Source organism: Hippoglossus stenolepis, chromosome 14 (assembly GCF_022539355.2).
Source record: "Hippoglossus stenolepis isolate QCI-W04-F060 chromosome 14, HSTE1.2, whole genome shotgun sequence".
NCBI classification, from domain to species: domain Eukaryota; kingdom Metazoa; phylum Chordata; class Actinopteri; order Pleuronectiformes; family Pleuronectidae; genus Hippoglossus; species Hippoglossus stenolepis.
The window spans coordinates 16,785,415-17,017,069 of NC_061496.1; the positions used below are offsets into that span (position 1 = coordinate 16,785,415).

The 231,655-nt window shown below is 41.5% G+C and overlaps 13 protein-coding genes across 19 annotated transcripts; 4 read left to right on the plus strand and 9 right to left on the minus strand.

The window, feature by feature from the left end:
* The first annotated feature begins 6,507 nt into the window (after nt 1-6,507).
* On the plus strand, nt 6,508-20,810 carry erich3 (glutamate-rich 3). The gene is made up of 14 exons (XM_047342983.1): nt 6,508-6,701; nt 8,340-8,433; nt 8,853-8,978; nt 9,100-9,171; nt 9,468-9,596; nt 11,043-11,201; nt 11,538-11,753; nt 12,206-12,386; nt 12,509-12,695; nt 13,316-13,548; nt 13,638-13,778; nt 14,181-14,549; nt 15,642-15,776; nt 15,860-20,810. Exons 1-14 carry the CDS (start codon nt 6,682-6,684, stop codon nt 19,042-19,044), a joined length of 5,247 nt encoding a protein of 1,748 aa, XP_047198939.1. The 5' UTR covers nt 6,508-6,681; the 3' UTR covers nt 19,045-20,810.
* Nucleotides 20,811-20,927: 117 nt separating this feature from the next.
* On the minus strand, nt 20,928-35,390 carry tnni3k (TNNI3 interacting kinase). Of its 2 annotated transcripts, XM_047342816.1 has the most exons (25): nt 35,227-35,389; nt 34,906-35,014; nt 34,650-34,735; nt 34,284-34,381; nt 33,969-34,079; nt 33,781-33,879; nt 33,542-33,680; nt 32,839-32,983; nt 32,629-32,733; nt 32,128-32,222; nt 31,871-32,020; nt 31,718-31,801; nt 31,577-31,633; nt 30,694-30,786; nt 30,549-30,606; nt 30,269-30,463; nt 28,935-29,039; nt 28,789-28,841; nt 27,596-27,648; nt 26,642-26,774; nt 25,936-26,045; nt 24,119-24,178; nt 23,848-24,017; nt 22,323-22,402; nt 20,928-21,425 (listed from the first exon to the last, which is right to left on the minus strand). In XM_047342816.1, the coding sequence occupies exons 1-25, from the start codon at nt 35,264-35,266 to the stop codon at nt 21,346-21,348; spliced, it is 2,508 nt and encodes an 835-aa protein (XP_047198772.1). In that variant the 5' UTR covers nt 35,267-35,389; the 3' UTR covers nt 20,928-21,345. The 2 variants fall into 2 exon arrangements, with proteins under 2 accessions (XP_047198772.1, XP_047198773.1); XM_047342817.1 differs by lacking the exons at nt 20,928-21,425; nt 22,323-22,402; nt 23,848-24,017; nt 24,119-24,178 and adding an exon at nt 24,191-25,046 and having other exon boundaries at nt 35,227-35,390.
* Nucleotides 35,391-37,633: 2,243 nt separating this feature from the next.
* fpgt (fucose-1-phosphate guanylyltransferase) lies at nt 37,634-41,080 on the minus strand. The gene is made up of 4 exons (XM_047342818.1): nt 40,882-41,080; nt 40,590-40,757; nt 40,248-40,340; nt 37,634-39,709 (listed from the first exon to the last, which is right to left on the minus strand). The coding sequence occupies exons 1-4, from the start codon at nt 40,949-40,951 to the stop codon at nt 38,319-38,321; spliced, it is 1,722 nt and encodes a 573-aa protein (XP_047198774.1). The 5' UTR covers nt 40,952-41,080; the 3' UTR covers nt 37,634-38,318.
* A 1,698-nt stretch (nt 41,081-42,778) lies between these two features.
* Nucleotides 42,779-52,425, minus strand: acot11b (acyl-CoA thioesterase 11b). The gene is made up of 16 exons (XM_047342819.1): nt 52,204-52,425; nt 50,458-50,656; nt 49,391-49,460; nt 48,924-48,984; nt 48,725-48,826; nt 48,339-48,474; nt 48,079-48,232; nt 47,064-47,183; nt 46,808-46,946; nt 46,621-46,676; nt 45,811-45,877; nt 45,625-45,708; nt 45,163-45,296; nt 43,979-44,110; nt 43,649-43,775; nt 42,779-43,530 (listed from the first exon to the last, which is right to left on the minus strand). Exons 2-16 carry the CDS (start codon nt 50,645-50,647, stop codon nt 43,387-43,389), a joined length of 1,716 nt encoding a protein of 571 aa, XP_047198775.1. The 5' UTR covers nt 50,648-50,656; nt 52,204-52,425; the 3' UTR covers nt 42,779-43,386.
* A 1,164-nt stretch (nt 52,426-53,589) lies between these two features.
* On the plus strand, nt 53,590-67,833 carry ssbp3b (single stranded DNA binding protein 3b). Of its 2 annotated transcripts, XM_047342820.1 has the most exons (18): nt 53,590-53,785; nt 54,492-54,564; nt 54,668-54,729; nt 54,840-54,924; nt 60,629-60,718; nt 62,310-62,384; nt 62,624-62,686; nt 62,778-62,841; nt 62,946-63,019; nt 63,213-63,277; nt 63,370-63,418; nt 63,657-63,692; nt 63,821-63,875; nt 64,368-64,432; nt 65,680-65,758; nt 65,967-65,995; nt 66,095-66,196; nt 66,420-67,833. In XM_047342820.1, the coding sequence occupies exons 1-18, from the start codon at nt 53,730-53,732 to the stop codon at nt 66,447-66,449; spliced, it is 1,152 nt and encodes a 383-aa protein (XP_047198776.1). In that variant the 5' UTR covers nt 53,590-53,729; the 3' UTR covers nt 66,450-67,833. The 2 variants fall into 2 exon arrangements, with proteins under 2 accessions (XP_047198776.1, XP_047198777.1); XM_047342821.1 differs by lacking the exon at nt 62,310-62,384 and having other exon boundaries at nt 53,591-53,785.
* Nucleotides 67,834-71,146: 3,313 nt separating this feature from the next.
* Nucleotides 71,147-74,250, minus strand: dio1 (iodothyronine deiodinase 1). Its single transcript, XM_047343311.1, has 4 exons — nt 73,791-74,250; nt 73,556-73,699; nt 72,614-72,813; nt 71,147-72,240 (listed from the first exon to the last, which is right to left on the minus strand). The coding sequence occupies exons 1-4, from the start codon at nt 74,125-74,127 to the stop codon at nt 72,175-72,177; spliced, it is 747 nt and encodes a 248-aa protein (XP_047199267.1). The 5' UTR covers nt 74,128-74,250; the 3' UTR covers nt 71,147-72,174.
* A 3,847-nt stretch (nt 74,251-78,097) lies between these two features.
* Nucleotides 78,098-154,039, plus strand: LOC124854739 (zinc finger protein GLIS1). The gene is made up of 11 exons (XM_047343060.1): nt 78,098-78,195; nt 78,352-78,691; nt 108,197-108,389; nt 109,707-111,246; nt 131,535-131,696; nt 135,142-135,252; nt 138,401-138,542; nt 142,229-142,403; nt 150,863-151,014; nt 151,865-152,020; nt 152,137-154,039. Exons 2-11 carry the CDS (start codon nt 78,403-78,405, stop codon nt 152,271-152,273), a joined length of 3,057 nt encoding a protein of 1,018 aa, XP_047199016.1. The 5' UTR covers nt 78,098-78,195; nt 78,352-78,402; the 3' UTR covers nt 152,274-154,039.
* Nucleotides 154,040-154,072: 33 nt separating this feature from the next.
* elovl8b (ELOVL fatty acid elongase 8b) lies at nt 154,073-158,506 on the minus strand. Its single transcript, XM_047343064.1, has 8 exons — nt 158,259-158,506; nt 158,026-158,083; nt 156,903-157,090; nt 156,508-156,588; nt 155,866-155,922; nt 155,654-155,768; nt 154,489-154,616; nt 154,073-154,394 (listed from the first exon to the last, which is right to left on the minus strand). Exons 1-8 carry the CDS (start codon nt 158,316-158,318, stop codon nt 154,224-154,226), a joined length of 858 nt encoding a protein of 285 aa, XP_047199020.1. The 5' UTR covers nt 158,319-158,506; the 3' UTR covers nt 154,073-154,223.
* Nucleotides 158,507-159,212: 706 nt separating this feature from the next.
* On the minus strand, nt 159,213-167,754 carry mutyh (mutY DNA glycosylase). Of its 2 annotated transcripts, XM_047343061.1 has the most exons (15): nt 167,568-167,754; nt 166,828-166,952; nt 166,183-166,222; nt 166,023-166,096; nt 165,897-165,938; nt 165,740-165,811; nt 165,457-165,570; nt 165,286-165,383; nt 161,913-162,057; nt 161,711-161,786; nt 161,434-161,616; nt 160,946-161,091; nt 160,674-160,823; nt 160,000-160,050; nt 159,213-159,884 (listed from the first exon to the last, which is right to left on the minus strand). In XM_047343061.1, the coding sequence occupies exons 1-15, from the start codon at nt 167,674-167,676 to the stop codon at nt 159,741-159,743; spliced, it is 1,569 nt and encodes a 522-aa protein (XP_047199017.1). In that variant the 5' UTR covers nt 167,677-167,754; the 3' UTR covers nt 159,213-159,740. The 2 variants fall into 2 exon arrangements, with proteins under 2 accessions (XP_047199017.1, XP_047199019.1); XM_047343063.1 differs by lacking the exon at nt 160,674-160,823.
* Nucleotides 167,755-167,980: 226 nt separating this feature from the next.
* armh1 (armadillo like helical domain containing 1) lies at nt 167,981-172,259 on the minus strand. The gene is made up of 11 exons (XM_047343141.1): nt 171,929-172,259; nt 171,264-171,332; nt 170,991-171,157; nt 170,706-170,902; nt 170,035-170,119; nt 169,821-169,937; nt 168,843-168,915; nt 168,627-168,756; nt 168,467-168,544; nt 168,285-168,366; nt 167,981-168,182 (listed from the first exon to the last, which is right to left on the minus strand). Exons 1-11 carry the CDS (start codon nt 172,132-172,134, stop codon nt 168,157-168,159), a joined length of 1,230 nt encoding a protein of 409 aa, XP_047199097.1. The 5' UTR covers nt 172,135-172,259; the 3' UTR covers nt 167,981-168,156.
* Nucleotides 172,260-173,338: 1,079 nt separating this feature from the next.
* mpnd (MPN domain containing) lies at nt 173,339-179,901 on the plus strand. The gene is made up of 13 exons (XM_047342882.1): nt 173,339-173,739; nt 174,308-174,510; nt 174,667-174,888; nt 175,679-175,778; nt 175,869-175,947; nt 176,038-176,134; nt 176,224-176,296; nt 176,421-176,497; nt 176,883-177,051; nt 178,152-178,222; nt 178,335-178,424; nt 178,538-178,630; nt 178,941-179,901. Exons 1-13 carry the CDS (start codon nt 173,736-173,738, stop codon nt 179,025-179,027), a joined length of 1,365 nt encoding a protein of 454 aa, XP_047198838.1. The 5' UTR covers nt 173,339-173,735; the 3' UTR covers nt 179,028-179,901.
* A 464-nt stretch (nt 179,902-180,365) lies between these two features.
* On the minus strand, nt 180,366-195,377 carry sh3gl1b (SH3-domain GRB2-like 1b). 2 transcript variants are annotated; one of them, XM_047342883.1, is made up of 10 exons: nt 194,987-195,377; nt 190,294-190,362; nt 188,282-188,354; nt 188,050-188,193; nt 187,806-187,939; nt 187,538-187,696; nt 185,310-185,413; nt 185,064-185,197; nt 184,351-184,398; nt 180,366-183,102 (listed from the first exon to the last, which is right to left on the minus strand). In XM_047342883.1, the coding sequence occupies exons 1-10, from the start codon at nt 195,029-195,031 to the stop codon at nt 182,909-182,911; spliced, it is 1,104 nt and encodes a 367-aa protein (XP_047198839.1). In that variant the 5' UTR covers nt 195,032-195,377; the 3' UTR covers nt 180,366-182,908. The 2 variants fall into 2 exon arrangements, with proteins under 2 accessions (XP_047198839.1, XP_047198840.1); XM_047342884.1 differs by lacking the exon at nt 184,351-184,398 and having other exon boundaries at nt 194,987-195,375.
* Nucleotides 195,378-197,610: 2,233 nt separating this feature from the next.
* Nucleotides 197,611-211,469, minus strand: rorca (RAR-related orphan receptor C a). 3 transcript variants are annotated; one of them, XM_047342900.1, is made up of 10 exons: nt 211,082-211,469; nt 205,286-205,371; nt 205,041-205,182; nt 204,449-204,889; nt 204,168-204,289; nt 203,285-203,417; nt 202,077-202,184; nt 201,814-201,924; nt 201,061-201,173; nt 197,611-200,948 (listed from the first exon to the last, which is right to left on the minus strand). In XM_047342900.1, the coding sequence occupies exons 1-10, from the start codon at nt 211,086-211,088 to the stop codon at nt 200,787-200,789; spliced, it is 1,425 nt and encodes a 474-aa protein (XP_047198856.1). In that variant the 5' UTR covers nt 211,089-211,469; the 3' UTR covers nt 197,611-200,786. The 3 variants fall into 3 exon arrangements, with proteins under 3 accessions (XP_047198856.1, XP_047198855.1, XP_047198857.1); XM_047342899.1 differs by lacking the exon at nt 211,082-211,469 and adding an exon at nt 210,862-211,047; XM_047342901.1 differs by lacking the exon at nt 211,082-211,469 and adding an exon at nt 206,598-207,724.
* Nucleotides 211,470-231,655: the final 20,186 nt, after the last annotated feature.

Below are 231,655 nucleotides of genomic sequence, written 5' to 3' on the forward strand. Positions count from 1 at the left end.
ATTAAAAGGACCAGATGACAGGCGTTCCATAAACAAACTGCTCGGTCCACTTACCGAAGAAAATCGGTATTTTATTTTTTTATTTTATTCTTTCACCAACTCGTTCAACCTAGGCGATCTGGCAATCCCACCCATCACCATAACCCACACACACACTCACACACACACACTGCAGAAAGACTATTTTCTGTCCTCAGCTGAGAGATAACAGTCCGACCTGCACCGGCATGAGTCTGTGTCCATATCGCACCATCGCAGAGGGATAAAGGAGTTAGCGTGCCTCCATCGAGATGTGTCCTGTTCCACCTGGTGGAGATGAATGCCCTTTATCAGATAACACATCTCTGACATAGCCCACTGCAGCACAGACGTTTCACTGCTGCAGCGTGGGATTCTGTCTGGATATGACCACCAGTGTTCGAAGACTGGCGGGGTCTCTGAACACTGGGGGGGGGGGGGCTTGGCTGTGCTCGCAGTGATGATTTCACATGGAGGAGGTCAGAGGTGAGAGGAGAAACCGTGATACCAGGCAGGAAGACGGTTTTTTAATATTATGTAAAAACAAACCAACACTGATCTGAAGTCACGAGAGGAACGTGTCGAGAATTTTATCATCAAAAGACAAACAGTTTCTCCCATCTGTGGAGTCTGTGATGTGAACTCACATGTTGGGAAAGATGTGTATCTGAGTGTGTAACAGTTTGAGCTGCACGGCTGAGTTCCAAAATGTTTTTCTGCTGATGTGGACCAGACAAAAACAAAGTCTCATCTGTCATCGCACTAACAGACTTGTTCTACTGCTCTGCTGCTGCTGTGGTGTTTACAGTGTATGAATACTTCCTTGTTACATGCCAGAGCGAGAAAGTAGGTCTGTAATAATGACACCTTCAAAGACAAAGTGGGTTATTGGTTAGAATTAGGTCACACAGCTCCCGAGCATTATGAAAACAATATCTCTCTTTTTGAAGAGCTGCACTGATGCATGTGCAGAGTTCATAAAGAATTTAAGTGTGATGACACTTAAGCGTATCTTAAATTTCCCGCTTAAGTGTCATTAAGTGTAAAATATCCCCTTTATTGCCATTTATGCACCTTTCATTTTGATTATGGAAAACCCCCTTAAGATATATTAGTCAATATAATAACAATAATAATAATATGGAAATACAAATGTTGCTCTATAAATCCATTTATGCTAGACCCTGTCTTTTCTCATGAATGTAATAAATATAGTTATTTTGTTGACCTGCTGTGTTACTCATGACATCTAATGCACTTCTGTCTGTCCTGGATGAGTGATTTTTGTTGTTGTTGTTGTTGTTGTTGTTGATAAGTTTCTTATTTCCCTCACTCTACTTGAGGGTTGAGGGGCAGAGGATGTTGCACCTTGTTAAGCCCTGTGAGGCAAATTGTGATTTGAGACTTTCGACTATACGAATAAAATCTGAAATTCAATCCAGGCAGCAATGACTTTTCCTATTTTTATGTTGAATTGCAAATATATTGATATGAATTTGAACAGAAATCCCTGAAAGGAAATGTCTCATTACTTCTTTAGCCTACAGCTCTAAAACAAATTGAAGTTGTTTTAATATGCTCTGTATCTGTGATTGAAACTGAATTTCTAATGCAGAATTCTGCCTCCACAGAGATTCATGTTATGCACGTTAGCTTGTTAATCAAAGGTCAAACAGGGAGTTTGACTCCTGTAAATCGAATTCATCCCAAACACGAGTAGAACCATTTTGAAGGATAAGTAACTGCACAATTCTAAACATGTCTTTTCCTAATTTATTGTATTTATATCACTTTTATCGAAGGTGTCCAGTTTGTAGGAAAAAAATATATATCAAGGGAAAACATCCATTATTGTGTTCATGTGTGTTAATGTTAACATAGCTACACAACTGCTTGAACAAAGAATATGACAGAGATGAATAAAACTACACAATCATATTTAAAAAGTGTTTGTTCAGTATCATACAGACAAACAGAAACTCCCTCACTATCCCATAAAGCCTCTATCACAATGTCTATACACATCCAAACCAATATTGAAACTCTTAGTTCTTAGACTATCAAATTATTCCATAATCTCCCATCATCTTTTACATCCTGCACAAGTTCCTTTAAGAATACACACAGAACAAATACACGTAAAAAATACATTTAAAAGAAAGAATGTGGGAGACTTCTGGGCAGCGGCGAGCGTTTGGCCTCCGTTAGCCTCTGAGAGAAAAACCTCCTAATTTGCTATTTCCACTCGGACCTTTGCTTTTCTTTGGGGCTGCAACTGCTCATTTCTTTCATTGAAATCAGCCCGAGTCCGGGTGGTTTACAATTGACTCAACGAGTTTGGCGTGACCTTTTCTCCTTGCTGCAAATGGGTACTCATTGAAACTGAAGGGGAGAGGTGGGGTGCACGGAGGAGGGGTGGTGGGGTGAGAGGCTGGGAGGGAGTGAAGGTGGGTTGCGTTGGCTGGGGTCCGATGGGGGGGGGATCGGGTGGAAATCACAGCAGTGGAAATGGCAGTGCGGTGAAAGAGGGGCCTGATTGCATTGGGACGGCGTGCGAGAGGGAGCAGCATGCTCAGCCCAATCAGAGCCACATAAGGGAAAGAGTGCTCTTATCAGCTAGTAATGGCCCACTTGACAATCACACAGGCACAAAACTGCTCTATTTAACGCTGATTGCAAAAACTGTCGCCCCACCACCGCCTCCCCTTCCCCACCTCAGAACTGCATGACTCCACCAGAGATCTCCCCACCACCTCCCAGCTTACAGCCAAGGCCCTTTCCTGAATGGAATTTATAATCAGCCGTCATCTATTTCTATGCTAATTGTTATTTTAAGACTTTCATTGTGTGTTAAGCGTTTAGTCTGCCTTGATTACTATGTTTATCGAAGACATATCTGCCTCAGCTCAGCAGCTTTGACAGGAGATGGATGTTTGAACAGGTATCTCTGTGTTTCATCCACCTGCCTGTTCGTTGGAGTTCCCGTCGGACACCTGCTGCAGCTTCCAGGTTCCATTTATTAGAATATTAACACGGCAGGAGAAAAGAACAGTATTCCCGATTTTAGCTTTGAATCTTGAAATATGCAAAGTTACAGAGCTTCTCATATTCAACAAAAAAAAAGAAACTGTTGCCATATCCAACAACATATCATAACATCAACAATAATAGTAATAACAATAATAATGATAACCATAATGATGGACTATTCAAGAATTCATATCTTTTTCAATAAGATCAATAATTTAGTGCCAAAAATGCAGTGCACAGGTCCACATTTGAAGGTTCTAAATGAAACTCCACAGCCCTGATTATTAATGACATGCACTGATAATCAGTCTCTGCCTAATAAGAGGTCCTAAAGGACACTTTTCCATAGGATTTCAAAAAAATGTGTCATCTTGATTTGACAGAAACATTATTATAATCAACCTGCTGTGACACTGCTTTTCCCCATTAATACTTAGATAGTTTATCACACAGCAATATTAGGATATTTATCATTTAGTTTGTTCCTGGATAAAGTTTTATATTTTTTTTTCCTTATATTTTATACTTGACCTTTGTTACTTTATGCGTACAACAGTAAGATTGACTCAGACAGTTATTGAACTCACGTCCAGGAAGACAACGATTGAACGGGGGGTTCTGGCATTTTCAGCATTACTACTAGAACATAAAAACATAATAAATAGATATGGATATTGGAAAAATAAATGTATTTTCTTCTGTCTGATCATCCCTCCTTCACCTCCCCCCTTTTTGTTACCTTTCTTCAGAGTTGTTCAGCCTTGTTGCCTCAAACGTCCACAGGTGTGTGTTGGGTCCTGGTGGGAGACAGACAGACAGAGCGTGCTGCAGAGTGGGTGAGTCCATCATCTAAAACACAAAGAGAACAAAGAGAACAAATACAATCAATAAAGGTCTCTTACCTTATCTTATAAAATCTTTTTATATTTGTTTGTATTTTCAGATTTGCGCTGTAAAAACCGAACCTGGTTGTAATCTAAGCTTTGATGAGTTACTGTTCGATCAGCTCTGCTGGTTGCTCATGAAAAATCTGCGTTAATTGTCACTTTAAAAAGAAATTAGACTTTTTCTCCTTTGGGACACTCGGGATTTAACAACTATTTATTCAGGTTGAATCTCACTTCATTAGTTCAGAGTGAACTGCAACTAATTCTGTCGTCTCTTGTGTTTTGAGTGAAAGGACTTTTAAGTTGATTTCAGAGGATGTGTTCAGTTACTGATTGTCATCACTTAAAAGATAAATTCCGACAACATGACAACATATTTAAGAAACTTTCCCATGTGGGAGGACCAAAGCCTTAAACAAATGCAGAAATCTATCAAAATGTTGCACACAAACACTGCAATTTATTTGATTGTTGCACTTTTTATTATTCATATTTTATGCTTTCTAATTGAAAGTTTTTTTTCCAGGAGATTTTTATCTGTGATGTAATCTTTATTGTGCACACATCATTTATGTTGTACAAATATTCACCACTTTGGAGATCGGTAATAAATCTCACTTGTATTTATGAAAACGATCCGCTTTAAGGTCATTTGATTTGTGAACAAGAAAAGTAAGTGTATTTAATATGAATATATTATGCCTATCTAAGTCGAACACTGAGTAGTGCACATTGAAAATTATTATTAGTTCCCCTGTTGTCTGTCTGTCTGTCTGTTGGTTTACAAAAAAAAAACACAGAACAAATCTTTAATCTTCATGTTTTTACCCTCGCAAAAAAAAAATGCTGTCTCATGTTGAGAGAGAAACATCGCTCCCCACTGGTCAACACTGATACAGGAAAAAAAACCTCAAAGTGGTTCTGAGAATGAGCCAAATTAATGGATTAAAATTCAAAGGTCATGACTGACACATTGTGTGAAACCTCAACATGGCATCAAAGCAATGAGACACTGGAAGGGAATCAACTGTCTGCATTACCACCACACATTATATGTATCATAAATATAGAATAAAATCATATTATGGTGTTAACATGGCTCCAGGTAGTTTGACATAAGAGATGGCTTGTGCAGTGTCCTAGATGTAAAAAAAAATGTCCAGGCAAAAACAATGTGGTTACATTGTTGCCCACAAGAGGGCAACAGAGGACCTGCAGCCTCGACTCAAGCTGTAAATGTGTTTTGTGAGGAGGAGGAGGAGGAGGAGGAGGAGGAGGAGGAAGGACAGACTGTACAGGGAGGAAGCTGAGAGTAAAACCTCTTCATCACTGATACTTTGATTGTACTGGATGAACCAAGACTCACGTCTTTTATATATGTATAAAATCAGTAGAGAGATTAGTGATGTGATTGTAGCCCGTGAAGGTAAACAAATAATGTTTAGAAAATGTTTCTAGCAAATGTGTTATTTTAAGATCAAGAGGGCACAAACAATGAGATCTTACAGTCAGTTGAAGTTTCAGACATCTTGTGTCCATTATTCTAAACCTTTTATGTTAACAATGCATATTCATATATTTTTTAATGGAGAAGTGTCAATTAAAATGCTACAGCCTAATTTAATTTTACAGATCAGAGCAGACCAGAGTGACATCAGTGCTGAAGTTGCATGTTGCAGCTGAATACCCCACACCTCACCCTCCCCTTCCAAACATGAAGGAGAACCTGTGGTAGCCTTCAGTTGTCATAAAACTCAAAAGGTGTTCACTTTGTCCAGTTTGGGCCACTAAAAAACATGGTGACCCAAAAGTATAAAGTATTCATATATAAAGGGCCCATTCTAGGGTAAAGAAAACAACAATTTGTACAATTTAGATAAAACACACTCGTGAAAACATCATTAGGATTATTTTAAATCAAATTTCTGCCAATAGATCCCTTTCACCTAAATCTCACACACTGAACCTTTAAAGCAAGTAATGAAAATTGTAACTGCATCTTCCCCGTTTTCTTGTAGTGATACGTAATGAAAATGGTAAATGGATGGTTGGAGCACCACTGGATTCAATCTAAACTGGCTACTTACTACGACTAGTGCTTACCAGGCAGGAAAGTTACTGAGAATGTTTACTCAACTCAACAACTACTTTTATTCAAGGAAGATTTTAAATACAGGGCTTGTTCTATTGTAGTAGTATTTTGTGTTATAATATATAGATTTTAATTTTTTCCTTAACACAAGTAAATCATATAACACTGTTTCTACCACTGCAGGTTGGAAATAAAACATAATTGTAACTTAGTAGATACATTGACATAAATAATGATGAATACTTCTGTCAAAATAGAAGTATTCAGTGAGAGTCTCTCTGTTGTTAGAGAGAGAGAGAGAGAGAGAGAGAGAGAGAGAGAGAGAGAGAGAGAGAGAGGGGGGGAACACACACACACACACACACACACACACACACACACACACACACACACACACTGGGACTTGTGTGTTTGTGTGTGTGTGTGTGTGTGTAAGTGGAAACCAGCCTCATTGGCAGCATCGTCACGTGGTCTCCCATAGCAACCGGCGGGTGTCATCAGTTCCTGTGCTCAGCTTCAGCTTCATGTGCTGCTGCTTCTCTAACTTCACTTTCCTCCACACTTCTTCAGCTCTGCTAAACTTCACACCTTCACACACCTTTACACCTGACACGCGTTTACACCTGACACGCGTTTATCAGGGAGCTGGAGACCATGAGCCACCTCAGCCCGGGGTACGTACTCTTTACATGTCCGTGTTATTCTATGTGACTCTGAATGATTCCGATCAAACTTGAGGTTTTTACAGTCCGTGCAGCTGCTGTGTCTTTACACGTATCCCATAGTAACACTCTGAATTTGTGTTTTACTTCATCTCGACTCATATAAAAACCACCAAGTTAACTTAGGGAAGTGCCAACAGTCTTATTTTACTACTTTAAATGACTCTTAACCCTGTGCTAATGCTAAAGTTAAGCTAGCTAGTTCCCTTAAAGTGGAGTCAAAAGTTCACGCAGTGTTGTACGGTGGTGACGCAGTGTTGTTATCAGGGTGGAGGTACAGTGAACATGTCGTCAGGCTCCACTGGCTGTACTGTAAGAATTCAAATTCATTATGTCTTCATGTTTTTATGATAGATGTTTTGGAAATAAATGCCAATCAAACACTTCACACCATGTTATTCATGTCTAAACAGAAATGGGTTGATTGATACATTTCACTGTTGGGAATCATTTTGGAAAACAGTGTTTTCCTGTGAGAAACAAATGACCCTGAAGTGATAAGAAGAGCCAGCAGGAATAAAGATGTGACGACTACACTTTTTGTCAAAGAGATATTGAAATTCTTTACTTTAGTGAAATGATCAACTCTACAATGTAAATTCAGTGTGTTTCCATGTGAAGGAATGTAGCTACGGACATTAACTCATGTCCTGTGTACAGTTTTAAGGTGTTTGAGTTTTTCCATTTAATGCTACTTTGTGAACTCTATTGTTTTTAATGTATCGAGTGTCACATTTAAGCTAGTGTGTTATTTTCTATATTATCTTTATATTTTATATATGTGTTTTCTTTTTATGTATTGTCATTTATGACAAAGTTTATGGTTGAACTGTAAAATATAATTACATTTGTTTGTCATAAGGGTTTAAAAACGATATCCTAATGCCATTTTTTATTTTATTTTATATTTGTAACAGAATGTTTTTTACTCCCTAATATTGTTATTAGCTAATCGGCCAACTAAAAACCAATGTTAAAATTCACATACAGCATATTTAGAATAGAAACTGTAACACAAATGACACTAAAACAGATGTGATCAGCAGGTTATATTTCTGTGCCACCTCCCTCAGGATCAGAGAACGCCATGTATGATGACTGATAGTGCAACAATACTCCCCCGTACATGGAGCCAAAGATGAGGAGCACCACAGACAACTTAGACAGCCACACAAAGAGGAGGCAGACAGGGTTAAGTGTGCTGTCCCCTCTAGCTCCTGTGTGTAATCCGACACTGGTAACAGACCCTGCAGTTGGAGGATCCCCTTGTCTCGCACATAAATGTTGGAGGAAATCAAATCTGCGTTGGAAAAAAAAGCTGCTGTCAGACGGGCTGGGCTGTGGGAGGCTGACGTCTCAATAATGGGGACAACAAACAACTGCCAATAAACAAATGTGGTGTTGGGTCCCACTGAAGCATTTGATTAAGATTCTGGTTTTCTGTTTGGTGTAATCAAGAACTGTGGTGGAGGGAAGACGAAGTTTAAAGTCTGGATGTCCTTTGTGAAGTGAGGTCTTGTTTGGTGACGGAATCTGTTGAGTTTCCATTAGTTAATTGCCTCTGTGTTTTTATGGATCGTGTTTCTGCAGACTGATTTCAGCCTACAACAGTCTGACCGACAAACACCTCGCTGGATACTTCAGCAACACTCGCATCAGAAGACACTTGCAGAGAGCAGGACTGGTACGGATGTAGTGACAGATATTTGGTCTCGAACTTGAAACCACCCCCCCGTCTATCTTGCATTAGGAAAATTAAAACAAAGTCAAACAGGACGTCTTGGAATGACCATATACGTACAGATAAAATATTGACAAAGGACTTTATGAATAGTGACATTTTAACTTATAGTACATTCAGAATTGTTAAGAGAACATTATTATTTAATATAACAACCTGCTAATGATCTTTATTTAATATTGGCTATACAACTCACTGTCATGAAAGTTCCTCTCCAAGGACGTGGACATTTAATTGTTCTGGTGCTACCTTGCAGTGATGTGCAAAATATGAACTGTAGGTGACCTCAGATTAGAAACAATGTTATCACTCATCATAAACTCGTATTGATTGAGCAGTACTGACACTTTTGTCGTTTTCAGATCACCAGGAGTGGCCGAATCGTTCCAGACAAAGAGTACAGACACAAGCTGAACCAGCGAGCCCACCAGAGACATGTTCGTGAATGTCTCGCCCAGGCCATTTTCTACAAGGTGCTGGAGATGGAGGTGAGGTGAACACAGTGTACCCGAAACAAAAACAGTGGGGAAACAAACTCCTCTGTACCTTATGAGTGCTTCTCCTTGCATAATAATCAATGTCAGTTTGTTCTGTGCCCCTCCCATGCAGCGTCTCCATCAAATCGAGATCAAAAGGAAACTGGAGGAGTTTGCAAGTAGGGAACGAGTGCACAAGATCAAGGTAGATCATTTACATTTTAACACTGCTTTGTCAGAGTTTAATGACCCTTAAATGATGTGACATAATGCCTGTTCATAACGTCAGCCTTTGTTTGCACATCGTTGATCTATTAAAAACAATCCCATTTCAGTGTCTAAGGACACAGATGATCCGGTCTGTATGAGTCATCTGTTTTGAAAGTAAAATGATCAATTTAAGTGACGTGAATCATTTGAACCACAATATTACTTGATTTGGAACAAAGGTTTTCACATGAAGCAACATAGTGTCTCAATAAATGGTCTTTTTTTTGGAAGGTGGATCGCTCCAGAAGGTATGAAGACGACATCATCCCCGTCCTGTCTCCACACCCGCCCACGGGTGTCAGGGGTTTCCGGAAGCAGCACTCTGGACCCGAGGGGGAGCACTCCGAGTCCTCCGAGTCCGTGAGTGCAAACAGAAGCCTTTGGTGCAGTCGTAGATTGAGGGGACACTGATGTAGTTTTTAAAATTTCAATGTTCCTGAAAATCACTGTTAAAATGCATCATCCCTCAAACTTAAGTTAAAAATCGGAGACAGTTGATGGGTGAGGTATTGTACAATTTCAACATATTGGGAAATGTGCTTATTTACCTGAAGAGAAATAGAAAAGTCTATTGACAGATGATTCCATGTCTGAACTGTAAATATGAAGCCATAGCCAGCAGCTAGTTAGCTTAGCTTAGCATAGAGACAGGGAATAAAAGGGGAAAGTTATTAGCTTTGTCCAAAGGAAACAAAATCCAACGAGCAGCACCTCTAAACATCACTTATTAACTCATTTATTTGATCAGTATAAAAACCGAAAGTGAAGAGGACACGTTTGGATCAGTAGAAAATGTGCTGGACTTTTTCTACTTCTTGACTTTCTCAGGTTTACAGTGGTTGCCAGGCTACCACTTACTAAGCCTACTGTCTGCTGGCTCCAGTACAGATTTGAGGGTGGGATCAGTCTGCTTGTCTGATTCACATTAAGAAAGTGGATCTCCCAAAAAAGTTACTATTTCTTTATCAACTGAGATCATCATGTTTGTGTGACAGAGACGTAAACAGAGAGAATTCGATCAGTAGCCAAACGCTGACAGTTGTCATGTTAACACGGACACTTGAGACTGAAGAGCTGTCTCAGCGGCTGTTTGCTCTGTGAGTGTTTGAAGTGAAGTAGAGGGATTAGATTCATGTTTTCATTGAAACATAGAAAATCACTGAGCTCGATGCCAGAATAAATAGAGCCAGTAATCCTCCATCTCTGTGTTTACTCTGTGAGATCTCTCTCTTCGTCTCAAGCTTCCTGCTCAGCAGATGAATGAGCTCGAGCTAATGACACTCCAGCTCGTTTTGACTATAAGTGAAAGTTTTTATTCTAACATGCAACAAGACATTTTATGACAACTAAAGTGGACGAGAGAAACGAAAGTTGTGGGTGGTTTGAGCAATTTCTAATATTTGGTGCGTCCACTTTTCCTCGGCTTACTCCTACTGCTGTGCTTAAAATCTGCTTAATTTGGAAACTGCATCATCAAGGTCCCACTGACTCTCCTGTGTTAGAAATCCATCAATCACAACTTCAGGTAGCCTTTATAAACTGGATCAATCCAATATTTTCTTACTAGGAATATGGCTTTTTTTCTTATCAATATTTGTGTGTATATTCTTCTTTATCTTTCTGGACTTGTGAAATATAAAAACCATATCACACAAGTTAGAGTTTATCTAAACCTTCATGTATTATGTTTATGGGATGCAGTGTTGTTAGTTACTATTCTCAAAAATGCTGATACCGAGGTCTCCATGGTGATACACAGTGTTTTTAATTAGCAGAATGCTGACAGTAATTGTTTTTGTATTGTAGCTGGGATCGTCTCGACCCAACACGGCTCCGGGGAAGATGCAGAGGCCGGTGCGTCTGAAGCCGATCCACAGTAACGGCACCACGGCCTCACTGAGACGCAGCTCCCCTTACAGGCTCCAAGAGTCCTCCAATGAGAACGATCCGCTGTTCAACTGCACTGTGAGACTGTGACACATACGACATTCATGCATTCACCCACCTGCTTGTATGGAGGGTGTGCAGGACACTTTTATATTGTTTGGACACTACTCTTTAGAGAACTTTAATTAAAAACTCTTAACAGTATCATACTGCATATTAAACCATTTGGCTACACGCTCAGAAATGTGTTTTGTTTAATTCTAACTGTATAAAAGTTAACCCTTCCATGTTTCCACATCACACATCTACAGTTCTTATAACCACCCTATCAGCTCTACGTAGACAAATAACTCCCCAACAAATGCACAGTCACTGTCTTTTCAACTAAAGTGACCTCATTAACTTCCCTCCCAGATGACCAAGGAGTCGCGGAGACGTTTGACTACAATGGAGACCTCCAATGACATCTCCCCCTACCGCCTCCCTGTCATCAACAACTTTGTTGTTACCCCAGTGCCTCCAGCCACAAAGAGGAAAGAGAGGGGGCTCAAGGTTACTCCCAGCGGCGGCACGCTCAGAGGCCGCAGACTGCGCCCCACCACCGCCACCAGTGGTGCTAACGTCACTGAGGTCTTTGTCCCTCTTTTTGTTTTCCCCAGCAACGAAACTCTCCACAACACACTTACAGGCGGCAGCGTCAGTGGATTCATTTGGAAAGGCCATTCAAATTTCACGCATTGATGTTCACTTAGAAGTAGGAAGTTATACTGTGTCTTTTTGTGTGTCTGATAAATTTGTATCTTGTAATCTCTGGTTCAGTTTACTAACACTATGCATAACATTTTACTGACTTAAGTTATTAATTAATGAACTTATTAATTACACATTGTCAACTGAGCTTGTTTTTGCTATACTGCGATTAATCAGAACAAAATGTCAGTGGTAAGACAAAATGCAATAGGAAAAATAAAGCACTGATATATTATAAGACTAATTTCCATTACATTTATCACTGCAAAGAATCAGTCTATTTCATCAAACCTGTCATGTCATTTCCTAAATTGATTGATTAAACTCTCCAGGACCCCCCCATGCTGAGGAGCTCTGTGCACCACAGCAGGGTGTGTGTGAACATGGTGTACTTTGGCAAAACTGTGCATCTCTCCCACGACCTGACCGACCTGAGGGACGATGTGAAAGTGTTCCAGCAGCACTGCGGAGGAGAGAACCTGTCTGTGTATAAAGGAAAGCTCCGCGAGGGAGGTCAGTGTGACCATCTGAGTTAGTGTTTGTTTAAATGTGTGTGTGTGTACATTTAGATAAACCATTGGTGGGGATCCTCAGACATGCATCACATCCTCCACCTCCTTCATTTTTCCCCTCAGAGTCCTTCCAGTTCATTTCGAGGCGACACAGAGGCTTCCCCTTCAGTTTGACCTTCTTCCTGAACGGGCTGCAGGTGGAGCGGCTGAGCTCCTGCTGCGAGTTCAAACACAGGAAAGGCTCCAGACTTGGCGGCAGGCACGGACACTTTGGCTTCGTCAGCGTAGAGGGGGCCTCTCCCTGCTTTAAGTAAGGTCTTCTTTTAAAGGCACCCTGTGTCTCTAACAAAGGAAATGAATTGGCACATAACAACACAACTGAAGTGAAAATGGCAATAAGAAGCAGAAATGTATGACTTCCATTAATTTGACATTTTGGGGAAAAAGTTATGCTTTTCTTTCTTAACCAGGAATTAGATCAGAGCAGATTGAACCCATGATACATTTTACCTGTGGCTAGTTAGATTTTGCTACCTTTGGACAGCAGCAGGCCAGATGTTTCCCTTTGTTTCGTATTACTACGTTTTCCTGCCTTCAAATTTATGAAAGGGATCAAACGTAGAAGATCAAATAACAGACAGTCATCATCATGCAATTTTAGAGTTTTAGAGAGTTTTAAACAAAGAGAGTGAATATTGTTGATCTGATGGTCACAAACAGGAGTCCAGTTAAAAATCAATGTCGCTCTGTCTCTGCTTCGTTTGCTTACTACTTTAACTTCCTGAATAAATCATCATGTCAGTATTCTGTTGTCAGATTATTGACCGTTGTTGGAAGTTTAATGACCGATATGAAAGTGGTGTTTATCTTCTCAGCAAGAATTAAGAATTATTCTTTTAAACTGAGCTTATGTTTATGGACATTATTCAGGTGCATCATAGCGATGGGATTGGACAAAAAACCCACACCACCACCAAAGAGGGTGAAAGAGGAGGGAGGAAGAGAGGAGTCGGTCATCAGCCAGAAGGATGCTCCTGAGATGGAAACAGAAATGACCGGAGAGGATGCTGCCTCCCAGTCCGACTGTGAAAAAAGTCCTCCACAGGAAGTGGAGTGTCGAGTCAAAGAGGCACATGTAACTGTGCAGAGCAGAGTCAGAGATGGTATACAAAACACTGTATCACTAAGAGAAATATAAAAACAGACTTTTCTTTACCATCTTTGTCAATAAATGTTCCTTGTCTTAACTCAGATTATGAAGAAGATTTTGAGGCAGACGACGAGGGCCCTGTGGAAGAGGCGAAAGAAAAGAAATCCCCATCTCCATCCAGTGACACTGAGACGCAGGTTAAAGAGATGGATGCATCGGAGACTGAAGACGATGAGAAGGACGGTGGGTGATACTCCTCGTTTGAAAACATTTTCCAAATGACGCATGAGAGGAAAATAACTGAGAGGAATGTGGCATTACACCATAAACACATATGTTATTAATTTGAAATCTGCTTTTAATACAGTAAAAAACTTTAATTTGTTGTGCTCTCAAAAGCATTCAAATACTTGTTTCTTCTGATTACGTCTAAATCCCAGTAAAATATTTAAAATATCACTATATGTTGTATCCTATATTGTAAAAAATAATAAAACTTGGAAAAAAAGAGAAAAATCTCTAAACCTTTAGAAAGGTTTAATGATGCATTTCCTTTCTTATTGAGGAATTCATATTCATTTATACTGGAAGTGTGGAGAATGATTATCTTGTGAAAGAATTAAAAATGCTCTCTTTCTTGTACAGACGACATGAAGTCTCGTTCAGGCTCCAGCTGTACAAGTAGCGACCAGGAGGCAAGTGATGATGAAGCCACACAAGACCACAGAGAGAAAGTGGAGCAGACTGCAGCGGTTGATGAAGAAGAAACTGTTGCTCCACCAGACGAGAAAGATGAAACATATCCGGAAGAAGCAGCTGCGACTGAGGCTGAGTCTGGTGCGGCTAAAGAACCTGACTTACAGAACAGTGCGGGGGACAGCACAGAGATCAACATCTCTGACACCAGCGTCCCCTTGGGGCAGGAGCTCAAACAGAGTGATGACACCTCAGGAGAAAAGAAGGAGGAGAAAACAGAGGATGAGGGCAAACAGGAGGAGCAGGGGCCGGAGAGGGGTGAGTAAAAAACCAACAGGTAGATTTCACCTGAGTGAGGAATGGTTCCGTCCATCTCGTATGGAGGTTTTTCCACTATTATCACAACCAGGGCTGTGTAATGGTTTATATGTAATTCACGTAATACAATATAACAGCAAATTAATGATTATTGTCACAGTAGTACAGTACTGTGATATTTAAATTATAGTATGGATGATGTTCTTACATTTTAATAGTGGAAAAATTGGGTGTCTGTCATTTTTTTCTTTCCTTATTCTTCGTTTATTTTGTGTGTAATTATCTTTTTGGTCTCGTCCACTTTTCAATGTCAAACATCAGTTTCATTAAAAGTGAGTTTTAAGTTGTTTTGATATTTACAAGAAATTGTCACATTGATTGCATTTCACAAAATATTTATGCTGTTTGCTTTTTTACTGCTGCACTATACAGTTTGGATTAAAATGATTAGTGCCATGAAATAAATCTAAACAGCAGAAAACAAAGTGGAAGCCCTCAGGGGGTGAAAGTGCAATCATATATGAAGGAGGAAGCTGCCGCTGATGTAAAAATACATGTATTTCTAAAGTGCACACACTTAAAATGGCAGTATTTCTAAAAACACAAAACATGCATCTGTGAAGAGCTGCTGAATATTCATGTATAGACTCTGCACACAAACAAATACAAGCAGCTTCCTACCTTCTTTTTCTTCTTCAATTTCATGTAAACACTCAACTTACACATGGTTAGAAAATGTATTATAATGGAACTCTATTGTTCCAAAGTTAAGAGATTTTCTTTGTCTTATTTCTATATTTAAAACTAAGTTAAAGTGTGCTTTGTGTTTCCATTTTTTTTGTGCGTGTACTGAATTGTGTGTTTTTTTAATTATCATTTTGCATGTTGTGTTGCTCCCTTGTTTGCCCCTTGAAAGATTAAAGAAATATTGTTTGTTCATGGTTGTATGTGTCTTCATTGGCTCAGTTCTCTCATTGCATTTGCATTGTCTTATTCTTTTTAACATTTGACCTCGCCACCATGAGTCAATTACAAAGGTTCAAAGGTGCGTTCATATCATTTCATGTGCTCTTATCTCTTTTCTTTCTCAAGCTAAATCTGTGCAGGAGAAACTGGTGGAGGCCATCCTGAAGGAGTCGCAGTGCAGCTCTGAGCCTGAACTGAGCGACACCAGCACAGAGGAGGACGAGGAGGCCACCGATAAATGCCATGGACAGAAGAGCAATGGTACATAGTTTTTAAATTCATTAAAATGATTATGTTATATGAAAATACACAATTTTCTCATTACATCTCATTGTATTTTACAGATGTTGTTCCAGAGCAGCTACAGACTCTCGCAGAGGAGCTGAAATCTGAAGAAAGTGTTGTTGAAGCTGAAGTTGTTGAAGATCAGGAGGAGACATCTGAGCCAAAAGAACAGGAGGAGGATGGAACCGAAAAAGAGCTTCATGAGAACAGGGATAGCACCAAAGATGAGCTGGACAAAGAACTGGATGAAGATGATGAAAAGCCTGCATCAGAAGAAGAAGAAGAGAAGTTGGAGGACAGGGGTGCAGCGCTTCATGCTGTGTCTGAAGGGAACATGACACCAGAAAACAAAGCTTCAGAACCTGAGGAGGATACAGTAGCTAAACGCAACGATTCGGAAGCTGCACAGAAAGATGTAGAGAGTGAGGAGAAAACGGCAGAAGCAGAGGAGGCGGATGAATCATCGATATCAGAGCTGGATAGAAAGACTGACGAGACAGCGGCGTCGGATAATGCAGAGGAAGAGGCGATGACAGTGAGCGAGACAGTGGAGATGAAAGTGGAGCCCTCAGAGGAGCGAGAGGCCCTCAGCTGTGAAGAGGCACCTGTGAGTGACACAGAGGAGAGGCAGCAGGGAGACAGCACGGCAGCATCACAAGCAGAAGTCACGACGGAGGATTCGAGCAGCTCGGTGGAGGGGAGCGCAGACACCACAGTGGAAAAAACAGCAGATATTAGTGAAGACAGTGTAAAGGACGAGGGCAGTAAAGATGATGTTAAAAAGGAAGAAGCAGAGCTAATGAGTGAGGATGGGAATCGGCAAGAAGAAGAGTTGGGAGGAGAGCAGAGAGAAAGGTCTGTGGAAACAAATGATGAGGTAGAGAAGGAGAAATCTGAGGAGGAAAGTAAGGAAGCAGAAGGTGAAAATTGTGGAGAAAAGGAAGAGAATGAAAAAGAGGAAGAGGGCAAAGATGAAAGTAAGACAGAAGAAATTATAGAAGATGAGGCAAATGTTGTAGAAGATACTAGGACTGACTCAAACCCTGAAAGGCAGACAAATGAAGAACCTGCTGATGAAGAAGATGAAGTTGCACATGAAGAGAAAGCAGAGGAATCAGAAAAAGACGAGGGTAGTGAAAGTGTTGAGAATAAAAATGACGAGGAAGAATCTGAAGCAAAGGAAGCCGTGATTGATAAAACCAGTGACGGTGAGGAAGTAAAGGAGACAAAGGCAGAGAGGGATGAAGAAAAGGGTGAGGAAGCAGAAAAAGAAGAGAGAAATGAGGAAGAACAAATGGAATCTGAAAAGAGTAAAGATGACAATGAGGAAGCTGAAGAGGGAGAAGAAAAGTCTGCGATTACCGTAGAACCTGAGAAAAATACTGATGACGAGAAGACATCTAGCAAAAATACAGCTGAGTCAGCTGTCAATGAAACAGCAGATGGAAATAAAACGACTGAACACACGGTGGAGTCTGAAGATGCTAAGAAAGAAACTGAAGGAGCGAGTTCCAACAGTGAGAGGGGAGAAATTGATGGTGAAAATGGAGAGATTTCTACCGGAGGGGAAAGAAATAGTCATAATGATGATGAGATAGAAGTTTCAAAGGAGGAGAGAAATGATGAGAAAGCAGCCGAGCATGTTGAAGACGAAAGAATAACAGAGGAGGAACCGACTGAAGGTGAAAGTGCGGAGGTTAAAGAAGCAGAGTCTGGAGATGGTGCTGGAAAACCTGACGAGGACGAGGTTGAGCAGGATCATGGAACAGATGCGTCAGAAAGTGAAGCTCGGGAAAGAGACGACAGTGATAAACAAGAGGAAACTGCTCAAAAAGATCCTGAGCAAGAGAGCGAAGAAACGGAGATAACAGAGGAATCTAAACCAGATCACATGGATACTGACAGAGAGCAAATGAAACAAGACGAAAATGGCAACAAACCTGAACTCAATGAAAACACAGATTCAGACTTGATCGAAAATATCGATAGTAAGGTCAACGAGGATGAGGCACAATCTTCAGCACCCACAGATGAGGGTTTAGGTGGTACAAGTCATAAATTAGACGAGTCCACCGCAACATCTGACAAAAAAACATGCTCTGATCAACATGCTGCTGTCGCCAATGGAGAAAACGGAGAGGACGCGGAGGAGGCGAGCAAGGCCTCAGAGGAAGGAGCAAGTGTGCTGCTCAAACCTCAAGCACCAAACGAGGAGGCTCCTAACGCAGAAGAGAGCGTCGCAGTGGATAAAGAAAGTCCAGAGGCCCTGGCAGCAGAAGACAGCACAGATCTGGTCACAAACTGGGTAAACACGCATCAAATGTCAAAGGACTTCGAGACGTTTGTCGAACCTTTAGAGGATTTGAGGGAAGAGACGTCAGAGGCTCAAGTGTACAGTAAAGAAGAGACGAAATCTACAGAGCTGATGAGGGTAGAGACTCCACCTGAGGTGATGAAGAAGAGTGAAAAGGAGGAAAACGAGCAAATACACAAAGTTGAAAGTGAAGAAAAACTGGAAGCTGTAGAGTCGGAGATTGAGAGCAAACCCTGTGAAGATGAACCTCAGAGCGACGCCATCAAAGATACGACCCAGGAGAAAGAGGAGACTGAGGTGGAGGAATTAAACCAGATGATGCAGACTGAAGAAAATGATGAAGAGTCTTCAAACGGACAAAGAAAACGAAGCAAGGAATCTCTAGAGGAAGACAAGGATCAAAAAGGACCAACACAGACGCAAAGTGATGTTTCAAAGACTGAAGTGGAAAGCATTGCCAGTACTCATCGTTCTGGTGCCAGTCTCAAAGCTGAGAGTGTCACAGAGGAACAAAGTGAAGAGAAAACCTCTGCTCGTGATCCAGAGAAAGCAACAGAAACTGAAGAGACAAAATATCTCCAACCTGCGTCCAAAATAGACGAGGACAATGAGCGCCCGGCGAGTCCAGGTGGAGCCAAAGATGCCGAGGAATCATTGGGGAAAACAGAGGAGCAGAGTCGAGAAGTGACGGAAATAACTGATTTTACAACGTCCAAGTCCGACGATGGAAGCCAAGAGGAGTCCCACGACGGAGGGATCCGGCCCAAAACGTCCGGCGGCAGCCTGGACGGAGAGAGAAGGGACGAGCAGCTGATCAAAGACATCAAACGCACCCTGAGCAAAGACAGACTGAGTTCGTTCTCCGTGGATGACACGCTGTTTGGGAGCAGTTCGTATCCTTTGCTGAGCGCAGCGAGGACGGAGAGTTGACGCTAGAGTGGCTGGCACTAAGGTACAGTGACTCCTCAAAAGCAGCTAAATCGGAAAGCTATTCAATTATAAAAGTTAAAAAATATTTTTTTCTAAACTTCCAGATATATATAAGAGAAAACTGTGATGCATTTAGACAATTAGATGGCACAGAATATTTAGGTTTTATGGTCATTTTCAGACATGAACTCTGGAAAATTGGACATTTTCTGGAGTTTGCCTTTCACATATGAAGAGCACAGCTGGAGATTGTCCGGGTAAGACAAGTTCACAACAACAGGAAAATGTCCGAAACATTCAGGTGAGGGGTGGTGTCTGGGTAGAGAATACAGGAGGCAGGACAGGGTGTATAAATAATGCTTTGGGAATCACATGTTATTGTTGTTGGCCCTTATCACCAAAAGCTCTCAAATCTCCTATTTCCTTTTTCTTCCTGAGATATTTGTATTCATCTAGTTTTGTGTCTCTTGCGTGTTAGAAACATCAACAACATCATTCTTTTGGAATTTTCTGGACATTTTCCTGCTGCATTCTCACATAAGCTCACTCGGACATTTTACTGTGGGACTGGCAGGAAAAGTTCCAGAAAATCTCCAGAGCAACTGACTCAGACGTTTGCGTTCTCATATACACCCCCAGTAAATTTCAGGAAAATGTCCGGATTTCAGTTCGTGTCTGAAAGCAGCTTGTGTCTGATGATGAAACAACGATGAGCTAAAGTGAATTCCAGATGACCTTAGCCGTCAAGTGTCTTGTAGCTTCTCTGTTCACGTTACAATAACTTCTCAGTCTTCATCCCTCAATCACCAGAAGAAGTAGCTGCATAATGAGTCATGACTGCCGTATTAAAATCTCCACAATAGACCATCACTTCCTATTGTCGGTAACAAAGAGGCGTAGGTTTTTTGAGAGCTATCAGGTGCAGCAGCGATCACCTATTACCTGTAAACAGATCCTCCTCCACTCACGCTCACAAATGATTGAATTATTCATGGGTGTTGGGACTCCCACAGTTGAGTTGGCCCCTGATACACACTTAGTGTTTCCACTGGCCGCGCACATGCACAACTTTAAAGTGCTTCAGCCGTGATCAGAGATGTTTCTGTGCTCTGTGTCTGTCAATGACAAATTTTAGTCAGAGCTTTGACATAATGATTTGTTTAGATGACAGTGTCTAGACGAGGGTTTCTGCAGGTTTCAACAAGTTTAACTGAAGATTCTTTAACACCATTATGAACAGAATTTGAGACCCATGTCACGTACGAAAGATATGAATATATGAATAAAAGGAGTCCCAGAATTACTCACATTTCCCCATAAATGAAGAAGAAGTGATGTGACCGAGTAGAGAACTGGAATGTCCCTCAGTAGAGTGCATACCTCCACCAAGGCCCACCAGTATGAAATCACATTTAAACCCACTAGATCTACATTTCGATTTCGATTTGCACCAACATTTCAGGTGAGGGGGGGGCGCATCAACACCAGCGTTGGTTCTTATCACCGCAAACTCTCTTGACTTCTTTGTTGGTGTCTTCTACATGAATGGCACTGCTTTTTCATTTTGGCGTCTTTCGCGTGTGAGAAGCTTCATCAACCTGCCGGGGATCCCTCGCTGTGTGCTCACCTCGACTTCTGCGTTCGAACACACGTCCTCCGGAGAAACTGCGGAGGATCTCAGGAGTTCAGTGAATGTCTGAAAGCAGCTTAACAGACAAACACAAAACCTCCTTGGAGAAAGTAATAAGTACTTCAGATTTATTTATGCTGCCTGATCACATGATGTAGTGTGTTTGTGAGGCTTCATCTTTTCTTTTGATATGTCACTGACTGACTGCTTGTGTGATTTGGACGTTCAGAAAATAAAAATGAGAAATTAGACGGAGAGTGACCTGTTTATTTTTTTGTCTTAAAACATTAAATTGTGTGCACATTCAAAGTTGAGATCATTAGAACATTCAGTGGTTTTAAAGACTGTATTTCAGATGTATGCAAACCATGTACACAAAAACAACATTATTTATATTATTATAATACAGGATCTAGAAGCCTAAACAAAATTTAAAAAAAAGACATATATCAAGTAAAACTAATACAAGTGTACTTTGAAACTGGGAAATGTGTACTGTGAATTCACCAACACACTGTCCTTCTATCAAATACAGTTAAGTCTGCAGCATCGACCACTCCTGCCATCTACTTACAATTCTACTTACATCTACAATACAATTTGACTAAAAGTCAATTCTCTAACATATTGATGGTCTAAATCAATATGGCCGTCACACAGAGCGCTGGGTGTCAGTTACTGTCCTCGAAGCTGCCGCTGCTGCTGTAGGACGAGCAGAATCTCATGGTGCTCATGGGGTCGGACACATACCCTGAAAAGCAGCAGCAGTGACACCGTGAGACACTGTTAAGGTACAGTTTCATCTGTGGGATAACAAGGCTGGCAAAAAACACACTTAGAACTATTTACATTTTAGAGATAAAGCTGGTGATCTTCTGTATTATCTCCTTCTGCCAACAAATCTCATGAAACCTTAAAAAACAGTCAATTTATCATATTTATAAATAATAAAACTTTATTTAAATTAACCTACTAACAAGGATTTTCTGTGTATTATTATTATTATCGTCCAAACTATTGAAAATGCATCAGTGAGCCACACTGTCCCGTTAGGTGAAATATTTAATAATTTCTATGAATGTAGACACTGGTTTATTTTGGGTTGATACATACACAGTGTGTTTGCCATTAAAACTCAATGTGGACCATATCTGTATTAATCCACTGCTGAAAATAGTCCAGAACAAATACACTATGTCCTTCTGTTTAAGTAGCATTTTCTAAAAGCACTGTGTCCAGCTGCTTTAGGAAATTACTGAGTCCATTTAGGAATAGATATAAATGAATATTTTATGTATTTTATTAGAAAGGTGTGAGCTTGGGGCCGAGTGCCACACAAAGGGTAGAAAAACGTGTTGACAGACTAGCATTTGTTTACAATAGCATCAGCCTCGTCCTTTAAATTACTATTAATTGCAAAAAGCAGAATTTAACAAGACAATTACATTAAAAAAAACATTTATATTTAATATAGGATCAAATTAGCAATAGCACTAGTTAGAAATAAAGGAGAAACATATTTAAGGAGAGGTTTTAAAAGCAAATCTGAAGTCTTAATTTACTTGCTTATCCTAATTTGAATCAGAATTGATTCAGTGATATAAAAACTATTACTGTCACTATAGTACATGTAGTACTGCACACACACCATTTCGATCAATGGGAGGAAACTGCATATTCCGTCGCATCTCCTCCAGTGAGAGGCCTCCAGACGCTCGCCGCTGCTCACTGAAAATAAAATAAATAGAAATCAACCCCAGCTCTGACACTCTATATACATACCGCTTTGTTTACATGGAGGGAGACAGGTGAGATGGAGCTGGATACAAGCAGGGGAAATTCAATATGTAATGTCCGACCTACCTACACCAATACCAGGCTGCTCTCACTTTCCCCGCGGGAGAGCTTTGTACAACATTTATAGCAGCTTTGACAGCGTGTAGATTGTGGGTGTTGGATTTTTATGTGGTTGAATTAGCATTTGTGCCAAGAGTCGAGTGCAAGAACCAGGAGAGGCCTGAAGATTTAATGAAGCGGGCAGGAAATTACTGACACAGCCACAACACAATAAGCCCACCTCCTGTTACAGGACTCAGAGTGACTGTTACTAGGCTCCGAGTCCACACACACACACACACACAAAGCTCAAAGCCAGGCGTCCAATATAAGCCTTCCTCCTTGGTCAGAATGCCATGCATGTTTTATTGCAGTGTCTTTCCTTTGTTTCCTGTTTGGAATCTGAGCAACTCCTCCTCACTGGGACAGTAACTGGTCTACAGGATGTGGTTCGTACAAGCCCAGACATGATGTTTGTGGAATTCATGTCAGAAAAGTTTCAATCTAGACACATTTCATTGAATTTCGCCTGGTGAACAAAAACATCAGATTTATAGGTTCATTTATTGCTTCTATACCATAACTATAAAAAAATATCGACATATTTAGTCTCACAGTCACAATGATAAAATGACAGAAGACAAAGTATTTGATAGCTGCAGTAACTGCAGCAGTATCTAGGAGGAGGATGTCAGAGGACATTAAGGCTAAAAACATGGTGTAAATGAAGCCTTTTCGAGTCCAATTTGAATGTCGTGGCTTACAGGCACTTGGATGACACCACAGGAGCAGTATGGAGGCATATTATGTTTTTTTCTGTTGTTTTTTTTACGTCTGAAGAATCAGTCCCAAGTTACTTCAATTGGATTTGGCTGCAACACTGTTTCCCCCTGAAACTCCAACACTTCAGCCACCCCTCCATCGGCATAGTGGTGAGTACTATAGAGAAATATCCTTTAAGATACAGGGGCATGTAAATGCTGTATGACATTAACTACAGTGCTTATATATATATATATATATGTATATTGACTATATATAAGGAAATTATGTATTTATACTGTATGTGTGCATTTACTAAAGTGTCCTTATTAGTTAAAGCTGTTATTTAACTGTTTCAATTAAGAGAACATTTTAATTTTTTCCCCAACATCATAAAACATTTTGTCAAGTTATTAAAACAGCGACTCAGCAGAAGGGGATCATAGCTTGGCTAAAACCTCACCCAGAGGTCGCTATGACCAGTAGCTGATTACTGGGTGCATGTGGACATTGTGCAGTTTGACCCTCGTCTTCTCGACCTCCATCTGTCTGAGGACGCTCTTCATTTCTCTTACCTCTGAGCCCAGCAGGCATAGGCGCGGGTGTTGAGGGCGTACTCGAGCTCAAAGCGAGAGCGAAGGGCGGCCACGTGGCCGCGGCCTGGTCCTCCTCGCCCCAACAGACAGTCAGAGGAGGAGGAGGGCGACAGGGAGCCGCTGCTGTTACTGGAGGCTGGAGACATCAGCTGTGACACGAACACACGCACAGACGTGGAGAATGTCATTGTGCAGCATGTATGTTGTGTGTGTGGGGCTGACATTTAGGAATTAGTGTGATACTATTTACCTCAACGTTGCACAAGCATTCCTCCAGACTGGAGACCACCTCAGGGAACTCAGGCCTGTCCTGAAGCAGAAAATGTGTTTGCGATCAACTATTTATAGATTTTTGTCACATGAAATTGTTGTATATGAGAACCATCAGTAATGATTCTCATACATGCACCAGCTAAAATAATTAAAAAGCATGTATATATCACCATTGTCTTGTCAAATTAAAACTAGACAAAAAACACACACATGCCCAAAGAAATAGACAAATACTGTAACAGAAGTACATTTTCAAGAAAAAGATGGGCATACATTGTGTGTAGATTATCTCATATTATTGAACTCATTCATATTTCATATATAATGTCATACTTATGCAAGAAACTGTGGAACTGAAAGATAACTAATATTAATACACTTTCAAAACACAGTTACAAGGTGCTTCACAAGTTTAAAAAAATGTTACATTGAAGGCAAACAACACGAAACAAAAGCTATTTGAAGATCACACAGTAGCAGAGCACTGATGGAGAAATAAAAAGTAATATCACTGATAAAATAGAACATCATAAACCAAAGCCTCTGCAGGTTATGAATTACAGCCAGTGATTATTCTATAAAGGCATTATAACTCAAATAATTCCGCCATTCAACGGAGGCTCAGGAGAAAACTGTCGGTGAGTTCCTGAGGGCAAACCTGGTCATTTGTTTGTAAAATCAGATGAAAGAGGTTTGACCCAAATCAGACACGCACACAGGTGTATTCTCACTTTCCTGTGTATTCGGCTCATTTTAGTCCACCCACACATGAAGCAAAGGTGAACTCTGCTTCAAAAGCAGCCCTCAGATCTCCTGCCTCACTGTAAAAGAACAAACGCTGTCTCCAGCCCAGAGCTCTTCAATTATACATCACATCCCCACACAGCAGCTCGTCTATCTGCATCCTGGAAAAAAGCAATATGAGGAAAACATGAAATATGAAAACAACTTAATGCAAAAACCTTTTAAAGTTCTCTCGTGTTGATTTTACGCTCCCCCCATAAAAACTCTGTTTTAGTTTTGAATGTTCACATGATCATGTTTATTGCAATTTCAACTTAAATGGATGTGACAGAAACAAGTGTTCACCTGAAAGCAGCAGAGTTAAACATGCGTGTACCTCGGCATTCTGTTTCTCAGGCTTTAACAAACACATTTCTAACCCCCATGGTAACTGTACAGGTGAAGCCCCATGAGAGCTGTCTGCGCGTGCAACCTTCTGATGGCCTTAAATCCCAATCACGCTCTGTGACAGGGGGCGAGCGGACGCCTGGGGGAAGACGTGTCCACCAACGGGCGACAGGTTGTCAGCGTTAAGTGGCAAACAGGACGGAGACGGACCTCAGAGGGAGAAATGTGCCAACATGCTGGGCCTCGTAATATCGAGTCTTAATGAGGCCAAGAAGAAAAAAAACATGCCTGGCTGATTATGAACATCACAGCGTCGAGGTAGGACCATCGAGGTCACACGTGCACTTAACTATGAGCAGGCGTTTCGTGAATGTATCATGTGGGGATACAGCAGTCCCATGTCACTGCTGCACAGACAAGCTGACTCAGCATCTTTGCTTCTCAGAGCTGCAGTACGTCAAGACAGTTAATGACACGGAAGGTTATATCACTGCAGGGTTATTTTACAGCTTGAAACTAAGAAGCCATATTTGGTTCTGCATAAATTGCATTGTGAAGTACACTGTGGATAGAAACTATATTATGTACAAATGTATAAGCTGTTGTGTACATATTAGTAATGAAGACCAAGTTGCTATGATAAATGTTTGAGGGGTTGTTTACCTCTGGGCTTGCGTTCCAGCCTCTCATCAGAAGAGCAGAGATGGGTTTGGGGATGGAGTAGCCAATGGGAGGCCGGATGTGATGGTAGGCCATGTCTGCTGCTGCGGCGGCTGAGGGCAGCAGAACACTTTAAATATAGCTTTAAAACGATTGAGTTTTGTCTGATAGCCTTTTGTCCCGCGTTAGTTAATATTTTATATTTGTGTTAGCTCCAGGGACGTATTGACAGCCGGTGCAGCCACTTTGGTCGACAATCAAATATCTTAACCTATATGAAATGTAATGCCTTTAAGTATTGTTCAGATATAACCTGCTCCGTAGCAGATCGTATCCTGATCTGTAGCTCTGACCTTCCCTCTTAAATTCATTGTTCTGAGCAAAATGCCTCAACTGGTCCTGGATTGCCATGAAATCTGGAAGCTTACCCACACTTCCCCCTGGTGGGTTATAGATCCCTGAACTTTAAGTGTAAACTCACCATCAGGACAAAACTGAACAAAAAAATTGCAAAACTAACATTATTCCCATCAGTCTCAAAATTGTCATGCAACTATATCTTTCTGACAAACCTTTGTAATTTTAAAGGTTTGTTTGAAAACAAGAATGTCTAAATGTGTTTGTTTGATGTGCCTGGGATGGTGGTGGTCTGATGTAGCCCCCCCCCCATGTGTAGCCCTCCCCATGTCCCTCTTGCCATAAAAATTACCAGGTTTCAAGTGGGCAAAGGGAATTTCTCCAGTGAGCAGCTCCCACAGACAGAGGGCGTAGCTGAACATGTCCGCCTTCACTGAGTAGCGGGTACACTGGGTGAACACCTCTGGAGCCATCCATCGCAGGTTCTGCACACACACGTGCACACACACACACACACAAAGGCAATGAGACATTAAATTAAAGTGAAATCTGTATTGTCATGACAATAATTTTGATTTACAGACTGGGTTTAAAAGAGAATAAGATTTAATTTAAAGATATTAAGTCAGACCATCATAAACACGCATGCACGCACACACACACGCACAAACACACAAAGGCAATTAGACAATAAATTAAAGTGAAATCTATTTTGTCATGGTAATCATTTTTATTTCTGACTAGGTTTAAAAGAGAATAACATTGTGAGATTTAATTTTAAGATACTGAGTCAGACCTTCACACACACACACACACACACACACACACACACACACACACACACACACACACACACACACACACACACACACACACACACACACACACACACACACACACACACACACACAATATGAGCCCCAATTACTGACATAAACACTGCATCCCAGCAAGGGCAAGTAGTTCCTCACAACAGGCAGCTCCCGGGAGATGCAACACACTTAACATCAAACTGCAGGCCAAGCACTCTGTGCAGTGATGAGTCAGCACATTGAGACAGAATCTGCGTAAAGGCAGTTTTTTTTTAGCAGGTGGGTAATTGATGACAGGTGCCAGCAGAAGATTTGGCTTGAGCTCCAGCAGAAAAACAGAGAAAAAGAAAAGCGCCTCATCCTCCCATGAATTCTGCAGATGGTGTGAGAGTATTTGGCCAAAGAGAGGAAACAAACTAATTTCCAATGGCTTTTGTTTTGCATGCTGTCACATTGGTAATAAAACAAAAACAAAAGAAGGCGACAGCTCTGACCCCCGGCTGCTTGGTCATATTATCCTCTTTTACAGATTGTAGGAATCTGGATTCTGCAGATGAAGAGAGAGACATACAGTGATTTAAAGAACACACATTTATTGGCAGGTATGTTGTTAAGATGTGTTCAGCAGAGCCAGTGAGTGAACACTCCTGACTGCCAGCGTTACAAAGACCTCACTGAAGTGAAACCAACAGACACATGGCTGCCCACTAAAAGCTTTTCTCCTGAGTGTAGAGATGGATGGTAGATATCACTATGACACTTTTTCATAATATATCATATTAAGAAAACAATGAAATGCTAAGATAATTGGTGCTATTTCATATTTAATGCATGAGAAATGTGTCTGCTGTCATGAATTTAGACTTTAAAATAGAGTTATTATTGTACAGTATGTTATTGTATGTGTTATTGTAGTATTAATATAATAATGCTAATTATCAGCCCAACCCTATTAGATTAAAGTGTAAATAAACATATAAATATATATAAAGAAGTAAATAGAATAATGTTCATCTTAATCAGTCTAACTCTTTGTAAACTCTATGGGTGAATAGCTTAAAAATGCATTAAAGCAAATACATGTTGTTGAATAGCGACCAATGTAGGCGCAAGTGACTCCTGTGGTGAATATGAAAATGTAATGTAACAGCAGCACAAGTCATAAAGTCAGTAAACTGACTCAGTAATGTCAACTATGCACAATATCTATTGAACGTTTGCTCAAATAAGCCACCATAGACTGTATATAAAGATGGACGACATGACTGCTCCCAAAAGTGAAGCCAAAGCGTCTTGATTGCCCCCCGGTGGCTGGCTGCAGACCTCTATACAGCGGCTCCATCCCCTGATCACTACTGTGCAGACTCGGGAGGAAGTGGAGACACGTCATCCATCTTTATTTACAGATTGTATGTTAGCCACCGTGAGCTGCTGGTCAAAGCAGACCATGTGAGGTAGTAGCCGCAAAACTCCTGAGACAATAAAACTGAGCTTCAGTCGATTGCTCGTGTAATTAAGTCGATTTACCTCGATCAATTTTCTACGAATGTTATTTCTCCTTTCAAAGGGCACAGTTTCATCAGTGACATTTCCCCACCAGCAGACAGAAACAAGTTAAAGAGCCTCTGAAGGCGGACGTATTAAACGGTTAATCCATTCATTCGATGCTGCTCACACATCAGCTCACCTCCGAAGTCCGCCACAACCGCGTGTCCATCCTCATAAAGCAGTATATTGTGGCTGGAAGGAACACATGTATTATTTGCAACAACAAACCCTTATTTAGGACTAACTACACCATCCCACCACACATGTTATTACTGTGGCCCCCACCTGTTGAGGTCCCGGTGAATGATGGGCTGGGTGAGGTTGTGCAGGTACTCCATGCCCTTGGCCACGTCGATGGCAATGATGAGCTTGGACTGCAGGTCGATGAGCCTGTGCATTGACACATCATTAAAGCAGCAGCCACTTAGTGCCGGATCAATAGCCCCCGCCAATCACACGCAGCACTTTACACGGATCAATAGGACAGTCAATAAAGACAGCACCTGTCCCCACAGTTAGCGGAACACTTCATCTGGATCAATGATCATCCCCGGCTGGGGGCAGGGGGTGAAGGGGGTGAGGTGCATCTAAGGAGGATAATCAGACCTGAAACAGCCAGTTAGTTCTGTTGAGTAAACTTGTTCTGTGACTCCTCAGGGTAGTTTGACGTCTTTTTAATCTCAGCATCAGGATTTAGTCCCTGTCCTGTGTGTGTGAGGAACCAAATTTTGGAAGCTTTCTTCACTAGATTTGACAGGAGTTTAATAAAAACACATTTTAGATTTTAAAAAAGCTAAATAATACAACAACACTGCAAATATGAACATTCAGATAATGTGAGTTGAGTTGTTGAGTCAGTTCTATGGACCTGAGGCTGAAACGTGTTCGTATTACTTTGCGTGTTATTATGGTGAAGCAGTAAAATTCAATACAAGACCAGACCACACTGTTAAAGACAGACCACAGAAATTAATTAACTTCATTCTGCTAAAGTGTGAGCAACAATTCTACATTAATTGTTTGACAAAGATTATAAATACTCATTATATATCATATTAAACATTTATTATAGGGGGGAACTAACCATTATTTTCACTTAATCATTTAATCAATATAATATTAGAAAACAAAGACAAAAAATGTCCATCACAATTTCCTTTGAATTATTGAAGAATGCGATTTATATTCTCCTGGTCATTCAGTGTAGATCTGTTGTTAACCTGCCATTATTTTAATCATGCAAAGTTTTACTCTTTTTCTTATTATATATATGTGTGTGAAAGTTTAAGAATCAAGATAAGAAAAGATCATTCTTTATTTAATCCCATTGGGGGAATTGGGGGCAAACAGGTTTGCATGTTTAAAAATAATAGAAAAGAATAGAAAACAAGGGAATAGAATAGAAAAGAAAACACAATGACACAAAGATGTCAGCTTTAAGGCAGTCAGCACATCCACAAATAGTAACATCTCAAAATGGTAATAAGAATAAGAATAAAGATTAGTAGCTTGTGTGTGTCCGAGTACTGGATGAAGACTTTATATATACTTGATATACTACGCACACTGCAATACTACACTATACTGTGAGCTCCACTGGGCCATGCACACCACCTCACCTCTTCTGCTCGTGCAGCAGGGAGAACAGTGAGCCTCCAGAGATGTACTGAGTGACGATGGCGAACTGGCTGGGGTCGTCCAGACACGCCCCCACAAAATGGATGATACAGGGGTGGTTGAGGCGACAGAGGATGGAGACCTCTCTGCAGAACATGTCCACGTCTGACTTGGAGCAGCACGTGTTGGCTCGATAGCTACAGAGGAGAGGGAAGAATCAGCCTGTTCTAACAGGAAAGGTCAAATGGCAACTTTATCTGTGTGTGTGATGCGGACGAGTACCGTTTTATGGCCACAATTTTGTTTCGACATTTGCCTCTGTAGACTCTCCCGAAGGAGCCTGAGAGATAAACAGATGTGATTATCAATATCACTGTCAGCTCTACGTATGCTGAATTGAAAACAGATAAGCTATGAAGAGAGTTACCTGATCCGATAATTTCCTTGAACTCCAGCTCAGACAGCTGCAGGTGGAAGTGAGATGGAAGACTGGCTCTGAGCAGCAGAACCTCTGCTTTCTCTGGAAACAAAGAACAGGGTTTAATGAAACATTTAGCCCATAGACTGTATCTGTATATATACTACTAGAGACTTTATTGACAGTCTATGATTAAACTGAGTAGTGAGCCCACAGAAAATTCAACCAGTTTTTAACTCAGAGACCCTCTTCAGATAAATCTGCACTATAATAATCAGAATATTTTATATGTGGTGAATTATTTTAAAAGCACGGTAAATGTTTGGGTCAGATAATATGGTATGGGATAGCTTGGCATGGCATGGTTTACTTTGTCTTTTCTTTGCATGGCATGGCATGGTTTATTATGGCATGGTGCAATTTGGTACGGTGCAGTATGACATGACATGACATGGTATAGCAGTTAATGTTTTAAACTAGACAGATGTTTCAGTTTCAGTTACCAATATATTTTCCTTTTGAGGCCAAAAATGTTTTTTAACCCTTATGTTTTTGTTTAGAGGATTCAAACTGGGGATTCATTAAAGTCAGATCAGTTGATGACATTATGAGATATTAATAATAACAATAACTTCAATTTTGATAGCTCCTTTCAAGGGACCCAAGGATGCTCTACATATTTGAGGGAGAAGGACATATTTGATATTACACATGAATATCACACAGATGGAAACAGATTTACAGTTCACATATCCCAGATTTCACTGGTAAGAATATCATCAGCAGCTGAGAAGACCCTTTCCCTTGGCAGCAGACAGTGTGTGCTGTCATGTCAGCTGACAGGGATATGAAGTGTGGGGAGAATCTGTTGTGCTTCGCTCCGTCTCACTACCTTTAGTCATGCTCTTGATCTTTCCCAGCGGAGACGGAACAGAAACGTAGGAGCCATCTGGAAGAGAGTCGACACATTCAGGTTAATGAGCAGACTTACGTGATTTTATTCCATTTAATAACTTTAAGAAGGGTGACGTACCCCCTCCTGGTTGGGAATACTCATTGCAGGGGGAGTCATCAGGACGTGTGTAGTGTTTCAGTAAGGTGACGATGGCATCGTGACCTGGGAAGCACAAAGTGAGTGGCAATACTTCTTTTTTTAACAGCTAAATTCATCAGCGTCAGAAGAAACCTTTTTCATACGCCCACATCAGGCAGGTCTGCTCGTCCTTCTCCCCGCTGGACCTGCTCGGGTCACAGGCCACCAGGTTCATGTCTGCGCCGCTGTCCAACAGGAACTGTACCAGGCGGATATGGCCGTGGAAACAGGCGCTGTGCAGGGCTGAACGTGTCACATCACACACACAGTAACAATGAGACTCACCCCCGCTGGCTTTGCTCTTAACTTGGCTGCACACGTAAACAGAGACGTTACGGTAGAAAGGTCACCTGTGTGTCCGTCTCGGCCCTGATGGTTGATGCTCATAGCGTTCTGACCCAGCAAGAACTTGATCATTTCCAGGTCTTTACCGTAGGTGCACGCACTGTCACAGAGGATTTACTCATTATCACCTCCTCAGCACGAACAATGTGTTTTAATTAAAGGAGACATATTATGCAAATGGTCAGGATCATAATCTTAATTTGTGTTCTTGCTTGAAAATGTCCACACGCTCTAATGTTCAGAAAACACAACACTTAAAAAACTGCAAAACCTCTTTTCAGCCTCTGTCTGAAGCAAATGGTTTTTGCTCCTGTCTCTTTAAGGCCCCCTTTACTGTGGAACTATATAACACAAAAAAGGAAATAATGACTGAAAAAGCATAATATGTCTCCTTTGAGGGTGACGCTCATAATGTGAAATTTTGTCATGTGACATATAATTTGTGTCTCTGTACAGTATATGAATGAATATTTTTTGCAGACTATAGATAGAAAGCTGCACGATACCTGTGAAGTACCGTCTCACTGAATATGTTCTCCTTTGAAAGACTTTCTGTTCCAGAATGTTGTATAATCTCCTTCACCGCTGCAAACTTGCCATTGTAGCATGCCCTGATGAAACAGAACATACAGAACGACCGTACGTTTTAGTAGATGAACGTCTGTATCATCGACTAAAACCTGACAGGAGGCTACAAACACTGTGAAACCATTTACAGGTGTAATGGCGTGTCCCCGTAGATGTTGACAGAGTGAGGCTGCACATCGATGTTGCCCTGCAGAAGGAAGCTCACAATCTCGTGGTGACCAAAACGAGCGCAGAAGTGAAGAGGGATGTGATCTTCGTTGTCCTGAGCGTTAACTGGAAAAAGGGGAGCAGTAAAAGTTGGAGAAAGTTCTCGTTGTCATCTCTAAACACAGAATCTTGTCAGCTTCCCTGAGCAGTGGCAGATCTGGGTTGTTTCTAAATTGGGGTTCATAAAGGGGGGGCCAATTCCCACAGAGGGGCCAATCATATGTTCAACATCCATGCACCATTCCTGATTCAGTAGGGTGAACATTTAAGTAATTCCTTCCAGTGTTAGCTTTATAGCTTTAAGCGAAGTCCCACATGAGTGAATATATTTTGAGAATTGTTCACAGCACATTGTATACTTAAAAAAAGCTTTAAAAATTGTCACATTTATTGGTATTACTGTCAGCTGGGGCCAGTGCCCCCGTAGCCTGGTACCTGGATCTGTACCTGTGCATTGAGATACATCTGTAGGTTTAGCAATTGGATTCAGCATAAAGGCTGCTTTTCCCCCATAGGAAAGTGGGAAATTATAGCTACAGCATTGAGATATGTTATTATGTTTTATTTACAGGACACTGACTCAAGTGAATATTTACTAAATGTAGGAAATGTCTGGAGTTTCACCATTGGCTTTGCTCCCTTCCCCCATCAGCAGTTTGATGATGCTGAGGAAACCCTTGGCTGCAGCCAGGTGCAGTGGCCGGTCCCCCACCTCACCACTCACATCCACATCTGCCCCAAACTTCAGCAGCAGCTTTGCAACCTGGGACGCAGGAATGTATATTTTCAGTGTCCAATTTGAACAACTTTGAGGCATCAAGTGCATTTCTATCGGCAGCTGTGGTTAAACAGGAGCACTTTACCTGCTCGTGGCCATTGTAGCAAGCAATATGCAGTGGAGTGAAAAACACAGCGTCTTGGACGTTCACATAAGCCCCGTGCTGTAGGAGAATATCTGCTGCCTGGTTGGGGACAAATGACAAAATTACCATTGTGCAGAAGCCTTGAAAAATCAATAGCTTTCCTCTGGTGCACCAGGGTCATCTCTCACCTCATGGTGTCCAGCCAATGTAGCGACGTGCAGGGCAGTGAGGGCGCCGTACCCCAGCTGCTGCACATCTGACCCTCCGTGGAGAAGAGCAGTCAACAGCTCAGCGTTGTCCTGTGTTATAGAATCAAATCGATACTCACAACAGAGCCACAGGGTTTTACACTAACTGAAGATACGGAGCTGTAAACCACACTGGCTTTGACGGTACTTGCACTCCACCATGTGGTAAAATGTAGAAAGCTCTTTATTGGACGACAAATGAGACAATGACGAGAAAGACAAAGGTTAGACAATGAAAGAATCTGAGATCTTCACCTTGTAAGCTGCCAGGTGCAGCGCGGTGAACCCGTTCCTGGACAGTCTGGAAGGACGCATGCCTTTGAGCATCAGGGTGCGGATATGGGCCTTGCTCCCTGGTTCCCAAATACCAAACAGAAACAAATGCTTCATTCAGGATCAGGTTTATTGTGAATGAGGTCAGGATTATTGGAGCCACAGATAAATTAGAACTTCCTATATTCAACCTTTATGTACAGAATATATAAATCTACTGTTCATTTTTAACGTGTTTAAAACTGGAAAGGTCATCTCCAGACAATAACACCAGTCAGTCTTTAGTAATCCTTCCCTCCACAGTCAGAGTTTGTCGGGGAGTTATTAATAGACTCCAGTCATGCATACCTCCACACACGCAGCAGAGATGCAGCAGCGACAGCCCCTTCTCTGTGCGGTAGCTTACATTCACCTTCTGAAAGGCCTCATCGGAGCTGAGCCACAGAAAAACAACATCACCGGCTTGAGACACAACTGAGGCCTGACTGACGCAGAACAGTTAGCAAACCGAGGAGAATACAGCCATGACAAGCACTAATGTTAAATTGGATTGAATTACATACAATGAGTTGCGATTTTGAAATGTAAAAAATGTTTTTGTCACCCAAAAGCAAGTTTGAGGTCCGCGAGCTCACTGTCTTTGAGCTTAAGGTCGTCTTCCAACTTCTCAACGATGACAGAGTACGACTCGCCCACCTTCTTCTTCCACTCGTCTACACAACATCGAACATAGTAACGACTTAAAAACATTTCCATTTCTTATTATCACCTATAAGCAGAAATATCTACGATTTACCTTCTATATGAGTGTTATATAAATAAAAAAAAGTGAATATCAATCATGTTGAAGTGTGTTATGTTAGTAAAGAAGTAAAACACACAGTTTTAGACCTGAGCAAATATCACACGCACACAAAGCCATTACCTGTACACGTCTGAGACGGTCTTGATTTGTAATTTCCCATTGAAAAGCTTCTTCTCTTGTAATGCGTGCACTGTGTAGTTTGGTGAATGACAGTAAAGCAGTAACACAATCTCTCAGTTGGACACAATTGCAAAGGTCCAGATAAAGGGGGGATTGAGGCTGTGGGCTAAAAATAAACAACTGTGAGTGGAATGCCAAACTGATCTCCCTCCAAATGCAAGCAAGTGTGCATCAGTGTGACCCTGTGTGTGTGTGTGTGTGTGTGTGTGTGTGTGTGTGTGTATATATAAATGTACAGTGTGTATAAAGCAAGATCAATGTACAGTTTTTGCAGAATGTAGGAGAGACTGATTGATGGATTTCAGGCACTTTACATTTCTCTACTTTTATAGTTCCCTAATAATCTGAGTGGATGAGGGGTTCCCAAACTTCTTATATTATGCCTGTCAAGCATTTCTCACAGCAGACATGCTGACTTGTCACGGCAGCAATTGCAATTACTAATTAGTTAATCTAACTCAGCAGAGCACGTACTCCTGCCAAGGCTCAACTTAAATTCAATCAAGCTGCACACACTCATAAATATCAGTCCTCTGAATATGTCCAATTTTTTTCATCAGGTTCCTTGTCAAGGTATAAAAAAATAATATAAATCATTTGCTTAGCTGACCCCAAAGTATGTGTAGTTTTCATTTATTTTGGGGTTTATTCAATCTGTAAGCATGTCCAATTTTTGTTGAACTGTTTATTAGGTATTATTATCAAGATGTGGGGGGAAAAATTGAAATTAAGAAGAGGCCTTTTTTAAGTTGAACAGACATGTTTTATGTATTATTCCAGAAAAAAGGAAAGTGTGAAAAAATCACACTTAGATTTTGATGGGGTCCCAAACACTCGCAGATGGGAAACAGAACAGTACAAGGGACAATACTATGAAACACAATAGTTACTGAACAAAACAACAACAATAAACAAAGAACAAGGTATGGACAGAAAGACCAAAATACAGAAGTTACATGCTTTGACTACGCACACTAGAGAGTAAGGAATTTCCAAAAAATCATGCGGTGACACCATCACTGAAAAAATAGGCAAATTGTTTAAAAACATTTGAGTGAGCTGAAGGTCGACAGAGAAACATGAAAGCTTTTTAACCAACTTCCTTCGATCCAAAGGGGACAATAAATACTGAGGTCTGATCAGAGCTTCCTAGTGAGTAACTAAGTGTATGAACAAAATTTAGTTTTAAACAATGAGGAGAGTTAAAGTTCTCTCTTGGTAGTTTTTACTAACTAGTTTTTGCTAACTTGTTGGGCTGAAGTAATAGATACATGTTTAGGAGAGAATACATGAATGTGCTCTGTGCCTCATTCTGTTCTAAGTCAATAGGCCTGTCTATGTAGAGCAGAGTAAAACGCTTCGGGTCTCAAACTGGTTTCTCCTCCTCTGCTGGCAAACCTAAAGAATTTATCTTTGAATTACTCATCCCATTACCTTGGGTGAAAAAAGAAACTGCACCCACGTAAACAATGAGAGACTGTGATATGAAAGGGTAAAGCACAAAACAGCTTTTAAACAAATCAAGTGCAACTCAGGGTGCTGTACAAGTGATTCACAAAATGAAAGACAAAAGGAATAATTTCTTAAAGAGTGAGGCAGTGGAAAGGTTTGATCAAAGACAGACGAATGAAGAGAGGGGGGTGCTGGTAAGGTCATTGGTGCTGTCGCAGTTGCAGTCATAACAAAGGATTCAATCGGATTCGGTTTCATTTTTGTCTTCCTCAAGCATTTTTGTGGAGGAGGCAGAGGAAATTGCCTTTCTGCTCTACTTTGAACCAATGTTTTCCTTGTCTGTGTCTTCTTCCTCTGACATCGCGGGAGAGCTGCTGCACAGTTTTGCCCCCTTGTCCTTCGTCGTCTTCTTATTTGTCTTCTTCTTTACAGACCCTGTCTTTGAAGAGTTGTTGCAGACAAAGCCACTTCCCTTGGTCTTCTCCTGTTCTCGCTCCTCGCTCAGTTCCATCTACAGGCAGGGATGGGTGGTCTTTGGTGAGGGATGTTACTGGAAGAATGAGTTAAGCCCAAACTGGCAATTGTTTTGCATGTGTCTGCTTTCTTTTAATTAGGTGTAACTATACATATAGTTGCAAGATATGGACGAATCTCTGAGCAGGCCTGCCTCAGCAATAAATGAAGCAGGCCTATATTTCAAAACATCAAAATACATGATCTACTCTTCAACACGTTTGTCTTTCACAGGAGTTTTGTTGAACTGTAAAAAGTTCTCTTCTGCTCGGTATCAAATACCAAAACTTGATATTGATGCAGAAAACTAAAATTAAATAGAAGTTGGAATACAGAAATCAGAGAGGGATGTAAGTATAAATTCAAACAGTGCACAAGATCATCTTTGTCATGTTAAAGTTTTAATTTCAATTTTTTTCCCACATCTTGAAAATAATACCTAAAAAACAGTTAAATTAAAATGTGACATGCTTACAGATTGAATAAACAAAAAAATATACGAAAACTACATTTTGGGGTCTGTCAAGCAAATCATTTATATAATTGTTTTATTGACACAGCAATGTTTATTTGAAGTGCCACAGTCTTCATATTCAGCATATGAACATAACACACATGGTTTTATTCATCGGACCTCGAGATATTAGCTTAAAAAACAAGCTAAACACATTTTAAAATTGTATTTATTTTTAAACATAAAAATATATTATTCTGTGTTTTTACCAGAGATAGTCATCAGAGATAGTCATCTATCATCTGCAGATGTTTCACCTCCTGGTAAAAACCTCCTGAATGAACATAGAGAGAATCATCAGTGTCAGCACAGTAGGGATCCCGTGTGTCGAGGTTTCACTGATACACCTTCAACCAATTTATGTTTATTTTGACTTTTCAGTTTGGCCCATGTTCCATCCGCTAACATGGATAATGCAGGGTTTATGACATGTACTGCAGTCAGCCACCAGGGGGGGCAATCAAGATGATTTGGTTTCAGTTTTGGGGAGCTGTCATGTGGTCCATCTTGATATACAGTCTATATTTTACATAATCAGTCAAACGTAACAGGTTTAACTGTTCAGTTTTCTCTGTGTAATGTCATTATACAGGCCCGTCCTGAACTCCAACATTTCCTCCAGGTTCTTAGTCCGTAAACACTCCTGCATGGAAAGCTGCTCTGCGCCTTTGGGTCGGGGGATTGTGGAGCCACTCAGCACGGCCTGCAGCATTTCCAGAGACGATGAGAACGAGCTTTGTTGATCTGAGCAAACAGGAAACAGACAAGCGTTCCACAAACTGCAGCTGGATGAGTCACCGGAGAACCTCAGCCCCTCGCTCTCCATCCCCCAGCTGCAGAGACACTCAGCCAAGTTTAACCCCAAAAGCTGCAGCTTGTCCACGTAAGCAGGGCCCTCCACGCTGTGCTTCAGGTTGTCGTTAATCCCAAAGGCGACAGTTACAAACCCAGTGCGGTCCCGGTGGTTCACACACAGTGAATGCATGAAGACTGCGTCAGGCACTGAGAGGCCCGGACCGACCCAGCAGCTGCTGACGATGGAGCCCTTACCTACAGATGCTCCCGCTCCCAGCCTGGAGTACTCCACCACCGATCCTGCTCCTACAGAGCAACTAGGATCGAGGACGCTGTACATAACACAGCAGCCAGAGCTTTCACTCACATGCCCGCTGAAGGCAGACGACAGGAGGCCCAGCTCCCTCCTCAGTGCCACGTCCTCCGTGAGGTGAAACAGGTATTCTGACGTGGTTCCAATGTGATAAAACTTGGAGTTATTGAGGAGGATGACATTCAAGGGAGTCCCGTGTAGGAGGTGGAAGATCTTTTGTCGGATTTCGACAAGTCCTCCCTCCTCTTTAGTGACATTTGCGGTGTTGCTGGTGTACTCGATTGTAGCTTTGGGTCCCAGAGCTTGAAGAAAGTCCCCGTATGCGTCTATCTCACACTGCAAAGGCTCCAGCTCTTTCAGCAGGTTACGAAGAGTCTTTGTAGTTTCAAAGTCGACATAATAGGTGCTGTCTGTGTAAACAAACTCATCGGAACAACCGCTCTGCCTCTTACAAACAGCACCACACTCTTGCATTTTCTTGATGCTTGGTTTGTGCAGGAAGTGCAAACAGGAACTGTCCTCCATTTCCGAGTAAGTCGACTTTTCACATGAATCCAACACAAAAACGCCGTGGGTGGTTCCAATGGACAGTGGGGAGGGGTGGGCCAAAGCCGTGAAACCAGGTCTATCAAACCTCACATGTTCATCCTCTGCGATGCTGTAGAGCTCTATGTCATCGGCGCAGGTCACCAGAACGCCAGGCTTCATGTGAGATGGGAAATCCACGTACATGGCCAGTTTGAGCTCCAGCATCTGGTAGAGAGGGTCACCCAGCGGCACGGCCGTGAAGATCTTACCCAGGGCGCTGGCATTAGGCAAACGTTGACTGAATCCCCCTGGAAGAATAAGACAAGACAAAGTGGGAAACATCACATTCAGTACAGTAGGTGTTTTATCTAAAATGAGCGTGTACAGTCAAACCTTAACATTCGAATAACTTGCAGGAGGGAAAGTATTTTGTAAACTTCATCTTTGATTAAGAACTAACATTAGATGTATTTGGAGCAGCAGATGTATTTCATTAGAAATCACTCATCATCATTGGTGTGAATGGAGCCAGCAGGACAAAGCATCTCTTCAATGCAGCTGCTATTACACAATTCCTTCTGTATTTGGTCATTTAGCAGAAAGTTGATCTAGAGAAAATGTTGCATTTCAATGAGAAACGCCACTTTTGCATTAACATGTTTAAGTACCTTGATTGTCAGAACATTGATTATAAAATGCAATAATAATTAACCAATCTCTCTTTATTTCTAAAGTTTTGAGTTATGTTACCCTAACCCTCTACATTTTAGAGGGAAACCAAAAGTGGAATATCTAAATGTCTTCTGTCTGAATATCCAAGAACAACAGTGTCTGTAAATGTCAAACCTGCATGAATCAGGATGACTCTCATTGTGCTCAGAGCTTTGCCATAGAGGTCGTCCAGCTGCTGCAGAGCGTAGAGAGTGGAGCCCCCATTCCCTGAAAAACACAAGATCATAAGAATAACCGGTGATCAATTCAAAGAGTCATACATAATACTAATGAGGCTGGTTACTGTGATCACACCTGTGACTTGTTTCTAAATGATCGTGCTATGAAATGTAATGATTCATTTTCTTCTTTCAAAAGATGTTTCTCATGATGCTGATGTGAGGACGTGTTGCTCCCACGCAGCCGCACACTGAGGACTGTGAAGGTAAACACTGGAGAGGCGTGTGATTCCCTCACCTACTTTGTGTCCTGGAGGATCAGAGAAGACCTGGTAGTGGATCCCCAGAGGGAGCTCTCCTCTGTGGACTTTGCCCCGGACCTGCAGCTCGTACGCGGCTCTCTGACTCTCATCCACCGCGGTGAGAACCACCACGTCCCAGAACCCGGCGCCCCGCACCTCTCGACCTGCAGCCGGGACCGAAGAAGAAGAAGAAGAAGAAGAAGAAGAAGAACAGGTGTTGAAGATAAACAGTGGGAGGGGCGGGCACACGGACGTAAACAGGATCTAAGAGACATAAATGAAGCTCACCCCTCAGAGAGTTGAACCTGTTTAGCTTCGCTCTGGTGGAGATCTGTAACTTCCGGCCACACTGCGTCATGATGTCTCTGTAAGTTCACTATAATGTTAAAAACATAACTTCATCTATCTCTCTATAACCTTGTTTCAGTCCTACTTCTCTCTCTCTCAGTCTCATACATCCGGGTTCGGTCACATGATTAGTTTGGTGCACGACGTGGGTGGGGCCGAACCCTGAGCAAGGTTGACCTACAAATTAAAATTAAATAAATAAACACATTTATTGAATATAATTTAAGTTTTCCTTGTGTTTATGCAATGGAAACTAAATATGAGGTGTATCAAAAATAAAACAAGCTTCAGTTTGGCTTTCTGCTGGCAGATAAAAAAAAATATGACAATTTATTTCTTTTTACATCTTTTACAAGAAAAGAAAAGAAAAAATGTATTGATCCCACGCCGATGAAATTCACCTATTACAACATTATTTAGTCAAAATAATGGTGGACAAAATGGCAAGGGATATGTACGAATAAGGCTAAATGCGCCCCATAGAACAAAACAAAATAAAACATATACAAAATACAGGGACGTGTATATAATATTCACATTATGAAAAGTACCTGGAAAATGTGCAGTTCCACAAGATGATTGTAGAGTAATTACATGGTATGATTGTAATTGCACAGATTTGAAATAAACTGAGAACAAAGTTGCATCTCAAACAAAGGGCTCCATTCTTTAAAAAAGAAATCAGTCACAGCTGAACGTACAAGTATCACACAAGTCAGTCAATTCTATGGTATTTAGGATGACTCAGACAAGCAGCCATCTTCAAACACACAGAAAAAATATTTCCCTGAGGGACTTAGTCTATTTTTAAAGTAGATATTTCATTAAATTATTTTTTTATTCTTTTAATTGCATATAGTTAGTCTTTTCCTGCATGTATTTATTATTATTATTTTTAAATAGACCCTTGCTGTAAAGATTTAATGTAGTATTTATATTTTATTTTAATATTTTGTCTGTATTTTTTCCCCTATGTTCAATATAAGAAAAAACATGTAAAATGTACCCTTTTAAATTCTTTCTTTCATTTATGCTCTATTATAATTTGTTATCTAAATGTAATCTTGCTCAGTGATTTGCCACAGCCTTTCATAAATCAAAAAAGTATGTTTTTACTCTTTTATTTCACATGATTTTATTTGTTTATCTTTTTTGTATTTAATTCATTTTAATTTCTTTAAATGCTTCGTTTTCATATTTTCTTATGTTGCTGTTGATGTCTTTTATATCTTATGTAAGTCACTTTGAATTGCCAGGCTGCTCAAATCTTCTATCACTACACATATAACCTTGTATATAACCATATAATACTGACTGTGAGAATGTGACACATCAGACCCTTTGGATTCATTGAGCAGGATCATTGATTACTGCCACATGTCCGACTGTATTTCATCATTTATCTAAAATTGGACAGAATACTATTTTATGACTGCAATTACCTGACACTCTCCTTGTTTGAATGTTCCCAAGAAGGAGTGTGAGCATAACAGGATGATTATGATGGTGATCATCATTATCATCACAATACATGGGAAGAAAGCAGAGCTACAACTCCTATCAGCCCCAGTGAGAGGCTTAGTCCCTGACTGTTTCACTGAGGACTCTGTCGTTCTCCTGCACCAGACCTTGTGCACCTATTGCAACATTTAAAAAAAATCAGCGGGATACGACTGCAAGCTGCATTTGTGTTTCCTTTTCGTTCATAAAAAAATGGTTGAGGAATGGTAAGAATGCAGGGGTGAGGGAGGTGAAGACCAACACAAGAGCTCAATGGGAATAATCCACTGGTCTAATGTGTTTATTGTTTCAGTTAAATCAAGACAGCTTCAGCTTGTCATGTGACATACTTGGCCATTTAATGTCTGCATATTATACAATTAGTGCAAGTACATTTATTCAAAACTACACATCGTCATCTCAAAATAAAACAGCATCAGTTAATGTACATCTTAGCATATATCTTAACGTTTAATCAAATAGTTTTGAAACTAGATTCAGTGAGGTAGAAAATAATCTCCAGCAAAAGAAGCTGATTCAAATTTTTAATATAAGTTTTATCCTCATGTTAGATTGTGTGAAGCCTGAACGTGTCAATAAAAACAAGATAGATAGATTAGTGAGATCATGATAAATAATTCAGACAACTCTTTGTACCAAAATATGATTCACTGGCCCTATAAAATGATATTGCACATATAGTTTTCCACAATATATTCACTCTAATAAAAGTTTTTTAAAAATCTGAGAGGGGCTCGAAACATTGTGCGCTGTTTAAAAAAAAAAAGAAAATACAGAAACCACAAATTCATTGCTGAGAAGAGGGAGAGGCACAAATACATTCAACTACGGCATCTTTAAGAGCACAGCACCTCATCAGCAGAGGTCAAACGGGAGGAGGGACGATCCCAATCCCTCATACTGATATAGTTGTGCTGTTGTGGGTCAGGGAGCAGCCAGGCAGCCCTTGTTGGCCTCTAGGAAGCGGCTGCAGGAGGAGAAAGTGCTGGAAAAGCTGGACGAGAGGCCAACGATGTCAGTGGAAATGTACGGGAGGACACCCGGTGTGGCCTGGTTGTAGTAGGTGATCTGAAACAAAGAACATTTGTGGGACAGTAAACCTTTACTTCTCTCTTGAGTTACAGTGCTGCAGTGTGCTGATTGTAACACTGCACGCTGAACTGAGTGACCCTCTCGTTTGGCCAACCTTGGTGGCAGAACTGGACTCGTCCCAGATTGAGAAGCCAGCGCAGAGCACCTCTCCCCGGGTGTAGTTATGAGTGGGTGGGTGAGTCGGCAGAGTGACAGACCGCAGAGCGATCAAATATGGGTCCCTGAGAGGGGGGCGGGGGACGAGAGCATCATGAGACTTTATTAAAGTAAAGAACAAGTGCGGGGGTAATAATGTGACAGCACTGGAAGCATAAAAAGATAAGATGTGATGGTAGAGAAAATCAAGACAGAGGAGAGCAGTGAAGTGACAAATAAAAAGTGAGGGGTCATTTCTAAGAGTTTATTATGTAATAGATTACTACACCTGGCATCACATGGTTTCCTCCTGGATGCCAGTAAGATGAAGTCCTGCCCTTTGGCCCCTTTGCCAACAGACGGAGCAGCGACTCGATACAGAGTGTCATCCTCATCTGCCTGGTTGATCAGCTCACACTCCCTGCAGAGGACACACAGCATCAGCATCAGCAATGAGCTTCACGTCTCACACACTCTTCACCATCACCAAAGACAAGTAAGTGACACTGGAAGTTTACTAAATTAATGAACATTCAGTGAGTGCATTCATACAAACAGTTTGTTTCATGGTTGCTGTTTTATACTAATAAAGCAGGGCCGTCTCTGGACATTTTGGTTCCCTCTACTTGAGATGTCTACTGGCATCTAAGTCCGATTTGTCTCAACTGAATAAATACAATTCTGGCAATTGCATAACATTTTATTTCAAATATTATTCAGCTTCTGTTCTGTGTCTTGACATCGACATCTTGTGTCAGCGAGTCTTTACATGCACATTTATCCCTCTTATGCATTATCATGGTTTCAATCAAATTCAGGATATGATACAGAATTTAAACTGATTATTCATATTTATAACATTATCAGGTTATTGTTCATCTATGGCTGTAATGCCTCTACATCACAGATCATCTAGAATGTTAGCAGAGAGGAGCAGGTGTTATCTACAGGAGACTTTCGCTAACGGCTGTCCTAATACCATATTTTGTTTAAATCTAATTTTTCGTAATTATTTGACTTTCAGTGCGAATTCAGGCCCACGCCAAGATAAAAGACAGTGGAGGTCCTAACCCTAGGAATCTACTTTCTCCTCAATTAATTAACATCAGATACATCACCCTGCTACCACAACTTAAACTAAAAGCATCAGCATGTGAATCCACTGCTGAATCTCCTTCCCTTTTCCTCCTCTTTCTGTTGAGTTTGCTACAAACTACAATGGCCACAAGCTATTTGAGGAAATTGTTGGGCCTTTTTCAAATGTAACTATATATTTCTGAGCAGTTTTTAACTAAGCAAGTTTTCAGTAGAAACACATGGACCTGGGGATGAGAGCCACATGATGGTTTGGGCCTTTTTATACGATTTGTTGAATAACACCTGACTTCTTTCAAGCTCATTCTGCTGTTGAACGGACTTTAAGTTTCTCTGTGCCCGATGATGCAAAATGTCAAATATGTGCATGTTACTGACTCGTAATGTCGGTCCCACTCTTTTCTCCTCCTCAGGTCTGATAAGAGGTGGAACGTCTGCTCTGCTGCAACGTTGACGTGCATCTCCACCTTGAAACAGAGCGTTTGATTTTCCTCCAGTGTGTACAGTCTGACCTAAGGAATAAAGCACATCCACAACAAGGGGTCAGTGTTCCAGATTTTAAAAGTGAACAGGTTGAGCCTGGTGTTATGATGAGATAAAGAATGTGGTAAATGTGCATCTTTTGAGAATTACGTTTTTCAGGTCTTTATCTGCTTCAGGCAAAGTTTTGACTTTTTCTGAATTATTCCACAACTTAATTAAAACCATTTTGAGCACAGCCACTGTGACGGTGCATTTTCTGGTCCAAAACAACACAGATCGGAATTCATGGTGGACTCTCAACAGCTGAAATCATTCAATAAGCCACATCCTGAACAGAAGTACAAACAAAACACTGACCTTATTTTTCTCCGACGTTAAAACCCAGTTGTTTCTGGTGGCCATTAGTTTCAGTGCTGATACATTGTTGTAGCTCAGGTATATCTGAAAAGACAAATGCCTGTCTGAACTCATATTTTACAGTGGCTATGTCTGAACGGGTTTACTGAACATCTGGGTCCCTGTTTTCCAGATATTACTGGTTACCTGGTTGCTTGGATCCCAGGGCACAGACAAGGGCACTTCAGTTTGCTTGCAGGAGATAATGTATTTCCTGCAAACATGAAGGGCAGCAATGAAATACACAAGTCTGGGACAAGTTTCAAAACCTGGCGTTCATACAGGGGGAAAAGAATAATGACCAACAACGTGACCAATATCGACCTTTTCAGTCTAGCTCCGCTTTGATTCCACACAAAATGTTGTTGTGAAATAGTGGAATACAGGTTATACTGGAGGCGAGGGTTTAACAGTTGAACAATGAACTTATTATGGCTCTGCACCAGAGTGTGCTCAGCTGTGATATGCTGCTCTGCCAAGTCATGTGGTGCTGCTGGGGGGTGTAAACAATGGATTCTGTTGCACGACACCGGACAAACTAGGCCCCAGTGACACTGCTTCTGTATCACTTTTATTACTTTATTCTGCATTTATATAATAGTTTTTAACATAAGTATTTCTTTCATGTATTTTTGGTGCTTTCGTGATGTTTTTTGATGATTCTGTGTACAGACAACTTTACTTTGTTATGTGCTATTGGTGTTACAGTACTGGAGGGACTATTTCTTCAATAAAATGTCAGTTTTATTTATTATCCATATAGTTCTAACAATCCATCTACCTTAATTACCTTTTCTTTTTTAGGAACTGTCTTAGTTTTAAAAGATAGAAAAACATTTTTGGGCATTTAAGCCAAATTTTACACTGACAATTTTACATATTTATAATACACCAATGTAAACCTTGAGGAATATCCATCACATTCTAAAAAGAGCAAGAAGTCATTGAAGTGCTAACCTATCGAGCCGAATCTTCTTTCTTGCTATGGCCTCTTGATAACGCCTTTTTCCATCCTGTGAAACACGTAAGAACAAATGACAGAAGTCACACCACACGGATGCTTATTATGTGAACTTTTCCTATTTTAGCTCTACACTGTCCTACATACATGACTTTCTGTCAAAGACAGCGACAAAACACTCACCACAGGCTCGGGCCGTATGCGGGGCAGCGTGCGTGGTTTCCCGTCACTGTCCAGCACCTCAAAGGTCATAAAAGCACTATTTATATGACGCAGAGGATCGCCGCCCTTGTAGGCCTCAGCACACACTCCCACCTCCATGCTAGAGCACATGCAGGTATACACATACACACGGATGTCCAAGAAAAACACATGGTAAATGAGTTGAAAGTCATTTGCCATTTGTGTGAAAAGAATCTGTCATTATGTGGAGACTGACCTGTGCTTGAAGCTGTTGTTTACAATGGCTTTCAGCACCAGTCGGTCACCGATGTGGGACGGGCCACGGAAATGGAACATGTCAATGGTCCTCAAGGTTGGGTGTGCGTTACACAAGCGACTAGATCAATATAGAGGGAAACAATTATGGCCTTACAGTTGAATGCCTTAGTTAAAAAAAGAGAAAATACAGTATTCTGTTCCTGACTTATGGTGTTAAATAATGGCCAGAAAAGTTTAACAGAACATTCTGATGTCAGGGTGAAGTTGACTTGTGACCTTTTGGATAAAAAATAAGATTTTTTAAAAGTGTGTCAGATTGAGCATCATCTTTATCAAACTTCATGAGATATATCGTGTTCACAAGAACGCAATGAACGAACATAAAGCTTTTGGCCACGGCTGTTGTTGGAAGGAAGGAATAAAAAGTGAAAGGTTTTGGTTCTTTGTCTCCTTTGACCTGATTACAAACATGCTCCTGGAAAACTAGGAATTAAATTAATAATGTGAAGTATATCTGTTGGAGATGCATTCATTTGATTAGGGTGAGAAGATATACCACTTTTATCAATGTTGTAAAGATGAAGCTACATACTGAAGCCTGCTTCGACTCCATAACAAAACCTAACGCACCTTTAAGGACTTCTAAATTTCACTTACAGATGGTGGGTGGGCATTGTGTGGGATTTTTCAGGGTGCAGTGAGTCTCTGGTGGTTTACGGGAAAAAAGAAAAATCAAACATGAGCCAAGATACTGGAATTCAGTGCTCCTGGTCAAGAACGTAATGTAACGTGCTAATTCATGAGCTTCAGAAGAGCTGGGATGTGGATTTTGTTTGCATGGAAGCAACTCCCTTGGGTTTCTAGTATTTGAGCCAAGCTAAGCAGGCAAAACTTTATTTATACATTTCCTTCCAGGTGCAACCATGTTTACACTGCTGACATAAGAGTGGTAAAGCTAAATTCCTTCCTTGATTCCTTTCTGAAGCAAGTTTTTGTAAATACTGGGTCCTTACCATGCTGCAATCGTAGCCACGTTCTCCATCCAGGCCATGATCTGGCCCCCAAATGTGCTGACTTGGTGATTGGCGTGTGGCGGTAAGACCAGCTCTACGCTCTCCACTCGTGTCCGCTCAGCTGGCACGGCGTTCTGGTACTCCTGGCATTCTCCTGGTGAGAGAACAGAAAAACAGGGAGCTGTGATCAGTCAGGTTTTAAATGGTGCAGACATCTGGCATATAGTGCTACGTTATAGTAAGCGTGTGTGTGTGTGTACCCAGTTGAGCTGTGCTGCTGCTCAGTAGATCTGTAATGACCTCAGCATGGATGAGCCTCATCCTCCTCCTTTCTGCTGCCAGGCTGTACTCCATCTGCTCCATTTGTGTGCGGGGAACCACCTGCTTCAGTTGTACCTGTTCAAACACACACACACACACACACACACACACACACACACACACACACACACACACACACACACACACACACACACACACACACACACACACACACACACACACACACACACACACACACACACACACACACACACACACACACACACACACACACACACACACACACACACACACACACACACGAGATACTGAGAACTCATTAGAAGAATGCATTTGGGTCCATATTTTGGTTTTGGCTTCTTACCTTTCCAGCTTCAGTTCGTCTGGCAACAAATGTGCCGCATGCATGACAAACCTTCCACTGCCTGTCAGTGTAAAGGTCTTCACAAGTCACCAGAATGCCAACCTGAGAAGAAAAGAATCACCACATTCGTTTAATTTCTCAAAAAGTTCCACATATTGTATGTTCATTATCCTGAAACCAAAAACCTAGGTCCACTAACCTCCATACTGGACGTGAAGGCCCTGTTGACCTTTGCGATGATGTTGACGACCTTTCCCACCCTGGACCAGACACACACTACTCTTTACTATCAACACGCAGCAGCGATTACACTGCAAACACAGTGTGAAAGCTTCGTGCAGAGAGACGTCACGTTCAGTCATAAAAACATAGATTTTAACATTTTGCTGCCAGTCACTGAAGAAAAACTTGGCCGATAAACATTTTTAAATCAGTAGTTAACATTATTTAAGAGTACAGGATCCATTTATAGATTAATATTTTATATTATAGATTAATATTTTAAATAATGAATTTAATTAACACATAACAAAAACTGTGAAACTTGACCAACAGTCACACATTTCTTTATTCTCCCCCTCAGTGCGTGCAATGGTTTCTGTCCCTGCAACCCATTCTCAGTTGGAGATACACCTTGTCAGAGCAGCACTGAGGTTAATACCTTACCCAATGGTGTGTTCAAAATGGATGTCGTCCACAGAGGCGGTGATACAGGTACAGCCTGCATGTCTCTCAGCTGGAAGAGGAGAGCAGAGATTACACAAATACTATGAGAACAAGCACAAAGCAAAAGAGCATCTGCAGGTTAGACCTCAGAGCTGGAGGAATTTAAATGCATTTCATCATTAAAGATTATCTTTGCTGTGTCTATTATCATAATTAGAGAACTGATCATGTGTAAGTGGAGCTTAAAAATCAACTCTTGACCTCGAGCAGCTGTTTTCCAAAAAATTTCAATTTCTCACATTGTGTCTAAAACATTTTTGCGGGATGTTGTAAAAACATCTGTAAAGAAAGTCAAGACAAAGTCAGTATTTGAATCTACCTCCGCCAAGGCCCAATAAATCTTCACATGACCGGCTCATTCTTATAGTAGAAATATGAAAGAAAAACAGAAGTGGTATGAGGTTACGTTTTCATTGTCATTTGTCTTTTCGTCTGTCTATTAGCAGGACTACGCAAAAACTACCGAACCCATTTTATTGAAACTTGGCAGAAGGGTTTGGCCCGTTAACTTTTGGGTTCAATCAAGGGGGCGAATCCAGGGATTTTCTCTCATTTTCTTTAGAATAGAAAAATATGGTGTTAGCCTTGGTGGAGGTATGTACTTTCCAAGTGCCCTTCTAGTTTGTCATAAATTAGAAAAAGTTATTTACGAAAGTGATTAAAAACTCCTGGATCTGCCCCTTAATCCGCATTCACACCACAATTTAATGGGTTCTTCTCGCATCCATCCCTCTACCAAGTTTGGTGGAAATCATTCTGTGGAAGAAAACATAACCTCTTGGAGGTAGGGTAAGGTAAAGATTAAAATAAATTATCAGCTATAATTACCTTATCACATTTATTAATATATCAACTGTTCCATGCAGTGAAGCTGAGATGTGAGAAAACCACAGATTCAAAATAATCATTTAGTTTTGTATAAGTACTGTATTTATCAGCATTTGTTTTGTGAGATGTCTGGTCCTACATCCTGACAACTAATTGCATTGCTACAGCTGTGTTCCTACCAGATAAACAGGCCGTGGAGTCCATCCACTTCAGCAGCTGTCCGACGCTCAGCTCCCCACAGTGGTTTGCGTGGCAGGGCATCACGATCTGACTCATCTTCACTTCCGTGGGGTTCCTGTACACCTCCCCACTCTCCTGGATGAAGAGAGAGTCCAGCACCAAGTTGACCTCCTCCCCCTCCGACGTCATATCTCACAACTATGCAGAAAAGTGGGTTTCAGCAGAACCAAGACACTTATTTATCTCTTTGATTAATTATCTCTCTCACCAAATAAGTACAGATCTCTGAGTCAAACATCAACAAAACTCTTGCCTCATCAACAATGTTTATCACATATGATTGGAACCGGAAAACTCAACCAATATGAGCCTTTCACAGACATTTCACTAATATGCTTGTCAAACTTATTTGGCAGAATAAATAATGCAGAAAAGATTAGTTTATTTTCTCAATTCTAGTTCTATATATGGTATTTGGTTGTATTTGTGTTTTCTGTTTATTTATAATACAGTTTATGGGTAAACTGTAAAGCCTCAATTACATTTCTTTGTCATGAGTTTGATGATGACATCTTAGGAATCACTGCCAATTTTTTTTTTATATATTTATGGCTGATATATCTGTATCAGAAGTTTTTTACTCTCGTCAGACATATCGGTCCGGTTTAATCAGAACATGCATCCATTTATCACTCTTACAATGACTGGCAAGTCCTTTAATACCTTAAACTAGACAACAGCTTCTTGTCGTTTGCTGCGTTCAAAATCCGAGAGGAAAAAAAGCAACGTCACTTTGTGCACTGATCAGAAACATGGCTACAGTTAAAACCACCTTCTCCAGGTCTAATTCTGCAAACTTCTCCAGAGAACTCAAACCGGCTTTTTTGGAATAAACTGCAGACCCCGATTTATAAAACAAAAACTACTTAATATGTAGTCTGATAAAACACAATATAATCATAGAACTAATACATATTATTTAACCATGTGAAAATATCTACATGATGCTATTAGTCGTTTATCTTCTACCACCGTGTGATACTCTTCAAACTAAAAATATAAAATTAAGTAATCAAATTAAACAAATAGCCCTACTTGTTCCAATATTAAAGTTAAAACATCAGTTGAGAGAGAGAATGAGTGTTGATTAAAGTCAAATCAGTCTGACATTCACTCACCTTGTGGTTAAAGAGGCTGAACACAAAACTTAACGTATTGAGTCAGTAGCACCTCGATAAAAAAAATCACATATTTGTAATGTGGTCACCCACGGATTTTGTTTATTTCTAAATCTGAAAACTGCACAGTCAGTGTGAACCAGTGCTGCAACACGGGACGCTTTAAATAATCTGCACCTCAGTCTGTGGTTTGAGGCATTGCCAAACATTTCTCCCCCAGGATAAGGGGGAAATGTATAAATGCCTATACTTACTGCCTTAGGGTATTTTATGGCACTGGCCCTCCACTATGAATAGTTCCGTTCTACACACACACACACACTGTTTAACATGACAGTAACTTCTGCTCCAGTGGGACACACATGCAGTCAGTGGTCACCTGTCCTTCTTCCTATCCAGCCAGTGACCTTTAAATTGACGTCAGTACATAGCAACACTCAACATGAGCTGCTGCTGCAGCTACAATCTCCCAGAATAAGAAAAACAACATGCAGCATTAAAGATTGTTATTTACTCCACAAAACAAGTGAAAGGCAAACTTCAAATACACCAGATACAAGCACTTACCCGAGTAAAGAGTCGACACAGAGTCTGGAAGTGTCAGAGAACGTCAGCAACCAAATACTAACACTGGCTGAGAGCTGCACACGAGACTGAAGCTCTCCACATTTCAGCTGTTCCTCATCAACACTGCTTTACACGCACACAACCACACACACACACACAGCCACACGCACACAGAGCGGCTTTACTGAAGTATTTCACCACTGTCTGCAGGGAGGGAGGGACGGAGAGAGAGAGGGAGGGCGAGAGACCATTCCCTGTACGGGCTTCTGTTACGTACGCGTTTTTAAGGTGGATCTGAAATCACCTCATACTGGGGGTTTAATGGCTCATCATCGTCAGTGAGGCACAATATTTAGCCGTGGACCATCTTATTGTTATATGTGTTACATACAAATACATACATGACAGAAAGTCAAGACATGTTACGTAAAGCAGAAAACCTACATTCAATAAATTATTTATTTGTTGTCTTTACTTTGTACTAATGTGTGGGCACATTCTTAAATGTATTCCTTACATTTGGAAAGTTAATTAAAGCCACTTATCTACCTTTATTGATTTGCCTGCTAATTCTCAGGTCAAACAAGGCGTCAAACATAATCTTTATATACGTGTGTGAGACCGATTTGAAACTCCCAAATAGACAAGACAAAATTATAACATATATATTTATATTTATATAATATAATTAATTATTACTGAATATATATTAAATATAAATATTAAATCATATATTAAATTAAATTAATGGTGGTCAAATAAATATAGATAGTGGAAGTAATTTTGTATATTTAGATATTTGTTAGATTCCTTTTATTCATATTGTTTGACACACACACACACACACACACAGACACACACACAATTACGTACAATGCATATCCTTACAAACTGTTACTTTGCCTGATTTTTATTTTTTTATTTGTTAAACAGTAAGACAAAACAAAGATAAACATAATACTAGTCTGGTGTTACCCTCATATGAACAGACACCTTCCATAAATGCAAATCCAGGAACATAGTCAATATCAATAACAACAACTTGGACAAAAAGGACAATATAAAACAAACTCACAAAAACACAAACAAAATACACACACATCAGAAAAACAGCCCTTGTACAACCACATTTATTTCTTTGATTCTAAATAATGTCTTCAGTTGTATAGACAAGAGAAAAACACGATGAGATGACCTGAATCGTGACTTGACATGACCCAGGTCAGAAACCAGTGAACAGTGGGAGAAGTGGGTATTTCTTCATCCAACGAAGCTCACTAACACACATCGCAGCTGGGAACGTCACAGCAAGCACGAGGCAGACCTTAAGGCGAACGGCGCGCTCTCATTGGCTGCCGGCTGCGTCAGTCAGGCCCCGGCCCGCCTCTTCCCCCTCCGGCCCAGGCTCGGTTGAGTCTCCGGGTTTGAGTCGTGTGCGGTTGCAGTGCGAGAGAGGGTCGCGATGATCTGACAGATGAAATAGCGAAAATAAAGAGCGAGCAGGCGGCGTCCTCCCTCACTCAGCCATGTTCCCCAAAGGCAAAGGCACCCCGGTGCCGTCGGACGGCCAGGCGCGAGAAAAGTAAGCTCCCAGCCGGGTATTGTTGTGTGTTTTACCGCCGCGGTAAGTTGCTCCCTCCCGCTCTCTGTTGTTCGCTGGACGGGCGATTTCCTCCTGCCGTCACTGGAATTGAATGAACCGCCTTGTCTGCTCGCCATTCCTGCTCCGAGTCGTGTTTCTGCTGCCTTCGCCTCCTCGCTGCCGCTCCGCCGACACACACACAGCGGTGGTTTTCCACAGTTCGAACCCGCGGTTGTGTTGATATTTTCTGCGGGGTTTTGTCGCTCGACAGCTCGGGGAGGAGAAAACAATAACAGCGCAGTTACATTGTTTTCTGTGTTTGCGCTCCCTTTTTTATTTCCCTGAGTCCATCAGTGGCAGCAGGACACTGTAGTTCACACTCACACACACACACGCACACACACACACACACTGCTGCTGCAGCTGGGGTTTAATATCTCACATCACCATTTTAAAAGCAAGCTGCTGCCTCCACACTTTCTCCTCCACAGTCTTATTGTGGTGGATCTTCACCAGGCTTGGCTTGGTTTGCTCAGTCCCCATTTAATTTTTTGGCAAAGGCTATTTGGCAGCCATTGTTCAGAGGGCCTGTACCAGACTCCAGTCACTCAATGTGCCAGTAGAAAATTCAACCTGATGTTCCTCCATTTATGTTTTAGGGTTTGATTGTTTAAAATCTAAATTGTATATTTTTTTCCCCACACAGGTTGGCTCTATACGTCTATGAGTATTTGTTACACATAGGAGCACAGAAGTCTGCACAGACCTTTTTATCAGAGGTATGTGCCATTTAATCCAACCATGTTTTATATTTAAACAATTAACACTCCATGTGGTCTTTGGCAATAATATTAAAATTTGTTTAATAATCAAAATTCCCAGATTCGATGGGAGAAAAACATAACACTTGGAGAACCCCCTGGATTCCTACATTCCTGGTGGTGGTAAGTGATCATGTTCTTGTCTCCCTGTAAACATGTCCAGAGGTTGTTTGGGTGCTTTGTTTTTTTTATGTGTGTGTGTGTCTGTGCTTCATGACCTGTCTTGTCCACAGTGTATTCTGGGACTTGTATTGTGCCGCACCAGAGAGGAGAGAGACATGTGACCACTCCAGCGAAGCAAAAGCCTTCCATGATTACGTGAGTATGGTGCTTACATGGGAACTGTTGCTGCGCATATTGTTCTGTCCTCTGCCTGAAGAAGACAACAACTTGGCCAGGCCCAGAAGTGGTTTAAATGTAAATAACCCGGCTTCGGATCAGGTTGTGCAATGAGTCAAAAAAAAAAATTGGGGTGGGAGCTATCGGAGCAAAGTAATCATAATCAGTTTGTCAACACTTCAGACCATACAACATCTTTCACATCCTCCTTCAAGAGTGATACAGCTGCCAGACTTCAGGACATTGTGATTCCCTTTTAAGCTTCAAGTATTATCATGACTCGGTCTGATTTCTGCTTTTTATATTCATAATCTTAAATGTTAAATGTTTTGCACATTATTTTGGTGATGTAAGTCATTCACCATTTCCCACAGCAGCTCTCGTAGCTGTGTCCAACTACCTAAATGCAATTTTTGACAGTATGTTTTTTTTTTTTTTCTTCCCCTGAATTTATGATCGGTCATCTCGCCCCGTTGGTGGGTCGAACGATGCGCCCAACAATGAGCTTTATTGGCTTCTGGGAAAATGATGCTGATGTCAGCGTGTCCTGAGTCAGACCTGTCGAGTGCTTTTCCCCTTATCCACGCTGTGCTCAAGCACCCTGCCTCATTTGTGAGGAACAAAATAGAACCTGCCGTTTGTTCTGCACAACTTTCCCAGACTTAATGATACACACAGACTTCTGACAAATATTTGCAAGTTATGGATGATTTGCATCTTGCTAATCGTGCTGTTTCCTGCTTTCAGTCAGCTGCATGAAAAGGGGCCTCTTGCCAATCAAAGAAAGTGGCACCTGCCCGTCGGTGGCTTCGGCTGTTCCCATTCTTGTGTTTCTGCATCCATATCTGAAAAGATAATTCTGTTTCCCATGTGAATAAAAAAAATTCAATTTGTGCTTTGCTGCATCAGCACAGCCAAGATGGACATTAGAGGTTAAGTAGTCCCCTCCGGCTGTCTGATACACAGACCAGTTCTTGATGTGTCGGACAGGAAAGGGTTAAAATGGAGATGTTGGTCCTGCTCTTGGCAGATAGGGTTGTCAGGGTAACAGGCCTCCTGATCTGGCAGGTGACCTGGGAGCCAGGAGAGAGGCTACAACGTGGCTCTGCCCTTTTCAATAACCACATTCCTAATTATTCTAACTCAAACAGACAAAGGGAGGAGTGCATTTTGTTCGAAACCAGCCGTTATTCACTCAGCCTGCTTCACGACAATTGACTGCAATATCTTGGCCTTTTGTTTTTGTTGTTTGCTTGTTATTTGTAATATGGAATGGGCGATTGTAGTTTTGACTGTCGAATACGAGAAGGTCAGACGGATTCAAGCCGACTGCATCTGTGTTGAAATCATGTTTACAGATTTGAATTATGGATTATTGTGGTGTCAAAATCATCTTGTTTTAGGCAAAGGTGTAAGATTGATTTGAAAATGACTTTTCCAGTAATCTTTGTATTAAATTGAGGAAACATCCCCAGTTTCCTTTTGAAAGCATGAACAACACAAAATAAGCTGTTACATCTCAGCCCGTGGTGTGACTGAAACCATTTTCATAACATGGAAAACATTAAGCAAATGATTGATGAGGGAAACAGTCTTGATAGTGTGCTGCTGTGGTGTGGAGCTTTGAGAGTTTCTGTGCGGTTGACTCTCCCCGACATCTTGTGGTTACCCTTTGCTCTGATGTTGGTTTCTCCTTGTGTTCATTTGTGGATGCTGGGAGGTCAGAGAAGTGTGTGTATGTGTGTGGACAGTACTAGTCCTTGGACCCTTGCCTTTGTCTAGGTGTGGGGGAGGTGAGCGCTGCTCTGTTAGCCGGCAGCGCTCGTAAAGCCCCAGCGTATTCACGATGGGCCTGACGAACGCTCCCCGAGGGGCCCCGTCGCCATGGCGTCGGCGGCTGATTGATGGCTGTCACGGAGCTAAGGGGCAGATTGGAAAAAAGGAAAAGGGGAGTGGCACTGTGGCATATGCCCAGCACACACCAACACCATGGAGGAGCTGAGGGAATTAAACGAGGAGGGGGGTTGGGGAGGAAGAGAAGAGGAGAGTAAGGGACCTGCTAGAAGTAACTAGAGAGAGAGAGAGAGAGAGAGAGAAAGAGAGCATCCAGTGAGGATCTGGAGCCGGTTTTATGATGTTGATTGATGGTTAAACATTTACAAGCTAAACATAAGGGCTGGTTTCTTTTGAGCTTCGGTTCCAGTGGAAGAAGTGAGGCTGTTAAGAGCATGCTGGGTCAGGAGCCGGCAGTTGGGTGGTCTCTGTGCTGCAGCTCAGCCTCTTTCATCCTCTTTTACATCTTCCATTTTTTCTTCTTAATTTTTGTGTCTTCTTTAATTTTGTGTCTCTCTCTGTGTTACTTTTTTCCCTTCACATTTTACCTCAGTCAACCTCCTGGTCATCCCATGGTCACCCTCAAACTCCCGTCTCTCTTCCCCTTTCAACCCCCTCTCCCTCCTCTCCTCTTTGCTCCCCCCCCCCCTCTTTGTTTTTATAAAGGCAGCACAAGCACATCCGCCGCCACTCTGGCCTTTTGTAACCTCCTTCAGTGATTCAAGGATTCAGGGAAAGATTTGTTTGGCTGGAGTTGCCTGCGTGCGTCTAAGAACACACGTGTACATGCTGAATCATTATGGGTTGGGGAGGAGGAGGAGGAGGAGGGGTGGTGGTCTGTCTTAAAGAAGGTCCCCTGGGAAGTTGTAAGGACAAGAGCTCCATAGCCTGAGGCAAGGCTCAGACATCTGTCCTTTTCCTGTACCAGAGAGTCTGTGGTGAGACGTGGCTCGTTTAGACCAGAAGCAGCATCGGGCTGTTTGGGACAGTCCAGCAAGCGCAGCTGTGAGCTGCCTTACAGAGATAAGATAAAGATCTAACATAAAATGCCTAGGAACCCATCATGCACATTGTTTCTCACTCTAGCAAACAGTTTCTGACTTCTACAGCGCAAAGTAGCTTGTGACATTGTTTTTTTACTTTGTGGCCAATAGTTTTTTTTTTTTTTTTTTAATACAGCAGTGTTTACATCATTATTTCTTTTCAGGACTCATTCCAGGAATAGGCTACTTAAGGGTAGAGGAACAAAACTAGCAAAAACTAGTTTCCCTAAGCGGCCAGACAGTGTGACTGTATGGGAGTTTACCTCTCTCCTGTGAAAGGAGCCATAAACTGTGGATCTGTATCTCCAGTTAGATCATGATAGACAGACATCTGCTTACAATTACTCTGCAGCAACAGTCGCTCTCAGGTTAAGATGCGCTTCACAGTAACATTTCACAGTGTTAAGCCGTTTTCAGACATGACCTGCGGGTGAAGCCTGGAGTTTACCCAGAGTTTGCCTTTCACACAGGCGCGATGCAGCTGGAGGTTTTCTGCAGAGACGCGTTCACAACAGCAACAAATCCTCCGCATTATTCAGGCGAGAGTTGGAGTAGCCCGACACCGGTGTCAGCTCTTTTCACCACAAACTCTCTTGAAATCTTTGTCAGAGTCTTCTATGTGCGTGTTACTGCTTTTTCACTGGGAGATATTTGTTTTCTATTAGTTTTTTTCAATTTTTGCGTCTGTTGCGTGTTAGAAGCATTATCAACCTACCCACCCGCTTATGGTGAATCCAACGTGGAATCCCCTGCCGTGTTCTCACATTGAACGAAATCGTAAAAAAAAACGAAATGTAGAAAGAAAATACTTGCGATAGGTGGAGCGTCTGTATTGGCGGTACCTTGGTATTGCAGCTTCACTCTGGCTCCAAATGGTGTCACCAGCGTAAGATGGCAGCACCCATATCTGGGATATTTTGGCTTCATTTGGCATCAACCCCATAACTCCATTTTACAGCTATGCTAACAAAAAGGTTTGTCCTCAGGATTACCACTTAAGTGGTCAGTAGGCCACAGGCTGATATAGAAGTCTTGTAGCGATATTTTCCATAAACTGTTTCCATAAAATATTACATGTATGTATGAACCCTTGGACACAGCTTCATCACTGTGTCTGTACATCTGATATATGTTTCTGTGGTTAACATGCGCTAGTGGTTAGCTAGTGCGTCTGTGTATCAGATCGTGCAGGTGTGATGGAGTAATTGCTGGATTGTTTCAGGCGGGGTGGGTTCTTGACTTCACCCTTGTTTATCTTGCATTTGGACAACTTGTCTGGGCAGTTTAATTCTCGCAAAGCAGGTTGTGTTTTATGTGATATGCAGATGGTATTCAGCTGATGTTTAGGGAACACTCCCAACATGCTGCTGATTTCAACAGTAGATTAAATGCCCAAAAGATCATTTAATGATACTGTGACTTAAAGGAGGCAGACATTCATATTTTTGTCATCCTGCTTCCGTGGAGAGCTATTCCATACTTTTTAAAGTGAGAGTATTGGGTGAATAGAGTAAAACCTCTTTGTTGGATGAAATCTAATTAAATGGTTGATAGTGGTTCTGTATACTGCATCTACAAAATGCTCACCTGTTCTGTAGGAGTAAAAACAGCAGTATTTAAAAGAGATGCTTTTTGGCCCAAGCCTTAGGTTGTGCCATGTCTTCTGAGAGTGTTTCTCCTTGAATGGCCTGTGTTAGTTGAGAGTGACTGGTCAAGATGGGTGAGGAAGAATGAGTGCAAGTCCAACTCCACACGTTTTCTTAAACATCTTCATCAGAAGTGGATTTTTACATAAAAAATCGGGTTTTTGCAAGGGATATTCTCTCGTTGAAATTTCACCGCACCTCTTATCTAGTAAAGGAAGAAGATTTATATTCTCTGTCTCCGTGTCCCGTTGGTGGTGGTGGTGAGGCCTGATGAGACGTGACTTCTCCCTGTGGCCTCACTTCTCCCCCTGCTGAGGTATTTCACAGTGGCCCTGCAGTGGCAGCCTGAGCAGATATAATTAGAGAAGGTGCAGTCAATACCAGGGAGTGTGTTGGCTATTGACCAGTGATGTCTGTAGAGCTGTGGGGTGCTGGACAGAGACCAAGAGTGTTTTTGTGCGCATGTGTGTGTAGGTGCTGGTACATTTATCGTTTGTAAGTAAACAGGCAATTATTACTGTATCTACACTAAAGTGTGTGTGTGTGTGTGTGTGTGTGTGACGCATTGGTTTGTCAAATGGGATCGGAGGAGCTCCTCTCCGTCTGCAGCCACTCTGTGAGCTAAACCCCACAGCTCTGAAGACATTAGCTCATCTCAGATTGCTGCAGCTACAGGGAAGAAAAACTCAGTCAATTAGGAGCGTGTGACCGAAGCAAATGGCACATTAGTGAATTAGGGCTGCGGTTTGAGCAGGAAATCGGCCCAGCGAGCCCCTGCTGTGCAGCAGCACTTTGGAGCCACTGACTCAGTGAATCCCACTTGATCCTTATCTGACCCACTGGTTCTTGGAGCAGCATGGCTCAGAAGCCTCAGTAAGGATCCTATTGATACCCCTTTCATAGAGGAGACCCACAAATGATGTGGATCTGCTCAGTGTGTGTTCTTACTCCTTTGTTCTGGGTTAGTCCACAGGGGAATTGGATTCCTCATGTGTACTCCTCTTGAGTCCAGCTGTGCCAAGAATCTCATTTGAGAAAGGACCACAAAAACAGTCTAACAGTCTCCCATTTGTGTATTACTATTGGACCTGTGTTGTGCAGCACAGTTAGAGCTAGAGTTGTAATGTTTTTTTGTTTTTTTTTACTGTTTTTCCATCCTAGAGTGCAGCAGCAGCCCCCAGTCCTGTGATGGGAGGGATGCCCCCTGGTGAGGGCATGCCAGGAGGACCCATGCCACCTGGCTTTTTCCAGGTCAGTCCAGATCTACACTGATCCTGTTACCATTAGGAACACTTTCCCACTTTTACTATTACTATCTACAATAATAAACCCATATATCCCGAAGGCTGATTAAAATGCAACCCTAAATTCTAAGCATTGTTTAAAAATAACGTCCTAAATCCTGAGGGTTATTCTTAAGAGCTGACAGAATTGCGAACGGTTACAAAAGCTTGAATTTCTCAGCCTCTGAAGCAGATATAGACATAAAGTAAACACATTTGATAGCTTAAACATTTGGCTTTCATTGTAAACCATTGCCTTTTGCCCAAACTTTAAACATAAAAAAAACCAAAAACAAAGCTAGCAAACCTGCCGAGCTCCCCCCTTCTTCCTCCTCAAACATGTCTCTTAGCGACTGCGTCTTGGTCAGCAGGGACATCCTGTGGGTCTGAATCTTCATCATTGTTGTTTTCATTGTTGTTTTCATCAATGAAACACTGCTGTAATCTGCTTCAATATTGATCCCCTTGCTTAGATCACCAGCCATTGTCTGAAACGCAAGTATTTCAGCAAATCTTAAAGTCTAAAATTTATCATTATGTTAATGTTCTATTTTCTTAGTGGCACTTCAGCAGATCTGTAAAATATAGTGCAGGTTTTTGTATACACTCTGGAGCTGTAGGTCTCCAAGTTGGTATCTGCACTGGTCTGCGTCTTGTTTTGTTCCCCTTCGCTCAGTGAACCAGTAGTAAACATCGCCATAGACATTTTGTCTGCTCGGGCCCTCCAGTGCTGTAAACAGGCAGGCGTGGCCATTTTCCCTAATGGAGAAATCGAAAGGTGCAGCACCTACAGTAAATCAATATGTCATGAGGATAAACTCTTTGGCAGGCAACTGTGTGGAACTACCTCTGAGAAGCGACATACAATTTCAATGTTGTTCTGCCTCCGCTCAACCACACTCCTTACGTGTTCTGACCTTGAAGGAACAAAGCTGTGACTCATTATGCGATCATGTTAAAATTTGGGAAAGACATTTTCACACAAATGACACATTCACACACACACACTCGTACTTTCTGTACCAGAATCTAGGAGGAGGTTCAATTAGACCCCTCTCACTCTCTCAGATCAGCAACATTAGCGACACAGTGCCGGTGTTTAGTGTTGTTTTATAGCTAATTGCATAGATCTTAATTGATGCTGTTAATTCAGGGAAATTAGCACTGATAACATGCTGCATGCAGCAGGCTTCTTAGTGTCTTGACTGACAGGCAAAAGAGCACACATCCTCTCCATCTCTCTGTCTCTTTCCTCTCATTCAAGGCCAAGTCATTTGCTTGCTCTTCTCTGCTCTCACTCTCTCTCTCCTCTCTCACCATGTTTGCTACATGAAAACGAGCGTCTTATTTATTTGTACATTGTTTTTTGCGGCAAAACTTTGGTTCTTGCACTTCGACTGTCCTCTGCCCCGCAGTAACCCTGCTTCTCTCTCTGCCTCTCCTTTTGTCACTTCTGTTTCTTACTCCTCCTTTGTCTTATTCGTCCCATCCCCCTCTCTCTCTCTCGCTCCCCTTGTCTGTTTTCCTCCTTCGCCTCTTCATTTTGTGCAATGCCACAGGGTCCTCCTGGTCCCCAGGGCTCTCCTCACCCTCAGCCTCCTCCCCCTAACAGTATGATGGGACCTCACAGTCAGGTAACGCTCCCTCTCCCTCTTTCTCTCTCTTGTTCTCTGTTTTTTGCTGTCTGCAGTCATTTGGGAACGCTGGTTCTCAGCACTGACGCTTCATGCTTTGGCATCCGTCTCAGCTTGATGCTTTACGCTGCTGTCAATATTCACAAAAAATATGCTATTGAGAAATTAGAGTAAAACTACATTTTTGGAGATGTACATGTCTGCTGGAGTTTAATGTAGTGATTGTGTTTTCATTCTAGTCCTTTATGTCGCCACGCTTTGCTGGCGGCCCAAGAGGTCCACCCATTCGTATGGCCAACCAGGTAATTTACATCCACACACACATCCACACACACACACACCATGTATTTAAAACTCAAGTTTCATCGGATCCTTGTGTTTTATCCCCCTTAGCCGCCAGGTGGAGGACCAGGTCCTCATCCCATGCTGCCTAACATGGACCCCACACGACCACAAGGTGTGACATTGTGCTCTTTTTGTCTTTAACTACTCCCCACATATGAAGCACAGATATTACTTCCTGACTTCTATCTCCACATAAAATATCTTTTCTCCCCCCAGGCCATCCTAACTTGGGGCCAATGCAGAGAATGAGCGGCCCTCGAGGCATGGGACCCATGGGTCCTGGTCCTCAGGTAGGCTACTTCACCCACATTTACCACCGTGTTGAAGAACCGTTAATCGCCATCTTTACTTGATTGGTTCTCTGGCCTTTTTTTTTTTTTTATTAAAAAAAGTAGTTGTTTGCAAAGAGTTTTCTTATATTCCTGTATCATGTTGTTTAATGTCTTAAAAATGACATTTTCATCATATTTGTTGTCTTTTCAGAACTTTGGTGGTGGGATGAGGCCTCCACACAACACCATGGGTCCCGGTATGCCAGTAGTCAACATGTGAGTCTTCTTTCTTATTCAATACATGTTTCACTTGTATTTCAACCTAAATGCATGATCTTACTAAGGCTTCTTTTGGTCTTACTATGTAGGGGCCCGGGGACTGGTCGGCCATGGCCCAATCCCAACAATGCCAACTCTGTGAGTACTAATGCACAGACGAACACACGCACCCAGAGAGAGCGGTGGAGGTCTAATGTTTTCAGAGGGTCTAGTCTGGGATGTAATTGTAGTATTATGTGTCACGGTTTCCACAGACATTTGGACAGACAGCCATAATGGTGTTAGGATGATCAAATGATGAATGATGACATTTTGAGGTGTAGAAAACGGCTCGCACGCCCATTTCTGGTCTGTAATGTTTGTTTTTTTGTTTCAGATGCCTTATTCATCACCCTCTCCTGGTGCATATGGGGTGAGCACACATCTTGATGTCTTTGCTTCTGCATGCTACCAAAATTAATGCATATGAAAATAAAAAGTTTGATTGTTTTAAATATACATTTGTCAAATATGTTGATATTTCATATTGCTTCTCCAAAGGGGGCATCTGGAGGAGGAGGACCTCCTGGAACTCCCATCATGCCCAGCCCTGCAGGTTAGTGCTGCCCTGACCTAAGTTGTTATGCACAGGACTTTGCAGATCCTCCATATTCTCTCAGGAGGAGGTGCGTGTGTGATCGCAAAAATGGAAAACAAACCAAAAAGAAAACTAATATCTCCCAGTTAAAAAGTGGTGACACACATCTAAAAGATACATGAATGTTTCATGAGAGTTTGTGGTGATAAGAGCAGACACCAGTATCTGTGTGTTGTCAAGTAAATCATGTGATCTATGCAGGAGGTAATATGTAATTTCCTGCTCTGCCTGTTGTGCCCGGCTGCTCCTCCTCTCGCCGGAAAAATACGGAGTATTTGTTGCTGTTGTGAATGCGTCTGTGCAGAGAACCTCCCACACATGTGAAAGTCTGCCTTTCCCGGGGAATCCGTAGCCAATTCCCCGGATTTTCCCCGCAGGTCATGTGTGAAAATGGCTTTACTGTCATGCTCTAGCCAGGATCATTTATATGTATGATTATTTTGTTTCCAGACTCCAACAACTCTGGTGACAATTTGTACACAATGATCAACACTGGACCCGGCAACCGAAATAATGTAAGTGCATTTTCATGGTCTTCATTTTGAAACTATTTCTAAAACTATTCAAGGTCTATATATACGTTTGACTGAATCCACATTATTTCAGCTACATATTGGGGATAGTTAGTGGTTTCTCTGTCATACAGTGGCTGAAAATTTGATACCACTTACTGAGTAAACTACAAGTTCTACTGGTACAGTTGGAATCAATTTGAACCCACATTTTTTGATTTTTTTGCTAACAACTACACATAAAACCCCCTTTACACAAAGCCCTCAACCACATTTCAATGTTTTCTGTGTCAAGGAACCTGTTGTCAGGGTCACACCTGTGAATGGAATGAGGGTCACTTAGTAAAGAAAGGGTTTGACGGAGGACCACAGTAAAGTGGCTGAGGCATGCAGTGCGTTATGAGCTCCGCTGGTTGTTAAGAAAAGCTTCCACCAATAACCAAACACCTGACCTCTCAGGGTCACTGCCATCTCCATAAACCGCTTTGTGTAATGGCAGCATGCAGCTGGTGGAGAGTGAGGGTTTCCATCTTCTGGTCTGCACGTCCATGTTGTTGGGCAAATAAATTGAATTCTCTTTGGAAATAATTTGAACTAGAAATTGCAACCCGAGGCTGGCATACTGCTGGAAAGAAAGAAAACAGGAAAATGTCCTCTTCACCCAGGGACAGAAGAGATTTTTGTAGAAACAAAACAAATTTACCTGTAGTACTCGTTCTATTTGTGTGTGATTTGATACTGTAGGTAGGTCAGTCAGGCTTTTGAATCTGAAATGATCGGTACCATCCCCCCCCGTCGAAACAGTCTTATGAAATGCTTATGAATGCTTATGAAACCACATTTAAATTCATTAGATCTGCACACGCGCACACACACATACACACACACACACACAAATTTAAGTCCCGAAACATGTCTTCTTTTTTTTTTCATCAAGATCCATGAATCATTCTCAGAAATTAAAGAAAATGTCTAAAATGATTTCTCCACCCACACCAAAATTGAATGGGTTCTTCCTTGGGTCATAACCCACCCCTTCATAAAAAAATTATGTAAATCCGTTAAGTAGTATTTGCATAATCTGCTAACAGACGAAAACATAACCTCCTTGGTGGATATATTGATAAGTAAATGCAAAACTTCATAGAAACTGTGCTGCGGGCGTGCTATTTCGGACTGTCCAGCTGTATGTGTGAACTGTGCTGTGAAGATGTGATAAGTGAAGCCACGCCGTCTTGTTTCTCCTTCAGTTCCCCATGGGCCCTGGCTCTGACGGACCCCTGGGAGCCATGGCTGGGATGGAACCACACCACATGAACGGATCACTAGGTAACACACTATACACACGCACCATACATCCACTGACACAACATCAAAATAGTGTGGTTGCATTCTTCTGTATTAATGAGTAAACTTTTCTTTACTATGTCACATGGCACTAAACTAGAGGCAACAGGTTGAGCTATTGTTTTAAAATAACTTCCATATGGTCAAAGAACACAAACATTGTTGAATTGTTTTTCATGTTAATTCTCAGGTTCTGGTGATATGGATGGAATGAACAAGGTAAATATTGTAAAGAATGTTTGTCTTTAAAACTTAACCTGGGAAAAAAAGATAATTTTTCTACATTTGTTAAAATGTTCCTCACCCTTTTGTTTCCAGAATTCTCCAAACAATTTAAGTGGCATTAGCAATCCTCCCGGGACCCCAAGGGATGACGGAGAGCTGAGTGGAAACTTCCTCCACTCCTTTCAGAGTGAGAACGTGAGTCTCTTCTCTTCTTTCCCGTTCCTCTCCTCAGCTCTAACACCCCTGAACTGTCGGGGACTGTAGTACTTTGATGGAGCCAGAGGTGGAGCACTGTTGACCGCACAGTGAAGCCGCAGTCACAGTGGATTAACATCACTGACTGCAGCAGCACTGTGGAGAGTAAACTGTGTTTGACCAGGGTAAAGATGTTTTAATCCTCTTCTCTGTGCCTCTGCAGTACTCTCCAACCATGACGATGAGCGTGTGACCCCCTCCTCCACCCCAACCCAACATTATTTGCCATCATTCCGAGGATCTGAACTCACTATAGGACACAGCCAAACACAGCAGCACCGAATCAGGGACGGGCGCCACTTTGGTTCCACCCTAGACGCCTGAATGCTGATCGGAGAAATCAAAAAAAAATCAACAACGGCTGGCAACTACTGCTCCTTGCTCAAAAATGAAGGACAAATTTCTCCCATTTATCACAACCCACCAAGTGTGACAAAACCAGCTACTGAAATGCATTCATGACACGTTTTACGTTCTCCGCAGAGTCCCCGCCCCCCCCCGTATTCCCTCTAAGTCCCCTCAGAGCAAAGAGGAAAGAAATTGTTGAAGTTTACCTCTTGTACTTTTTAATCATTGCTTTGTGGTGCAAGATGTGCAGGAAATATCTCCGCTTTTTGTCACTTAAAAACACTGGAGAGTGTGCATATGCATTGTGTGCTTGGAAAGTCTTTGTCTTGTCATTTTACTTATCGCCATGCATACTGTGTCACGAACGTCGGTTGACACAGGACTAGAGAATTTGCCTTTTACTCTGTGGCCACCCGTCTGAATTATGTACTACTCTTCCCGAAATGCCCACTCTTCTATTTAAAGAGGTTTTTAAAGGGGGGGGAAAGATGTGAAAGAAAGAATTATGGCTTTTATTGTGACAACCTTTCATGGTATGAACGTGCTCAGATGGTTCTACAATGTCAATTTTCAGTCTGTTACTGTTGACGGCGACGCGTCCCTGCACCCTCTGCCGTTAGGTTTTTAAGCGGCCGGGCTGCCGCTTGCGTCCTGTCGAGGGAAACCAGACTTTGGGCATGAGAAGTGAGTGCATGAATGCTGAGAATCTGTGTACAACATACTACCTAGTGCTGCTCTTCTCTATGTGGACACCTGCTTTAAGATGTGGTGTATATCTCTTTACCTGCCTGTGCTTAACGCTCTGTGCTCTTCATCATCGTAGCCTTCTGTGTTCTTTCCGATTTGATTCTGTTGAAAATGGCCATGAACGAGCTGCCCCGTTTCAATCTTAATGCGTATTGGTTGTTCATACTCCCTCCCGCCGTATCATTGGTCGTCCCCCCTCCTCCCCTTTCAACCCACTCATTTTTTTTTGATACGATCTTTGACTCTGTATATTGCCCCATTTATTCATTTAGTCAAAGCTTTCTAAACTGATTCTAGTAGGCATCATTATAAACTTAGCAGCAGTCTTGTAAATGTGATGAGAAATCTTTTTGTTTCTTTTTTTTTTCTCCAGTGAACATTATGCATTATACACATCTGTCCTATGTTGCCTTTATTTGCTGATATTTTTTTATTTCAAATTGAGGAAAGATTGCTTGTTAATATAATTTTACAATAACTTATTTCACTCTGTGGCTTGTTTTTATTTGAACATAACCTTTTGAAAGGAAGGTAACCGTTTTACTTTACTACTTTCTAAAATTACAAATTAAAAGACAAATGTACCACATTCATTTTTCTACTTGAGTTAGAATAAGAAAGTACTTTCTTTAAAATAAACTTAAAGTATTAAAAGTAAAAGTACTTGCTGAGTGTAGCCTATTTCTTAATGCAACAATCTATGGCTGAGTCATGGCAGTGGCCTCTTCTGAATCCATTTCAGGTGTTTCTTCTTCACTAGAGTCTAACGATACCTGTTTGCTCTGATTAGATCAGTTGGCCACTCCCCCTCATTGATTATTTAAAAAAAAAACAGATCGTATAACGTAGTGGTTTGTAAAAATGTACTGGCGTAGAAAGTACATAAATGTGCTGATATGTGGTGGGGTTGAAGTGAGGAGAACCAGAAAATATATCTACTTCAGTACACTTAACAAAGTAAATGTACTTAGTTACATCCCACGACTGGGTATAGCTACTGTTAAATGAAGAGTCAATTTTCATTGGCTGAATGAACACAAACACACAGTGCTTGTAATATAAGAGACGAGGAGGGATGCAGCTTTAGCTTTTATATGTAGTTCACAGCAAACACTCAACGTGCAGGCAGCAAGCAGTTAACATCCCAATCATATCTCTCCTGAGACACCAGTCTGGAGCAGGCTCAACGCACCAGCCTCCTTAGATCCCATAGGAGGCCGGTGGCCAGACCAGTAAGCAGAAGTCCTGCAGTGCATACCCTGTGCAGGTTTGGCCGAGCCTGCTGTGACATTAGAAAGGATGAAGGGCACAGTGGGTTCCCAACCTGACAACTTCGGTTGGTCATTCACTATGTCTGATAGGAAAGAAGGAAAAAAAAACTCTACGACAGAAATTTGTTTCATTTTGAGGTATTTATTCTAAAGATTTTTGAAATACTTCATATTTACCCCTTTTACCCCTTCGAGACTAAATCCTTCAGATGACCATATGTAATACTAAATGGGAAGGAACGTGGTTGTGTGGGAAGGAATAAACACTTCCGGGTTTGACTCATAATTTAAGTGAAGTGTGAACAGCAGCTCTGTCAAGTCCAGCAGCTTCTCATCCTCCCTGCTCTCCTCTCTCTTTACCTCCCCACAGGAACTACCTAACTGTAATAACTGGTAACATACCCTTCAGATGAATGTTAAGAATATAGAGTATTAAATTAAGATGACTGGACACACTGGGTGTAAACCAGAAAACTGACAAACATTACTCCAAACACCAAATAAATGTAAACAAGATGATTGGACAGAATTAATCAAATGAATGACTAAAAATAATATAAATAATAACTTGTGAGCTTTTGTTTACACAATTATATTCACCTATCACAAGTTCACTCTCACACTAAAGTCAACAGACTATATGTCCATTCTAGTAAGTAAACATAAAATATAAACAAACTGCGGTGTGACAGTTGAAAAACAGACATATGTTTTAAGCCAAAAATAGATTATAGATTCCCCTGTTAGTTTTAAATTACATCTGTATATTTAATTAATCCCAATCTGAAAACCAGTATAAAATTTCATTAATGTAGTCTCCCTTTAAAAAAAAAAAAATGCATTTCATAATCAAATGTCGTCTTCCTTTAGATCATGACTCTCGTGGTCTTGACAAAGTTTGGTCAGATCTAGATAATTAACAGAATAAAATTTAAAAACTCATGTTTCTTGTTCAAGAGCATTCACATTCAGTCAGAGAAAAAAATGGCTTCACATTGCCCTCTGCTGGGCTTCACCAGACTGGGCCAGAGGTCACCACAACATCTCCACTCCCTGAACCCGCTTGTACATCCAGGCCTCGACTTTACGTAAAAAAGATCCAGGCGTGAATCTTGACATCAGTACATGGCTGGGAGGATGTAATGTGACTGTGTTCTGGTTCCTGTCTAACAATAGGAAACGAGGCTGAGCTGCAGGCTGGCTGCTCTCCACAGGATGTGGCCTGGCTGGGCAGGAGCCAAACCCCCTCTCCAACTTCACATCCACACAGTTAATGTTATGAAAGCTGCAGCCTCACAAAACTGCTTTGTTCACTGATAGATTCACGTCGTGGACTCATGCAACCATGAGATATGATCCTGTATTCCTTGTTTGGTTAGTGTTACATGGTCCTTTTGCACTTTATATATCTACTGATTTACAGTTACACAATTCAGAAAAGTCTAGGTTGAATGATAAATATATTTTAAAATGTATCCAAAGACATGAGCAGATTATTAATGTGGTGTTAATGTGTGGATAAAGCTGATAAAACACAATACAAACAGCTGGGAGTTGGATTATGCTCAACCTTAAAGCTTTGACTGTTGCATCAGTTGTGCTTTCTCTTATCAAATCAACCACAAGACATTTTGTTCTCATTTGCCACTTACACAGAAACTCACATTAGATTAAACAGTTATGTAACGCTATAGAACGGAGGTTTTTTAAAGTGAAAGGCGGGCCTCCCCGGGGAAGCTGGTTTCAGGGGAGGCTCTGTGAATGGAAACAGAAAAAACCATGACATCATTTCCCAAAAGGAGATCACATACAATAGCCTAAATATGTTTGATTTGGTTAAGACGAGTTCAGATACAATAATTTTAAGGGATTTTTTTTATCTGTTTTTACAAATTTGCCCTGAGACAGAAATTATGAAACACCTTCAGACAGACCCTTTTTTGTTTGGTTGAGTCCGAAGTTACATCAAACAGCAATATGCTTATCTTTCCAATCATTGAGATCAAATAACAATCTTGACTGTATAGGCTTTTAGAAATTGAGCCAAACAAAGCCAGTAATGTTACATGGGTGTGACAGGGGTGTCACTTTTAAAATCCTCTGCCGTAGAAGAATTAAAACAACTGAGAGAGACACTTCCCCTCAAAAAACACAATATAATCTCAGCTAAAAATCAATCCATGTGTTAAGATAAGACAGTTGGGCATTAACTCACATCCGGGCCTGAATGCCACACTCTGTACGTCTATGTCCGCGGTGCACTCGGTGAACTTGACGGGACAGTCATACAGTACAGCGTGTTTACCATTAATCACATCCAGACCAGACAGCAAACAACAGCCAGATTCTCGTGCTGTGGTGGGCCGCTGCCTGCGTCAACGTTTAAAGCCCTGCAGCCATTTCAAATAAAGGGTCTGCATATTTGCAGGAACATCTCATTTAGTCTTAACGGGTCCAGAGGAAGGAGAAGAGGAGACTTACAATGAAACTAGTTATGTGACAAACAAGGGCTCAAACACAGTTGTGGTGTTTCTCAGTTTAATAATGAACTGTAAAGAGCATCATTCTTGTACTGAACATAATTTGATATGATTTCCATTTCACCTATATCTCCTTGCAGTGGAAGCAGGAGTATGAGAAAATAAGAATCCACCTTGTTAACTAGCGTCACACAAACACATTAAGTATAACACACTTTAGGTTTTATGTTGTATATATATCAGGGACTTGACGTAGGAGTCTTTCCAATACAAAAAGTCTGCAATAAAAAAGCTAATTTATTCTGAGAAAAAATGTGTTATAGAGATATTTTCATACATTAAACGTGTCCCATCATAAATGCCCCTACATCATTCAGAGAAAACCTACTTTTCAATCTTCTTTCATCAAATTACAGTTACCAGAGGTTTACACTGTAATCGTCATGTTAAAGCGGCCTCCAGTTGAATTACATAGGAGCAGTTATAGACAGAGGTAAACCTTAGTGTAAAACAACTGGATCATCACAGAGTTAGGGCCCGGCCACACGTGCAGGAATATATCAGCAGTGAACCTTTGCCTCAGGTTCAATTCCAATCTGTGCGAGCGAGGACGCGGATAAAACATCTTGTGACGATGCAATTCGCAGCGTAGCTTCGCGTGGAGATTTTAACCCATGATATTCACTTATGTGTGACCGTGCCCCGAAAATGTCTTTAAACTTAAGACATCTCACATACAAACAAGTATATGCACACACACAACAGCTCCTGTCCATTAGGTGAGACATCAAATACAAACTCTGAGTGGACTGCGTCTGTGTTTCACTTCATCTGGCTACAGAGACCAAATGGTTTCATCTGTAACCGTCACTAAGAAACACAGAGGTGAGTTCAGGCTCAGAGGTCGACACTTGAAATCAGTCTGAAGAGCACAGGAGACAATATTAATGTAAAATTGAAGGGGTTACAATATTTCTGCTCGGGCACTGGTAGATGTAAGAGATGCCTCAGAGCAGCTATGTATAAGTGTATCGATTGATTAATGACTTGATTGATTCCATTAACGATGTTCTTAATTCATCTTCTCCAGGAACAAACGCACATCTGATGGATTGTAGTCCCATGGTCCCATCCCACCCTATAGGAAACACAGAGCAAGGAACATTGGTAAGAATCAGAGAGAACATACCAGCATCAGACAACAGGACACATCTTTATCATGATTTAATTTGCTGATTCCACGCCACGAATTCCAGTCATGTCTGCACATGTTTCTTTTACTGCTCTTCCACACGCGATAGCGTGACTAGGCACACTGCAGGGACATTTACACCCATAAAGCTGGTATGACCTCTAATCACATTATTCAATGAGAGGAACAAAGAGGGTGGAGTGAAACAAATTTGCACTGTCACACTATTTGGCAAGTCACCAATCTTTAAGTCACGTACAGTATACAAGAAAAGTGCAGGAATCAGTGTTGGTGACGGAAGTGCACACGCAGATCTCACCTCGTAGATGACTTTCCCAGCCTGAAGCACATAAAGCCTCTCAGGCAGGGCGCCATACTTTATGGCAGCGACATCATTCATTTCGTCTACCACCACCGGACACAGGGGCTCCTGCTGGACCAGGATGCGTGCTGCGGACAGCCTCTCCTCCAGGCTCCGGTGCTGGTTGATGTCGTAGTTGTTGGTGAAGGCCCAACCATCTGAGACAGAGATTATGTATAAAATATACATAAAGAATATGATTTATTCCACTGGGATGACACTGAATGCAGCAAAACACCAGAGGAGCGTATAATAAATCCTGTTTAATGGTTATTACATCAGTAAACTACATCAAAGCAGGTGGAGTGTTTTCCTTATGGTGAATGCAGCACAGACTATGTCATGTTTTCTATAGTAAACCTCAACATGTTTGTTTTGGTGGAGTTTACTACTCATTATCAGAATACTTGAGAAAATTATGATGATACTAGTCAAAATAAAACTTCATGAAAATGTTTTTTATAGTTTCATGTAATCTTGCAAAAAAAACTTAACTGCAGTATTTAAAACTGCAAGAGTTTATCAGTTGTAAAGTTTTCAATGTCTTAGATAATGCTGTGAATTTGATGGAGAGGAAAATCAAGTAAAGGCATGTGTAAATATCCAGAACTGTCAAGTACATGTCCATTCCCCAAGCTTTCAAGTGGATGTCATCTTCCAAAACTTTCTAGCACATCAAGTTCCAAAACGTTCAAGTGCATGCCATTTGTCAAAACTTATCAAACACATGTAATTTTCCTAAACTTTCAAGCAAATGTCAATTTTCAAAACTTTCACTTGTTTGATTTTGTCTTGTGTGACCTTCAAAGAATTCTTTATTTTATACCTTGTGAGCACTTTTCACTCCCACCAACACATTTCATGGTGATGCAATGACTGTACTTGTCATTGTGCTCTCACCTGTTGAATGAGCCTCTGCGATGTAGACCACCAGGAAGTCAGCCACGTCGCCGAAGTCCCTGACGAGCTGCTTGAACTCGTCAAGTTTGTAGATGAACGGGGGTCAGGTGCAGCTTCCGAAGCTCAGCACCAGAGGCCTGTTGCCTGCAGAGGAAAACACAAACACACCTTGAGATGTGCAAATCCAGCATTATGACAGATTATGAAATGCACGCGTCAATCCCAATAATCAGACCTTTGATGAACTTGCACAAGCTGCTCTTCTCTCCCTCCATGGTGACCACAGGTGAGTCCGGAGCTTCTCCCCCGACAAACGCCTCCTGGCCCAGGGACAGCCACATGTGCTGGGACGCGGTTTTGACGAAGTCGAAGCTGAGGAAAGTCAGACCCCAGTCCTCGTACCTGAACTTTCGATTCTGGGTCATGGTGAGCTTCTCGCCCATGCGGAGGATGAGCCTCTTGGTGAGGCTTGGTGAAATAAAGTGCATCACCTTGAGGATGGTGTTGAGTACCACCAAGAAGCACATCCTGCCCGCTGTGGAGACATAGACGAGGAGTTTTTGGAGCCACATGTCTGCTGCTCGCTGCCGGAGGAGCCTCTGTTTACTGACCTCTCCGCGTTATAAAAGCTGCCTCGCTGTTTAACACGTCGGTTACCGCCCACTCCCCCGGTGTTTACAGCCGCTGCCTTCAAGGCCGCCCCGCACAGCTCGTACTTTCCAGCGCAGGCGCGGAGGTGGGCCAGAAAACCGAGGCTGTGGTCCGGCTGCATCGAGATGAAACCCCCTTCCCCTATTTTTTATTTATATTTATCTGATTTCAGTTGACTCCTTGCATGTATTTAAGTTGCATACATGTCCAAAGCGTTCTATCAAACATGTAGAGCCTAAATACTACACTATTGACCTGCAATACTTTGTTTTACTTTGTTGTTCTTTTAAATCATAATAATAATGATAATTTCAACTTCTTATCTATTGGTAGATAAGAAGTTGAAATTATTTAGAAACTTGTGAACATGCTCTGTGTTAGGGCAGCTCCACCTGTTTCATCACGGTCCACAATGATGCTTGCTGAATGTCACATTCTCAGATAAACTCACCAATCACTTTATTAGGAACAACACACAGACTCTTTCAGGCCTCTCCTTGCTTTTAAAAAACCCTCAATTCACTGTTGTATTGATTCCACAAGATGATAGAAACTCCACCTCTATATTCTGCTCCACGTTGACATGACTGCATCACCTCATTTCTGCACATTCATGATGCACGTCTCCTGTTCTAACACGTCCCACATGCTTTGTACTGGGGTCAGATCTGGCCTTGAATTTCACTGAACCCACTGACATGTTCATGAAACTAGTTTGGAGGTGCTGAGGAAGGTAGGAATAATTTGACCATATTCGTTAACCCCTCCAAGTTACTGTCTATGAGATGTCAAGATGGGGAAAGTTGTTATATATATGTTATATACTGGATTCCTGTCATGCATATCCGCATTCATACAGTCACATGTCCACGAGGAAAACCAATCACAACACACCATCTTACAGGTTGTTCATACCAGGGATGGGGAAAGACCCAAATGTATTTTTTAAAATAAAATACCAAGTACCCTTATTGCAAATGTATATCAAAATAAAGTACACAATACAGCAGCCACGCCATGTATCAAAATAAACTGCTGTGTTTTTGTATTTTATAAAATACAGAAAAATGACATTGCAAACATATATATATATATATATCAGCCTATCTATCCCTTCAGCAGTTCACTCAGTTGATTAAGTGGACCATTTGTGAGAGCAACAGCTAACGAGGCATGCCATAAATCTGACATGCAACCAGTCAACACATAGCTCAAACAGTCTGACCTACTGTACCTGTTTGGTAATGAAGGGCCTACCTTGCATTAGCAACACTGACAACAATGACAAACATATCATTCATAAGCAGACAGATGATCTATTCAATTGCCCACGCAATAACAGTTATTCGAGTACAGTTCTCACGACAACACAAAACAGCCCCCACTAAGTTACACACTCAGACGTTGTGAGCTACAACAAACGCCAGTGGTGGATGGGACAACAACCCGTTGTTTCATGGCTTTGCAGCACAACGTTGTTCATGACAATAAGGTACAAAACATGTATGCATTTAACAAGGTAAACCATCTTGTGGCATTATACAGTAATGTTGTGCAGAAACTCTAAAATGCATTAAAGTTATTTCCCCGTGCACAACCAATGAAAACTTAAAGGTTCAGTGTGTAAGATTTAGGTGAAAGGGCTCTATTGGCAGAAATTGCTTTTAAAATAATCCTAGTGATGTTTTCACTAGTGTCTTTCATCTAAAATGTACGAATTGTTGTTTTCTTTACCCTAGAATGGGCCCTTTATATTTAAATACTTTACGTCTTCTCTATGGAGGCTGCCATGTTTTTTACAGTAGCCCAGACTGGACAAACTAAACACCTATTGAGTTTTTATAACAACTGAAGGCTACCACAGGTGCTCCTTCATGTTTGGAAGGGGAGGGTGAGGTGAGGGGTAATTCAGCTGCAACATGCAACTATACCACTAGATGTCACTAAATTCTACACACTGAATCTTTAACATAAGCTGAAAGTAGCAAGCTAACATTAACTGTGAGGGCTGCTAACTTTACTCTGGTTAAATAGTTAGATAGAACACTTAGCCCAGGATACCAGAACAAACACCAAAAACAAACAGGAACTGTTAAAAATTGTTGCAATTTATGCTAAAAATGAATGGAGAGTGGGCAACCAACACATTTCTCACCTTGTGCTTCTTGTTCTTTGGGTCTGGCTTCATGTAGGAGCATCAATTTTCTGTACCTTAATGTTCTGATCTCAACAAGCCTGGGCACGTCACTGAGTAGATACCAATCAGAGGCTGCATAAATCAATTTTCATTGTTTTGACAGCATCATGTCGACATCTCACAGAAAGTATTTTACAGTATTTTTAAACTACAAAAGTACAAAACACTAAAGTATTTTGATAGAAAGTATGAATACATTTTCATAAAACCTAATACAATTGACAAAATACTATTTGTATTTTGTATTTTAAATACATATTTTAAATACATGTATCATAAATACTGCTGATCCCTGGTTCATGCCACCAATGTGTTTGCAGTAGTAACCGACTCTGTCAACTGTGAACCAGTTGGTATTTTCACTTCCACTCAGAAACCACAAGATGGCGCTGCACAATTGCATTTCACAATATAATCTCAAAACAGGTTCAGCCTCGCAGCAAAGAACAATTTAACTCGGGGTCTAAATTGAGAAGACTTTGAATTATATTTGTATTTATTAATTATCCAGTGATTTAATTTATACATTAATCGTTTTTAAATCCAATCTTCTTCACACTATTTCTGTTTTGTCCTCCTTATAATAGTTAAAACTTAATATAAGATAGAGATATTTAACATCTTCATTCAGGTTTTTAGGAAGGATGGGTGGAATATATTAAAATACATTGTAATGGAATATTAAAATGAAAAAGATGTAACATCTTTTATTATTTAATCTAAAACAAACCCATCTCCTGCTTTTATCCAGGAAGAAGTAATATATTTTAAAAGAAAGTCAGACAACTGTGACACATTGTCATGATTACTAGCATTTTCCTTTCTGCATCTAAAGTACGCATGATAACATAACAGTAAGTGTTTTTCATTATATTGCAGTTTTGTAATTTTTAGTTGATGTAATGGTCTCTGTAAAAGCTGATTGTGTGATAACACTTTGGATGTACAAATTCTACACAGTTGCCTATTAGGGCTGGACGATATGGCAAAATTTGCAAAACAGATTCTTGCTGCTGAGTGAAAATTGTGGTTTCAAATTCGTCTTTATCAGCAGAAAATGACAAACTCCTGAAAAAAAACACATTATACAAGTCTGTGGAACAACAATAAAGTGTTATACCTTCTTAATTTGCTTATAAGCAATATACCAATATATACTTACCTTTTGTTAAATTGCTATGCAAGTGAAAATTGCATTGCAATAAAAATTATAAAAACGTAATTTATATAGCCCCTCATAGCTATAATGTCAATAATGTCATTTACAATCAAAGACTGCAGATAAAATAATAATAAATAAAATGAAAATAATATAAATGATGATGAAATAATTTAAAAGTAATGGCAAAAGGGATAAAAGAAACATAAGAAACATGTTTGTTTTATTGCCCAGCCCAAGAACCTGTTATACATTTTTTTGCATGCAGCTTTAGTTAAAATAGTTGGCAGGTCAGTGAAACATGGTGCATTATGGTTGAGAGCATACAGGGTCACATGCGCATATGTAGCAGGATCTCACAAACTTTACATCCAAGCTCAGATTTACGACAACACACACAGCCGCCTCGATCCAGATGTTATCTTCCAGAGAGAGAGAGAGAGAGAGAGAGAGAGAGAGAGAGAGAGAGAGAGAGAGAGAGAGAGAGAGAGAGAGAGAGAGATGCTGATGAGTGATCCTCACTGAGAGAGGATGCTATCGGTGCTGCGTGCAGATGCGTCCCCCTCCTGTTTGCGCAACATGCAAATGCGCGCAATCAGCCCTGCTCTTTTCCTCATAGGCTTATCCGACCAGGTAGGTGTTACCAAAACATCTGGAGCGCCACACTGCTCTCTCCAGATGTCTTGACTCTTCCTGCATCAAATGAGCGCTGCACGTTTGCACAAAAACCGCGAGTGTGTGTGACTCCACTTTTATGATTGGTTTCCTCCCTCTCATGCATGCGCGCAGGTAATGTGAAGCCGCACCACTCCACTGCATGGGAACGCCAGCGAGTCACCGATGCAGAACTCCTCAGCGCGGTTCGGGATGGTGAGCCACTGTCAGGCGCCGGTGTTCGCGGACTTCCCCGGCGTGGCGCTGTCCGCGTACGGCGGCAAGGCGGACGTGTGTGCGCGGCGCGGCGGCAGCGGCGCGTTCGGAGCGCAGATCTGCCGCAGCCCGCAGACCTACGACGGCCAGGCGGCTCTCATGAACTGCTCCAGCCAGAAGCGACTCAGCGGCTCCGAGCAGAAAGCGCATCTGGCGGCCAAAGCTCCGCGGTCGTGCTTCTCTCTCCCGCCCATGCAAGGTAGGTTAAACCGTGGAGGTGTTGACCTGATGCTGCAGAGGTGGTCAAAGTTGATTCAGCAGTTAATAACGTTTACCACAGACGTTTTAAAGCCTTCATTGAAACACACCACTAGGATCACACTGATCGAGTGAAACAGCTGCTCTCTCAATTTTCCAATCCAGTCAATACTTGATATTGATAAAAAACCATCATCTTTAATCATGCTTTCTCCATATGGCTCCTCTGTAGAGCATCATCCGTTTGATGCAGCTCTGTTTAGCCTCATTTAGTTGAGAGCCCTGTTTGCAGTTGTGGATTAGGTCTGCTAATTAAACCCAGAGCTCACTTGGATCCTGTGCCAGTTCATAAATAACTCTATAATCAAAGTGTGTGTGTTGCACATGAAGGCCATGTGAAGTGATGTGCAGTGTGCACACTAACTGCCAGGCAAGCAGTATGACTCCTGCGGATGTTAACAAGTCATGGCTGCATTTTAATTCATGGGTGGATTAGTGAACAGTTCACTCATTTAGTTAAAAGTGAAGGTCTGGCATCTTCAAGCCTTCAACAGGTTGGAACAGTCCTTTAATGAGTGAATGAATTGGGATTGGCTCCTCTAATGTAGCTTCTGATTTTTAATAAGTGTATTTTTTATTTTTCAAATCTTCCCCTGCCTCTGAAGAAAATAAATTAAACTCTGACGTCTGCTCATCAGTGAGAGCGAAAACTTTAAAACAACAATTACACAGATGAGATGAGCACTGTCAGATAAAGCATCCAGTGTGTGTGTGTGTGTGTGTGTGTGTGTGTGTGTGTGTGTGTTAGAGCTACTCCATCCTGTTTAGACAGAGTGTTGTTGTGAGAGGGCGGAGGTAATTACAGCCCCATCCTAAATTATGATTAGATGGAACAGACTTTTATATTAGCAATCATCCTTGCAGCAAGAAGAGGATCAACGGATTTGATTATTGTTTCTTCTTGCTAAACACAAACCATATGTCTTGCCGAATGTGTCCCAGCATTTATGAGTTCTCTCAGAGCACAGTTGTGCCCTCGCTCAGCTTTCCATCCCCAGCATCCCCGCACCAGAATGAATCGTCTCATTGTCTCTGCAGCGCTTTTGAACTCGCTTCCCGTAAATTGTGGGAATGCAAGATGTGTTGTGTGTTTGTGGATTATGTTGTGTAGATTAACGCTGGAGCAGACGCGCACACATGTCCGTTTGTTTTCGCTCTAACTCGGTGAGACAGTTGAGTGATATTTTAATAATTTCAATATCTTTGCGGGTTCGTGAATTAAAATAGTGTTCAGACCTTTCCGCACAGCAAACCCCCCCACCCCCACACACTATTTCCTGAAGCACATATTCATTCAGCAACGCATCAAAATGTGTTGCATGACTTGGCAGTTACACATTTACATTTTTCTTTGCCCTTATATTTGATTAATAAAACATTTATTGGATTTAACCTGTACTCCTGATGTTGCTGTCTCTATAGGAATACGATCAGACTTTTTAATGTTGTTCTACAGCCTCTCTCTGTGAGCAGGGAGTATGAAAGCGATCTCAGTGCTCATCAGTCTTTTTGTATCATGCCTCATTTCAGACTGATCGTATTACACGTTCCCATTAAGGGACGTTTTCAGCCATTACTTGAGATTTATACGGAGAAGAATCTCTGAACAAACACAGGCTGTAATATTTATCCTGATGGAAGTGAGACAGCGGGGAGAAGAACTTACCTCAGATGGGAGATTTCTGACCTTGAACGTGTAGCCTACGCTGTGTTTGCAAAATTTCAACAATTACTCAGTGATAAAATACAGTGGAAAGGTGATGTTGCATCTAATAGTCAGTTGTATAATTTTTTTTAGGTACGCAGTTAGGTCTGGGCAATAAAACGTTATTAATTATTCGTGATTTCAGTCCAATACTTATTCATATATTGCTTATGCATTGTGCAAGCACAGTGACGAGGTATACAATGAAATTAATCTACCTCAGATGAGTAAAATGTTTTGCAGTTTTTCATATGTTTGTCATTCTCTGCTCATGAAGTAGAGTTTAAAACCACAACCTTCACTCAGGAGCAAAAAGCTCTCTTTAAACTTAAAAGAAATAATTATCAATATAGACTGATCATTTTTGGCCATATCGCCCGGCATTATAGACACAGGACTGTAGTTAGCTTTTGTTCAAGTATTCCCAAAAACTGCCAATCTATGCTGTGATACAAATTTTTGATTTGATGATTTGTTGATTTGTTAAGTGTGTGTTAACATGTGTCTAAATAAGTGAAGTGAAAAGTGACACAGGCAGGGTTTTCATAATAAATGAGTACATTACAGACTGTAAGAGTTGAAGTGCCGTCATGTATTGTGGCTCTCAATCTTTTCCATTTTAGTTGTGTCTGTTTTTTTATACATCAAATATCCTAAATTACAAAAAATTACCCACAACATTTGGTTAAAAATAAATCCTCATACGTAGCATTCTTCTTGCTGCACCTCTGCTTTTTAATAACTGCTCCCAGCTTCATTTCAAGGAAAATTGTTCGTTATTTTTCTTTGCATCAAGTTGAATGACGCACAAATCACTGCAGTGAACACTTTCGGTACGCCGTGTGTGTGTGTGGGTGTGTGTTGCTCTTGAATCGAGTAGTGACTGATCATCCCCAACACTGCAAGTCTATAAAACGTGCTATAAATATTAGTGCCCACCAGCAAAGAAAATATTTAGCCTGCAAAGAAAAACACTTTGACCCCTCTTGCAAAGAGAATATCAGGTTTGAATGAAGTGTGTACTCTAGCATCATTTGATACCTTACTAAAGTTTCTCCTGGCCGAGGCGATGCTGCCGATGTCTGGGAGCTTATTTGGGGAAAATGTTTGACTTAGAGGAGTGTGCCGGAGTCTCACAGTCCGTCTCTTAGATAAATGTCTGTCTGTTTATTCAGCCGGAGATGAGTAATGGACGTTTGGATTTGATCATTGTCAGAGCTTTTTATTTTTCTGTGTGACGTGTTTTCTATAAGTCTTCACATACAGTCCTTATACATACACCTGTATGCATGGACACAAACCCACCAGCATCCATTTCTAATGCATGCAGACACTGTGCCAACATATGCTCAACACACGCTCACTATGCCACACACACATACGGTATGCATATACACTTTTTTGTGGCATTGGCACCAATGTTGAATTCCCTCTAACTGACATTTTCCTGTGTTTTTCTGCAGCAGCGTTCATAGACGTCAGAGCACAGGGTGATAACCAGACTATTATGAGAAACAAGCGACCGTTACATCTCACTTTGAGCCTGTCAAACACTTAATGACAGATTCACAGTGGCCTGTGAATAAATCTGGTTGTGAGTGCACAGAGGAAACACTTTAAGAGTGTTTTGTGAAGTCTGTCATTCTAATTAAAGTGTATTATTTATTATTTACATTTTCAATAGAAAGAACAGTGGGCAGTTACAATTAACCTGAAGAAAAAAGCTGCATGATATCGATGTCACTGTTACTTAAAAAGCACAGAAATATTTATCTTAAAGAAATAATATAGAAGAGTAGTTGATCCTAAAGTTTTATTTGAAAATACATATCATTATTATTACATAAAAACATATTATTCTCATTAAAGCCACCAATAACATTGTGCTCAGTCTAACTCATAAGGGAGCTGGTGTACACATTTAAAATATCAGTTTGTCCCAGTGTCTTTTTTGGATACTTTTCCTCTAAATAAATCTTAAGTTTCGTGTCACGTTAAATGTTTATACAGCTGTAATTCTGGGAAAATGTTTGCTTCATGGAGTTTTGAGTTTCTTAAATTGCCCCGGACTTTAGCCTTATAATTGTTTTAGGTCCGGCTTTTGATGCATGCACAAGATCATTTTGTTTATTCGTCTTGGATTTCAGTAACGTTCTCGGTTTTGATTTGTGTCACTGTGACATTATTGTACCAATTTGACTGAATCGGGGCTGTGACAGGAGGCTGTATAAATCAAAGTCTCCAGAGTTTCTATTGTGGCAGCTCAATGGTTTTGTGGTTTTGTTGCTTATTGTTGAAAAGACCAAAGAGATGGTATTGGATCCTAAATCTCTGGAAAATACATCCCTAATGGAGGGATTGATCAACAGGGGGAAATGATTGAGCAAGTGACAGAGCAAATATTTTGGTGAGAGTTTTGACCGCAGTTTAGAATAAGGATTCCATGTTTGATTTTTATGCTCTTGAGTCAGTCAAAGTTTAAAACGTCATTCGCAGCTGTTGAACAGTTCAAAAGAAGCTGTGTGGATTAAATAACACCAGTATAATCATGATCTTTTACAGGGCGACTACTGGATCAGTCATTTGCTATGGTTCATGGCAATCTAACTGTGAAATCCAAGTTTCCAGTAATCCAGATTGTGATAGGAACAGCAGGGGAAATCAAAGGTCTTTTGCCTCTAACATCTTTACAGGAGCTATTTGGAGATTAAGGTGTTAATATGGCTGACTCCAACCATGTATTTGATATACAGCAAGGTTTATGTTTACATCAAGCTTACATTTCCGTAAGTGCAACAGTAGAAATGGTGTTAATAACCTTATATATATATACTTATTTTTCAACTAGAATGGCACTCAGTGGAGCAGATACCTCCATCAAGGCCCGACAGTGTCTTTAAATTCAATCAGACCGTACCAAGTTTTTTATTGAAATCTGTCGAGTAGTTTTTGCTTATCCTACAAACTATCAAACAAACCCAGATTTAAACCTAATCGCCTTGGTGGAGGCAACTATACTGTAGCAAGGCTGAAAATGAATCATGGCTTTTAATTAAAAGCATCAGCTTCACAAGCAACTGAAAATGTTGGTTCTGTGCCACACGGACACTCATATTTGTCCATAAAAGAATTATATTACAGCAAAATAATCAATCCTTTCTGATTTTGAAACATTTATTTTACTTTACTGAATCCCTTCTCTGTTGGAAAGAGAGAACGTAAACGTGAGATTTTTAAAAGTAAAATTGAAGTAGCTGAGGATCTCAACATCACTGTTGTTCAATAGGACCAAAGGTTGTAAGAGTCAAACCAGTTTTGTGTCGACTCTCCCTCCCAGATGTTGTGAAAGACTGATCAACCCTCAGAGAAACCGTTTTACTGTCACTGCAGCTAAAAGAGATTTGACCTTTAATTGAACTGGTGGTTTATTTAGATAGATTAAATGACCAGATTATTAAAAATGTTTTGGATATTACTTGTGAATTTGAACACATCTGTATTTTTACATGGAAAAACAAGACTCTGTGAATAAGCAGCCAGACATCCTATCTTTATGCTGACGTGGCTCTACTCTACATCATGTGGGCATGTTTATTCTCATCATAGTAGCACAGTAACAGTAGCATTCTTCTCCCAAGGTTTCTCACCAGTCAGTACATTCCCATGAACTAAGAACGAGCCTCAGCCCACGTCTCCTTGCGTCCCCTATGAGCTCAGCAGTGAGTTATGGGCAAACGCGAGGGTGCTGCCTGGGAAGGGTGTTTCAGGGTGTAAATGTTTGCAGCATGTTCCATTGATTCATAAAGCCGAAGGCCTGGTGATGATTCCTCAGCGGTATTCCCGTAAACCTCTGTCTGGCTGAGAAGTCGAGGAGGGAATGCTGGGTAATGGAATGAGAGCGCTTCCTGAGTCACAGCCACTAGAGAGTCAGATTGAGAGAACACCCCAGGTCTGGCATCTGCTCGGCTGAATCACCTCAATCAAACCTGACCAGGAATAGACATGACGTGTGTGGAAACAAGAGGTGAATGGCAGAGGAAGAGATGAGCGCTGCATCAACTTGACGGTGGTTAGATTCAAAAAGAGAGAGAAGGGAGATTTATGGGAGGTTGTGACTGTTGCTGCTTCAGTATCTTCTGCTGTTGTCGTCTGAAATTGCAAAACGAACATTAGAATTTGAGCTCAGTCAAATCTTTAGTCTGTCAGGTCAGATGTTCTCATTCTCTTGTGACCAGTGTGGTATGACTATGGCATCTCGCTGTAACCAAAGGCATTCTGACTCTTCATGCTGCCAGTGAAATCCAAACAGCAAAAAAAACATGATCTGGTTTGAGTAAGTGTCGAAATATCTCTGGAATACCAGAGGAAATGTGCTCTGGGCCTCAGTTTAATCAGGAGAAAGCTGCAGAGCTGGCTCCGATATGTCATCATAAAAAATTATTTTTAGAAGCAAACCTTTCCTGGAGAAGCTCTTGCAGATTTTTCTCGCACTACTCATTTGACGGTGAGAGGATTAAGCTGCCAGGTCTCGTGAATTTAGATTTGTTTGACCTTTTTTAACTATTTGTAGCAAAGATGAAGAGACTTCTCTCCTTCTCTTGCCTGGACAGTCATGCTGCCGCTGACTGCATGTCTATAGCGGCTGCATTACTCATGCATTTTCAGACAGCAGCGACTCCTCTCGCAAACCTCCCTGTGAATGACTTAGCACACGGGTGGGTTTTTGATTTACATCTCAGCTGTGCCACTTGCTGTTCTTGGCTCGACGCTGCTGTGTTTCATCAAAGAAAAATCCGCTCTGCTCTGACTGTGGCAGTTACGACGGCCGTCCGCCGCTGCGCAGCCTCTGCCAGAGCGGGGCCGAGAGCTGATGGGGCCCTTGCAGCTGTCAGCTGGAGAGAGAGAGAGAGAGAGAGGGAGAGAGAGAGAGATGTGTCCGTAAGGGTTAGGGCTTCACTGTCCCCCATAAATAAGCACAGAGAGCACAGATTGTGTGAGTGTGAAAGGGAGGTTTTGGCTGATGAGTCAATCATGCTTAAGCTGCTGTTTCAGCTTTTCCACTAGAGAGTACGGCACTATCAGCACTTCATCTCATTACCTTTATCAACAAGGTTATGTTTTCACCACCGTCCATTTGTTTGTTTGTTGGTTGGTTTGAAGGATGGGGCATGGGCCAAGAAAGAAACCATTCGATTTTTGGGGTGGATCTGGACAAAGGGGCGGATCCCATAAGTTTTGATCACTTTCTTTAATATTGCGAGCATATTTTGGGGACTGAGTGTGTACAATACAAGTCAAAATCGGGATCTAGCTCATTTAAATGTGGTTTCATTGGGGGTAAGCTTTTTTTCAGCTGCTGTATGGTAACAACTTTTATTGTAGATCCAGAAATAGGAGGGGATCCAGGAATTATGGCCTTCTGCGGAGGTGTGCGCTTTTCTGTTCATAGACTGTATAAAGATGGACGAAGCATTTCCACTTCCTCCCACTATCCAGAAAAAAATAAAATAATAGCCTGCATACGAATGCTGCCATCTTGCATTGACAACGTCATATGGAGCCAGAGTCTGTACAGTAGTGATCAGGGGATGGAGCCGTGGTATCCAGGTCTCGCCGATACAAGCACTCGACCAATCACGAGTAAGTCTCAGCTGTCAATCTGATTGTTCTCACCCCGTTTTTTATAACATCAAATACCCAATGAAAACGAACACAAATGAGCACTTGAACATACATAAATGTGATAAGAACTACCAAAACTGACAGACAATATCTTTACAATCCTGTTTGATTTATTTGACCTGTACTCCGACCTTTTAGTATGGTTCATGTCCCATCCGCTAACATGGAGGAGGTAAGATTTATGACCAATACTGCAACCGGCCACCAGGTGGTGATTGAGACACTTAGGCTTCACTTTTTGTGAGCTTTCCTGCTCTCCATCTTAATGTAGTCCATGGTTTTAACTGTGATCAAGAGTAATAATTACAGTTGTGTAGGAGTTGCTAAGTGTGCATCAGAGCTTTGTAAACATATCACTATTTAAAACTGCCGCAGGTACAGTTGCTAATGATCCGGCTCAACTTAAGTAGTGTCTGAAACGGCCCTTTTTTACAAGGCTGGTCATGTTGAAGATTAATCAGCCAACAAAACATTGGCTTCAACCGAGTGGTCAAAAACAAACGGGCAAACACGATGCAAGCCGAGGCTGTTTTAATGCCTTCATTAGAGCGCAGCACAACGCAGCCAAAAAGATTGAGTTTTATTCTCTCTCTTGTTCTCTCCCCGTCTGTGCCAGGAAGCTGCCATGGGGCAGTGCCCAGTCAGCTCACCACACCATTGGCTGGCGCTGCCCCAGAGGACTATGAAAGACATTATAAAGTCTAATAGTGCAGTTTATATACTTTATTAGTAGTCATTAATAGACGCCCAAGCATTCTGGAAGAATTACTCTTTCTCTAGTCATGTGCAATCCAATCCAGCCCCTGTGCTGCATTAACTTGCTTACCAGGACTAATAAGTACACAAAGGAACGATAGAATGAAGGTCGCTCAGAGAAAAAAAAACTTGTCTGTGAATGATGTGGGTCGACATCAATCACAAACCCTGAGCGTGACAACTTGCACTTCTGTACTCTGCTGATTTGGACCCAGATATTCATATGTGCATTATGTCTTGGCAGATACAGATCTGTTCGCATTATTGTCCCAGATAGAGAGCCAAGTTTCATCACACAATATCTATTGAATTATTCTTTCAAGGAGATGTTTTAACGCACTGGCAAGCAAGATTTCTGAGTCTAAATTTATTATAGCTCATTTATGGCTCAAAGTCAAGACCTCTAAGGTTTCATCAGTGCAGAGATTGATATCGTCCCGTTCATCCAGGCAGCACTGACGCACAGGTGGACCGATGTTTTGTCAGAATGTTTCTTTTTTAAGTAGCACATCTGGACAGCACTGCTGCGCTGCATGATGGGAGGAAGCAGAGGATTTTGGGAAAGTGATGCTGGTGCCCTGTTCGAGTTAATGCTTGTAACTCTAAGTTGCGGGGAGCTTTGCCAGGTCGACTCTGGATGTTAATAAAGTGCGGCGGCTCCATGCCAGCACTGTGATCTGTGATGCTTAGGGTTATTTTTACAGACTGTTTTTTTACTCACAATTATATTTGAAAGGGAAGGCTGTGGCCTAATATCAGCTAGGAGATGGTGTATGTGATAAGAAGATGCAATTTCCCAGGATGTGATGCTGCGGAGGGCATGGAGTTTTTTTCATTCTGTGGGAATATGTTGTGTATGAGAACTCCCTGAAGTACTGAAATAGCAAACAAGTAAATTTTTGTATTTTATTTGCATGCTCTGCTTCAACATAGCCACACACCCTACCACGTTGTGGTTGTCTAACTACAACCAGAGACATAATGGGGCCTGAAGTGTGTTTCAACAACATTGTCAGTCGGGACAGTGAACGTTGCTGATTCCGTTTCCATTTCTTCTCAACTAATCCAAGAGTTCTCCTCTTTTCCTCTGTCACATGTCAGTGTCTTCTTTTAATGGTCTTTGACAGACTGTTGCCGAACAGGGAGTTGAAGGAATCTACTGTAAGACGACTTTGGCTTGTAACTGCTGTGCTGATGTAGCCGTCTACTACAGATGTCAGCTTGATTTCACCCTCTGGAAGTGAAAACTGCATCTCACAGATGAGCTGGTCGCTCTGCCCAGTTTCCTCTGGAAACAGTGGAGACATCTGTTATCTCCTGGCTCCTGTAGTATCTGGCCGATTTACATTCTCTTTATCAAACTGCATTTGAAGGAAGGCTGTGCAGTTTTCGCTCTGTTGGCAGTGTTTGCCTGTAATCCTGAAGGAGAAAATGGTTTGGCTGGAAGCAGTTTTGTTGAAGACAATCGGTTCTGTTCTTCTTTGATTTACTGTTGCCAAGATTAAGTATATTTGCTTTACTCCATTTGAACTGAAGCTCATAAGGGCTGTGCAATAAGTGTGTTAAATGGATCCCTATACGACTGAGTAATAGCCTCAGTATGCACTCTTCATTAACATGCTTAACATTCCCCCCAAGACCCAGAAGTCGGCTTCTATAATACACTGCTTAACACAAACATCATGTTGGACACTTAGAGTCTCTTATGGGGCTCATTGTTCGTGGTTTTAGTACTGAGGAGATTTGGACTCTCTCTCTCTCACTGTGTATGTGCATGTGTGCTTGCGCTAAAGTTTTGGTCAAAGTCGAGGACATGACGAACAAATTGATCAACTCCGAACATCAAAACCTTGAAAAACCACCATGAAAACATCCATCCATCAATTATCTATATCAGGGGGTCCTTCATGGCTCAGAGCTGTTGACGGTCACAAGAGGGCAGAAGTCAATCCCAGCTGACATTGGGTGAGAGGCGGGGTACACCCTGGACAGGTCGCCAGCATATCGCAGTGCCAACATACAGAGGCAACAACCAGTCACCCTCACATTCACCAATCTTTATGTTATAAGACTGTGGGAGGAGCCAGAGTACCCGGAGAAAACCCACACAGACAAGGGGGGAACATAGACTCCACAGAGACATTTCAGTGCTAAATGTTTTTTGGTTGATGAACTGACCAGCACTTGTTGTTAAAACTGACCACCCAATATCTCAATACTTTAAAAATATAAAATAAATGCTGAGGTACTGATATATTTCATATCTTCCATATCATTCAACATAGAGATATTATTATAGCTGTTTAATGCTTTGGGACGGTTAAAGAAGTAAGATCTTTGAGTTTTTGTGATTAGGTTTGTGTGTGCTTGTGTGTGTAAACCATAGACTGGATATAAATTATTAGTGACATGACTGCTCCCTAGAAGTGAATCCAAAACATTTCGATCACCCCCTGGTGGCTTGCTGCGGTGAAGGTCATTAATCCCACCTGCTCCATGTTAGCAGATGGGACATGGAGCAAACTAAAAGTCAAAGTGCCCCAAGATAGTTTCTTTCATTTGAAGTAGTTCTTATCACTCTGATGTATGTTCAAGTGTTGATTTTTCTTGTAAATGTAGTTGTTATTAGTTTGATGCTATAAAAGCGGGGGTCAGTACCAATTATTTTAAATTATAATAATAATAATGACACTAATGTTTAGCAGCAGTTGCATTGTTGTGGATTTCTTTTGTATTTAATAGAATTATTTTTTATTCAATAAAGATGGCGGTTATGCTGGGTTGTGTTAATAATGGAAGTTGAAAGCTTTGGGAACCCACATGCTGTTGTAGCTGACCTGACGTTTACAGCCTTTACCTCAGTTCAACTTTCAACCTCTACAACAAAGCAAGAATCCGTCCAGAGGGGCTTCACTCACTTAAGACTGATACACTGAGGCTCTTGGAACCATACAGGGTTACATACATGGATTCACAGAGCTCCTCGAACCAATAAATGTTCCTCTAGCAGGAAATGTCTCTTATATATCACCAGGAGTTTTTGACAAGAATCTTCAGGATGAGTTTCTGGCTCTCTCCCCAGTATATCTTCGCTGAAGCCTAGTCATAGATTTAGTGGACAGATAGAGGGTGTGAGCGAAGGAGAGCAGAGCTCCAGTTCCCAAGTTTCTCTTTATTTGTGTTTATCTAACTTTTACCCTTTAAATGTCAGCTCGAAGCACATGTTGACCAATACAGATAAAAAGCCTAATCAGGCACTTAACGCTTGACAGTGATCTAATAGGCGTTTGTTTGAAAGTTGAAATGAATTAGGCAGCGTCAGAGCCATGACAGCCAGGTGCTGAGCACTTGGCCCAGTGCACCAGAGCCTCGGCCAATTGGAAAATGCTTTGCAGAATTTATCTGCACCCTTCTCCCCCTGACAAATTATTTTATTGTTCCCACACAGTTGGTTTTAATTTTGTTTTCTGGCTAATGATCGGCTGAGAGCATGTGGGCTATTGTTATTCATATCATGGGCTATTCCCTTTCTTCAGATTAGATACTGAAGACTGGAAGTGCTCAAATGCGATAGAACCCCCCCCATGCCTCACAAACTAACAAAGCCCTAGTAGATAGCGTAAGAGGGACGAACTTGATATGCTTATGCTTAACAACAATCTGTATTGGCTGTACGGGCCTCTGTGGCATGACCTTAGCGACTGTCTGTCAATCCGGGTAACGCTGCTTCCAAAAGGAGCAACTTCTGTACAATCCCCCCTTGGCGAACTCCAAAACCCCTGTTTCAAAACCTTTAATCACATTATTCAGTGTGTCTCATGTACTGGGACTAGCAGATATGCTGTGTGAGAGCTGCAGATGGGAGAGATAGAGAGAAACTCGCCTTGCGTCCGAGCCGTGCACTCTGCCTGACCCGAGCTCAGTGCATCAGGACTAGGCCGCTAATCTTTTACAAATGCTGGGAGTCTCCATGACCAGGCCCTCGCTGAGACGGCTTAGTCAAAACAGCCCCTCTGCTCCTGAACACAACCTCAGCCCGTAGCTTAATTCAAACGCTGATTAACTAACAAATACCTGCTGCTTGTTCCACAACATTACACAGGCCGGTGCATTCTGCAGCGCTGCATGGAGTTTGACAGTGTGTGCGCTGTCCCATAGAGGAACTCACAGGCCTACTGTGTTACAGACTTTCAGGGTTTCTGGGTAAAATGATACACTCACTTGTTAAATGAGCAGCAGCATAGAAATTCTGCAGATTTTTATTGTTAAATTTTTGACTATAGCTTTCAGGGGAAGTGCTTGTTTATCTGAGCGGCATTAAACTATGTAAATGAAGGTTTAGCAAAGATATTTACAAAACCTGTGATATTATACATAATGGGATACAAACAAAAGACAACAAAGTGCAACAAGTTGACGTATTCTTATTATACTACATTACATTTACTGTGCAAATAAATCCCCACAAATCAGTAACAAGTAACAACTCACACAGACAAACAAACCAAACAGCCAAGATTTTAACTGCTGGGCTTAAATTGAATTTTATGATTAACACAGTGGCTGCTTTAGTGCCAAAGTTGCCTCATCGCTTCTCCTGCCAACCCACTTGATGGGTAAAAGCCAAACAAATATTTTCAGAAGACGACGTAGGTAGAGGTGTCGAAGCCTTTTTTTTCACATTTCATTGTTCTGTTCTTAGTCTCCACCCAACTCCACTCCCTTCCCATTTTGTTTTTCATATTTTACCCTTTGTGTTTTTGCCCCGGACTCCACTTTGAGCCACAAACAAACGAACATGCAGTCCAGACCTGCTGTCAGGCTCATGCACAGAACGTGGAACCGTTGGCGTGCCAGACATGTCGAACTTGTTGAATTAAACATCTCTACTTGTGCTATAACCTTTGAGGAATGTCTCAATGTTCCAAATGACAGTGATGCACAAAATGTTGTGAAATTCAACTAAGTATGTGTGGCTTCAGCACTTACTGCTAGTGATGAATAATTCAAGTTTATTTTTGAGACATTTTTATGCATCTGCGGTGCTTTGATTCTCCTGGTATCCATAACTGATTTCACAGAAATAGCAGTGTAGTAAAAGAGGCCAGCATAAACAGTTATTTTTTATTTTTATTTGTCAATTTTTTAGAACACTTTGGTTCACTGGGAATAATAAATCGTCCACAATTTTTGCAACAACACGGCTATTATTGTACTAAGGAATGTGGCTTTTTATTCCAACAAGGGGAAAAAATATGTAAGTTCAGCTATAAAGTGAATAGAATGAATTTTAAAAATATAAAGCTTAGCGAATACTTTCATTTGAGGGCTGGATAAAGGCTGCCGTTTAAATACATGTTAAATATATAGCCCCTAAACCCGCAATTCAACAAAAGTCAACAGAAGTTGTTAGCTATGTCCTTGATAGCTTTAGCTGTAAACGTAAATGCACAGTTAACCACAGTGCCCACTTTTACAGGGCCAGATCTGTCATTTGACACATAAATATGGCCAATCTAGGCCACAGTAAAGATGCCAGTCTTCTACAAGCCTCAAGAGCTCTGAGCCATGAAGGACTCCAGCGAGAGAGGCTAAGCATCAGTATATGTACACTTCAGCGTGCCAAAGTATACTCATTTAACAGCACAAAAAGACGTGCACTGAGAACCCGCATGTTTATGTTAGGGATGATGTCAAATGGCTAGAATTCATATTTCACATCAAATTTCTCTTTTCAAATGGCTTCTCTTAATTTTTACTCGCAAGGAAACAAACATTTGCATTTCAAAGTTCTTCAAATAAAAATAAATGAAAAGCAAACGCTTTTATGGGTTTGGAGACTATGTTGGAAAACAGGTCAGGGAGCGAAATGAATATTTTTTATGGTTCGTAAAAGAGCTTCACAATGAATGCCAGGTTATGTGAAAGGCTTGACACATGGTACAGGCCAGAGCCCTCTGAGATTCCCTCCGCATTCAGCCTGTGCGCCTTGGGCCCAGAGGAGCCAAACAACACACATGGCAGACGCCAAGATCCAAATGAAGAATGATTTCTTTATTTCTGCTTGTTATCGTCTGATTGGGCTTCTTCTCACCACAGATCCATCCAAAAATCCACAAACTTAGAGCCTTCACTTTTTCTTTTTGGGTATATCACTCTGAGTGCAGAGCCATGAATTTTTGCTTGGTATTTGCTCTGTCTTTCCTTTTTGTTACAGTATTTTTGGAGAATATTTGCCTCCATTCAAAGGAGGACAGATGGGGGTAGTCATCAAACTAATTCTTCTGCTATTGTTTTGATTGAGCCATCCCTAGTGTCAAATTGACATATTGTACATTTAAGACTTCATATAATAAATATTGGCTTGTTTAATATAATGTACCATGTGTGACATACATATTCTCCATACTACTATGACTCATGAAACTTCAAGTATTTAATCTGTGAGAATTCAGATTTATTCTCAGTGTAAGCTGTTGACCTGTATGTGCTTTTGCTCCACATGTCTTTGTCCCACATGTGTCAGTGCCAACTGATGTTCTCAGTCATTACGATGATACTGACTGTGCTGGGGGCTGAGCCTCGGTAAAACAGAGCAACAGCCAGGTTCCGACTCCGAAATAGTTTCACTCCTGAGACAAAACTCGTGTCTCACTTTGGCCATAACCACCAGCAGCGAGAGCAGAAATCATAATAACAGGAATCTTATTACAGCCATTAAACAAGAGAGGGAAAAACTCAGGAGGGCTTTAATGCCTGGACATCTGAAATGCTTACGCAGTGAGAATATATTTGCTCATAAAGCTCTTTGATGGTGGCCCAACACTCAGTGCTGTTGTCTGTATAAATAGCTTTGTATTGACCTTCCACCGCACAAGATTGAATGTGTTTCCTTAGGTGTCATTTGGTACCATTTGGGGCTTTTTACAGGCCCCACTGTGCCTTGGTCGCTGTAACCGCGGGGGCTCAGGAGTCATCACTGCTCAAGCGGTCGCCAACGCTGGGCTCTTCCTGAGATGAAGGGTCGACTATGAACTGCGGCCTCCTTCTCCTCGTCCTCCCCACAGCAGCATTATTGAGCTGTGTTTGATGTGAAGTGATATATAATGTCCGGTAGACTGTCCATCTCAAATTACCTGCGGAGCACGTTCCCGTCTCTCTGTGTGATGTGTGTTTGTGAGTGTGTGGGGTTTCGATGGGGGGTGGTGCTCACATGCCCAAACCTTTGGTTAATGAGGACTCCCCACACAATAAAATAATGGTATTGCTGACTTCCTTAGGTATGTGTGGTTTGAAACTCAACACAGGTTTGCTCAGTGGAAAACCTGGGGCCCTCTCTTATTTATTCTGTATATTTATGAAAACCCCCAAATCACGTGGTGCCCCTTAGCGGATGGGTCCCTCTACAGCTCCGGTTATCGTTGTTATTCAGCCGGGTTAATGCCCTTTGGTTGCAGATTTTGACGGTGGTGTAATAGTGGCTCTTCACAAGATATTGTCACCAATATTATGAATCAGTTACAGAATATCAGTTGATGTACTAAGTGGGTCAGAGGTGTCCACAGCTGCAAAACAAATACTGTCTTTAAAAAAATAGTGTTTTTGCTGATACTATTTTCCATTTAATGAAGTGTAGTTAGTTTTTAAAACAATTGATTGATTGATCATTGTAATTTCAAAATACTTACTAGAAGAACATCTTGTAAATCAAGCTGCACTAGATTTCACACACTCATAGATATCAGTCCAAAATCTTAGTTGCCAAAATGTATTGGGTTCTTTCTTGGCCGATGTCCCATCCTTCCCGCAAGTTAAATAGACATTTGTTTGGTAGTTTTTGCGTAATACTGCTTACAAACAAACGAATGGCAGAGGCCCAACAGTTCCCTTAGAAACCACATTTAAATGAACTATATAAAGGTTTTTATTTGGGTCCACACCACATTGCACACGCTCATAAATGTCAGTCCCCTAACTATTTTTCTTCAAGAACCTTGAATTATTCTCTGAGAAAACAGTGACAATGTTGAAAACCACCCTATCTCACAATGTTAAAGAAAGTGAAAAAACGCTCCTGGATCTGCCCCCTGATCTGGATTGACACCAGAACTTTAAGAATTTCCCCCTGGCCCATACCTTATCCTTCCACCACGTGTTGTGGTAATCAGTCCTGTAGGGTTTGCGAAATCTTGCTTAGGAGCAAACTAACTAACAAACAAACGGACAGGGGATGGAAACATAACCTTCTTGGCGGGGGTGATGGGAAATCATCTCACCTCATTGTTAAAGAAACCAAACACTGGTTTACATCACATCATCAGATAATTACTTTACCATCTTTAGGGTTTGGGTTTTCTCACATAGCGGGGCATCATTGTGTCCTATGTTTAACAGGACATTTATTTTGGGGACACAGAAGAATTTAGTCCAAAGCAGATCAGTTTACTTCATAGCCTAAAATTTAAGAGTTTAGAAACTAGTGACATGAAACAACACCGATAATCAAATCAAAATAAAAGCTTCCCCTCTGTGGCTCCGCTGTCAAAGCAGATTGTTGGTCTTTCAAGAAACTCGTTTCGGAGCTGAGTTAACCCTCAATCATCCTGAATGGCTAATATTCACTGGGAACACTGTGGAGAAGCACGGGCCTGAACTCTAGCCGCAAAACTTCAAAAGCCAAAGCAATTACTATGCATGCTTTGAACATATCCTTTTCACAAAGTAGCATTTCATTTTTCTTCCTGCACTGAAACAACAAAAAGTAAAATAGAAATAGGAAGTGATATTGGATTCCTCTTTTAGTTCCCTAAAACATCTGGTTTGGTCCTTGTTTGAAACAACCAGCATCTCCTCTGAGAATAACAGAAGGTTATGTGCACTGTGTAGGTAACAAATAATCATTTTCAAATGTTGCTGCATTCAGACGTGATCTAATTAAAGACTCAACCTCTCAATCGGACCACCGACCACTTTCCTCCAGAAGTTCATTCATTTATTTCTCCACCACGGCTGCCTTTCAAAATATTCAGTAATTGCTTCAAATTGATTAATGGTTTTTACAGAAGTCCTATAAATCTCCAGTTCTGTCAAAGTGTAATGTGTGTGGAGGCGGAGCTGGGCGAGAAGACGAGGGAGTGTCTATCAAATGGGCCTTGATGTGTCTTCTACATAGAGAAACTCATATAATCTGTAGTTGAGATTAGCCACTGTCATTTCTGAGGAATTTCCTGGCATCTGTGTTCAATCACAACCTCTCACAGATTTAGACTTGCTTGTAAATATTGGGTGCTGGCTGAAGAAGACTGAAGGAGTACTGTACTAACAGACTCAATCAGGCCAAAGTGAACAGGCCACTGGTGCAGAGATAAGCTAAGCTAACAAAGTCTTACTACAGCGAGCCAGTGTAATGTCTGGAAGCCCTGGACATAGATGCCCCCATACCTGAGATTAGTATGAGTTTAACCTTTTTCATTGACTCTGTCGCTCAGTGCTGAGTGTGCTCATGTTCTCTTGTCCTGCCCGTTTCCGTCATGCCGTCAGCTCAGATTCAGGGATTCAATATCAGTGCACCACTTTACAATATGTCAACAACCAGGGGATGAATTACCATGAAATACATGGAGCCCAGAGATGACCCCTTGACTTTTCCTCTTGTGCCACCATGAGGTTTGAATTTGAGAGAGAAGTCACAGCAACTGTTCAGGTGCCCCTCAGGACGAACTGTAACAATTTTGGTGATCCCTTTACTGCATTTCAAGACATCGGGTTAAATTTGGTTTTGTCCAATATTTTAGTTTATGACTTAATATCTGCAAAAGTGCTATAATGGGATAGATAGATAGCTAGATAGACGGACAGATAGACAGACAGACAGACAGACTTTATTGATCCCGAGGGAAATTTAGGATAGTGCACAGATGTCAAAAGAAAAAAGTTAAAGAAGAAAAGGCTCAGAAGTGAGCAAGAGCTGTTGCAACAAGCTGCCACTAGGGAGGAGCCATCGTATATTCCCATCAGCTTCAGCTATACTTGTTGTTTAGCAAATGTTAGCATGCTAAAGAACTAAACTAAGATGATGAACATGGCAAACAAAATGTTGGCATTATTGCTTTGCAAACATTTAACTCCAAGCAGTGCTTTGTCTCCAGTAAGTGCAGCTTAATAGAGGAGCTAGCTTGGCGGTAGACTCTTAGTATCGTTAAACACAACAAACCAAATATCCAATTATTTATTTTTATATTTTCTCTTACATTATGTATTAAGTTATTCTGTGATAAATCATTTTTTATTCTATTCATAACTTATCTCACCACCTTCTTAATATGTGAAAATCCTTTCTGGATTCTAAATAACTGCACATACAACCCACACCAAACTAAACTAAATCTAAAGTAATTCATAACATACAAATTTTGAACATGAACATAATATCCAAACATCCACATGGTGCAATTCTTGCTAATAAGAAACAGAATCATCATAATAATCCAATTTATAAGCATGCACGTTAATATATGCCTGCATTAACAAACGTAATTCTCTTTTATAGATAACTGTGGCTTTTACAGTGTGCATTGTTTCATTTCCTAGGTTTTATAAACAGATTTAAGGATTCATGATGACTGTATCTGTAAACTTTTATTATTTGCATAAAAATAATAAAAATACAGTAATACTTGAGACTTTCTTTTATTGCTTTGTCACATGGAATAAAATTCACCACGAGGATAAAGCCATCATTACAAATGACCTCAGTTTGACAGAAGTTATTTTCCTAACCATGTCGTTTTGAGCTGTGCAGATTTATTATACTATTATCGTAATTTTGGCAAATAGAGGGTCATACTGATGTTTGACTAATGGATCTGATTTCACTACAGTTGCAGAGGGACGTCTGCTGTGTTTTGATATGACTCGAGCGGGCACTCGGACAAAACACGGCTTCTGCATTAAATTGCCATGTTTACTTTTTACAGCAGATTTATATACACTGGTTATTCTCCTGAGTGCACGTACGCTCACACACTCACACACACAGAAACACAACACACACGCATACACACGCATGCATTAACGCACTCAGATTCAGAACCTAAAATCTTTTGAATAAACACTGATTTAAAAAAATGTCTTGTACGTTTTTAACACCATGTTGTTGTAGGAATATAATTTGATTCAGTTGAGAAGTGTTTCAGTCTCACCTTTAACACTTTCTCTGAGGGTGTGGTGCTTCCACTGCTCCTCAGTCTCCAAAGCTGCGGACTGGCTACATCACTCTGCCTGTGTTTACTGCCGCCTCCCCAAACAGAGCAGCCTCTTGTCTGACTGTGAAGCACCACCGGATCCCTTGCCGAGGTTCCAGTACTCTTGGCTTGGCGTTGCTCACCAGCCCTATAAAGGTGTCTGTCACCTAACCAGACGTCACTGTCACGTCTGCCAGGCAAGTGCATCACATCTCGTCAGTCTGCCGGCTGTCGAGCTGGTCCAGTCCGCAGCTTTGTGCTCTGTTTGGTCTTTATAATTATGTGGCATTTCGGTTGAATTCTAGGATGTGGTTTGGCTGAGAGCGTCCTTGTAAAACTTTGTGATTAATCCTGGCACGGTAGAGATTTGTGGCTAAAAATCTTGTTATCATAGTGATTGTCAGGATCGAGTTGTGGCTACTAGTGGCTTTAAAGTGGTTTGTTGACTATGAACATTTTTGATGGAAACAAAATAGTTAGAAGCGATGCTTATTTTTGCAATAATCAAACATTGTTCCATTTTAAAGCCATTCCCAGAGGTCAGTGTGCAAACAGTGTTTTCTACCATGAGTCATTTTCTTTGGATTTCCTGGTGATTTAGTTTGTGTCTCATATCCTGAGCTCTTTTCTCTCTGATCAGATATCATCATGTGGTTATTCAGCTCTGCTGCTTTTTGAAAATCCCACTGTCACAGCTGTTAGAAATGTAAGTGCATGACTCCTGGATTATTGAATACTGACGAGTGTTTAGACCAGAAAATAGGCCCCATTAACTGGGAAAGCTATGACTCAAACTTAATGTCTAATGGAAATTGCTAAACATTTATCTTGAAAAAAGGGAAAATGATACATCAAACCCTTTTAGCTTTGGAAGTATTTATAAATATAAAAATGTTAACACATTTTCACAATAATAAAACCTCTATATCAATGAAAAAGGGGCATTTAACAATGTTTCTTCCGTTATATCTACAATATTAGTCACAATAGATCATGTCTGCAGTGCGGAAAATCATCCAGAAATAAAGCTGATAGTGAGTTGTATTTGTAACCATTGGAAAATTATAACCTGTGCTTTTAAAACAGTCTGGACCTCTGTTACCTGCAGGTCTTCAAGTCAGACCAAACTTTTTCTAGTCTCTTCACCTGTCGGAGGTGTGCTGGAAGCCATCACCAGTGACAAGGTGCTACCACCAGGTGGTGACATGCACAAGTGAAAAGTTGTAATTATGTTAATGAGGAGGGACAACACAGGAGATGATTGGCCGTGACTGTCGGTAGGAAGTTGTGGGATGCTATCAGGGGTGAGCACAGCCAATCAGTGCATCTTCCTTTGTAGGAGACAGTGGGAGATCTAATTTTGTATGAGTGTGAGAGAGAGAGAGAGAGAGAGAGAGAGAGAGAGAGAGAGAGAGAGAGAGAGAGTGTGTGTGTGTGTGTGTGTCTGAGCGTGCATGTGCAGTGACATAAACCCACAACATTCTCTCCTGTGTTTGGTTTTCGACTCCTTGCATCCCCTCATTAATCCGTGTGGTAAAGTGGCTGCTCTCTGAGACTTCGCCTGGCACCGAGCCTGGCACAGGGATGTGGGGGTGGGTGGGGTAGGTGAGTGGGGGGTTTGAGGGGCTGTTGACTGCCAACTATTTGTTTGTGTTCATGACTGCGGTTAGCACTGCTCCATTTGAAGAGCCTGGTATTATGAGGCCGTCTGCTTCCCACAACATGTGTCCTCTCCTCTAAAAGGCAGGAGGGCTAATCATTTGCTGCATTCATCAGTGTGACTTCAAACTGAGTGTCACCACTAAGTAACAACAACTAGTCACACTGCTGAGCTCGTAGCTTCTTTTCCAGTTGTTATATATTCATAATTTCCATCCACCCATTATCTGTAACAGTTCTCATTTGAGGGTCACGGCGGAGCTTGAGCCAATCCCAGATGCCATTGGGTGACAGGCAGGTTACACCCTGGACAGGTCACCATCACAGGGCCAACATACAGAGACACACAACCACTCACAATCACATTCACACCGACCTGCAATTTAGAGTTCCCAATTAACTTCACCCCAATCTGCATGTCGCTGGACTGTGGAAGGAAACCGGAGTACCCGGAAAAAATCCACATAAACACACACAAACTCCATGCAGAAAGGTTCCGCTCTGCACCGGGATTTGAACCTTCTCATTGTGAGGCGACAGTGCCAATCACTGCACCACCGCCCAACTAATAATTTATAGCTTTTACCATGATGCAGCTGGAGTCAGATATTTCTGTTCTGTGCCCAAACATTTAAGGCTTGCAGCTGAATGCCTCTGGAGCCGTATGAGTCCGTCTTATTCACTCCACGGCTTCTTTTTTTTTCTTTCTTATGTCTTTTTATTCAACTTCATAACAGCTAATCTGAGGTTATTGTGTGACCGAGCTGGCCATGAGAAAACAGCGAGGAACAAAGATACCTGGTCGAGAGTGGCTAAAATCAGCCAGAACAAATTGATTTTATCCTCATGAAAGTTCTCATGTCTGCTGGTACTGGTAATCCTGCTATGAAAACACTGACATTTCTGTGCTCCAGCAGTAATTTAATAGAGTTTTTTTTCTTCTTCTTCTCCGTCTTCTTCCCCTTGCAACGCACCTGCTTTAAGAGGAGCTTTCTCCCTAGACGTTGTTATTTTTCATTTACTTATGCCCCCAGGTTTTTCAATCATACATCCATTACTAAGCAAACAAATAAGTTCCGGGCCTATGCCGCAGACACAAATATAGACATGAGTTATGAGATTCAGGGAAGCTGGGAAAGGCTTTGGACCCTAATACACAACATCTGCACAGGACAAGATGCACAACCAGAGCGTCCCACTACAAAGTCCTGCAGCCGGCTGTTGCACACTTGTATGTGTTGACCTGTCTAATGTGAAAACAGAGAGGGAAAAGGTGGAGGGGGAGCATGGCAGGTGGGGGTGTTGGGGCCGACAGGAATAAAATGATCATTATTAACTGTTTAAGTGCTGAATGTTATGATTTATGGAGCCAAAGTGGGGCCAGTTGAGGTGTCAGGTTGGATTTCCAGAGGCATCTGTCTTGCGGTTTTGGCAGCTTGTTGTGCCTTGGGTTCAGATGTTTGCATCACACTCCTGACAACCCAACCACCCCCCCCCCCCCACCCCCCAAATAGCATCCTCTCGCTCCTTTAAGTACAGTACACCTCCGATCACCTCCCCCCTTCTTTCCCTCTCCTTAAACCATCTATCCATCCTCACATCTGCTTTTCATTGAGGCCTGCATGTCTCCGAAGACTTGAACGCATTAAACGCTGGCACAAGCACGGTCTCACTCTGGCACTTAACGCAACGCTTAGGTGACTTAAAAGGGAGAGGCGAGAATTATAGAAAATGAAGTGTCACCGAAATAAAGAATCGCCCCAGATTACCACCAATTACAGTTAATAATGGTGTCCAGACCATCTGCTGATCAGATGGAGGAGTGTAAGAGAAATAATGATACCGGAGAGAGAGAGAGAGAGAGAGAGAGAGAGAGAGAGAGAGAGAGAGAGAGAGAGAGAGAGAGGGAGAAGGAGAGAGATTCATTGAGGGAGACAGCGACATAGACTTTCAACTATGTGATGATGTGGTTTGATCTTTTCGGTGCTGTATGGGCTGGAATGCTTTGTACGGTATGGTAGTCATAACTGCGTATCTTGGAATAATAGCCATGTTGTTTCAGAGGGGTTAAGTTCTGCTAGATTGGAGACATGTGTCTGCTCCGCTTTATTAGTCATTTATTAGTCACTGAGGTCAGGGGAGAGTTTTTTAGCCAAGGCACAACGTTGCTGAACTCGAACACGACTCTTGATCATCAGCCCCAGAGGCAGCTCGAGTAGGTGTACGATTACGGCGCGATCATAGCTGACCGTGATCCCCGATGAGAAATTCATCCAGCATGTGAAGCGTGTTCAACAATCAATGTAATCACCATCACAGTGACCGCAAGCCTTCCAATAAGGAGTGAGTCGTGCCCTAATTATCAGAAATATCGAGTCTGCGTTCACTCACCGTTCCTGTCTATTGTCTTATTGTCTTATTTTACTGCCTCCATGGTCACAGTGGCTGCAATAATCAGCAGGAAAAAAAGGATTAGAAAGCACTTTACACTCATGATCATGATGCATCGGAGGTTTACGGCTTTGTGCGCCGTCTTCCCAGGGGACTTTTGACAAGAAGGCAGCGTGACAAATGGATGACATCAGAGCAGACATATTGCAGGGTTATTGGAACCTTGTTTCTCTCCACAAGCTCGGCCAAAAAAATAATCATACATCTCCCAAAACAAGTTCTCGAATAACCCAATTTATCCCTTTATAATTACGCTCTTGTTTGAAGCATTAGTTTATGCATTCACGTGCAATGGAGCGTACAAACTGGCAAACTGCTTCTTTAATTTGACTTCTCCTGTACATCTTAATGAGCTCAGCTTACCGTCATCCTGCAGCAGTGCTCACCAAAGGGAGCACGCTACTTTAATAATACAGCAGAGGAGAGGAGGCAGCGGGAGCAGTAGATATCATGCGATGACATTTATGGAACAGAAGATACCACTTAGGATGTAACAGAGTATTATTAGACATCATGTTCCCTAAAAAACGACGACTTCTCTCCTACTGAGCTTCTTCCAAAAGTGATTTTTGGTGGTGTTTGGGGAGGCAGATAACAATAGCGTTCTTATTTTTGCCTGCGTCTTTGGTTGGCAATGCTGACATCAGTGGCTCCTCTGTGAGGATGAGCCAGCACATCTGTGCATGGTCTCCGTACAGAGCACAACACTTGCCCCTGGTGCTTCTGGCCCCGTCCTGCCTCTTTCTTTTCTCGGGCTTTCTCTCTGCCCCTGCGTCCCTGGTCTCACGCCCTTAACAACGTCATACGTAATTGGGTCTGAATGCTTGCAACTGTGTATATCACAGCAACATCCCACCCTGCTTGTTCTGAGATGCTTTCGACAGTTGGATGTTATACTGAACTCAGCTAAACGCGCCCTGTGGACTTTTCCTATGAACAAACTCAATGTTGTGTTTATATTCAGTGTTTCCTACCAACATGCAAAGTGTGAATCTTTGAAGTCTAACAAATGTGTTGGTTGCATTTCCCTCCTCTTGCAAAAATTATTTTAAAATAGTATTGACGGGCACATTTCTGTTTCTTTACATCTTACCATTAATAGTGGGGTGAAGGTGGTAAGGATGTGTGCTTATCTGTGTGGATGATGCAACAGAAATGGAGACGCAAATGTAGAAAGTCAGAAAGTCCACAGGGGCTCTATTAATTATTGTTAATCATATCAGTGGAGCACTCGCTCATAGTTTCTCATTCATTCACTCATTAACTTGTCTTTCTATACATGTGAGGACTCACACTGCCCGAATGTATACCTTTTTCATATCAAGGGCTCTTTGAGTTTTTATAACATCCTTTGCAGACCTAAATTATTACATTTTAATACTTGTTTTTGAGGCTCTGTCCTTGTTTGTTGTCGTGGTTACAAACTTTTTACCTCCACCAAGGATGTTGTGTTTTTGCCCATCTTTAGGTTTGTTTGTTAGCAGGATTATGCGAAAACTACCCAATGGCTTTCCACAAAACCTTGTGAAAGGATGGGCCAAGAAAGAATCTGTAAACTTTTTGGAAAGCATGTTAAGGGGACTGATATCTATGAGTGTGTGAAGTTTGGTGCAGCATGATTGAATTTTAGGGGACTGTTGGGCCTTGGTGACTGTATGAGTGTTATAGTTGTACATGTGGAAGGTGCAACACAAATAAACTTGATTTACTTATTTGAACACCTGGTTTTAGTCAAACCAACCTGCACAAACAAATCCTCACATTTGATAGGGCCATGCATGACTTACAAAGACCCTGATTCCTCCCTTGTATCAAACTCTGCATGTGATCCCACACAGAGAAATGGCGAGTTGGGCGGTATTTGTCTCTCTCTCCTCTTGTCGCTGCTGCTGGATGTTTTGCGTTTCACCTCAGTCCCTGATGCTCTCTTTGGCTTCCACCTCCTGATCAAACCATGACTGTTGAAATGTTGAAATGTTGAGCACAGAATTACCATGGCACATTCAGTATAAACTGAATTTACTGTTGGGTCCCATCCAAACCACCATATGTTGAGGAGCCTTGTTTCTCCAACCAGAGCGTGACTGATTCTGTTAATGTAGTAATGCTCTAAATCAGTGGAGTGCTAACTCTCTGCAGCAAGGGGATGACGACCTTTAACACTCATTTAACACTCTGATTCGAACGTCCCGGAGACATTCAGGAGGTGTCTCTGATGGAGACGCTTTAGTGCACCTGAGCTTTCGCAACACAATGCAAATTGTCACGCAAACTCCTCGACGCAGCTCAAGCACATGTGAAAGTCAGATGCTGGCAGGAGGTTAAAAATCCAGATGTATTTGTAATTTTGCCTGAAAGAACATAACAAGAAAAAAAAACATTACAAACAAATGGGACCATGTGTAACGATGTAGCTGCTGTAGGTCGTTTCACATGGTCCCTCCAAATAGCAGCAAGAGCTAGTCCATCTATTCTGTTTCTGGTTTGTTACTGAGGAGATCAAATGGAATTGTGTTTAAAGTATATAATAGTTCTAATTTATATTTTTATGTTAAAGGAAATCACAGGACACTGTGTGAAAGACAGAAGTATGCGCAACTAGCTTGTGAACTAAGTGGTGCATTAAACAGTTCAACAGCCACATATTCTCCATAAAAAAGTGGATGACCAGCAGAGGGCAACTCCACTTGTTCCAAAGTGTCAGTTTCTATTGAGGTCTATAAGAAAATGACCCTACGTCTCCATAGATTTCTAATGTCAGTAAACATTTTCTCTGGTTTTCTCTCTTCTTCAATAGACATCTTCAATACACCATGATGTTTTGTAAAAAAGACAACAAAGCACGGAATGCATGGAAACTGTATGATTGACAGCTACTACCATCCAATTGATGCCAGTTGCCCCCCCCCCCACATTCCTCCAAAAATGGTTACTTCTGGTCTCAAAAAGCCAAGATGGCACTGGACATAATGCCAAATGGAACTCCTTTAAAACAGCAATTCACAAACCAGTGGGAGGCATCAGGGTAGGTTGCCGCTTCAGGGACACAAGCACATCTCCAAATCAATGCTAAATGGTGCTATGTTTCTTTTGGAAGTGTAAATAAGCAAATGAACTGAAGTGAGCAGAAAATCAGATGTTGCAGGATTGTATAAACGTAGTTTAAACCAAGAGCATGGCGGTCACACCTACAAACTTACTCATGGCCCATTAATCCAAATCCATTCTCCCCTCGTCTCATGTTCATGCTTATTAGAAATAGCAATGATACAAGGGAAGGATAGTTGGGATTTACTTCAAAATGTTTAATACTGGTGCTGATACAATCTTACTTCTATCGTACATACTTCTAACATATTTCAGGAAAATAAGTAGGTTTTTTTTCTACAAACCCTTTTTAACTTGACAAAAGAAGTAACATTTTCTCAGTTTAATGTTGTCTAAACAAGCAGTTGCATGTGGAAGACATTTCCCTGCAATAAAAACAGTCTAAAACTTGGCAAAAGACACACTAGAAACATCTTAAGTCTGAACAGGTGTTTGCTACCAGCTTTCAGTAGCTGACAGTTTTTTCAATTGGTTCTTTGGGCTTATTTTGGACCTCAGTACTAAAAAACTATTGAGATTCGATTGCCAGCTCTAACATCAGGTGAATAGTGTTTTGTAAAAGACAAGATCGGTGGAGCCCCCGTTTCACAGCAGTGAAGACATGTTTAACTGGTTACTTAAAAAAAGAAAAATCATTCTGAAAAACAATGGTGGCTTTATCAGCGAGTTTTAGTAGAACAGTTTACAGACAGAGAATCATTGTGTGGCATCATCTCTGGCTTCTTTAACTCATTTGCATGATGAACCTTTCTTGGCGTCCTGCACTGTGGAACACAGCACTGAGCTTTGAAAGAGCCTATGTGTTTTATATGCTGGTGACTCTGATATGAGTGTGAGAGGGAGCATGTGCATCCATTCGAGGCTTCGTTGACCAACTGCCAGTCCAACCAGAGCTTCATGACAATGTTTTTATTTAGTTGTTTGTGCGTTTTGTGTGCACACGCGTTAAGTTTTAATTAAGAGATCCCTGACGTTGTTCGTCATCTTCGTGTCACTAGTGGCCATCTTGACTGAGTTACCCCTGACTCGAGGCAGGGAAGCACTTGGCTTCACGTCAGCGGGCCTTGAAACTTTCATACAGAAACACAGTTGTATATGCTAATTGGGGGGGGACGCTCAGCCAACAAAAAAAAAGGAGAATTCGATAAACACAATGGTTTGTGTTGCTTGAAAACAGACCAGAGTTAAAAGACATCTTGTCTTTTGTTAGCAGCTCTGAGTGAAACCAGCGTCGTCCCCTGGCTATACGAGGCTGTTTGCGTAGCTCGCTTCGCCTTCTCTCTGCTTCTTTGTGTTTCCGCTGTGACCCGCGACAAGACAAATGCTGTGGAGACTGTGGACACATCAGCTGCAGGAGGGATATGTAAATAGATGTTCCTCATGACATGGCTCACAAAGTTCCCCTGTTTTCTCTCGTCTTTTGTTCACTCTTGTAACCTTTTTCCCATATTCCCAAACACTTCCTGCTTGTCCTGTTTACTCTCCCTCTCCATCTGTTACTCATGTTGTAATCTCTTTCTCCTTTGTTAATCTTTTTTTTTTCTCTTTTCTTTTTCATCTGTTGCCCAAATCCCGATATTTGCTGAACGTTTTTCTGCCTATTTTCACATCTCACTCCCCAGTACCTTTCTGTGTTCTCCCTCACATGCATTGTGAGTTTATTAATAATAGCTCATTGTGTGTGATAACATTGGCAATAACATCGTTAGGGGATAATTGAATTTGAGAAATTGAGTTAGGAAAAGTTGGAACAGGGGCGCGTGGCCACCTACACATGAGTGTGTGGGGATATCTCCTTTCCCCTTCACAATTATTTCCTCATACAGTCCTCCCTCCCTCCGCTAACACTCTTCACTATTGTTCCTATTTTTATTATATTTTTGCTCATATTCATAAAACCTCTATTTCCTAATATTCAAGTTGGAAGGATAAAACATCTGATAAAAATAAAAGTTTCAAAACAGGCTCAGTTGTGCAGGCTTGTGCCTAAGGAATAAAACACAATAAAATAAGTGTTCACCGAGAATAAATCCCTTCACCACAGTCACTTTTGGTTTTTACATGGACGGAAATCCACATTAATCCACTTACTGAAGAATTGTTTTGGATGAGAGATGAAACATCTTCAGGAATCTTCTTCTTCTCGACTCTGCTACTAGATTAAATCATAGTGTTTTCACCCACAATTTAATTGTTATTATTTTCCCATAAATTGATGAATCACTAATAAAATAACAGTTGAATCTAATGAATTAATGAGGTCACTGTTTTCCCAAAAGGCTTGCTTGCATAAAAGTTGAGGAACTGATGGTAAATTCTAAGAGGATCTGTAATTTAATTATTTGATTAATATTAAAACGTTGCGCTCTGACTGGCTGGACCTTGCGGACATATTCATTTGGATTTGTTTATTTTTCCACACATGGATATTTTTTTTCCTCAACTTCTCCTGCAATAATATTTGGCAATAAGTCTCTCCTGTGGTATTTTTACTGTCACCAGGCGGACTTTGCCAAAGAGCTCTTCATATATCACTGGATCCTGCAGCTGTGGCAGCCAACAATTATTCCTCGAGAGAATATTTATAATCTAATAGGATTTCAACATGTCACTGATGGCGAGGATCCCATTGTAAAACTGATTACTCTTCCAATGCTGTCAGTAGGAAACTGAGTTGCTGATCCAGCGTTTAGTTTCAGTGACACTGGGTCACAGCTCTGTGAACTAAAACAAAACCTACATATCAAGGATGTACTAGTATCCTTGTGTAAGAAAACTGTGTAAAATATATGTAAATAGCCAACTGAAGTGCAGGTTATTAACATTATCCCTCCTTTTCCAGTGAATGGTGCCTATTGCTCGGAGAAAGATGTAGACGCTGAGCTGGGTGACGCTGTGGACACCCTGATGCGATGTGGGCAGAGCCTGCCACTATCGGCGGGGGGTCATTCAGGGGGGCTATACCCCCAGAGCCTCCACTGTGACAGACCTACCCCCGACCTCCTCCTGCAGGACGGCCCTCACCAGGACGCCAGGTAAACTGTCACTGTTATTCCTGTTTTAGAATCATTTTGTTCCTGTTCCAGTTTTGAATGTTTCCTGTTTGGTATAGTATTACTAACAATATGCAGGTGCAATGTGTTTTTCATTAGCTGTGCTATTGTGGAATCAGATGCGCATGTATATGACCTGAAAGCTCTACCCCGTCTCCATAAAACACACCGGAGGGGTCCAAAGTACAGCATTTATGTTGCACTAATCTGATTCTTCTGTTGTGCAATGCTCGACTACTGTTGGTCAAGTCAGGAAGAGTTTCCAGTGGATTTATATGTCGTGGGGTTTGTCCCTCGTCTTTCTCCTTCTCTTTTTATTCCCTCTATCCTCAGTCATTCGACCCAGAGTGCAACTGGACAGATGTTGACTCCCCGCATATTGTTTCTTGATATTTTCCCCATAGCCAAACAGGAAATGGTATTCCTGAATAGACGGAGAGTGAGGAGGGGAGGTGGGTTCAAGTCTTTATTAACAGCAATGACAAAGTCTGCCTGTGGCTTTCTCCAAATCCAAGCTAGCGTTAGCTCCGCTTTTTCCCCCCAGCGTGCTGAGGGGAAGGGACAAAGACGATTCCTTCATGAGACAGGCTGCAGAAAAAGAGAGCTCTTCTCACATCACTCAGGGGCTTTGGACAAAATCCATAATGAGCCAACTGACAGGAATGATTATGTAGGAGATCACAGCAACGCATGGAGAAACCCGACCTGGGGTCCCCATTCAGCAGGGAAAAGATTCCCACCATAATACACAGTATTGTAAACGCTGACCCTTCATAGACTGCAATTATGCCACCAAAACAGGTGACTCCCTATTTATCCCCGATGTTGGGTTGGGTTTAACCCCTTTGTGTCATCAAAGCCCATCAGATGGACACACTAGCCAGTGGCCTCTCTGTCTCAGTCGCCATCCCTCCCCACCCCCGCTCTATTCTTAGTTATAAATACCCATTCATATCGTCTCACTACGAGAAGATCCTGTTTCATTTATTCATAAAAGCACTTTGGGTCACCAGCAGTGGATGTTACCTGATGTCCAACATCACCTTAATTCATAACAAGGCCAGCACAGTGTTAATGTTCGTTCCATAAGGTCCATTACAGTGAATGAAATGTTTTAGGCCAGTGGGACTAATTTGAGATGACATGGTTTTTATATAAACTGAGAGAAATATTTTAGGAGGAAGCAGAAGGCAAAATTCTGACATTGCTGCTGGTGGGAAGGATGACCAATCTGCATCTGTCATCAGCCTACGAGCTAATAGCGCTCATATTCCTCTCTGTGTGTTTTTCTCATTACAGATCCTCCTCTGCCTTCCAGACGACCCTGTCAGGGGCCTCACCTGGCCTCGGCTGCGGCAGTGCCAGTGCGACTCGCTCCTCTCTCCCTTACATAATCAAACAGGAGAACTCAATGGGCTATAAAATCTCCAGCACAGGGTCGAGAGTCAATAGCACGTCTCAGGCCTTGTTTCAAAACTGTAGAGTAGGACAAGGTTTGGGGGTGCCAAGGGACGTGACAGTTGGAGCTCCGCATGTTAGCAACAACGGTAGCGGCATATGTGTAGCAGGCGGTGTTGGTGGGGCTGCGTCAAGAGACGCAGTTCAATCGTTTAATAATGAAGATGGCTCCTCCCCGCTGGCTTTGTCTCCAACTGGCTCCCGTCATTCAGCGCGGCTGCTCAGTGCGAACAGTCTGAAGAGACACTGCCTATCCCTGGCCGCGCACTCTACCGCTGCTGCTGGCACGGGCAGTGTTGCCGCCACTAGTTCCCCATCAGGTTCTGGCGCTGATTCCGAGGAGATCAATATCACCGCCATCATCTGCTCCTCCTCCCAGATGTCGATGGTGGCCTGCATCAACGGGTTACGTACTAACCTTTCACCCAGCCACACCAGAAGTGCCGGCTTCTCCTCCTCTTCCTCCTCCTCTTCTACGTCCCCACCCTCTAACTCCTGCTCACAGGAAGCCCTCCAGAGGCCCCCACCTCGAGGCAGCCCCCAGCAACCCACGGTACAGGAGAGCTGTCATCTGTCATCACCTGCCACCTGCCTGCTGTCCCTTTCGGCCTCCTCCTCCACATCCTCCTCTTCGGTGTCATCAGAGGAGCCTGAGCAGGGCCAGGGGCTAAGCCAGGGGCTGTGTGAGGAGCCGGGCTCCATGCTGCAGGGGCGTGGGGCTGGAGGAGCAGCCGGGGGAGGCGTGGGAGGCTCGGACGGGCTTGGGCTACTGATGAGTGGGGCCCTGATGTCTGGGACATTGCATTCAGGGCCTGAAGCTGGGGTCCTCTTGGACGGAGGCCAACGATCGGGGGCTGCCCTCAAACAGGAGCCCCTCGATGATTTCTCTCCAAGTGAAGACGAACTCTTTCAGCACCACTATCACCATCATTTGAGTGGTCGCAGTGGACACCTCCGTCACCCCCACCACCCCCCTCGACCTGCCATGCCTCCGCCCTACCACCTGCACCAGTACGTGGGGCCCAGCCCTGGGGGCCTGCTGCACAACCTGAGCCAGCAAACAGCATCGGCCTCATCTCTGGGACACAAACAGACCTCCGGAGGAGCTCCTGGATCTCACACAGCCGTAGAGCAGGAAGAGGCCGTTGGAGGAGTGCTGGGTGATAAGCAGGTCTGTCGCTGGATTGACTGCAGCGCTGCGTACGAGCAGCAGGAGGAGCTGGTGAGGCATATTGAGAAGGTGCACATCGACCAGCGCAAAGGTGAAGACTTCACCTGTTTCTGGGCGGGTTGCATTCGCCGCTACAAGCCCTTTAATGCGCGCTACAAGCTGCTCATTCACATGAGGGTCCACTCTGGAGAGAAACCCAACAAGTGTATGGTGAGTCATCATGAACCACTGAAATGATCCACATACCACTCACCAAACACCAGTGGTCACGTATATTCACCACACATCACATTTAGTAGTGTTGAAAATCTCCTCCTCATCAGCCATCTTGTTTTTTTTACCTCTTTTGGAAGTTTTAGGTTGTATTTATTGTTTTATTTTGAGTCTAGTTTGTCTCATAATTGCAGCCACCTGTTAAAAATGTTTGAATGAAACATTTGAGCGTACTTCACAGAGGAAAACAGTCTATGTAGATTCATTTTTCCTAAATAAGATACGTGTAGATCGCGTCCAAAAACAAGACTGGACTTGCTTCATTGCTGATTACTTTTCAACAGATGATTGTAATTCCTGTATTTTTAGCAGAAAAAAAGAATTCCAGTGAAGATGTCGAGCTGCTGTGAGAGTAGCACTACCTTGTTAGTATAAATAGATCTTGTGGTTGTATTCTTTACAGGTAAGGCTCCAATTCCACAAGTCAACACACTAATCAACGTCAAGCTGTCATTTCCCCCCACGTCCCTTAGCAAATGGAAAAAGCCCTCCAACCTTAAGAATGACTTAGTCCAAATACACAATTAGTCCACAATTTGTGTAGTGCGATCCCATGTTTATTTTCACCAGCACTCTTGTTTTTTTGAGCGGGGATTCAGATCATGAAAAGCCAACACATATGGTTAACATAACCAAACAATGCCTACACTTGATCCGCTTAAATGGGAGCTTTAAATGTTTAGCTGTCCCACAAGTATTAAGTGAATTTGCCTCATGTCCAAGCCAAACATGGGGAGAAATGTAGTAGTCTGGAGAAGGGAGCCGCAGAGGGAGCGTAGGTAACGTTCGCTATAGTCTTGCTCAATTCACGGCTTCACCCGAAAGCCCCTGTCAGAAGAGTTCCTCCTCAAGCTCGGGAACCACGTCCAAATCCTAATTACTGAAGAACTGAGTCTGCAATATTGTTGCAACACCTGTTTTATCTCAAGGGCCTTTTTTTTCCAAAGGTCAGGTTTATTTTCCTAAATAACTTGTATAACAGTGGCTTTGGAAATAAGATGCAGTGAGAATCATTTAAAAGGAAGTTGTATTTTATGACACGGTGTTGAATAAGAGATTCCGATACTTTTTAAATCTCATCTGAGCTGAACGCTGAGCAGAGCCAAAAACACAAACTCAGCTGTAGTTGTTCTCGAAACACACAGTCAGTGTGAACTGAAAGGTTTGGAGGTCATTTGCTGCCATCTTGGAGTGTGGGCAGAGAAGATAGGTTTTTAAGGCAAATGTAAAAGGCTGAGGCTCTTATTAGGATTTTACTTCAGATAGAAATCCTGCTTTTCTCAACAGAAATGTCCTTTTTACCTCTTGTTGACCATGGAGATGTGTTGATCATGAACACCTCAGCTCATTCTCTTCACATTTATCATGGGGCACTGAGATTCATTACAAATTGTCATTCTCTTACTCACCATTTTTTCAAAAGCAAATTGGTCTCCCTTATGTGTGCGTCACCTCCATCATTGGTCTGTGTTTATATTCAAAACCCTTAAAATCTCCCACCTATTTATCTTCTCTTTTAATTTGGAATCTCTGAAGTTATAATCTTTGTTCTCTGGACATATTGCACATTAATTTGTTGTTTCCAAAGTCTGGAGTAAATACGTTGAAGAAGGATAAGCTTTCGGCACCCAATGCTTGGAATAAGTTACAGATTTTTTCTGCCTCAAAACTTAAGTAACATTGAACAAAGTTTGAATATTATTAATCTATGTGTCTATGCTAGTCTCCCTTGTAAAAGAGATCTTATATCTCATGCGGGACAACCCTGGTTAAGTAAAGACTAATATACAATACATTTTTAAAAATAGTTAGACATACCATGGTAACTCTACTTAAGGTGTGTTGTATTATATATTCTCTGTTGTTGCTGCTCTTTGGAGCATTGTGCAGGTTTCTTTACTCCATTTAGTACCTTAGTTACATTTGGTTGACACATGTTTGTATGTGTATGTGTATGTGAACGTGTGTGTGTGTGTGTGTGTGTGTGTGTATGTGCATGTGTGGAGATGTTTGCCATATGTTAACACTGGAACAATTTGGCTCAGTGTGGACGAGCCGCTGGATTCTATCTGCGGACATGACGGGCTGTGAAACTCTGCTACACATCCTAACTAATCACCCTCATATCAAACACACACACACACACACACACACACACATATTCGCAGCCATGCAGCAACTTGAAAATGGGGAAATTGTTTCCATTGACGCTCACAATAGGAAGTATTGATTCGGTGTACAGTACGTTGGGTTGTAACACTTCTTCTTTTTCCGACAGAACATAAACAGAAATGTGAAATGTTTTCAAGCTTGAATCAACACGTCTAATCAGCGGGGATTGAATTTATGTTGAGCTGGGACTTCAGCAGATAAATGTGCAGGGCCAGAGAAAATAAACATGCTCCTTGTGCGTATTTGTAAGTGTGTTTGTGTTTGTATAGAGTCTATACAGATTTAAGTAAGTGCTCTGTACTTAAAGGAAACAGTGTGCGTCTTAAAAGCGTGTGGATCCTCATGTGTTTCAGTCGTGTCTGTCCCAAGGCCTTGTTTTTTTTTCCTTACTTGTGACGCTCCTGCAGTAGACAAAGACACTGAAGAATTTAAGCTATTCACATGGAGGAAACAGATGAGACATTCTGTTTTAGGACCAAATGCCCTAGAAAAACCATGGCTAATCCCTTTATTATCTTTCCAGCAGCAGACTCCAGTGGGTGCTCATGAAGCAGGGCTCCCTTCACATCCAAACATAACACATCTCTCTCTCTCTCTCTCTGTATATATACATATATATGTGTGTGTGTGTATATATAAAACAGCTGAACAGAATTTGCTTCATGCTATGTTTTGGCTGTAAAACGTCATTATCACAAATCATGTGTGTCACAGTCTGTACCTGGCTAATATTTTCAGAAAGTCTTCATTAGAAAAAATTAGTTTCCTCCACATGTAGATGTCTGTTGTAAAACTTCTGCTGCCTCGGTAGAAAACATGTTCAGTTCCCTCTCCTTCCCAATTAAAGGCGGCCCTGGGCAGTTGTGCAGGGCAGGCAGGCAAAGACGGACACAAGGGCGAAAAGGAAACAACATAAGCTCTCTGCAATATCCTGTTGTGTTTCATGCCTAATTCACTTGTTGTTTTAGATTATTGCATTTTTTTCCAGTGTCTGCATAAATATTAAAAATATATCCAGCAAGAGAAGCCCTGACATAGTCCTAGACTTTGATATTGTTCTGCTTCGGCCCAGCGGATTTGAAGCATCTGAAGGCCGCGCTGTGAAAAAATATCCTCCCAAAGCAGTGAGGCTGCCGAGAGGACAGGAGCGTTTACATGGCAGACTAACTTCAGGGGAGAAGGGCAGCGTTCTCCACTTTATTTGGTTTGTTTGGATCAGCAGACTCGGTCACATATCAGGGGGAAAATGTACTCGTAAAATTTGGATTTTCAAAAACAAAAGAAGGCTGTGCTTTAAATTGTATTAGAGGAGGTTATGTTGTTGTGGGATGAAGAATGTAGTCAGCAGTTCGAGGTATTAAAAATGATTCAGTGGTCTCCCTGTACTTATATACAAAATTTCTTCGTAAGAAGCTTTTTGGAAATTGTAACAACAGCACAGTTTGGGTGTATTATGTTACGTAAAGACCAATGGTAATATTTTATTTAGACAATGTTTCGCTTGGATACAATATGAAGGTTTCATTTAAATATTATTTTTGCACCTGGCACCTCGACAAATTTATAGAGGCATGCTCATTAAATTTTATGTACGTAACATAAGGTGATCTTAATGTGACTTATAAGTGCAGAGACAAATGTTTTTATAGTGCGGCATGCCCATAGGAATTTACAGCATTACATTTCTTTTATTTGATTAAAGGGACACATTTTTCTCCCATTGTTATTTAAAAACAAAAATCCACAAAAATGTAGATTAACATATTTTAGTGTTCATCTCATGTTTTGAGCAAAGGTGAGATAGAGAGCCACCTGCCCGTTGCACAATGATAAAACACAGCTGGCATTAGCAGCTCACCGGGGCCCTGTCCAAAAACATGCACATGTGCACCCGTAAAGACAAACATCAAAACACTCACACTCACTGACACACTCAGTCAAACCACTTGTTGAAGGAAAGTTGGATGTGGAGACCCTGGCGTAGATCATGGAATTTCCTCTTTTTTTCCTTCACTGGTGTGAAACCAGCAAACATATATATTTAGATTTACTAGACTGATTTTTGGAAGAGAGCGAGTGGCAAAATCCCTCGGCAGCAGACGCTGAGACCTCGAGCCGCAGCCGGTGCCAAGATGGCGTGTCTTTTCAGGGGTAAATGGAGTCTTTTGTGAGCAATCAGCTCAAATGCAGGAGATGAAACAGGGAGTGCCATTAGCAAATTAAAACTGAGGCTCAGCAACACATGACCTGACTTTTCCTCTGAATGCCGCCTGAAACTGGAGCGGTCTGGGCACCGGGCGCAGGTGGCGAGTGACGTTGATATTAATGTGTTTTTACCCACGTGAGCTTCCGACACTCGGGCCTGTCTGGACAGTTTAGCTGCCATGATCTCTGAGTTCATAACTACAGAACCACTGGGGCCCAGAAGTACCTGTGGTGAAGCGTAGTTCACTTTCAGATAATCCCACAGAGCAATTGAGACTCAAATAAACACAAAAAAAACTGTTATTTCTGCAAAGTGTTGACTTTTCAGGAAATAAGAAAACTAAATGTAAAGGAGTTTTTCTCATTCATTAAAGTAGCTTGTCATTCTTTTAGCATAGACTGTATATAAAGATGGACGACTGGACAGTTCCACATAAGTGATGCAAAAACATCTTGAGTGCCCCCTGGTGGCTGGCTGCAGTGTAGGTCATAAACCCCGCCTCCTCCATGTTAGTGGGTGTATCTTGGACGAGACCAAAAAGTCAGAGTACATGTCAAAGAATTTTTTTTCAATGGTTGTTTCTGTCATTTTAGGTAGATCGTATCACACTGTTTGTTAACTTTTCCACTAAGTTTGGTTTGAATTAGTTATTTGATGCTATAAAACGAGGTGAATGGGAATGGGCAGGACGTGGATACCACACGTAAGAGCCATTTATGCCATTTATTTATCCACTTGTTGATATGTTTGTCTTTGTGCTTACTGTTGCTGTACAAAGTTTATCCACTTAGTGGCACTACCATACAATGGGAACTACATTTAAAACAGGTAGCCACGTAGCTATGTTGCATGTTGGGGATACATACAGTTTTTGACCATGTTCATGGACTCAGTTCATGCTCCACACCACGACCACTACTCCACAGACTCTGTCTCCAAACTATGTCTAAAGCGCAAGATGGCGGCATCCATATCCGGGATATTTTGGCTTCATTTTATGTACAACGGAAAAAGGAAGTGGAGATACGTCAAACATCTTTATTTACGGTTGATGTTCCTCAGTTCATTTAAACATTCACAAACACCAGATTCTTTTCACTTAGCAGCAACATCCAAACAAATCAGGCATAGAAATCAAATTAACAACACAAAATATTGTGGATCAGTGCTGCCAAGGGGTTCCTCAGGCTGTACACACACACACACACACACACACACACACACAACCATGGTCTGTATATGGCTCATTTAAAGTAATCAGGATCAACAGGCATTTATTCAGTGTGTCAGTAGTAACTGCTGAAACAGAGCTCCTCGAGTCTGTGAAGTTGGCACGAATGCAAAGACCTTATCAGGCTCACCTAAGGACCTGGCACTGATCGACTTATAGCACTTTATCTGCTTCTGCTCCCCATTAAATCATTTTCTGAATTAGCTTTGTCAGTCATTCCCCAGGCAAATGAGTTCATCAGGTAGCTAGATAGTCTAATTTCACTCTACAAACCCCTAATCCCATCCTGTGGTTATCCTCTCTGTCTTCCTGTCAGTTTGGCTGTGCTGCTTGGCAGGGCAGTCGTCATGCTAATAGTAACACAACGCCGGCCATATGTGATATTGGTATGATGAAACTGCTGGCGGAGGGGCTGTGCGACTGATGTTTTGGATAGGAATGAAAGCCCTGGATAGATGTTTTCCTTGTTGAGCAGCCCAGGCCAGTTCCTTGTCAGGCTGACAAAGTTTTCCAGTCAATCTCCTGCAGTAATTTAGTCCAGTGCTCCACAACCCCTCTAACATCACCCCCAACTTTTACTCCCTCTTTCTTTCCCACTATCTATCATTCAGATCTGAATTAAGGATTCCTTCGATACACTCAACACTTACTGCATCGACACATCAATTGTAATTGAAATATATTTTATCTGAATGGCTATGTATTTTTTGAACAGTTAACTGGTTATTTACATTGTCGCTTTACGACATGAACAATATGCCACGTTGATGAGTGGCCTGGCCCGAAAGGCAAATGTAAAAGAAGAAGAACAACAAAAATATATATATAAATACGTTTCAGTTGCTCTCTCGTTCTTTCCATGTATCAGCATGTCCTAATTCAATATAAAATTTAGCATTATTTGTTCCCATTGGACAAGTTAAAAAAATTATGATCCTGCAAACTAAGTTCACTTCCCTGAGTGTTGCGTTGACAGAAAACCATGCGTCCAAAGCAATGCACAACAGAAATGGAGGAATGTCTCACACCTGAGTCAAATGTTAAATGTTTAAAGCAGATTTTTCTTTCTCTATGTGAAGTTTCCATTTTCAAGGATACGGTTTGATGGATCTCCAGTGGTGCACAGCTTGTGTTATTTCCTCTGAGTGCAGAATGGTTAAGTGCTGGCCTGGTGTCGCCAGAACAATTCACATTTTCAAGTAAACATGAGCTTGCTTATTATCCTGGTTTCCACCACAGTACAAAATGTACTGTTTTGCATGATAATTTTCTTTCTCAGGACAGAACACTCAGGTCTCACAACTCTTCGGTCTCATTAACTTTAGTAGATTTCCCTGGGATCATTGAGAAAGGACGTGCATTATGTGCAGCCATGGAAGGAAACAGCAGAAACCTTTTCAGCTTATGCACAATATGAGCAGCTTTTTGTTTGGATTGCTCACCCATGGTTTAAAATATTCCATGGCAACATGTAGCGGTCCGTCATGTTGTATATGGGCTGTCTGGATCTGTTTCTCAATGCTCTGGTTTCACTTCAGAACTACATCTATGAATCAATATTCAACATAACATGTAGGATCCTCATTCAATGAAGCATTTCTTGAAAATATTATACACTGCTGCACTGAACTCAAACTACAAAAAGGTCAAACAGCTGCAGCTACCTCGCTTTCAACCTCCTAACCAGGTATCAAAGCATGTGGGATTTACTACATGTGATACACTTTAATTGCATTTGTCTGGAATGCAATATTTTGAGTTTCCCCCATTTCCTTAACATTTAATCATGATCTGTATCGGAAACCTGAAGACCCAGGGCAGCGCCCTGGTTATACGTTACATAGAGATTCTGTCATAATTGTGTCCCATCCAAAACCCTAATCAGTTTAACCTAGCTGCTGAGCCAGATCAGTTTACTAATACATGGGAGAGATGAAGGTGGGGTGTGTGTTTGGGATCCCGGTCATGTTCAGGGGGTCTGTTATGGGGATGCAGCAGAGAGAGGGTGGACAGGATGAGAGTCAAGAAGGGAGTCTAAACGAGCCTGTTTAGACTCCCTTCTTGACTCTTACAATCTTCCCTGGTTGTCAGAGCTGAACAGTAGTGCATGTTGGCTGTGTACTGTCATGGATCATGTGTATTGTGGATCAAATGGATAATTATAACCAAAGTATTTTTGTGGTGTTGTACGAGCCAAAGACATAACAGTGCCTCTCTGCTCCGAGGCCACCTTCCTCGCCCACTCCTCACATTCACACACTGGCCTCACTTTGTGCCAGGACACAGTTTGTGCCACAGCAGCCAGTCAGCAAACATACCCACCGAACAGGTCGACTGCCTGTGTGTGCCATGTGTCTGCTGAACAGAGGTCAATTAGTGCCATCCAGATGTTTGTTTGTTTGTGTTTCAGCTGACTTGTCAGTGTGGGAGTGGGCGCTGCGTAGAACCGATTCCAGAGCAACGTCTATTCCATACCGCCTTTATGTCATCCAACGAATAGGCAACAAGAAGGACATTTATACACAGCGCACTTCTTTCTCAGGGCAAAACCTCGGGCCCAGGGCGACCATGTCCCTCCAACCAGCCTGACCCCCACCATACCGCTCCGCACCAGGCTAGACCCATAGCTAATATATATGAGAAAGTGAGTTGCTACCGTGCAGAATAAACATGGAGAGAAGTATGGATAAATTATGTAGCGAAAGATGTGTTTACATTTATGGTGTCAAGTTTAAATTATGCCCTGTGGTGCTCTGTGGTCGGCATGCCGGGTTTAATTTGGATGTTTGAGAAAAGAAGTGACGGTTGAAAGAACCGGAGCCAGACAGGCAATTCACTTCTGCTTTTCTACTGATGTCATCCCTCCCAGAAAAAAAAAATCATTTTTGCAGAATTCATCACAAGGTGTTACGCATGACAAGCAATGGGCTATTTGCTGAATGTTTACCTGAGAGCATTTTTTAAAAGCGTTAGCAAGGCCGTTGCTCACACAGTTGCAGAGTTTGTGAAACGTGCTCTCCAGGCTGAGATGTGTGTGTGTGTGTGTGTGTGTGTGTGTGTGTGTGTGTGTGTGTGTGTGTGTGTGTGTGTGTGTGTGTGTGTGTGTGTGTGTGTGTGTGTGTGTGTGTGTGTGTGTGTTTGCACTGTCAAGTGTGTTTTCAAACGTCCGAGTGAGAGTGAATAGAGTGAAGCAAGCGCCCAGTGGAAAGATCCAAGTCAAATTCTGAGGCGTGGACTGTGTTGTTAAATGGCACAACGAAACCGTGACACTTCACCAAAACCACATCGACTGTAATGGCTGATAATGAGAGCGACATGGGGAAAAAAGAGAAAGAGAGACCGTGGGAAGTACTGTATAAAGAGATGATACACACAATGATACAATTTCTTATTACTCTTATTTTATGGTTGTGTGACGCAGCAGAAATGGCACGACAGCGACTGATATTTAAGCTGGGATTTACCTCCCCCTGTTTTACACCCCAATGATCTCTAACTATCTCCAGAAACTTCTGAAAAAAGAACAAAATAACATCTGGTTCACGTTCCATCTGTTCGGCTTTGGAATTAGTTTAACATTACAGTACAAGTAAGAAGCTTTTTTTTATTTTACGTCAATGTGCCTCCTTTGTTTTTGCTCTATTCCAGCCTCGACAGTAACAGCAGCCATCACTCAAACTATGTCATGTATCATCCGTCATCTGCTCGTGGTGCATCCTTGTCAGTGGCAAAACAAATAAAGACATCAGTATCATCCGTTTGCCAATTTCCCCTGTTTAAGGCCAAGAAATTAAGATTAGGACATGCATGATTTGAAGTGCAGCTAGGAAATAAATACTGTATATGGGGGGAAATGCTGTATAGCAGAGTGCCTGCACTCTAACTAACTGGCAAATTGTGCGGGATCAGTGAGTGCCGGGCTCGGACTCGTATTACGGCTAACATCAACATATGTCTGATGAAAACCGTTTGAAGGAAATATTCCATAAATATGAAAATGTTTACTAAAGAATATCAGCGAATGGTGGAACATCAGGATCTCTGCCAGTGCTTGAGTCGCTCGAGTCCGTCGTAATTGCACTGGACCAGAGTTGGTTCTAATCTCAAATTAACCTGTGTTCCTATATGACAGTGTTGTTGTGGAATAAATTACTTTATTTGAAATGTGCTGAATTGATTAGTTGAGACGTGAATGAATGACGATGTGCTCGCTGTGACGGACTGAGCCGTGATTGGACTTGATGCAATTGAGTGTCGAGTGCAGTCTGATATATTGCAGCCAGCCGTATCCACATGACTGGAAACTGGGGCCCGAAACCCACAGAGAGAAGGAAAGAGCACAACCATGCAGAGCTGAGGAGTGAACAAATCAAGGGGCACCATGGCATCTCAGTTGCACCACATTTTCTTGGGCAGCAGCTTTTTTTGTTTTTTTTTTACCCAGAAGGCTTTGTGGTCTGGTCCCCCTCCAGAGGGTTGCATAAAGGTATGCTCTTTACTTTCGCCCTCGCTCGAGTCCTGGGGCTGGTGTCGATCACGATGCCATGTTGACCTATTGTTTAATTTCGCTGGCATGTTTTCCGTCTGAAGACCATAGTGCTTCTGGCATCTAGGTATTTGGCTTGGCAACTCCCTGGGCTTCTGCAATGTTTATTTGTTGTCACATCAGAGTTATAGAGTTGCCATTGTATGCTACAGTAGGCATGCGCCTTGAGGCAGCTGTGTCAACTCTTGACTTGTGTGGAGAACGAATGGTTTGCCAAAAAAGGGAGACAGGCTTTTTATTTATTGACCTAACAAGTCTGTACAATTCAGGAACACTGTGACTTCAACCGTGGTGTTCATTATATCAAGTTGTCACACAGGATATTAAGCCAGTAGGCAGCATTTAAAAATAGAAATGTTTCTCATCAGCTGAAATCACAAAGTGGGGCTGCAGCCGAGAAGAGCGCCCCTGGTCTTATTTATCTGAAAAATATAATTAAAATAAAATTATGGTGTTAGCAAAACAAGTTCTCTGGCCATGCCCAAAATAAAATGTGTAAAAGTGTTTTAGCTTCCAGCAAAGTACTTTGGTTTTCTGGACTGGTGCTTTGGTTTGGTGGTGGTGTGGTATTTTTTTCCAAGTAAACGAACAGTTAATGTCAGGAGTTGTTGTCAGTGGCATCTTTCCAGACCTGCGGTAACAACCAAATATGCCACTTTCTCCATAACCAGCAGCCTCAGTCGACCAAAATGAAATACAGTCACAAGAAATGTCAAAAGTAGTGCTGCATATCGTTTTTGACAATTTCCACCCCAGGAAGATCGAGGACATTTCTGCAGAGGTAGACAAAGAATGTTAGAGTAAAAAAGACAAAGCTTAACTCTTTCTTTCTTGTGATTTAGACCTTGTCTACACTACTGTGGATTTTTTTTGTACAGATATTTTCCCCTCCGTTTAAAAAGAAATCTCCATCCACACGACCTTTGTTAAAGTAAATATCTCGGCCAGACAAGAACACAGCTACAAGCGCTCAAACAAGCATGCCAGACCAGTAGATGGCAAACAGATCTACGTCAACCATCCATCAAATAACAGAAAATAATTAAGAGATGTCAGCATGTAAGGATCCTCAGTGGAGCTTTAAGGTTATTAGACTCGTGGACTCATGCAGGAGAGGTGAAAGAAGCAGCTGTGGAGGAAAAAATCAAATATTAGCCTCAGAGCTCAGGCCAATGACCTCATTACATTTGTCTAACAATACAACAAAACACCAATAAAGTGGATCAATTAAATATAAAGCTATTGTCATTAATGGCTGTTGTTTGATTTCCATCCATCATCCGTCAGTACCACTGATATCAAACCGAGTCGTGCAGCATGTTGAGTTATACACAGTAACACTCCATTGTTGTTCTGGAGTGAGAGGAGCTCGCTGTCAGGAGGTAGTAAAAGAGAGAGGAGCGAGAGACGAGCAGAGAAAGCGAGAGCGAGAACGGAGTCAGGTGAGAGAGAGAGGCGCTGGACAGATTGAAGTCCGCTTGTCAGAGGACGCCGTAGCTCAGGGCCCGTCCGGCGGGGATCCAGCATTGACCGCCAGTAACATCAGTCCAGGCGCCGGCTCAGAACACAGATCATGTTTAGGATTTTCATTGTGTAACCCTCAGACTGTCTTTTTCATGGGCGGGTTTGGATTTCGTGAATGGGTTTTATAATTTATGCCTTGATGGTTACTAATGGCTGTGGCACTGGAAGGTTTGTATTGCACTCTAATTAGCCGTTATAAATGGTTGAGGCTGCTCGTGAGAATAAACTGTCATGAGACAGTGGGACGGCTCTTATACAAACTGAAGGAGCGGTCACAGCATCATGTAAACGAAGATGTAACCCAGTAAATATTCGGTGGTTATTTATTCCTTATTCATACGTAACTGTACCATAAATCTTTCTCATCTTTCAGTCCACAAAGGGAACATGGATACATTGAGAAACACAATCCAGTGGTTTTTACAGGCAGGGACCTCTGCTGGTACAGTTGAGTGTGAAGTATGTCTGTATGGAAATTATCTGACACCCTGAGCTTTTGCCCAGAAGGAAAATTTAATTCAGAAGAATTAGGTTCGATGTCGGTTTAGTTCTGTGCTAACGCTACATTATAACACGCAACATATCCCCCCCTCGTCAGTCTGCTTCATCTCTTTGAGAATGTGACCCTGTTTTCCTTTTTTCTCCCTCAACCTGGTGAACCGGTAAACCCCAGGCTGCCCGGCCCGAGAGGAAATCACATCTTAGCTCTCCTAATCTGATGCAGGGCCGCAGAGCTGGTAGACATTTGAACGAAGGCCTCTCTGAATCCACAACAGGTTAAGTGCTTCCATGAAGCCTCGCCGTGTTGTTGTGAAGCCACGCAGGGCTCGCACCGTTGCCGGGCCTCCGCGGTGGGAGCAGGGGTTCAGATCCATCATGGGCACTTCCTCCTCAATCTCCAGCAAAACGAGTGTGCGAGAGGCAGCCCGACCAGCTGGGCCGGCTCATTATGTGAGCAGCCTCATTTAGTCATCATAGGAACGCTTCCTGTTGTGCCATCCACATACTTTTTAATCTGGCCCCAAACTATTCAGGCATGAGTGCAAAATGGCTGTTAAGAACAATTTCTTCAGTCATTTACATGACTACTTCCTCCCACCAATTTATCGGCTCAGCTCTCACTAAGCTCGCTTGTTCATACGCATCTGGACAACACTCGTGTTTAGTCATTTACGGCGTCTACTCATATCTCAGCATTCATAAATCAAGACTTCCCAAAACTTAGTGCAAGAGATGGGAGGGGAAAGATGCGTCAAAGAAAACCAAAGTCAGTGTGTATGAATTCATTTATCTTATGAAAAACAAAAACAAGCCCATTGCTATCTTTAATTCAAATCAAAGCCCTATTCACAACAGATGAAGCTGGCTGCTAAAAGGGTCCCGCTCCACAGTGGAAATGATATGTGTAAACTATGTAATGCAAATGTTTTAGCCGGGCTGTGTTTAATTTTGTATCCTGACGAAGCGCATGAGAAACCTGCCTCTCCTTAGCTGTCTCGTTGAATCATATGGATATAATTTCATCCATTTACGTTTTTCTGCTCTTTGCTGTGGTTGCCACAGGGCATTTGGAAGCAGGCAGATTAAATGCACATGTTCCTCCCGTCCGCAGCCGGAGCACTCCGCTCCACGGCCTCCCCTCCGAACAGATCCCAAAGTGTTGGTGGTTTTCCTCATCGGTCAGCGCAGAGAAAGACACCTTGTGATAAACCGACTCGTTCCAGCAACCGCCGTTTTTTCAGACCCATAAAGTTATACAGGCTGCTTTTGAGCATCGGCACTTTATAACATGTTTTATTTGGCCGCGTCCTCTTTTGCCACCAAAGCTCTTTGCCCTTCGTCGTGTCTGTCAGGCTTGGCAGTGAAGGAGCCTGGATGTGTTGGGTAAAACTGATCACAGCAAAAAAAAAAAATGTGGAGACTCTGAGAACTTTTCTATTTGATGGGGGGCCAGTGAACATGAGTAATAGTGAATTTCATGCTAGTTAGCAGTCCAACAGTTAAATCACATCTCCTCATCGTTAGTCAGAGTTCTGATCTAGAATTACTGCCCACGGCTGGAGAGATATATTAGTGCTGAAGGAGATGTCAAAGGATTCCCTCACGTCTGACGTAACACGAGAAACACTTAGCCGCCATTAGAGAAAATACTGGATTTTATTCTCGGGGAAAAAATTAAATTAGTCCTGACGGTGACGACCTCGTCTAAAAGGACCACAGTCAGATATTCCCTTACTTCTGATTCTCTCCATCTCTCCTTACGCCATTCATTAAAGCCTTTAATCAGATTCCTGTCCAACATGTCAGCAGCCATATATCCCCCGTCCAACACCCCTCCATAACGGCCGGTTTGTTTGCATCATCTGCAGCTCCTGCCGGCTGCTAATGAGCCGCTGCATGCGAGGAGAGAGCCGCACACTGCCGCCTTTTAGCCACGACACTGTTTGGCCTTTTCCCTGCCAGTCAGGAGTCATTTCCCATGAAGGCCTCAGGCTCGGCCCGCACCTCCACCGGCTCGCATGCTGGGCCCATAATCTGTCTGTTGTGATCAGCTGCCTGCCCACCCTTTCAACCCACTCTCGCCCCCTTCAGCCATGTCAAGACCCCGCTGTCATCCCCAATGTTTACCGAGCTACTGAAACCCCCCCCCTCCCCTTAACTCAAAGAGTAAACTGGTGTCAGACGGGGCTCAAATCCCACCACGCTGCCAGTGCGCCGCTCCCCGCGTGGCGATCTGCTGGTTTACCTTAGATGGAGGTTTACAGAGAGGAAAACTAAACATGTTTAAAGCAATTAATGTGATTAGTGTCGTCTAAACTGTTTTCACAGATAATATCAAAGGTAAAATCGATTCCTGTGTCAGACGCCTCAGCCTCCACAGCTCTCTGTTTATACCACTTTATCCTGTGTGCTCATTACTCTCTAAACAGTTTATGTTTTAGGAACCTCCTTATAGACCATACAGTGGACACACTGACATATGCCCTTTAACTTGTATTTATTATTTTTTGACTGGATTTTACTCTATATTTGTAACTTAGTTTAGTGTAGTAGGATTCCACGATAAGGTATTATGTTGGGTATGACTATTAGGGACACATGGAAAAGATATAATGAGAAAGAATTAAGTTGTTATCGTACAAAAATAAAGATGTAATTTAATGGGTAAAAAGTCATAATGTTACGAGAATATAGAGAAAAAATTTTTTGGGGAAATAAACAGCAAGAACTTTCTTTAAGAAACTATGAAACCTCTTTGAAAAACACAAAGACATAACCAGCGACAGAGTCGACCACTACCAAACATTTCCTTCTCCACTAAAGAAGCGGTTTCATCTTAGTCTGCGTGGTTCTTTCTTCAGAATAGATAGTTTCTTTCAAAAATATTTTAAGTTCTTATACTGACAATGTGGAGCTGATATGTCAAAAGATGGAATATTTCATTACTTGTGAACCTCATACTAAATTATAATCTAACAATATGCTCCACATTCCTCATTCTAACAAAGGCAACAGGCTGATTTTATATATTCCCTTTCTAAAAAAACATGTTGCTTAAAATTAGGACTTCTAGTAATAATAGAAATTTATTCTCTCAAATGTATCACTTTTCTCTCATAATATTACCACTTTATTCTTGTAAAATTACGACTTTATACTCGAAATCTCTCTTTTTTTCCACTTTGCGTAGCCTTAATACATAAATCAGACCCAGGACCTGGAATATATACTTGTCATGTGTCAGTCCTTCACCAGAATAACACCACATACTGCCAAAATCAATACTGTCAAAACATTTTCAATACCTGCAGTTATTTGGTGCACCGCCGTATCGTCCAAATATCCTAAATGAAGTTGACAAAGCCTGAACTCACTGAAAAACGTCATTTTAACCAGAGGATTGCCCTCGAGAAAACATCTTACTGTAGCATAACATTTTCATACAGGATTTCTGGGTAATGTCCATGCCCAGAGGTGGCATTGCCTGTTGGTTTCCTTAGCAAGTAGGAAAACCTCACACTCCTTGAGTAATAACACGCTCTCCACGATTAACACAGTTTCCTCCACGGAGCCTCAAATTCATATTGCAGCAAAGAAAGCAATGAAAGAGTGATTATTCCCTTATACATAAATACACACTTTTGGCATGTCAATAATAGCCATGTTTGTTTTCCAAACTCAAATGCCCGGCGCCGTATTTCAGCAGTCAGCTTGCAGTGTGTCTGTCATGACCCGTACGGCAGCGTGGACCTTCCCCTGGACTGAGAGTTTTACTAAGCTCTCCCACCCGGCCTGACTCTTGTTTCCAACAGAAGCATTTGATTGGCACGACTCAAAATTACTATGTTTCCGCTGTAGAACTCTGTGCGACATGAACACGTATGGACATTTTCCATAGTTGTATGCTGCAGCCTGGGCACCTTATGTGTCTGTCTGGTGCTGAGGAATCCTGGGTGATATTTTTTTCCTCATACTTCATTCCAGTCCTCTGAACTGCATGTTTGGCTGTGACAATTTAATGCATTTCTCAGGAGAACTTGAGTTTATTACCTTTAATTTAACGGCACTACACGTTACCTTGGTCCAAATCAACTGAATAGTTTGCCACTAATTATGCTGAACTCTTGAACACGGGACTGGCTGTCGAATGTCAGTTATTGAAACTTGCCTTTAATGGTCCAGTGTGTTTTAGGTATGATTAAGGTGATGGGATTTATTGGCAGATATTAAATATGAAATAATCTTTGTGATGTTTTCACTAGTGTCTAATCATCTTAAATCAATTTGTCAATTGTACAAATTGTTGTTTTCTTTACCCTAGAAGGGCCCTTTTTATTTAAATACTTTATATTTACATCGGGAGTGGGTCCTCTCTACGTAGGCTGCCATGTTTTTTACAGTAGCCCAGACTGGACAAACTAAACACCTTTTGAGTTTTTATGACAACTGAAGGCCACCACAGGTTCTCCGTCATGTTTGGAAGGGGAGGCTGAGGTGAGGGGTATTCAGCTGCAATATGCAACTTCACCACCAGATGCCACTAAATTCTACACACTGAACCTTTAAAATGCTCGACCAGATTCTTGATCTTGTTCCCTCCACCCAGGACGTTATGTTTTCACCACTTTGTTTGTTGGCTTGTTTGTCAGCAGGATTACGCAAAAACTACAGAAAGGATTTCCACGAAAACTTGGTGGAAGGGTTGAACATAGGCCAGGAAAGAAGCCATTACATTTATGCATGGATCTGGATCAGGGGGGGTGAAGGATTTTTTTTCTTTCTTCAGTATTGCATTTTTCAATATTTTAATTAATAAATAAATATATATATAATTTGTGAATTTTGATGTAAACAATAAGCCACATTTAGGGAAGTGATGTGTGTGCAATTTTGCTGGCAGGATTGCATTTAAGGGAAATGTAGTGCCAATCAATTATTCTTAAATCTGATATTTGTCAATATGAATTATTGTTTTGGTCATTTTTGTCTGTAATGTAATTCGGGTAAAGGTTTTATATAAGTGCCTGTAGGGCATGTTTATATTTCTCAATGTGAAATGTAAAAAAAATAAAAAAGTATTTCAGTACCAAAGCTCAGGTCAACTTTGTAAACTCATAAATAATCTGACAATTAGAAAATAAACATTTGATCATGTTGAGAGAAGCATTTGCTTTCAAACTCATTTGCCCAAAACTCGTAGCAACTTCATGTTTGTTGTGCAGCTATAAGTGAGCAGATTAAGACTCTCACTGAGCCACACACACATGCATACACACCCACAGATCAGCCTGGTCACCTAACACAGTTCTACCATGACAGGCTTAGGTTTCGCCTATATTAAATGGAGCCTCAGTGAATAGAAGGCCCTGCCTGTACTGCGTGAGTGAATGAAGGAGGCCGGGGATGAGCATTGAGCCCAGATGAAGCTGAAGCCCCATTACAGGAATGGTGTCACTCTCTCCTTAGCCGTAACCCGACCTGTTGTCAGCCAACTTCACTAAAGGTCAGGGTACAAAGGACGGTAGAGACCGACGAGCCTCTGCAGCACCGTTTATACTCAGAGATGTTGCAACACTTATCAAACCAGACGTCTTCCTGCCTCCTCAGTGACCTAACCTCATCATCTCATCTCTGTGACGTAGTACAAATAAAGACAATCTTTTCCATCTCCCTTATAACACAATACGACTTGCATCTTGACGAATATTTAAGTAAGAGAAATCTTTTCTCTACTGCAGGAAGTTTCTCATGGGACCACAAACACTTTGAAGAACTCATGAAGTTTTGACCAAAGAAAGCAGAAACAAACTTTAGTTTCTGCACGTGGGTAATACTTTCTGATGGTTCACGTACAAACTGTTCAAACACAGACGCTACAGCAGCTGCAGCTTGTGTTCAGCCTAATCCACAATGTAAGGAAGTAATAGATGCTGCCAGTGTCAATACTGGAAACAAGGGTGGACGTTTCTTGATGTTTATTAATGTTATGTTTTGTGTTGACCTCCCGACTGGTTTGAAAAGAGGAGATGAAATTGAAATTATTAAATAACTGTCAAACGCTGAGCAGACTGTGGCTGCAGAGACAGACGTTAGTCCTTTGCACCTCCGCATGTCTCCTTTTCCTTCATTACATCTAACTCAAACATAACGTCACAGAACAGTAAACACAAAAGAACAACAGGGTCACATTGTGCTGTCATCTCCTGGTGTGAGAATTATGTGTCCAATGGTGCCATCTGTCAACAGTCTTGTTGGTCTAATCTTCACTCTTTTTCTGATCCAGTGGAAACTCAAACAGGAAATTACAAGAGAGACTTTTATTTCCTACTTTAGTTTCTGTGTTTTAGTTCCTTTGTTCCTGGAAACATCAGAAAATATTAGTTGCTTTGATTTGCTTCACTAGTTTATACACTCTTGTTTTTCCTTGGGAAGTGACCCATGTTTTCATCTTCACCTTTATGTCTTTGTAATCTTTTGTCTCCACCTTCATGCATCCATCAGATCTAGGATTTTTCTAAATCTAAATCTTCCAAACAATTTACACAAAGTGGCCAATTATATGTCATACATATGTGCAAAATTCCTGATTCAGTAAGATGCACATTTAAGTCATTCCACACGTCATTGAGAATATTTTGAAAGAAATAATCCTTGTAAAGCATATTTTGTACTTCAAAAAAGATTACAAAAGTATTGCTAGTAACTTTTTTTTTTAATGTTTTTTTTTTTAAGGCTACTGACAGTACAGGGTCACTATCAGATTTTCCCCATAAGATTTTAGCTGAGGCCAGTGCCCCCCTGGCCCTCCTGGATTGTTTTATGTTTATATTTCAATCTCTACATATTTGTTCATATTGTGTGTTTTCTTTATTATTATTATTTCTTTATTTATAGTTATTTATAATAAACATAATTTATGGTTAAATTATAGAATATCAAACCCCAGTTACATTTCTTTGTCATAATAACATCTTAGGGATAGTTGCCTTTTTTCTTTATATATCGGCCGATATTTCGGTAAATGTTTTACTCAGTAATATCAGCATCAGTGCCCAAAACTCCATATCAGTTGAGCAGACAGACATGTGGCCATGCAGAACAGTCCTGACACAAGCCCCTCTCTTGCTCCTGTGACAGTTAAGTCTCAGCATAGTGGTTTGAGTGTTTAGTGCTACCTAGATATAAGATATTAATAACATTGAGCTATATGCTTCCCATACTCCTGTACACCCATACACGTTGTGACTCTTTACACAGCAGACCCTGTAGGGGGTCTTGACATCAACCAATCGGCTGCGTTTTCTGCTCAAGAGCAGAAGTGGACACACGAGAAGCCTCATAAATCATTCACGTGTTAACAAATCTGTGGTGTTCATTGGCTGAGTGGTCGGGATCAAATGGGCCGAGGCGGGTCGGACACGAGCTTGTTTACCGTCACTGTCACTTGTCAATGTGTAATGTACGCTACGCAGCAGAACACTTATCTCATGCTATGCATTACAGTCCATTAACCGCAGCCGTACAACACACTCCAGTTCCCTCTGCAATGTAGATAGCGGCAGGTGTACAGTCATGCAGGCCGCTGTCTTTCAAGTGAGGACGTGGTTTTAAACAAAGGTGCTCGGACTGGCTGCGTAATTCAAGAGCTATGGAAAAAATCCTCTAGATTAAACCACCCATGTTCTTAAGCATCCCTATCCCTGAATATGTGGTGTAGAGTGAACTCCTTGTTCGTGCGTGAGTGAGCAAGAGGCCGAGGGGAAGAGTGGGACAACTTCTTTCTGAGTCACACGCGTGCACATATACAGAGCCCACATTGTACCAGACTTTGCCAGCTTCATACTGATTGATCGTGTGTGTGTGTGTGTGTGTGTGTGTGTGTGTGTGTGTGTGTGTGTGTGTGTGTGTGTGTGTGTGTGTGTGTGTGTGTGTGGGTGGGTGGTTGTCGGTTGTCTGTTGTCTGTTTATTTCCTTGTGTGGTTCTGTGCATACCTGCCTAAGTGTGGTCGTCTCTCTTTTGTGTGTGCGTGCTCTCTCCCTTCCAGTTCGAGAGCTGTAACAAAGCGTTCTCACGTCTGGAGAACCTGAAGATCCACCTGCGGAGCCACACAGGAGAGAAGCCGTACCTGTGCCAGCACCCCGGCTGCCAGAAAGCTTTCAGCAACTCCAGCGACCGCGCCAAGCATCAGCGCACTCACCTGGACACGGTCAGAAACCAAGTCTCTGCTCTGTCTCACTTTCTCTTTCTCCCAATGTTTCACCATAGATTAATGTTTAAACTGTCCCAGGGCAACACTTGGAATAGTCTGGGTGGTCAGAGTGTTGCGAAAAGAAAGACTGGCTGCATGAAATTATAGACGGTAAATGTTTGATTCTATAAAATCCATTCAGGGATTATAGTATGTGCAAATTTTAAAAAAGGAATGTCGAACTGAAGTGGAATTGACTCTCAGCTCAGCATACGTGTGGTTGTGTATCCCTGAATAAAGCTTTGCTCACACTCTACCCCTCCACTGCAGCCATCCAAGCCTCAGTGCTTATTTCCACATCTTTACAGTGGTAGACTTAAGTTTTCTGTCAGTCACTGAGCGGTGGGGCATTCCTGCTCTCTCAGCACTGGCAGTGACATAAATGATCAGTTCCATTAGGCCGAGTCGCAGCTCTCAGGCCGTAACAGACTTGTGAGCTCAGACAGAGCTTCTCCTGTTTGTCTGACCTGCAGGAACAGGAAGGAAAGGTTGAGTCAGCCATCGCGGTCGCTCGTCATGTCTCAGTAGCCTCCACCAATACCTCACTTTATCACCATCTGCACACAGCCCCGCAGTAAATAAGTTGTTTTGCTCAAATTATGAAGTCCACAGTTGACGTGTTTTTCTCTAATGCCACTTCATGGACATTATTTTAAATAATTTCCACTTTATACACTACTCAGATCTAAATGAGTCCTGATAATATTATGATCTATTTATATCCTAATAAACCACAGATTTAAGAACCAGTGTTGTTATGTTGAATCAAGATGATCATTTAACAAGTCAAAACATTTAATAATTTGGTGAAATATTTTTTGCTCTGTTGCCATAAAGTCACATGTAGTCAAGTCAATGAAATTATATTTATACGTCTAAAATTACACATTTTTCTCAAGATGACCTTACAACCTGAACAACATGGAAAACCCTTAGGCAGGAGGAAAAATGAAGAGGAACAAGGATCCTTGCTGAACGATCAAACATGCTATAGGTGCCATATTCACATCTCTAGTTCACAAAACTCCTCAACTCTGAATATTTATCATTGGAAAATATTGTTAATAATTTTGATGATTAGGTAAAAAAAAAATTACAGTATTAAATGTATTTTAACTTGTGTGCTACAGTGTTTTTTATATTCTCTTACAGTAGTTACTTCTCCAGAGGTAAGAGAAAAGGAGAAAATGGAAGTATTGCTCAGTTTTACATTGACCCAAGAGCAAAACCGAAAAGAAAAATGGGAAAGATGAATGATTAGATACATAAGTGTATTAAGTTTAGCTCAGGGAGTATCCTAAAGTTTAGAGCTGGCTGTTTTGTTTTGCTTTTTTTCTGTGCAATATTTTTTTCTGTGTCCTTTTCCATCTCTCATCAAGCAGTTAGGCTAAGTTTCTAATTCTGTGGTTTACTAACTCCATTTTATACATTTCACCAATCCTGACTTTTCCATTAATTAACTTGAGGAACCTCTGGTTTCAGCCATTTTTCAGCCATATAACTACTGTAAGAGAATATTGTCATCTGCTTAAGTGCCACTGGATACTACTGGATTCTAAGTTTGTCAAGAGAGTTGCGGCGATGTCTTTGACAAGTACTAATTGCTCAGGTAGAGGAGGGTACTCACATGGTTTTCCTACTTCTTTTTTTTTTTTATAGAGAGTTGTTACCGATGGTGGAAACTACTTGTCTGTATCTCGGGTGGCTCTCATGGATTCAATTTTGACACTTCTCCGCATACAAGGAACCTTGTAGCAAGGGTCACATTTTTTTAAGTAGTAAAAAACCCTTAAATGTACCACTTTTTTAATGAATTGAAAACGGAGTTCATTTTAGTAGTATTTTTATAATACCTGTATTACCAGAATATTTGTCCCCTGTGTTTCTGTATTGGCCAGCTACCAATGTGTTTTGGTTTGTGGACCAGTAAATCATTCTTTTGTGTTTACCCAAGTAGAAGCTTGAATGCGGTCCTGTGTTTTTCTATCAGTTAGGGATTTTCTTCCACCACCCACTCTTTCCACAGTAGGACAAATGATACAGCTAATCTGGGACCCCGATGCTTATGGCTTCACATTAACACCCTGCTAAGGCCTTCGCGGTTCCTGCCCAGCTGCCTGCGCTGCCAAAAACACTTTGGGGGAAAATCATTTTCAAGCTTTAATGATATTTATTCTACACAGAAGTTGTGCCTGATTTTTTTTTCTTTCTGCGCTGTATTGGGTGCGCTGCTTGGCAAAACAAACATGGCGGAGATGAGTGGCACTGTAAGCACCCTGGAATAACAATGGATTATTTACAGAGGAGGTTGAGGTATGGAGGCCGAGCTAATAAAGACACATATCCACTTACACTTTAATGGGCAACTTATATTCCTGAGGATGAAAAAAAAAAAGTGCAGCAAGGGGAAAAAACCTTCAATCAGCGAGCTACATGCTTTATTTGCTTGGTAGATGAGAGGAATGTGAAATGATGAGGAAACTCCATGACAGAGCAGCCGTTCTACAGATGTCCTGTTACACTAATCTGCCTGAATCTCCGTCTTTATGGCCATGTCAGCACCCACACTGAATAGTGGTACATCATGATACATCATGTGAAAGAACATTTCACATGATGTATCTATTTTATTTGTCATGCAAACAAAATACAGAAAGTATAGCACAATCAAACATGTCAACAAGACTAATTGTTAAGTATGTTTTCGCCCCCTGTCCATTTGTTGGTGTGTTTGTTAGCAAGAATACGCAGAAATTACTGGATGGATTCCAATGAAGATTGTTGGAAGGATGCGGTATGAGTCAGGGATTGATCATTTTAGAGTGAATCCAGATCAGGGAATAATTCATGGATCTTGATGAAATCAGGCACATTTAGGGACCATATATTTTTCAGTGTGTGAAATTGGGTGCAGCTTGATTGTATTTAAGGGGGCTGTTGGGCCCTGGTGGAGCAATGCCCTCGACTGAGTATATTCCAGTTTAGTTCATAAAACTTAAGTGACAATTCAGCATCTTGCAGTTTTAATCTTATTAGTGAACACAGAACACAGAACACAGACTATTCAGCTTTAAAGTCCTGGAAAACAAACAATTCTGTCGTTTTAAGATAATTTGGTGTTTCAATACCTTTCAACTGATTGTTTGTCTCTTCTTTTCATCCCTTTTCTGCTCTTCCTCTTCTCTCTTTCTTCAAACAATGTGTTTTTCTCAGCTGAAAGGTAGGACTTTACCTTTGCCTTTATTTCAAAAAATTTCAAACCTACTGTATAAAGATTTTCCTCCTTCATTTTTTTCCCATATGTGCTCTTTAATATCTGCCCTGTTTGTTGCTGCCTCTCTTAAAATAACGCAAATGCAAATGTGTTACAACTGATGTGAAATATTTTTCTCTCTCCTCATAGAAACCGTATGCGTGTCAGATCCCCGGCTGCACCAAACGTTACACAGATCCCAGCTCGCTACGCAAACACGTCAAAATCCACTCGGCCAAAGAGCAACAGGTGCGTAGGAAGGTAAGATACTCTGTGAAGAGTGGGAGGGCAAAGTCAAGAAAAAGCTTAATGTCCCTATAGTGTTATGAGGCCAAAAAGCAACAACATTTTGTCACATGACATTTATTGTTTTCTTATTTTTGAGCATTAAATAAAAGCAAATTAAAGTTATCTACAGACAAACTTGAAGCTCACAGTAAATCAATTAAATGTTGTGATTAAAGAAGAAGAATATTATCTGTTATGGTTCATGTTGCATTAAAGTAATTCTATGTGTATGGGTGGTTAAAACACATCTGTAACAGTAAACCCTGCTCAGCAGCTACCGTGCATCTTTTTCTTGGTGAACTTCCAGAATGACCTTGTTCCAGTCATTATGGCCGAGCTGCAGGTTTTTACAAACACACCACTTCATGTAATCTATCCTGTTCTGATCTGTATTATCCACAGATCTATCTGGTTGGTTTAATTTCAGGGTTGGGAGGCCCGGGGGCGGACTCAGAGGGTTGTCTCTGAGAATTGTTTCCCCACAATAGATCAGGTTCAACCACATTTCATCATGTTCATGGTCAAAAGCTCATTCTTTCCCTGACTGGAAGTGGGTAAATAACCGAGAGAATGGGCTCATTGTTGTGGAAGGGGCTGGATAGTGGCAGGCTGGATGATGTGTTCTTTTGCTTCAGCGTCATAAAGGGAAACACATGTGCGCTTGTAGCATTGTTAATAAGCTGTAGTGCGGAATACCCCAATGACCAGATGTTATGGACAAATGTCAAACAAATGCTCTTACTCCACTCTTGGAGCCGGCCTGGAGAAAAACTGTTAGGAGTGTCGCTGTGGGGAAAAAACACAGCCCCAGTTACATTTGACAAATGTTTTGCAGGGCACTAGTCAGGCTCTCCCTGGAGGACACAAACACACACACACACACACACACATGGACATAGTGTATCTAAGTATGAAATCATAACATGGAGGATGCCAGCATGTTGAAAAGTGCCATCATTTGTGTTTTCAGCGAACAAGAAGGCAGAAGTTGTTATCTGTCCACTTGGCTCATTGCTGTAATTAACTCTATGAAAGAAAGATACACAGGGACAAAGACAGACTCAAAGAAGGGGAAGGGTTGGACTGACGATGGAGAGAAAAACATGTGGTTGACAGCTCTGACATTTAGTCGTGTTTAACTGGAGCAATTTCTCTGAATGATGCACTCGACTCCTTCTGGTCCAAATGACTCAGCGCAGCACTGCCAGGTTTTTATGCCTCCTGGAGCCATAAAGTTTTCACCTCTTACTGTTATACACACCACTAAAAAAATTGTATTCGTGAAGATAGTAAATATCGCAGCGTGATGACGAAAAATTAAATATGATTTAGGTTTGGTTCATGTTTAGATTTTCTGGTTGATTGAACACTTATATTTGATTCAGTTCAAGTTTTTACAATTCTGGATACATTTTATTTATTTACTATTTATCCAGTTTTTAGCCAGGATAGTCATATTGAGATACAGTATTCAATTCAATTACATTACATTACATTTTATTTGTATAGCGCCAAATCATAATATACATTATCTCAAGGCAATTTACATAGACCTTGAACTATCTCTTCTACCAAGGAGTCCTGGTCAAGATGGGCAGAAATGAAGTAAACAAAAAAAGTACAAGCAAAGACAATTAACACACATAAACATACTAAAAAACAGGATAACGATCAAAAAAAGAACATGAATGGAGACATATAGGAATCTGTGGCTAAACATTTTTTGGGTTAAGGGCAGAGGATGTCACACCTTGTTAAACCCTATGAGACAAATTGTGATTTGTGAATATGGGCTATACAAATAAACTTTGATTGATTGATTGATTGAAAATGGATGATAGAAAACAAAAGGCTCAAGTTAAAAACAATAATATTGTTCTATGGAAACAGATTAAAACAGCATAAATGTAATTTATTAATAAAGCACAATATTAATGAATATATTGAAACAGGTTCTAATACATTAAATAGTTCTCTCATAGGAATTTGCGTATATTTTACTAAATAATTACACAATAATATAACTCCTGTCAGAACTGTTCTGAAGTCTGGATATTTTCTTTCGCAGGGTACAGTATGTATGGGGCTCAGTTGCTACTGACATTTTCTGAAAATGTTCCTGTCAGTAAAATGTCCAATGGAGCCCATGTGAGGATAAAGCAGGAGCGAGTTTCTAACAGTGCAAAAGTGGAACAAAACAAATATATCTCATTACACTAGTGTGAACTGTTTAAAACTTGTCAGTGGGATTTATTCATTGTTGATGTTGTGTTCATGTGATTTTTTGATTTATGCTTCAACTCACCAATGAATAGTTCTGAGTAGATCAAGTCCACTGATATTTGTTTTTCCATTACTTGATGTCACTCATAACTCATAAGTCAGTTTTAAATTCTGACTGTGGCCCTGTTTCATTTCACACTGTCGGTTTAAAATCACTTCCTTTCTATACCACTTCAGATTATAAACTATACCTCTATCCTGATCCCTGTGTTGGTTCCTCAGGATGTTTTTAAGGTAGATCTCCTGAGGAAAGAACAAGATGTTTGTGCTGTCCCAGTGTGCACCACAGCAACTGTAAACTTTTATTACAGTGAAATCCACTGATGTTTACAACAGAGCTCAGCTGTTCCGCTGATCCATAAGGCAGATGTCCCATTTCACCAACTGACTGACTTTCCTTAAGGTTTAGGTTTCTTCTTTGTGGCGTGTGAAGGACTCTGAGGCTGAAATGTGTCTTCAGTTGCCCCCATTACTGTGGGCAGCAGGAGAAACAGAAGCAACCTCACATTGGCTCTGATCTGATTGAGTAATCACTCCGCCACAATGTCCAAGGCCAACGAGTGACTCAAAGAGCAGCATGTGATCTGTCCTCTGGCTCCCCCTGAATGACCATGTCCTCTCATTTGCTGAGTTACTGTTTCATATTAACATCACAATCACATTACTGCACAAAGAGAAAACACACCCCACATAGGCTCCAACCTACAAAGTAAACTGAAGCTGCGTTTTGTATTTCGGTTGCGTAATCTTGTGGAGCAGATGGGAGTTTCTCTCTCAGTGACTCATCCGAATTTTATCTTACGGTTTTTTGTTTTCTTCTAATCTTTGTGACCGACAGCTTCGGCCCTGCCCTCACCTGGAGCAGGACGTCCTGAGTGAGTGTTTGTCCATGCAGCACCTTCAGAGCTCCACCTCCTCGCAGCACCTCTACAACGGCAAAGATGGTCGTTCTCCAGGACTGGGCCAAGACATCTTCACAGGTGCACACAGGACGCTGCTCTGTCACACAACACCCTGATTCTGTAGCCTTCTGGTACATTAAGTAACACAATCCCTCTGCTTGCACCAGAAACATAGGCTTCAAGTCTGTCTATCTCTCAGTGCATTTCCTCACAGTACATGCCAGGAGTTTATTATTACCTCCATGTTTTCACTCCTGTTAGTCTGTTGGTTGGTTTGTAAGCAGGATTACACAAAAACAACTGAATGTATTTCCAAGAAACTTGGTGGATGCTTCGGGGAAGAACCGATTACACATTGGTGTGGATCTGGGGTCGGATCCAGATTTAAAAGTGGTTTCGGAAGGGGCTGGCATTTTTTTAAATAGCCGCTGTACTGAAACAAAAATGGCTTGAAAGCTGCAGCTACAGTGATTAGCACTGTCGCCCCACAGCAAGAAAGCTTATGTTTTGAATCCCACTCGGTGTGGAGTTTGCATGTTCTCCTCGTGTTGGCGTGGGTTTTCTCTGGGTACTCTGCATGTTGACCCTGTGATACACTGACGACCTGTCCAAGGTGTGCCCCGCCTCTTTCCCAATGTCAGCTGGGATTGGCTCCAGCCCCAATGCCACCCCCAAAGGATCAGTGGTATAGATAATGGATGGACGACTTACGCTTTAAGGCCTGTCTAGAATTTGAGAGGACTGTTGGGCCTTGGTGGAGGAATTCACTCTACTGGTATCTAGTTTCTGTGAGAATTCAACAGAAAAAATCATTTCAACAAGAATTTCCTCCTAATGATTTGGTCTTTGGCTTGAATGCAACATGTCATATGACACTGTTAGTAGCTCTATCCTCCATGGTTAATTCACAATGTGAGAGGAAGGGACCGGCTGTGTTTCAGAATATCGATGGCCGGGGAATATTTGTTCCAGAATCCCAGACACCTGGTAGAGCAATCATCGAGTCATCGCTGATAATCAACAGCTATGTGAACTGTCCTGCAGATGTATTATGTTAATTCTGTGTTTTCCGGCTGTTAAAAATCATACTCCCGATGCATTTGGTCATACTAAAAGTGCATATTCACATTTTATATAAATCATTTGGAAAGCACTTGGATATTTAAGTGTTACCATCTTGTGCTGTTGTTTGTTGGGTTTGCATGTCAGAGCCACATCATGTTAACCTGTCATCTTGTCATGCAAAGGCTGCAGAATCCATTAGCAACAGCAACAAACATTAACATTTACTCGTCACATGTGGCTTTTAAACGTCCCATTTTTTCTAATTGATGAATTTGACCATCACCAAAAGTCAACACCACACTGGATTGGAAACAAGAGGGAGATAAATAGATTATAAAAATCTTAAAGACAAGAGAGATCCCCCGCGGCTTCCTCACTTTATGGACACATCTGTCCTTGTTTTCTTCCTGTACCCCGTCCAGGCTCCCCATCGCTCTCTGTTATTGTTGCTGGAACTCTGCGCACCGTTGACAACTGTGAACGCTCAACTTGTCTTTGATTGTCGGGCCGAGCCTCTGAGTCTTGGCTTTTTACCCTCGGTCTCCCTCTGTTTCTGAGTGGATGTTACTTACTCTCTTGTTTTAAAGGGTTTTAAAGCCCCCAAGGAGCTCGCTCATGAGCTGACGCCAAAGCATTCAAGGACGCGGTGTTGTTCAAGGACCGGCGAAAGGTGTCGCAGGTTGGATCTCCATTTTACACGAGTTGCACTTTGTTCTGGGGCCAATAGGATGTGTGGAAGGGGTGGAGCAAAGTGGGCAGCCATCCCATCATTAACACTTGTGGAGCAGAAAATGAGTCATGCTTCCAGTCAGAGCTGAATTTGTTTTCCTGTTCGCTGGTTGTAAGTCTGCTCTTATTCACATGGCTGCAGCGAGACTTACGAGAAGCCCCTCTCTGTTTTATAGAGCGTAATTAGAGTGTTCGCTGATTATCCAGAGGAAGTACTCATCATAGTTTTAATGCAGAGGTTTACATGCTCCTGCTGTTATGCTGACTGGTGGATTTGATATAACTCTCCATCTCCTTCTCACACAGAACTTGTTAGTTATTTCCTGAACGCCACCAGAAGCTTTTTCCACAACATCTTCACAACATAATGATCCACTAACTCGTAAAGAGCGCCATCAGATCCCCTCCGTCTCCCTCTGCGAGGAACCGGCGATGAAATTGAGGCAATCACAGCCATTATTTGTCGACTGTTTTGCCGCTCTGGTAGCAGATGTTGGGGCTAAAGGGGAAAACATTTAAGGTCTCTGACTGATGATTTGGGGGTAATGAATCAAGCTTGTAACCATTTCGGAGCGCTGTCAGATCAGGCCTCGGCATGCTTCCACTTGAGAACAGCTGGGGCCTGGAAACGGCAAAACCAGGAGCGCCGATCTTTCCTCTATCTTTTCATCTCTTCTTGTCCGCTCCTCTCGTTACCAGTTAACTGCACCAGACAGTCAGTGCACGGCTGTCCTCAAGGATGCTGGGAAAGAACTCAGGCGATAAACAAGGTGGAAGATGGAAGGAGTAGATTTACTGTGTTGGGAGAGCAAGTGGAGATCATGTTTGGTTTCTCTCTAAGTGTTTAGTTCTTTAATGAATTAGTCTCTCCCTTTGGAGCAACATTTTTATATGATGATGGAATTAAACCACCGGAAAACCGTAAGCTTTGAAAGATCACAAGAAGTCCAGCATATTCACGCAGTGAAATGTCCAAGTAGAACAAAAATGACAAACATTCTCTGGTTGGAACATTTCAAATGTGAAGATTTACTGCTTTTTTCTGTGTTACATTGTTGTGAAATGAATGCATTTGGTTTTAATGTTGCTGGTTGGACAAAACAAGCAGCTTTAAGACGTCATTGTGGGCTTTAGGAACTTTGGGACGGGCATATTTCATTAAAAATGGAGAAATAAAAACAAATAAAACATGAATCAATAATCGCAATCATTAGTTGCAGCCCTAGCGGCCCAGGGCATTCTGGATAAGAATAATGGATCCGTGTTTAATCATAGTGTGCAGCTTGAAACAGTAGAGAAAGTTGGCAGCATGCAGCCAGCATGAGTAGAAAATAATGGCCCCCCACAGAAAACTGTATCAACAAAATATTAATCAAATGTAGTTTCGACAAAGTTAGAGATGGAATAGCGAAAGACATATTGGAGATTTTGGAACAGAGTCATAAAACTATTTTATTCTCTTCTGAACATTTCCAGCAGCAAGTCAAATAAAATCATACTGATACAGTACAATGCACATGTAGACATGCACATGCTGCACTGCTTCACATATACTGTTCCCTCACAGTTCAACGTACGCCTGCATGAACTCGCATAACCATGACATGCAAACACACACAAAACAGAGGTTATCCTGTAACCTCATTCTGCCTTTTAAATGCCCTCCTGCTCGAAGTTACAGCTCAAACACATGTAACATTTTAGTTTATTATTGTGTAATGAGAACAATCAGCTGAAAGGGCAAACAAGGCCAATCCCTTTGGCAGCACAAACAATGTACCCTAAATTACAGACAGCGCAAACACAGAGTGTTTCATTTTACGCAGCTCTGATTGGATGAAGGTTGTCAAAACATTTTTTTAAATCCTGTTTTCATGAAAAAGCTTTTGATTTGCTCAAAGGAAAGACGGAGCACAGGGCCCTCGGGTTTATTTGGCACATTTACTGAATTAGCTTTGTTTGTCTTTCAGGCCTGTACACTGGCTCCAGCACCCCCCATCACAGCGCCTCGGTGGAGCTCCTCTCCCCTAACTCCAACCCCATCTCTGCCACCGACCTGCCCTCCAGACAACACCGGCTAGACCGCGACCTCGGCAGCCCTCATCACCTGTCCCCGCTGACTGCTATGGACGGCACGAGAGACGGGTGAGTGCTTAGTGGATGTGCTCAGATGATGACTGGTCATTAGTCTAAAACCCTGATATAATAAATGTTTCAGCAGGGCATTGAAAATAAACATAACATTTTATGTCAAATGGCAGATATAAGTTCAGATATGTGACGTAAAGTCATGTGACAACACACTGTGCTGAGGTAAAACTTTTCTAGCTGAAGTTACTTAAAACCTCAGTGGACACGGATGAACCCTGAAAAACGTTTTTCCACATTAACTGCTACACACACTGCACTCTTTGTGTGTATTTATCCTCACAATACACAAAGGTCAGCAACTTAGCGAAGCACAAACTTCCTTCTCAGCGAAGCATCTCCCTGATATTATCATTATGATCACATTTTCAACCCTTGTTTCCATTGTTTTTCACCTATTTATTATCCTGAGTCGTGGACGAACCGCTGGGCGAACCCACTTAGCTCATGTTAGGTTAAGCCTCTCTGTCCTGCTGACAAACCAATTTGGCGGTCTTACTGGAAACAAACTCAGCTCCCCGACCCCTGAGACAAGCCTCCTGGGAGGAGGGGCTGTGCTGGTCACCGCGGGGTCAACGTGACACATCACCAGCCATATTTCTGGCTCTGGAATCAGTGTTCATAAGGTCCCCCATCTCTACTGGATACAACGGCGTCAGCACGATGACCAAACCGCTTGGCCGGACATGATTCACACTTTAATGAGAGTAAAGTGTCAAAGCAGCGTGATAGTATCATCCTGTGGTGTTTGTGTTGTGAGTCGTTTTACTCTCATAGGACAAGAGTCAAAAGAAAAGAGAAAAAAACAAGTATATTGTACAGATGTACTGTAGGTACTCCTATACTCCTTTAGACACATATACCACAATAAAAATATATAAAACTATACCATCTAAAAAGATGATGTATCACTCAGATAATTGTGAGAATAAGTACATCTGGGGACACTTTTAAAAAGAAGCTGTAAAACTGAGGATGATTTACTAAGTGTGCCACTGTTTCTACATCTTTGGCGAAGAAGAAAATGTGTTTGTAGACTAAAGAAGAATTAATTAATCAACTCTGCTGAAACTTGTTCATACGAAACTGCCTCTTACATTAGATACCTACAGTTTGAAAATCTGCAGCTCGTAGAGGTGCGACTGCCTTGCTTGGGGACACTTCAGCAGGGACGAACGTGTGCGTGAGAGGCACAGAATGTTTCCTATTAGCGCCGATGATTTCCCCAGAGAGCCAGCGGAGCGGAGTTAGAGCCCGAGTGTCGTCAGGAGGCAACTGTGTGTACTGTGCTAAACAATGTGCCGAAAACCAGGGAGGTAGTGAAGGAAAACAGCCTTTTACAGTTTAATAACATTGAGAAAGAGTGGACGGAATCGAACATCATAAAGTGTGTGTTACAACAGTGATCGTGTTACATAAACATGCTTTCCTTTAACTCTGTGGTCTGCTCTTTGGGTGTCTGCGTGTGTATATACACTTTTATGGGAGTATATACAGCACAGACGTATGACACAATGAGTTTTGATGGCTTTCTTGCTCTGAGAGTTGTGCACTCATTCGTACTCATGTGTGTCTCCGTGTGTGGGAGTGTGTGTGAGTGAGAGGAGTTTACATATAGTAATCCAGGAAACACACATGATTGCATGTGATTGGGGTGTGAGGCACAGCAGAGCGGTCGACTTCCAGCACAAACACTGCACCGGTTGCCCTGCCGCAGTTTAAACCGTGTGGATGTAAACGTCCGAGTGCCGCCCGGAGACGTCAGGTCGGCCTCTGGAAGCATCTGGAAGGTGATGTGTTGTTTCAAGCCTTGAAAACTGGAGAACGCTGTTGAAATTACCTCGTGGCTTCGGTGCCTCTCTCTCAGCAGCATTCACAATTACCTGAGCAGGGACAGAAATGGAAAGTGAAAAGAACCTGAGTGGGGGGGATGCTGTAAGAGCTGGTACATGGGCAGGGGGACATATTGGATGTGAGATGTGGGTCTGTTCCTTTGGGTGTTTGACGTGTTTGACGTGTGTGTGTGTGTGTGTGTGTGTGTGTGTGTGTGTGTGTGTGTGTGTGTGTTTCTCTACATTTCTAACCTAAGTGCCCATTATGCCAAATATGTCATCTCCCTTGTTCATGTATATATTTGACTCCCCACCTGAAGCTCCCTCATACAACTACAGCAATTTCCAAATTTACAGATTTCATCGAAACCAAGATGTTTGACCCGAGAGCGGCCATGAACGCACGTGCACACACACACACACACTGTAGTGCTCTATCCGTTCATCGCACCATATGGACAGAGGGTGGGGGCGAGCTGTTGCAGAACCTACAACTAGCCGGGCATGAAACGTCTACTTACATTTGCCTGAAGATGGAGCATTTGATTTACATGTTTAAGGCCTTGAGTATACAGGCTGCTGCCAAAGTCAATATCAGCGCCGCACTTGTTTTTCCCAAACGGTTTAGCAGGACATTAAACATTTTGACAAAATTATCAAACTAACCTGCCTCTCGTGCGGCAGCCTCTGACCTCATGGCTAAATGTGTTTACTCTGACTCAAATGGGCCATTTAGACTCTTTTGACTTTGTAAATAGCAGTGCCATTTTTCTGAAGCTAATATTAAATTATACCAGGTAAAATGCATTTGGTGATTGGTGTGGCACGTGTGTGTGTAGGGCCTCCCTCTCATAGAGATGGTTGTTCGTCCACGGTGGCCGGTGCTCTTCAGAGAGATGGGTGGTAAATGTTGTCATTCACTGCTTCGGCCATATGTGGTTATATAATTGCAGAGGGGAGTCTCTACGGCCTTTACCCAGGTATTGATATTAGAGCCCCTCTGCAAATATTATAAATACTGAGTCGGTTTGATACCTTGGCAATGATTGACATGGGCTAATTTAATTAGAGTGACGGCAGAGACGGCACAGAGCTACATTAAGAGTCCCTGAACTGAAGGGGGACGTCCACGTTCTTGTAACTCTAGACCGTCTGTCTTCCAGCCATTATCATTCTCCAGTGATCCAGAAAACGAGTGTCAATCTCATAACCCAAACAGAAACATTTTTGAGGTAGTCGCTCATGGCGGAATGTGGGCAGTCGCTCATTTTGTGGCCCTCAGTTAATAACATGTAGTCTTCAATTAACCCGTCTACGCAAACACTTAACTCAAAGGACAAAAATCTGATTATTTACTGTCAAAATTCCTCCAGGAAGGACGGTGATTAAGGACGGATCCTCTGCGTTTGGTGCATCTTATCTTTCTTAGAGTATCCAGGGCCTAGGAAATATTCCCCAACCCTAGCTGTGCTCTTCACACTGCGGGGCCTGCGGGGCTGGCTTAGCTTTAGCTTAGCTTTAGTCAGGATGCTGTAGTCTGTCTCACAAGCAAAGCTTTAGCTTGCTAACCAGAACCAGAAGTGTTCCCACCGATCAGCGCCAAAGAAGCCCCCGTCATCCATCAGCAGGGCTTACTGATCGGCTACAGAGGGGGTGGAGATGAGAGGGCAGGCGGAGAGTGTTTGTGGGGAATGTAGGGTCTGCAGAGGACATGGTCTGATCCCTGCTCCCTGGTGGGACAGTTAGCTGCAGGTGAAGGAAGACAAACGAGGAGCAGAGCAGGACTGTTCATGAATCTTCAGCTTTTCTTTCCATCCCGTCATGCCGCCGCACACAGAGCCAAGACTGCAAAGGCAGCTTCTCTTTAAAATCAATAAGTCGTAATGTTTCTGGACAATAGCTGCACTCCTGTAGTGATGACGTCCATGCCCCGCATACCTGAATACAAATCGTTTTGTCTGGACTTGTGTGGCTCCAGGGCAGCTTCAGACAGGCCAGGTCGGAATGTCCTCTTCATCTTCTTCTTGTAGTGTTCTGTAAGGCTGGAGTGAAGCCAACAACTTCAGAGTAGAACCAAAGCTCATTCCCAGAATGACATCAGCTTTCCCATATTACTCACAGAAAAATTCACAGAGCTGCTCAAGTCGAACTCACCGAGCTGGTGTCCACTGTAGTGAGCCACGGTTTGCGTCTCGTAAACCTTTTAGCTCCTCAGGCCTTTAAAAAAGACCTCACATTAACATCTCCGAAGTCCGACCATAGAAGTCAGTATTTTACATCTCTCTCTCTCTCTCCATCCTCCCTAACCTAATGACCTTCTCTGTATTTATGAAATACAGTCCATCAATTGGATGGCCTCACCTTAAATTCCCCTCCAGCTCTACCTTCAGGAATCAACAGGTCAATGGTCAAACCGCTCTCATTGCAGCGGAACAAAAGTGGGTGGGCTGGCTGGAAAAAGGAGAGCATGCAGGATGGTCAGTGAAGATGAATATCGCAGGAGAGATTAATGTGGCATTTGAAAGATTCCCCTCATACCTCAAGCTCGAGCTGCTAGCGAGCTAGAGAGCGACGAGAGCAGGGCCAGTGGCAGCTGGCAGTGATTAGCTTATGATTCACTTTAGCTGCACATAGAGGCAGCTCGTAAAAATATGAACAGTATAACTGTTTCCCGAGTTTGTGCTGACAGCAGCTCCTGGGGGAACGGTGCTCTCCACAGGAACACATGGCCATGCACTGGGCCTATGCCAACCCGTGGATTAGACACGCTCGCTAACAGCGAGCTTCTCCAGTGCTGAACTAACACATGGTGTCACACAAGCCTCTTCAATTTTGTCGGCACAGACATGTAGGTCAAGTGTAGTCCATATACTGTTAAATCTGATACCTATATGAACATTTACACAATGACAAGAGGGGTAACCTCCAGGTAGTCCTCCGATTTGTTGTTACTTTTAAAGGTATCAGCTCTATCTCCTAAATTTAAATTGTTTTCATTGGCTAATCCTGCGACCTTTGGATTTGGAAAGTCCCTCATTTTGTTTATGTCAAAGTTATAATGAAAGCTGGAGAAAGTGTTCAGATCTTTTACTTAAAGTCCCCCTCCGGTGAAAATCAAGTTTTTAAACATGTTAACATGTCTCCTTTGTGGCTTTTATGTGATAAAAGACATAATTTGAGCAAAATAAACAGCCAATGCCATGGCTATGTATTCACATAAGGGCATGGTCACACATGCTCGAATGCAGGCGAAAGATAATCAGCTGCTGAGATGAATTACATATCATGGCTTGCTAAATGTATTCTCCACAATACTCCAGTTGTGTGGTGTGCAGTCCATCTGAGGTTGTGGAGGTTGTAACACGAGCGGTCACGACAAGCCTCCCTGTTATGGGGCAGTCTAAAATATTTAATTTCCAACATCATAAAGTGCAGGCTAGTTATGGGAGTCACAAATCTAAGAAACCAAACCTTTCAACCTGTGGGTGGGCCTCATTAGCTTGAAAAAGCTCCTTAGCTGCAGGTGGCGCTGTGAGGGTGGGGAGACGAGGAGCAGGGGACACATTTGCATGTTCATAGATCCCAGTCATGACAGGAAGGAACATGTAGAGCTGCATTTAAGTCATTTTAAGGCCACGGTGGAATTAATTTCTTTACAAACATTTTGAATATGTACATTTTAGGATAAAAGCTGAGTTTTAGGGTTTTAGTGCAACAAGCTACTGGAGTGAGACTTTCAGCAAGGGGGCAATGCCACATGATAACAATTGTCCATTCTTTCAAGTAACAGTCCTATGTTGTTACATTTACTTAAGTAGAGTATGAGCCAATAGTACTTTAAATAGTATTGGGTTGTTTAAAATAATGTACCACATTTTGTCAGCTGATCAACGTATAGTGTAGTTACAGTTCAGTAAAAGTACAACATTTGTAGTCAGAGATGTAGTGAAAGTAAAAAAGTGGAAATACTCAAGTTAAGCACAAGAAAATACAATTACTTAGTTACTTTCCATATGATGGGAATCACCAAAATACAGTCACATACTGACTCAAGGTTTATCTCTCCACTAGACTTCAGGGAGTCAGTTCAGTTTGTGACAAGCAAACAGGAAGAAGACAAACAGAAGCAAAAACACAACAACTCCTCTAGAGGCAATAAAAAGACTTAATGCCAGAGTTGATTTTTTATTAGTTTTTTGATGATCTCCGCTGATAAAAGCAAAAACATGTGCAGCCTGAAGCTGCGTCTTGCAGCTAATTAAACTGTAAAGTAAATATAGCAGCATTTTGCACTTTTCGTTTGACATTGTTTAGCATCTACTTTCATCGCTCACTCTCTGCCAAAAGCCACTGCCAGTCACCGAGCGGCGTGGGCGTGACTCGTGCACGGAGCAGTAGGTCATATCGCAGTCTCCAGCCAGGCCAGCAACCAGCAACCAGCAACACTCTGTCATCACGTTCATATAGTGCTTAGTGCAAACCATATGCTACCACACAGACACACAGCAACAGCAGCAGTTTATGAGTTGGCATTCCTGATATGCAGTCGTGAGAGGGTAGTAAGTAGCTGCTGAATATTTGGAGGGAGGTGATTGGCCGGCTCTGTTTTTAAAGGCAGGTCTGTTCGATATCACTCTTTTATCGCTGTTGTTTCGTCAAGTTAATGTCAAGTGTTCAACATGAAGTCATTAAACTGTTGTTCAATTAGAGTTTCTTGTTAAGTTTCACATGTAACATTTAAGTGTGTGAATAATTACCAGATGTGGTAATAGAATAGTTTGACATGTTTAGTAAATATACTTATTTGTTTTCTTGCTGAACGTTTGATGAGAAGATTGATACCATACTGCATGTTGGAGAGGCCAGTTAGCTTAGCATTAATTCTACAACTAGCCTGGCTGTGTCTAAAGGTGATAACATTTCTAAACATGACTAATTAACACGCTACATCTCCATACAACCTGTTAATGTTACATTTTGGATTTTACATCGATGAAATAAATGAGGATATAAGACAGTTGCTGATAGTTTTTGTTTAAGCCTTTGGACTGATCAGTTTCTCTCTGTTTACAGTCGTTGTCCTAAACTAAACTAACAATCTCTCGGCTCTTTGCGTCACATTTTGTGCACTGACAGAATGGTATAAATTTTCTCAATCACTTCGCAAGAAATCGAACAGGAGTATTCCTAAAGCTACTCCTTCCTTTATAGTCTCAGGACACGTTAAACTGCCATCACATCACATGAGGAGGACATCTTTCAGCAAAGTAATGACGTAATTATACAAATGTGAGGAAAACCATTCCTTTGCTCACAGCAATGACAGAACTAACAGCCATCATGACAGCAGCATACTTTTCATGTTAGACGATAGGATGTCAAGCAGAACTTATTCTCTGATAATAATGAAAGCTTATGCAGAAGCTCAATGAACCATGACGTAGAGGATACAATTCCTTCTGCAGGTTTTTAAAGCGTGGGCCGTTTTAACTATGATGTGGCAGAAATACAAGCAGCTGCTATGATCATAACTTTTCACCATTTGCCTTTAAACCGTAGAGATCTCACAAATAAGGTGATTTTGGTCGCATTTTAATTGCGTCATGTCAGCTTTGCGTGCGGCTTTGCTCATCTCTGCTATAACTTCCATGGCAAACGACATATGACAAATGAAAAACACTCTGAAAGCCAGTCAGCTGTTTTGTATTGGTTACTTGTAATAAATCATGACTAGTCATTGCCGTTTGCTGAGTAACGTGAATAAAACTTTAATACATAACCTCATCCACTAACATGTAGATTTTCATCGGCAATGGCAGTGAAAACAACAACTCCCATGATCCCACGCTGCTTCACAACAACATCAACAAACTAGGTCTTTTGTTGTTGCTTTATTTGAGAGACCCTCAGAAGTTACATATTGTACGTTTAAATATCACTCAGTGCAAAGTGATGTAGAGTTTAAGCTGATGATGTCCCTAAATGTGATTTGCCTACTGCTGTGTCATGATGACAAATGTATCCAGTAACATGGACAAACCTTTATTTAAACAATCAATATTCTCAAAACACAGACTCCAGGCCACAGAGTCACAAACATGTAATCTTAATATTCCTTCACTCAGACATCGTGAATGTAAACACGATGGTGCCCTCTTTCCTCCAGGCCACAAAGCCAGGGGTCACTGCCATGGTGGGCGCCTGGTGTGTGTGCGTGTCGTGTGTGTACGTGTACGTGTACGTGTGTGTGTGTGTGTGTGTGTGTGTGTGTGTGTGTGTGTGTGTGAATGTGAATGGGGGGAGGGAAGCGGAGGGGGTTGGTTTCACTTGAATGCACACTCTCCCGTTTGTTGACATAAGATCATAGTATGTGGTGGGAGGAACGATTACGTGTGGGGAGCCAAAGTTTTCCACACGCCTGGACTGTTTCTTCTTCAGTGTGCGGAGGATCACTGACGGCCCTGCTGGGTTTGTCCGATCATGTGGTTCGCACGCCGCCGTGTAGCTCGGGCTTTGATTGGGATGTCACATTGCATGAAGCACTTTATTGAATAGTGATCGACACTGTTAAGTGCTTTAAACACATACAGTATGTCTCACCCACCCTCTGTGTGTCTTCCTCAGGGTGTCGGGCCCCCTCCTGTCTCCTGGGATGAAGGGAACAGGGACGCCTCCTCCTCCTCCACCACCGCAGCCTCCGCCTCTGGAGAAACAGCATGTTCACCCTCACCAAAAGCCCTACTCTCACTATCACCATCATCAGTCTGCTAATGACGGTAAGATAGACCTCCAGACATCTGGCTGAATGTAACCTAAATTGTTTCAGGAAATCTGTTTTGGATTGAATTTGAAAATGGCTATTAGCGTTTCAAATTGTATTTCCCGTGGCAGGTGATTCAGCAACATTTAACCCGTCTATTACTCTTGCATGATGTCCTTTTGAAGGAATTCCCAGTGCCGGGTCATTTCAATACACTTATATCTTAACATCTCTGTGTCTGCACCACCAGAGCCACAAGAAAGGCCTGAGAGAGAGGAAGTCGGAGCATTGATACTGCCCTGTGGCTCTGTCAGAGCATTTTTAGGACAGAGAGATTACAGTCGAAGAAACAGAGTGGGGAAAACCACACGCCGGAAGCCTTTTCCCTGCACTGAATTAGCCAACAAAACGCTGGCTCATGTGTTCAGCTGTCTCTCAGCGCCCGAACATTGGAAGGCTCAGCTGTCACTCCCGAGCCTTTTTCCTAATGCCTTAAACACTGTTTTCCCTGTAAAGATCTACACATGGACGTCTCGCTAACCACGCTGTGGTCAGGCAGTTGCGTAATAGCGCTCGTGGAAAGGCTGCTTCCCCGTTATCGTGACTCCTGCGGTCGATTCTGAGTACGAACTGACACGATGGGGACGAACGTTACACACTATGGGGCTGGCAGAGGTAGCTCGAGCACAAATATAGCATTGTCATAATTTGAGAGCCCCATTAAGTTTCAGCCGGATGGAGCGGACGCTCACTGACCCTGGAAACAATCGGCCATAGACGCTGGTGGCAGTTGATCAAGTCAGGCTTCTATTTTTCTTCTCTCTCTTCGTCTCATCCCCTCTTTAACATCCTCCCTCATTTCCTAGAATACCAAGGCAGCTTTCAGAGCTGCTTCCATTTCGGAGACTCCTACAGGATGGAGCAGACGGTCGGTGGTGTCCACGTCCCCGGAGATTCTCACGCCTACACTTCCCATCAGCACAATGGCTTCCACATGTCGACCAGCACTGCCGGCTCTTCGGGTAATAACGATTTACCTTGGGCCTTTTTTTCCAGAATCATGAAGGATACAGATCATAAAAAATAACCTGAATGATTTTATCAGAAATTTGAAACCCATTCATCATGTCTGTTCCAGGCTTCAACTTGACCCAGGAGCTGCAGGGCAACGCAGGGTGCCAGTTCACATCAAGCCCCGAGGAGAGCATTTTCTTCCAGGTTGGCAGCTTCGACCGCAGCCTGAGCCACATGTCATCCATCTACACAGAGACATAGAGCAACACTGGAGCGGGACACGCTTCACCACTCACACTCTACTACGCTGCAGTCCGACTCCTTCACATGTGTCTTCACACACTCGGGACACTTCTCCTTTAGTTCCTGTTTTCTTCCAGGTCCCACAGACTTACTGCAGGTGTCAGATGGATGATGAAACTGACCAAATTAGAATGGCACTCAGTAGAGCACATTCCTCCACCAGGGCCCAACAGTCTTCTCAAATTAAACCACACTGAATGATTTCATCACACACTCGTAGATCAGTTCCCTTAATGTGCCTGGCTCTTCTTATCAAACTTCATAAATTATCAGTGTAAACGTTGAAAAACTCCCAATCTTTCAGATTCTTTCCAGATCTGCGCCTCCACATCCTTCTACCAAGTTTCATGGAAATCTGTTAAGTTGTTTTTGTGTAATGTTACTCACAATCAAACCAACCAACAAACTGACAGGAGTGAAAACATTATCTCAAATCTCTTGAAGTCAGTTTAGGTTATTTACGAAACACTATGTGAACCCTTAAAACAAAAATGTCTCATCACCAGTAAAACTGAAAAGAGATTCTTCCTGGTTGTAAATAAACCATTTTCAGGAGAAAAGAAAACTATTTAAAAGAAAATAAACAAAGATTTGAGGGACGTTACAGGGACTCTCCACTGATTTTACTCATTCACATCAGCTAATTTAATACTCAATACTATAAAACAACTTCTGCTTTCTAATGTCTGAGAAAATTGTCCCAATGATGTCACAGTGATGTCATGAGGGTTATTTGGGATTGAGCTGGAGACAGATTTACAACAGAGAGCCTCTGTTATGAACCCGGGATGTGCAGGTTTGAATATGAGGATATTTCCCCTGCAGGGAGTTGTCTTCCCACAGACGCTGGTGAGTTGCACTATGTGAATATTGGGATCAGGTATTTCAGGTAGAAGTCAGGACGTCTCTCCTTTGTTGGATCGATTTTGTCCTTCCTGTCTCTTGCATCCCCCAAAACATGATGAAAGTTTCATCAATCACTCTGAGAACTTTCAGGTTTGTCTTGTGATCTCAGATTCACACATACAGGTTGGGAACTGTTCGGTTAAACATTTTAAATATGTTAAAGGGAAAACTTTTAAAATTATTTGATCAGTTTCTGGTTCAGGAGGTTTTATTGATTTTAAACAAATCAAAGAAATCAAATGGAAGTCTCCTCTTTTAAGTTGTGAAAAAATATGACTTTTTAAAACAATCATAACATAAGAGACAGAAACTTTCCTTCTGAGCTTCAGAATCACATTTATTGATCAATAACCCATCATGTACAGATATTGTGACTCGGTTACATTGGTGCAATCACGTACACACTTACGTACAAAGTACAATCAGACAAAGCTTCCACATTTCCTCGGCTTTGACATGTCAACTTCAGACGATACAAAACTCCTGAACGGACTTTGAATAAAACGTCCTCTCCCTCCTCTCGTGTTTTCTCTCTCTCTCTCTCTCTCTGAACTACATCTTTCGATCTGTTCCAGACTGAAGTGTAGAGAAAAATATATCATTTTGCCGTGTGTTTGCTTTTCTTCTTTTCTTTTTGTTAAGTGTTTTGTGCTTTTGCATTTACTTCCAGAGGAGGGGCTCATTCATTCTGCAATACTGCAGGAAAAACAACAACCTCCTTCATTACATGTGTATAAAATGTACAGTTTGTTAACAACAATCATTTGAATGTTTGTCATTTCTCAGTTTAAGATATAATAAATTGTTTGGTCACTCAATGGCTCTTTTTTAATAATTAAAATAATGCAGAGAGGAGTGTGAAGCTTTATTAACCCGAACAGTGTATTTTATACAGACATATACAACTTCTGTGAATGAGCTCAGACTGTTGACGATGAGAAAAAGCCTCATTCTGTAGGCTTGTTGTGCCCTCTAGTGGACGAGTGCTGCAGTGACTGCGTCTCATATTTTCTGCTTCTTCTTGTTCTTGAGGTAGCTCTGATAATAGAAGTTGCTGAAGAGGATGATGAGGGTGACGCAGTACCCAAACAAAAGCATGTTCATGGAGTTGGGGAAGTCGCACTCGGCTAACAGGTTGTAACCCGTGTGCACGAGGAAGATCACAAACTGCACCTGGAGGGGCAGCCGACAAAACTTCAGATTGGTCCTAAAAGACATTCTGTGTGCACATGTTTGATTCCTGTCACGCAGAGCGTGGGCCACTCACCAGCTGCAGGGACGTGAGGTAACGTTTCCACCACAGGTACTTCTGCATGTGAGGGCCGATGGCAGCCAGGGCGTAGTACGAGTACATGACGATGTGAACGAAGCTGTTGCCCATCCCGTTGAAGAACGCTGCAGGATGTGGTAGAAACAGAACCGAGCAAAAAACAAATCAGGAAAACCATTAGAAAGCATCATCATCAAATAATGAGAAAAAGCTAGTTTTTAAAGTATTGATATAAAACTGTCTCCACTTCAAGTCTTAGCAAAGAAATTAAAGGACAAAAGTACTCAAATCGGCACCATTCAGATTCACTATGATTCATTCATCAAGAACTTAAGAGTCATTATGCAAACAACAAAATTACGAAACATGTCATCCTCAAATCCAACTGTGCCTGTGATAAAGATTTAAAAAAGGAAGATACAGAAATATAAAGAATAAAAACTATATAAAGGAAAATATAAAAATCAGCAAAAGAACTATAAAATGAATTTCTTCAATTAAATATAAGTAAACAGATCTAGGTAATAAGCAAAGAGCAAACAGCAGCAGTAAAGTAAGTGATAAGTAATATAAATTATGTAAATGTTGCTAAAATTTGCAATATTGTTAAATCATTGACTCATGCATTAACATACAAGACGCTTACGTCGTATTGCATCATCGTATGGTCTCATACACAAATGTGAAGCAAATGTCACAAGTTCAAAGGGTCAAAGTTCGTGCCATGCTGCCGATTTGGCTTCTCCCCAGAAAGGTTTTATTGACAGGAGGTGAACTATCCTCGCCATTCTACTGTAGACATAGAGCTTCAGAAGTCACATGTTCATGTAAAGTGATCAAATGGGAGCAAAGGTTGCTCTAACATGTGTTGTGGAAGATTGTCAGCTGTGGATTTTATACGCAAGTATAAATCCACAGTATGAGTATTTACAGCAGCGTGATGGTGAATGCATCAATTCACAATAAACCACAGTGCTGCTGTTTGTCCTGACGAAGGACTGTGTCACTCAGTGCAGTGGTGACACTCATTTTAATGTGTCTCTACAACAATGGAGCTCTGTCACAGAGGAACCTGATGCTCTGACTACTCAGGGAAAAACATGGATTAAATGCTTTATGTTTTTTTATATTTGGGATTGAATAACTACATTAGTTGACTTACACTGTCCTCCGGCCACATATTTGATTCCCGACCACCAGTTGAAGATCATGGTGCCGTGGTGGTAGACGTGGAGGAACGTAACCTGATTGTTCTTCTTCCTCAGGATGAAGAAGAGCTGCTCATACACAGAGGAGTAGAGGAGGCTGTTGGAGTTACGACTCTGATTTCTCACTGCTCGACTGAATGTGAAAATGTTTTAACGTGATATTCACCGTGTCACTGAGCTCGATGACCTTGGAGAAGAAGAACCACCAGCAGACTCTGGCCATCTGGACGGAGGGCACAGTGGAGGAGGCTGGGTTTTACATATTGTTATTAACACATTTAAATTCAATTCAAACAACTTTATTAATCTCACTGGCGCGCGTCATGTGGAACGGATTGCACAACAAAAATATACACAGACAGATGCAAGATAGAAGGGAGCTAATAGAATAATTAACAAAGTAAAAGTGAATATACAGCCAATCGTCTGGTAGAAAAACTTTACTTTGAATTATGATCCAAACATAATTAATACTAACAAACAAAGTGACTAAAATAAGCTCAGTATAAGTTCTATCAGACTTTCTCTATGTTCCATTCATTTACAATACTTTCAAACTCTCCACCTCTTCTGATCAGCTGACTGGCTGGTTGTTTGTGGTAATCCAATCAGATTTTGCCATAATCTCAATCAGCCAATCATATTGCTGAAGACAATCTTCTCATTCACACTTTTCTACACTATACAGCCACACCTCCTTTCAACCACGATGACATCAAGTCTAAAGTCACACATGGCAATCAAAAAAATTCCACTTGCAGTCTCTCCTGATTGAAATGATGTATGTGAGAAACCTACATGTACTTACTCTCATGGCCAGCGGGCTGTTGCTGTAATCTACAGGCTGACACAGGTAGCTGTAGTTTGAGAGCAACGACGTGACCAGGAACTAGAAACATAAAACACAATAATGTCATGAATGAAATATATATATATATATATTTTAAAAAGACATATTTTCATGCTCAGGGTCAGGGGCGGATCCAGGTGGTAGGGGGGGCCAGGGGGCCCCAGCTGAAATCTGCACAATGTGCTTGAACAAAGAACCATTTTCAAAATATATTCATTGCTGTGTGGCTTTGCTCAAAGCTATGAAGATAACAGTAAACAAGGAATGACTCAGATGTGCACTTTACTGAATCAGGGATTGTGACATATAATTGGCCCCTTGGCTTAAACAAACAAAGAGCAGATCTGACAAACCTCATAGAACATGTAGGCAGACAGGCCGACCATGAAGAAATTGTAAACGATGAGAACGACTCTGAGGTTGAAGGGTTCCCTGTGTTTCATCAGACGAGGGCCCGCCCACACCATGCTGAGGTAGACCAGGAAGATGAGTACCATCGGAAAGGGGGAGTAGACCAGCAGCCACGGGTCTGTGCGCTTGTCTGCAGCATGACATACAAACATGCTGTGTGTCAGGGAGTTAACTGTCATCAAGCACATGTCAGGACACATCTGAAGCTTGAATTGTTGAAAGTTTGATGACCTGATTTCAACACCGCTGAGGGAAAATTTTTGAACTTTGACAAACACTAGCTGCTGTACAGAAGTGACAGAAATCAAAAAAGGACAATGTCCACATGCCAGTTGGTGCTCCCACAAACGTATTCATTTCATGTCCCAGGTAAAGAGGTGTTTTTTGTTTTGTCTGCACAGGAAAAGCCCGATTTATACAGTTTGTCCTGTTCCACATCAGCCTCAGATGAGACATTGTATGCAATTGTGTAAATGTAAACCAAATTCAGTTTATGTATAAAGTTTTCTTTTGTGTTTTTCCCCCCTGACAATTAAATGGCTTATCTCTGATCTTCCTTGTAACATAGCTCCAATACAACCAGGAAGATGAGTGGCACCCGGACGGGGAAGTAAACCAGCAGCCAGACATGTGTCAGGGAAGTAATTCACACACATGAAGGATTGGATTTATGAAATCTTTCACCTCTGTTTAGGGACTATTTTTGTTTTGTCTGCTCAGGAATTGCAAAGTTGTTTGTCAAGTTTCCAGTTCAAATGACACAATGTATGTGCAACTTTGTAAATGAATACCAAATTCAGTTTTATAAAGCTGAACAAACAAACAGAGTTTGTGTAGGGTTAACCTTGAGTTCTATACCTGTTCTTAATATATATTTATACAAATGTGTGTGTGTGTGTGTATACTGAACATATATAATTCAATTCATGGCGTTAACCATGTGACAGGCCACAGAGCAGTCATTGTGGGGCAGCAGCTCCCACACACTGAACACAAAAACAAGTTTGCTGCTAAAATAAAGTCGACTGCACATGTTGAAGATAGAAAATGAGCATGATCACACACCTCCATTGTCCAGTGCGCTCTGGTACGTAGACAGGAGACTTTCCCAGGCTGAAGTCATCTGGAAACAGAGGAATGTAACGATAAGAGGAGGAAACAGTGGAATCTGCGGCATTCAAAGACCCGAGGGATCAGCTCACCTCTGACACGGTGCTTCAGCAGCTCGGGGACAACACCGCAGAAACCTTTGCTCACTGCGTGGAGCCCTGAGGTAAATAATTATTAGCCAAGTTCACCTCAGAACCAGAAGCAGTAGCGGTCCGCCCCTCGATAATCAGTGAAGACAACAGGATCATCTGCAGCTGAGAGAAAACACGACAATCCGAGGCGCCGGGAACTAAAACCGGCGAATCCACAGGTTAGGGTGGAGTAAACTTCCGCCACAGAGACTTTAGATGCACGTGCAGATGTTTCCAGGAACATCTGCATCACTTCCGCGTCCTGCGTCTAGCTTCACTTTGTTTTCTCACAGGTTCAGATCAGCAGGTTCATGGTCACAACAGAGGGGGCGCTGTTTCTCGCCAAAATGACTTCTGCTGGGGGCTTTGCATTGAACTTTAGGAGCCACATAAAAAAAATGTTATACAAGAAATAAAACGGTATTATTATGACAATAAAGTGATATTTAGAGAAAAAAATTGTAAATTTGGAATAAATAAGTGGTAATATTACGAGAAAAAAATTGTAAATTTACGATAAATAAGTGGTAATATGAGAAAAAAATTCTACATTTACAATAATAAAGTGGTAATATTATGAGAAAATAGTTATAAATGTTTTTAGAATAAAGTGGCAATGTTATGAGGACAAAGTTGTACTATTACAAGAATGAAGTTCTAATTCTATGCTTGAGGAAATGAGGAATGTGGAGCCTCGTGTTGTCTTACTGTTGAGCAGGTTTCAAAACGGACAGAATATTTAATCTCTGTGACTCATCAGCACATTATCATAAGCATCAGGACACTGAAACCAACTGTCTATTCTGAAGAAAGAACCACAGACTTGGTGGAATCTTTGCTGCGGGTTCACTGTAAAACGTTGGTTACATCTGATTGATATTCAAAGTGGTTTCGTAGTTTCTCAAGAAATTATTTCAATTAAGTTGTTAAAGGTTATTGTAGCAAAAAATGTATCCAGTTAAAGCCGGAAGATAATATATTGTTGCCCGAATCAGAGACATTGACTCATTGTACACAAACGTAAACTTTATTTAATACTGTGACCGGATCATAAACAGATATTGTTGTGGGTGTGTTGTAAACAGTCAGAGGAGTTTAGAGACTAGAGATTAGTTGAGCTACACAGAGGAAATCATCTTATGTCTCATTGTTCAGCTAAATTACTGTCAGTGTTTTTCTCATCAACATTGATGATGTTCTCCAACCGTGAACTAGCAGAGCTCTGTACAACACTCAGCGGTGGAGGAAGTGTTCACATCTTAATCATAAAGGTGAAAAGGCAAAAGTCTGCATGATCATAATATGGTGATAAAAACATGATCTGCAATGAGGTCATTCAAAATCAACATGATGCACTAAAAGTCCCCACAGGGATTTATAAGAGCTGTATACACACTCAATATAAAGCCATTTAAAAACGTATCACTTCAAATTATTGGATAGAATTCGGTGATGGGATCAAAACAATACATTCATGTGGAAACAGGGGAGTTCATACACTTGTGAAGGCACCATGTTGGACTTTCACATCCAATTCCATCAACTTTCCTCTTTCACTGCTTTGAAGAAGCAGCTGAGCGAGAGCTGTCGGCCTCCGCTGCTCTCTGCGCCCAGTTTGGCTTTTTTGGAGGGCAGTGGCTTCTTGTTATTTTTGACACCAGTTGCGTTTTGCTTCTTTCCATTCTGAATGAGACAAAGAGAAACAAGTGAGATATGTGACATCTGCTATTATGGATCATAAAATAAGGTGCGTTGTTGTAAAAGGTCGTGAAGTGCAGACATATGCAGAGGTACTTACCTTAGAGGTCTGTTCTTTCTGACTCTCCACAGAATCATACAGCTTCACAATCTGCAGGAGAATAGACAACCATGTGAAACCGTTAATACTCATGTGTGGACACTCACTTACTCCTGCTGTCTGAAACAGACACAGCTAGGGGTTCTTAAGAGATACCTCCGCCAAGGCTAACGCAAGTGAAATAAATTCCTGGATCCACTCCAAATTTTAATGGGTTCTTCCTTGGGTTATGCCACATCTCTCCACAACTTAGGGAAACCAGTGGAGTGGCTTTTGACAAATTCTGGTTACAGGCAGAAACAGAAACCTCCTTGGCAGAAGTAATGACGTCCTGCAATCATGCTTCAGAATCTCTGAAACTGAATTTAACAACCACAATAACCAGACAACAGCTTTTTCATTTCCTGGTTTAAAAACAATTACCACAGCAGCGTGATATCAGGGAGAAGCTAAACTTAAAACCACTGAAATCCTGTGAAGTGACAAACAGCACATGTTACATATCACTCACTCTTGGGTTTATATTTTACTTTAGGTTTCACATTAGAGGACATATTTAAGCGAGTAGACTGCTGTTGTTAAAGCAGGCTACTTTTATTATTATCATTATCATCATAACACACACACACACACACACACACACACACACACAGCTGTGTAACCAAAACACAAACCTTTTTCACTCCTGTGGACACGGCAGCTTCCTGTAGTGCAGCTCTGCTGAGCCACTGTGTGTTTTCAGTGTGTGTTTGTGTGTCTAAGTCATTCAGGCGCACAATGTGAACCACATACGTCTGGTGGATGTGGGAGAAGATGTGAACCACCTGCAAACAGCCATCAGTCAGTTTTCAGTCAGTGATCAGTCAGTGATCAGTCAGTGATCAGTCAGAGGGTTGTTACACAGATATACAAAGACTTTATCTCTGTGTGTAAGATTTGTGCTTACGTCTCCGATGTGCTGGAGGAGGGTCTCAGTCACACTAGTTCCCAGCATCCTGCTGATCACAGCACAGAGCGCCCTCTTCTGTTTCATCTCAGAACTCTCCTCCTCCAGCAGAAGACTAGGAAACTCCCACAAGCCTGCCAACAACCCTAAAGACACACACACAGACGTTATTTTGTACTTTCAATCACTTTTTCTAAGTTATTTAAACCCGTCTTTTGTATTTCTTTATTTGTTACTTCTTTTATTATTTCTGTCCACTGAAATTGAAAACTTAGGGAAATGTGAATGTCCTGTATGTGAATATTGCTTTTCTAGTCTTGATGACACTCAAAGGGCTTTATAATCGTTTTTTGACAGTGGTTTTTTAGCGGTTCAAATAAGAATGTGAAAACAAAATATCTACCCTCAGGCTACAGACTAATTTTGGTGTAAGCTGTTGAGCACCACAGACAGACCCTCCACCAGTAGGAAACACTGCAGGCTCTGACCTTTGTCCGGTCTCTGTTTGAGCAGGTACTCGTCCTCTCCCTCGTCACCACGTCTGATCACCACACACGTCAGAGTTCGCTCCACCCGGGGCGCCTTCTTTGCCGGCTTCCTGGGGAAGTTGTGAACGCCCAACGCATTGTCCCACGGCTCCGAGGGACAGAGCCGACATGTTCCACTGATCACTGAGGAGGAGGAGAAAATTCTAAAGTTATTTAGAATCACATCTACATGAAGGTCTGAGAGATGTGAGGGAGGAAGAGGAGGGAGAACACTGACCACATTCTTCTATATCAGGCAGGGATGAGGTTTTCCCCCCCAGCTTCCCCAGAAGCTTCTTAGAGTTTTGCTGCACCTGCACATTCACACACGGGATCCCAGACATTAATGATCACTGACTTCTTCTTCTGTGTTTAGAAGGCAAAGCACAAACCATGAAAACTCCTTATTAACAACGGTTAGCACCAGTGACAGGCTTTACCTTGCGATACGAGTGACAGTGAGACTGGACAGGACACTGGCTGCACACTGCTCCTTTAGGGGTACACACTCGGGCCCCCAGCTCCATCATGGCCTGGTTAAAGTCCCCAGGTCTGTCTGGGTCCACCAGTGTGTTGGCTAGATCCCTGAAATACAACAGAATTTCCTCACTGTCATAGCGCCACCTACTGATTCGCCATAAAACAGGAAGTACTTTGTAAATCCAATCTGCATTATCCAACCGGCTCCGAACTACTGACCTATGATCACAATCCTGACCTGAACAGCTCCATATATTAATATTAGTTCAGGGTCATAGCGCCACCTACTGATCAGTGTGAAAATTAAGTTGTGGTAACATTGTCCAATTGACACAAAATTGCTCACGCTACATCAGAGCCCCTACTTGAACATATTTGCCCTTGAGGAGAGAACTGTGAATAATGGCAGACAATGACAACTGTATTTGTCTTTATGTTGTTTGAGGCCAATGCTTCTGCACCAGGTCCCACTCAAATGTCATTCACTCTAAACAACAGCTCAGTGTCTCTAGGACAGCTATGACCTCACTGCTAAGGTCGACCAACGAAACAAACACTCAGTGTGTCTGAGTCTCATGGTCAGTTCGTCTCCTTGAGTGGGATCAACAATTCAAGTCATGTGAGGACATTTGGGTTTAAACACACCCAGCACAGGGCAGTCTTCAGAAGTGGGGGGTATTACTTGGCTCTAACCTGTGTTGCTCATCTTCTCTCCTCAATGCATCGAGAATCAATAAACTGGGGACATCAGGACTGGTTTAAGAAACCAAATAAAAGCAGAGGTGGGAAGTAACAAAGTACAAATACTTTGTTACAAAGTATAAATACTTTGTTACTGTACTTAAATAGATTTTTCACGTATCTGTACATTACTTGAGTATTTATTTTCCTGACCACTTTTTACTTTTACTCCCTACATTTGAACACAAATTTCTGTACTTTCTACTCCTTATATTCTCAGAACTGGCTCGTTACTTGAGCAGCAGAGGTTGGCGCACCTCTCTCTCACTCACTCGCGGGCCCCCTGCCTCGAGAGACGCGCAGGCCCCGCGGCTTGTTTGCCGTCGGGGGGGCAGGTACTCATGCAGGAGCTCGGTTCAGTTCAGTCTTTATTATTAGGGCCCGAGTGGGAGGTCCTATTGTATTTCGAAGGATTTGTTTTTCCCTTTTGGGGCTTTTTCAGGGCCTAGACATGCTCAAATTGTTCCCAAAGTTTGCAGGGAATTCAAAACCCTAAAAGGTAATTGTATTCTGGAGTAATTTGAAATGGGCGTGGAAAAATGGCTCAACAGCGCCATCTAAGGAAAAGCCCCTCAGTTAGCTTTCACCGATCTTTACAAAAATCGTAGCCCAGGTGTATCATGACAAGACAAACAAAAAAGGTCAGAGGTGCAATGGGAAAAAGCAACAGGAAGCCCGCCATTTTGACTGTAGTGGCCATATTGGCCATTTTCCACATTTTTACTTTGATGTACTTGTCCCAGGGCTTTCATCAGATCAACTTCATATGGAGATGCGTGTCATCACAACAAGATGGAGATGAAAAGACAAAGATCGATTTTCGTCACACGGCGTGGTGTCAGAGTTTGATTACACGACATGAAAACACAAGGTTCTGTATCTCGGACATATTTGGTCGAATCGAGTCCAAACTAGACATGTAAGACAAAGTCCCGGCCTGATGACATTTACACAGAAATCATGACGTAAAACACAGCGCCCCTGGTGGCTACAGGAAGTGACATGTTTTACTTTGATGAACTGCTCCTGGCTGCTTTACAATATACAGCTCAAAAGAGCTCAGTCAAGTCATTGGCTCATGGTCAGAATTGTGACATTTCCTCAAACCGTGTAAACATTGAGGTGCGGCGAAGGTTCATCCTTCGCCAAAGGAGACGATGTTGTCATAAGTCCAGTGTGCATTGTCCTATCACCGCCAAATTGATGTCTCATGATCAGCTCTGTGTCAATATTTCCTCAGTGTCATAGCGCCACCTACTGATTCGCCATGAAACAGGAAGTACTTTATAAATCCACTCTGCATTATCCAACCGGCTCCGAACTACTGACCTATGATCACAATCCTGACCTGAACACATCCATATATTAATATTAGTTCAGGGTCATAGCGCCACCTACGTTACATTACTTTACGTTACTTTACGTAACCTTTCGTTACTGTTAGTTACTTCGTTACTTTGTAACTTTTCGTTACTTTTAGTTACTTTGTTACTTTTCGTTACTTTGTTACTTTTTGTACTTTTCGTTACTTTTTGTTACTTTTCGTTACTTTTCGTTACTTTCGTACTTTTAGTTACTTTCGTACTTTTAGTTACTTTTTAGTTACTTTCGTACTTTTACTTATTTAGTTACTTTCGTACTGTTACTTTTTAGTTACTTTCGTACTTTTAGTTACTTTGTAGTTACTTTCGTACTTTTAGTTACTTTTTAGTTACTTTTGTTACTTTAGTTGAAATAACTGACTGAAACCGGTTGTTTTGTGTCTGTATAGGCCTACTATAAAAAGCACTTTGCATTTTTAATTTTGGCACTTGTACTTTTACTTTTGATACTTAAGTGAATTTCAACACCAGATACTTTTGATACCCAAGTACATTTAATATGAGCTACTTTAAGACTTTGACTCAAGTCATTTTCTTACGGGTGACTTTAACTTTTACCGGAGTCACTTTCAGGTAAGATATCTGTACTTTGACTCAGGTATGGTGTGGAGGCGAGGGGGCGAGAGGGCGGGGGGGGGAGAGCACCCTTCACCTGCACTGCAGAGGATCAATCAGCACAGGGGAGAGCTGTTAGCTGATTGGTCCTCATGCTTAAGAGGCAGAGTCTGAGCTGCCTCAGGAGGACTCGCAGAACACTCGGGAGACGCAGACACACAGGACACAGGGAGACTCTGGAAGAGACCGACGGAGGTTTAAGTTGATTTATGTTTGTTAAGTGTGTCTGAGTTAATAAAGATGATAAAACCTGAATGGTTCGTCTCTGGTTGCTGTGGTGAGAGCCGCGTGTCATGGTCGACTGCCACATATGGCTTTCAAGTACTCTATACACCACTGCATAAAAGCGATTCTGGCCTTGCTGCATTGACTTTAAGATTTTATTGATGACTACAAAACAAGCCGCACGCCACCTTAGATCAGCTGATAGTGACAGTGACTTTGAGGCTATCGGGCTTTTGCGGTACAGGCCCAAAACTCAGGACTGACTCACCAGCTGAGATCAGACATGCTATGTCTGTGGGTGAATTAAAATGTATATTGTTTACTTTTTATTCAGGGTTTGTTGGGGATATTTATTGGCCTTTAAACTCACCAAAGAGCCTCAGTTACTGCAGGACTGGTGCTGTCAGCTCCGATGGCTCTCAGGCGACACAGCCCCCGGATCACATTTCCATCCACAGCTCCAGTTACCTAGGCAACAAGGACACAGTCACCTTGTCACTAGCACCTACAAACATGTGTGTGTGTGTGTGAGATGACTAACCTGTCCCAGTGCAATAGAACCAACAGCAGCAGCAGTGTAGCGGCCCACACCAGGTAACTCCTTGAGCAGGCTGTCAACTGTCAGAGGCATCTGTCCCTTCAGCTCTGTCACGACCTAAAAGAAACACAGCAACACAATTAACACACAACTTCTTAATCCTCTCCTTAGCATTTTTCTCATCAATTATCAGTGTGACCATTCCAGTCACTTTGCACTGGGCAGAAAATCAACACAAAGCTGCTGGAACAAAGAAGAGAAGTGACACAGATACACGGACAGAAACCTTCTGAGCTCCTTCGTGAAGTCTTCTTCCTCTGGAATAGTATCCGAGACCCGCCCACATCTGGTTCACCTCCTACAAATAGATCAAAATAAATAAATCCAAGTACATTTTTGACATTTTTAGATGAACACTCTCTGTAGCTGCTGTTAGTGATCACCTCCAGTGTGGCAGCTGACAGATCCTGAACAGTCGGCCACCGCTGGAACATAAAGAAGTCCAAATTACACACCAGGCAGGATATTCACTAGATTTAATAAACACCTTATATCTTTATGACACCAACCTTCATCCACTTGTTGTAGTAATCTATTACTGTGGCCACTTGAGTCTGCTGCAGCATGATTTCTGAAACCCAGACTGAGAACAGGGGAGAAAACCTTCTTGTAAATTATGTCAACAGCAACTTATAATATCTTACATTTGTCATTAAAACATTTTCATACCTGCATATGTCCTGATGTTGAGGTCTGGTTCTGTCACAGCCTGTCAGAGAAATACAGGGAGCCGGCCTTTACATTACTTCATGTAAAAGCATAAACAACAATTCCATTTTTTCGCAATGTTGGGGCATTATTGAATATCACTGTGAATGATAAAGATGCATTGTATTACTCAGTTATCATTAAATGAATCCTTGAAGTAAGAATTGATGCAGATTAAGACATAAAAACAGACCGTTTGAAAAAGGCAACATTAAAATAAGATAAGGACGTAAATAAGAAATCACATCACTGTACATTCAGCTGCAAGTCAAATACTGTTAGATAAAATCATTAAGAAATAAAAATATCATATTCAGAGTGTATTGCACAGCCTCAGTTTGATCTATAATGCACTGACTATACATTTCATTTTTGTTTTGTTGTGTTAAGTAGTATTTGTGTGTATAATAGTATAATAGAATAAAATTATCTTTGTTATAATAGAAAACATTATGCTGCAGTAACCGTGTCCCTGAATCACACATTAAACCTTTTGCGCTGTCATCATCATCATCATCATCATCATCATCAAATATAATATATTATATATATTGTGATTGTTGGGTGTCTGTCTCAAACCAGTAAACTGAATGTGTGTGTTTTTACCAGAGTCCTCCATGGCAGCTCCCTCTGCTCCCTGTCGTACCACGTCAGGAGCTCCGAGCGCAGCAGCACCACAGCAGCAGGATCAGTGAAGGTGTGGTACGAGGACGGTGAGGCAGTGGTTTCCTCTGGAAGATCAAAACATTATTATTCTATTTTTTTTGTGGAACTAAAGATCTTTAGTATGTTGCATATAGTTCAGGGCCTTTTTTATTTGATTATAGATACTTTAATATGTCCTTAATTTTTGCTTTAATCAAATATTTTTATTGTAAGCCTGTTTCAGACTGAGCACATAATGTGCCTGACACAATAATAAAAATCAATCAAACAAATCACAACAGCAGCTATTACCGTATTCTTTAACTAATGCTCAGCACCCACACATTATAGAAACAGTTTAATATCATTATAGTTATAATATCATGATTACATTTGCATGAATTATCTTTGCTATTGTGCAGAGCTGATTTTGCTCTCTGCACAAATATCGCGTATCCTGGTTTATAGGCCTGATGTATAAAGTGAAGCTTTATTTGCACCATGAAGGCAAAGACATGTTCAGTGAAGTCTCTTATGAAAACAGATGTGAAACTTAACAAGAGAATAAAAGTAGGATGAGCTGTGGTGACTCGGGAGACACCAAACACTGCTTCATGTTTACATACAATATAAACCCACTCCCCTCGACCTCTGCCTTTAGAAACAACACGACTTGAATAACATCACCATGGTGACGGTACCTTCTTTCACCGCTGTCTTTGTCCTCTTCCTCGTTGTTTTTGCAGATTCTATCACTTCCACTCCGCCTCTTTTGCTCTGACGCATCGCTGATCGCAACCTGCTCATCATCGGTCACCACGTACAGTCGGATTTCACGGTTTGTTTACCTCGATGATTCCAGTTTGTCTCCCGCCACGTTCAGGATGCTCGTCCAATCAGCTGCGAGGAAGTGGGGGAAGTAGGCGTTACGTCATCTCCGGTAGGTGGGTCAAGTAAAAGTTGCATACGGGTCTTTTTGTGTGGTTCATTCATATTGATAATTATTACTATAACTTTAATTACTGTGAAATAGAAGATATGATTCTTATTTGTGCTTTTTTAGAGAAAACAAACGGGGAATAAGTAAATTAATAAAAATGAGTCAGGAAGCAAATTAATAAAAAAAAAAAAATATTTTTCATGATTATTTAAATTTGAAAATAGTAGCAGAATGTTGACAGTTACACTGTTTTTTTATTAACATATAAATGCAACAATTACAAAATTTCAAATTAAATTAAATTTATCTGCTTCATTAAAATTATTATTATACAGTATATGCTCCTCTTGTCAGTCTTCAGAGTCACCATCCAAAACTGTAACACAAACATTAGGGAAACAAATATTTTCTGATCATAAACTGAGGCGTCAAACTCTTCAACCAGCTCTAACATAAACTCAGTGATTCAAGTTTTCACCTTCACATATGTTGACTTTGTTCGTCAGCAGGTTTTCTGCTTGTGTTTCATCCAGATTCATGTGAAAAGTCTCAGCCTGGTTCTGCAGAGACCGAGTTATTAGATTTGTTATTGCAATCTTCTCCACGCTCACCTTCTAACCCCTGTTATTGTGATATGTGTCAGGTTATATGAGAACTTACCACAAAGGTTGCAAACAGTGACGTGCCCATGAATCTCTCCACATGTTCCTCAATGACAGGGGATGAGCGGACAAAGTGCTAGGCAGGGATGACAGCAGGTATTCAGTGCAAGTCTGTGCATGGAACATATGTATGTGTGTAGCAGATAACATGTATGTACCTGTAGGGCCAGGCTGGCTTGTATCTGAGCATCAGTGTGTTCTCTGTTGCCCAAAGCACACAGGAGACACTGGATCACTCCAAGAGAGAAAAGAGCATGAGAAATCTCCGGATCCTCTTCAGCCAGCAACCTTCAACACAATCAACACCATCAAAATACATCATTACTAATAAACTGCAATTAATCCTTATAACTTTTCTCATTTAATGACCATACCTTATGGTTTTAGCTGCAGCCGCTTGTTGCACAAACACAGGCAGAGATCCAATCATCACCATCATCTCAGCCTCTGACGACATTGTATGTGTAAAAAAAAAGTGATAATAACATGTTAATGTCACAGGATATAATTACCTCAGATTCCCCAGATCAGGGGAACATCCAGGATTTTTTTGTTTAACTTTCTTTAACATTGTGAGATATAGGGAGATATAAACTTTTTTTGTTTATTTCTCAAAGAAATATTCATGGATCCTGATGACATGTTTATGGGACTGATTCTATGAGTGTGTTCAATTTGGTGCAGAACCAAATATAAATTTTGAATCTTCAAATAAAAAATTTGGATCTAGTGAATTTAAATGTGGCTGTGACTGTTGGGCTAGTTTACTTATGTAATCAGAAGGTACAGGCCCATCTCATGCAAATTAGATCCACACACAAATTTATGAGTGCAAATATGAATATACCCTGTTTTTATGGTCAGCCTCAGATGTTGGGCTGTTAACTTGCCAATATCTGTATTGCTTCATTTATCATGTTAATTCATCAAGCTTGTTATGAATTATTCTAATGTTAGTGTGTTGTCTATACATTTTATGTGTTGAGGATTTAGTGAATTCAACATTTGTTCATGGGTTTATTATTCTATTATTTTCTAAGGGTTCAGATTTTATTCATGTGTTTCACTTTGTATTTTATGTTTTTCTTTGTCGAAAGGGTTATAAAGTCTTGAATCTTGACTCTTCTGATTGTTCGTCACCTGAAGCTTTATTTCTCCAGCTTAAAAGTTTTCTACTGGTCTATTTTAGAAGTTCGAGAAAAATGCCAATAACTTAGCTTAGGTTTCCTGATGGAAATTCTCTTCCTATTACTGATCAGTTTAAAGATGCTGCTCTATCAGACTTTAAAGATAAAACTGACTTTAATTAGCTACACATGGAAAAGCAACAGACATCCAGACTGAAGTGTCACCTTCTGTGATCTGCTGTGACTTCACGTCTTCTGTAGCAGGCCTCAGCAGAGCCACCAGGCCACTGAGAAGCACCGGCCTCACTTCAGAACACTTCAAGTCGAGGATAAGATGAATAGCTGTCAGGGAGAGAAGAGTGTTGGACGAGGTGAAACTGTGAAGCTACAGGAAACGTTTATCACTATGAGGTTGGAATTAAATGTCTTCTCTTCTTACCTTCATCCTGGACGTCCAGGTGAAGAGATCGCAGCTTGTTCAGCAGAGGGTCAACAATGCTCTGATGGGCCGTCTTCATTCTGGACTGTGAGGGAAAATAACTTCTTCTTAAATTGTAAAAAATATCATAAATTGTTTGGTTCTCATTACATATATAAATCTAAAGACATTCTCATGATAGGACCACACCAGCAGAATAATAATAATAATTATTATAATACATTTGATTTGTATAGCGCTTTTTAAGGAACTGAAAGTTACACAACATATTAAAACATAACACAACATAACATTTAATTATTTTTACCAGTCTCAACAACATGGCTGGTGTTGTTTTAACCTGTGTGTGTGTGTGTGTGTGTGTGTGTGTGTGTGTGTGTGTGTGTGTGTGTGTGTGTGTGTGTGTGCGTGTGCGTGTGCGTGTGTGTGTGTGTGTGTGTGGTCCTGTAGCAGAAACTAACTCTGAGGCAGACTTGTCTATTTTGGCAGGTGTTACAGCGGGTGTCTCCAGGTCAAGACCACATTCTTCCATGACTACACACACTCACACAAATACACAAAACAATTCCAGCCAGATGGTAAAAATAGATACGGTCCGTGCATGAGTGGACATGAATGCTCTGAGAACAGTCATGTTCAGGTTTGGAATGCAGCTTCATCTCTAACTGTACCTGAACAACACGTAGGGTGTGCAGCACCATCTGCTGGGCTTTAGGAGAGCTACAAGCCATGAGGGCGATGAGGCTTTTGTAGATCAGATTTTGATATTTAGGATTCCAGTGGGACAGGGACTCCAGCAGGGCCCAGGCTGTGTCTTGGGTTTCCTCTGTGTTTGTCTTGGCCAGACACCCTGCTATCACTTCCACGCCTGTAGAGTAATAAAGAGGGCAAAGCTGATGGATGCTGAAGTGCCTATAATGATCCAAATGGTGAATCAAAAGAATAGTGAAATTCACCATGGCTTTCACAGATCATCTCTTTGTACTTGCGACCGGCGTTGGAGACAGTGAGCAGGAGATGGACGGCCTCGGCCTTGTCCTCCTCTTTGCTCTCAGCGTGACTCAGGATGTCCAGGAGAGTGAGAACGCCTCCGTCCTCCAGGAACTCCATCAGGTACTGATCACTGACCGAAACAGAGCAGTCACAGAGGAATTGAGCTCACTCAGAAAACGGCTCACAGATACAGTCGTTGATAGTTTATGATGATGATGTTTTTTCATTTCACTTACTGGCCTGATGCAGACAGGAAAATCCTGATTGCTCTTAACTGGAGGCCCAAGAAAGTCCCAAACATGTATCTGGACATTTAGTGAAGGACTGGGTCTCAGTTGGTTATATGAGTCAATCCAGTAGGTTCAGGCCCCCAGGAGGCCAACAATATATCTACCAATCCATTTTGTGTTCTGTTAGCAGGATTATACAAAAACTACAGAACTGATTTGATTGTAACTGGAAGGATGAGGTTTGGCCAAAGGAGAACCTTAAAAATCAAACATTATTAGAGGACGGATATCTTGGTGTGTACAATTTGGTGCAGCTTACTTGAGTTTAAGGGCACTATCAAGTTCATGAAGACTTCATTGCACACAGAACTAAAAACGTTAATAATATTCAATATAATATACAGTACAGGATACAGAACATATACATTATAATATTTTAAACATAAAAATACAAAGATGTGGGTTAAAGATATGAATTACCATTATTGTCACAGTCATACATACAGTGTTTGATTGTTTTTGGTTGGCTACTGTTGCTAAGCAATCAAAGCTCAACAGGGTCCTGACCCTCTGTGGACCACCCCCTGTAGATTTGTGATTCACGTGTTGATAGGTAAGTCAACAACAGGCTCCACGTGTCAGACATGGCTGTAACATCAGACTGAGGATACGTGAGTCTCATCCAGGTGGTGAGTCGAGCCAGAAAGAGACTGGACACCTGAGCGAACTCACTCTCCAGCTCATAGCACGTCTTCCCTGAGCTCTGACCCACAAAGGTGCTCAACATGCGGCCGCGCACCGTCCTGTCTCCACGGTCCCACTCCCGGAGAAAACTCAGCACTCTGCCGATGTTCGCTGGTTCCTCCGGGTTCGACATGATGCTTGTTCCGGAACCGAGTCTGGATCTGGATTTACTTTATTATTATGAATGACACTGTTAAAGTCTTCTCAATCACGTCCGCTCATCTCCCTCTCAGTTTACGTGGAGCTGTGGGTTGCTTAGCAACCTCCCACCGTCTGTGTGCGTTCACGTGTTGTTGGAATAATCGGAGAAAGTAGCTCCTGACCAAGAGATTCCACGTGAATCTCAAGATGGAGAAATAAACCTTTTCCAAATAATGACTTCGTATCTGAAAACAAAACGTATGATCTCAAAATAACAACTTAATGTCTCAAAATAATGAGTTAGTATCTCATAATTAAACATATTTTATCATATCATTTTGTATTTCACTGACAGAAGTGAGCTTCCACAGTACAACTCAAAAATTCAACGAAAATGTTGGTACTCGAACAAATGATATTACTCTCATCTCCAAATAGCAGCTTCTAATGTGAACAAATGTTAAACTTTTGTCACTTGCCGAACACATTCGTATATATATACCAATATAGAAGCATTAAATGATTTAAAGGCCTGACCCTTTTCCTTTACCCTTTGTTATCATACAAATAAGTTTGTTTACATTTGTGATGATTGTATTTTTGTTCTGTATTTTGTAATCTATTTCAATTTAACTTATTTCTACTGAAGATTAATCATGAGTCTGAAATTAAGCAAAACACCTGTGTTTACACGGAGCCCCTGAAGTCCCAAAAGATGATTTATTTGTATCTCACAAGATAGTGTTTATGTTTTTTCCACCATTCGGACTTAAAAGCACGTGAACGCGCATGAATCGGAACAACTCCCGACTCCACAAAATCTGGAAATGGGACGTTCCGAGGAGCACGTGAACGCGCAGTGTATTCCCTGAACGTGGAGCCTGTGTTACCAGCAGGTGGCGGTGTTGAGAAGCAGACTCAGGCTAGACACACCGCCCCCTGCTGGCTGCTTCCCTGTACGTCAGCCTGTCTCCTCGCTAACGTGAAGGCGCTCGGTGCAGAAAACCCAGTTACACACAGCGGAGAGGGTTCGAAACCTGCGGCCTCGGTCATCGGGCAGTGTTTCCCACACACAGTCCTCAGGATGGACCGTGTGTGAGTCTCCTGACAGCGGGACCACACTTCATCTTCTCCGTGGGGGACGCAGATTTACCGCTGCACCGCTGGAACATGAACATCTTTCAAAACAAATATCCACAAACCTACGTTAATATCATGACTTCATATTGACTGTGAGGTGTTTAAGGGCTGATGGGAGTGTGCGTGGACCGGCACACACAAACACGCACGCACGCACGCACACATACATACACACACACGCACACAGACACACACAGTGACAAGGACGCAGGAAGAAAGAAAGGGGAGGGGACCTGACATTAAAGCAACACAACAAGGAAACTACACCGCGGAACCACACACACACACACACGCCTTCATTTTATGTTTTGAATAATAGCCGGAGCCAGTGTGGCGAAGTGTGTGTGTGTGTGTCCGTGAAATCAGCCCGCGCTCGAACCCCCGCACAAGCCGCGAGTGGTCCGGAACACAAGCCGCTTTTCCACGGGGCTGGACTTGAAGGCGTGCAGAGACATGGGTGAGAATAATGGACAGATGATTGTAAATGTGAGGGAGACATGAAGAGAGGGGGGGGGAAGCAGGCCTCTTCCTGCGGAGACAGCCGAGCAGAAACAAAAGAACAGCCCGCACAGCTCAGCTCGTATTCACGGAAACGCCAGTTTAGATTTTCTTTTTGATTTCCGTTTTTCTTGAACCGGAACAAGGTGGCTATCATTTTTAATATGCAGCACTTATAAATGAGGCCGGCTGCCATTACAGTGGAGCGCTCATTACCAAGTCCCTGTGCAGGGAGCGAATACTGCACTTTAATCCTCCTGTTACTTCCATATACAGATGTTTCACTGGCAGTCAGGTGCTTTGTAATGTGGAAACCTCTCAGTAACATTGGTTCAATGAGTAAACCTGATGTTAATGCACCATAACAAGCTAACATGAGGCTCCAACATCAACATGACGCCCCCTCCTCCCTCCAGCAGACCTGATCCTCAGTGTGTGTGTGTGTGTGTGTGTGTGTGTGTGTGTGTGTGTGTGTGTGTGTGTGTGTGTGTGTGTGTGCGTGCGTGCGTGTGTGTGTGTCCTCTCAGGCTCAGAGCCACCCAGCTCACCACAGGTGGTGGAGGATGGAGGAGAGGAGGATGAGGAGGAGCTGAGCGGAGGGGAGGAGGCAGAACTGAGGTCCAGCTCCGGCCGGGGGTCCCTGCTGACCCGAAGGGGCATCACCCTGAGGGTGCTGCTGAAGGACGGCCTGGTGGAGCCAGGGGACGGCGTGCTCGCCATCCACTACCTGGTAATAACACACACCACAGCAGAGGACAGGAAGAATGTGTAATATTTATGTGTTGAGTTGTGTCTGGTGAAGATGGCCGGTGTCTCTGAATTGCACCAGGTGATTTCTTTAGGGGAGTAAACACTCTCATGTGCTTCCTCTTCTCTCTTTCCTCAGGGTAAGAACTTTGTTGGGGACCTGTTGAATGATGGGAAGATCCGATGGGTGGAGACGGGTCAGATCTTCAACTCCCCCAGTGCCTGGGCGACTCACTGCAAGCGTCTGGTCAACCCGGCCAAGAAGTCAGGCTGCGGCTGGGCGTCGGTACGATACCGGGGGCAGAAGCTGGTCCAGTACAAAACCACCTGGCTGCACAAGTACCAGCCCAGCGCAGACATGGTGAGACCACAAGCATGGATCCATTTTGTTCTTCATCTTCTCCTTTTCTGAATAAAGCAAGTATCTGACACAAAATTAGAACATATTTTCTTGTAATAGTTTCTAATTCTGTGCAAATAACAACAAAGCTGAATGAAAAGCCCATTTACTTGCAGTACAGCATCTTATCAGATAGTTAATAAGTTAAGATAAGATAAGATAAAACTTTATTGATCCAACACCGGGGAAATTCTAATCTTGTATCAGTGCAGAGACTGGACGAGAGAAAAAAGAGTGGAGAAGAAGAGAAAAGTCAGATTTTTAAAAAAGAGTGATGAATTCTATAACAAGGGAGAGATCAGAACTTTTTTCATTTGGAAATAAAGTCTACTTTTATATTTATTTGCTCACAGAGGAAGAAAAATCTGTAATCTTATAATCCACAGTCCATTACATTGAGGCGTAGATATTCTGGAGACAGCATTTCTCTGACCCCTGATCACAGATTCACTGTGGACATGAGCAGTTTTCCTTTATCACACTCTTTAATTGGGAGGATTGTTAGAGGCCTGAAGAGGTGAAAATATACAGTGTTTAAGTAAAGTTAGTCAAAAATCCCAGATCTGGAAGGAAACAGATGGTTGATTGGCCTTTAATCATCCATGTTAACAAAAAGTTTATATTATCAAGACATTTCTCTTCAATGATATTTTCCCCTTTTATTTCCGGGACACTTGGGCATGATTTGTTCCCCTGGTAGTTTATATGACTGTCTCTGATTTACCCTGTGTTCTGTATCCTGTGATGTCAGAGCCTGGTGAGTGAGGAGGATGACGACGAGGATGAAGAGGAGGGGAAAACGGCCGTGCAAGCAGATGAGAAGAACAAGAACGGCAAACCTGGATTAAGTGGTACGATCCTGCTCTTCTTTCTTCTCCTCTCCTGTCCCCTCCCCTCCCCTCCCCTCCTCTCGTCTCAAACCTTTCTGATGCTCGTTACAGATGTCATGGTTTCTCGAAGAACTGACAGAGAGAGAATTCCTGTCAGATATTGCACCTTGGGCACCAGAGACGCTGCCAGGTACTTCCTGTTATTCTGACTGATCTATGTAATTTTAAATGACTATCATAATGTGCATGCGGTGAATGAGACACTACCTTGTCTCCTCAGAGATCTGCACACTCTAGTGGAGCTGTCGGCTTTCTCAGCCATCAACAGATTTCAGCCTTTCAACGTGGCCGTGTCCAGTAATGTTCTGCTGCTAATGGTGAGCTACAGTCGCAGCTGACGCAGGATAATGAAACACTGACCAACATTTTAAAACACACAGTTACCTGCTTTTTGTCCTTTTTATAGGACTTTCACTGTCACCTGACCACCAGTGAGGTGGTGGGATACCTCGGAGGACGGTGGGACACCAACACACAATGTGAGTGGCACGTTGACTGTAGAAATAGGAACAAGCAACAAAAAATAGGTATATATGAGCAGAAGATGAAAATGAAGATGTCTTCATCACCAGCGTGTTTCTCTTTATCGTTGCTGTATTTCAGTGCTGACAGTCTTAAGGGCTTTCCCCTGTCGGACCAGGCTGGCGGATAGAGACTCAGCTTCTGCTGTTGAGGAGGAGGTACAGTAACACAGGGACTGTGAATCAGTCATGTATGCCCTCAGAAAACATGAAGGTGAATGACAGCCATTTTAAAGATTCACAGCCTCTTCCTGTGCCCCAGGACAGTGCAGCAGGCGGCACCTTTTTCATTTTCTGGGACATTTTTAAGATTTTATTTGTTGGCAGAGTGAAGGAGGAGGCAGGAAACTGGATGTCAGGGTAGAGTGAGAAAAATGATACTTAGTAAGTGGTCTGACTGGCCGGGACTCGGACTACGTGCTAGGTTTGCTAAGCCTGGAGATGTGCACATGTATTAACTTCAGGTGAAACAAATCGCACAGAATAAGAATAACCATATATCCCTTTTTTAAATCAGTGTATTGTCCTCTTTCCTCTGGTCTAGATCTGTCAGAACCTGTTCATGCGCGGGCTGTCGTTGGTGGGCTGGTACCACAGTCACCCGCGAGGTCCGGCTCTGCCCTCGCTGCAGGACATTGACTCCCAGATGGACCACCAGCTGAGGCTGCAGGGTTCAAACAACGGCTTCCAGCCCTGTCTGGGCATCATTTGTGGTCAGTGTGGGACTGTTATCCCACTATGAAAACATGTAATATCAATATTATTAATTACTAATGAGTAGTACTCACTAGTACTATTCCATTAGTACTAGTCCATGCATGGAAGTCAAATAGCATTGAATAAGTTCACTGAAGTAACTCTATATACCTTACAGAGGAGGAGGATCTAGCTACAATGTTAGTACAGTAAGTGAACTGCTGGGTCAGAAATGGTTATCATCATCGATCAAATTTGATCTCTAGAGCCATATGAACAATTTGTCTCATAGGGTTTAACTTCAAGGTGCAACCTCCTCTGACCTTCACCCTCAACAAGAGTGAGACCAAACTACTAGAAAACCCCATTAACAGAGGGAGAAAAACATTTCAGAGAAGTCGCCCAAAAATGTACTTAAATAAAAATGAAATAAGGTAGTGGGGTAAAGTGTCGACAGATTAATTTCACGGAAATACCCTCAGCTGCTATCAAAGCCATCTGAATAAACAGTGCTGTTTATTTCCCAGTCACAAAATCCAATACAATGCAAAACGACTTTATTAATCCCCAAGGCACTTTGGTTTAGGGCAATTAACGCAGACTGAAGAAAACAAGCTACAGAACTGCACTGACAAACATCCAGTAAACCATAACACAATAAAACACCATAGAAGAGCTGTTCATTTGCATTGAGCTAAAAGTGCAATTCCTTTAAAGATACTACTTTTCTTTAAAAATACATAAAGTAATAATAAATAACTAAATAAATTAAACCACTTTGTTCTATTGTGTCTCAGTTGTGTAGAAATAAAAGCTGTAATTTTTACTGCTTTGTGTTTTGCAAGGAAATAAGGCAAAAAGTGAGGTGTTTTGTCCATGTTAACTTTTGAGTACCTGTAGGTTGACGGCCAATCACACTGCAGTGAGATCAGTAAAATATGACCAAAATAATTTGTAACCAAATTGTTACTAGTGTCCTAAAGGTACATTTCACTGCCTGTTCCTAAAATGGAAACTTCTTGTATTTCCAAGTGAAGGTATCACTACAATGAACACACAGTTTGTCTGGTCTAAACCTCGTCATCATTTAGCTCTGAACTTTTTCTCTTTTCAACAGGACCATATTATCACGGCAATCAAGGTGTGGCGTCCACAATCACTCCATTCTGGGTCGTACCACCACCTGAGGTAAAGAAACACACATAAGTAAAAGACTTAAAACTAATCGTTGTCTAATTTCATGTCGGAGACGTTCGTTGATGTTTTATAATAAACCTGCGTCTCATCTGTGTTCCTGCAGCAACGGCCCAATGACTACGGCATCCCAGTGGCTGTGGAGGTCACCTACGTACAAGACAACTTCCTCACCAGTGACGTCCTGAATGAGATGGTAGTGATACTGCCGTGTCAGAGCTGTGAAAACAAATACAACAGATAAATCCAAACATGATTCATGGTTTTTATAAATTACCATTAAACATGTTTTTTTTTTTATATCCAAAGATGCTGCTGGTCGACTACTACAGGGCGGCTCCCGACGTCGTCCAGTTCAGCCAGTACTGGTGCCCGGATACGACCATGATGGACAAGATCAAGGTAGAAGGATTAATGGGAGACAAAATAGATGTTAACTTAGGCTACATCCATACTACTACGTTTCTGTTTGAAAGCGGCGCTTTCAAGCTAAAACGATCTCTGGCCACACGTTTTGGCTCCGTATCAGTTTTGATCCCCGTCCATACTAACATGTTTGAAAATGCATATCACGTGATAGCTCGCATTTCCGTGCGTTTTCGTGCATTTTCAAATGGAAAATTAGGAGTGTGGATGTGGCCTCAGCTGTAAAGGGATGTGTTCGGGATTCCTCAAGCCCCTTCATCTGACCTATGTGTGTCTCCTTCCTCAGGGCTCTCTGAGCTGCCATGCCCCCAAAGACCAGGCCTACTCACAGATCTTGGAGCATGTCTACAGTCAGCTGGGCAGCATGCCCTGAGCGGATCCGTCCTTGCGGATCCGCTCTCCTTCTCAAGTTGTTCCATTTCAAACACCTCCTGTGCAGAGCCACCAGGTCTCGGCTGCCACGGGCGTAAACAATGTAAAACCTGCTCTGAAAAACATGTAGATGCCTTGAATTCTCTCATGCTTAATTTGACGCAGCGTTATCACGGGTTAAAACACACGTCAATGACACTGAAGGTGCTAAAGCTGTGATGTGAGTCACCCCAGGACCTTTTATTTGCCAACAGAGAAAGGGATTTCGAGAACAGGGAACTAACGAGTGTTAAAAACCAATAGTGAAATATTGTTTTTATGACACTAAATGGAAGTGTTTCATGGATCAGCCCATGGAGGAACGCCGGCCTCTTACCTTTTACACATGGACCTATGTGCCTGTCGGTGCCAGTTTCCTGTGCTATGAGCAGATTTTGGCAGATATGTACAATGTTACCTTGTAATTGCCTTTATAGAGTAAACCAGGATCAGCGACTGGGCTGAAAACATGAAAAAAAAAATGGTAGTGACCTAAACTATACTCTGAAATTGGTTTGTGAATGTTTTTGTCACTAAAATCGAAGGGTTGCAGTAAAGTAAAAATCCATTTTGACAAACAAGTTTTCTTTTTAACAAACCTGTGTGTGTGTGTGTGTGTGTGTGTGTGTGAGAGCTGCGTTGTGAATGTGCGTCTCTACTGTGTCCCTGTCAGGTTCCACCACATGAGTCCTGTTGTTAGGACTCATTATTGCTTCCTCTCTAGCTGTACTGTATTTATTAACTGTGGACTGTGTACATGTGTGAAGACTTCTGCCTTAAGCCTGCTGATTGATTACCCACAAAGCATTAAAATATAAACACTGGAACTATTTAAACATGTCTATCTCTTTTTTTTCTTTTTACCTCTGAAACACCTCCAGGGAAACTTTTCAAATTTGGAACTAATGTTTCCTTGAAATCAAAGATGAAGTGATTCGAATTTGGGGATCAAAGGTCAAGGTGGCTATGACCTACAGAACACCTTGAGGGTTCACTTACACTCAGGATGAACTGATTAGACTTGAGTGGTCAAAGGTTGAGATCACAGTAGCCTCTCAAATCATGTTTTTAGCCTCTTACAACAAATCTCAAGTTTACTTTTAGGAACTGTCTTTGAATTTTGACTAGTTGTCACTAGGTTTGATATCATTGATCAAATGTCAATGTGACCTCATGAGTCTGAAAAAAAAATTGTGGCAGTAATTCTAGTTTTTCATTTTTTATATGCTCTAGTGAATTTAATGGATTTTCAAAGCCATGATTTGATGTCAGACGACCTCAACATTGATCAAACACAACACATTTTTCCTTTTTGTTTATTGTAAGAATGGGTGGAGTTGGGGGGGAAAAGAGAGAGGCATGTACAAATACTTTGATAATAAAAGACAAAATATTGCGGTTAAATTCTGTACTCACGTAAAAAGGCAACTGAAATCTAAGACATACACTTACAAGGTGTAACATAGGACTACATGCAGAGATTAATTTAAAACATTTTAAAGGTCTTATATATAAAAAATAATACTATAGAGAGCCAGAGTGATTTTATGCTGTTCAAAAGAGCATTTAAGACTGATTAAACAAATGCATAGCCCTTTCAAAAAAGAAATCAGTGGGACATTTTTTTTTTCACACAAGGTTTAAACTCTACACAGAAGCAGTTTCCACCGGTGGTTTGTGGACAAAACGTCACATTATCTCAACACAACATGTTCAGGAAACTGCTGTAGTGTCATAAATGTGCACACATGTGCACACATGCATTTCAACTTTACACAGGAAAAGTGCCAATGGCTACAAATAAAACCAAAAGTAGAAAAGAAAATAAACTCAACCATTGTCTTTTTTAGGTAGCTAGGTTAGGTTTTGGTTGCTGTATTAGTTGCGGTATGTTCTCCCCTTTCTTTTCCGAAGGCACTCACACAAAGCTAACAAGGACTTTTTTTTTTATTACAGTGTGACCCAGGCAGCACCTCCTACAGTCTTTTAACTTTGCCCTGAACTTGATACAAGCAATGAAATGTTGTACGATCAGAGATGTAAACATATGTAGACGAGGACCAAACTAACGTCTGGCAGCGTGGAGTGAAGGACAAACACAAATAACAGGGGGAATGTAGCAGACACATTCAAATAGTATTTTTCATTCATTAAAACTACCCCCCGAAGACAATCGGACTGATTACACATGTTTGGTAAAGATTAATTGGTAAAAAGGGTTCTCCACATTATACCAATTATCATTTTTCCCTTGATGTTTTCCCTTTCACTCCAGGTGTTTCCCTCATACAGTACAGTGTACTAGACTCCACATGCAGCTTGTGCCGACTGTGACTCGATCCAAAACAAGAAACCAGCCTTGTCTTAATAGATTAAAACACCCGTCTGAATCAGCCCATTACACTAACAAATAAATCAAATCAAAGCAGTCGTCAGTGATCAGAATAACAGGGGTCGTTCAAACGGCTTCAAAGCAGAAACGAGGTTCACATTCTCAAACACATGAGGGCAGATAGAAACAGAGGGACAATCGTTGAAGAATATGAGTGAGAGAGTCGCTGCCAGCAGCGTCGTCTAGTCAGGCACTGCAAGGAGTAAACAGGTGCCTACAACAGGGCTCAAAAGACAAAGGGCGTAACATGATAACACAAACAGACCCAACACTACATGAATATATGGCTGTTTGAGAATATCCGAGCGCACTAGGCGATATGTTACTATTACATTTTATAAAGACTTTTTGGCTCTGTCTTTTCTATCAAACAGACTAGCAGACAAACGAATAATCATTCTACACACACTTGCCTTAAGTGACAAAAAGGTGCAAGGTCTGCATTAAAACTTTGGGTCATTGTATAATGGCGAAGTAAGTCTGTCACACACACACATCAATCTCATCTGAGGACCAAGGTGCAAGTACATTTTCTCACATATTCGGTCCGTCTACTTTTAAAAACTACTGTGGTGAGCTGAGACTAATACCAATCAAATACTGAAATGATAAGAAAAAAAACCTGCTGTTGTTTTGTGACGCTACTGTAGCATCATCAATGCACAGGTGAGAAAAAGAGCGTTAACAAAACGTGGAAACTGTCTAACTCACAAATCTGAGATACATTTTGACTCATCTTTCTCGTTAAAAAGGCGAAACAGTTTTCTTTTTTTAGATGCAGGTATAACTACATTTATGTTCATGTGCAGTCACATTTTAGTTTATGTGAAAGTAATTCTAAGTCACGCCAACAGGAGGCAGCATGAGCCGCTGGCCAAATCTTCTTAAAGACAAGATAATCGTTTCTCAATTTTGAAATGAGAATGATTTTCAGTCAGGTTACATCAAACATATTAATTAACTGTGAGGTTGGAGTTGGCCTCTCCAGTCTGAAAACGGACTTTGACACTGGTGACCAACCTGAGTTTCAAACAGTTGTAACTGTAGTTGAACAAAGACAATAATATAAATGCATCATTCCAGTCCTCAGATTCAACACAATTCTCTTTACTATATCAGTAATTTGTAGTTAATGAAAAAATATTGCTTAGAAATGTTTCATCAGTTAATATTTCCTACTATCGGATAACAAGTGATGACGTGTCTTGTCCATCTCTAGATCCTTTTACCTTTGGGTGAAACAGGTTGAAATTCTTCTCTGGACTCTGAAATGTAACCAACTTCCCCCAGAACAAGATGACAAAAAGTGCTCGTCTGTGGTCACTGGTGCTGAAGGTGAAAATGAATCTTCTGCGGATCATCCCTCGGCTTGACTTTCCTCCCTCTCTGCTATTTCTACTTGCTCTATCCATCTCCACCAGTCTCCTCTCAGCTCTCTCGCTCTCTTTGTATTAGTGTGGCAACGGGACGAGGACGTCGACATAGTTGAGGGGGAAGAACCCCGACTGGCCGTTCAGCATGCCCTCGTACCAGTTTTCGTCGATCTGATTGGTCAGGGTTATGATGTCGCCCTCACGGAAGCCCAGCTCGCCCTCGTTCTCCGGATCAAAGTCGTACAGCGCCTTACAGCTCGGCTGCTCCGGTGCTGAGGAGACAACAAGCAAGGGGAGAAAATAAGAACATGATGGAAAGAGAGGTGGAAGGATTCAGGATAAGCTCACACAGTGAAGAGCCACAGCAGCCTATCAAAAGTCACATGGTTTTATACACAAGTACACATTAATATTAGTTAAGGCAGATCGAGTGCAACACAGCACTGCAAACAAGCTCAACAGCGCTGACAGATTTTATCCATGACCAAAGACAACCATATCCTATGACACCAGGTTTGTGTGGGACTTTTCTTCTATTCGTTCTATCTGTTCCTCTGTTACTTCTCACAGATCAGCAGAGGAGAATGAGGCTCCAAACACAAGCTGGCCTTTTTTTGTCGCCAAACAACTTTCTCATTGTGTCAAGTCAACCCCACAGACTGCTGGGTAGGCGAGAGAAGGGGAAAGTGTTGATCTCATTCTCTGTGCTTTTCTCCTTACTATGTTAATTTATAAAGCCAGAAAAAATGTACTTAAACACTTGGTACTATTAGAGACATTACTCCAAAGGTAGGTTGTATTATGAGAGACTCTTCAGATGCTAAAATAATCAGTTTATTCAACGTGCAAATTGCGAGACATGAAAAAACAGGGTGTCTACAGATATATACAAGTTGAATATAAGATTAAGATTTAAGACCTTTTTTTAATAGCACAAGCAATGAAATATAAGGCCAAGCTTGCAAATCAGTCAGTTCATTAACGAGCTAGCAGCCTGACAAAAAAGAAATTAGTTTAACACAAAGCTAACCAGGTATCAGCTAATGATGCAGCGCATATCAGAACCAATAATTCTTCTTCTTTGGTCCAGCATAAAGTACACAAATCTTGTATTTCATTATTTAAGATTAGTCTCCCCTTAATGTAAAAATGACCCCTAAACAGTAGAATGTATGTACAGTATAATAAAGAGAATCTTGATTTTTCTTTTGTGTCAATAAAACATTAAAATTAAATATTGCCAGAACCAGTCACTGTAGAGCTGTTAATACTTGTCAGTTAAGTCAGGTTACAGTATCAACAGCACAAGATGTGGATTTCATACAATGTCACAAACACACACACACAACGCTATTTAACTACACATGCACAATCAACAACCAATTTTGTGCCGAGCCAGTGAGCGGCAGCTTGTAGCGAACTTCATACGTCTCACGCCAGAAGCTGCACAAACAGACCGTTTCAAGACCATGACTGAAAGTGTGACAGCGAAAAAATGGCCCACACAATCTGGGACTCACACAATCTGGGTTTGCGGAAGGACAATCTGGCTGAGTGAAAAGACGGCTCTGATGATGTCACGGGAAAAAGGAACAGGGTCAGTTGGAGAAAGGCCATTGAGATGACAGGACAGGACACACACACACTCACTCACTCACTCACTAACGGGAACCCCTCCCCCTCACACAGACACACACACATCCATTTTCTCATGGTCAACAACTGAGAGCAGTTGAGAGTCAAACATTCAGAGCATGCCAGCACTTGAAAAAACCTCCAACTGGAGAAAGATAAACAAATGTGTGCTGAATGTTTGTGCACAGTGGTTACAGATCTTCAACAATCAATTGTTTTTACAATTTAGTTTCTGACCGATTTTTAAGAAAGCAGGAGTGTTACTTTGGCTTGGTGCATTTTGAGTCTGTGTGTAGAAACAGTTGAGTCTTGTTGTGGTTATGTGGCAGCTCTTCTGCACATATCCTGTGTAGTTCTTTTGTGTGACTTAGAAAGAGTGAGTGTCGGGGTGAAAACAAAAAATGCCGGACAAAGTTTCTACTGTTCTTTGTCTTGTTCTCTGACACCAACTGTACACTCAGCCACTTCATCATTTCAACTTTAATGGTTAGTTTTATATTATTTTACAGAAGCGTTGGTTAAAATTACAAAATGTTATTGGTCTACAATTCATTTTTTAATTTGTATTTGTTTTTAGAGCCTTTCAGTTGTTTCTTACCTGAGTTACATGAGGGTGGAGGTGCCATTGATGTTGAGTATCCGCCGTTTGAATGGTTGTCCTCTCCAAAGTCATAGATAGGTTTGGGTTTGGGTGTGTATTCACGTCTCGGTTGAGACTGAGCCTCATTCATCCTGTTTAAAAAAAAGGATAAATGGAAATGAGACTTGCATCATGAATAATAAATATAAAGCTCCGAGCTGCACCGTACAGTATGTTGGTATTTGTCGAGTTTTATTACTGCACCTTTCACGGAGTTTGTCAGAAAGCTCATCCAGCACCTGCACAGCCTGTCTGTGGTACTGCAGCTGAGACTCCACCAGAGACGAGAGCTGGCTCACCTGCTCGATCTACTCAAACAAACACACACACACACATATATATATATGTAAGACAATCAATGCTTAATCATATGCTGTGTTACCAATTCCATAGGATAAACTGTCCCAAATAATACAGATTACACTGCACCTTCAAGATACATTATCATTAAGATCATGTGTAATAAATATTGTGAACATTTGTTTGACAGAATAATCATAACTCATGGTCTGCTATGCTTTTTTGAGCATTTAACCTCATCTCAAGATAATACTAAATTAGGATTATTTGATCCAACTTCCGTTTGCACGGTCAAAAATCTTTCTCACTCAAATTTACCCATATGTGGTAGTTATAGGAAACAAAATGAAAGAGACCCTACAGAGTGAAAACAGGAAACATGGAACAGGCTGACTTCCTCTTGGTAGTAGTAGTCATATTCACATTGGCAACTTGCCCTCAATTTTACTAATCCCCTGCTGAGCTGTTGTGTAACAAAAACACACAAATCAGTTTAGATGTACAGGCACTCTTCAGTAGGTAAAACTAGCTAAAAACGTGCAGTCTAATAAAACAATAATAAACTTTTTTTGTCAATGTACTGACACGGTATTGTTCCGTTATACTGACAGGCGTCTCTATTATTTTGTCCACCCCTTTAGATCGAAGAACGTCAGCCAAAATAACAAAAACGCTTCTCTGTACAATGTAAAACAGTTCAACAGCATCCAAAGTGGTCAGAGTGTTGAATCAATTCTTCTCTGTAACAGTTTCCACCACAGACTATAAATAAAGATAGACGCTGCACCTCCATTTCCTCCCACTGTTCAAAACTTAAGCCAAAATATTCAGTACTTAAAGTGTACCAACCCAACCTGATCTTTTTCAAGATTACAGGTACATGCACAGTAAATACAAAGTCAACTACATAGCTGAGCCAACGTGACCGAAACTGACCCGAACCAGTTATTGTCAGAACAGGGCCCAGCGTGCTCAGGTCAAGTATCCACACTGTAGTTGTACCAACAGTAATGAACTGGCACCTGAGAGAAGGATCTCAGCTGTTCTGTGCTCCTGTGCCCCCTCACGTAGAGGTGTGTTCACTGGCTCTCATGTACAAAGCAAACAAAAGATCTCACTGCTGAAACCAATGAGTGATTAAATGTTATAACTGTTCAACTACAGCTATGTAAAGAATGCTTATCTGCAGTGCCAGTGTTGTTTGTGCTGAATGGGTGTGTTTCACTGATCTTTACACGTGAAACTGTAGCTGTGTATTTGTCATGTGGGTGTGCATTGGACAGAGGCCTTCCACAACAAAAGCTCAGGAAAACTCTACAGCGAAGCAAGCGATAAAATGTTTGACATGATAGTCGTAGCAATAAATATAACACGAAGGTCTAGGCTGAGAATAATTGCCCTTTAAATGTTTCTTATTTCAAGCTACATATTAGGGACTTTTTCCCTTTGACCTGATCTTAAAATTGCATAAAGAAACTTCAGATTCCGTATTTTTAGACCACAATTGTAGATTTCTTTCCACTGTGTTCAAAGAAGGTAGATGTCACCAATGTCACTATAGCTGCTTTCAGACATACACTGGACTCTGCAGATCTCCGGAGGAGGCACATGTTTGAACGCAAATGTCCAAGTGAGACGCTAGATCGCAAGAAGTTTCCACAGTAGAATTTAGTCGGGAGGAGCGAGATTTGCCGGAGCCGCCTCACAATTCTCTGTTTTCTCTTCTTCCGACAGACGAAGATGTCAAGAGAGTTTGTGGTGATAAGAGCTGACGACAGTGTCAACATGAAGACATGATCTCGGCAGTGGAGTCAATATGTTGCTTTCTGCCTCTGTCTGTTGCACCCGGCTGCTCCACCTCTCGCCTGCATAATGCAGAGGATTTGATGCTGTTGTGAACGCCTCTGTGCAGAGAACCTCCCGCTGCATTGTGCATGTGTGAAAGGTAAACTACGGGTAAACTCCAGAGACAATTCTCTGGATTTTACCAGTAGGTAATGTCTGAAAAGGGCTTATGTTAAATATAACTATAAGAATATATTTGACGTCTTAAAGGAACTGGTCTTGAAATGATGCCTAAAAGGATAAACACTACAACACCACACACTTAACAGTAACAAATAAATCCTCACATCAGTCTCCAACAAGTTGTACATGCTGGTCTCGGCCACTTCCTTTGACTCGTGAAACTTCTCCAGGGCCTGTCGAACCTCCTCATCTGGGATCTTGCCCTGACGCTTTTTCTTGTAGTCATAGTCCAGGCGACGACCCTCAAGCTTTTTGAGGTGGTGCTAAAGAAATCAGAATGGAATGATAGAGGAAGGTTTTTCTGATTTCTTTTCACATCAGACCATTAGAGGGTTTCCCCATCGTATAACAGGCTCTTAGTGTTTCAGATACCTGTATCTCTCTGAGGTCTTTGTCACAGAGCCCTTGCAACGGATCAATGAAGTTCTGCTTAACATCGATGTCTAGAGAGTCTTTGACTTCTGCCATTCTCTTCATGGACTCTCCTACGTCTACTAGTGCTCCACCTAAACCACACAGACAGAGATTAAAGACTCAGTGACATTAGTGCATTTACAGTTTAAAGCATTTAAAGTAATCATAGCTACACCAGACCACATGTTCACAAACATCTTACCAAAGTTCGTTTCTTCTCCCAGTTCCCGTCCGTATTTGCCCATACACTCTCCTAACAACCCCTCAGCCTGGGGATAACCTGGGTTCTTCACCTGACCACGAATCTTTGACATGGTGTTCAACATGGACAGTTTGGCCCGAGATGCTGGGGGAGTAAGTTATAACAAATGTTAATCACATAGTTTAAACCATTTAAATACATGTACATGCATGTAAACAGATATTGTTCTCACCTGGGTTGGGCTGAAGGTACTCTGATGTTTTGGAGATGACCTCCACTACTGCTTTACTGGTCACATCTACTTTCTACATAACATAACACACACACACACACATACATCACAAGAATACAACTACTGTAGTCACAGAACTAACAAGAATACTGACAGGCAAAGGAGTTGTTCATCACTTGGATTTTTCTGTTCAAAAGGTGTATGAATGCACTTTAAGGGGACATAGCATGCCCATTTACCACAAGTTGATATGGTTCTTGGGTCTTAATGAAATGTCTGTAACATACTTTGGTCAAAATACCACAAGGATCATTTAAACAGCACCCTTTTTACCCTGTATAAACAGCCTCCACAGAGCGACCTGTTTGACTGCCTGTTCCTTTAAATGCTAATGAGCCAGCTCCCCTCCCTCTCCCCATGATTTTAAACGATATAAATTACATATTTTATATGATATAAATTATCAAATATGCATCCCATACTTGTATTCCTTGTTGTCCTGGAGTTTAATTTCCCAATCACATAATTAATGTCCCCTCTGCCCATCCCTACAAGCACAGAGCAGACAGAGAGAAGAGGGGGGGCATCATCATTACCCAACCCCGCATTCAGGTACAACAACCGAGAAGCAGAATGCGGCTGACCTATATACAGTCATGGGGCTGACCAGCAAATGCGTCCGTGTGAACAGCGGCGGCTCGAGAACGGCGCTGCGCTGCTGCGGCCTCGCGTCGACCGCGTAACACTGTAACCAGCGAACTACTGTAACCGGCGAACTACTGTAACCGCATAGTAGGCTGAACATGCAAGTCTTCACACAGCTGGCAGTGTGGAAGACGGCGCGAGCGCCGTTTCACAGCCGCCTGGCTGTTCAGGAATTCTCGCGCTGGTCAGCCCCATAGACTGTATATAAGTCAGCCGCGATTCTGCTTCTCCGCTTGTTGTACCCGTTGAATGTCGGGTTCGGGGTTGTGCTGAACACTGCGGAGTCCTCCCACAGCGGGCTGTGTGGCGCTGACACAAATTCCAGCTCACGACGAGGCGGTCGCCAGCAGCTGCTGCAGCCTCCCAGTCCCAACGATCCAGACAAATGCACATGTGGTGAATCCGGGCTGACCAGCGGAGAATGCTCGTCCTGTGAACAGCCGGCTGCGTGCTGGGAACGGCGCTGCGCTGCTCGCAGCCTCGGAACGAGTAACAGGTGGGGCGGGGGGGCAAGACAGTGGGAGACTTCAGTGTATTGTTACACACAATACCCAGGAAGCGCAATCGAGTCGCTCACATGACGTTGACTTAGAGGAACTATAACAAACAGTGTTCCCAAGTTTTGGGTTGGTAGACATGCCAGATACCCATTAACCTGTGAACACTAACAAAGTGGAATTTGCATGCTATGTCCCTTTAAGGTATTTTAAAAATACATATCAGTACGTTCTTTTCTTTTTCTTTATTTTCTAAAGCATTTTTTCTCGATAGGACAGCGCTACTGTGAAATGGGGAGAGAGTGGGTAAGATACACAGCTGGGGCCAGGTTCAAACCGAACCTGCAGATGATGCAGGAGGACCCAAACCTCCCTAAACATGGTGCACCCTAGGTCACCAAACCTGGGCTCCAGTGCAGAGTTTAAATCTTATAATTGGTTGTTGTTTTTTGTCCAAATATTGAATTAACTATATTAGAAGACTAGATGTTTGGCACCAGTTAATTTGGGCTTTTTTAGACAAAAGACATGTACCGTTTATTGTGTAACTCACTGATTTTCTGTTCAAGCAGCTGATTTCATCAGCTGCTTGAACATTTTCAATGTCATCAACACAATTTCTTTATAACCACTGAGGTCAGAAAATTTGCTCCACCAACCAAGGAAGACATGAAGCTTTAAATTAGTTGCACACATCAAGAAGTCCCACAAAAAACACCAGCATGTTTGTGTACTGAGGGAAACAATCAGGCTCACAGCTTGGATTAAAGACGTTTCTTATTTAAGACCACAGACAGATGCCTCTCTTACCCGTTCCAAGTCTCTGAAGTCATCATCTAGTTTTGTTCCTTCTGCTCCTCCGACTTTCTCACTAACCATCTAGAGGGAGAGAGAGAGACGAGTGCAAATGAATTAATGCTACTCATGAGGTTCTGATTTAAGGGGGAAACGAGCCTAAGCTTATATCGAATTTAGACGTCAACATGTTTGCTCTGTGTAGGAAATGCAATCATGGACACATCTTTTAGGAACATGTATGGGAGGAACGCAGCATGCAGTAATGATTGTGCAAATCTAGCCGTTACACTAACTCCTCTGGTGACTTAAACAAGAGTTGCAGCAAAACACTAGAAACAAAAAATCCACATGACAAGTGATTCACACTTGCCTTGCTTTACACTTTGCAGGATGAAAAAAAACTGGACCAGCTCACTCCATTATTTCTATCTCAGTAAAGACAATATGCTTCAACTTAAGCAGACTGAAATATTTTGATTGAAAGCACATGTATTTCCAGTGCGATCTCTCAGCCACAGAAAAAAACAAAAGAAATGGAAAACAGACGCTTTCCTGTTCATGTACAGTATACGCATGGCTATACATGATTTTTTGGCTAATCTTTAGAGTGACGAGAAGTGTTTCTCCCTTTTTTAGAGACAGAAATCAACAACAAAGAACATTTGCATGTACTGCTCTGACAACTTAACATAATTAAAATCTTATCTTGACTGCTGTGTCCATGAGCTATGTAGAATGAGCAGAAACACAATTCCCATCCATTGCCAACACTCAGATCATAAAAATCCTACACAACTACAGACGTTGGTTGCAATCTGTAGACTGATTCTACAAAGGCAAAAGCAAACCACAACAACTAATCTAAGCCTTTCTTGTGTTTATGCCATGTTTCCAGGCAAACTGACTCACTACACCTTTGTAGAAATAAAACTTCAGTCAGACCATGCCATGCTGTTATGAACCTGACTTGCTCTTGCTCATTGACGTTCTGAGGTAAGTTGTTACATCCCCAGTTAATCTTTAATGATGTTGCGCTGCAGCATTAACAGAGGGAGTATTTCAATCTGTCTAGACAGTTAATGAAACACCAAGAGAGAGATCCTGACAAAGGAATAAAGAAGTTAATTATTTTAGCCTTGTATCTGTAACCAGCTTGAAGCAGTGCCCTGACAAAGTTTCATATAATGCTCCGAGGCATGTTAACAGTGAGAGATTCTTTTGGCAAGTCGAACTATATTAAATTCAGAGAATGTATATTTGTAAGGCCTGGACTGCAATATATACAACTTTGCAGATTGCCAATATGAGCCTTTCACAAAGATAGGTGTATCAGCGTGTTTGCAGTTATGCACCAAAATGAGAACTTTATTTCAAATTTAATAAGAAATGCAGGAAAGATGTTTTAAGTGTCAAATATCAAGCCTCAATTACATGTCTTTAAGGTTGGATAATGACATCACATCGTTGACATTTTTGGAACGTGTACATATTGACTGATTGTTGTCAGAAAAATTTCATATCGATTTCTATCAAACGTAAAAAATGTATATTGGTCAGGCTACTTTTCTCCCCTGTCCTTTACTTCAAATTACCTAATCTACGATTGAGCAACAGCACTGCATTTCCTACATGACTCAAACTGCTGAATTGCTGTTGAAGGCAATTTTGCGATTACTGGAATAACCCAGACTTTGACTCTTACGAATAAAGCTTATTTGTGTTATGATGGGTGACATTCATATACCAGTACACAGAGTATACATCAACACGTGTTTATCTACTCAAAGATTCTATTATAACAAATAGAGTTGAGGTTACTCCAGCACCTCAGCAGCAGCTGACTGTCTTTAGCTTCACTGTCTAGTGTCAGGATATTGAGGTTATGTTGCTGAATCTCAGCTGTGTGCAGAAAGCACATGACAGGGGGCCTTAGGGGATTCAGGTCACAAGTAAAGATACAGCCTCAACTCTCAGTCTACTCAGCCACCGTCCAAGTAAAGTTAAGATTGCAGACTGCCGACCTTATACTTTTGATATCTTATCTTTCTAGGTACATAAACCAGCCTTACAAGACTTCTGGTGAAAGGTGATTAATTGAACTCATGATGATTGTTTCGTTTGTGTTATAAGCCACTAAACTTAAGATTTTAGTCTTTTCTTACTTTGGGAAGTAAAAAACATGAAATTATCAGAATAATCTGTTGGCCACTTAACACCATAGCTTTATTAAATGAGATCATCAAGTCCTCAGACCTGTGTAAAATGTTATTTACATGCACACAGGCTCAAATGAATAGAGCCTAAAAACATCCACAAAGGGTGATCATTGTGAAGTTTTGGTATAAACAAAACACAGCTACACAGAGAGATCAGTCTACTACAGGTATCCTTTTCATCATAATGACAGGGTATTAGTTAAATGGTAGTACACTATCATAAAGGCATAGTCCAAGCTCCTGTTTGGATTTAGATGACGTCAAGATTTCAAGGCACAGAAAAAGGTTGTCTGACAACCAAGATAAAGAGGGTAAGTAGCAGATTGGTGTAGATTCAAACAATTTTGACTCAAACATGATGGCTAAAGTTAAAGCCTTCATATGTTATAATAAATCTTAAGCACAGATTTGAAAAGGTAAACAGAAAACTTGTTGTTAGAAGCTGCACACTGCTGAGAAATTACGTCACTAACAAACCTGAAAACTAGGTCAAAGTAGGTCAGAGATGAGATGCAGAGTCAAAGCTGTGACACTGCAATACATGAGAAAATTACACTTCAAAAGGAAATGATGTTACTGTGACCAGACACCCAAAGTGAAGGTGTGATAGTGATTACACAGCCTTTCTGGTCCTATGTAGAAAGATAGCCATTATTCTCATTACATCAATGGACCTTAGCAACTGCTTTGACTATTAGATATATTGTTTGGATTAGATTTTTTATTAACAACCACTGGATATCAAATTGGCAATATTGGCTGCTCAAAAATCTTGACTGTAGTTGTCCCGCACCGGTCTATTAACTGGCCGTCTCTGACAAGCATTTGCTGTTGTTGTCAGGAGTATTGAACTGAGGGTGAGGACAAGAACAGCAAGGCTTCGGTAGTAACCGGTAGTATGAACTGAACAGCTGATCAGTGAGAACCACAGATATAGTTTGTAATGTGTTGGATTTTAGCTTCGGATCAGCTGGTTCTCTGAGTCAGCATCATCTATTACAATATTGTAACAGACAACTTAAGTTCATCTTCTGGTTTCCTCTCCTCCAACCATAAGTTTACTCATTTTCAGTTCTACATTGAAACAGAAGAAGAACCAGGAGACGTTTCAATGCATAATTACCTTGATAAACTGCAAATTTACTCATAAAGCCAATTGGATACAGCTTTAAATCTGTCATCTCTATTCAGGACTAACATCAGCTCACACTGTCACACCTGAAACCCCTGAGTATCATCTTTTTGGAGCGTTTCAGTGCCCTTTGAATGTAAAATGTCGGGTTTTTTTTACAGATTTTGTTTAGTTTCTCAGAAAAACACAAGGTAATTTCCACAGCCAACTTCCTGCATGCCTCCAGCAGAAGAAAATCAGAGCTATGTCAAGTGTTATTGACTCTCATGGAGTTTTGGCAAGAAAAGCAGCTGCATTGCAGTCAAATAAAGGGAAAGCACAGTCGTACACACTCCCCCCTTCTCTGCATCGCTCCTCAGCGTCAATTCTTCACGCACAAACCGTCTCCATCACATTTACTATTCATTATCACTACTTTCACTACCACCAGGCCTGACATGACAGCTTGTGGATCGGAGTTATTTTTCCTCGCAGTCAAACCTACAGGGATCTGAGTGTGTTCCTGTCAGGAAACTGGGGCAGAAACCAAATGTCTTTCCTGCTTAGATCAGCAGGGGAAGGAAGAAAAGAAACTCCAAAAAAAAAAAAAAATCTCTGCCCGTCCCCACCCATAACCGAGAGAGCTGGCTTACATTAAAAACATCGGTGTTTTTCACCTCCATGAACAACACTGGCATTTCTAATTCTGAGGTATTTATATCTCATCTAACCCTAAATATTGATCTGACTCACTTCAAACACTAACACGACACACAGCTGGGAAATAATCGGAAAACTCAGAGGAGCTTTACAAAAACAGTTTGGATTTGACTGCATCAGCTTCACCACATGTTAACATTCTGGTTTAGATTAGTCACTACTTTGTCCTGTGTTGTTTTATAGTCGCTCACCGGGAGAGACCCTGAGGCAAACTACACCAAGTGCCAGAGTGCCTCTTGAATCCGAATCGTTGCACAACTGCATGAGAAAAACTTGAAACTACATACATATCGAATAGATGTGTGTGGTTATAGCTTGATACCGCTGCTCAACATAAGTTAAAGTTAGCTTAGAGCTAGTTCCACTGACGTTAACGTTCTAAAAACACATGAAACGATGCCTGTTAACTGCAATGCTAGCTGTAAAAGAACAGGGACGTCTAGATATAAAACAACCCTGATAGTTTAAACGCAGACCCGAGTTGTTGTTTTTTTGTTTCATGTAGTTAACACACAATAACATCCACATTGACACAGCGTTGATCAACATTAGCCAGCCACAGACCGTTAGCTACTCGTGCTAATGTCGAGGCTAGCTTGCTAACGCTGCCTTGACAGCCGCTAGCTAAAGAGGAGAAGAGAAAAAAGTTTCTGCAAACCTGGCTGGCTTTATAGAACTGCTTCTTCAGGCCCGCTACCGACATCTTGAGCCCCGGCTTCCCTCAAGCTCGGACGAAGTAGTAAAATGGGTCAACGACAGGAGCACGGCTCGCGGAGCAGTCGGTCAGGGAGAGGGGCAGAGATGTTTATCAGGAACCATAGGAGCGCACAGCCGTCACTCCAAGTCGGGACACGCCAACTGACCACGTCCACGTCGAGGGTGCCTCTCCCCCGCTGTGTGTCTCCTGGGGTGACGGGGCGAACCGTGGAGAAACAGAAACAGAAACAGAAACCCTCCGCTATCAGCAACACTGTCTCCGGACCTGGGAACACACCGACAGCTACTGACACACGGAGCAACAGACCCGCAGCGGCCACATTGGGGAAAAAAAAAAAAAAAAAAGTTTCCCCCAGTTCACTCATCAGATTTAATATGATGGTTGAATTGGTGCACGCCGCCCCCTGCTGGAGGGAGCAGGTAATACACCCGCCTGTCTGCTGCTGGCCACACGTTCCCAGTCTCACAGAACAGAGGTTCCCAGACTTGGAGCCCCAAGTTTATTGTGTATTCTAGTACTTTATTGTGTTTCATTTACTTAGGGAGTATGTACAGTTTTTAGTACATTTTATGTTTATTACATTCTATTTTTATTATTTCTATCTGTTTATTGCTACTTCGCTCTCAGTGCAATGCCCTTGACATTCTGCTGTAACAATAATTTCCCAATTTGGGATCAATAAAGTACATCTATCTATGTATCTATGTATCTATGTATCTAGCTATCTATGTATTTATGTATCTATGTATCTATGTATCTATGTATCTATCCACCCATCCATCCAACTAACTAACTAACTAACTAACTAACTAAAATGCTTTCAGAAATGCACTGAACACCAGAGATCCTCCGGACATTCTCCAGAGGGGCTGTATGTGTCAGCACAAATGCCCGAGTGGGAGCCTCCGGAGTTTCTGCTGAGTGGTAAAAAGTCTGCAGAATGTCCAAAGGGCGCTGATGTGAGCATACAGCAGGAGATCCTCCACAGGATTCCCCGTGAGCGAGTGGGTGTCATGATGACGTTTCTAACACGCCACAGACACAAAACTGAAAAAACTAAAACGCCGCTTCCTGCTGGAGGGAAAATGTAATACACCCGTCTTTCTGCTGCAGGCCACATGTTCACAGTTTATCAACCCCTGACCCCCAAAGTAAAGGGGCCACAGACCCGGGACCCCCACCCCACCAGTTCCCTTGGAAATTGGTCAGAACCAATCTCACAGTGTGTATGGGAAGTGGTCAGCCCTTTGTGTGGATCTGCCTTTATATTTTATGGGTTCTTTCTTGGCCCATGCCCCAACATTCCAACAAGTTTCTATAAAATTGGTTGCGTAGTGTTTGCGTAACTCTGCTGACAGACAGGAATGAAAACATAACCTCCTCTGCAGTTCATTTAAAGGCCCTTATCATGTCGGGTCAGACTGAGTTTTAGTGGTTCATATTCTCAAAAATTCAATTAAATCAGCACAAATTGTGTTTGACATCCACTAAGCCTGGAGCATTTGGGGCCCCAATCAGTTGTGAAGGCCCAGGATGGTTTGCAAGCTTTATCTGGATAGAAAACTGATCTTGTCTTGCACACACCAAACTGTCCCGTCTTGTTTCTCTACTGTATCTCATTATCCAGATACAATTTGTATTTGTTTAATGGGGCTTTAAGATAAACATACATGAGATTGACAACAAAACAAAGGTGAACTGAATTTCACTTATGGTGTGCAAAGTGAAACCTTAGCAGTAGCATATCTTCACTGTGCTGGAATGGCAGCAGTTTTACAGCAACCTAAAACTAAAACAACTTAATGACATGATACTGTGGTTGGAGGTCAGTGGCTGAGAACTACTGTAGAGATGTAGAAGGTGAAATCTTATCAGATTCTTCTCAGTCTCCCATTGACTGTGAGAAAATTAAATGATCTTAGTAGGGTTTATGAACTCCAGCTTGAGAACAGTGGCTCTTATATAATATATGGTATAAAAGTAATACACTACATGTTTGCCATACAGGGTATCGTTTTAGCTCCTACTTTTATGTAAGGCATATATAAACAACTGAAACTGCCAAAAAATACTCAATTATACACAAATAAATAAATGTAGGATGTCGAAACAAATATATAGACTTTCCCCTCTCCAAATTCTATTTCATTAACATACATTAAGCTATTTATTTATGCATTTATTGATTTATATAGATTCAGGGTCATTGGTTAATTTTGGCAATTTCAATGCTCCATAATTTTTATATATATATATATATATATATATATATATATATATATATATATATATATATATATATATACATATATATATATATATATATATATATATATATATATATATATATATATATATATATACACATATTACAATACAAAGATAGATAAGCTTTATAAGGAATATTTCAGTAGGATTAACTGATGTAAGAGAACAGTCATTTTTATTGATCTTATGCTTCCTATTTTATAATGTCAGCACGGTGTGTATATGGCTGTAGAATATAGTGTGACTGTACAGATCAATTTTAATTTGAAAAAACCTTCAATAAAAACCAGAACATGTTTTTTTACTTTTAAATGTAAAAAGACTTTTATTACATTCTTAAATCCACATATTGTATCACCATTGTGCAATAACACGCAACTGTGTTAAAACCTCTTGGGCTTTATATCCATGACATATAAATTATTTCTTATTAAAATCTATATTGATTTAATAATAATAATCTTAACATAGAGTGAAAACATAAACAGAAGGATCATGTCAAAAGAAAAACTTTTAGAGAGACATCTTTAAAAACGCTCTTTAAAAAAAATAGAATTACATCTCTCCAAGACAAGGACACTAAAATGATGAGGAACAAAAATAAAACAAAACAAGCAGTACATACAAGGATACAATTAAGAAACAAAAAAGATCACAACAAAACCAACACAAAATTCAGAGATTATAATCCATCTTTTATATTTACTTTTCTTATTATCCTATTGACTCAAAAAACTCAAAAAAAAAATATAACGATATCAGACAGGGGTAAAATCTTTGATACTTCTGTAAGCAAACATTCACAAGAACAGGTACTGTACACAGTGATCAAGGTTTTAAGGTCTTCTATGTTGGTGCGAGGTGTCTTGCTATAGCTAGACGAACAGCAGACACTGTAGGACAGAGAGCCCAGCTATCTCCCTGAGTAAATCTAAAACGGAAATGTATTGTAGATCTTCATTACTGCCCCCTGGACAGATCTTAGGCCTGCAGATAAAAAAAAAAACTATCAAGTACACGGAGTCTTTAGAAATCAGCATTTCTAACATTCTCTGACGTAACACACAAAGTATTGCACTTTGTCACACTGTTAAGTGTCATGTAGACCTGCGAAGAAGCTGGCTGTGTATTTGGTACGTTATACTCTAAATGATGCGAGGTTGACTGTGCTGGAGTGCTTGTGAAAATATTAACTGTCATACATAGAAACAACGCCCCATCACACTTAGAACAATGGGAAAGAGATTATTGCACAATCCCACCATGCCACTGCCTTATGTACCCAGAAAAAAAAAACAAAGGTGAATACCCCTTCATGCTGTGTGAGATAACTTGATGTGTGGTGAAAAGCACTGTCAAAGATAACCTGGCAGAAATATTAAATAAAGCTAGACTTCCAACATCGGTCATGGTGATTGTCTTAAAAGCAGATTAACAGCAGTGTTTTCTCAGATTAAATCTAATCTTTTTTCAGAGTGTCTTTAGTATACTGGCAGTACAACGTAGTTTTACAGAAACATAATGTATCCCCCAAACGTTTCTTCTGTACACACCCTCATGCATCTCCAGAGATTTCACTCCTGTATCTACGCGTTTCCTGGATATAAAGATTTGAACTCCTCTCACATGAAAGAAAACCACTCAGTGTTGGCGGTGTAAATAGATCCAGTGCTTTAGTCTGATTTTGTCTTCTGTCCAGTTTTCAAAAGCAAAATGAAGTATTTTAGGATCATTTAGTCTTCACTGGCCTTCAAAATTCACCACTAATTGTTCATTTTTAAAGAAGCGCTCTAGTACGAATGCAGAGATACTAACTCAGGGGGGTAGCTGATGGCTCTGTCAACCCTTTCCTGTGCTGTGTAGTGTTTGAAGAGGGTGAGGTAGTGAGGGAGTGGGGAATAAGGAATAGAGGATTTATTTCTCCAATCAGAACATCTCGGCCGCCTGCAGCAGCACAATCTGCCCGACCCAGCAGCAGTGAGAGTTGAGAGTGAGACAGACAGTAAATCCCCTCTAACTCTCATCCAAGGAGCTTAAAATAACACCCAACTGCCCACTCTCTATTCTTTGCCCCTCTTTCAACCGTGTAGGTGAATAAAACCGCCACATTTCAACAGCCAACCCTTTTCTCCCCCCATCACTCCCACAGTCTTTCTTTTACCCTGCTGGTGTTGAGAGGTATTTTGGCCTCTGCGGAGGGGGCCTGAGCTGCGACAACTCCAGATGCTCACAGCCCCGCAGTGGTTGGCTGCCCAGCACCTTGTTTGAACAGCTTTGAACCTGAAGAATCCATTCAGGATTCTACCATGGACTCATAAGTGCTTTTAATTATCCAGAATACTAGATTTTCTTCTCAGTGACAACAATTATTCATCCCCAGAACCCCAACGTACGGGCAGGCAGTATCTGTTTGAGAGACCTGAGCACAAGCACATTATCCTCCTCCTCTTCGCTCTGTGTGAAATCCCCCCTGCTCTTACCTTACATGATTATATTAGTGTTTATATATATATATATATATATATATATATATAAAAACAGGAACATCGGAAAATACTTTCACAATACCTCTGCTTTTCTCTCGCTCTCTAAGTGGCATTTGCAAAGGGAAAAGGTTTAAGGACTGAGGTCACTGATTGCATTAAAAAAATAAAGAGCTCACATCAGTGTCTGAAGGGTGTGCTCGTAGAAATACCAACAAAGATCAGCATAAGTGCTCTGTCTTGCGCTCTGTGTGCAAGCGTTTGTAGGTGCATGGCGGCAGACTCTGGAGGTTTGCCCGCGATTCACCCAGTTTAAAAACCTATCCGCTTGTGAGTTTGATCATGGTCCCTTTAAACAGTTTGTTCAGACGTTACAAAACTGCAAAAATATGGGCACTACCGAAAGAATATTGAATGAAGTAATAAACTGTTACGAGACTGACAACTGAAACAAGCATTGTTACTGCAAAACCTCCACAAAGAGGGTGAGGATTTTAAGTATGTACATTCTACATCAAGCCTAGGGCTGTGCTGAGCGGTAAAGGGGAAAGGGGGTACATTCAAAAATAGCTTACTAGAACTGTGAGAACGATAGAAGTCAAATTTATATTACAAAGAAATTAAACTCGACGAGAGGTTTAAGGTCTCCTCATAGAAAAATAGTTTTGAGAATACAAATTATAGGCTACTATTTAATCATTTCCTTTAACTCCCTAAAAAAAAAAAGAGGTAACATGCACTGAGTGGCCAGCAGCCGTTCCTGTAGTTGTGCGTCGAAACTGAAGGGACTGGCTTGCCGGGCAGTGTAAGCTACTCCACAAGGTCGGGAGTTAAGAGGTGAGAGGAGCGTGTCCTCAAGTGTAGCGTGCAGGATTGTCATTGAGCTGCTGGTTAGATTTTGCCTCAGCTGGTTGCCACATTTTTTTTAATCTCCCCTCTCCCTAAACCTCAGTGTTTATATTTGAATCAAGCTACAAAGCTGAACAGCTCTAACCCTCCGTGGAGTCTGGGAAGGTGATTTCACTGCCAAACACCTCCCTGTACAGAGGAGGAAACGTGTATGCTGTCTCCGGGTGCACCAGGCGGAAAAACTGCAGTTTGTCGATGTGGAGGTTGCAAATTGACTTCATTATGGGGAGCCTGGACACCATCTAGATTGGACAGAAGAGAAGTCAAAACTGGCAATTAATTACATGACGCAGTGGGTAAACAAAATCATCAAGACGATTATTTTCAGCAAAGTGGCACAGTGGTCTCTTATACCTTCGCTAGTTTCTCTTCTGATGCCCCCTCTTTTTGTAGACAGCGCTGCAGAGCCACGTAGACTTTGTCCTGCAACTTCTGTATCTTCTGGACATCTGTGAGCCAGGGTCGGTCTGGAGGGAAAATAAGGACAAGATGATGTCATTAGTGTTGTTATGTCACCAGTCTGAAACCACATCTGGTAAGGTTTATAATCTACAAATATCTGGGAGCAGGATACAAAGATAGAGAAACAGAGTGATTATGTTTACATGGATGCCAATATTCTGATATTAACCTGATTACGACAATAGTCTGAATGAGAAGCTGCCATGTAAACAGCATTTTCTGATTATTTTAACTCAAATAAAAGGTCATACTCAGATTAAGCAATAGTAAAATTGAGTAGTGGAGTATTCAGACCTTTGTCACATTATGTAGACATGTTACATAACTCCCACTGGGGAGTTTGACTTGACTGGGGTCTGCAGTAATCCAAATTATTTGCCACTATTGAAGCTCTAACATTCAGAAGCACGGTGGCACGGCATCGCTGATTGAAGTAGGTTGTGAGTGCTATCCTGGCAATATGCCAAAATATAAATGGTGTGACCTTTTAATACAATAAATGTTTGAAGTATAGTTGCCTCCGCAGGTATATTTCCATCAATTTAGTTTAAGTGTGAAAAGGAATGTAACCCTTTGCAATATCATTATAGAACTTCATATGCGAATTTCGCAGGTAAAGATGAATCCATTTAGTGTGAGATATACCTGGTGAGAGCAGCACAGCAGCACTGAAAAGAGCCATGTCCTCCTCGGACATCTGTATGCGGCTCAGGCTTTTGGCAAAGTCAAACACTGCGTTCACGAGGTCATCACAGCCTAGGAAGACAATCAAGATCATCGAGACAGGAATGAGTGTGGTGATTCTGACACAGATTAAACGGGCAAAATGTTAACCTAGAATCTCCTGTTTATATTTTTTAAATCATGTGTATACTTTTACCCATGAGAGAAAGATAGAGTTGACTCACCGAGAGCTTTGAAAAACTGAGGGGTAGCAAACTTTCCATCGAAGAGCAATGTGTTATTGATGGGGTTGTAGGCCCGACACATGCGGATCAGAAGAACATCCATGCAGCCTGTTGACACACAGGAAAGAAAGATAAATTAAGAAAAAAGCTTAAAGGGATATTCACAATGAAATAGTGTCTGGCCTGAGGCTTAAAGACAAAGAGCCTACACACTTCAAAATGTTTGCAAAAACTTGACTGTTCATCAGGTGACTGACAAGCACAAGGTATATTTAAGAACTGACTGAAGGTTTTGTTAAGTTTGAGACGAGTTCACTATGGATAAATGGGATGAAACAGTAAGATATAATGTCACTTTGAATGTCTAACGATAATCTACTTTATATTATAGCTAGAAGAATATTTTTATAATTCACAAGAAACAGTGAAGTGACAGTAACGCTTTATATAACAGTGAAACATTCTTCATTGACTAGATAATTGTCAAGATAATTTATTGCAAAACCTGTTATTGACAAGCAAATTGTCACCTGTAAAACTATGGATGTAATCAAGCAACACATTGCAAACTGTAACACCTGGCATAGAAGGTGTTCGTGCATGTACAGACTTTTTAATTGACAATCCTGACATGTTAATGTGTGTTCATAATCGCAGGAACATGTTCCTGTGTTGATTGCTACTGTCGACCCATAATCAAACCTACTATCTTCCTCCACCCTTCAGGTGTTTGTTAGGTTTGACAGATTACGTATGGGTGTGGACACTTTTCTCGCCTTTAAGACATTTGTGATTGAAGCCTTCCAATTAGTCTAATCAAGTGAAGAAATCCTTTGCGTGTATGCTCCGTACGTCTTTCATCTTCGTAAAAAGTACCGCACTTTACTTCATGTCAATCGTAAATGTTGTGTGATTAAAACAAGGCCAGAGACTCTTCAGAAACAGAACAAGTCACTCTGAATGCATGTGATGTTTAAAGTCTGTGAAGTCAGCTACCACCTGAGGGTTAAATACTTTTCATATGACAACAGCGCTCTTAGTCACAGCTTAAAGTTTGCAAACTAATAAACATGCACACAGCAGGCTAGCTTGTCTCGCTGGAGGCTCGTCCCTTGTAGAAACAGCCCCTGACTGTTATGTGGTTAAACACAAAAAACAAAACTGATTTTAGCCCTTGGGGAGTGTGTACACTGGTGTCATGCTCTGACCTGCTTTGAGGAGGATAATCTGATCGTTCTGACACAGGTCCATGAAGCCAGAGATGCGCTTGGCAAACTCCACGACGTACTGGATTGCGTTGGTGATGTGAATGGCACATTGTTGCCACATCACCTCAGCTGACTGAAAGAGAAAGTGAGAGAAAGGGAGTACTTTATGAGAACTGCAACATCTCAGGGGCATCAGACAAGTTGTAATCCATGGTTGTTTATTAACTCCATCCATATTTAGACATCAAGGGATGTCTGGTTGTGTTTAATGATCTGCTTTCTGCTAAAAATAACTTGACCTACAAGATGTTTGTCTCTTTGTTTCTGCAGCTTAACTTGTGCTATGGCTTCCTTAAGAAGTGAAATGTGAAAACACAGAAGGAAATGTGTGTATGTGTGTTTTAGGAAACTTTTTTTGAGATGTTTTTACCGTTGAAATTGATTCATGGTTAAAAATTGAAAACATTCCTCTCTCTACATTGTACAAAAAAACAAGATGATGCAGTGATATGAAATGTTTTCCAAGTGATTGCTACAGTTATTAGTTAATAGATTAAGGGCACGGTCACACATACGTAAATCGAATATCGCGGGTCAAAGTTCATCTTAGTTGAACTCCGCGTGAAGCCACATTGCATTTTGCCTCGCCACAGGAAGCACATGCTTTATTTGACTACTCACTCGCACAGATTGGAAATGAATGGAAGGTGAAGATTCGCCACTGAAACATTTGCACATGTGTGAACAGGCCCTTAGACTGTATAGCGCAGTTCATAATTCATTTTACTCGTTCAGGTAGTTGAAAATATCTATCATTGATATTTGTCTGTATGAGGTTCAGCTGTCAGACTCTTGCAAGTGGATATTAACATGTTCCACATACCTTGGTCTGATATGAGCGTGTCTCTTCTGGGTTATACAAGGTCCACGCCATTCTCTTCAGCTCCTCTGTGCTGTACTGGCTTGTCTCGATATGGGACTTGACCACACTCTGAGTTATACGCTCTGAACAGGGGGAAATATTTGTTATAAGATCACGTCTTAACTTCTTCTATGACATATAAACAAACTTTAATTGCTGTATGTTGCATATTTGTGTCTTTTCACCCTTAGGGTTATTGTTAAAATTCAAATTGATTTAATGGTTCAAGATTTTTTACTGACCAATTTCAAGCAGGGAGCAGCCCCCCGGCAGCGGGTTGAGGATAGCATGTGAGAAGAGTCCAGAGTCGTGCAACAGCTGGTACTCATGCTTGATGCCGAGGTTGCCGTCTACAAAGTCAAAGTTGGTCTGTTCTGGTGAACTCTGAGAGGATGAACTGCTGCCTGCGCTGCCACCCAGCATGTCCAGGTTACAGTAGTCACCACCTCCGTCCCTCGGGGTCAGTGGGAGGTCGAAAAGTAGGTCTCCTTGCAGCGTGGTGATGTCGTCCAGATCACTGAGTGCAGTGCTTGAGCCTCGTTTGTAGGGGCAGGTGAGGTCGGCCATGTCGCCATTGTCCTCGCGGGGGCCGAGGCCCGCACACTCCTGGGACTGCTGGTGCTTCTGGACCTCTGCATACAGGCTGTCACGCTGTTTTTTGGACATTCGACCAAACTTCACAGCTGCGACAAGAGTGTGAAGACAGAAATTTAACATTCAAGAAGGTGTGGTGGCAGTCAAACGAGGATTGCATAACTCATTCACTGTGAAAAGCAAAACGGGTCTGGTGGAAACTCTTAGTTAATTAAATATAGATCGAGCGGCTGAACTCACCATCACGGCTCATGCCCAGAGCAAGACACTTCTGCAACCTGCAGTGCTGACAGCGGTTACGGTTGGTCCGGTCAACGAGACAGTTTCTCTGACGTGAGCAGGAGTACATAGCATTGTTCTGCTGGCTACGTCGGAAGAAACCCTACAGACAAAGATCGCAGGTTGTAGATCACGAACAAAAGAATCTGGCAGACCAGTTTTTATTGTGACTCAATGCTGATTATGGAGATGGTTTCATAACTCACCTTGCAGCCTTCACAGGTGATGACACCATAGTGAATCCCTGATGATTTGTCCCCACAGATTTTGCAGGGAATGACCTCTATTTGAGCTGTAGAGAAAGATGGACACAAATCAGTTAAATATTAAATAGATATCGACACCTCAAAACATAAATAGCTTTATTGAAACAACATGAACACTAATTGCTGTCGTTCTATAATGAAAGTAATATTTCTTTCACTTGGCACATTGGTCTAGACTTGAAAATATTAGTAAACTCCAATAAGTCCAACCACCAAAAACTCATGCAATTATAATGAAAAATGAATCAATCCTTTGACAAATTTTTCAAACATGCCAAAAAATGTCTGTGCAGGCTTCTCCAGTGGAGTAGAATATAGTGTTCAATATTTTTGCATTTTGGACTGTTGATCAAATGAAACATTTAAAGAATGGATGAATTGGAGAAAACCTGCATGCTCATTAATGATAATAATAACCATTTGTTGCTGCCATGCAATGAATGATATACAGCATGTGTGGAGAATTAATATTTGGCCATTGTTATGCAATAAATATCCAGCAAGAGGAACATATACAGACAACCAAGCCCATAAATATTTGACGAGTAAACAAATTTTGCATATTGTCCGTTGTGATTAAGAGGCACTTTTTGTGCCAGTTACAGAAAAATTAAACATTTGCTTTTTAAGCCTATAATGTTACAATGTATTATGAGTAAAAGTGTCAATAACACAAAGGAGACGAAGGTATACATTATATTCCTTGTGTTCATTGTTGAAGCCTGAGCCTTCTTACCCTGGAACACCATGTTCTTTTCATTATGTTGTTTATCTAAGTAGCTGGGCCTCCTCAAGCCCAGAATAGCAGGTCAATTGCATTAGCTGAGGCCCAGGGTTATAAAGTTTCGTGGCTCTCTCTCACTCTGCCACTCCTCCTCCAGGATGAACAAAATGTTTGCAGGTTAACAAAGATGCCCTGCCTTGCTGAACCTTTGGAGCCCTGCAAACCTAAGCCACCAAAAAAACTGCAGCCCACCGTGTCAACTGTGTGCAAGATTTTGATTTGGCTTGGACTGCTGGATGTGCCCAACAATCCCTAAACCACTTTTGTTGGATCACACAGGGTATTAGGTAACCTGTAAATCGCAGCAAAGGCATTAACCGGCCTTCACAGCTCTCCTGAAAATTGCTGTTTTCTAAAGGCTCTTTTATAAACTACTCACAACCAACCAATCACATGAGTCACTGTGCGTGGGGAGAGATGTGCGTCACACGCTGAGGCAAAGCAAAAAAGGTTAGTGGCCCACATTACCCTGAAAATCATGACGGGGGGAAAAAATCTGTCGACATCATGCCTCGTCAAAGACCGTCTGTGCAGGGCTTGTGACATATTTGAACGTCTCGCTTGGCTAGAATTCCTGCTGGTCAATGAAACGCAACTCAGGGATATAAATAAATAAAGGGCAATGGAAAAAAATCCCTTTCTCCATTGCTCCCTTTATCGCTCCCCCTCCAGAGCCTCAGCCTCTCCCCCCGCCCTTCAGCCTGTTATATAACTACTGTCTGGCTGCATTCCATGAACACACTCATTCAAAGGTGGTTGCCCTAGCAACGGTACGACGGTCCTCCCTTGCCCTGCCACGCTTCCATTGGCTGCTGAGCGAGCAGCTTTGTCCATGACTTGCTGCCTCACCTGCCAGTCAGCTGAGCGGCACAGTCAAGGCCCAGAGAGCAGGAGCTGTTCCACTGACACAGTTTCCCATTCAGTGAAGGGGGAGGCACCTCACAAGGAACACAATCTGGTTTCTTGCAGGTTTTTAAGGTGGAACCAAGTCTGACTCAGACGCAGGGTGGAGGGTGGAGGCCTCCTTTTGGTTTGAAAGGAAAACAATGTAAGGTTTGATTACCGTAAGATTGTTGACCAGTTGAAACTGGCAGGGTCAAACTATGCCACTGGAGATTTTACAGCTTGCACAACATCTGGAAGTATTTACAAAAACATCTCGTACAGTAAGCTGCAGCAGGTGGAGCTGGTCGTTGCTAATAGTAGCTCTCAACTTGTTGCAGCATGTCAAGTATTTGAGTGAAATTTCAGCTGTGTTAGCGCCAGACCATAAATCTATTTTTACTCCATTGCAGTTGGCAACCCAGAGATTCTTCTGCCTTTCTGGTCTATTAGCAAATAAATGCTGCACAAATCCCAGCATTTAAGTGTTTTGTGTGAATCACAGTGAAGAGACATCAGCTATTAGACTGCTACTGTCAGCTGTGACCGTTCATTGTTTCGGTTGTTGTGTCGGAAAACGAGTCTGAGCAACAGCTCCCTTATAGTCCTCAGAGTATATTTAGAGAATCTACTTCCTGTTTGTTCAATTCTTGGTAACAGTAAAAGAAGCATATAATGTAGATATTATATTTTCACACAAAAATCCCTACATTATGATACAACTGATGATGATGATGATAACAACAACAACAACAATTTATATAGGGCCATTCAAGGTACCCAAGGCCGCTTTAGAGAAAGTGAATACTGACTTATAGTTGCTGTGCAAGTGCAGCTTAAGTAATTTCCCTGAATATATAATAAATATGACAAAACAGAAACTCTGTAGCTTTACATGAGTGTTATTATGTTGCAGCTATGCTGAAGTGTGGATAAATACATGCTATCATCATTTTTAGGAGCAATTTTTAGGTTACTATTGACTGACGTCAGCACTTTTCTTCATTAGTGCTGTAAACCCTCAGGCAGGAAGACTTTGCCCTCTCATCCCAGCTAATCAAACAGAGTCGAAGGTCCTATTTACCTTGCTCTTTATATTTACCTGACATACTGTATACTTAGCCTACATATCTGGGGTTCTGGGGTATGGGGGGGAATGACATATATGGTATATTGTGCAACATGCTATAACATTAAGTAGAGTTGGCAGTTATTTTTTATATTCACAGTCATAGTGAACATCTGTCATTTTCTCTTTGCACATGTCTCCCAATGCACAGGGCCTCAATTACCACCTGTTTTCTACAAAGCTGAACTATATGTGGACAGTAATGCTTCTTCTTCCCCTCGTCTCCACTCCCTGATCTACCTAGGGAACACAAATGGTATAATATGGCCTGACACTAACACTGACCTATTTAAAAATGCAATGCAGGTTTAGGTAATTACTCATCAGATGCAATAGTAGTGGAATGAGAGGTATTGGTGTACACAGAGGCCTGTATCATGCACCACTCTTAACACCTTGCTCTTAACTGTAACCAAGCTCCTCTGTCTGTTTAAGTGCAGAAATTTAAATGAGATTAAATGCAATGTCACAGTGTGTACATTATGTGCAAAGTGGCAGACATGAGAAGCAAAATCTTACAGAAAATATGATAGAAATTTGGGCTAATTCACTTAACGCACAAGATGTTTTCTCCTTCCTTGTGACTGGATGATTTAATATCTTTTTCACAAGAAGTCACATCCTTAATATGAGGGTGGCAGTATACAGGTAAGTCCAACCATATGAAGATAATTATCTCTTTTTTCCTTTTTCACTTTACATATTTCCCTCTCTTAGTTCTCTTTGTGATTATGGATCATACCAGTGTTGAAAAACATCTAAAACTACAAAAGCATCTAAAACTACATTGTGGAAACTCTTCATCATCTCATCTGTCAAGTTAACTATTGTACACACTTTCCCCAATGTACCCATAATTAATATTTACATGCGGACCAACAGCAATGTGGCTTTTTAAAAAAAACACAGCTTCATACTCAGCGCATGTGTAATCCCTCCCCATTGATCAGAAAAGATAAAGTGCATTTGCTCTATCACGCTGATCGTGCAGCTCCGAGGCGAAACCCCAGCAGGCCTCTGCTACACATGAAAACCCAGACTGAGGAATTCAGTTCTCAGGATGTGATTTTCTTCATGCAAACCACGGAAACTGATTTAGGGCCATGCTGCAGCAATCACCGTTGCCCTGACAAAGAATCTCACTTATCTTTAGGCATGCTTGCAAAAATAGATATGACCAACCAACATTTTGACATTGTGCTTGCACACTAACAAGGAAGCTGGGGGAAGAGTTAAAGCTTCAGATAAGAGGAGTGGAATCTTAGCACGCAGTTGTCAGAGAGAAAGGGCACCTTGACACATACTATGGCTCGCTGTGAACTTCCCCGAGGCTGCACACTCAACAGATAGTGGCTTTGAGCCTGAGCTCAGCACAGCGGGGTCCTGGGAGAGCAGAGATCGGCCCTTTCCTCTTTACTGCTACTGTGACTTTGATCCTGGGCTAACTGAGCTCCAACACACTGCTTCAAGTCCGCACACCATGCAGGCCTCTGAGGAATAAAACTAAGAGTGCTCCATTGAAGTTCACTCATTTGAATGTGTTACTTCATGCCTGCTGAACCCGTTTGTGCAACTGTTTACAAGAATACCTCAGAGATAAACAAGCTCGACGGCATAGTTAATTGTTATCCATCAGGTGGAAAGATGATGCGGGACAAATCTTTTTGGTGCTTGTGTCCTACACATCCGAACCTATTTTATATTTTCCCCCTTCTACTGTGAATTCAGTTAAAGACTGGCCAAGCATTGTAGATTATGTGGTAGTTTTTACTAAATCTGATTGACAAACAATGCTTGAGTGGACCGACAAACACTCTGGTTGATGTAAGTAACCCTAGCTGACAGAGGAAACTGAGCTCAACTGAACCCTGCTGTGCTTTATGGTTATATGTGGGCTTGCTGTGCCCATATCCTGCTCGCCACAGCGGTGCATGGCTTTGACATAACAACGCCACAAGACAAGAGATATATATTTATATATAACATCATCTGTGTCACAGGACTTTGATCTGGTTGTAGCATGCATCCTGGAAGTTGAATTGAAATCAGTTTGTTTACAGTGCAGCTCATAATATCAACAATATCTTCAAAAGAGGAACAATCTCCCCTTGACAACTGATTGAAGTTATCAACATGGTCTAAACAGTAATGACGACAACACATACACACACGCACGCACACGCACGCACGCACACAGAGTAATCCTCAATGACAGAATTAGGTCAATGGAGCACCTCCTATCTCTCTGCCCCTCCACCCCCAACACACACTGCTAATGGTGAAAACAAAACCACGCTGGCAGATGAACAGTCACACCACCAAACGGAAGTGTCAGTGCTTTCAAACGCTTCAAAAACACCATATGCAGCAAATAATAACTACATAATACTATTGCAAGTACTGCAACACTGTAAATGTAATGTTTGGGTCACACAAAAGTACTGAAAATAAAAGGTGGATTAAATAAATAAGAAGAAAACAGCGTTAAAATGCAACTGAGTGGACTATTTGTCCAAGCTTAAAAGACTCCCTGCCGACGGACTTTCGTGCGGTTTGACAGCCTGCGAATCCCTCCGCTCCCTCCCTCCCTCGTTCTCTTACATAAGAAGAGTCGCCGTCGGAGTAAAGTAACCGCAGCTGCGACACACTCCTCCTGTCACAGTCAAATACATTTACACCAAACACTTTACACCAAACAACCGCAGCACATCTGAAATGCACCTGTTAGCTGAAGCACTCTTCGATCGTCAGAAGATTCGACAACGTGCGGACAAGTTTCACGGTCCATGTTTGTGTGTCACAGAAACGTGCGAGTTTAGTAGCTGCGCAGTTAGACGTACGCAGTGTTTCAGAGTGTCGTCATCACAGCGGACTACACACAAGTTCACATTCACCCACACACGAGTCTGGAGGGAAAGTGTAACAATCTGCACGGACTCACCTCTCATGTCGACGGTAACTACCCGAGTCTTGGACTCATACAAGTGCAGGTGGAGAAGAGGAGACCGGGGACAGTGAGGGCGACGCGCACCTTTTCGCTCCGACGCGGAGCAGCTGAGAACTGTCACAACAGCAAATCCTCATATGTGGCTTTAAAGCGTCTCTTCTCTTCTCCCTTCACCTTGGAAATAAAGTAATGCAGGAGAAGTAATGGCAGCGGCGTGTTGTGGTCGGCGTGTCCGCGCAGTCTCAGAGGAGCAGCTGTGATAACGCAGCTCTAATAAGAGAAACCAGACGCAGCTCAGCTCGCTCCTGCTCTGCAGCGCGCTCTAACCCACTCGCAGCGCGTGGAGTACACATGATCCTCAGCCCGCGGTCCGCCCGCCTCGTGCCCCGTGAGCGGACACGCGCGCGCCACCGTCTCCGCGCGCGCTTTAAGGACGCTCTCGCGTGCGTGGGAAAGTGTGGCAGTGTGTCAGTCCAGAGCGACAGTCCCACAGCGTGGGAACTATTTAGTAACAACACTTTCGTTCCCGAGCGGACCCACTACCTTCCCCCTGAGCGCCGGGTTAGTCCTCCTTCTCCACGAGGATCAAGGATTCTACGTTCAAGAAAACATTACAAAAATATTACAACATAAATAACTGAATTGAAATATACACTTACTCGAAGGACCATACCCATATTAGATCAAGTCCTTTATTTTATCATGTTTATATTTTGATTAATCATGGTGGATTAATCAAGCAAGTAGGGTAGCAATGTACAGTATATAAACTAGAGACACAATCTAAACATGACGTCTGCTGTAATACTTATTGTGTGTGTTTGTGTGTGTGTGTGCGTGTGTGTGTGTGTATGTGTGTGTGTGTGTGTGTGTGTGTGTGTGTGTGTTTGTGTTTGTGTCCAGGTATAAGTATTACAGCCAACCAATATGATAGGTGTCAAGAAGCACAGGTCAACAAACAAACAGAGGTCGGTAAAGAACATCAAGATTACTGGGTTCAAACTTACTTTTACCAAATATCTTTTACCTGATTGTTTTTAGCTTTTAGCTTTTTATTTTATCTTTTTCTTTTGTCATTACTTTTAAATAATTAGTTTTATTTGAGTTATTCTTGTATTATTTAGCTTGTTGTCTTTTTTCCCTTCGTTTTATTTCCTCTTTGAGCACATTGTAATGAATGGTGTTTGAAAGGGTCTTTATTATTATTATTATTATTATTATTATTATTATTATTATTATTATTATTATCATCGTTATTATTATTATTATTCAAACAAACATGAAATAAAAAATCATAGAATGATGAACCATAGAAAACAATAAATAAGAGACATATTTGTCCATATTAAGAAATATAAGCTAATTTCACAGTGGTGCTTATTTTTTGTGAAATAACATTTGTGTCCTTGTAGGAACTCTGCAGTTTATCAGTGGATTAACAAACACTAATCTTGGTGGAGGAATTAAGTGTGACCACAGGTTGCTGCGCTGTGTTAATTTGATTTCCTGATATGATGACATCCAGGATATTTTTATCTATCTATCTATCTATCTATCTATCTATCTATCTATCTATCTATCTATCTATCTATCTATCTGTATGTATGTATGTATGTCTGTCTGTCTTTCTGTCTGTCTACTGTTGCAGATGACCAGGTACGTCTTCATTCCTGTCGTGGTTACCCTTTGAAATGTAGGTTTGCATTTTAAAGAAAGAAGACACACCCTTGGACTCCAACCAAAACCATTAACAATAATAATAATAATTTAACTTGAACTTTTTATAGCGCCTTTCAACTTTACATATTTAAAGGGAGAAGGACATATTTAAGGTGACATAGACAAAGAAAGGAGAGACAGTATTTGAATAGGTGATGAATGACAGTGAAGATGAAAATAATTGATCTTTGGGGGAAAGATGACGAATGTATCGGGTAACTTAGGCACAGTTATGAAATGAGGAGAAGAGAGAGATTATGGTAAGTAGGTTAGTGGAGCAACACACAACTTTCACATCCCTCCCTCCCTCCCTCGTCTTTCTGCTGTGCATGCGGGCTGAGCCTCCCCCTTTCTATCTGTCACTTTCCCCTATGAAGGCTTTTGTCTGGAATCATATCAAAGATCACACTTGGTCTCTCAGCATCACCTTAACTTGTCCACATGTCTCCTTATTCTTCCATCTCAGGCCTGTGGCTCTTTTATCTCTACTTTTTTTCTACAGTTTCTGCAACTTATGCAAATGCTCAAAACACACAAAGAAGAAGAAAAAAAACATTTCAGCACAAATGCAAAACAATATTGTGTGGGTTTTTTTTAGAAAGCAATGAAAAAACAATGCTGGGAAAAGTGCTGGGAAGCTGTTTTGCTTTACTATAGTCTGAGGGTGTAAACTTCCTCTTCCTCCCATTTAGACGGTTTTGCCCCTCTGATGATTTCCTTCCCGATCCTCATCTGCAGTCTTTCTTGGGTTATATTATGTCCCTCAGCGTGTGCCTCCGTCCCCATGAGCCAGTCACACATCCATCCGGTGTTTGCCTGCAACGTCACTGACCTCCTCACCCTGAATCTTATGTAACCATGGCAATACCCAAATTAGAACACAAAGCATGGAAAGAAGGAGGGGCTTAGAGCTTCACATACAGCAGCAGCGGCCAACCAGCTTTCCAGATTAATGAACTCCCGCTCACTGTGTGTTTGTGTGTGTGTGTGTGTACTCTGTGTGTGTGCTGGGTCAGAGGAGAAGTGGAAATCAAACACCTCCCAATCCAAAACAGAGGCCGTGACAGTCACAAGGGTTTTCTGCACGTTCAAAGTGTGGAGCATGAATGCGACGAGAATTTAATAGCTCAAACTGGCCCCTGCCCCACAGAGCATAAAGCCCAGTATACTGAGAGGATTATTTTAGGATCCAAGCTCTGGCTTCAATAATCCTCTGTCCCCTCCTCTCCCTCATCCTGCTAAACCCTCTCTCTTCTCTCCTTTTAAGTGCCCCTATAATCTCTCTCACTTTGACTCCCTGTGTGGCTGTAATCTGGTTTGTACCTATCTTTCACCTGCACCAGGTTCACATCAATTGGTCAGTGGGCCAAATTCCGCTTCCTCTTCCTCCTCTTACACTCGTTCGTGATCATACCTGTCACCTCCACAACCACAGGGGTGTCCTTTCTGGTGTTTGGTTGCGACTTGAAGGACAACAGTGGGGCTCATATTTCAGTCATTAAATTTGCCGCTGAGATTAGAAGTTCAGTGTAGACATTGAAAACAGCAGAAAGCAAAATCCTCTTTGGTTTGAAGATTTTCGTTTCACAAAATCCTCAGCAGCTAGAGTTGTCCAGTTGTCATGGAACTGTTACTGTGTAGTTCATTTTTATTCTATGATAAATATATTTTTGATATGTTGGACTGATTTTTGTCTTTTATTCATGTCCAATTTCACCCTTTTTTTTGTTTTTTATTTATTTAACTGTATCATGCAGTCGGGGCTAGGGTCATAAGCAGTTCAGCATCTACTAGCAATCAACTCACACTGCTGATAAGGACAGTGTGATATATCTTAGAGCTCCAGAACCTAAAGATAGTCTGTATTATCAGATACTGTTTCCACGTTCAAGAGCAATGTATTTAAAATGTGGCTACACCCACCAATTACTTAAGCTAACATCTGAATGCAGTCTATAGAGATCTCCAATTTCACGACTTGTAATCTGAGTTAATGTCAAATGAGTTATTACACTCCTGGTGTAATACTGATTTTGTTTGTTATCATCTGTCATTCATCCACAGACAGCTGATGACAGCTATATTACGTCTGTTGCCAAGTTATGTCAGCACAGTTACAGGCTCACAATGACAACACTAACATGCAGATGTTTAGCATGTGTAATGTTTATCGTGTTCATCATCTTAGTTCAAATGCAAACAACTCTATTTGTCCCCGGAGGGCGTGTGTTACCTTATGCGCTTAATGCAATCAGTCACGTCATTACAGTTCAGCCTGAGGAGGACAGGATCATCTGAACCAAATTTCACAACTATCTATTCAATAATCCTGAGACATTTCACTAAAACGCAAAAATTGTTGGTGACATTGACAGGATTCATCCCCTGGGGGCCGTGAATGTTTCTAAAAAAATAGTTCATGCCAATCCATCAAATAGTTGTTGATTTCAGTCTGGAGCAAAGTGGTGGACTGACAAACTAACACCGCCATCATAGACACTTGAGCAAACATCAGTGTGTAAAGAACTATCTAAAATGACAGAAATTATCTTTGAGAAAACAACTTAGATTTTTTTGGGGTCCATGTTCCATCTGCTAACATGGAGGAAGTGGGATTTATGACACAAACTACAGACAGCCACTAGGGGGCGATTGAGACATTTTGGCTTTGGGGAGCTGTCATGTCCTCCATCTTAATCTACAGTCTATTGCCATCCATAGTCATGGTGCTAATTTAGCAAATAACAAATAATCTCTGTTGCTTCTGCTTAAGTGGTTTTGTAGACTTTAAATAACATTTTAAGTGAAACTACACTGATACTGCTGCTCCTGTATTTTGCTGCCAAAACTTCCTCCGCTGTGGAGTTATGCCTGTGGCAAAGTTAACTAAATGTGACACGGGTAGCATGACTCTAATGAGCTAAACAAACAAACCAGAAGTAATCTGGAGTGCCCTTCATTTCACTTTTGACTTGGTATTTTTCCTCCCCCAGCAGCTGCTGACACCAGAGATGGCTGAATTTATTACCCCCAGGTACACATTAGCTTCACATCCTGTCATCAGTGGTCCTGCTGTTTATTTGGTCTTGACGGGCAACATTTCACCGATAGGCATCCAATTAAAGCTGACATTTACCATGGCGCATCTGTCCACGCTGCTTCCGCACACAGCGCCCGTCCTGTTGCCTGTCGATATTGCTCTGCTTCCATCTAGATAACATTGAACCTGACAGTTATGAGAGGAAGGAGCGACCACAGGCATTTGCAGAGTTGTGACAGGGTTTTGATAAAATCGATGGAGAAATAAACGTCAATTTGGACAGCCTAATAGATTATACTGGGGACGAGATTATGGTAGAGATTATGTCTGTGAGATAATAATAAGATTGGATCTAAGGGAAATATTAAATAAGAATGGATCTGGACCGAGGGAAGCAGCCTACTTATCCTCACAGGATGAAATGACTGATCCGAGCTCAGAGACTGTGTTTTCAGTGTGACACACCGGCATAGAAGCAACACTGCTAACTCAGTGTTTTTATTAAAAAAATCAGAGTAGCAAGATCCTCTCTTTCTCTTTCCCTGTCCAGCTCAGATTTCTCTGACCAGGTCTCAGCTCCACCCATATAAAACAAAGGGAAAAGACATGGTAGGCCCCTGGGCTGTCACACCACCTTGAAACAACTGACAGTCACAAGTAGACTAGACTATTTGTAAATCCCTTCCAATTTCCACTGTAATCTTCCAGTAACCAGGATTTTGATCCGATACAAAGAGCCAAAGGTATTTGTGTAAGGCCGTGAAGATCATTACCTCATCTCTCATTCCTCCCATCTGCTGTTATTATTCCCACCCTTCCCTTCATTGCTGATCAAGTGCTAATCCTCTCCACATTTCTATGGTTACAACCATATGGAAATGTTTCCGTACAAGATAAAGTCCTGCATTCAAAATACAAGCAAAAGTACATCACTATTAAAGTAAAATTGCTGGTTTGGTTCCTCTGACTAAAATATTATCATATATGACAGCATCAGATGGTCAATACTGAAGGATCAGTGTGTGAGCAGCATGTTACTTTGTATCTTTTTCACTTCCTTTACCATTGCAAGATAGGGAAAATACTGGACAAGTGCAAAACTGTACAAAGTTGTACTTGTATTTGAGACAATTTATTTAGCTACTTTTCACCACTGGTTACATTGCACGTTGTTATAGTTTGATTTCATCATTCATTCTTGCCCTCATGAGAGAGAATGACAAACAGTTTGTTGACGAAAGAAAACTGGGCTTTGTCAACATCATCTGATATTGGTGCATGTCTGCACATGCCTCTATGTGTGTCCAGTGAGGGGGGCCATCACATACCATCCATACAAGCTGTGTTTGTTAAATGTAATCAAACACAATCAGTCACTTAGCTGTCTCTGGTACTTGACACAATCATTTGCTAACCTCCTTGTCCTCTCAGTTTCCTCCACAAACCAGTTTATCCAGGCCTCACTTTCAACGCCACAGAGGAGACAAGAGAGAAGCAGAACTGGATGAAGATCAATGGACAAGATCTGCGAATATCTAGGGACTTGTGTATGTGTGCATGCTGTAGTGGAAATTCATTACAGCTACTCAGGAAAAAGAAAGATATGTGCATTAGAGCATGAGCATGACCTGTTGTGTGTTCACCAGGGAGCCGTTTTAAAATCCAGAGTCTCGGCCGGGAAAATGGGGGAAAGTGTGACACAACGCCTATTTTTATCTGTAAATTATTCTGGCATTACTTAGAACACAGAACGTTCTGATTAAGAAATATATAAATTGTGTATTTCATTTATTGTTTTTTAATAATCATTTCATTTTCCTATACAGTATAATGATAACTAACAAAAACAGGTCTTCATTGGAGCAAGAGTGATAAGCGGATTAGTTTATGTGTATTTTATTTAAAAAGCGACAATGCATATTGCACTGTACAGAGAGCGAGAGACAGTCAGGAGAAACAGCGAAACCGAGTGAGAAAAGCCAAGTTGATGTCCCAACCATCTGAAGATGATACTGAAAGGAGATCTGCTCTTTCCAACACTCGCTTCCATGACAACAGCCATGCAGGGCCCCCGACCCCATGGCTTGTCTGTAATGAATCATCTGACCTGAAGGTGAAGAAACACCCACAAATGCACACATACAGAATGTGCATGCGAGCACTCACACGCAGGCGCGCGGCAACACACTGTGTAGGTGCACACACGTACACACTGACACACAGATGTGCTCTCATCTCATGTGCGATTGATTTTCAGAGAAGGCCTGTTTACTTCTTACGGAAGTGGAGTCGGGAAAAAAAACACACCTACTTGTTTACATGGAGAGGATTGTTTTTCAGCTGCAGCCTGCTTAACGAAGAGAGAAGTGGATTGTACGTTTAAGCATCAGAGCGGTTAACACGCCGCCGCTGATTAATGACCAACTCTGATTGCTGGTTTGGAGCCACACCTGGAATTTTGGCTTGTGTGTTTGTCTCCGCATGTGAGCCTGTGCATGTATGTCAAGCTGCGACACACACAGACATGCGTGTATGTATCTGTGTGGGGGGAAAAAAAGTGTGATAAATTTTCCCTTGACAGCTGCTTCCAAGAAGGAGGCTGTGTGTATGATGGTAGTCGGTCCCACCTCTCCACCAGGAGCTGAAGGACCACCAACAACACGCTGACTGTGGTACACTGGGAAAACGTTGGCTTTTTGAATCTATAAGGGCCGGCATGTGTTTTGGTTCAAGCGATCAAGCAAGAGGAATGAGGAAAATCTGGTCATTTAAAGAATGACCAGATTTGTTGTTGTGGCAATCAGGGTGTTTGAGAAGCAGGCAATTACTCAAGTGCTGTAACTTGACGACCAGCAGGGGCCTCATCTTTCTCTTGCATCATTCCTATCTCCCTCTACAAATCTCTCCACCTCTTAAATCATACAAACCACACTTTGATCTTACGTGTTTATAATTCATTACAGTAAGGTCAGAAATGAAAAGGGCAAATACATGGATTTAAATTTTATTCCGATTTGTGCAGGTAAAGCTCACACTTTGGATATTAATTTGTTGTTGAGATTTTGGTCATTGAGCAAACAGCCCATGAGTCGTTACTGAAATTCGTCACAAGAGATACTTTGACAGTGCACCTTTTAACTTCACGAAGAATCAGTAGAAAATGTTGTGTGTGTGTGTGTGTGTGTGCAGTCCAGTTGTGGGGAGGGACCTTAATCTGTTAACACAGTCACATTATGAGGACTTGTCTTCCTTAAGGGGAAAAAGCAAGTTTCCATAATGTAAATCATTACATTTTAAGGGTTAAGACATTTTTTTGTGATAAGTTAAAGGTTTAGGTTAAGGTAAGGGTAAGAGTTATGGTTAGACAAGTAGCAACTATTGTTAAGGTTAGAGTAAGTTTCCAGGAAATCAATGCAAGTCAATGTAATTTCTTCTGACTGTGTGTTTGCATCTGTCATTTGTATAATATCCTGCATTGTTTTAATTACATTAGTCTCTTGTGCTTTTTAATTCCTTTAAACAACAATAACAAAATCAAATATGTCTCTCCAGGCTTCACAGATGCTCTGGATTATCATTTTATTTAGTTTGGTTCCTTTGGTCACTTTAAAACAGTCTTTTCTCTCAGCAGGAGAGTCGTGTCTTTGTTTACTTATGAGTCATGTGGCGAGGATTGTTTTGAATAATAATCCACTGCTGTGAAACAACGGCCCCCGGTGATAAGAAGTCTGAAGGCACCTCTGGCCCCTTACCTAATAGTCATCATCCCGGCCTTTTGGCTCAGCTGCTCTGTGCATCAGATGTAAATGAGAGCTCATGGAGCTCATTGAATATAATCAGAACATTGTGATTCTGTTCATGTTTGTTTGCGAACTCAGGCACTGATATTTTCCTCAGGCCAAATGAATCAGTCAAACGTACACAATAAAAAAATAGCTGCTATTATGCAACTGCACTGCTGGAGAGAGTGTTGTTCCAGGGCTTTTACAGGTTTGTGCCTTAGGGCACCTTCGTGACATGATCTTTAATTTTGACCCTTTTGCAAAAACAGTTTTTGGAAGCGTGATTTTATGTTTGACAGTTTCAGTCAGTGAAACGGGTCTTAGTGCCAAATCCTCTAAAACACCAGGTAATCAGCAGATGAAATGTCGTCTTCTCGGCTGGAGCTGAAGGAGAGATGAAGGAGAAAACATGCCCAGTCAAACTTTACATGCACAGTCCTGTAGGACTGTAGGAGCTCATCCAGCAGGACTGTGCCTGTGAGGCAAAAGACAACAGAACCACACACAAATTAATTGATACATGTTTTAGTACAAGTAATTGACCTTGATAATTATTACATGTATTGATGTGAATCACATCCTGACAGAGTTTGATTGAATTAACTTTGAAAACAGAGGAAAGTTGCTGTAGTTACGCGTAAACAAGGCTTACTAACACACCGCACAACACACACACACACACACACACACACACACACACACACACACACACACACACACACACACACACACACACACACACACAGCTATCCTTGTTAAGACTTTGCCTCAACATCCACTCTTTGTGAACAGCCCTACCAAAACCTCATCCTTTAGCTTAACCATGACAAATTCATGCCTAACCCATAACCTTAATCACGATTCACATCTTATCCCTAATTTTAACCAGTAGCTCAGAAATTATCTTTTGTCTCATTAGGACCAGGATTAGGTCCCCATGATGTCCACTGGTCCCGACAAGGTCCGTGTTTATACTGGAAAAAAGTCTAAGAGGTTACAAAAACAAGTAGACACACACACACGTACACACACACATGTCAAGTTAGTTATGCAGGATTACGCAAAAACTACTTGATGGAGAACTGCAAGACTTGGAGGAAGGATTTGGTATGGGTCAGGAAAGAACCCATTCAATTTTGGTGAGGCTCCAGATAAGGAGGCAGATCCAGAAATTTGTTGTTCACTTTCTTTAACTTTGTTTTGCATCATTTTCATTGATTTCTCAAAAAGAATAATTCACGGATTTGGTTTATGCTTAGTGAACTGGAAATTATGAGTTTGTGCAATTTGATGTGAATCCAAATAAATATCCAGATCTGGTTAATTTAAATGCGGTTTTAAAAGAGGACTGTTAGGCCTTATAGGGGCATGCACTCTACTGAGTGCCATTCTACTTCCTTTTATGTGCATTTGTTTCCTTATTTTGTCATTTAGATTTGTTTTGTAAATAAAAATGTAATTAACCTGTATGAAAGGTGCTGCACAAAGGGATTGATTGATTGACAATTGACAATTGATTGACAGTGGAGACAGGAAATGAAAGATGAGGATAGAGGGAGTGGGGAGTAGAAGAGAGGAGGGGGGATAGGAAGAGAGGGGGACCTACTTACAGCTCAGCGCTGGGAGGAAAAATCACTGCACGGCTCCAACACACAGTGTGTTCCACACCCTACATCCTGTGCAGCTACATATTGTATTTACATTCATACGCAGCCAACACATTTTACGCGTTTTATGGGTTCCTCTATGTATTATAAGGTCTTGACCTTATATGTTATGATTTGGCCCTTAAAATTGAACTGAATTAGATACCTTTTATTTTAGTTCATCATCTTTTTGCCATGGATTTTTTTTGTGAAGCACTTTGTAACCTTGTTTAGATAAGTGCTATACAAATAAAGTTATTATTATTATTAATATTATTATTATAACAAAAACATTCATAGCTGCATCACTGTATGGAAAAACCAAGAAATGGCACCATGTCTTTTAGAATATATATATTGTGCAGTTGATTGTAAAATTGCATAAAATTGGATTGCTTCAGGAATTTAGCCACGAATCTATTATTTCCGGCTCATAACTCCCTCAGTAATATTCAGACACATCCCCTGGAGCTTTAATCTAATCTCTGGCCAGATTCAATATAGAGAGACATTAGATGAGATCAGAGTGACACTTTATTGTTTTTCTCATGAGAGCTTTATAAGTTATCTGAGGAAAGGAACACTACAGTGTGAATTTTTTACAGAAGCCATAAAACACTGTCTGCAGCTGCGGTCTGGACCCAGAAACAGCAGATGTGAGAATAATGTTGTAAATTAAGCTGTGAATTGATTTTGTAGGTTAAATTGTAAAAGTCGCAGGGTTATATTTAAACACTTTATTGAATTACTCATTGACGATTGGTGGTTTCTGAAAATGACACTCACTGGTAAACAGTTAGCCGGACTGAATCCCCTGAAATTGCTATACCTGCTATAAGGCACAATATAGTACAGTGTGTTGTACCGTATAGACAAAATGTAAGGACATATAGACACAGTGTCTCTACAGTACGATATACTTTCTATACAGTCCAGTAAGTCCTGCCTCGGAAATTGCAGCATCCATTATCAGTTAGTTCACATAATGTATTGTAAGCTTTATTTACCTGTGTTAGTGTGTAGTATTTCTCATTACATAACAAAGTGTCTGGAAACAAATCCCTAATTAGAGTGACCTGATGCAAATTGTGCCAGAAGTTGTGAATAATAGATCACACATTGTCCCAGGACAGTTCCACTGACCCAGATCAGGATTTTCTCAATTCAATCATTTAATACGTTTTATTGATTTATTTGTTTTGGTCAGTATTAGTATCAAAGACAAACTCTGCAAGCACCTGAAGAAACCTGGAACATTTAAATTCTACTATGAGAATAAACTGGATTTTGAAAAAAAAGGAAAAAGGAAAAAGAGCGGCACAGCATGTCTGCCTCAGAAACGAGGACACAAACAAGACAACAACGATTTTCCTGTTTTCCCGTCCTGTCTCACAGACATTGTGATTGTTCCACATCTTGTGATTGCAACTTGTGATCGGTTGTGCAATCTGTACACAAAAGCAGCAAAGGGATTATGTACAGTCACACAGAGAGAGAGAGAGAGAGAGAGAGAGAGAGAGAGAGAGAGAGAGAGAGAGAAACACAATGAAAGTTTATAAACAGTGTTCATAATCAAAATATTATAAAGACTATAGGTACAAAAATCACCTCTCTCTATTATAGTTTTAACATGTATACACACACACCTAAGAAACAAAGTAAAGAAACAGTGCAATACTTTGTTACTATTTTTTATTTTGATGTGTGTTTATTTTCAAAGTTGACAGTTGGATGGGAGGATTATCAGGATTAACAAAAATGTTTTGAAATGAAGATAAATTCTCTTTTATAAACAAACGGTTAATGGAAAGTTGTGTAACACTCAGACTCTTTTGTGTTGCCAGACGACCATCACAGATGAACAAAATGATGAAATCCCTTCTCGCCAGGTTATCAGACAATGAACGAATCCTGTACACTAAGTTCTGCGGAGAAACATGTGCCCACACATGTGGACAAACGCACATAGCTGCTAATCTATTGTCATGGATACAGATTGTTCTCTTGCAGTGTGATGGGGGATTTGTTTCAGGGAAAACTGGCTGTTTTTCAACGTATTTGACACCAAAAAAAACTCGTGAAATTTGATGATGTTGTGATATCACATCTGCTCTGACTGGATGTGCACAAACAGAGGTAATCATATTACCAGTGGTTGTAATCAAATAATTTTATCTCTTTTAAAGCTCATATTTCATTCATAATATTATGCGTTGAGGTGACTGCTTATGTGTTGTGTTGGTCCCACAGTACAGAATATTTATCATCAGTATCTGATCAAAATTAATAAGCTCACAAAGAGCTTTTCATTACCTGTGAAACGAGGAGCATACAAAGACTAGAGAAACAGCCATTGTGTGTCCAGAATGTAGAGAAAGAGACGTCTCCACAAAGCTGTTACGTATCTGTCAGGGGGTAAGAGTATATTTCCCTTTCCATACAGTCTTTCTCATCCTGTTATTGAGCGGTGAATAGGGTGGTGATGAAACATGATCATTGCATATTGTGTGCATATAGACAAGTGGGATTTGAAAAGTGCACGGTGAATGAAAAGTGCAAAAATAGGTGTAACCATAAATCTACATGCACAAACAACATACTTGTATGACTGCATTGCCACATGAGTTTGCAACCGTCACAGGTGTGGACATGAATCTTGAGCCCTGTGGTTTTCCATTCTCAAATGGTTCAGTTGAAGGTAATCGGTGTTTCACAAGAACAGTAAGAGAGGTACTTTTGCTTCACATTGGGGAAAACATGTTTTTAGATTTTTCTAGAGTCTTTTCCAGCTTTGCACCATAGACTGTATATAACTATGGACAACACGTCTCCACTATCCAGAAATATACCCCACATACGAACGCCACGTCACCACCATCTTGTGCATTTGGAGCCAGAGTCTGTGCAGCAGCGCTCGTGAGGTCCAGTTGTACACACACTCCACCAATCACGATTCAGATTTCAATCATAATGTTTCATTTTGTTTCTATTTTTTACCATCAAATAACTAATTACCAGAAAATATGAGCACTTTAAACAAAAGTCTAGTTTTGTAAGCTTCTGTAAGTTGGAAAGTCAGGAAAGCAGCTAAAATTGTCAACTAACAGAATGCCCCGAGTTTATGCATGCGGCTAAACCCGGTGTCACCAAGCTTTGGTGAGGGAAGAGGCCCAGAAATGACGCATTTGATCTCCAGATTCTAAAAGAGTGTCAATAAGACATGTGAAATCCTTTTTAAGCTTCTCAGACTGTTGGAATATAGCGAGCATGTATCAGGACAGTTTATACCATTGGATACTTTTCAAGGAACGATGGGATTTTGCGGGCAACTCGCACACCTGGATAACAATATGTCGCTGCAGAAGGATTTCTGACATCCCTGATCATCGACGGGCCCAGAATTAGCGTTGTGGAACGTTTACCTCGGTTTCCATGGGCAGTGGCTGGGTCGTCGGTAGCAGACGAGCCGGGGGCCATGTCTCCAGCAGCAGATGGGGCCGGATCAGGAACCCTGGCAGCAACAAGCGAGTGGGCGCTGATTACCATCCAGGTAATCCTGTGGCAGTAATCCTGTGGCTGCTCCGGTGATCGCGTTTCACTGGATATTGCTGTCAAGCTGGAGAAAGAAAAAACACGTCAGTATCAATATATAATGTAACACTTGTAACGACGATGGGATATTTTCAGTAGGGGGGATGAGAGAGGGTGTCAAAAGTACCATAAATTAATGTGATACTGACTAGTTTTTTTATGCAGTAGCAGTAGCATCAATATGATCAATATGATTCTGCCAAAATGTGAAATTATTTCTTTAAAAACAAGCAAGACAGACCACCAAAACTGCCCTGGAGAAGTTTCCTCAACTAATTGTCCCGACTCTTCGTGTCTAACTCTCAAAATAACCAACAGACACACACACACTGGGTTTATAATTTCATTTTAAACTTCACATACAGTATCAGTTAAGTCATGATTCAGTCATTCGGCAGATGTACTGTCACAAACCTGTGAGTCCTCTACACTTCATCCCAAACTAAAGTGAGGACTCCCACTGGATCAGTCCCACAACAACAGGTGCTCTAGAAGTGTTTGGCTGAACTTCAGGTGAGAGACGTGGCCGAGCTGACCAGGTCAGAGACAGAAAGTGCTGAGTATCAGTGCCGTGTGTCTCACTTTCAGTCTTGCTGTGGTTGGCGGACTGTGATGAGACAAGGCACAAGATAAGACGTATCACGCTGGACGATCTATGATGGCTCGGAGGAGGCTCAGTTTTCAATTAATCCAACCCTCCTTGTGTTACAGCACATCAGTGCCAAAGCTAATCACCAGGACTGGGACTGACACACTGACACAAATTTACAGCCACAAGACACACACAAACACACACTCGGACATATCAAGAAACCTCTCAGTGATCTCCCAGGACATGCAGTGCATGTGACGTGAGTGTGTTTATGCTTTTGTTTGCGTGTGAGCATGTGTATGTAGCTGAAGGTCGAGGGATATCTTTATCAATCTTCACAGGAAGATCAGGGGATCAGAGGATCAGCACCACACATACACACTCTCTCTCTCTCTCTCTCTCACACACACACACACAAACACACACACACAAACAAAAGACACAAATTTGAGAAAATACACAAATCAGAATTACACAAAATAAAAAAAGAATTAATGATGAAACTAACAGGCCCAACATTCCCCTTAAATTCAGATCAAGCTGCACCATACTGCAAACACTCTTAGATATCAGTTCCCTAAATATGTCAGATTCTTTTTAATTAAGATCCTTGAATTATCCTCCATCCTTCCAACAAGTTTCAAATAAACTCGGTTCAGTGGTTTTTGTGTAATTCTGCTAACAGATAAACAGACAAATGTCAATGAAAACATACGGCAATAGCCTCATATTTTAACACATTAAAATAATGAATGCAAAACCAGCACATGCACACACATACAAATTAATTTAATGAATCTATAGTCAGGAAAATATTGTGTGTTGATCATGCGTAGACTGAGTAAATCCATAGTATATATTCAGTATGTTTTAAGAGGAAGAGAAAACAACACAGCATGACCACCCAGTATTTACCCAGTCTTGTCATGATCGACCACGATGTGCCAATTTGAAGCAGTTTTACACTTTGACAGAGCGCATCTGCAATAAACTGAACCCTGAACCCCGTTTCCATGGACACGCTCGGTTGCGTCACCATCGCGGCAGCCGGACAATGGCAGAGGTAATTTCAGCATCACATGAAGCAGGGAACGTCTTTGTGTGCGGGAGCAAAGAAAAACAAAATTGAGGACAGTTTACCGGTGAAATTAGAAGAGAAATCGAGGCAACAAAATAGAGATGGCATTGAAGAGAGTACAGAGGGAAGTGAAATAGGACAGAAGGCCTCATCAATGAAACACTATTCTGCTCCAGTGGCCCAATAAACTCTGACATCTACAAGTTGACCAACTTTTGTTGCATGTGTTCTGCAGCATATAAAAGAGAAGCTACTGATTAAAAAAACACTGCCCTACATATAGGAGTTTGGTAAATAATGGGAATGCATGAAACATTGTTGAAAACATTTTTGATTAAATGTAATGAAAGAACAAGATATAAGGGCAGGATATCAGTGAGCGCTGAATGCTAGCTGTACTTTTCACTACCAATAAAACCGACCAGGATAAAAACTGTTAATTTGTTCCCTCAGACCACGGCCCCCTTTTTCTTTTACCCTGAACACTGCTGTGCACTAATGATATAATATCAGATTATAGGATAATTGGGCACAAAGCCGCTCCTCGCAGTATTGTCAGTCAGACAGAGTCCCTGTGTTACTGCCACAGACACTTTGATATGCAAAATCCATTTATTCTGTCAAAAGCTCTTCATCTCATTATGTTGTCTGAGCAACACTGCATAAACTGTGTAAAAATAAGTAATCAACCTTCTGCAAATAGCATCACACAGAGGAGGAGGCACAGACAAATTACAGAACCACTTAGACGGTAAATAGCCTCATTTTCCCATCTCCATCATCATTATTGTAAATATCTGTGAATGATGTGTATAATAGTTGAGATCGCTGTATTATGATGTCTGGAAACATTATGGCTGCAATAACGCAAGTGCTGCATCATATTTAATGGTAAGTAAAGTGGTTCCCTTTGATTGAATGGAGAGACATGTTTGAATATAAGATGGTGAGATGTTAAGGAAACAGTGGAAGGGTTTGTGAGGCACAGGCGGAGGTTTTCTGTGTTCATACACAGCCGAGTGCTGTTCCAATAAAGTGAATTAAATATGTGGTCAGCTGAGGGCAACCACAGAGCTTATCTCACTGCAGTGAACTGAACTGAACTGGCCTCTTGTACCACCAGATGCAAGGTTGCACGGAAAAATAATTAGGAATGCAGAGTCGTCACGCTTTTACAAGAAATGACGTATTAAGATGGTGAGTTAGGGACACATACGCCCCCCCCCCCTTCAGAATACCACATATATATTACATTGAAAATAACAGGGTGTGACCCTGTGTGTAGCAGAGTACGTGACAATGTGTAACTTTCCCTTAGATGCAGAGGACAATTTGAGACCCATAACACTCCACACATTTGTATGTGGGGCCCATGTGGGGGGTGTATGGGCTTAAAAATGGATCCTATATGGGATTGTCCATGGGTTCCAAAATGGCCCTATGTCAACTGCCGATGTGGGTTTCATGCGGGTTTACACTGGGCCTCAAATGGGCAACATATACAACACCCATCTCGGGCCCAGCTTTAAATTATATGTGGGTAATACATGGGTACTAGATCGGCCCATGTATGGTTTATAAATGGGTTTGTCCACGGGTTTCGTAAGGACGCCGTGACCTCCATGTGGACAGTTGTGACCAGGATTTCCCCACAGAGTCCTTACCATAAGGTTTGTCTTTCCTAATTTTCATTGATTGATTGATGATTGATTGATTGATTGATTGTGGAGGTACAGACCTAAGTTGCAATACAGCCTTGTACAGAAAATAAGCAAAAAATTCCAAGAAAACACAAATATGAGACAGTAAAATTTGCCAAATAGCAAAAACAATAGCAAAACTAAAAGCCTTGGAAATAAATACAGTACATACATTTTTATGTAAAGCAAATGAGTCAATTCAAACAAATGAATCGACTTAAACCAGAACAGCTAAAATGAAGGTGATTATAAAAACTTTTGAGAACATGATTTCAGCGCACATTCTGACAATCTGTCACCTGCTAATGTGGAACACACTGACATGTCTTCAAAACTCAAACAGTCCCAGATGATATAAAGCTAAACATTTCCACACGTCTCTCAGTCCATGTAGAGACACTCACGCCTTTTTAATATGAACCATAATGAGCCATAAAGTCTGTGTATGTCCACCTGGGGGCACTCTGCTCCCACTCAAACTGCCAAATTAGATTTTATGGGCCTGTCTGTTTACACGGCTTCCACTCTCTCTCTCTCTCTCTCTCTCTCTCTCTCTCTCTCTCTCTCTAGTATATTTTTCTTTTTTCATTATCTCCCCCTTATTGCTGTGTTTTCCTCTCATAAATTCCACATAATTGTCAATTGGATTCCTAATTCCAGGCTTTTGGTGTAAAATAGTGAAGACAGTCCTGATAAAATGTGAAATACTCTTAAGTTGTAGAGTTAAGTTCATTCTTGATTTGGTTTGATTTGATTTGATATTTAACTAAGTGAAGCTTCATATAAAGCAGGAGGAGACACAAGGACAAAAAGGGAATAATTCAATTTAGCCTCAGGGAGGAGAATGTTTTTTTTCCCTCTCCACAAAGCTTACACTGCCTCCTGGTGGTCAAGATTGTTGTTGCAAAGCATCAGCAATATTTTTTTTTCAGTGGAAAAAACGTAATATTTTCTACTGAGACATATTCCTCTCCTCACTAAAGAGCAGACTCTATTGTTCTCAGCTGCTTGTTAATTAACCTTTTAGCCTTTTATTTCATTTAATTCTATTACATTTTAATTTAATTATCTTTGGTCAACTCTGGTTGTTTTAAATGTGGTAAAGAATAGTGATGGGATGTAACACAGAATATGTGTTTACTTTACTGTACTTAAGCACATTTTTCATGTGTATGTACTTTACTTAAGTAGATTTGTTTTTGGGTACTTTTCACTTTGTACCCTACTACATAAAAAAAAAAATGCATCACGTTACACAGCCACATTGTTTTATCATATTTTTTTAAATAATTAATAACGAACGGGAAATTGGTTCATTGATCCAATCAGAGTGGGCAGGTACCATTAGACCCTTCTTCCCTCAAATGGTTTTGGAAGAGGAGATAGGCTACAACAAGTACAGCAAGTACTTTTACTCACGTAGAAATGTAGAAATATGGTAATGTAGTAGGTGTCTCATTGGCCACATCCACATTTAGCTGGGTTTTAAGTGTGTGTGTAGGAGGGCGTTTTCTTTCTGCTGCCACTGTGAGGTAGACATCTGTGGTTTTGAATGAAATCTCTGAAAACATTAGATAGACGAATTTCAGTCACTTTGATGATCCACCTAAATTATTATTTAGTGCCACCAACAGGTCAAATGTTTGGGTTTATGGCTAAATACCTGCAAAGCTAGTGATATTTCCATTAGCCTACACTGGAATTTATGTTCAGTGCTAATTTTGTAATTGCACTATGTTATTAGGCTCAGCTGAGATCGTAAACATGGGAAGAATTCAGATTTACATACACATGTTATCCATCACAGTCATTGTAAATTTGTGATGTAAAGCAACATTGTGGCTGTTCAGGTAGTCATGTTTAATTCCAGAGATAAGTAGAAAAATAATGAAAGAACTAAACCCAGCTGATAAAAAGTGTGTGTTTGAAATTTAAATACTGTGATGGAGAAATTGGTTGACAGGCAGATTTATGTGGAGCTCAGCTGTGGGAGAGGGAGTCAAATTGAGGAGAGTACCGACTGGCACTGTTTCAACCTCTTCATTAATCAGATTCATCATTACAAGTGTGTGTGTGCACGTGTGTGTTCCTGTGCTTATATCTTTTTGAGGACCATTTTAAAAATAGACCAAAGTGAGGACATTTTTGGAAAGTGAGGACACTTTGACCGGTCCTCACTTTTTCAAAGGGCTGTTTGAGGGTTCAGACTTAGTTTTAGGGTTACAGTTAGAATTAGGCTTAGGTTAGGGTTTGACATTTACTTTGGATGGTGAAGGTTAGTGTAAGGGGCTGTAAGGGAACGTATTATGTCAATGAGTGTCCTCACTAAGATAGAAGTACAAACATATCTGTGTGTGTGTAGACAGATGGTTGGATGGATGGGTGGGTGGATGTATAGACGGACAGATAGATCACCTTTGATAGAATCTGCAGAGGAGATTGAATAACAATGCCACACTGCTCCTGTTGAATTGAACCAAGTGCCATCCTCTTTCATTTCCTCCTCCCTCTCCTTCTCCTCTTCTTCCCCCTCCTCCATCTCCTCTTCCTCCCCCTTTTCCTCCTTCATCCTCCATTGCAATGACTGAAGCCCTCCAGCTCTGGAGGTCCTTCAGTCCCATAAAACACGAGCGAACGAGAGGCCCTGACAGGTCCTCACGGTCCTCCACCACTCAACAGATGTGAAATGGGCTGATGGGCTCCCCAGCGAGACAGAGAGCTGGATGTTGGAGCAGACGAGGGAGGTGGAGGAGCAGGAGTCCAGTGAGGAGGGTCAAGAAAAAGGAGTGATGTAAATGTCAGTCCATACGTAGCAATATGAAGTGACAGGTAAATGAAAATACCTCTCACTGAATCACACTCCTTAATGATTGTTTTATTGAATATGTACAGGCATCGCTCCAGGTCCTGTGAAGCAACAGCACCTTCTACTGAGTAGTGATGGTACTACGCTACTGTGCAGCTTGAGTTATGATGCTGCTCAGTACACTGTGGGTAGAGGAATACATTTTTTATTAATTATATATGTTTTAAAGGGTTGTGATTTTTTTTCTCAAAACATGAGTATTTAAAATTTTTGTTTTTTTCAATGTATAAAAAAAACTTTTAATCAAACAGCCACAATATAGTGCTATATACTGTTTTTAATAATTTCCATCACATGTTGTGTATATAGTGTATATTTACTATTAATATATGATAGCAATTTATATTCTACTTCTGCTCCACTACACTGATATGACAGCTTTAGTTCTTACTTTGATTATACATAAAAACTTACTTACCTGCTTTGTCTGAATAATAAATACTTTGAATATTGTATGATGTCCTTTTAGGTAACAGAACAATGAAACAGCCTACTTACTTTGATTATTTACTTTATATTATTATTATTTATTTTAGAAAATAATTATATATTTT

Coding starts and splice junctions, on each gene's coding strand:
- mpnd (XM_047342882.1), top strand. Junction 176,297..176,420: donor GTGGGACACCAACACACAAT/GTGAGTGGCACG, acceptor GCTGTATTTCAG/TGCTGACAGTCTTAAGGGCT. Junction 177,052..178,151: donor CTGTCTGGGCATCATTTGTG/GTCAGTGTGGGA, acceptor TCTTTTCAACAG/GACCATATTATCACGGCAAT.
- sh3gl1b (XM_047342883.1), bottom strand. CDS start 195,031: ATGTCGGTAGCGGGCCTGAAGAAGCAGTTCTATAAAGCCAGCCAG. Junction 188,355..190,293: donor ACTTCAGAGACTTGGAACGG/GTAAGAGAGGCA, acceptor TATGTTATGTAG/AAAGTAGATGTGACCAGTAA. Junction 185,198..185,309: donor TCTGACAAACTCCGTGAAAG/GTGCAGTAATAA, acceptor TTTTTTAAACAG/GATGAATGAGGCTCAGTCTC.
- fpgt (XM_047342818.1), bottom strand. CDS start 40,951: ATGACGCAGTGTGGCCGGAAGTTACAGATCTCCACCAGAGCGAAGCTA. Junction 40,758..40,881: donor CAGGTTCAACTCTCTGAGGG/GTGAGCTTCATT, acceptor TCCCGGCTGCAG/GTCGAGAGGTGCGGGGCGCC. Junction 39,710..40,247: donor AGTCATCCTGATTCATGCAG/GTTTGACATTTA, acceptor TTATTCTTCCAG/GGGGATTCAGTCAACGTTTG.
- armh1 (XM_047343141.1), bottom strand. CDS start 172,134: ATGTCGAACCCGGAGGAACCAGCGAACATCGGCAGAGTGCTGAGTTTT. Junction 168,545..168,626: donor AAGCCAGCCTGGCCCTACAG/GTACATACATGT, acceptor ATCCCTGCCTAG/CACTTTGTCCGCTCATCCCC. Junction 168,183..168,284: donor CAAAGTCAACATATGTGAAG/GTGAAAACTTGA, acceptor TTTGTGTTACAG/TTTTGGATGGTGACTCTGAA.
- acot11b (XM_047342819.1), bottom strand. CDS start 50,647: ATGACGTCGGAGGGGGAGGAGGTCAACTTGGTGCTGGACTCTCTCTTC. Junction 48,985..49,390: donor CATTTTGAACACACCATTGG/GTAAGGTATTAA, acceptor TGTCTGGTCCAG/GGTGGGAAAGGTCGTCAACA. Junction 46,677..46,807: donor GCATACGGCCCGAGCCTGTG/GTGAGTGTTTTG, acceptor CGTGTTTCACAG/GATGGAAAAAGGCGTTATCA.
- mutyh (XM_047343061.1), bottom strand. CDS start 167,676: ATGATGAGCAGGTTGCGATCAGCGATGCGTCAGAGCAAAAGAGGCGGA. Junction 165,571..165,739: donor TTCACGAAGGAGCTCAGAAG/GTTTCTGTCCGT, acceptor TGTTTCTTTTAG/GTCGTGACAGAGCTGAAGGG. Junction 165,384..165,456: donor GTTCTATTGCACTGGGACAG/GTTAGTCATCTC, acceptor CTTGTTGCCTAG/GTAACTGGAGCTGTGGATGG.
- erich3 (XM_047342983.1), top strand. CDS start 6,682: ATGAGCCACCTCAGCCCGGG. Junction 6,702..8,339: donor ATGAGCCACCTCAGCCCGGG/GTACGTACTCTT, acceptor GTGTTTCTGCAG/ACTGATTTCAGCCTACAACA. Junction 8,434..8,852: donor ACTTGCAGAGAGCAGGACTG/GTACGGATGTAG, acceptor TGTCGTTTTCAG/ATCACCAGGAGTGGCCGAAT.
- elovl8b (XM_047343064.1), bottom strand. CDS start 158,318: ATGATCCTGTTGTCTTCACTGATTATCGAGGGGCGGACCGCTACTGCT. Junction 154,617..155,653: donor ATATGTGGCCGGAGGACAGT/GTAAGTCAACTA, acceptor CACATCCTGCAG/CGTTCTTCAACGGGATGGGC. Junction 154,395..154,488: donor ACCTCACGTCCCTGCAGCTG/GTGAGTGGCCCA, acceptor CTGCCCCTCCAG/GTGCAGTTTGTGATCTTCCT.
- LOC124854739 (XM_047343060.1), top strand. CDS start 78,403: ATGCAGAACTCCTCAGCGCGGTTCGGGATGGTGAGCCACTGTCAGGCG. Junction 138,543..142,228: donor GGGCCAAGACATCTTCACAG/GTGCACACAGGA, acceptor TTTGTCTTTCAG/GCCTGTACACTGGCTCCAGC. Junction 142,404..150,862: donor ATGGACGGCACGAGAGACGG/GTGAGTGCTTAG, acceptor TGTCTTCCTCAG/GGTGTCGGGCCCCCTCCTGT.
- rorca (XM_047342899.1), bottom strand. CDS start 210,928: ATGGACCGTGAAACTTGTCCGCACGTTGTCGAATCTTCTGACGATCGA. Junction 205,372..210,861: donor AAGAGTGCTTCAGCTAACAG/GTGCATTTCAGA, acceptor CTTTCTCTACAG/CTCAAATAGAGGTCATTCCC. Junction 200,949..201,060: donor CAGAAGAGAAACTAGCGAAG/GTATAAGAGACC, acceptor TGTCCAATCTAG/ATGGTGTCCAGGCTCCCCAT.
- ssbp3b (XM_047342820.1), top strand. CDS start 53,730: ATGTTCCCCAAAGGCAAAGGCACCCCGGTGCCGTCGGACGGCCAGGCG. Junction 62,385..62,623: donor TGATGGGACCTCACAGTCAG/GTAACGCTCCCT, acceptor TTTTCATTCTAG/TCCTTTATGTCGCCACGCTT. Junction 65,996..66,094: donor ATATGGATGGAATGAACAAG/GTAAATATTGTA, acceptor TTTTGTTTCCAG/AATTCTCCAAACAATTTAAG.
- tnni3k (XM_047342816.1), bottom strand. CDS start 35,266: ATGGGAAATTACAAATCAAGACCGTCTCAGACGTGTACAG. Junction 32,021..32,127: donor GGGCCGAGACGGACACACAG/GTGACCTTTCTA, acceptor TGACACGTTCAG/CCCTGCACAGCGCCTGTTTC. Junction 31,802..31,870: donor GATGTGGGCGTATGAAAAAG/GTTTCTTCTGAC, acceptor TGTGCTTCCCAG/GTCACGATGCCATCGTCACC.